This window comes from Macrosteles quadrilineatus, unplaced genomic scaffold, assembly GCF_028750875.1.
Source record: "Macrosteles quadrilineatus isolate MER2022 unplaced genomic scaffold, UCM_ALF_1.0 Scaffold_2__2_contigs__length_208266976, whole genome shotgun sequence".
Taxonomy (NCBI): Eukaryota; Metazoa; Arthropoda; class Insecta; order Hemiptera; family Cicadellidae; genus Macrosteles; species Macrosteles quadrilineatus.
Genome location: NW_026542595.1, coordinates 162287022 through 162502073, shown reverse-complemented (window position 1 = coordinate 162502073; position 215052 = coordinate 162287022). Strand labels below are relative to the sequence as shown.

Here is a 215052-nt window from a genome sequence, read left to right as displayed (position 1 = left end):
ATTGCTTGGTTTTTTAAATTATGTTAAGACATCAGACTTCGTTGTATATCTTTTGCATTCATATATTTGATTAATTTAAGTAAATGTCCATCCAGTATTGATGCTGCCTTCCCCAACGCCACTTCTAAGGGTTGAATTGCACATTACGTCTTTGATTGTGTAAACAGTATATTTTTATTTCGTTTAGTTAAAAAGTGACTCGCTGATGGGAAGAAGTTATCACTGGTTGAGAGGCACTATTTTACTAATGTCACACTGCCATGTTTAAAACTGTCGGGTCTTTGTTATACACCACGGTGGAAAGCCATTCATTTTTTCATTCGATTGTTTTCAACATTTTCCTTTTTAGTTCAAAACTGATTTGTGATAAAGGACTAATAAATAAATCCATTTAACGGTGCAGAAAATGTATTTAAGTTTATTTGATTTGGACTAAATATCAATACATGCATGGGCATATCCTCATCACTAGTTCACTTTAGTAAGTACTCGTAAAAATCTACTTACCATGATTTATTTTATACTAGTAATTATTTACGTCAAAATGTATTAAAATATATCCCTCCCAACTCCGCATATCCGACACCATTGACTATACTGTATATAATAGACATACTGACATATTCATGCATATTTTATGACAGGAACAGTAAAAATGCCACACATACGTATTTACAAAGCCAGAAAAAAGGAGTCAAATAATTGAAAACAAAGAATAAGGTAAACATATTTTTCCCTACACAATGAAAATTAAAGAGAATTGTGTTCCCAAATAAATAGCCTATACACTAAAGCTTGAAGAGAATAATAAAGTCACTAAAAATCTAATATTATTTCGCACCTTCATTCACTAGAAGCAACATGCAGGCTTATATGCGTTTAAATATTGTCGCTTCATTTAAAGGCGGTAAAAGAAAATATTTAAACAGTGTTAGTTTGGTTTCATCCTACTGAATCAAAAAATACCCCCGCCGCAGCAAACCTGCAGACTAAGCGAATTTCCATTTGATTTACACTGAAATGTCTACTTAAAAATATAACATTTATTCCCGATTTAAATAGAATTAGTTTAACAAGTACTTAGGTTTGCTGCATCAGGGAGGTAAAACTGTTTTTTTTTATGTTAATAGTTAGTAAGAAATAAAAACATTTTTCAAATTTGATCAAAATATGTTCATAAACAAGCAAACTACAACAGTTTACTTATTCTCCATAAGAATAACATGGGAATTTTAAATTTACAATTTTTTGTAATTTTCCCCGTAACCATTAGGCGCATAATAACGCTTCAATATACTAAATTATTTGTTTTTTTAAGCTCTACAAAATGGTTTGGAAAGAAATTGCTAAATTTTATGTTTTTTGGGTCAAAAATGCAAAAAACCTATTTTTACCCCATAAAACCCCCCGTAAACCCCCGTTCCCATGGTCCGATCATGCTGGATCGCGAACTCGTTCGAATAAACGTAGGTTTACACGTTTGTACCGAATTTCATCAAAATCGGATCATTTTTGCTCGGGTTATCGTGCTAACGGACACACACACATATATATATATATATATATACTGTATATATATATATATATAAAAATATATAAATATATAAATATATATATATATATATGAATTTGAACGGATGGTGTTTTTGGTCTCTAGGGACCTCGAAACGAAAAAAAAATCGGTCCCGCGTCCAGGTCTTACCATGAGTACTACGGTAATAGCTTATTCCCTATATGGGAAATTCGCTAATAGCCATTCTAAAGCATGTGTTGCGTGACTAAAATAGCATTTTTACTCTCAAGCTTTTTTAGCCCCTAGGGAGTAAAAATCAGCGGTTTTCTACTCACTTGTAAATTTCGATTGTAAACAATTGCATGTATCGAAAGTATGTATCGATTGTTTAATTGATTGTAGTTATTATCGATATTATAATGCACACTTACACAATCATAATAGACGGAACGATTGAATCGCTTATTAAACAGCTGATTGTTTCCATGAGCAGATTAAATTGAATACAAGTAGTTTAGAGAGGTTATCTTTAATTGAAAAATATTTCAGTTTTGTAACATAGTTTGCTCAAATAATGGTGCAATATGACGAAAAATATAGTTCATCACACGGGCAAAAAGTGTCTTTTCAACCATCGCTCATTTTTTACCTCGGCTTCGCCTCGATCGTAAAACTTGAGCTCGGTTCGAAAACAGTCACTTTAGACCCTAGAGATAAAATATACTATTTATGTATATGTGGAACATAATAAACAAGGTAACATAATAAACATAATAACTCAAATGTTATTCATAAACATTTGAATAATATGTACAAAAACCTAAATGTTCACAGCCACAAGAACGGTTTTTAGACTTCAAAATCCTTAATTCTGTAGTTTGAATTTCAACTTCTCACAGGGTAACTATTATCATTATTATTATTATTAGTGTTCGTAGTATACATACTTAATGGAAATGAATTTATAATTTTAGAAAACAATACCTTTTTAGAGTAGAGGGCAGAACACCGCTGTAGGTCTGTCTCACTTGTGTTTAAGGACAGAAATGACGTGATGGAAATCTGCTGTGGTCAATCAAAGCTAGCAATTATCCAAATTCATCATGATGATGTCTGAACACAGCTCTCGCACAAATCATGGCAGTTAAACAATACCGGCATTGCATGACAGATTGGTTCCTGCAAACTCATCTAATGTGGCTTTGCCTATAATTTTGATCAAAAACAATCACTAAGCTATAAGGAAAGAGCTTGTTTCTTAGATGAAACAATTCCCTTCATCTAGCCACCTAGCTGAGTGGATATTTTAGCGTTTGGTAGTCAGAAGGTTGGCTCGAGCATGATAGAAGTCAAAAGCTTTTTATGATTCGTAACTTGACTCAGCTGGGTTTGATAATTGGGATTTTAAATTGTCCGGACAAACTCAACTGATCTTTATGACACAGCAGCCAACTCATACCACTCATCATCCTACTAATATTATAAATGAGAAAGTTTGGATGTATCGATGTATGGATGTATGTTTGTGACAAGTAAACGCATTAACCACTGGACGGATTTTGCTGAAATTTGGCATGATGATAGCTCACATTCCCGATTAACATATAGGCATATTCTTACCTCAAAAATCCTTTCGGGCTTCGCCTCAGTGGCTCTATAGTTCCCCATGTTAACCTTATGAGTATTCATATTAAAAGGGAACAAGCTACTATACCCGTGCTTTGCAACGGGAAGAAAATGTTACCTAGAGAGCTATTCAAGTGGTGCTGATGTGTGTTTTAAAATACAGCAACTAATATTCTATGATTTAGTTTGAAAATATAAACTGATATAAAAGTGTAATCCTACTTTCAAACCCCTACTTTTGATGTTAATAGATCCAAAAGAACATACCTCCATACGGACACATACCAGCATCAATTTCTTCATATTGCTGCTTCATAAATGACATGTTTTACCACAATTCTTCAATTTTAGTCAAGCCTCTTTTCATTTATTTTACTATATAAATTACAAAATAAAAAACTTTGAGCAATACTTAAACAAAACTTAAATACAACCTTTCTTTAAAACCAAACATAACCCTCCTCAATCTTCATTTTTCTAGTAAATAAACAAACACCAATTCATTGCACTGACCAGCTGTTTCATGAACTAAATTGAATTATATCATTTGAACTTTGGAAATATGCCAGGGGTAGCCCTTTGGAAATTAGCCTGTGGGGCAGAGCCCTTAGGAAATTCGTCCATATCAATACTTTTCGGCAAATCTACACACTCTAAGCTTCATTTTGATGTGCCATATGCCTATATTTTTATTTGGTAAATTACCTTAACCGTTTACATAAAATTTGATTGTATCACTTTAATAATATAATAGATTAAAGAATTTAGTCAGCTGTTTAAACTAAAAAGTTGGTTCTATGATATTCAAAAGCATTAAAAACTTACAAGGATTACCAACAGGGTGCAGCACTATTATTTTTTTTTTAATTTATGACAACAGCTAATTTGCAACCAAAAGGTGAGTGAGCGTAGCGAACGAACTTCAACCTGGAGACGAGTTAGCGTAGCGAACGAGCTAACCTGAAGGCAAGTGAGCGCAGCGAACGAGTTTCAACCTAAAGGTCAGTGAGCGTAGCGAACAAACTTCAACCAGGACGTGATTGAGCCATGCGAACGAGCTCACTTATGAAGTAAAACGGGGCAAAGCCCGCGGGTACAGCTAGTTGCATATAAAACTGCTCACTCTAGAGTTTGAATCTTTCTTATACGGTCCAGATGTTGCACATACCTTTTGAGATTCTATCATACATTGTAAGGGATATTATAAGGTTTAAACTCTTAATTAAAATAATGTTGTTTCCTCCTTCAGTATATTGTTGCAATGTAAGCCTAACCTTTTTTGTTACCAGCGTTCTTGAGCCAAATTTAGTAGTTCGGTAATCACTCTATGCACATCTTGGGTTTTCATTTGCTATCTTCTTATACAGTATCACTAACACAACACTACTGTCTATTTATACGCGTCACTGGAATCGCGATCAGACCGAAGACAAGACGACGGACACGCGGGGTGTCATGTTGGCGGGAGGTCTTTCTCCCTCCGTTTCATTTCATGTACTGGGGATGTTGGATTGGAATTTGGGGCATTCGACGGCTGTACCGAAACTGCCACGACGTTTTATGATCATAATCCATACCGAAACTGCCACGCCAATTAGTGAGGATTATAAGGGTGTTTTTGAGAATGCTAGAAACACTGAAACTGCCACGGCGGATTCCTCAGGAAGGGGAGGTTGGTTTGGCAACGTGCAGGGAGAAACGGGAATGAGAATATCCCTCACTCATCACAGTGACGATTTTGAAACACAACACTTTACTTTGCTCATAACTTAATTAAATGCTTTTCATGTCGCTACTTAAAAGAGGCCATACTAACATTGTACTTATTTAAATCAAGTATCAATAGAAAAAGTCATTTAACCACCGATGAAGTCAGGAATAATTAAATAATATGTTCTAAAGGATTAAGATTGCAATTGAATGTAAAATGTTTCTTACTAAATGTATTATATGAATGCTCTTAACCCGTTATAGTGAATTACTGGCGTTAAAGAACTCGATAAACACGTATTTTATCATTATATTTGAAGTTTTAAGTTTATAAATATACCAAGGTGTAGGTAGGCATCGTCAAAATTGCACAAGAAGAAACGTAATCTAATGCAAATAATAGCACAACAGGATACGTGTCCGTGTCCTGAAGTATAAATAAAAAACACTATTGTGATAAATATGTTGATCATATTTGGTGAATTTATTGATTTCATCCTAAACTATTAATATATAAAAAAAAAACACTTTTTAACCTTGCCGTAGTAGTAAACCCTAGGTATTTGTTAAATCTAATGTTATTTAAATGGGGAATAAATATGTCTTGTTTATGGACAATTTTAGTAAGAATCCAATCAAACAAATTGAAATTCACTTAGTGTGCAGGTTTGCTGCGGGCTGCGGTGGAGGTAATGTATTTAGAAATGAGCTGGGAATATCATGAAAACATGCTTTTCAGCAATGAGTTGGAAATACTGCGCGCACTGCGTTCCAATTGTCTTAGGAATTGGCGTCGAAGTATGAGATCCTTTGTGATGACTAGAATACACAGAATTTAGTTCGAGTCTGACCAGATTTTGTTTAGTACGAAATACAAATAAAATACAAGACTAGGCCAAGAAATATACAGATACAATTATACTTGTATACATAAGACGAATAATGTGCAGGTTCACATTAATAATACCAGATAAAAACTTCATAATTGATAAGTATACATTTTAGACACGGTTGATAAAAAATAAATCTTAATTAGCCTAGGCTACTTGTAGTGATAATTCAGGGTCACCTAATTCTGCCAACCTAGAAACCGGGAATAGCCATCGATCTCTATTGTTATTACAACAGCACGTGAATTTTAACTATCAGGAAAAAGTCCATGAGTTGTAATTGAATTTAGTAAGAAACCGGGGAATAAAAATGGTCAAATATTTGCCGTTAAATCCGCCCGAAAACACAGAGTTTACACGTTTTGCGTAATCGAAAAACGCCATTGCGAGAAACTACTGTAGAAATGACCACGGATATTGCCGCAATATCGATAAATCATCACACACTTAGCCGCAAGTGCAAGATGATACTTAATTTTTCGTCGATCGCGAAAAATAGTTACGGGTGTTAAAATAATCGCTGGAGATGAATACGAATGTTGCCGCAATTGTGAAATCATCACCGGTCATCATCATTGCGGTCGTAGTTTACCATCACAGTTATTTCTGCGTTTTATCGCGAGAAATTATCACGGATTTTGCCACGATCGTAACATACGATCACGGATGTTCGTTTAAGTTTCTTACGACGATTCTCCATTTTTAGGCGTTTCCGTGATCGCAAGTAATAATCTCGGTCGTTTCTATGATCACAGAAAATTGTCACGGATGTTACGCCTGGTGGGAAATCAACACGTATTTGCTTCCCATTTTCTCATGTTTAATTAGAATGAAATGAGACTCGGTGTATGTTTTTGCATATATTTATTTAGTAATATACCTCAATTATAAATTTTGTTTATTCACATATACAGGGCTGGGCAAAAGTATGGACATCACCAGTTAACTTTTTAATGGGTTACGCCAAGAAAACAAAACTCTGTACACGTCTCTATGGCACGCAAGTGAACTTTTTGTTGTATTCAAATTTTGTTCTTAAACCCAAAATGGGTTATTTTCGTGACCCCATCGAGTGACACCTCAAATTAATAGGCAATTAGACGAAGAAATATATATCGAAGAAAGAATATCGACAAAAGCTAGAGGTCTCTATCTAAACTCAACCCACTACAGTGTATGTAATATGTAATAGGAGGGCATTCCACTGAGATTCCGCGTGACCACCCCTCTGCAGGGCATGGAGGTTGGTACAGTATTTGTAGTTCTGCAACCTAGCGGCTTGGGTGAATAAAACTATTTTTGAATATTACAGTTTTACAGTATTATATTAGTATTTGATCACCTCTAGTGTAATTAAAAGCGTCGAACAGATCATATAAAATGCAGTGTTATTGTGGTAAATGAACATAAAACTTGTTTCTTAGTGGTAAATAATTATTCATTAAAGTAAATATATTCTCAAGAGACGGAATAAATACTTATAAAGGAAATACTCTAACAGTCGCAACACTCAAAACTTAAATTAACATAAAAATAACTCATAAAATATAAATACGAAAGGGCAAATCAATCACTTATTTTTCCAATCAACGTATTATTGTGAAAGAAGGTTAAGACAGAAATGGGAATTTTAAGTCTCCCGTTTCTCCCCGTCTATCTGGGGAATCCGCAGTGGCAGTTTCAGTGTTTCTAGCCCTCTCAAAAACACCCTTATAATCCTCACTAATTGCCGTGGCAGTTTCAGTATGGAGCATGATCGTAAAACGTCGTGGCAGTTTCGATGTCCCCCATTCGACGCTAGGGTAGGGTCTTTTCAGGTTTATGATTGGGCCGATGCTTTGTTCTTTGTATTGTTGCCGGTTTGTTGTTGTGTTGCCAATATTGTTAATTTCAATGTCGTAGATTGAAGAGCTGATGTAGTCTTTTATGGAGGGGTGGTGTTCGATCCATGCTTGTATATTAGGTAATTTTATTTTACCCTCGCTAACGGCTTTGAGTGAGTTTAGTCACAGAAAACATACTACTATTATTATGGTTTAGTAGTATGTTTTCTGTGGTGTTGTTCAGAATCTTAGGAGATCGGGTAAAGTTATTGTGTGAGTAGGATGTTGTTTTACGTGTTTGGCTAACAATGATAGTTATGTGGGATTGTTATGACTTGTATTACGCTCTATAGATCGTTGAAAAAATCTGTGTAGCCTTGTCAATTGTTGGTACATGGGAATAGCAGGAAATCCTGTTCACGCCTCTCCCCTTTTCAAGTTAGTCTGTCTATTGTTTGTGCCTGGTATATTTTGTAATTCGGATTGGGATTAGACCTTTTACTTCTTACTTTACTTGATAACAAGACACCCACTGAAGATGCCACACAACACAAGCTGATTAAACGGCCATATGCAAAGAAGGCATTTAATAAAATATAGTAACTAAACTAATAATATATCATTCAAGTTTTTGAACCTGGGATAGCTCAAATATTCGAAATATTGATGCAATGGATACGATTAAATTGGTTGTCCACCTGCACCTTTTTCGTTGTTAATCTATTATTTAAGATCACTAGTAGGGGGGTCGTATCGTTGGTCGTAATTATCTTCAGCGCATCCGCTTTGCTATCTGGCTTTGTCTTATTTGGTTTGACAGACAACGCGAAATTATGTTGATAGTACCTTTGACTATCGTTAAAGTGATTAATGTGTTATGGCCTTTGTAACCAGTTTTCAATGCCTTTAGTGTTATCGGGAACGAAACTTGAGCAAAAAAGGAAAAGTGTGCAGATTTGAGGTTAAATGTATCAAAGAGGCTTACTAGCAGTGAGATCAGTTAATAATTTCTCTAAATTGGCAATAAAAAAGTATGTATAGTTAAATAAATGTGATTGATAAGTGGTGAAGGCAAAGTACAATTAATTTCACTTTGTAACAAAAATATCTCAGTTTAGCTTATTTTATAGGGAGGTCTAGATTAGCTTATTAATAGATAAGATATCTGTAAGCTATGTAGGAAGCAGATTTGAAATTTGTAGAAATATTAAATTACTTGAAGAGTTGATTATCTGAACTAAATTCTTAACCAACTTTATAATTTGCATTTGCATCTATCTGCATAATACTTTTGCAATTAAGTTTTAACGCTTTTAGTCATACCGTTAACTAAAAACTCCATATTATCCTATTCAATTATCTCATTCACTTGTTATATTGAACATATTTATTTTTTGAAAATAATATAAGGTAGGTACTTGGGTTGTGCAAAATTAACGTGTTTGATAACATATTTGAATAGAAAATGACAATTCATATTATATATAAAATGCTATAATGTGGCTGTCAACAATTTGTTGATACACAATCACAAACTCCTTATATAATTACAATTAATTAACAATGTAAATTTATCTCTTTGAATCTAAAGACCACTATTATTAAGGTTTAATATGGCATTGGCTTATTACAAAAATCATAGTGAAACTATATAATTTATAGCAAATTTTAATATTCTAATGCATAAATATGCAGTAATTGTACTGTCTAGATTTTAATGTTATGTAAAACAAAGCTCAATTTCTCTTACAATTTGCAATTTTTCCCCCCTAGGACGCTAGGCATGAGCCCAGAATTGTTTTTCACATTACTTCAGGTACAGCATTACTTCTAGGGGTTACGGCATTATCACTTAGATAAAATCCAATGGTGATTTGGCGGGATTTGAACCCGAGACCCCTGGAACCGGAGTCCCGCGGTCTAACCACTAGACCAGCTCGCTCCCCCATACAATTTAGCCTACAATAAGTGTCTCAAATACTGAATTTTTAGTTTTCATACCTATTTGTTATCTTTCCTCTTTATTTAGCTGTTTTTTACAATGTATATTTTTCACTGAACACACTAATGTAAGAATGCCATATGAATGAAGAATTATCGATTCATTTAAATAGACTGATGGAGGGTTTTTATTATTCTTCAGTACAAGTTAAGAAGGATCTTTCTTGTAAATATTCAATGTCAGGTAAACTGAATCAGATGTCGACATAGCTTATTAATAGATAAGGTATCATCTGTAAGCTATGTAGGAAGCAGATTTGAAATGTGTAGAAATATTAGGTAAATTACTAGAAGGGTTGATTATGTGAACTAAATTCTTAACCAACTTTATAATTTGCATTTGCATCTATCTGCATAATACTTTTGCAATTAAGTTTTAACACTTTATTATTTCTGTGTCGGAGTACTATATCGGTGTTTATTTAGGTGTATTAAACAAACATAGACAAATCAAACTGTAATAATGGTACACTACAAAGAGGAGTTTTCCTACAACTACAAATTAAAAAATGAATGCAAGAAACAAGTATCAAGGTTAGATATGTCATTACAAAATCCAAACGGACTATGACCATACATGAAGTCTATGACCAATTTATTTTTATTACTAAGGCAATCCTATTAAACAGCTTGTTGTTTAAAAGTAGATTTAAGTCTTTAACAACCCCAAACTTAACATTTTATGTACATTCCTGCTAACAAAAGTCATGGACAAAACAAACAGAGCAACAATGGCTTATGTTTATGGTTCTTAAAGCATTCAGGAGTATTTTCAACCAGCCGTAGCAAAAGAAATAATGTGACAAATATTTCTAAAATACATAATATACAACTATTATAATATATTTTCTATATTAACAGTCTGTCATGACCCTTGAACACACACTTAAAATGCAACGCACAATTTAAAGAAATCAAAATATGAAAATTCTGATTTTCGAGTTTTGTCAATGTAGTTTGTTAAAAATATAAATAACAAAATATTGGTATCCTAAACAGTTTTCTAATTGTCTAGGTAGTCTAGTGGCTATAGCAATTGCCATCAAATCTAAAAGTCGCTTGTTCAATTCCAAGTGATATCGTTTCATCAACATTAAGACCAGGGTATGAAACTTTCCTTTACAAAAAATATACCAATTCTATTGGCGTGAATAAAAGCAAAAATTTCATAAAATAAATTAAATTGTTGAAAAAAATATTTACACCTACATTAACAACTATTTCAAAGATTTCACTTGATGCTCTCCTATTCTACAACCCCATTCTTCTTTTTCTAATATTCTCAGATTCCTTCTCCCAGTTTGTACTCTTCAGATCCTCAAGTTGTTTCTTGTAGCTTATCATGTCTGGAGACTCTGCCATGTTCATGTTCCTCAAGTACAATCTGACTCCTCGCCCCCGTCGGTCCACTACCTCAAGTACGTCTTTACCCTCTGGGCGCAAGTTCTTCTCCTTTATATACTTCCTAACCAGGGTTTCCAGTTCCACTTTTGCCTTGGAAATCCACGCCTTTACCTGGAAGTGGTGAGATAAATTCATTCAACAGTTAACATTAAGTTGAAAAAGATAACCTTAGGTAATATTTTAATAAATGCACACTCTCTTATCCTAAAACCAAGAACTGTTGTTTGGAAGCAGTAAAGCTGGGGTTTCCTAGGCAGGGAAGCGGAGCACAAAACGGGGATGTCTGCTCACCTCTTGTCTCAGGTAATTTAATTTGGTAGCTTACTGTATTGTTTTCTGCGCTAAGGAAACCCGACTTCAATTGTATATATCTGTACCAAAAAAGTTTATCAACCACATTTTATGAAAATAACTGCTTTTGCAACAGCAAAGCATCTTAGATAATTGAAAAAAATGTTCTAGTTGTTTTGATATTTAGTGTGTTTTTTTAAAGTTATTGAAACTAGTGTACATGTTGCTCGAATTTGAGAAATTGCAAAGTATTACAGGAGTTATTTCAAAACGAATAACAGTCATAGTCATATTTACAATGAGTTTAAAAGAGTCATCTCAAAGATTACCGGTGTGTAATATACATATTTATAATATATACATGGAGAAACTCACGATATGTATATATAACAGTAATCAACATTTCCTGTAAATATTTCATTACCTGGTATTGCTTTTTAATTTTTAATTCCTGACTTATAGCCGTATAAGGTTGTCCATGTTTATCTTCGTTATTGATAAACCTAAAGCATTCCGCCCGGTTTTCTCCTTCTCAAAATGTCTCGCTGTACAGCCAACACAGGTCATTGATAGAGGGCCAATTGAGAACGAAAAGTCTTTTGGGGTAGTGTTAGGGTGCATTTGTAACCTAATAGTTGAGATTGTCCAGGGTCAGGTGCTGACTGTGATGAGTTAAGCATATTACGCGCCACTGTTCTGTAGCTGCGGTCGTTATCACAAATACACCTCCTGTCTATATGTGTCGTTGTCATCGCGTCGGAGGCATTTAAAAGAATAAAAAACCAAATAAACAAATTATAGCTACACAAAACAACGATAAATGCACAAATTTAAGTTACAATCATGCTAACACGATCCGTCATAGTGACACAAAACAACGATAAATACACAAATTTAAGATACAACCATACTAACACGATCCGTCTTGGGGGTTATGTTTACATAAACTCAAATAGTAAATAAATGTACTCAATGTGTTTCATTGAATTGAAAAATAAATAACAGCAATTAAATTATACAGCTGATCAAAATTTAAACAATTATGTTCTTAAGGATAACATGGTAACTCTCAAAGCCACTGGGGCAGAGCCCAAGGGACTTCCTTCATGTTAATACAAATTTTAATCCTTGTTACCCTAATTAAGTTTGGGCTAAACACTATTTTCTATACCATTAATCAGAAAGCTTCCCATCTAGACTCAGTACCGTATTGTCTGGATAGCCGAGTGTGTATTGTGGATCTTTTCAAATCTTGAGGCAGTTGGTTTTATCTCAAGCACAGCTAATTAGGACTTGGATGCCATTTGCAATTGGGCTATGAAATAATGCCACTGTCTAACAAAAGGTCAACGTTATAGTTCGGCCGCTTAGAAAACGACCTGCGCGCTAATGCTAAACCAATGCTGGAGGAGGTCGCTTTCTAAGCGGCCGAACTATAGTAAGAAGACTAGTGTTTGGAACACTCATTTACAAAAAACAATCAAAATGTTAAAGGCGTTAAAACACAAAAGGATAAAGCTAGTATTTCTGTCATAAAATTCAGAGATCTCATGTTAGGAGCTTAAAATGTTTTATAGCTTCAAATACAAAAAAATTTCAAATAGCCATTTAAATTTAAATTTTAAATTAAGATTTATAACCTCTTCCTCTGCTTCTGAGTCTGTGTCTGGGATGTGGACTGCATGGCTGTTGAGGTACTCTATTCTCTCAGCCAGAGCTACTATGGCACTAGCTGTGTCTTCAGCAATGGTCCCGGTTGTCGTAGAGGTCGAGAGATTGTCGGAAGTGACTTTAATGTACTTCCTCACTATGAGGTACCCCACCACCAGAAGCGAGTAGGCCTAGAGGGAACACTACGGAACTGAATACATTTGAAATGCAGCAATAAATATCCCAATGTGATACTTACAAACATTCACGATGTTTGTTGAAAACATGCATAGTGGCTCAAAGCTATCATGGGATACAACTTATTTGACAAAAAACTCAAAGGATATTTTCCTCATTCAGGTTCTTTGTAAAACACTAAATGCCTCTACAAATCAATGTCATGTGTACATAATACCAATACTGTACTGCTATCTGACTTTGGTGAAATTATGATTCAAGGTAAGTTTGTTTTGAAGCTTCAGAAAAGTATCATACTGTATGTACAGTAGACTCCCTCTTATCCGGACTCCTCGGGACCGAGGTCAGTCCGGATAACGGTTTTTCCAGTTAAACCGACGTCCCCAAAATCTCATTAAAACGGACCGTTTAAATGCATACTCTATACAGTATTTGACTTAAAATTAGGAGAGCATTGTATTTAGAAACGTAATCACTGGTCTCAAATCTTTCCCACGAGTCATTTCAGTACCGCCCTCTTCCTGCCGTTCTAGTCCGGTTAAACCGATGTGCTGATAAAAATTATCCGGATAAAGAGATGTCACTTCAACCGAGTGTGGTCCTGTTAAACCAATGTCCGGTTAAAAGGTGTCCGGATAAGAGGGAGTCTACTGTACTTTTAGACATTTACAGAAAGTTCAACTCAAATCAGACCCCTTTTTGAATATTTTTTTTCTAGGGTTATTTTGGTTTGTCTACTCTTTGTTCTGTGGTTATAGTAAAAGAAGACTTTAATTTGGAATAGCGAAAGGTATTGACAGCCAAAAGCTGAACTGTCATTGAAGGATTGAAGGGTATAATCGGCTGTCAAAGTCTTCCATAAAAGTTCATAAACCTGGAAATCAGTTTTCTTGGTACCGGTAATTAACTCTCATCATTACCTGACAGACCCAATGTTATACTCTCCCTTCCCCGTATGGTGAAAGAGAGTGAGACATGAACAAGAATATGAAACAAATGGAAGACTCGGCAAAACTTGGCCGAACTCTGGCCGATGAAAGTACTGGAAATATTGTTTTCTCCGAAAAAATTAACCACATTTTTGAAATTTTCTTTACACTCAATAAATCTTAAATAAAGCCAAGATTCAGCACCCAGCGACTACTTTCTGCTTGCATAGTAAGAAATGGCTATGGGATGTCAGCATTTCTGTTTCTATATTTTGATGAAGAACTGTAAATGCTGTTACAGAATGGCTCAAGGCTTGGGTGGCTAAATATTTTTGAAGACCAAATTTCAAAGCTTGTACTATCAATCAATCAATCAATAATCAATCGTTGAGATGGGGACGCCACCTAGGTTTCAATAAGTGGTTAAATGTTTATGGTAATTAATTATTATGTAAAAAAATATATACAAATAAAATATGTAATATAGTTGTTTTTCATATAACTAAACAAAATTAACTTTGTGAACAGCTCTCATTGTTTACTCTTTGGTTATAACGTGTGGGACTTAATGACCGCTAACATTTTGTATTGTGACAGCTCAGCTAATTCATGGGTTAGAGAGATGATTTTTGCCTTGTATGGTTCCTTAATTAGTAGCATGTTTTTTTTAAATTATAAGTTGTTCAAACTATTCAACTTTTTTAATGGAGGTAGAAAAAAATAAATAATGTGTGAAATATAAGCAATGTTTGTTTTGCGGATGTGAAGTAAATAAATAAAATAAGGTGATGTAAAATAGCAAACTTCAGTTTATTAAAACTCAAATTATTTACATAGCTAAACCATTTTTACTAATGAAATGTGACATCCCTCATATGATGTCCACCGATACCAAAGCAGCAAAAATCTTTTTGGAAACTCACAATCACCAGTATTCCGAGTACAATCGTCGTATCATGGGCATTGGTATAGCGGCAATTTCTTAACGGATTTCTTTGACGGAGGCTGTTCTTCAGATCTGCTATAGCTTGGGGTTTCGTGGTAAAACCATGCTCTTCAAATAGCCCTACAAGCAGAAATCACAAGGCTTTAGGTCTGGAGACCCGGGAGCTGCAAACGCGCGATGGCGAGTTGGCAATAACCAACGATAGTTCAACATTACATAGATTTCACTCTTTATTTATTATTATACCACCGCCACCTCATTTAAAAAGTTGAATAGTTTGAACAACTTCTAATTGCAAAAAAAGCTATTAATTAAGGAACTATTCAACGCATAAATCGTCTCTCTAACCCATGAATTAGCTGAGCTGTCAGAAAACAAAACGTTAGCGGTTATTATGGGCTGCCCGTAAATACCAGAGACAATAGTTTGCAAATAGATAGTTTTATTTGGTTAAAGTAATCTTAACAAAAGTTAATAAACGATAAATAAGTAGTAAACAAATAAACACCTTCACAGTCTACGTATATTGAACATGTCTTTAGCTGGTCTACAAGGGTTATCAATTTATAAGTGACTACATGTTCAATCTATTCCGGTACCTTCAATTTATTGGACAAGGACTTGATAATCATACCTGTACAACAGTGCCAAAGTATTGTATCATAATAATTATGTATATATGTATATAACAAGGTTAGTTATATCCTTGCAAATAACGGGACTTAAATCAATAAATATAACTTAAAATTGGATTGTGTCAAAACATACCATTAGATGTTTGGTGATTAAGTTAGTCATTTTTACCAACTCACACTAAAGCTAAGCCACTGAACAACTGTATACACGCTACGTGGTTGTTTATCGTTAAATCTACATTTCCCAATAATTATCTGTTTCTGAGTTACACGTCACAAGAACTGTTGGCATCGTTGGCATGCATCACTACCATATGACCTTAAATATATAGGCCTGCCAATACCAAAACAAATTTTGCTCTTAGTGTAACAGTGTAGCATTTCAAAAGAGTTTAAGTCAATCGTACTAATTACAAACACTGATACCTTTTCAGCCTAGAGAACTGTTATTGCAATACATTTTATTCATTGAAAGTTATTTGATCATGAAGTACAGTCTAGTTCAGTCCCAAAGCTCAAATAAAGATATATATTGAAGGTTGATCTGTACTGAAGTTTGATTGACGGACTACCATTTTGGATAGAGAAGTGATAGCGAACTGTAGTTTGCACCATTCTTTAAGGTTTTGTGAGCCCTTTAGAATGAGGTGTCACTTGAAGGGGGTTTACATTTAAAAATTTAGAATTGCCCCCAAAATCCCTAATTTTTGGAGGACACTCAATATTTTCAAAACCATAAAATGAAACTTCTTGAAAGTTTGTATGATCACTAAAAGGATATCTCTGTATATTTACTTAGAAAAATATTAGATTGGGGATCTTGACTTTTTATTTCATTAATTCACCCTGTATACGTTTGTGACTATACCTTGTATTGCAGTTCAAATATGAAGGATTATATTTGAACTGCAAGGCGAGGTATGTAATAGTTTTGTATTGGGGCTACCTTGAAAATGTAATTTTTTTTAAATAATATCACCAGAGTGTTGTTATCAAAAAGTTAGAAAGAAAGTATAGAGTTAATAAATTGACAAAATAACTACCAATACCGTATACTCACACTGCTGACAGTAGGTTACATTATTCTATTTATGTTTATCTGTTTTGTTTTTGTTGATAATATATAGGCTACATCCAAATGTATTTTGTCAGATAAATTCAGGATTTGAACAATCTAGCAGTAATCTGAGGGGTGATAAGTTGAAAATAAATCTGACAAATTAATTAAACACAATTTTGACTTTTTACCCCTGGTTCTCTAGAGTAAATAAATATCATGTTAAATCATTACCATACTTCTTAATTATATGGGTTTATACTTATCTTTACTTTTTAACAGTTATACAACAGGTAATAACAAACCTTATCCAAAAATATTAGTGAGTATCACTGACTAATTGTGTACTTTACCAAACCTTCTTCACTTTATTACATAAGAGCCAATGACATAGCTTAAGCATATCCAAACTTTGCCAAGGGCAAAGTTACTTCCGCATGGATGGTGCATTACAGATTTGTCAAAAAGTTCGTTAAGTTTTTAACATGGCTTGATAAGTTATCACAAGGTGCAAGCCCTGAGCTACTTGGTAAATTGGCTTAAACTGCTAAATTATTATTATACCCAAAAAACAATGAGGAAAACCTTTAGTCCATTGTATATAAGGAATGCATTGGTTCCTTGAAACATAGTCAACCAGCAACTATCCTCAACAATGAATAGTAAGTACCATTGTGTTTTACTTCCAATTTAGCCATACAAATCACTTGCTGTATATTCAGGGTGGAGTATTTTTAATATGTGCTAAAGAAATTATAACAATATAAAAACTTAAAAACTGTCCATGTTAGGTTTAAAAAACTCACCGTTAGTATGAAAAATCTTCAAGAATAAAATAATCAAAAAGTTTAGTAAGTTAATACAAGATTACCTACAAAAGGCTTCATCAGTTATACATCCACTTTTACATTCCAATAAGACAGTACCAGGAAAATAAGGAAAAAAATCTAATCAATATAAATTGAAAGCAGCAACAACAAAATAAACTAATGAGACAAAAACAATACAATAACAAAATATACAATTACAGACATTCAATACAGGACCCAACAAAAATAGTTACCACTATATCACGTTCACAAAATCCTTTCAGTCATGAATCTGGTTTTTAAACCATTTTAAATCTGAAAATTCAAAAGATTCCAGAATTTTGTTTAAAAAATTGTATTAGTACATATTCTTGACTCTTTAGATTTTTTTCTAACCTTGGGGTTGGTAAAACTAATGAATTGTTTTGAATATCTCGTTTGATAGTTATGAATGTCACTAAAACAACAAAGGTCTGTAATATTTTACTTAACAATTTAATTCTGAAACATGAAATGCAGGGAACAATAATTATATTATGTGTAGAGAAATGACTCCTACAGCTATCCCTAAACTCTAAACTAAACCAGATTCTTATTGCTCTCTTTTGCCACAAAAACAAAAAAAAAACTCATTTCATCCCAGCACTACCTCCCCCCAACATACTTCCATATAACAGATGCAATGAAATAAGAAGTTTTGATTGGCTCCTGACAAACAAGTCTTTATTTTTCTCAGAAAAAAAACAAACCCTAGCCAAAAATATAACTAAAGTTGTTGGTATGTTCTTCCCGTAGGATTGAATTACCTTCAGACTTATTGAGGGGTCAAGAGTAACACCAAGAAACTTGATTGACTTAGCCATATTTATATAGTGTTCAATTTGGCTCAAAGTAAATATTATAATTTCCGTTTTACTTTTATTTAATCTTTAGATAGTTAGAATCGAACCACAAATTGGCAGGGACAGTAGTTGCTCAATTATTATGGTCATCACATCATTCAAAAAATTCACATTTACTAGCACAGACGTCCACATATAGTACGGTGTCACAATCTAAATTTACTGAGAGACTTAATTACAATATAAATAAAAAAGACCCAGGACTGAACCCTGTAGGACCCCTGCAAGAGCCTCTATTAAAGATGACAAAGTTCTTAATAGCTAACCAGACAAAACATTTCATCAACAAATATATGAAAGACAAAATTTTCAAGTTACCTATATTTTTGTATTGTTAAATTTCCACATGTGGGTACTACATAGAGAATTTCCTTATGTGGCCTATAAAAAGAAAAACTTGAATAGAGAAATTAACTTAAAAAAGGCTTTGTCATGTAGGCTTTAATGCAAATCAAAAGGAGTTATCTAATGGTATTAAATTAGCTAATTTGAACTCATAATCAAAGAAATACAGTACGGTAGTTACATATTTTTTATACATATATTTTTATGACAAACAAATAAACATGAGAAAAAAATTAGGTTTGCTTTTTGATTATATTTATTACAAAAGTTTTAATAGCATATTTTATTGTTATGCTTTATTTTGAGCAAGGTACAAAATACTAATATAACTTAACTTAAAGTTATATGAAACAAAAATTGTTTCTTACTGAAGTCTGATTGCTACTTTATGTTAAATTCACTCTTTTTAAATTTTCCCACCTAACTGAAGATTGATTCATCCTGCCAAATAGTTTCACTTTTGGTGGTTAACATAGCATGCATTCAGCATGTATGTGTTTGATTACATTATAAAAGCATAATAATAAAAAATATAAAATCTTAATCTATATGTAAAGAAATTTAAAGATATATTTTCCTTTTTACAGCCCACATTCTCTTGGTAGCCCTTTGCTTCGTCTTCTGCAGCGAACTAGTTGCGGCAAAGAGCCTTAATAAGAGATCTCCTGAATCAAACTCTATGAACGAAGAAGATTTGGTCAAAGTCGATGAAGAAGTGGATGCCCTCAATGAAGGTGAGGAGGATGTCATGCGCAAAAGAAGAAATGCAGCATATGAGGAACCAGAAGCAGTGATGGAAGGAGAGGAATACGTCCCTCCGGCCGAGGAGAGAATGGGAGAGGAAGAAGAAACCCCAGAGGAACTCATGACTAAAGGAAAGATAATGGAAGACGTGGGAATGGATGTGGAGGATTTGGCATTTGAAGAGGAAATGGCAGAGATTTTTTAAGCAATTCTGCAAAGGATACTTTAGTTTTGGTATTTATTAATTTTTTTCCAAGCAGTTATTTTCTTTCATTAAAAATATTCTTACACACAACTCTTTTTACTATTTGATCCACGACAAACTTATGAAAAACAGGCTTGAAACTGAATGATGTTAATAAAATAATTATTGACTGGGTGATTGATTTACTCAGATACCAACATCAGCTTGTGCTTGTAAATCTTGATTAATAAATTGTTTATCTTGTTTTAAACAGCAAATGTTATGAGAGCTATTAAAACTGGAAGCAATGAATATATGTCAGAAATGAATAGTAACTTGATTGATGAGTGCTACTCTGTGACTTATTAGAGCATCTTGCATAGGTAGTCAGATTTTTCTTACATGAAAATATTTATGTTTTAAAGGTTCGCCAATTAATCTTCCTTGTACATTCTTTATTCCAAAAATTTAATATATTGATAGGTAAGATCATTGACTATACACTCTATTATTATACCGTTTCTATAATTAAACTATTAGTAAAACTGTTATTTGGATCAAAATATTTTTCCTATAGTCACCTGACAAAGTGGGCTACCTTGCACAAGTTATAGTATAGAAAGCCTTACTTTGGCGCACAGTTTTTATTTTTGCACACGCCAGTATTCCAACCAAACAACACAAAACACTGTGCCTGCACGTAATCCATGTACGCTTGGAAATAAGTTGGCAACACTTAAAGATACTACACAACTACGATCAGCTGGTCCAGCTTTTCCCATTTCGTTCAATGTTTGGATTTAGCCTAACCTAAAAAGGTGTTGTACAGTGTTTGAAAGAGTAATTATTTATATGATTTATAGTAACAGTAGGAAAAACAAATGTGAAACACGAGTGCAAAGTGCCTTTGCTGCACTCGAGAAACTTTCCACATAAATAACAAAACATTTAACATTTCTCTTGTGTGCAGCAAAGTGCCACTTCGCCCACTAATTACACAGATAACTATAGAAAATCACTTTAGTTTGATAATGGTTAGTAGTGTTTTTAAAGAACATTAAAATTCTTTCTGTATAAAAGTTTTCATATAGAATTTTTTTGTAATCATTAAAAATCACAGTTGCTAGATCATTACAAAATAAAATATAATAATCAATTCTAGTAATAAAGTGTGGATTGCAAGGCTTAGTTTATAAAGCACCAAAATACACCCACCGCCACATCTGCTTATCTGAGCAGATAATGAGGTTTAGGTGCTTGTAACTGTAATATTGTCTAAAAGGTATAGTTTCTCCAGGTTTAAACACCAGTTTGAATGTTAAACAGGAGACTTTGTAAAGCCGGCTCCATACATGCACCATTCACCAAACACCGAGCAGCGACTCGCGGAATCGAGAGTATTGTGGATAGGTGTTTGTCTGATGTGTTTCACACATCAAATGAACAAATATTTTTGCAATTATATATAGCAAATATGCAAATATGTTTGCGAAACGAACATTTGCTCGGAAAACAACACATGTGTGTAGACGTCTACTCGTTAATCGGCGAATTGCAAGACAACTAGATCGCCGAATGTCAAATATTTCGTGTTTTGCGAACTGCGCATGTCTGGAGCCGGCTTTAGAGGAAAAAGATGAAAGTGTGTTAAGACATAAGTGGACAAGACTGATATAAAATCAGCAAATTTAATTTATTGTAATGAAAAATTGTTATTACAGGGGTTTAAAACAAACAACATCACAAACTTTACAGAATCCATGTTCAATAAACTCATTTATAGGAAAAAAAACTATCTTAAGTTAAGTTGAAATTTGTAACTCTCAAGAGACACACAAAAATAATGTTTTGCTGCTTATTAGTTTGCTTATCTCAACAAAATGCCAGTCCTCACATCTACAAAACTAATAACTTTTACATGTTAAACATGAATCATGTTAAACGAGAACAACATTTTTCTAACTAAAAAAAAGTACAATGGCACATTTTAGAATTATTTGTTATGTCAGTGAATGGAAAGTTTCAAATTTTTACTTGATTATTATATGAATATCCAGTTTAAATTCTAGTTCTGTAGTTGAACCTCCAACGAACTCCATGGGGTTTTATGTTAATAGGAACAAATATTTTGAAACAATACTTTCTAGGGTGAGCAATTTAAATATTTTATAAACTGAAATTCACAAATCAACTTGATGATCGCTTTACAACCCATATAGGATAGCCATTTTCCCTCTGTGCTTCAATCACAAACCTGAATGATGCTTTTTTGGTGTCTGCGTTTGTGTATAGCTTGTATTCTTTGACGACAGATACGATCACGATCTTTAAGAACTGTGTAGCATATGCCATTGCTGTAACAATGTTACCGATTCAATATTTAAAGTAGCTGTAATACTATAAGTATACAAATATATAAGTATCACTCTACATAGGTAGCCTACTATACTAATAAGTTAAAAAAAAATTAACTGAAATGATTGTATATTAATAGTTGTCTTAAGCTTAGTTTATTACCCTCAATTTAGCATATATTAGTAGTACAGTAGAATCATGACAATTCAAAATAGAATTGAATTGATTGGCCAAGCTAATCAGTTTTAATTATTTACAGTTTTGAACTATCAAGAGATTTGATTTATTCAGAGAAAAATAAACCATTCGGATTACGAAGAGATAATTTTTTTAAGACACAAGATAAAGATAGTTACATTGGAAACCCTCATTTTGGTTGAAAAATACTGTTACAGTATTTTCGTTGATTTCTTGCTCTTGAGTCTTGCGTCATCAATGACATCATTTAAGACAAAGAGTGTATCAAACTCTTCTTTTTCTGTTTGAAGAGATTTGAAATATTTTCACTACTTCTGACTACCACTTCTGTTGAAGTGATCACTTCTTTTTTCCACATTGGAAAGGGGCTTTTATTTATGTTAAGTTGCCATGACAATACATAAAATACAGCTTCTGACACCTGTTGCACAGAACAAACTGAAATTTCAACACAATGACATACAGTGAACTAAAGAGTTGCTTGTGCAAGCAATCATTGCAAACATAAAATTACTGCTCAACAGAAAATAACCAAACACTAAAGCTTCCATGCTAAAACAATGTATTGTTTTGTTTCCTGTAAATTCACCTCTGTACCGTCAAGTTATCGATAGTTCTGCTGATGAAACTTCAAATTACTGCGCGTTCCAAATCGGCCTGCCCTCTACTTGAATTTTGAAATACCGAGTGTAAAATGCATAGTAAAACTTTGAAATATGAAGATATTCTTTACTAACAGAGGTTTTATTTTGAATTACACGAATTGGAGTGTTTCCTTTCAAATAACGTTAAAAACTACTATGAAAATTACAGGTTATCTTAATGGGTACTTATAATCTACAAAATTATAAATCTGAATCACTTACCAATGCAATTTCGAGGACCACCACTGAAAGGCAAGAGAGAAAACTTGTGTCTGTTTGCTGAGTTTTCTGCTGAGAAGCGCTCTGGATCAAATTTGTCAGGATCCGGGTAAATTTTTGGATTCATGTGTACTCCCAGCATGCCAACGTGTATGTATGATCCAGCAGGCAATACGCCAAAACCTGAAAACACAATTATTTAGAGTAGGCTTATAATATTTTCTAAAGGGATTAACCCCTGGATTGACAGAGAAATAAAGGTTTTGATTATGTTGTTACCTGTTTTACACTCAAAATGACCATTTGTAGTACAAATATACTACTGCTGTTTCATGCTGCCAAAATGGAACATATCTTCAGGGGCCTGTTTCATAACAAACTACAAGTTAAAAGTTGTAATTTGTTAACTATAGTTCGGCCGCTTAGAAAACGACCTGCGCGCTAATGCTAAACCAATGCTGGAGGAGGTCGTTTTCTAAGCGGCCGACCTATAGTAATTTCTACTAGATTTGCACTGGGCAATCAGTTGAATAATAACAATAATAATACTAAATATAACAATAATAATAACAAAGTAATATTATTAGTTTGTAGTTTATTATGAAACAGGCTCCAGGTGGGATTTGAAACTACCGCAGCTGACATTCATATTGTTCAGACAGTAAAACAAAGAACATAAACATTTATTTCCTAATGTTAATGTTTGGCTTTACTTCAGCTAGTTTCAGACATTAAAATAGCTTTTCAGTGTTTTTAATTGATGCTTAAATAATTTCTTGCAAGTAGGATGAAATATTTGATACACGTAGTTTTAACTAAAAATTCTGTATTGTTAACCTACTCAAGGGTAAATCCTCAGTGGTCCATCGTTGATTGTATGGAAACACTGTATATCTTCTCCAGGTTTCCCTCAATACTTGATCTAGATAAGTCATCCTCTTCAAGTCTTCTGATGTCACGTCTCGGTTTAGGTCATCCCCCATCACATTTACAATTTCCTCGTAAAGTTTCTCCTGAGAATATCAGTTTATTAGTCTAAAATAGAAAGATGTGTTTTTTAAATTAACTATGTACTAGGCCTAATATGACCACTTAAGGATCCGAGGATTCACACACCAGTGGATCCGAAGATTGTGCAAACTAAAGTATACTGACAAATAATTATTTGAAATTAAACAGTAACAAGGTCAGGGTAGTAGGCCTATCTACACCATTCTCTAAAAAATTGCATAAAATACAACGGGCATAAAATACAAAAACAAATCTAAAATATGTGCAGCAACTGTTTAAATAGCAATCACATGATTTCTGCCCATATGTTGTTGACAATTAAAAACAGCTGATTCGACTTAGAAAAATATATTGTAAAACATACTAGAGGTCGTAATGGGAAAATGGAAAACTGTTTGAGAGCATGTTAAATCAGACGATTGTTTCACTTGGGAAATCTTAATTTTCTTTAACTTTAGTTATCATTGAAAGTATGTAGCTATTTCCTTTAAAAAGTCATGACAATTTGTATATTTGTTACTCTACTTCAACTTTTCATTCTCACCTGAACGTCAGGATGCCAAGCCAAAGCGAGCAGATTGGAAGATAAACTCACAGCTGCTGAGTTGGTGCCCTTCAATCATACACCCAAGAAAACAAGTTAAAACAAAATCAAATATATATTATATACTAATGAATGATTCAACACAAAACTAAAATAAACACTATAGTGGTGGTAAAATAATAGTAGGCTACCGTTTTTAGAGTCCTTACTTAATACAGGGTGTTTCAAAATGAAATAGCAGATTTAACCTCTTAAAACTGGTGTAAATCCTGGCCTTAATGGTGTAAGGCGGGATAAACTTGAATGAGTTCGCATACCAGCATGATCGGACCATGGGAACAGGATTTTACAGGGGGTTTTATGGGGTAAAAGTTGGGTTTTCCTCATTATTGGCCCTCAAAACACAAAATTTCCCAATTTCTCTCTAGACCTTTTTAAAGAGCTTAAAAAAAATTATATAGTATATAAAAGTGATTTTTTAACAGTAAAAATTTATAATTCCCATGTTATGCTTTTGGAGAATAATATAAAATGTTGTACTGTAGTTTGCTTGTTTAAGGATATATTTTGATGAAACTTGGCAAATTTATTTATTTTATACTAAGCTATTAATATTTTACCAAAAAACGCACTTTATTAGTTCCCTTGTTGCAGCAAACCTAGGTACTTGTTAAACTTAATGTTATTTAAATAGATTTAATTGAAAAACAATTCAGACAAATAGAAATTTGCTTAGTCGGCAGGTTATTATTCTTTACGAGAAGAGTACCTAATTATTGATCATCCATGTCAGCTTGGCTGTTGTTGTTTCAGTTGGTTGCATTACCAAAATAAATGTAACAACAACAAAAAATTATCTTGCGAGGAGCAAATACTAAAGCGAAACACAGTGGATGGCTGTCATGTATTCTTCTGAAAAAACTTAACATAGATCTTTCTCCACTGGAGTTCAGAGATGCTCTTGCATTCATGGGAAAACTCCTATACACCTCCCCTCTTCATGTGATGGTTGTGGCAAAAACTTCAATCTGGAACATGCCCTTAACTGTCGCACAGGTGGTTTGATAATAAGAAGACATAATGAGGTAAGGGATACCCTTGGAAGCTTGATGGAGCTAGCATGGGGAAACTGTGTTAGAGAACCAATGATCTCTGAGCAAGGGTCATTTGATACTGCAGCACTAAAAGCAGACTTGGCTTGTAGGGGTGTATGGGAGGTTCAGGCGGTAGCATTATTCGATGTACGTGTCGTTGACACTGATGCTCCGTCGTACTTGAACCTCCCATACAAAAAAGTGTTGGAGAATGCAGAAAGAGAGAAGAAGAGGAAATATTTAACAATAACAGAAACCAGAAATGCATCTTTTACCCCACTAGTCACGTCTGTGGACGGAATGCTGGCAAAGAGTTTCAGACCTTGCTCAGAGCAATGGCAGAACGCCTAACAGAAAAATGGAATAAACCTTTCAGTTTAGAGATGAACTGGATAAGGGTAAAAACCATCTGTGCGACGTTAAGGGCCAGCAGCATGTGTCTAAGGAGGACAAGGAAGAAGTGGAGGACCTTTAGAGAGTTTGAAGATGGGGCTGGAGTACCAGTTATTTATTAATTTAAATAACAAATGTTTTATTATTTTTCCATGTCAAAATTGACACTATAATAATTGCTGTCTGTATCTATTTCCCATGTTTTAGATTTTGAAATAAGTAGGTCAAAATGACCAGACACATGATTACCAGATAATAATAAATTTATTACGTTATTGTTATCACAGCTACTGTTTAGTATATAGTTGTGCCGCTAGAGCTTGCTCAGGGAGGCTTGAATGAAGTTTATGATTTGTAGCGTTATTACTAATCAGCCATTTCCCTAGCCAGGACAATTATTTATTACAAAATCATTAATCCACCCCTCAGTGTTATGAATATTTGTTTAATAAACTATTGATGATCAATTCTAGCTTACTCATGGGAGTAGTGGTATGGTGTCCACAAAATAACTTTTAGAATTAAGACTTTAACTAGCTATTAAAATAACATACAGTCTTTCTGAATCATTTTGTACCTCTGGTAATGTATTAGTTTCTCACCGCTGCACATATCGTTACTACTTCATGTTGGAAATCTTGTTCATTGAAACTAGGGTCTGCTTGTTTTAGCGATATAAATGCATCAATAATAGTTCGTCTCTCACCATCTGAAATGTAATAACAACAATGCATGGAAAAATCTCAATTACTTCTAACAGCTTCAATTTCAACCAGAGCATAATTTTGGTAACTTACCTGTACATCTTAAAGATAAGCTTAAAAGATAAAAAGATTCTATTGTTCTCCTGATAGTTGATTTTATAAACTCTAAACTATAAATTTTTGCCAAGTGTTGACAGGGCTGAAGTTGAACGGGAACTCAGTGGAACGGCATATGGTGATCTTTCTCTAACGAGAGAATCTCCTTGAAATATCAAACTATTTTCTAAATTATCTCCCAATAACAAATATGGATTTTGCTGATTGCATTTTTTTCTGCTATACCACAATTTTTGTTGGAAAGGAAGGAATGAGAGGACTAATGGATGATGGACGTTGGAGAAAAACCCAATCCATTTATACTGTGTTAGTAACCAGGCCTGCTGAGAGGGGGAGGGCAGCGGGGGCATTGCCCAGGAGTGGGCCTACAAGGGGCCTGGGACGGGCCTGGTCTAAAATGTAGTATGTAGTTATAACATGTTGTATTTTATTTTTAAATAAAATATTAACGTCTTCTTAAGATTTATTGATGATAATTGTTACACAAGTTTTAAGGTTCTTTGCCTAAGCTGTAGGGCACTGGCACTGATGTGATATGATTACCAAGAGCGACGCACGATGGGTAACGCTACGAGACAAAAAGGATTTTGTAGCCACGGGCAATTTCAGCCTGAGGGAAAAAGGGAAATTTTGGGCTTTGGCGAGGGAGAAACTGTCAAAGCGAATTGGAAACACTGATTCAACATTTTGTATTTAAATATGAAAATATAGATATCTCTAACTAGCTTTTTACAAAAGCAAGATATCTTAAAAAAAATTAATCTTTGAAAAAGAAAAGAAAAACAAAAGTCCTTTATGGCCTTAAAAATTTATTTAAATTCTGAGATGGTGTGATAAGTGCTATTAAGATCATCAACAGCCATGCCTGCACCGTTGCGTTGGTGGGGGGGGGGGGGGGGCGTGGAATGGGCCCGTGGCAACGATTGCCCAGGGGCCCGAGATTTATCTCTGTGGGCCTGTTAGTAACCCATGATAAGTGTTAGTTCTGATGCCTCAAATTTAATAAATCAAACACTCAATTTATATACACTACTCTAAAACTCAAATAAACATTTTAAAATTCCTTTGAAAAATGCATAGCAAATATTCTAGGCCTAACAATATTTATAATCTGATCACCTACCTACGCTGTCTGCAATGTCCTTATTTTCCACGGTTTTAATTCTGTCCTTGAGCAGCTGAAACCAAATCTTATTATAAAGGTAATCTTACAGGTAGTAGTGAGAGCCATAGTTTAGAAGTGTTCGGAACAGGTGTAATAACATCTAACTAAGGTTTATATTCAAAACTAGCTGTGTACCCGTTCTACGCACGGGGATCTTATAATATTCAGTTGAAACCTTCTTATATAAAGAACAGCAGTTGGTTTGCATATTTTAAGATATGCTGGCCAAACTATTATACATAGCTTCATTTTATGTTGTTTTTTGTTGTTCCGGATCGGTATGACAATCAATAAAAGGTTAAATTACCTCTGTGTCTGCCGGTCGATCCTATAACGGTAGGCTTACTTTTATTTTTACTATCTGATCTCGTTTGCATGGCTCAATCACGTCCTGGTTGAAGTTCGTTCGCTACGCTCACTCACCTGTATGTTGGAGCTCGTTCGCTGCGCTCACTTTCCTTCAGGTTAGCTCGTTCGCTACGCTCACTTGCCTTCAGGTTAGCTCGTTTGCTACGCTCACTCGCCTCCAGGTTGCAAATTAGCTGTTGTCATAAATGTAAAAGAAATAATAGTGCTAGTGCTGCACCCTGTTGGTAATCCTTGTAACTTTAATGCTATTGAACATCACAGAACAGAACCAACTTGTTTAATTGAAACAGCTGTTAAGATTCAATAATTTCATTTCTCATAAGGTTAACATGGGCTTCCAGAAATTCCACGTCAAAAATCGACAAAAACTTGATTTTCAAGGGTTTACTGTTAAATATCTAACTGTCTCATATTCGATGAAATACGTCTAAAACCATCTCATATATGTATAGTATTTGGAAAATAAGTTTCAGGCGGGACAGTGCTATAGTTATTGAGGAGTAGTTGTAATAAAGTGCGTATTTTAGCGTTACCAAGAGAATGACAGATAGACAGACAGACAGACAGACAGACAGACAGACAGAAATTGAGATAAGGTTTGATTCGGTTTCTCTGACCTATGAAATGTAAAAATAACCAAAAAGTTCATTATTCTAAGCAATGTACAGACAAAACTCTAATTTTATTTATATAGATGTGTTAGTTGATAAAATACTAGTGCTGGACTTTTTAAGTAGTTACACAAGAATTAAATTTACTGTAAGCCCCTTGTCCTCCATCATTCTACAATAAAACACAAAACAAAACTGTAAATGAGAATGCAAGAGATAGACAACAATGATATAAAGCAGCTGTTGCTAAATAATGGCTTGACATGTCCTAAGAAGTATGTTTGGGTTTGACCGAATCCATTGCAATATAATTACTTTCCCTCAAGATTAAGTACTACAAAAATTGCTTTCCCACTAAAAGTTTTACAGTTAGTTTTGAATACATCCTGTCTAATAATGCCGGGACCACACCGCACCGGTGTGAAAGAGGGCTAAGGTGTCCACTATTGGTGAGTATGAATGTGTCAGTAAAATACAAAAGTTGAGCTTACCTCCACCGTTTCTCTTGTTAACAATTCAGTAACTTCTTCCATTTCAGTAACATCTTTCTTGTAAAATATCTTGAATAGCCAATCAGGGAATAACCACGGTTGCAAAAACCTGATACTCCAAAGTTCAAGAGTACTAGAAAATACAGTTAACTTAAAAATACTTGATTGGTAAAATGAAACAAAGCGGTTAGTTCAAGATAGACAAAACAATTTAAAAAATGTTATGCTTAACTTGTTAGGTGATGTATGTAGACATGTAAATGAATTTGATTCTTAACTTTGTAGGTACTCAAGTTGAATAAAAAAATACTGAAAACCAAGCGCAGTGAATATTTGCCAAAAGTAATTTTCTTATTAACTTCTTACTGCAGAAAAACCCCTCAGTGCTTATAATAAGTTGTTATAAATTATATAGCTATTTAATATCAACAAAATTACCGCATGATAGAATTAACTGCACGTTTCTGCACCTCCTCTCCAGGGATGAGTCTTGGAGCATCCTTTCCAAACAATAAATCTGTGACAGAAAAAATTATAAAGTAAAAAAAAGGATTAGTAGTAGAGTCAAAAACATGAATAATTTTGTTAAAAAAATATACGGAAAGTAAATAAAAGAAACGTCTTATAACACTTAAAACATATATTTACGCTTATACTGTTACTCACAAGACGGTAAATATACAAAAACGATGGTAAGTGGTGATCGATTTCGATTGGACACTCCAATCATCATCAGACCCAATAGGCGAATGACGATTGGGCGAATGACGTCATTCGCCTATTGGGTCTGATGATGATTGGAGTGTCCAATCGAAATCGATCACCACTTACCATCGTTTTTGTATATTTACCGTCTTGTGAGTAACAGTATAAGCGTAAATATATGTTTTAAGTGTTATAAGACGTTTCTTTTATTTACTTTCCGTAAATTTAATAACACGTACAATGCTGATCAAGAAGTTATTTAAAAAATTATGTTTAGTGGATGAATGCCAAGGTAATAAATGGCTTCCAACAAAACAATCGCAGAAACATGTTTAACATCTGAACACAAAAGTAGACCTACATGTGCTAGTTCAGAAAGATGTAACAAAAACATGGAAAAGAAAATACCTAAGGATTCATGCCTTGGCTATGGGGAGAGAAGATGACTGAAGAAGGTCAAAGCAATATGAAACGAAATGAAAAATGAAATGAAAAACTATTTATTTAAATAGGCAAAAGTACCTGTAAAATATGTAAAACTTCAGATTGGTTTCCAATGTCTGAAGAAAATTTCAGATCTACTTTGAAGTCCCATCCCTTGCTGAACTGTGCATATTAAAAGTAAAGAAGTGGTAAGTGGAAACTTTTTGTAGAAAAGGTAATTTTCATAACTTTTAGTTTATAATATCAATTAATGACGAGATTAGAACGCCAACCTAATTTCCTTTCCACTAATGAGGCATTTAATACATCTAAAATAATGGTATGGTACCCAAAGTTAACTTAATTATTTAAGAATTTTCCCATTCTATATTCTATATGTCAACATTCTCAAACTCTCAAACAATATTGGTGACATGATATTTACTCCCTTATCTCCTTTACACTAAAAAGGCATTTTCAAGATACCAAAGATAACTTAAGTGAGCTAAAACATCTCAAAGATCTCTTACCATTACTATGGGTAAACTTACGGCAGACATTTACAAAAGTAGGGATCCTCATGAGAGGAAGTATGTCCGTAGGAGAGTTAGAGCAATGCTCTCTCAAAATCTTCACAACCTGTCTGCCTCGGTCGTTAGATGAGGGGACGACATGCTCCAGGTTGCTGCCGTGGAACACCGGCAGGAAGTGGCGACGGATCAGCTTCCACTTTGGAACTAGAACAGTTTATTTTTTTATCACAATATTCATAACTCTCTCATCTGAGACAAGGCTTGGCTTTGTCTGAGTGTTGAGAATTGTGCTTTTTACGTCCACTCTCGAGGTAACGCAGCACAATCATCGCTGCTCTTTTGTGATTCGTCAGACTGAAATATTTGAATACCAATTGCATTCGCTGATTCGGTGACGCACCGTGGCTTCGCTGGGCCTTGCCACCATTAGCGAGCGCCTGTTAACTACCACACTATAAACCGTTCACAAAATTCAGGCGGTTTGAGGGGATGTTCCCCCACTACTTTTTTTGCTTGATGTAAATATGTTGCAGCTGATTGACGTTTTGACAAGTCTCAGTGGAGTAAAACAATAATGGTAAGCTAGCCCTAACAGTTTTAAGCTTTCCTCCCAGATTGCAGTATACACGAGGCATAGTTTTAACAGTTTTTTATAGTTGTCCTCAAATGGTTATAAGTGGAAGGTTTTTACATTACTCATGATGGCTGATGTATCAGGATCCAAAGGGTAAAATAATTACAGCTCTAAGGAGTAGAAATTGGCAGGACAAAAGAGTTATAAAAAAATTAAATTACCTGGGCCTGTGAGCAACCCCGACCCAACTGCAAACTCCACCATTTTATAGATGAATCCTTTGTGCATCGTTGCAGGTCTGGTGTAAATCAGCTGAAAAATAAATACATTTCAGTTAAAAAGGGTAATTCAAAATGTAACATTTAATGCTCTGGAATAAATCACAGAGTTTCTTATTCATTCCAATTAACCTAACAATAATTTAAATTTGTATAAGAAAAATCAATCACAATTAAAACTCTGCATGTCATCTTATTGCTAAATTCCCATGATTAAAAGTGAAATATTAATTTTTCAAAATACAAAAATATTTTATTTCTTTCAAACTTACAAATTAACTCAAAAAAATTGAGATAAATTAAACATCATGTCTTGGGTCATTGAGTTGTTATTCTCACTAACTAAATTGCATAAGTAGTTAGTTCATCAGTTCAACAACAATGAAATAAGGGTGATCTGATGAACCAACTAGGATGGGATTGGATTTATATTCCAGTATTCCAGATACCCAATCATCATAATACTTGTTTTGAACATTTGTGATGTAAACAGTCTTCCAGTTTCTAACCTGCACATCTTCTGGCTTCTGAACAAACACCATTGGGTACGGTCCCAGCCACACAGTGTACACGTCCATCCCCTTCTCTGCAGCTCTTGTTAACATTTCCAGCAAAAACTTCTTACTTAAACCTGAAATGATCACATGTTTGTATAAGGATGATGGAGATCAAATCCTCTTAGTAAAGTTAAAAGTTATTGTGACCTGTTGCCCCTGTTGGATATTGTTAGAAAGAAATAGTGTAGATTATTGGGCTGATGTATGAATGCTGATGGAAAATAAATATTTTTATTTCCTTTTCCTGTACATTGTATATGGAGAAAGTATTGTTTTCATAAACATTTTTGAGTGGAGATTTGGGTGGATATTGGTTTTGGGTCCTCTGAGCCCAAAAAAGTGTTTTTTGAAGTGATCTCTTGAGTGTGTGTGTCTGTTTAAGGATGTGTATAGAGTTAGGGACCACACCAGTGGTCCGATTTCCAAGAAATTTTGTATGTCGGTAGCCTACTAATCTAAAAGGGGTTTTTTTCTTTTTTTGGGAATTTTGATTTAAAATGGTGATTTTCTCATAAAAACCCATCAAATAGCAGGAAAATCGAATGAAAAAAACTGCCTGAAAAACTTAATTAAAATATAGTATGTTATGACCCTTTTAACTATAATCAAAATGCTACAATCCCCAATGCTCTAAAGGTACGGGGTTCAAAAGTTATTGCAACATTTTCGATTTTCCTAATAAAATATAATAGTTATTCCCACCGTGCTTAAGGGTTGTTGAAAAGTTCATGGGAGAAAGTCAGATTGCTGATACCGTTTATTATTCTTATTCTAGATGAAGAGATGTTTTTTAAACTAAAGACACTTTCTTTACCAGATAACAAATACTTTTACATTTAACTGTAAATAAACCTCATAAAAAAAATAAAAAGAATTTTGCAGTTTAAAGGAAGTATGGTAATCCAACTCATCAATTTAAATAATATTAATCACTTTAAAAAATAAAAAACGCAAACCTTTGGTTTTTGGGTTCACTATCGCAGAAAGCAAGTGACCCAGTAGTGGGACAGGTGGGTCCACCATGGGTAGAGTCTTGGCAAGGGATATCAGTCTTCCGCAGCTCCTCTGGATCCAGACCCAGCCTAATACTGAGGTGGCTACGAGTAGTAAAACGAAGGAGTTGAGGAGATGGGGCATCCATGAGTGGTCTGAAACATCTCTCAGTAAAATCCAGAAAACACTTAACAATGAATATAAAGGAAACAAAATATAGCCTACGCCAGTTGCACTACACCCCACAAGCGAGTTGTCCCCAGAACTCAAGATAGTCCTGCACACGTGCAGCTGCGCTGCCAACATTTGTAAGCCTACTTCCCAAGCCATTGAGAAGTTACATACTTTCGATTCATGCAATTGTTTACAATTGAGATTTACAACTGAGTTGACAACACTGATTTTTACTCCCTAGGGGCTAGAAACCCTTTTAACTGCCTAGAGAGTAACATCGCTTTTAATGCAACGCATGCATTAAAACCATCTGTTTTTGCTGCAGTATGACAAAAAAGATTTATTTGATTTGAATCAAAATTTGCTGCAGCTGGTAGATAGATATTGGATGTCTACTTCAGTATCCAAACACAATGTCAAAATACTACACACATAGATATTTCTACACACACACACACACACTGATGATTATGTGAAATTAATCATACAAATAATTTGGCAAGAGTGTTGGATTTTAGAATTTAATCAAAATAATAATTACTAACAATCAATGACAATTGGGTCTTGTTTCACCAATAAAAGCTATGGATTTTCCCAGTAATGATAGTGCACTTTTAGTACCAGTACTTTCTTAAATTGCAACAATATTTAATTACATGAACAAAATGTTTTAATGATGTGGAATTAAATTAACAGTACCAACCTGTTTCAATATCCATTGCCATTGGTTATTCGTGTTTCCACTATATTCTTTCATGTGTGACTCCCGTATCACTGATAACTTACTGGTAGTGCTTGTCACAAATATGATATATACTGCCATAAAGCAATGTTTATTTTACTTTGACAAGACTATGTGAATGAGCACCTACTTTTCCTCAGCAACAATACATTCATTTTTCTTCTTTCCTGTTATATTTATTTGTTTAAAATAATTTGAAGAACTAAACACTGAAATTGTGAACATCTTTGAGAACTTATATTGGAAAAATAATATGATTCAGTTTAGATTTCTAAACCAAATAAGTTGTACCCTATTATTATATACATTTCTCATAGGTGCTCATCTTTTACATTATACACACACAAGTACTATATATTTTATAAACATCGAATTTGTAAATCAAATCAAATTTGTAAATATGTCATAACGTGTTAGTACAATTATAGTGAATTTTAGGGAAGTAGCTATTATCGTAGGTCTCATGGTAAGACCTAGGCCTGGGACTGATTTACTTTTCCATTTTGATGCCCCCAGAGGCCAAAAACACCATCCGTTCAAAATGTTATACAGGGTACGGCAAAATAATCTCCCTATTTTTAAACGTAAATAAAAAAACAGGTTTTCAAAATAAAACAGTTTTTATTTGTTTTACTTATTCTCTAACAAGGGAAGTTTACTTTTACTTAGTTTTAAAAAGAATGTCTGTTAAATGGTGACCATGGCTGTTGATACACTGCTGCAGACAAACTCTGAAGCTGTCGTGGACTGTCTCGAGCATGGCTTGAGGTATTCGCAGAATTTCCTGGCGTATTGCCTCTTTCTGGTCCAGCAGATTCCTGGGGCGACGTTTGAACTACTCGGCATTCAAGTAACCCAAAAAAAAATCACATGGAGTGAGATCTGGGGATTGTGCTGGCCACGCGATGTCCCCTCCCCGAGAAATTAATTTGCCAGGAAATATCTGCCGCAAAACGGTCATTGTTAACCGAGCAGTATGAGATGTGGCACCATCCTGCTGAAACCATACATGTTCCAAATCCCTCTCTTGTAATGCTGGTTCAAAAGATTCTGAATCATGTTAGTATACCTGTAATACACAGTAACTGCAACGCCTTCTTCTTCGAAGAAATATGCACCGATGATTTCAAGTCTTGAAATAGCGCACCACACAGTTACACGCTCGCTGTGAAGTGGTCTCTCGTGGATTTCATTGGGATTGTTTTGACTCCAATAACGATAATTTTGCTTATTAACGTTGCCAGACAAATGAAAATGTGCCGCGTCACTGAAAAAAACAATGGCGTCTGGTGGAAGTCGTTCCAAGATGTTTCGACAAGCTTCCGTGCGACTCTGCCAATCACGTTGAGACAGTTCTTGCACAAAAACCATCCTATAAGGATGAAAATGGAGGTCCATTTGAAGGATTCGACAAACACTACAGTCAGACATCCGAAAGGCGGCTGCGTGTTTATGAGCTGATCTTTGAGGGGACTGCAACACTGACTACCTGACAGCATTGATGTTTTCAGGTGTACGCGCACTACGATGTCTTCCACCCCGTTTTTTTCACAACTGAACCAGTCTCCCTGAAGTTTTTTACCCACAACAGAATAGTCTTTCTTTCCGGTACAGATCCAAGAGGAGGAATTTGATATCGCGTTCGAAAAGCACGCTGTGCCGCGATAACCGACTCATTGTTGCGAATGAACGCTTCAACCGCAAAGGCTTTGTGTTCACTCGTCCTCGCCATGATGGCGACTGGGGTCTACGTGCCGAATGAATGCCACATAAACTTCCCTCTCCCCTGCGTCGACGGCCGCCATCCTCACCACTCTAAGTGTCTCCCCCTACTCACCACGACGCAACAAAAATTGGGAAGTTATTTTGCCTCACCCTGTATATGTATAGACTGATATATAGCCTATATAATATAAGTGTACGTGAACAGGATAACCTAAGTAATTTTTGTCCGATTTTGATTACATTTGGCTTGAGGTGTAGGGCGGAATAAACTTGAATAAGATCGCAAACCAGCATGTACGGACCATGGGAACGGGGTTTTACGGGGTTTAAAATTTGTTTTTTCTAATTTTTGACCCTCAGAATAAAAAATTTCCCAATTTCTCTCTAGACCATTTTGAAGAGTTTAAAAAATAAATAATTTAGCATGCTAATGTTTTTTTGTAAGCTTATCCCAAGTAGCAAGAAAATGTACAAACAATATTGTAAAATATATTGAATCGATATTTACCCAATATTAAAAACTATTGATTTAATATTGCAATAACATTTTACAAATATCGATTTGAAACAAAAGACATTTATCGGTAAATATTTGAGTCAATATTGAAATATATTGAAACAAGGCAAAATAAATATTGTTTAAATATTGTTTCTTTAAGTATTTAACATGGTTTCTATATTGTTTCAATATTTCAGCCTAAACACAAAAACACAAAATAATAAAGATTTAATATGAAAATCATTATTATCAGTTGAGTAAAGTGATGAAATAGGTCATAAAAACAAAATTTGTAAAAAAACTAGAACAAAACTTTTTTGCCCCAGATGGGGCTTGAACCCATGACCTTTGTTTGACTTATGAGCCCGATGCCTTACCTCTGAGCTATCTGTGATAGTTGATATTGTGAGTTTTCAAGTGTTATAAGAGCAGCCGACAGTTGCAATGGTCGCAATACTTGAAATATTTTTGATACTACAGTATAATATGATTCTGTTAATCAGTTTAGGCATCAAGTAGTTAAATTGTTTTTCTGTGAGTTGGAGAGGATACTGGTATTTGAATATAGATTATTTAATTACCATTAGATTAGTAATGTTATTATAATTTATTGTTATATGATTAATTAATCTTTTCCCTTAGTTATAAATAAATCAATTTGTTAAAATGCATTTTAGAATGTTTTATACTTAAATCCAACAAAGGCCCAACGATTATTTCCTTTGTAGGGCCAACAAATGTTTCCGTTGGGCCAACGTTGGCAAGGAGTTAAAATTTCCTCCAACCTTTCCCAACCGTGCCGACCATTTCCCAAAGTTGGGCCAACATTGTGTGCTACGTACATACCCCTAGAGGAACCTTTTTGCTTATTTTAACCCAATAAACCATTATGAAGTTTAGTGACGGAATTTACAGACCAGACACCCTGTATTGTAATAATTGACAGTGGCATATGACAACAATTTCTACAATGATGATAGCTGATAAAAAATCTCCTAAAGTGCACAGTAAAATGTTAGAGTAGGTTTGTTTATGCCAATGGTGCAAAACTGGTTTGTTAACTACTACATGATATATTGTGTTGCCGATATTTATCGAATATTTCATCAATATTTAAACTAAGTTGATAACAACATTTTTCTATAGTTATTGTTCAATATTGAAAAGGAATTAAAACAATATTGTTTGAATATTACCTTAACAATATTGTTTTACAATATTGAACAATATTGGGAACATATTTAAACAATATTGTTTTAATATTGAATTATAATATTTATCGCCAATATTGTGCAATATTGGCAAAATATCAAAACAATATTGTTTTAATATTGAAGAAATCAATATTGTTGTAAATTGGACAATATTGTTTCAATATAATGAAAATATTTTTTTGCTACTAGGGATTGGTTACAGAGAAAAAAAATTTTAACTGTTGCAGTTTGCTTGTTAGTTGTTTAAAGATATAATTTTGATTAAATTTGATCAATTTATTTATTTTATACTAAAGCTATTAATATTCTACAAAAAAAACACACTTTATTATTATTACCCTCCCTGTAGCAGCAAACCTAGGTACCCGTTAAACCTAACGTTATTTAAATGGAATTAATTGAAAATCATATCAGGCAAATGGAAATTCCCTTAGTTTGTCGGTTTGCTGCAGCGGGGGTATTTTATAATTCCCTTAGTGATTTAAAAATAAAGGGAGTTAAATATAAATATCCTGGTCAACATGATAGTTGTCAAAAATAGATTAACAGCATTTTCACTCATTCTCCTTTAAATACAAGAACTGTAAGTAAATTGCTCCAAACAGGTAAATTATTAAGTCAGTTTATACACATGATGAAACTAATTGAAAAATCCTTTGTCACCTCTGACCAGTATTATTTATAGAGCTTAATTTTATTCTTTATGTAATTGTTACAAAACCCTCCAACACTACAGCCTTCTTTCTATCCTGATGGGATAACCTTGCTCTATTTGAACTTCAATTTGGAATTTCAATGTAACATCAGACATTTTCAATGTTGAGTGGAGTTTGTATCTGCTGATGATGTGGACCAGAACTATCTTCACAAACATAACAGCATATTCTCCAGCTGAAACAAAGTTCATGTGATGATATAATAGCACAGTTTAAGGTAACACAGTACTCAAATATGAATTTTTTTTAATTATTTTTTTTATTGTTTAGTTTTGTAGAACAGACTTTTCTGAAGACGTAGATAATAAATATTAAGGAAGAAAAAAATTATTTTTAAATTTTCAGTTACTTTTGTTAACTCTTGCAGCCTAATTTAGCATGCCCAAGGTCCTATTACTAATCATGACGCAGAGGGTACGCCGTCAAATATTAAAATTTTTTATTATTTAGTTTTGTAGAACACACATTCCTGAACACGTACATACCAAATTTTATGGAAGAAAAAAATATTTTAAGTTATACAGCGACTTTTATACACTCTTACTTTAGCACGCCCAAGGGTCCTACTACCACCCGTGACAGAGGGTACTTTAATCGTTTTTCCGAAAGTCAAGTGGTTTTTAGTCAGGTACACTTTTCTTCCACAATTATAATCCAAATTCAATAAAAATTGGTGTGTGTGTTCCTCATATGATACGGAACAATCAAAAACCATGACAACCAAAAACCTTTGAAATAAAAAAATATTTTATGTTAATAAATTACTAAATATTTTATAACATTTTTAAAACGATACAAAAAATTTAATTTTTCTCAAAAACTTTTTTTACTTCATATTATTATTGGTAATAATGTATTAAACTTAGTAAAAAAATTCAAGTTGATAGGTTAATATTTGTAAAAGTTATGTGTACCTACCTAAAAACTGTCATTTTAACATGGGCGGGATAGGGAGTACTGTGTCACCTTAAGTAAAACATAGGTGTTATTATTGAGTAAATGTCCCTTCCTTCAAAAGCTTGACAAATTAAGCTTTTGATAAAACCAATAGGTACCGGTATAGTGAAACCAATAAATACAAAACCTTTAAGAAGCAAAATGCTCATAGAGAATAGTCAAACTGGAAATTTGCCGCCAAAATGAGCTTAACGCGGCCACCACCAATATCGCTCGCTCGGCGGCTGCCTACTCTATCTCTCCTCTCTCTCTAGGCCAATTCTTTGTCTCACTCTCTCTCATTCAGTCAGCTGACTTGGCCGCACGCTCGGGATAGTCTACCTAGCTCAGTATAGTCTACCTAGCGGCGGCCGCAGGAACTAACAAAAATTCAAATTTCACCAGATTGAATTTTTAACAAAAGCATTGTGTTTCTTAAAGCATTTGTATTCATTGGTGAAACATTATATCATTACATAACAATTAGGTTATTATAACATTAGGTTTTATTCAGTATAATGTAACGGTACGTATTCCTCTTGGAATACGTACTGTTACTTTGGGTGACGTAGCTCAGGAATGAAACTCAGCACTCGCTTACAAAACCCAACTTTATTAGTTACTCAAAACAACACAAAGATAAACTAACAACAAAAAGGTAGAGTAGACTGGAACTGTACAGGTCATTTAGTTACAAACTGAAACCCCAATTCGGAAAAGACTCTAAACCCCAATTTTGAAAACCCTAACATTTTCTTACCTGGACCCAAGGCCAAGGGCCTTGGGCTCCAGCTCCCCCAGCAGGACCCCGTCCTCTGTTGCACCACACAAACGCTACACACCAAAACTGACCCCTTGATCAAGTGCACTGGCCTACTTAAAGCAACAGCCTTCAGTAGGTCAGCACAACAAGTTATTGTTTAACAACACTACCAGCCTACTCACACAACATTGCCAAACACTTCCTCTTTACAATATTTGACCCTCCTATTACAATAACTAATAAAAATGTAATTTAATATTGTTGTGATTAGGAGATTTTGCAACATATTTCGCAGCTGTGATCGTTTTATGGAGATGCATCAACGAGTCTGAGCTGATAAAGTAACTCTCTATAAACCCTAGATGAAAAATAAAATCTAATCCATCTCTACAAACATAATCACCACCCGTTAAAAAAATATGATCTCTATGACCCTGTGGATATTAGGCATGCACTGTGGATGCAATACTCCCTGGTGTGGATTAACGTCCGCACGAGTGAGTACTATGACTATCCGCTATCCTGATAATTAGACCAATTCGTATATACCAAGGAAAATGTGGTTCGGGTTCCACTATAAACTGTAGGTTCCTTAGTTGCCATTAGCTGTATGGGCTATTAATTAATTAACAGCTGTGTCTAAGGAATGTCGGCCTTAGTCACTAACAAACAAGACTACAAGATCGCGCCACTCATCCTACACTCATCTCCATTCATACTTGGCTTAAAATACCTACTATGTATGGTCGCCATTTCATTCAACAGTATTAACAGTAAAATGCAGTAGTGAAACCAGAAATTAATTTGGTAGATACTTTTCTAATAACTTTACCAATACAGTTGCGAGGTCCTCCACTGAATGGAATAAAAGAGTATTTTGGACGTTTTGCTGTATTTTCTGCAGAGAAACGCTCAGGTTGAAACAACTCAGGGTCAGGATAAATATGAGGATTCATGTGAACTCCTGCAATGCCAACTTGGAATGTGGTGCCAGCAGGCAATACACCAAAACCTGAAAATAGTTCATTTAATAACTTTTCATAACTGCAACTTCCTTTTATTTAAAAGGTCGGCGGCCTCTTTAAAATTTTTCTATTTGCTCAACCACATGCAACTCAAAGGCCTGAACATTTTTTTGTTTCTATTCAGGAGAAAACAATGTAGATCAAGAGTGTGAAAAGTTTGGTCAGATGGTGAGCAACTGATGACGAGTTTGCCTATGGCAGAGGATGGTGGGAGAGGCCCAGTTGAAATAAACATTTGTTAGTTTGGGTCGAAATTTACATTGTAGGTGGATTCTTTGAGTTGTGACTCTAGGTAAAATATTCTATTTATAAGATTAGGCGAAAAGACCTAATAAAATCAACAAAAGAACCCTGTTGTTCAGAAAGGTATTCATAATATGTGAATCTGGTTATGAATGTTGCAAAACACAGCTTTATAACTACTTACTTAACTTTAACTCCTCTGACGTTTTCCTCTGTAGTCTTGTGAATACACTAAACTTTCTCAGGGTTTCCTTTACAACCTTATCCAAGAATGTCATCTTTCTCAGGTCATCAATTGTGACATCTCTCGTTAACAATCCTCCTAATACACTAACTATCTCTTGGTATAACTCCTCCTTAAACAGAAAGGATGATGGTAAAGATCAAACTCAAATCACTACTGTATTAATACATCAAAACATTTTAACTTTAAATCTTTAAAAGCAAAGTTAAATTGAAAGAAATAGATAGTTGCAGGTTGTAATCTCTTAATCACATCAGAAAGACAGTGTCATGTTTTGTGTACATATTTTAAGTTAAGATTTAGAATATTTTAAGAGTCTAGAATGGAGTAGGTTCTCTGTTTAGAGAACCTACTAAGATCAGCTTTTTCTTTAGCCAGTATGCTGTACCTTTTATATGAACAATTTTGAACTTGAGTGGTTTTGGAAAAAAGTCAGTACCTTAGGAACGCATAAAAAAAGGAATTCTTTATGGACTTGTAGCTTTTTCCATGCTTCACAACAGAGTGAAAACTCTGAGGATAATATTTTGATCATTTATAGCTATTTTGTTAATTTTATGTATATTTTACCTTGTTAATACTAAAGTTAAAGTTTACAATACATGTTTTGATTTTGATTGAACAACAATACTCGTCAAATATACAGACTGTCCCAAAAGTCCCGGACCGGTTTAATATTTTCTAAACGGAAACAGATAAACCAATTAGATTTGGTACATCAACACCCCACCTAAAAATCTACTTTTTTAAATAACTATCAATTTTCTGTCATATCATGGGGACGTCCCGCAAGGAGTCAGAAGGAAATCTTAAATAGAAGCATAGGATGGCATGTACATCAAATTAAAGGTCTTTACTAGCAGAATATAATGCCGCAAATTTGAACTCAAACGGACAACCGAGTCAATAATGACAGTTGGTCAAAGATTAATTTAATTTGCATTGCTATTATACGCTTACTCCTCAGGGGGCACAGCCCTAGGAATCGGATGAAAATTGTTAACGTAAGCATAGGTCGATATGCACATCAAATTAAAGGTCTTCACTAGTAGATTACAATGCCGTAAATTCAAGCTCAAAAGAACGCCTGAGTAAAAAATGGCAGTCGTTCAAAGATTCAAAATGGCGGATTCAAGAAATCTTTGAACGGCCGCCATTTTGAGCAGGATCAACCTTTTGAAGTGCAGTTTGCGGCATTGTATTCTACTAAAAAAGACCTTTCATTTTATGTGCATATTGACCTATGCTCCTATTTAAGATTTCCTTCTGACTCCTTGCGGGACGTCCCCATGATATGACAGAAAATTCCACATATGACAGAGAGTTCCTTGAAAAAGTAGATTTTTAGGTGTGGTGTTGATGTACCAAATCTTATTGATTTATATTTTGTCGTTTAGAAAATATTAAGCCGGTCCGGGACTTTTGGGACAGTCTGTATAACACCCTCTATGCAAGGAATTGCAATAGCATCTAAACACTTTTAAATCTACTATAATTCTTACCTGAATATCAGGATGCCAAGCCATTGCAAGCATGCATGATGACATTATCACAGACGTAGTGTTTGTCCCCTGCATGAAAATGAAACTTTTAAGATAAGTATTAAAAAATTATATCTTGAAATAAATAAAAAGCTCTTTTTTACCAAGTTGGTTTTTTGTACTATTGTGGTAGGATAAAAGTACAAATTAGTATAATGTAGATGGGTGCTGGGATAAAACAGGGAATCATAAAGAAACAGGTATAAAAATGTACTGTTTATACTTAATACAATGAGGGTTTCCCTGTAACATCCCGTTGCCAACCGTCTTACTTAACCGATTTTTACGATTCAGGTGTTATTTTAAAGCTTATGATCGAGCACACCTACAAATGGCAATTAAAAATGCAATTTCTTTTAGGGTCTTGCCCTCCTCACATTTAATTTATTTTAGAGTCAATTTTCAAAGAAAATATGAGTTCAAAGATGTGATTTGTAATTTAACAGCTGTTCCTTCAGTTGCCAGTCCACAGTCATGTTGTGCACATCCCTCCAAGGCCACACTAAAAAAACAGGCCGTAATGCTCGTCAAGCATGACGTCACGATAGAAGACGGCTATGACGTATAAGTATATATTTATTTATTTTCCAATGAAAGATTAAAACAAGCAGCTGATCACAAACGGCAAAATTACGTCATTGCCGTCTTCTATCGTGACGTCATGCTTGATGAGCATTACGGCCTGTTTTTTTAGTGTGGCCTTGATCCCTCCCATTTTTAATTAACCTGTATTTTATGTCAGAAATTTTGTAATTTGGAATGGGGTTGGTTTTTACTTTATCACACCCCACACCCCTAGTCCAAGAAATGAAACGAAGGAGGAAAGCATCTCTGACTCTTCTGCGTGTTTGAGGTGTTGCTCTCCAATCGACCCGACTGTGATACTAATGATGTGTAAATATTTTTTCACCACACTATAATGTTTTTGGCTGTATTACATACGTTAATTGGTGGCTGAAAGTTACGTTTTGCTGGCCATGCCAGCTGTCATTGTAATTTGGGGACCGAGCAGGTCTTTACAGGCCGGGGCCGCAAAATCAGCTGTCCGCTTACTTACTTAAAACATGAATGCATTTTAAATACACAATCAAAATCCATAGCATTGCAATAGAATTGTGTTATTGTCACCGTTGCCTAGCAACTATTTATTTTTATTTTTTCTGATTCCTCAAATTCTTCACATAACCTTAAAGTTGTAGTTGTGTTGACTATCAGTGTGCATTATTATAGTGATGAATAGTGGTAATAGGGTAAAGTGTGGTGAAAAATAGCGTTCGTACCACGGACCGAAATGGTTTTACAGCTCTCGATTGATTTAAGTTCTCGACTTCGTCTCGAACTTAAAAACTATCTCGAGCCGGCAAAACCTCATTTTCGGCCCTAGGTACGAAATATACTATTGTAAATATAGACTATAAGAAGATGAATTGACAAGAAGACCCCTGAAGATGCCACATGTTGGCGAAAAGCATATAGTAACACAACCATCTTACCCAAGGTTATTAAAAGAAAAAGAGGTTGCCTCAGTCGCACTTATGACGTCACCCACCGACCCGGACGGTGCTGCTTTTAATTCACACAGCTGTCACCTGTCAAGTTCTTTGTTATTGTTGTTTGTTTTTCATTTATTTATTTGTAAACAGATTCACCATTCTTACTAGGAAAATAAGTAATTTCTGAGTGGCAACTTCAACGTTTTTGTGCTTGTTTAGTGCGATTAAGTAATAATTTTATTCTTTCTTGTTTTATTTATTCTGCGTGATATTATTTGATTGTTTAAGTTTATATTTTCAGTCCGGTTTTATATTTGTTGTGTTTTATATACAACAAATATAACCGCTAGCTTACTTTTACATGGTTTTACTTAATCGTTTACTTAATCACACGGAACTTACACAAAAACAAACAACAATAACAAAGAATTTGACAGGTGGCAGCTGTGTGAATTAAAAGCAGCACCGTCCGGGTCGGCGGGTGACGTCATATGCGCAACTGAGGCAACCTCTTTTTCTTTTAATAACCTTGCATCTTACCTACATCTTAATTCAGGCAACAAAAAAAAGGTAAATGTAATATAAAATCTTTCTGTTGCGGTAAAAATACTTTCAAACAGACAAATCTCTTGACCTATTTTACAACAGTAAAGTTCAACAGTTTTTTTAAAATTAAATTTCAATTATATTTCAACCACCTATGTGAATTTTCGTCTTCATAAAATTTCACTGTAGCAAAAAAAGCTCTTGAAGAACCAACGAACATTAAAGAATACCACAATCATTAAACTTAAAGTAGGTACTACTATAGATAAAAATATATAGCCGCAAAAAAATCTTCAAACTAATATTTTAATATGTTTTATCTGAACTAAAAGTTAACAATAACAAAAGTGCAAATAACTAATGATGAAATATTAACAGACCGACTCGGTAAAAAGTAACAAAATATATTTCTAAACATTCATACTATACTCACCCCAACACACAATGTTAGTATTTCACCTCTGAAATTCTGCTCCTTGAAACTTGAGTCAGCTTGATTAAGAGCTATGAAAGCGTCGTAAACTGTTCTGCTTTTACCTTAAAAATCATCAACTTTTTAACTATACTAAGTACTTACTATTTTTTCAGAATATTTTAAAATTTACAATGTTTAAGCCTTTACGAAAATAATGTGTTTCCTAAGACATCTCAAACTACAACCTCTGTGTCCCTGTAATTCTTGGTAGGCTTATATTTTAAACTAAATAAATTATATTAATAGCATCTTTTTTTATTTGCAGATAGTTTATAGTTTATTTGGAAAAGACCACTAACAAGACTCTGATATAGATACTGCTCTTGTTAGTGTTCCAATAAATGAAATAAAATGTTTGTTTGTCACACAAAGTTTTCCAAACTGTGATATATTACATTCAAATGTGACTTGTCAGTCATGTAAAGAAAGTTAATGTACACAAACTACAAAAAACTAAGAAAAATATAGTTCAATATAAAGTTAAATGAATAAAATTTCTTTACTTCAGTAAGGTAGCTACATCAATACCATTACAGGATTTTATTTTAACACTATTGAACGAGGAAAACTTCTTTCACTCAATTTTCAGATTATCGATAAAGCTTGATTGAATTTAGTAAAAATGATCTATCTTACCAGGTGATGATGTTTTGTGGGTTTTTACTGCCATCTTTTGTCTTAGTATCTGCAATACATAAGTATATTTAGTGTTTTATGAATTTTCACATAGATAATAATGTAAACAAAAATATTGCAGTCACAGAGCAAGCTTAAATATATAGCTCTGGATAAGTTATTTCAATCTAAATAATTTAAAGTTTAATTAAATTTATAGCCACAACAAATATTTCAACTCAAAACTTATATTTCAGAAATTTACCTCAACAGGGGCTTTTAGGAAATGTTGGTGAACTTCTGTTATCTCTTCAATATCTTTCTTGTAAAGGAGATTAAATATACGGTTTGAAAAGAGCCAAGGTGTAGCTATTCTTCGACTCCACAGCTCAAACCCCCTGAATAATAGCATGCATAACATTATCTTTGTATTAATTAACTGTCTTGAAAATTATTTCATGAAAAGTATTACTTTTCCTAGAACAACATAAAATTTCTAACCCAACAAAATTCCACACTAAAGCAATCTTCACTAAATTCGCAAAATTTAGGCGGTTTGAGGAGGGAAAGTTTCCCAACTATTTTTTTTGTTAATGTATATGTTGCAACTGATTGACGTTTAGAAAAACCTCAGCTATTGAGCTAGAGTTTTAAATGTAGGATAAAGTGGAGGGGTTAGATTTCTTCCCCTAAAACCGCCTACATTTTGCAAACGGAATACATCTGTAGTTTACAACAAAATTTTAAAATGAATGGTCCAGAAAAAATTTTGCCACTTTTATCCATTTAACAGAGAAAAGATAAATGGGAAATCAACCATTTACAGATCAAATTTACATTGGACACAACAGTTGATAACATACAAATTTGTAAATTTGTGCAAGAAAAAATGCAAACATTGACAAATAAGATTTTTTTTTACAGAATCTTGGAAAGGATACTTACCATACTATGTTTTTCACAATGCGTTCAAGTAATTCTGGTTCTTGTGGAATACTTTCAGGTGTTTCATCTCCAAACATAAGGTCTGAAACAAACTGTTAATATTTATTTTAAATGTCTATGGTATGGCCTTTTAAATACTTTAGTTGTACAAGTACCAAAGTGGTATGGCCACAAACCCTAGTGTTACAGTGTACAGTGTGCCATTGTACAAATTTAATCTAATAAGACAAATCAAAAGAGTACAACAAAATGTTATCTGTGATCCACCTTCCCATTCATAAATACTTTTCTTAAAGGAAGAGAGAGAAAATAGTTTAAAACCACAAAACACCACAATCCCCGCCAAACAACGTTACAAAGTACATATTTTGGGAAATTGTGTTAAAAAAACAATGATGCAAATGACATTCTCTACTGCGAGGTATATTTTGTTTAAAATATGCATAGGTTGGCCGCACTTACAAGTGATCAAATGTGCGGGGAACTGGCTGTGTAGGCATCAGCGCGGCCAGAATGTTTTCGTGTTTTCTGAAAATATTTACTTTTGTCACTTGCAACATCGTTCGGTGGAGCTATGTAATTGTGAACAGCAAAAAAGCCTTCCTCCTAAATGAGATGGATTTTTCCACATCATCCTCACCCATCATCAGGGGAATATAGATTTGATCTTGCCCACAAGCAGTGAAGACCACTCAACCACTTCCTCACCGATGGTGATTGACAGATGAAGCTGTAGTGGGAAGTTTTAGACTATGAATTGCTGTAATAAATTTTTGCGCTTTGGAGGTTTATCCTGGTAGTTTATCCAGTGTTTAAAGTATAAGAAGCTGGACTTAAATGACTTAGATTAAACTTTTTGAATGAGAGACCTATTAAGAATTTGATTTTTTTTTACAAGACAACACAGATAAACTCTACCTACATTGTACTGAAGGTGTTTTACCAACTTAAGCTATCTGAGGCGACTAAAGAAGCCATCTGAACTTGGTACAACAAATAGCCATTTTTGCAAACACTAAAAAAATTGATAAAATCAAATTCTGAGTTTTTGAGATGAGAAAATGGAAAAGGAAAGCTTAGAAAATTAGGTTGTTTTAGGGCCTCTATTATGTCAAAATAAATGTTTCTTTACTCACTGCAGATGTTCTGAAAGGTTTTAATTCTCATGAAGGGGAGCACGTCCAAAGCAGAGTGTGAACATTGCTCTCTGAGAAATTCCACGATTTCTCTCCCTCGGAGATTGGATGAGGGGACGATGTACTCCAGGCTGCTGCCGTGGAACATTGGTAGGAAGTGGCGGCGGATCACCCTCCATAAGGGAACTGGAACATTGATTATAGAAGAGGAATTTTTTGAAAATGTAATATCTACTCAAGTTAAACGATGTTTATAACTTAAGGCAATAATTGCATTTTAATATATAATACTCTGTTCACAATATTTAGTCAGTTTGAGGGGAAGTTCCCCCGCCACTTTTTTCTGCTTAATGTATGTATGTTGCATTTGATTGACGTTTTGACAAATCTCAGCTGTTGAGCTATGTTTTAATGGTAAGATGGTACGTGGAGGGGATAGATTTCTTCCCCTAAAACCGCCTAAACTTTGTGAACATAGTAGTAGAATCTACCACACTAAGAGACATAAGTTTTCATAAACAGCATACACAATTTTTTTACAGAGGTACTAATTTACACATAAATGTCTGTATAGCCACTTGCTAGGGGAATTACTAATCAGAGAAAAACCAATATTTATGTTTTTATGTATGGGGGTAATCATTATTCACAGTAGTAGTTGTTTCAGTTAAAATATGAGTCCTCTTTGAATTGAAAATCTCACAATTTGTATTGGGAAGGTACTTTTGATTGCTATATTGTTGCTCAAGAACATAAAATCTCTATAATAAAAAAAGAATTATTTTATAGTGGTTAATCTAAGGAAGTGATTTTGAAGACGAAAAAACATCAAAGTACAAGGGCTCAACTTTTGAAGATATTTTAAAGTTATTAATAAGGCTTATAAAGTTATATTTAATTGATTTTCCTGAATTTGGGAGATATACACATACAATTTTCCCCCAAAATGTAATACTATACTAGTAGTTAAAATAACTTTGAAAGATCTTAAAACTTTATATTCATTATTTTTTTTAAGTATTAGTACGGTATAGTAAGATTTGTCTACTTCTTTACCTGGTCCTGTAAACATTCCACGTCCAATACCAAATTCTACCATTTGATAGATAAAGCCTCTATTTAAGGATTGGGAGCTATTCAGTGCTACCTGTAAGAAAGAGAAAATATTTAAGAATACTACTATTGACTTTATATCTAAAGTCAATGATACTACTTAAAAACTGCAGTTAAAAATGTTGTCATGAATGTTAATATCACATTATGTCTACCAGGCTTTACAAGATAAATCCTAAAGTAATTATTGTTTAAGGGCTTATTCCCCAAAAAAAAATTATAAAAGAAACACCCCTACACTTAAAAAAATAAAAATTGTTATATATAACCTACACTAATTTTCAAACACATCCATAAAAACCCCTACATAAAAATGTAAAAAATCATAAAATGTATTAAGTTTTACCACTATCAAACCTAATCAAAGTGTAAAGTTTGTTTTTGTTATCAGTTCAAGCCACTATTTTTTGTTTGTTTTTTAAACCATCGTAAAAAATGAAATGGAAAATGACAAGATCACAATAAGACCATTACACAATAAGACTGGATGTTATGACATAATATTATAAAAACACTAATGTAAGCTTTAAAATATAAAGTACCGGTCCGGTAGGCTACTGTAAAGCGATATTCTCCACTCATCCAAAGGTCCCCATTTGCACTGAGACTAAGACAAGAGGAATAGCTGAGTGGTATGCAGGTATGGGGTTATAACTATGTGCAGTGTGATAAAACAAATATAGTCAAGGCCAGCAAAAGGGGTGGTCGACCCGCTACGGTTTGTAGTAATTCACATGGAATTAGCCGGCAATTTATCGGTACTCAGTTGTTCACAGTGAGGGTTGGATAACTGAGAAGATAAAAAATCAAGGCTTAATTTTATCCTGTAACAGTAAAGTGTCTCAATTGACTATGGAGTACAGTTTTATCAAGTGAGCATATTATCTACCTGTATATCCTCCGGTTGTTGTATGTATATAGAGGGTAGAGGTCCCACCCACAAGACAAAGGCCTTTTGTCCTCGAGCTGCCGAAGTCCTCATCATAGTTTCAATCAATTTGGTTTTAATTTCTGAAAGACTTTCGTAGTATTAGGATATATGCAGCATTGCTTGTTCATCGTCCAATATTTTTTATTTGCCAGATGGTTTGGACATGTGAGAATTCTTCGGGAACGGAAACGTTGGTGATAAAGGGAAAGAGGTAAAAAATGTGGATGGATGAGGTGTAGAGGGATGTGGAGAAGAGATAAGTGAGTCGGCAGATGCTAGGTGTGGGGAAAGATGTTGGATGATGGAGAGTCTTAGTTAGCTAAGCCCAAACCCAAGCCAGAACAGTGGTTACATTTGTAAGTAGCTTAGCAAAGCTTAAATATCAAGAAACATATATTTAAAATGTAAGGATTAATTACTACTTTTTTGTGAACACAAAACTTCTATAATTTCTAAGTTGTAAATCTTGTTACAAAAACTCAGGGGTTAATTGACTTTCCAAAAAAACTTGATCTTAATTCAGTACCATTATTTTTAGTAAGACACTCATTCTATTCACTATTATAACAACTAAATAGGAACCAAAGTTTGAAATATCTTTAAGTAACGACCTGATAATAACAAGTTTAATATACTTTAGCTATATTGATATCTCATCAAGTCATATAAACTAGATTTTGTTAGCAATCTCTATCAGAAAAAGTTCATTACAATATTGAACTAAGACTGAATAAAGTACTTATATTTTAACTTGCTTATAAGGTACTTACTGGATGGTTGGCGTAGCATGTAGATTAAATGTCCGAAGATTGGTATGGGAGGAACTGTCGTAGGTAGGGTTTTGGCTACAGAAATAAGTCTTCGATGTGTGCATATATACCAAATATAAGTAACAGTTAAAGTGATCAAGACAAATCCTGATAGCATTATCAACCCTGTCAACATCCAAGACACTAAAAAAAATACTACAGATCAACAATTAAATTAAATTACTGGATTTAACTCATAAAATTATTTTTGAGCACAAGTTATTTATATTTTTGGTTGTTCTCCTCTATGTAAGTCATATTATGCTAAAAGTTTTTTAATTTAAAATAAATAGGAACACAATCTACGATTTAATAGTAGTTAATAAGACAACAAAATGGATGATATTTGAAATACTACTAAACCAGAACTGCATGAATTTACTTTAAAAAATGATTATTTTTTTTATGATTATAACTGGTCAATCATTAACAATACTTACATGAACAAGCTTCTCTGATAAAAAATACATGAAATTAAAATAAAAAAAATAATAGCTTTAATAAAAAAAATAAAGCACTTGTCCATGGATCATATATGGAACATTGGCATATCCTATACTACAATATGTGTACGGTTTAGTTAAAAATACTGTTTGAAATGTTTTAGTTTATGTCCGAGTTTTGTTAATTACAATAAAATACATTTTTTGTGTGTAAAGGTTATTTACATACCTAAACAACAAAAACAAAACATTACTTTAAAATAGATTTATCACATTCAAGAGTTGTAACATAAACTCATATATGTGCAATTGGTGACAGCACACTGGAAATATAGATAACATTGGTGTTGGTGATAATGAAAGGAAAAAATATTGCTTCAGTGACATAGAAACTTACTCCAAGGTACTGGTAACAATTAAAAATGCAATATATATTTGAATAGGTTGGAATACTACTAGTTAAAAAATATTTCCAAAACGCAAATTTACCAAACATACCAAATACCTTGTTTGTTTCATTACTGTATTTCTTTGTTCATTATTTCTTTCTTGTGTATTTTTAATAATTGAAGTATAGCCTTAAAAGTAATATATAAACTAAGGAAGTTCACTACTCATATACTGTACATTTTAATATACAAGATTGCATCGGGGCACTGTCAAGTAATAAATAATATTTGGATTTGATTTGAACATTTTGTAATTGTTATTATTATAAATTCTCATTTCCTCTAAATATCAGTTGTGGGAAGTGAGCTGTGACTATGTTCCACCGGTCAATGTCACGACTCATTTTTTTGTAAGATCTCATTAGTTTTTATATGGTGTGTTTTAGAAGTGTCGATGTTCTGACGCTTCCAGTGAACCAGTGGTTTGCTGTCTGTTTTGGGAGTTCTTCTTACTCCTGCTGTTCTAACCTTATAGGTTATGCGGGCTACACACGAGTGAGCAGCAAAAATCTTTTGGCATCCTCTTTCTATATTAATTATTTCACTTTTTTATGCCGTCTTCTAGTGTTTTTGTTGAATGTCATGTTTGATTAATCACTAATCAGAGCCCCAGAGGAGAGCAAATGCCTGATCATGCTAAGTGTCAGCGGAGAGACAACCTCCACCCTAGCCACCTCTCCGCCCTGCTTCATTGCCCCTCTGGTGTGCTACGCCTGAACCGCAAGTTATCTGTGATATTTGTTTTATTTGTATTTATATAGACATTTATTTATTAGTGCTGTTGCTAAATGGACTTAGACTTTAGACTTTATGTTGTTACCTAGTTTTTAAGCATTTATTAATTGTCTAATGATATCTAGTAATTCATTTAGGGGGGCCCTAAAGGTTTAATTTGCAAAGTTTAAATCTATTTAATAAAAAAAAAGGTTTATTGTTATACAGTACCTGTCTGCTTTTATTAAATTATTTAAAAGAATTTAGAAAGTCTAGAAGAAAGTAACCTGCAACTTTAGAAAATTATTGGGTTTGGTGAAAATATTTCTGATAATAAGAATCTGTGTGAGCTGGTAGGAGAGCTGAGAGATAATTAGATTGTTTAATTTAACTGGATGTATTATTGTTATTTTGTTTGAAATGTATATTATAGCTGTTCCTCTCAAACAGTGCTTTGTTTTTTAACCCTTCCTCCACGGGTTTTCTTGTTGTTAGGTAGGGTTGTAAGCCGCTCCTCCGCCTCTGCCCATGGGAACACGCTTCCAATTTGGTTCGCTTGGGTGCACGAGTGGGGGCGTGGTTCAGAAGGAAAAAAAACAATGAAGTTAACCATTTTAGTATATTGAGCACAATAATTTATTGTTTGTATTTATTTACAAAATAGTATACAGGTAGAGCTTTAAGTTTACATACAACAATAATTTTTATATTTCCATTTTGTGTGTTAAAATTAAATAAAACCATAACAATCTATTTATTTACAAACAAAAAATGGTATTTAATATTTTGTTAATAAATTAATTAAATTATTTGTAGGCCTAAAGTTTATTTATAGTTTTAAACTTTAAAGTTGTAAAATATAATATAGATGTATATGATCAATATTACAATTCAATTGTAGAATACTTTTTAACAAATAAATCCTTCCAAAATAATTTACGATACTGTTTACACAAATTCATCTCAAAATATTTTCTCAACTCACATCTTTCACTATATACAAACGTTGATGAGCTGATAAATATTAGCATTACTGAAATGAACTTAGCTTTGTACAGCATTTCTTCCATTTACTGGGACAGTAAAATTAAGAGGTCGTAATTTGACTAAAATGTGTGGAAGGAAAGTTGACAATAATTATTCCTCAGTAGTTTTCATTTAAAAGTTCACAAAGCAAAAACAGCCTCACACTCTTAGGGAGTAACTCCTTTAAAGTCTAGAATGTCTTAGCTACAGTGAATTGCCTACTTCAGTGTAGTCACTCCCTCTAGTTCAGCCGCTACTGGCCTCACGAGACACGCCATGTTGCATGTTCCACATTCGACTGTAGAATGAGCCGCTGTCTGCCAGCAGCTGCTGGTGAGTGCCGCGCTCGTGCACTCGACCGTTCTGCAACACCAGTATCTCATCTGCGTCCATGACGGTGGAGAGGCGATGCGCGATACAGATGGACGTGCGACCCTCTGTAGCCCGCTGTAGAGCTCCCAGGATGTTCTGGAAAATATACGTGTTTTGTGAACATGTGTGATGGAATAGATTCACTAATAGAAAAAACTGTATGATTTGAATATGATAGAGCCAGGAATGCAATCAATATAGATCAAATGGTTAAAAGAATATTGTAGCATATTTTCAGATGCAAACAAACTTAAAAATTATAATACCTTAGAAATATAGTTTATGATGAATAATTAACTACAAATCAGGCTGTATTTAATGCACTATTGATAAATGCTTGTTATTAAAATATTTTGAAAACAGGACAAAGTAATCAAGATAGTAAACATGACAGTGAGAACGAGTGTATTATAGTTGTAGTTTAACCTTTCTTTTAAATGATCAAATGTATTTTTATCGCCTTTATTAACTTTATCGCCGTTACCCGCAACCACGGTGAAATGGTAAATTTTTCGATCACGCGATCTTTGCCTACATATAAGATATCGGTATCGATAACGACTCTTGATGATCGATTATTGATGATCGATTCTTGATACCAATACCAACGTTTAAGAAACGATAGTATCGAGAATCGACACAGCCCTAGTGCTATTACTGCTATTTAAAGATGGCACTAAGTAATCTGTTATCCCAAACAAACCGGATTATTACATTTTTACTGCAAGTTAAAAATGTTAAATCCAGCACCAAAAATATTCATACTTTATAATATAATAAAGAGAATAGCAGCTAGCTTTACATAAAGAAGTTTAGGTAGGCCACAGAACATATAGAGGAAACAATGAACACACAATAATTTGTGTGGACTTTGTCAAGTGTAGAAAAAGTGGTAGATAGGTTACAAAATCTACAACTTTTTCTACACTGAAAAAGTCCCCAGGGGCCAATTATTGTGTGTTCATTGCAGGGTGTCCACAGAAATTTTGTCATCAATTTCCATGACTTTCCATGACTATCCATGACCATTAGACATTGATTTCCATGACTCACGAACTTTACTCGAAAATTATAATATAACGTACACACGTGAATAATACTGCATGGACAATTTATGTCACAAAAAATACTGAAATATGTATTAACAGATAACAATTGAGTACAATAGGTACAACAATGAACTAATACAAACTCAAAACCCATAAACTAATACAACTGTATAAATTGAATTGTCGTACATTTGTGAAAAATTCGGAAAATGCTACAATAGTCTGGATTACGGGCGACTAGAGAATTGAAAGGTCCCCTAAAATCCATCCATCATTGGGGATTTCCATGACTTTCTATGGCCTTTTGCCTATTTCCATGACTTTTAATGACCAGAATTTTTTTCCATGACTTTCCATGACTATCCCTGACTTTCCAGAATGTGGACACCCTGCATTGTCTCTTCTGTATGTTTCATGGCCTACCTACACCTCTTCAAGGTAAGCTAGCTGCTATCCTCCTTATTATACAATTCAAAATCCAGGCCTGAAGTCTTTCCATGAAAAAATAAATTTTATAATAGTTCTGAAGTTTTTTTTTATTAAATTATACGGGTTCACAAAGTTTCTCACATGTTCTGTGATCGAGTCCAGAGAAGATGTAGCCTCGTCAAACACTAAGACAGGAGCTCCCTTGAGTATAGCTCTAGCTATGGCCACTCTCTGCTTCTCCCCCCCAGACAGCTTCAGCCCTCTTTCTCCTACCTGCAGTCATACATTAGGTTAATAAAGTTCAAAATTGCAAAGGATAATTTAGTTTATGGACTTTTCCTAGGTTAAAGTGTTTTGACTACACAACAGTTCGTGAGGTAAGAAAACTTCTCCTATTTTCATGTTAAGAACTATTACTCTACATTTACCTAATCATGTCATTAGGTTAAATTAGTTAGGATAATTAGAATGTGGGTTAATGTTAATAGTTAGTCACTTGAAAACGGGAGGAGTTTTCAGGGTGTCCAGCGTTTCATCAAAATAAAATTCAAGGAGAGGTTTTCTAGGTTAAAAATTTAAAAAATCCAGTGCAAAACTTGCCCTACTCAATTGATCAAAACTTACTTCTTTATTTACACCTGCAAAGCCATTTAAAAACCTTTAGGTCAATAATTTATTGTGATTGCAGCAAAATCGGTAATCTTTTTTTAAAGGCGAAATTTGGATGATTTTCCCGATAGCGACAACATTGGTGATGATTCTTCATTATGATTTCCTGCGATCGTGATAACATTTGCGTTGTATAAGAATAACAAACTCACAGCTATGTTAAGTGTGTTATGGTGTAATCACCTGAGTTTCGTAGCCCAGCGGCCATTTCGACACAGAGTCATGGAGGTCGGCCATCTTGGATGCAGATATAACATCATCCGTACTCTTGCTGAGATCTCCATAGTGCAAATTGTAATGGATTGTCTCATGAAACAGCACTGAGTCCTACAACACACATTCTGGTATAAGCTTGTGTAGAATCAAAACAATACTAAAGAATTGAGCTATTGGAAATTTTATAAAATAATTGAAAAAGCTATCCTTTAGACTGGCATTGTATTTTCTATTGTCTGAGCCAATGGCATTTAATGTGAAAAAGAGGCAAATGCTTCTAAAATAGCAGTTGAAATCCCTTAAAACATTGTGCATATACACTGGGAGCTAAACTTGTCTCTGTTACACTGAAGTTTGAGATACTAGAGCCACTCATTTTAGCAAATTTCCCATATATCAAATAGGGAACCTAAAAAAATTATTAACAGAGAAATAAAAAAATCTGTCGTCAAAGGCTTGAAGACAAAATAGAAAACAATAAAAAGAAAATAGTATATTTTGATGTACAAAAATATGTTTTAATACCTGAGGTACAATCGCTATTGATTTTCTTAGACAATTGAGGTCCAAATCGTTGATGTTTATTCCACCGATCAGTATTTCTCCAGAGTTGGGCTCGAAGAATCGATAAAGCAGCCGGATCATCGAAGACTTTCTATGAAATTAAACATTATATGGAGGGACTATTATATAGCTTTCTACTAAAAGTTTAAAAATAAAATTTTAAGAAGTGCTTACACATAAAAACAGCCATTACCACAACTGTATTTCCAATTGTAATGTATTTATGACATTTATGTAGCAAAGAAGTTTTTACAAAGCTTGTTAACACTGGATGTAACATCAAATGTTCAAACCAAAAATTTTAAATCAATTAAACATAAATAATATCATTCAAAAATGTTCCAAAGTAAATACAATTCATCAATGTCATTTTTAAGACAAACTAATTTATTATCATGGTTGAATAAGTTGTATATCAACTTTCTAAACTAGTGGCGTCAAGGTAACCAACATACAGAAACATGGTGATGGGCAATAGTGGATTTGTGCATTTTTAACTTTTAACCCTTTGTCGGTGTCTTTGATTTTAAAACACGATCGGTGACACACAGAGTTTTTTTGCTGGCGTTGAAACATTATAAAAACATTAAAAATGCATGTATAACCAATAAAATTGTACATGAGGAATATACTACAATTTAAATGAAATACATACCCAGACCCCGAGCCTCCGACTATTGCAATCTTCTTCCCAGCGGGAATCGTAAGATTGAGGTTGTCAAAGATTGGCTTCTCTGGAACGTAGCCAAAACTGACATTTCGGAACTCAATTGTTGAATTATCTCTTGTAATCACCATTTGACTAGCATTTTCTTTGTTCTGAAGATAAAATTAATGTTACTCAAATACTTAGGAATAACTAATTATAAAACAGATTAAACATAGTACAACAAATTAAGGCATTTTATTACAAACAACAGGAAAAGGGTGATAGAGGTTATCAGAATAGCACTTGAGCAATGGGAGAGGTAGTATAACATACCAAAATGGAACTCTTGCTTTAAACATTAAATGTGATGGCTTTTCCTTTCCCCCGTAGTGGCTTGGTAGCTGGGCCATGCAGAGTTGAAAATGATTTACAGATTTACTCCATTATATCTTCCGATGGCTATAGACTATGTTAGAAGTCCAAGATCAGGACAGATTAAAGAATCAATAAAGGTCAGTGAAAAACTGCTGACGTGGATAAAATATAATTGGATTTTGTAACAACCCTTAGATTTTATAATTTTTAGCCCTGGTTGACTGTATTTAATAAAACAAAGATTTCTCATTTGATTTCCCAGCCTTTTATCTTTTTTCACATTCCTGACTTCCACCCTACACCAATTTCCCTGACTTTCCAGGTCCATGGAAACTGTAAAAGCAATCCAGAGCCATTCAATTCAACAGCTACCGGTCAAGTTTTTACTGATGTCAACCTTTGGGAGACAAATTACATTACAGAAGGGAAATAACCCCTTACTACTTGATATTTCACCTTAATTTTGGGCTCCTGGGTCATGAGAGTGAACATGGTCTGCATGTCTATCAGGGCCTGTCGCACTTCTCTGTAGACAGAGCCCAGGAAGCCAAGAGGCACTGAGAGCTGGAACAGCAGTCCATTAACCATCACCAGGTCGCCAACTGTCATGTTGCCTGCCAACAAACACAACACTTTGTAGTCCATCAGCTCATATGACCGGCAAAAAAACCAAAGAATCGCTTGAAGGTATAACATAATAGATATTGACACTAATAATTAAGGATATATGGTTAGAAATCAGACTACAAAAAAAGTATTGGCAATAACATTAAAAATACCATTAGAAGACCTTAAGTAATAAAGAAATTTAAACTATAAAAACCATGGAATGAAAATGACTCATTGCTTTTGTAACCCGCTTCCGGGTGTTTTTCGTTAATTTGTCGGGTCGGGGAGTTACGCGTCCCTGATAGCCTAGCCGTGCTGGGTTATTCCGGGGGTCAATTTTGGTCGAGTTTCCCGCTTTTGTATCCTAAAGTCGTTTTCCTGGCTCAGGCGGGAATGTTTTGCCTCTTGGCTTTATTCGTGCCTCATCATTGCCAGGAAACGAGTGAATAAAAGAGGGAGGGCGATATTTTGTTTCGAAGTTATAGCTTCGTGCGCGACTCTGTTCACAACCTCCTCGGTGGAGTGTTAATTATTTATTTAATTTAATACCCTCCGTCCATGCGCCACGGACCGAGCAGAATTAGTTTAGATGCGTCTTTATTATTTAAAATAATACAATGCGTTTCGGGCGAGTGGACTAGTTCAAAGCCCCGTGAGAGAGTAGGAATATGGAAAGGTGCAAACGAACATACAGAGTAGGGCGGAGAAGGATCGTTATAGAAAGAGTAACATACGAGACACACACACACACACACACAGACAGGTTGAGCACACAAAGACTTATTTCAAATAGATTAAGCCTAACTAAAAACTAACTTATTCCCAGATTTTCCGGGATAGCTTAGGTCTAACTTATAAATAACTTATTTCCGGTGTGCCCGAAGTAATTAAAGCTAACTTATAAATAGCTTATTTCCGGGTTTTCCGGAATAGATTAAATCTAGCTAATAACTAACTTATTTCCGGGTTTTCCAGAATAGGTTAAAGCTAACTTATAACTAACTTATTTCCGGTGTGCCCGAAGTAATAGAGAAAGAAGAAAGAAAAGTTTGTGGCAAGCAACAAACATTCATAGTCATAAAAGGACAGAGTAGGAGACTTATAGCTAAGAGCTTAAGTGCTAATTAAATCTAACTTATTTCCGGTGTGCCCGAAGTAATAGAGAAAGAAGAAAAGCTACTTAGCAAACTACAGCTAACCAAAGCAGTTAGCTGCACACACACAACACATACGATACACAGATCACTCAATTAGCAACAGTCCAGGAATCGAGGAAATGGTGAAGAATGGAAACAGAAGTTGGGGCTTAACTGTCTAACGTCACGGCGAATTAAAATTCCCAAAGCCAATACGAATCCCCAAAGCCTTGGTTAAGCGTTAATAGTCAAAGGTTAAGCAAAGGTTAAGCGTTATGCTAAGATTTGAAGCAATTTCTAAGGTTAGTGTGTTAGTAGCGGTGTCGTATCATAAGTTAGAATATTTAAATGCATATGGTTCAACACATCAATAATTAGTGGAAGGCTACATGAATAATTAATAATGAAGTGGTAAATATGGTAAAGAATAGTAAAGCAACTACCTAGAACATTAACAGTTAATAGCGGCTAAGCAACGACATAGAACATAACTACTGTGCACTGGTTCTAGTATAAAAGATAATGAATAGCTACAATGGTTAGTATAGTTCTGAAATATGTACAAGCAAATTAAAGCGTGTTAGTTAGTAAAGAAGCCAACAAAGTATTAAAATCACTCTAATAAATCCACTATTAATTAACTCTTATTCCCATAGATAAAATACCTCACAGCTGAAGTGCTGCTACAGTAATTACGAACAACATTGACTACAAACTAAACACCACACATTATATTTAGGTACCGGTAACACCGTGTTCTCACGGACCTACGCGATAAACAAAGCAAACAAAAAAAAACACACGAATATGAAAAGCCACCTTGCGTGACCGAAACCGATCGAACTTGAATAGATTTAAACAATACAAATAAAACAACACAATTAAAACAGAAAGGAATTATAACCGGGCGGATCTCGTTCTGACCGTTACTTCTTTGAACTCACGGTCTATAAGTTATGTATTGAACGAAATTAAGATATTCCAAAAATCAAAGCTGATCGTTATATATTTACAGAGATATTTTAACAAAACAGATAACACTCTATGTTATAGTAAAACGATAAAGATATTCACCGGTTTAAATAAATCGATCTCTGTTAATAATTCAATTAAATTTAAGACGAAACTTCCCGCGGACGTTTGACTTAAATAGCGTAATTAATTAACAGGAAATAAACGATAGCGAGTGAGGTCGAGTTATCCTAGGCGCCCTAGGATAGTAACAACGGCGAATGGCGAATGGCGTCCACTTACTTGGCGTGTAGAGTCGGGCGTCCGTCTTCTGCCTAATTGCTCAGGCCACTGCTCCTGCTTCCTGCTGACTGTCGACTCTCGCCGACCCCGACTCACTCTGTCTCTGCGAGCGCCGCGCACATCCAGCGCTGTGGCTGGGGTTCCTGCGCAGGCGCGGGCGACTGATGCGCGGCCCGGTGGTATGGCGGTGAATCACAAGATCAGCTGTTGCTGAACTTGTGTCATCTGCTAATTTGTTTTGTTTACATTTTGGAACTTCGGCGAATTGGCGAGGCGATTCTGCTAGTAAGGGTTTAGTTTTATTATAAATATTCACGAATAATATGAACCCTTACACTTTTTACAAAGATTGTACACAAATTAAGGTCTTGAATCTCCATCGAGCTTCCGTGACAGCCACGCTAGATAGTTCAAATCTGAGACCTAGTTGTTCAAAGTCGCGTTCATTTTTTCATCCACTACAATTCTAAAAGATACCCACCGGCCACCCCTATGGGACAACTAGCCTCGTCACACCATTTGACACTCCCTCTGAGTCAATTCTGAGGTCTCAGATGTCAACCACTATTGAAGTTTATCACCAGTTGACAGGCGTGAATGGAGTAAAATGTTTGGACATAGAAAATGTGCATGAGGGATGGAGGGAATTCAGATTTTGTTCAAACATTCTTTTATTTTTATTTTGGTGTTATTTACACCATTCGCATTTTAGCGAATTTCCCATATAGGGAATAAGCTATTACCGTAGTACTCATGGTAAGACCTGGACCCAGGACCGATTTTTTTTTTCGTTTTGAGGTTCCTAGAGGCCAAAAACACCATCCGTTCAAATTCATATATATATATATATATATATGTATATATATATGTCCGTTAGCGCGATAACTCGAGCAAAAATGATCCGATTTTGATGAAATTTTGTACAAACGTGTAAACCTACGTTTATTCGAACGAGTTCGTGAACCAGCATGATCGGACCATGGGAACAGGGGTTTATGGGGGCTTTTATGGGGTAAAAATGAGTTTTTCCTATTTTTGACCCAAAAAACATAAAAATTTTGAAATTTCTTTCCAAACTATTTTTTAGAGCTTAAAAAAACAAATAATTTAGTACATTGAAGCGTTATAATGCGCCTAATGGTTACGGAGAAAATTCCAAAAATTGTTAATTTAAAATTCCCATGTTATTCTTATGGAGAATAAGTAAACCGTTGTAGTGTGCTTGTTTATTAACATATTTTGCCCAAATTTGGAAAATGTTTTTATTTCTTACTAACTATTAACATTTTACATAAAAAAACACTTTTACCCTCCCTGTTGCAGCAAACCTAAGTATGTGTTAAACTGATTCTATTTAAATAGGGAATAAACGTGATATTTTTAAGGAGACATTTTAGTCTAAATCCCATCAGGCAAATGGAAATTCGCTTAGTCTGCAGGTTTGCTGCGGCGGGGGTATTTTACGTTTTATGGGAACTGTCCAAACCTTTGTCAATGTTGACATTTTGTTGGATAGCATTATTAATTGATAGCTCAATGATTATATTACAGCAGTGATAAAAAACATAACATTTTTTGCCAGTACAAAATATTTTTCCTACAGTCACCTGATAAAGTGGGCTTCCTTGCACTGATTATAGTACAGAAAGATGTTGATTGCTGCATTTACTTACTTTTGCCGCACGCTTTTCTTTGCTGCACATCAGTATTCCAATCAAACAACACAAAATAGTGTGCTTTTCATATGCACGTAATCCGTGTGCGCTTGGTAATAGGCATCACTTAAAGATACTACAACTATGATCAGCTGGTGTAGTTGATTCCCATTACGTTCAACACTTGGATTTAACCTAAGTAACCTAAAACGTGCTGTTTACTGTTTGAAAGACTAATTATTTCTATGCCTTATAGTAACTGTAGGAAAAATATAATGTGTAACACGAGTGCAAAGTGCCTTTGCTGCTCGAGAAACTTTCCACACTTGCCTGCGGTTCATGTGTAAACATTCCTCTTGTGTGCAGCTAAGTGCCACTTTGCACACTAGTTACACAAATAACTATTCTACTAGAGAACCCGTGCGGCTCAATGAGCCGCATAGTATGAAACCACGACGCCGAGGAAAACGTTATGCTTAAATTCGAGTAATTCTAGTTTGTTACAGCTTAGAGTTGTTTAAACACATGTTAGAAACTAATTTTAAATATCTCTATTTGTGTCGTCAAGATTCACCTACATTATTTCTGCTCTCAGTTTTAACTGATAACTTCTAATGAATGATAATCGATCTGCTTCAATTCGAGCAAACATGTTGCAACAAAGTTTTTCCAGCGTTGAGAATTGAAGAAAACCGTTGCCTAGGCATCCCCCTAATCAAACTAATTTTCTCCGTAGAGAATCCTGAAAAGTGGAGTTATCAGCCATTTAATGTGCTCAATTTTTTACCCACAAACTCTGGGTTATCAACTGGAAAGCCATAATCTGCTTTGAATAGGCTAAAGCAGCAACACCATTGATAGTTTGTTAACGTGTTGTGTGTTAGTCACAGTATATGCCCCGCATCAGAACGTTTTCACGTTGTTCAGTGGGGTTTCTATTAATACCTGTCCCAAAGTTTTGAAAGTATGGATTCATTTTTCGAAATAGGTTGGATAACTCTTGTAGCTATAAGATTTGGATAGCAATTTTCATTTTCTCTTTTTGAACAGCGTATATTATTTGCCTCTTCTGAATCATAAAAATAAACTTGTTTATCATTTAATCTAGACAAATAAATTAATTACAATAAATAAATTATTTAAAACTTTTCTCCACCCCCCCCCCCCTCTCTAGTTAGGTCCTGCTCTACAGTTAAAATTAGAATAAATACCTTGAGCTATTTGGTGTGCAGCCATGACCATTGCCATGCCTATTGCACCACTGAAGATTGCATTCTGTCCAAAGTTGAGCAGCGCCAAACTGGTGCTTGTCTTGAGGCTGGCGTCTTCATACTTCTTCAGCGACCTGTCATATCTGTCGGCCTCGTATTTTTCATTGTTGAAATACTGTTCAAAGAACATTCACTTAAGCTTTAGATAAGTTATTTTATTAACTTGCCTGTGCAGTAGTAGGATCAATAAAGTAACAAATATGAGGGTAAAGTAGGTTGGATTTCAAGGAATAAGATCTAAAAAGTGTTCTGCTGCTGTCTTTATGAGAGGTTTATACAGCCAAAAAAATTTTGACTCTTGCAACATACACACGTATATTTGGCACTGATACACATTTAATAATTTGTTAGCTATTTACTACACTTAACAAACTAAACTGAACGGGTTGTAATCTATAGTCATTATATTATAACTTGATACCAATATCATAAGGGCTCTAGTTTTAAAATCATTATACTTTATTTTTTAGCTGAAATTTATAGTTTATATTAGCACAAGTTTGATAAAACAGATAAGAGAAGAATTGTAAAAATTTGTACCAAATTAAAGTTGTAACTAAATACAGGGTAAAGTCCGGGGACACCTATTTCTAATTTTTGAGTGGATAGTGTTTGGCAAATTAAATTTAGTACTCCTTTTAGAGTTATAAAAGTGAGATGAATTAGCAACTTTGTTCATCAACCCGAAATTGCATAAGCCCTGAACTTTTAAGTAATCTGACATCAGACACGTTATTTTAAAGGACTTTATAAAATAAGATATTACAAATTTATCTACCTACATGAAAAAAGTAGCTTTGTAAGGCGTTTAAAGATGATAAAAAACTGTAAAAGGTAAGCTTCTTTGACATACTTTGACAGTCTCGTAGTTGATAAGCGAGTCGATGGCTTTGTTGCCAGCTTCGTTCTCTGCTCGGTTCATGAAGACACGGAACTTGGTTCTCCACTGTGTAATGGCTAGAGTGAACGCCGTGTAGAGGCCCACACATCCAACTGACAGCAGAGCAAACCCACCGCCACACTTGAGCCCCTGTCAGAATACAACCCTGAGCAATTATGTTTTCTAAGCCCATCTTTCTACAATAAGGCTATATTAACTTATCTTCAATCCAAAAGCACAAGTTACCTACCAGTTCCACTGAACAAAAATCAAAAAATTTGGTGACCTTATGCTGGAAAAACTCAACTGCAAAGTACACAGTTAATCTGTTATGGATTCGTAGTATTTCAGAAACCATGAGATGATCTAAATAAACTGGTTGAGTGTATAAACGAACTGTACAATTTCCTTTGGGAAATATATACATGAAAACTATATTTCTTTCAAAATGCTTATTAGGCTTAAGATAGTGGATAACCCCTTCCAGCTACAAAGGCTGATATATCGGACATAAGAGTAACATAATCAAGCTTCCACTTAAAACTATTTATGTGAGTAACCATACAAATAGGCTAAGTTATACTTGATATCTGCTTCTACTTGGTGGTCAATTTGAGGACTGATAATGCTATGCTTTTGTTTGACCAGTGTTGTAGTAGGTCAAGTAAACCGTCAGGACTGACCAATAGCCTAGACACAACCAGCCAAGATACAGCACAGTCGATTGAGGGTACAAATTCCAGTTTGTTCACGTCTGGTGTGCAACTTATAAGGAGATCACCCAACTGTGTTAAAACTTTGCGAAAGAGGTCTACTTTAAATGACCAGTGGACAGCTCAGGTGTAATTTTATGGGATGGGTGGATGTTTCCTGAGTTGCACCTCAAACCAGACTGCACCAGTTGCTGTTACTCAATCCTTACTCTGTGTGTCTACCCCAAACATAACAATAAGGATTTGGATTTTTGTTCATTAGATGACGGAAACTCGTAATAAAAGTAGACACAGTGAAATGAATTGAACAATCACTTCGGCTTAAGTATTAATGAATGTATAAAAAATATTTTTTAATTTCTTTTGTAATCAAATAACATACCAGGATAGTACTGACTAATGTCAGTTCAAACACTGTGGGTACGATGTTGAACACCATCGCTGATAACACAAAGTTGATACCTCTGCTGCCTCGGTCTATAGTCTGGAAAATGAAGTCAAGTCTAATAGTTTAATATAATATGAAATATTTACCTGGTTTGAAAAAAATTCTTTGTTTACTTGTACGCATCGCAACATTTTCAATCACTTGTTTTTTTAATAACAAAGGATAGGATATCAATATTAATTCCAAATATTCCAAGTTAAAAATAACATCAAACTCAATAGCACAAATGGAAATACAATTGTTTGTAGAGCTAGAAAATTTAAATGATTACTTAAAAAATCATAATTTGTTACTAAACACACTAAAAACTAACTTCATGCAATTTAAAACTACCCAAAATAGGTATTGCTACAAAAAAAAAAAAAAAAATGAGGATTTAACTATTATGTCAGATTTACAGATGATTGAGGAGAAGACAAGTACACGCTTCCTTGGTTTAACAGTGGATGCAAATTTAGATTGGAATGATCATGTAGGTAGGGTGTTAACAAAATTTAACTCTGGTATATATGCTCTTAGGAAAATGTCGTTATGCTGTGGATCGGAGACACTAAGTCATATCTATTTTTCATATATTCACTCACACATAAGTTTTGGATTGTGTCTATTTGGAGCAACACGGGAAATAAATTTGGAAAGTATCTTAAAAGAACAAAAAAGAGCCATAAAAATTATTCTTAAACTAAACTATGATCAATCAGCCAAAGAGGAACACATTGTAAATCTTAAGATCCCCACAGTTTATGGACAATACATCTATGAATGCATACTAATTTCTAAAAATGAGGCAGTAAGTTCTAAATCTTCCATATGCCACAAGAACAATACATAAAAATGAAATAACCCCAAATCATCATAGATTAAAATTTTACGAGAAAAACCCAACATATTCGGGAAAGAAATTCTTTATTTATTTACCAACAAATATAAAGTCTGAAAAGAATATTGAAAAATTTAAGAAGAAACTCAAATAATTCATAATAAACAAACCAATTTATTCTTTGGATGAATTTTTCCACCTTTGTTCACAAAAGAACTAAAAGTATATTTCAAGACAAATTATGTTAATAGTTAAGGTTCGGAGACTAATGTATTTTTAATGTAATTGTTTGACACTATTTATGTGTACCTATGTGCATGAAATAAATAAAGAATTTTTTATTTGATTTGATTTGAATTATGCACTGTTATAAAAAAAAAAAATTAGAAATAACAAGAAATATGCTCATTGATCTAGAGTCAGAGGTGAACAATAGCAAATTTCCAAATAGAGATGAAGGTAGAAGTGGCTAATGATCTGTTATGGATTGATGTAAGTACTAGGAGAGTAACTGAAAGATCAGCAGAAGATGACCACAGTAGACAAATGGCCTTGTAAAACCTGGGGATCACACCAATGCAATTTATCACATTTTCAACAAACAGCTCCTCCTCTGATTGTAACTTGCAGCAGTGTAATGTTTCCTACCTTAGACAGAGCTCCAGTCTGGCGACTCAGGTGGAAGCTTAGGTCCATGTTGTGGAGGTGGAGGAACACGTTGCGAGCAATGCGTCGGATGGAGTGTTGCGCAACTTTGGCGAACACTGCGTTGCGCAACTCGTTAAACCCAGCTGCCCCTGCCCGCGCAACTCCATCTGCAACAAACCAAGTAAATGTGAAAACCGGCCCTTCACATCCCTAATTACATAGTTAAATTGTTTTTTAAGCTTTGAATCCCTTGTGATATTTTATTTTCAATATGTGCTGTCGCTGACACCGGTTTAGATCATTTGTAGTTTAAAAACTAATTTTAAATGATCAGAAATTACAAATAATAAAAGCTTTTTTTTGAGGATACAGTCAAAATCTATAAGACAAATTTCAAAGGGGTAGGGGAAAAATTCGTACTATTGAGATATTCTTATACTGCCGTTATTTGTCTTATAGAGGTTTCTCCTCACTCTGAGACAATGACTGAGAAAGGAAGAGGGATTGGTGGGGGATTCATGTTGAGACGAACTTCTGTTTGTTTTGAAAACTACATACTATGAGAAACCCATAGTAAGATAGTAGTTTGGTAGTTTAGTAGGTAGTAGTAGTTTGTTTAAGATCATGAGAAATTCATCTTATAGAGGTCGCATTCGTCTTGTAGAGGTTTTGTGCTAAGAATAGTTGTTGTCTAGAGGTTAATCAGTCCTAGCCCATGTCACAAACAAATTTGTCTTATAGAGGTTTTTAACCTAATTACTACATTGTACAGAGGTGTTTTTAGCATTATCCTTTATGAAAGTTTCAAGAAGATTAAAAAAATTTGTCTTATCGAAGAATTTGTTTTACCGAGGTTCATACTAACAAGTTTCGACTGTATTTAAATTTGAGACAAAATTAAAAGCAAGCATTGTATTTTTATTTGGCAATATGGTACAAAGCTTTGATAAAATATCTTCAATCACAAAAGACTAAAAACAAAAACCTCTCCTATCATGATATTGTTTTGTTTGAATCCTTAGTTACAACAATCAGTAAAAAATAAATCTGAATAATATGAAAATAGTTTTGCTGTTTAAAAAAATTCAGTGACCTGAAATCATTGATTATAGCTACACTTGAATAATATATAGTCAATGATCATATAATAGTGGGGTTATTACTAATTTTAATTATACTGTACTTTCCAGCATTAATGTTTCCAATTTTAATTACAACATCTGTGACTTGTAAATTTATGACAGAAATACCAGCTGACGAGGTGTAAACAACTTGTTGACAATTAATTTGTTTTCAAACATTCAAAATTATAGTGTAACCTTTTTTAAAGCAAAATAGGTTTGTATTTTACACCTAAATATATAAATTGTCCAAACAATTTATCCTTAGATTGAATTTTAAAATAACTAGTCTACTTCACACGAATATAACAAAGCAAACATGTTGAAAACTCTCATAGAAAAGTTAGAAAACATTGAATGTAAATTATTTGAAGTCAAAAACGAACATTTGCTTGGAGAAAATGTTGTACCACAAGTGCTCTATAAGAGTTTAACAAATACAGTAAATATTTTGAACTCTTTAGTGAACAAAACAATCCAGAATAAAAACTCAAATGACGATATCACTTTCTCTTTAGGTAGAAGTTGTATCAGTGGTGATGAACACATGTATCCTTGCTTTAGTAGAGCAGATGAGTTTATGATAGAGGTAAAAAACATCCATTTAGACAATAGTGAACTTCCTACCAGATTAATCAAGTTTCTAAATTTACTTGGAGATTTGTTATTTTCCATTTGTGAAATAGGCAACGTCAAAACAAAAATTGATTCAGGAATAACAGTAGGAGAGATAGTGATGGTGAAAAAACAATACTTAACATTGTGGGAGATGATGAAATCACAAGATTATCCAATACAGGAAATTGTGAACAAATCACAAGGTAAACAAGAAGACCATCCAAGCAAAGCGAACTTGGTCTCTGAAGTTGTTGATGCTATGGAGTTATGCCTAAAGGAAATGTCTAAAGTGAAATTGGCTGTTGAACATTGTGTTAAGAGAAACCTGATAGAATTACAATTCAACAAACCAGAAGAGGAGTTTGAGATGGAAAAAAATGTAAGTAGTATGTTTTAGCGAATTTCCCTATAGGGAAGTAGCTATTACCATAGGTGGCACGGTAAGACCTAGACCCGGGACCGATTTACTTTTTCATTTTGATGTCCCCAGAGGCCAAATACACCATTCGTTCAAATTTTTATATATGTATATAGATATAGGCTATGTATATAATACACCATTCGTTCAAATTTGTATATATGTATATAGATATAGGCTATGTATATATAGACATATATATATATATATATACGTCCGTGAACGCGATAACTTGGGTAATTTTTGTCCGATTTTGATGAAATTTGTTTTAAAGGTGTAAAGCGGGATAAACTTGAATGAGTTCGCGAACCAGCATGATCGGACCATGGGAACGGGGCTTTACGGGGGGTTTTATGGGGTAAAAATTGGTTTTTATCACTTTTGACCCTCAAAACACAAAATTTCCCAATTCCTCTTTAGACCTTTTTAAAGAGCTTAAAAAAACAATTAATTTAGTATATAAAAGTATTTTTGTTCGGTTAATAGTAACGGAGAAAATTTAAAAAATTGTAAATTTAAAATTCCCATGTTATTCTTATGGAGAATATTGTAAAATGTTGTAGTTTGCTTGTTTATGGATATATTTTGTATTTTGATCAAATTTATTTATTTTGTACTAAGCTATCAATATTTTACAAAAAAACACACTTTATTAGTTTCCTTGTAGCAGCAAACCTAGGTACTCGTTAAACCTAATGTTATTAAAATATATTTAATTGAAAATGAATTAAGACAAAAATGGAAATTCGCTTAGTTGGCAGGTTTGCTGCGGCGGGGGTATTTATGGTTTAGAGCACAAAAGGCTACATTTATACATTTGGTTTGAAAGATTAAATCTAAGAAAAGTAAATTTTAAATTGTGAAACTTTTCTGGTAAAGGACTTTTATTAATTCACTAAATTGGTGAAAAAATTTATTTGTGTGTAAAAATTAAATTAATTAGGGTATAATTTACATATCATGAATACAATAGAATTAGGCTGCAACATAAAATGTACCGAAATTGATAAGTTAACTAGGATTTCATCTTACTAACCTATATTTCCTTTTGTATGTTAAATTTGAATCACTTAATAAAATAATAAAACTAGGTAATACATATTTACCTACCTATCTACACACTAGTTTTAACTCATTGCTAATCGTGTGCAAAAAGAACATACGGGGACAATACTCAGAAAACAATATGCTCTTGATAGCATGCAAAATCAATAGATTAATCATTTAAACTTATAAACCACCCAGCAGCGCTTTGTATATATTTTATTTTACTACATACTACAAGTTACAAAATTATATGACAAAAAAAATTATAATTTAAAAAACTAAATTTTAGAATCTCAATTTTTGTCACCTCGCTATCTTAGCGTTTAGCATTGCAGGACGATAATAAGAACAAATCTAAAAATGTATCATGCATGCGACCAAGGCAAACTTGTTTTTATCAAAACGAGAGCAATATCAATCAAAACAATGCAATCTGTGCAAAGTAGCACATTAACGTACATGAGATACCAGAAACTATCAGAGCATTATCTGACGGCCTAAAAAGCGCAACCAAATCTGCAACATAAAACTTGATGCTATGTATGGAAGAGGATTCATATGAATAAGTATTTGAAATAATAATTAAATAGGAAATTGTAAAAGATTAAGACAAGGAATAAGCAAACATCTAATACACAGATTTTCTTTTAGTTCACTATCAACTAAAGAGATTCAACTATTAAAATCATGCATACTTTAAGGATTAACATGCTATTTAAATTTATCAATACAAAACATATTCTTTATATTTTATTTTAATTTTCATAGGTAAAACAAGATAAACACTCAAGCAATGGCAAAAGTTTGACATTTCTTCAAGAATTTCTACAAAAACAACCAACACATTTGAACCAATCTGAACCTTCATCAGGGCCTCAGGGACATTATTTTAGATCAGGCCTCTTGTGTCAAAATTATAAGGAATGGGATAAATTTAATGATTATAGCTTTGTCCAAGATCCACATATAAACATTTTTAACCCTCCATTCATGTATTCACCGGATGTGCTATTTTTTGAACCACCGACTGTAGTTTTGAAACCACAGGTGGAGCCAACAATAAAAAATTCCCTTCCCAAAATCTATAGTGTTGAGTCAGTGAATGAAAATGCTAAATGCATAAGTTATGACAGTTCCTTAGAAGACAATGGAGATACTGACGCTATATCTAGTGAAAATATGAACCTTATAAAGGAAAATGAATCTAAAAAACACCTCTTTGAAAACTTGGATGAGGACCTATTTACAGAAAATCTAGTAAGTAAAGTAAATAGAGAAGAGTATACTAAACTGAAAGAAAAAATATGTTCCTTAATAGCAATGCTTAAAACAGAAAACCTTAATGATATGGAAGATATATTTAAGATGACACCAGAAAAGGTAAAACATAAAGAAACATTGAATGTTGACCAACTGAATGAGAGAAAAGAACAAATAACCACTAGTAACACAGTAAAAAAGGGAAAAATATGTAAAAGCAATATAAGGAAATTGGAAATTGAAAATGGAAAAACACCTAAGACTACAAACAGTAAAATTAAAAACATAGGAGAAAAAAATCATACTAAATATAAAGAAAGAGGTCTGGAAAAACAGCCCAAAATTCAAATGGAGAACACAACCAACTTTGGGTCTACTGGCGAAAACGAAGTAATTTATGATGAGCAATCTGTTATTGAACTTTTTAAACAAAATAGATACACTATTGACGATTCTGTAAAAACTCAAACTCAGAGTAACAACGTTGGACTTTGGCCGGTGGTGGCTAATTATATATATGTATCCAAAGGCGAGAAATCCAAAGACTGCAACTCTGTTTCGAGTGACACCTCAAGTTTGTTGAATAAAAATTTTGAAAAGAGCTTTTATTCCCTTCAAATGAACAAAAAGTATGAACAAAAGCGATTGTATGATGGAGACATAATTGTTCTTAATCATACAAGAACCCTGCAAAAAGAGAAAATTCTAAATGCCTCCTCATGTAATCAATTTGCTGTTGGTAGAGAGGAAAAGATTTCTGAACATATGTATCTTAACCGCTGTGCAGTCATGGCTGATAGTGTAAATCAAAATAAGTTTCTTAAAAACCTTTTAGTTCCAGCGGATGGTAGGGGAAGGGCAGCCCAGCAACAAACTTATGCAGTACACTATGCTGACTGTGCAGACTCATTTGTTGTGACCAAAAATTATAAAAAAGAAAAATTAAACTTTTTAAACTTTGACGGCTACAACAGTTCTCAAAACTGGGAGAATTTTTTATCAATATTTACAAAGTTTGGAACCAACACTCGTATTAACCAGACGAGAATATTAGGAAAAATATTGAGAAACATCAGCTCAGAGTCACTTCATAAACACAATTTGTTTGGAAATGTCCAAACACTCACAAGTAGTGGGGGTCCGTTTAGATTGTTTGATATTAATGGCTACCCACTCACTGATAGTGAGGGCAACGTACTGTGTGATCCGTACGGGAAGTGTGTGGTCCAGCTCGATGCTACAGGGTTTCCGAAAGACGATACTCAAGTGTTTGATGCTGCAGGATTCTCACCCAAAGATATTAAATTTGACCCAACCCGTAAACCAAACACAAACTGTATCATTGTCGAACTAACTGATAGCTTCAAGAGGCCGTTACATTTGTTTGACAAGTATGGCCGGCCTCTGACCGATTGCAGTGGAAAACTGCTGGTTAACATTCACGGTCGGCCACTACTGCGATTTGACAGCTTCGGTAGACCTACCACAGACTATCGAGGTGGTCCTCTATACACGGAAAACGGTTTCAGGTGGTCTTTAGAAGAACAATCACAGTCAAAGGAGTTTATTGATGAAACTTTAACTTCACAGGGAGTAAATTTATTAAATGGGGCAGAAAATACACCTGATTGTAAAGATACTATGAATGAAAAAAATAGTCCAGATTGTACAAGAACTGGACAAAATAATTTTACTCCAATTAACTTGATAAAATCAGACATGTGGCTTCAAGTTGAGAATGTGTTACAAAAATATTCCCACAAAACCAAATCTGAAGAAAAAACATTGAAACCAAATGAAGTTATAGGAGATTATTTGAGTCCAATCATTTATCATCATAATGGAATAAAGAAATTTACTCAGTACAATGGAACAGATAACCAATGTAAGAAAGAAAGTGAGTTGGAAGAAGTTGATCATAAAGTTGAACATTGCAATAAAAATCTTGGGTACGTTTTTCCTCAAGAGGCTAAAATAAACTACGGTCAAAACAAGGGGTCAGTGACTGGAGATTTAAACACTTCACAACATTTTTTACAAAACATCAAAGTAATGACCGATATCTCAAAATATTTTAACAACAATAACTTTCAAAAAGAACTAAATTACTTAAGGCCAAATTTTTTTATTGGAGAGAACGATAAGGGGAAACTAAAGGTTACAGCTAAAAATAACATCTTGAAGAAAAACCAAAAGATGTGCCTATCATTGTGTGGTACAAGTAACAATAATAGAGTGGTAACCACTAACTTTGATAACAATGAATATGTAAATAATCTTTGTAGTGAAATTCTTAAAAGTAAACTTGAATCCAAAATTTTGTTAATGGGTACTAGCTCCAAAACTCCCCAGGCAAGCACCGGACATAATGAAAATAAAGATAATTTTACTGATGCACCATTATCAGATTTTACGAGTTCATTTGTTAGTAAATATACGAATGAAATTCCGCTTTACACAGATACACCAGCCAACTCTTTAGGCTATCAAAATAGAGACTCTGAAAAATTTAAATTATTAAAGGATGTTAAGAAATCAAAGGTTGAGAAAAAAAGTATCAAGAAAGGAATTGAAATGAAAGGAGGTGATTTAATAGGTCATTCAGGTGGTCAAATAACATCCGAAAAGAGTAAGATTAATAAATCTACAATACAGAAAGTAAATAAAAATCTGAGAAATGAGGCTCCGAAGAAACATTTGCAATCATCAGGGACATCTACAGAGACAAACACGTACATACATGTCATCAACAAAAATAACAACAAATACCAGATAAATGTCAGAGAGAGATTAAGAACAGGTTATCAGTCTTGTAAAAATAAAGAATTTGCCATATTAAACAACAACTGTATTATGGATGACTCGTATTTCCCAGAGAGAGATATTATTAATAAAGCAGAAAAGGAGGATATTGCTCAACCAGTAAAACATCCCACTGGAGTATACCATGGAGAATACTGTCGCCATTTCAATAAACAATGCACTAACAAAAACGACTCACCTTTCCGGTTTCCATCAGAGGAAGAGACAAATGCACTCATAGGATCCAATAACAAATTAGAATTTGTCCAGGAGAACAGTTGGTTGGATCAAGACAAAATTAAGCAATATGAACGCGGATATTTCAAACAGGCTGCAACTAAACCACAGCCTTTGTATCCAACGATAGTAAAAAAGCCCCAACGTAACAATAGGGACTGCAATTTAGTTTCCTTCCTTGGGACCCCTGTAAAATATGTCCTTAACAAATTAGATACTAAACTGACTTCAAGGCATAGAAACCAAAGATACCAAAATACAATGTACTATCCCAATAAAAAATACTATGGAAATGACAAAACTGTTAAAACGCTTTACTACAGTTCTAAAGACAACAACAAATTTACAACCTCTACTGAAACTCAGGTAGAAAGCAAAGGAGTAAAAAAATATGTACGAAAGGGTGATAAACTTGACACTTTTAAATCAACCAGCTATTCTGGAATACAAGAGAGTACAGTTTTGAACATGAGTTATTCAGGTTCGCAGGATACCAGTGGAAAGTTCTCACCAGAAAGCAAAACCTACAATAAGTGCTTGAGTGATACGGTAGTATCAACCGGTCGTAGGAACTCAGTCATTAAACAGAAAAAGCGAAGATATGAAGGGCTAAAACAAAAAATGGAACAGTATTCTTTTGAAACTCACTATGTTCCTGCACACACTACTAATGAATCTCAGCCCCGACAAAGGAGTGAGAGAATTCAAAGGGGTTTAATCAAACGTAAATCAAAATCACCAAAAATAAAACCCGCAAAACTATTTAATAAAACTGGGATTTCAGGCAGTAGGCCGAAGAAAGCATGGTAATTATGAAATGGTATGTTAATAAATAAGTTTGTTCAAACAAATCTAATTGCTATTTTTTTTACCTACAATTTTGGTGTTTATAATCAGAAATTTATACATATCGTCAAGATAAAAGTGGGTTGAAATAGGCTGGATGGTAAAATAAAAATAAACTTCTAAAAATAAATCCAGTCAAAAATTAAATCTAAAACACTTACAGTTACCAGTTAAAGAACATTAAACAAATTTTATCAAATTAAGGTCTAATTTCTATTTCTTGTTAACATCCTGTCTGTTGCTGTTTTTTCAGAGAGTAGCAACATAGCAATAAAACACATAGGCTGTAGTCCAAACATTGCAAAAACAATTTAAATCAGTAAACCCTCACTAATCCAGATCTTATTTTTACACACTAATCTTAATACGAGCAGAAATTGTTTTTTTTTAACTAAACAGCAGTTTGTAATAATTTCATACAGTTAAGTTAGTAATGCGGAGCCATTAGTTAAACAGTTTCCTTGCTGTTTAGTAAGGTGTGATCGTCATTAATTGTATAAGTACTGTGACGGTGCAATTTCGTCCTGGGACAAAATTGTACTGCCGGCCTCGGATAGCTAATCTAATTGAGTAAGTCCAGGGTTAGTAGTAATAATAATAGCTTCATGTTGTTTCTTGTCTCAGGATTACTGTTTTTAGATTATAAAAGGTATAATGTTACCTGGATCTGCCAGAGTAATCCAAAGGCTGTCTGTCGAGACTACGCGTTTCGAAGCATTAATAGCTTCATCATCAGGTCTTCAAGAACACTTATCACTCATCGGAGGTCGTCAAATAAATATAATTTTTACAAACATACATACGAAAAATAGTAGGCCTACGAACCGCGTGCGCGCACTTAGACAGGTTTGTCATGACGGTTCGTAGGCCTACTATTTTTCGTATGTATGTTTGTAAAAATTATATTTATTTGACGACCTCCGATGAGTGATAAGTGTTCTTGAAGACCTGATGATGAAGCTATTAATGCTTCGAAACGCATTGTCTCGACAGACAGCTTTTGGATTACTCTGGCAGATCCAGGTAACATTATACCTTTTGTAATAATAATAGTATTAAATTTAAATATTTTAGTAAATTTAGAATATCTAGTGGCTTGTAGTAGTAATTATTTTGTAAAAATTATTTGTCTCATGGGTAACTCTACCATGAATTATTGTTTAACATTTTTAAATTGTAGAAAAAGGAGGATAGCAGCTAGCTTACCTTGAAAGTGTGGGTAGGTCATACAACAAGAACAAGTAGAAAAACACTGTGCACACAATATTTCGTCCCCTAAGGGACTTTGTCAAGTGTAGAGAAAGAGTTACAAAATGGCTGCTGTCATGAACTATGCAGGGTTGCCACATCTCATTGGTCTATTTACAACTATGTACACAACTTTACTTACACACACACATATAATATTTTATATACAAACTAGGCCTATTATGTATTTAGCTAGCTGCTGGGACAGGTTTATCTTAGGTTAAGGTTGGGGGGAGTTCTGGAGTTGGTTATATACTGGAATGCCAGTTCCCACCTTCTTAACATGGAAGGGTTGCATTCATCCTTTGGAAGTGATTTTATTACTTTAGTTGTGAAGCAACTATCAAAGTCCATGTTGTGATTGTTGGCATGGAGGGCCACAGGTTTTTCTTTACCCGTTTTGACATCTTGGCGGTGGCCATTCATTCTTTCTCTTAGGGTGTTTTTTGTCATGCCTATATATTGGGCCTGGCATTGTTGACATTCCAGTTGATATATTAGGTTTTCTGTAGTGCAGGTGTGGTGTTCTTTGATTCTGTACTCTGAATTATGAAATCGTCTGAAAGCTTGTTTTCTGATCTCGTAATATTTTTACTATTACAGTACAATGGGGTTGAGGAGGGTGATAGAAAGACAGGGTTTTGCCTAGATTAAGGTCAGCCAAAAACAGTTCAAACAAAATGTGAAATGTATTAAAATAATGGGTACATTTTGGCCCATAGTTACAGTTTGTATTTATCAACAGAGTAAACACTGATCAAACCTTTGTCGGTAGAATGTGTTTCACAATACATTATTCCCAACCAGAACTGGAATTATGCTGTCTTTGTGTAATTTAATCAGGGAGACTTTGATTGAACCACTATAGTCTGGATTAATAAGGGTTCAATACATGTTGTTATCATTACAACTGCTGTACCCGTGCTTCGCAACGGGAAGATGTAATATAAATACCGCCTAATCCAAAAAAGCCACCAAATTTGTACAAAAAAGTATGACCTAGGGTACATTGTAATTGCCCTACTGTTTACATTAAAACATATCAATAACATAGGCCTATGTAATTTTCATAGCTTATGGTAAAAGAATCTTACTTTATTTCTATAATCAATGACATAAATAAACCTACCACATAGTTGTGTAATAGCTATTTACATTACAAGTGTAGTAAGAGCGTTTTTACATCACGCAGGTGAATGTTGTGCAACGAGCGGAAGCGAGTTGCATAATTCACTTAAGTGATGTAAACACGCTCTTGCATATTGTGTAACGTACAATATTTTACCTGACCCGACAATATACATGGGGTTACATACAATATTTTTCATTATCCATTTCATTCATCTTCTAACAGTAACAGTAACGTTCTTTTACAAACAAAAGCTAGGTTAGGAAAATACTTTAAAGCATAACAATAACATTCAAGCGCACAGCTGATTTCTAGCGTTGTACGTCGTTGGCTCCATAGAGGTATATTTTTTAAGTTAAGCACTCAATGTTATTTAAATGGGTTTCTTTACATCACCGAGTGAGTTTTTGATACTTTACATCACTCGAGAAGTAAGGAAGTTGTATACATCACGCATGGGATAGGGAAGTTTAACATGGCGGGTTAGGTAAAATATTTGATTTAATTTGTTTTGATCAGCTGTCTGAAATTAATCTATATAAATAAAATTAGAGTTTTGTCTGTACATTGCTTAGAATAATGAACTTTTTGGTTATTTTTACATTTCATAGGTCAGAGAAACCGAATCAAACCTTATCTCAATTTCTGTCTGTCTGTCTGTCTGTCTGTCTGTCTGTCTGTCTATCTGTCATTCTCTTGGTAACGCTAAAATACGCACTTTATTACAACTACTCCTCAATAACTATAGCACTGTCCCGCCTGAAACTTATTTTCCAAATACTATACATATATGAGATGGTTTTAGACGTATTTCATCGAATATGAGACAGTTAGATATTTAACAGTAAACCCTTGAAAATCAAGTTTTTGTCGATTTTTGACGTGGAATTTCTGGAAGCCCATGTTAACCTTATGAGAAATGAAATTATTGAATCTTAACAGCTGTTTCAATTAAACAAGTTGGTTCTGTTCTGTGATGTTCAATAGCATTAAAGTTACAAGGATTACCAACAGGGTGCAGCACTAGCACTATTATTTCTTTTACATTTATGACAACAGCTAATTTGCAACCTGGAGGCGAGTGAGCGTAGCGAACGAGCTAACCTGAAGGCAAGTGAGCGTAGCGAACGAGCTAACCTGAAGGAAAGTGAGCGCAGCGAACGAGCTCCAACATACAGGTGAGTGAGCGTAGCGAACGAACTTCAACCAGGACGTGATTGAGCCATGCAAACGAGATCAGATAGTAAAAATAAAAGTAAGCCTACCGTTATAGGATCGACCGGCAGACACAGAGGTAATTTAACCTTTTATTGATTGTCATACCGATCCGGAACAACAAAAAAACAACATAAAATGAAGCTATGTATAATAGTTTGGCCAGCATATCTTAAAATATGCAAACCAACTGCTGTTCGTTATATAAGAAGGTTTCAACTGAATATTATAAGATCCCCGTGCGTAGAACGGGTACACAGCTAGTTGTGAAATAAACATTTAGCAGTTCTGACTGTTTACATTGAAATGTCAACAAAGTTTGTGAATTTTCTCATGCTTCCATGGAGACCATTTAATGTTTACTTTTGAAAACCTGACCTCAAAACTTTGGACATCCAAGGGACGTAGCCCGAGAGTAACACAGGGAAGAGAATAGTCCTATGACATTTCTAAGTATGTGGACAATCTTTGTGCTTAATTTGGGCTGTGTCGGTTTAGTATTTTATTTGTGATAGCCAGACAGACAGACAGACAGACACTACCTCAATTTTATAATTAGTATAGCCTAGATGTATGTACAGATGTATGTGACAATGACACAGGAAGTGTTTTTTAAGGCAAAGAAGAGTGAAGAAAAAGTGTTGATAAATTAAATGACAGGTTTGTTCCTAACCCTTTCCACTCTTATTTTAGGGCGTAGGTTTAATTTATGCCCCATGTCCTAGGTTTAATTTATTATATAGGCCATTAAGCTTACCAGTATTTTAACTTCAAATTACACAAATAATAAAAAATACAATTTCAAAAAATTTTTGTTCTTTTTTTTGGAAGTTGACATGTGATAGATCGGCTCACGGCCAATAAGAGAGTGGTAAGGGCTAAGATAACCTTTTTTTTAGTCATGACCATATTCTACTTAATTTATTTTACCTTTATTATAAAAACCAATTATCAGGGACAACTAGGTCCAATTCAAAAAGCTACTAACTTTTCTCAGGATCTAACTGGCGACCTTTTAATTACTAGACAAGCACTACAACAACTCAGCTTTAGAGTTATATTATACCTATACTCAGAACTGTTTTACATGTTACTTCAGGCTAGGCCTAGAGAATTACGACACTATCACAGATAAAATCCATTAGCGATTGGTGGGATTTTAACCTGCGACCTCGGGGACAGAAGCCCAGCACTCTACCGCTAGACCAGCTCACTCTCTGTCATACTGACCATATTAATAGAATAATAAGCTTACATCCAACCAGTAAAGCTACAGCCGTGCTGAGTACAGCATCAGGAGCTGAGGAGAAGCCGAGGACAGCTTCACCCTGGGACGCCATCTTGGTGTTGATGTCATCTACTGCGTACTTCAACAGGAACGGCACTGACACGTTAAGCAGCTTAGCTCCAATCAACAAACTTACAGCTAGCTTCACTCTGTTTCTAATGGATGGATCATCCTGTAAACAAATCATATTTCACTAGAGGACCCATGCTGCTCCGCAGTGTTAAAATAAATATAATATCCGAGAAATAATAAAATTTATGATTTTTGTATTTTGAGATTAACTAATTCAAACGACCAATAGCTCAAATTAAAGCCTTTAATTTACTGATTATTTTGAGTCTAAAACATATAAAAATCATTAACAATACTGGAGGGATTGATTTTTAATCATAGAAAAACCTTATGAAAAATAACTTTTATATTGGTTGTTCACCTTGCGTTTGCTTGAAACTCGTCCTATTTGAATAACTAATAGCTTAAATGAAAGCCGGTATTTCACTGAAGGTTCTTAGACCAAAATGTATAGGATTATATAATTTTACAACTGGTGAAATCCATCTTAAATTGAAGTAAGAATTCAAAAATGAATCAAAGTATGTTTTTTTGGTTAAGTATTACAGTGGGTAAATATATGCCGAAGCTTGATGTGAACTCTTTGCGTGCATACCTTCAATTTGAGACCTCAATAATGAAAATCGGTCTGGTAGAAGAGTCAAACGAACTCGGAAAAGAGAAACCAAATTTAACTCCCATAAGAAATACATGGAGAGCAAATTTCGTTTACGTATAAACCGAGTGAGACTATAGATAATTATATGCCGATGCTTGAAGGCAAATCTGTGCATGCATACCTTCAATTTGGGACCTCAATCATGAAAATCAGTCGGGTAAAAGTGTCAAACGAACTCGGAAAAGAGAAACCAAATTTAACTCCTATAAGAAATACATGGAGAGTAAATTTCGTTTACGTATAAACCGGGTGAGACTATAGATAATTATATGCCGATGCTTGATGGCAAATCTGTGAGTGCATACCTTCAGTTTGAGACCTCAATCATGAAAATCGGTCGGGTAGAAGAGCCAAACGAACTCGGAAAAGAGAAACCAAATTTAACTCCCATAAGAAATACATAGAGGGCAAATTTCGTTTACGTATAAACAGACTGGAACTATAGATAATTATATGCTGATGCTTGATGGCAAATCTGTGCATGCATACCTTCAATTTGAGACCTCAATAATGAAAATCGGTCAGGTAGAAGAGCCAAACAAACTCGGCAAAGAGAAACAAAATTTAACTCCCATAAGAAATACATGGAGAGTAAATTTCGTTTACGTATAAACCAAGTGAGACTATAGATAATTATATACCGATGCTTGATGGCAAATCTGTGCGTGCATACCTTCAGTTTGTGACCTCAATCATGAAAATCGGTCGGGTAGAAGAGTCAAACGAACTCGGAAAAGAGAAACCAAATTTAACTCCCATAAGAAATACATGGAGAGCAAATTTCGTTTACGTATAAACCGAGTGAGACTATAGATAATTATATGCCGATGCTTGAAGGCAAATCTGTGCATGCATACCTTCAATTTGGGACCTCAATCATGAAAATCAGTCGGGTAAAAGTGTCAAACGAACTCGGAAAAGAGAAACCAAATTTAACTCCTATAAGAAATACATGGAGAGTAAATTTCGTTTACGTATAAACCGAGTGAGACTATAGATGATTAAATGCTGATGCTTGATGGCAAATCTGTGCGTCCATTCCATACCTTCAATTTGAGACCTCAACCATGAAAATCGGTTGGGTAGAAGAGCCAAACAAACTCAGAAAAGAAAAACCAATTTTTTTAAATATATAAGACTCTTCAAATTGTATCATGTTTTTACTAGTTATAAGTACAGTATATTTAATTGAATATCTATCCAGTTTAACTTCTGTATTCTTGATTATTATGTCGATATATAATTTTCATCCAAATTAATGTGATTAATCCCAATTTATTTCCTACCTTAAAATATATCACCAGATTGTTGCAGTTTCAATAGTTTTCCAAATTAAAACTGCGTCTTCAGTTAAGTTCCTGCCCTAAAATATCTTTTTAGATTGAAAATCTTTGTTCCTACTCATTTATTGTATTAATTACAAACTATCCACTGCCATTTTTACTGTAATGGTCATTTAAATTTTTTAAGTATGTTCATTTACATTCAGATGATGGTAGGCTTATCACCACTTAGATACTGAAACTATTTACTGAGTGGATTCAGTTTGTGGATTACAACGAGTAGGTACACTAAGACCCCAATTAACCATGGTAAATGGGGCGAAGCTGTTTCAGATAACCTAGTGTTTTGGTATATTTTAATGGTTTCTAATAGTTTAATGGTATCTAATGGTTGGAATTTAAAGGCTGTTTCAGTTCAAAGAGATCTACAGTAGTTGTTTTAACATCATTTTAATTACTGCAAGCTTGAAATCTACAGCTATAGGCTACTGGTACACAAAAAATGTTCCCTTAAAATACAGAGGTTCTTAAGACATTTTCACCATTCATACTTGGTGGGAGGATCAATTTTCTTTCACAATGTTTTCTGATAGTAATGATCATACTTATCGTCCCATAGGGGAAATAATCAGCTACAATTGTAGGGAATAAGGTAAGGATTAAGACGAGCATGCTTGGTGGTAACGGGAGCTCGATGACCTTAATTTACACAAGACGGTAAATATAAAAAAAAATATACAAAAAAGATGGTGAGTGGTGATCGATTTCGATTCGACACTCCAATCATCATCAGACCCAATAGGCAAATGACACTTACCATCTTTTTTGTATATTTACCGTCTTGTGAGTAACAGTATAAGCGTAAATATAATAAGGACAGAATAAATATTATATTTTATTTGGACAGAACCCTCTTAGTTTTCTTAGAATAATTGTGTTTTCCAAACATTATCTTCACTGGGTTGCTGCAACAATGACTGAGGCCCAACCGGGCAAACTACCCTGTTACAGCGGAAAATACCAAGATAATTTCCAATTAATTTGAATTTTTGGACTTTTCCGTAAATCACTACCACTAGTGGAATGTGGTTAGGTTAGTTTAGATATTTCGAGCTCTATACTAAATCTATACCTAACCTAACCAAAGTAAAATTCACTACCACTTCTATTGCTAATAGTAATAATCTACTGCTCTAAAAACTGGTGGTAGTTAATTAACAGAAAAGGTCCAAATTCTTTAACTGTTTTTTTTTAGTTAACCTGGGTTTCCCATTAACATGGTGCAGTTTAAAGAGGCTTTACTATATTACACTCAACATTAGTCTGTGATCTGGATACTGTGAAGTAAAAGGTGTATGATTCATGTACCTTTGGCCAGATGTAGGAGAGCATCCCCTGCAACATTTGTTGGCTGGTTACGGGCTGCTGGGGCATGCTGACAACGTCTCGGGAGAGTGCGGAAATCCCTGGGTGGAAACATGAACGAGTCTGAAGTTGGAACTGTGGAGACCACTTTCTGGGTTCATTATCACTGTCTCTCTAGAAAATATCAATGTGCTTCATAACGCTATGCATTTGCTTGATATATTCAGATTTTTACAGCCTTTTTTCATGGTTTGGCTTCTGGATCCTCAAATTGAGCAAAGATTTATGTGTAAATTACCTGAGCTAATGTTGACCAATCCTATTTAATAAGAAATAACTACAGCTATTTCTTGTACATGAGCAAATCTTCAGGTTTCAATTTCAATTACATCAGCTTCTTAATTATCCCTGTTTTTTAAGTTATACATAGAACAGAACCAACTTGTTTAATTGAAACAGCTGTTAAGATTCAATAATTCCATTTCTCATAAGGTTAACATGGGAAACTCCAGAGCCAATGGGGCGGAGCCCGAAAGGATTTTTGAAATAAGAATATGCCTATATGTTAATCGGGAATGTGAGCTATCATCATGCCAAATTTCAGCCCAATCCGACCAGTATTTTTCGAGTTTACTTTTCCCATACACACATACACACATACAGCAACCACCTCTTTTTTATAATAGTATAGATAAGTCATAAAAGAAACATAATGTGGCACCAGTAAAAGGTAAGTCGCGACTTCTGTGGTCGAAAGCTTTGGCTCCTACACATGCTTCACATCATGTCTTTTGTTTGTTAGGTTGACCAGTATTATTTACTCAATGTTTCGTTTTGAGTGTGTGTGTGTGTGTGTGAATGTTGTGTTTACAATTAATACAGAATAAAGATAAAGGAAAAATATGCCAAAATAGGAAAGAAAAAATTAGTACCTACACTAAGTTTGGAATTAACTGTTTGAAATATTTTAGCATTTTTCTAATGAACTGTAGCTCTGATAAAATTATGTACCTTCAAATGTCTTTAAGTGACTTCCATTATCCCTTAGTAAAATCATAGACTGTAATTGGTCTCCCAGCCGATCACTGATTTCAAATTCAGGACAAAGTTTTATATTGAAATAAGATAAAAATGGAGCAATCTTTAAACTATAGGCCTATTTTCTCCACAGTTCTAAAATACAGTAATAAGATTTCCTTAGAAAAGTTGTATTTATGAAGTGGGAGGATTTAATAAACTGTGAATTTAGCATTTTACTTTTATGGTACGATTCTGTACCATGAATGTTTTAACTATGAGTATGCAAATGCAAATATGTGACTATGTTTGGAATTAACTGTTTGAAATATTTTAGCATTTTTCTAATGAACTGTAGCTCTGATAAAATTATGTACCTTCAAATGTCTTTAAGTGACTTCCATTATCCCTTAGTAAAATCATAGACTGTAATTGGTCTCCCAGCCGATCACTGATTTCAAATTCAGGACAAAGTTTTATATTGAAATAAGATAAAAATGGAGCAATCTTTAAACTATAGGCCTATTTTCTCCACAGTTCTAAAATACAGTAATAAGATTTCCTTAGAAAAGTTGTATTTATGAAGTGGGAGGATTTAATAAACTGTGAATTTAGCATTTTACTTTTATGGTACGATTCTGTACCATGAATGTTTTAACTATGAGTATGCAAATGCAAATATGTGACTATGTCTATTGCAAGATTGTTTTGCTTAAGGACAATAAAGGATTTCTGATTTCTGATATTTACAACTGTTTTAACAAAGGTTGAAAAATAAGCTTATAGTAACTCACTTTAATACCTTTATTTAACAGGAAACTATCACATTTAAGGATTATCAGGAACAACAAATGATTACAGCAGAATAAACTATTATATTAAGCTAACACTGTTGATGAGTGTGACAAACAAATTTAACTTTACCAAGATGCTATGAACTCACAAACATTGTATCATTAGGCTGTTCTGATTGTTTTGTTTAGTAAAATATTTGTATTTTAATGAAGAACAAGAACAACAATATTACAATTTCTAAATGTACCTGATCAACTAAACAGAACATGGTAGGTATTGTAAAAAAAAAGAATACTACCTAAATTACATTTGACAAGAAATTGTTCAAAACTCAAGTGTTGAAGAAAGCCAACAATAAAAAATCTATCATCACATTCTTTTATATCACAAACAGTTTCTTTTTACCTCTAAACACACATTTATTATTGAGTTACATTTATACTGTATAAAAAAATACTCCTGTCAACTACACTAAGTAAACAAAGTGAACAATAAAACAAACCATTCTAATATTTCTTTTCATACAAATTTTTAACTTTATTAAATGAAAATTGACTTTTATTTTTAGTAATAGTTTTAATTCATCATACTAATGCTGTCTTCAAATTATGAATGAATTTGTAATAATCTATATATTAATACGCTAGCAGTTTTCTTTTCATAGTCATAACTCAATACCCGCTCGACGGATTTTAACGTTTGATGGGTCAAATTGAAGATATTTTAACGTAGATAAGCAAATATGTCTCATAATATTAAGAAAGGGCAAGAACAGTTAAGGGTTTAAGTTTCGGAACAGTGGCGCTATCCGTCGTCATTGGATGAAACTCAATTTACTTTGTTTACAACTAAACATATGGACATGGTTTGATATAGTTCTTAAGGTTTATCAAAGACTGCAGGAATAGTGGTCAAAGTACTATGTTTGTACAAAGTTTTAGTTTTAGTTTTTTTTTTTAGTTTTAGTACAAACCTGTCATGTTCTAGTACTAGTACAGTACAAAGTACTTTGTTTGTACTAGTACAAAGTTTACTCTTTGTACAACTTTTACTACTCACTTCCAGAGCAAAGCCAGAATTTATATTTTTGTATTTTTAACATCGGCCTATTAAGTAAGGTTTATTAATACTGTAAAGTATTTCATAACAAGACTTGACAACAAAACAAATTGTTTGTAATACTTAAATTGATTAAGGAAGTTTGGTCGCAAATTTTCATGTCTGATTTTTTGTTATTGTTCAATTGTACTAAAAATTAGAAATACAAATATATAAGAAAGAATTTTATATTTTGAATATTAAGCGAGAAATAGAGCATAAAAGTAGTACATTTTTCATCTTTGGTACCAATTCACAGGGAGAATGGGTGATGCGATTCTCACCAAAATTGCCATTCAGGTGTGGAAAGATAAGATAATAATCACTAGCTATTTAAAACTATAAATTTTAAAATTAAAAAAAAACTTTATAAAAATTAAAAAAAATTAAAATAGCTGTTTGTTTTTGGGGGAAATTTATCTGTATTTTGAAATTTAAAAAATGTGATATATTAACACGTTTGGGCTGTGAATTCGTACCTTTGATGCCTTGCGCTGTCGGAGCACTACTCGTTGAGAGTTTGTACACTAACACAGGGGCTTTAGAATACTTTAACATCATGTAATTATTAACACCTTTTATCATTGAAAGAATACCGTACGTTTATCGTTGTATTCTAAAGCCCCGGTGTTAGTGTACACACTCTCAATGAGTAGTGCTCCGACAGCGCAAGGCATCAAAGGTACGAATTCACAGCCCAAACGTGTTAACATATCACATTTTTTTAAATTTCAAAATACAGATAAATTTTTCCCAAAAATAAACAGCAATTTTAAAAATTAAAAAAAAAAATTAAAAAAAAATTATAATTTTAAATAACTAGTGATTATTATCTTATTTTTCCACACCTGAATGTCAATTTTGGTGAGAATCGCATTATCCATTCTCCCTGTAAATCGGTACCAAAGATGAAAAGTTTACTACTTTCAAACTCCATATCACGCTTAATTCAAAATACACATTTCAAAAAACACCCTTAACATTTAATCGTATTTTACTGAATTATCATGTAGTGTTGGTTACAGTTGTTCAAGTAATTTACAATGTGTATAGTTATTTATCTGAAGTGTTGTTTTCTGTTGTTTGGTTAACTCTTTCGTGGTGTTTTTTGTTTTTTTAGTTTTTTATATATTATAAATTAAATGCCACCTATAAGACCAAGAACTGCGAGTGGAATTGCGAATGTGACCGCTTCCATCACCCTCCCAATGGAACATTAGACGTATACAGAGCGGCAGTACTAGACCGCCAGGGTGCTACATACAACCTCGAACAAATGAAACTTGAATGTTATCATTGTGGTGGATTACATTTTAAGCAAGAAAAGACTGATGGAGACAGTTACACTTTTTACTCTTTGTTATCATACAGAAAAGGTTCGTTTAGGCCTACCTCATTTGTGGAATTATTCATACTTTCAGGAACCTATTGGAAATTCACAATCTGAAAACAGGGCTGTAAGACCTAGACCCGGAGATTATTTGGATAAAGTTTGTCAATTAAATTCCACCTTTGCCATGGTCAGCTCCAAAACTCATATAGATGAGAGTATTACTAACAGGATCTACAATTTCAAGTTCATGACATGTTTTCAGGGGGAAAACAGTTTAACTTTGCGGTGACTTTTGACAAACGCTTCAAGTTCTTCTACATTCATTCAGCAGACCACTATTGTAAAAAACTGTGTAAAATCATTCACGCAGTGGTCAAGCATAAAGAAATTCAGATTAACAATAGAAATGTGTGCTTTACAAGTTGAAGTGGACTTTTAAGTTGTCATTTCCTCCAGAAGCTTTGGTAATGTGTGTGACTTCACAATGATATTGGTCCAGATATTATTGAGTTGCCAGATCAAATAATTGAAAATGGGTCAGTAATTCAGGAAACATATGGTGACATGCAACGATAGATAGGCTATATTGAAACCTTTGGTTTTCAAGCAACAGGTTATCTAGTAGGCTATGTATTAAAAAAGCTCAGAAATATTTTAATTTCTTTTGTAGAAAATAGCAATTTAGATAGTGATTGTTGCTGTAAATATGATTTATTAGCGAATTTCCCTATAGGGAAGTAGCTATTACCGTAGGTGGCATGGTAAGACCTTGGCCCGGGACCGATTTACTTTTTCATTTTGATGTCCCCAGAGGCCAAAAACACAATTTGTTCAAAATTTTATATACAGTATGTCAAAATAAAATAATTATTAAAAGGGTACTTTGTTAACTACCTATGTTTTTGATTTTTATTATATTTGTAGCCCTATAGGGTTTTATGGGGGGTTTTATAGGGTAAAAATTGGTTTTTCTAATTTTTGAACCTCGAAACACAAAATTTCCCAATTTCTCTCCAGACCTTTCTAAAGAGCTTAAAAAAAAAAAAAAATAGTATATCAAAGTGTTTTTTCCTACATTCACCCGACAAAGTTGGTTGCCTTGTACTGTTTATAGTATAGAAAGCTGCTAATTGCTGCATATTTATACTTTGTCGTACGGTTTATACTTTGGCCCACATCAGGATTTCAACGAAACAACACAAAACAGCGTGGTTCTACTGTATTATGCACGTAATCCGTGTACGCTTGGAAATAGGTTGGCAACACTTAAAGATAATAATACTATGAGCAGCTGATTGACTATTATAACTACTATTTAACCTGTCATTTTGTGTTTATAGTTTATGTTCTCTTTTCGGTATTTCTTAACTTTCTGGAATTCTTTTAAACGTTTTTAAAACATTCCTACGATCTTAATAAACAAGAAAATACCTTTTAAGCATTTTTTTAGGAGCCAAAACCACTGCAAATTACAAAAATATATGGAACTATTTTCTCAAGTCGCGGAGCACATTGCTTGCCGAGGAAAATATAGCGGAGTGATATGGACCGGGGACTACTTTCTCTAGGGCACCTATTTGTGTTGCCAACTCAACCTAAAAACGTGTTGTATAGTGTTTGAAACACTAATTATTTATATGCTTTATAGTGACTGTAGGAAAAATATAATGTGTAACACGAGTGCAAAAGGCCTTTGCTGCACTCGAGATCATTCCGCACTCGTGCGTAAACGTTGCTCTCGTGTGCAGCAAAGTGCCACTTTGCTCACTAATTACACAAATAACTATTGTACAATTATTAATCACAGAGAAAATTTTAAAAATTGTTTATTTAAAATTTCCATGTTATTCTTATGGAGAATATTGTAAAATGTTGTGGTTTGCTTGTTTATGGATACAGTAGACTCCCTCTTATCCGGACTCCTCGGGACCGACGCCAGTCCCGATAGCGGGTTTTCCGGTTAAACCGACGTCCCCAAAAACTCATTAAAATGGACTGTTTACTGTGATATTCGACTTAAATTTAGGAGAGCATTGTATTTAGACATGTGATCACTGGTCTCAAATCTTTCCCACGAGAACAGTCATTTCAGTAATGCCCACTTCCTGCCGATCTAGTCCGGTTAAACCAATGTGCTGATAAAAATTGTCTGGTTAAACAGATGTCATTTCCGCCGAGTGTAGTCCGGTTAATCCGATGTGCGGTTAAAAGGTGTCCGGATAAGAGGGAGTCTACTGTATATTTTGATAAAACTTGCTAAATTTATTTATTTTATACTAAGTTATTAATATTTTACTAAAAAACACACTTTTTTACCCTCCCTGTAGCAGCAAGCCTAGGTACTCATAAAACCTTATGTTAATTAAATACATTTAATTGAAAATCAATTCAGGCAAATGGAAATTCACTTAGTTGGCAGGTTTGCCGCGGTAGGGGTATTTCCTTTTGTAAGCAGCATAATAACACTCCACACTTTTGCTTTGTTTCTTGAATTTAAATAAGTTAATGTAGCCAATATTATTAATGAAGACTGTTTTCTATTCAATGACAAGATTTACACGTTCGCTACTAATCAACCGACCAAGTGACGCACATGTGCAGAGAATTCAGGGCCTTCAAATGGACCGTTACGAAGATAAAAGCTTTTTAATAACATTGGAACACCTACGCAAATATGCAGCGTCAGTCTAATTGATTTATTTGATTGGTCTATATGAATGATAAATGTAGTACTATTGTGATAGCAAACATAATTATGGCCATATAAGCTACAGGATGTGACTTAAATTGGTATCCTCTGTAGCTTATCCTTGAATCAAATTAAAATACTCTGACATTCCAAATGAACTAAACTTAGATCAGTACTTAAAATTAACCATAATGTTAAAATAAGTAAAACGGTTGACTATATTTCACTCCAAAAGTGACCCTTTCCGGACAAGATAGTGGTTTACAAGCGAAGGCGAAGCCAAGTGCGCAGAAAACGACTATTGAGCCCTGAAGCACATTTACAGAACACACATTCATGAGAAGTAGTATAATCACACATTCACAAACTGCTTTTTGGTTTTAATTAAATAATAAAATACTATTTCATACAATATTATTGATATTATTCAAAGAATACATTAGTGCTCCTATTAAACAAAACAGAAACTTTATTTGTTAGGGATGGAAAATACCTATGCATAGTATTGTTTTGAACAGAATGTTTAGAATAGGTAGAAACATATGTTTTGGTGGATTGGAAAACTACAATTTTGAAAAGCTTGTAGTTGTAGTTGTAGTTGTATAGAAATGAGCTATTTTCTTATACAGAGTGATACATTATACAGTATGAATAAATAATTAATTGTTATCTTTTTAAATAAAATTTCATATCTCAAAGAGGTGATTTTATTTGATTTCAAGAGCCTATCTGGCAAAGATAACACAGAATTATAGCTAAATTCCACTTTGAGTGAATCAAATTAAAATACTCTGACATTCCAAATGAACTAAACTTAGATCAGTACTTAAAATTAACCATAATGTTAAAATAAGTAAAACGGTTGAGCTAAACCTGCATTATATGCAACACAGACTAAGCAACATTTAAAAGAGTAAGTAGCCCGGACAAGTCCCCTCTGTGAATAGTCAAATATGGCTTGTGATGAAGCTAGATTGAATTGCATAATTTGGGATTGTGTCAATTGATCTGAATTAGATTAACATTAGGAGGGTAAAGGTTTAATTTCGATGAAATTATAGCTTTCATTATAAGCAGAGACTTTTTTTGGACAGTGAAAGAACATTAACATGAGCCATACAACTAGGCCATTGGTTTGTAACTTCAGTTTTCCATCTCAAGACCTACTCTACTTTGAATATTGGTGTTTCTGGAGATATAGCCTTACAAAACAAAAATGTTATAGTACAAAAATATATCACTTGAAACAAATTCGTAAATTGTGGAAGACATAGTATAGGACCCTAAAATGACAGTATAACATATATTATCTTACATGATCATGTTTTAAAATCAAACAATTCTGGTTTTTAAATAGCCTATTAAGATTAAGATTGTCACATCAAGGGTGTTGTTTGAGCTAACATTGAACTAGAACAACTATTACCGGTATTTTAAAACACAATTAACTATAGCCTACAGCATTTTTCTCACAATTACCCAGCACACTTAGATACTCTTGATACAATTCAATGGCCATTAAAAAACTCCCTGATACATTGGAACAAAGTTTGTAATCTTTGGCATGTTTCATTTCTTGAAGTTGTGTTTGAATTTGGTGTCTTTTCTTCTCGAGCACGAGCTTACCAATTTTCCAAATGTCACCCAATTCATTGTTAGTAAAACTGTTAGAATACACTTTGAGCTGAATAGTCTTGTGGTCAACTTTTTCAGAGGACAACAACACATAAATGAGAGCTTTTAAGCTCCAAGACAAGCCATCGGCACTCAAGTACATGTTAGTCAAAAGATCATGAGATTTTAGAAAAGAATAAGTCTTTTTAGAGGTACTAGTTTCCTGATTTTTACAAACAATTGTAGAGTAAACCTCATCAAAAGTGACTTGGAGCGTGTCATGAATATTATTACTAATGATAAAACCATACTCCAAATAGAGTTTCAAGTTAGCGTGATCGCCGTAGTGAATGAATACTTGTGTATTTTTTCTGAACGGTGTAGACGTTTGTATTCGATAATGACCGTCCACTTCACTGACAAACGCTTGAACTTTGGCGTCATTGGAATGATTGAACATGTCCAAGTAAGGTGCAAGTGCCAGACAGTTTGAATCTGATAACTTCAACTGGTGATCACTGTTGCGTTCGGGACAGATGTACACTGCTCGGGAGTTTATTATGAACCAAGCCCAGATAAAACTATCAAATGTAAATATTTTAAACACCGAAATATCACAATGAGGACATTTGTCGTTTGGGGAGAAAGATTCCACTAACTCTTGAAACAACAATCCGATGTTAACTTTAAAACTGTTCACTTGGCTTGTCACTTCGATAGGGAGAACATCTATTTCCGCACTCGATGTAAACACAGGGGTTGCTATGTTCTGTGGTAGAGAACCAATGTATTTCACCCAGAATGACTCTTTACCCAAATGTGTCTCTAATGCCAGGTGAGCTGCTAGTACCTGCTGCGAGAGGAAACGTCTCCTCTTAAACAACCAACCGAACAGTGATTTGGAAGCAGTTTCAACAGTCATTAAACATTTACCGGGTATACTAACAATGATGTCACCTGTTGAGATGCCTTCTCTGGTCAACAGTCCACGGCCCGTAGTCGGAAACATTGCTGGCTTCAGTTTCAACATTTTACACCACCCGTTCCGTTTCAACCACTGCACTAGCTCTCGGAATCCTTCATCCTGGTTCAGTGAAGCTACTCGTACGGAGGTTTTATTCTTTCTCTTTCGTTTTCTCTGAGTTCTCCCCATTATGAGGTATTACAGTCTTCAAGTATCTGAAATGTGCATCTTTATCTCACATTTTTTACAAACTACATGTAAAAATCAGACTAGGCTAAAACTTGTCAACTAAATTATCATGGGATATACAGATCAGTTTTTTTTTTTTTTTTTTTTTTTTTTTTTTTGAGGAAAGAGCATTTGGTTTAGGAATACACTAATAGTTCGAGCAAATAAGTTCAAATTAGGAAAAGTAGAGGAACAAATCTATGTATTCCCAATTTTTTCAAAAATGTGTTGGGGAGGGTCCCCTAATGAATATATGATAGGTGAGAATAAAATCACCCAGCCGCTCTCTGGTGGTGGGAGGTGTAAATGCCCCAATTTGCAGTTTTTTGCTTATAACTTGAAAATGGTGTGTCGTAGCTTAAATTGTTCAGCGTAAAAGTTAAAGCTTATTAAATTTGCTACAACTTTGATCTAGTAAAAGACGCATAGTTTCTGAGATATTCGTGCTCAAAAAAAATATAATGTTCGAAAAAAGATTTTCACCTAACATTTTTCGTTAAAATCTTATTTTTCTCCTCCCTTGTTATTTTTCAGAAATATGAACGGAAATAAGGTTGTAGATAATTAAATTTACTTCAATAATATATACAAATATATAAATAGATAAGATTTAGGTATAAATTTACAGCGTTTTTAAGATTAAAAGAGAAAATCACGAATTACACAAATAGTCGCAAAGTTTTGATTTTTTATCATTGCACGATTTGTATGGTTTCTGATAATTGGTCAGGCCAAATATAAGTATATTTTAGGTAAAAATTGACAATTGTTATGTAAATAACAATTTTACAAAATAAAAAGGTTATCTATTTATTATGATGATGCAAGTTAAAACAATTAAAACATACCAAATAAATTCATATTTAATTATAGAACTAATTTTAACATTACTAAGGTAACATTAGTTCTATAAACAAATATTCTAGTTCTTGCCACTGAGAAATACATGGAGCAGCGACAGAAGATAGATTCTACTTTTAAACAGTAAACAGGTTACAAACCATATTTTCAGGTAACTATTAGACTAATTTTGATTCCCCTAACAGGAGAGGTTTACATTACTTATTATACCATTTTATATCTTAAATATGCTTATGTTTGGCTTAAATAATTATAAGAAACCATACAAATCATGCAATGAAAAAAAACAAGACTTGGTAATTATTTGTGTAAATCACGATTTACTCTTTAATCTTAAACACGCTGTAACTTTTACCTACATCTTATCTATTTACATATTTGTATATATTATTGAAGTAAATTTAATTCTCATCACAATTCTTTCCGTCAATATTTCTGAAAAAATAACAAGAAAGGAGAAAAATAGGATTTTAACGAAAAATGGGAGGTAAAAATCTGTTTTCGGACATTATATTTTTTTTTTTGCGCAGATATCTCAGAAACTATGCGTCTTTCACTAATAATATATATGATCAAAGTTGTAGCAAATTTAATAAGCTTTAACTTTTACGCTGAACAATTTAAGCTATGACACACCGTTTTCAAGTTATAAGCAAAAAACTGCAAATTGGGGCATTTACACCTCCCACCACCAGAGAGCGGCAGGGTGATTTTATTCTCACCTATCATATATTCATTAGAGGACCCTCCCCGACACATTTTTGAAAAAATTGGAAATACATAGATTTGTTCCTCTATTTTTCCTAATTTGCTTGGGCTATAAGGAAGGAGGAATGGATAATTGTGTTGTTAACATTTGTGTGTTATTAACTGCCTGGAACTCTTCTCTTGGGTACGTTAGTAGTAGGACACAGATGAGAAAATGCTTTTATAAGAAGGCCTATATAGTCCTAATCCATACAAAATTGATATAAAGAGTTTTGGTAACATTACTCAATCTAGCTTCCTCGCTTGTCTAACTATGACTGATGGATCAGTTTATTAAGTTATCAATGTTCATCTGTATTTTTGTAAAACCCCTGAAACATGTAATGAGATCAACTAACTACACAAACTGTCCAAGGGGTGTTGGCTTCATTGTCAATACATAGCCTAACTTAAACAGGCCCACTTTTATAACGGGCAGACTGGGCATATGCCCAGGGGCGCTGGTGGTTGAGGGGCGTCTGCCAGGTGTCCCCTATCCACCACCCGCCTGCACTAGGAAAAAAGGGGGCGCTGCTTTTTGGTTTGCCCAGGGCTCCACTGACCCTTAACGCGGCCCTGAACTTAAACAGACTCTTAAATGGTATTTTGCAGTCTTTTTATCAGTGTTTTAAAAACATTCTCGATATAACAAAAACTAACAATTGGGTTCATTATAACCTAAACGTTACCATACCAAATCCAACCTACCTTCAAAGGACTTAAATACAAATTCGCAAAAGAACAACCTTATTTTTAAGGTGTGACAAAATTAAACCTTCTTAAAAATCCCATGCGTCCGTAACCCGAAATAAGTAGGCTGTGCCCCTAAAAGACAATAGCCTATTTATCATAGGAAATAGGAAGTTTAGCCTGAGACCAAACATAACATAGCCTACTAGAATTACAGAGCTCGAGCAAATTCATAGACAAATTCCTCACAAATTTTGGACCAATATATGATTCAACAGTTGAACCACATATTTACAATCCCCAGGCCATTTCCATAAAAATAAATGTACATACAGTACAGACAATTCAAATAGGCATTGTTGAACATCAAACCACTAGAGAGATGGACATATCCACAGAAAAACTCAGAGTAGCCTAATTATAATTTAGAATTAAATATGAATACAACTCTGTGTACTTGGCAAATTATGTCAACAAGATGTGCAGGGTTATTAAAAAAGAATGGTGCAAAACTAAATGGTTGGTACAACCGTTTCCGTGATTTCAAACAGCTGATTGTTACACAAATAGAAAGGGTGTGTCTATAAGTTTCTATAAGTTTGTTTTGACAAGACTGTGTTTTGTCTCAGTTACTTGGTTGTATACCACGGAATCAACAAATGGCTACTACAAAACAAGAAAAATAATTTCATGTTTTACAATTTGCTCTTAATAAATTTGCTACAAATAGAGTTCACCGAAACTTTGGACCCAATTTAGGAAGGGGGCTCCACGTCGAAAATGCATAGCTTGTTGTATGAGGCAATTCGACAACTGGATGCTTATGTCCCGGGAAGAGTTAGGGCTGTCCTGTCGCCAGACGCTGTGAATAGTATTGAAGCTAGATTACGCACCTTGACAGTCAAATCTGGGGAGGGAACCTGTTCACTTACCGCAGTCAACGGATTTACACAAACGTTTGAGACAAAACCCTTACAAAGTGCAGTTATTATAAACATTGAAGCTTACTAACAAGCCAAAGCTCACAGATTTTGCCATGATAGGTTCGGTTCTTGTTGATATACTTTGATTTTGTGATAGGCTTTGTGGTACTCAAATAAGCAACTGAGACAAAACATAACCTTGTCAAAACAAACTTATAAACTCGCCCTTTCCATGAGACAGTCAGCTGTTTGAAATCATGGAAACAGACGTACCAACCATTTAGTTTTGCACCATTAACCCTGTATGACAGTTTTATAGAAACTTTAATGTATCCCTTCAACATTAGCTGTCCATTAGTTGGCCTAACAATAAAGTAAAAGTAAAAAATATGAAAAGGTCAAAGTGGATTACAGCAGACATTCAAACATCAAAAGAGGAAATGTCCGAGCAATAGCTTAGGCCTACTCTATCTGTAAGCTCACCAAATCAGCTCATGATAAGCATAAGAATATAGAACTCTAACACAAGTTGGCCTATTGGGAAAAAATCTCAAATGGGGAAGTTAAACTGGGCTCAGGAGAGCATAACCATAGCAAAAAATAAAAAGGCTCTTGGAATGCAGTTAAAAGCTTAAACAAACAAAAAATAACACCAACATAACCTTGAAAATCAATTATCTCTGCCAAGTAGCAGAAACTTTTAACAGTTATTTTGCAAAGATATCAACTCTTGTAAATGGCATAAATTTACGTTTCGGCTCTGACTTTATACCATCCGTCCAAGTCAACTTCCCCCACCCACCAAGGAACTCAGAGTCGCTTGTAACGTTGTGCAGGGTTTAGCTATTTTTGCGTCAGTAATTAATTTTATATTTTTCAGTGACGTAATTCATAATTTTTACGACTGTATACCTTTTAAGTGTGACTTAAGGTGTAGTGTAGTTTCAATACTTTAACGAATGTATACCAATAACTGATAGACTATAGCTATAATTCTAAACACCATGGTTTAGCACGCCCTTAAAAAAACCATTTGCTACCCATTTGTTATCATTTGCTTGTATTGTGTGCTTACCATTTGTTACCTTAGGAATAAGAGCATTAGCTCCAATCAGGATGAGTTAAAGGATGAAATAAAGAAAGTAGAACAGGATTTGGCTAGTAACGGATACCCTTGATCCAATATTTAAACAAATGCAAGAAAGATAGGGCTACGCCTGAACCTTAACAAAATCGCAAGGATTCGTCCACATGTCAATCCAGTATGTGTCAGGGCTATCGGGAAAAATCAGAAGGGTTGCTATGAAATTTAATGTGCAAAAAGCGTTTAGGACATAAAACACACTTAGGCAGAGTCTCGTCAAATCAAAACCCAAAAATGACACTCAGGATACTAAAAACTGTGTTTACAGAATAAATTGTAATGATTGCTCTAGGCCTTATTATGGCGAGACAAAAAGACCATTGAACACTAGAATCAAAGAAAACAGAGAAAAGACAAAGATGCAAACAAATCATAATAACAAGACATACTGTAATGACAATATTCATAAATAGTGCATAGGCCTACAATAGTGATTAAAAATCGGACTCTGAACAAACCAAAAATAAAGAAAGAACCTAGCATTACAAGAAAATGTACAGGTGGTTAACGAGCAAAGACATACGACTGATATAGGCCTAGACACAAGACGCATACGAAACATAATAAACAAGACAAAATAATAATACTAATAAATAGTGCATACAATAGTAACAAGTAGACTCTGACCAAAACAAGATGCTAGCATCACAAGAACAGGATCAACATGAACGAGAGATAATGTGTAATTTAACCAAGTTTGATCATAAAAAAAACAGCGTTTACGTGACAAAAATAACCTCAAAAACACCGCACGTTGATATTAATTTGCTGTGTCTCATGCATTTATAATGTCTAAGTTAGATGAATAAATATCATGAAATTTCATCGGTGCCGCAAAACGTCGTAGTTAGTGAACTTTAGTCTGTAATTTTATTCTTATTTTTGTGTGTTTGTGTGTGTACAATGAACTGTGGTGACAAGGATGATCTCCTGATTTCAAAAAGGTAAATTTATGCCCAAAAATATTTATCTAACTGTACTATATAGCCATATGTATTTGAAATAGTATAATAAACCTTGTTTTACCAATTTTCGTATGTTGTTACCGTGAAATCTCAAATGATTTTTAGTATGCCTACAAAATAAAATAATAAGGCTAAGTTATAACTCTTAAAACTGAGAAAAAACGGAGTGGTAATATTTACAAAGGTAGGCCTGTACCAACAGTTGTTACACTCAATGGCTGTGACAGGGAACAGGTGTTGAAAAATTACTTTTTTACCTAATTATTTGGTACTTAAAGAGGATTTGTAACACAAAATAGGTAACTAATAGGCTACTTATTTTTTTATCCTAACAGATACATTATCACTAAATCTAAGTAAAATAGGCCTAATATTGAAAAGTTTTTATTAAAAAATCAATTAAGTTTTTTTTTTAATTAGCAAGGTTTTGAAACTATGTTTATTGCAATGTAAGTAGGCCTAATATTTGTTTGGTTTTTTAAACCAGTTAAAATAAGATAATATGAACATTAAGTAGGCCTAACGAAAATGATATTTAACTTATATTTTAAAATCTTATTCAATGCCGTTTTTAAACATGTCTATAATTTTAAAAAAGTAAAATTTATGACGGCATAGGCCTACCAATGAGTGTTACAATTTGAGGTATACCATCCGTTACTAGGGATAAGTAAAAAAACCCTTGGGTGTTAGGGAGATGGAGATTGCTCCATTGAACTTCTCGTCCCAAAAATAGGGAGGACACATAATTTCAGTCCCCTAACATCATTGGAATCAACTCCCAAGAGCATACGGTAGCCTACATGTTCACTAACCCCCTTATAAGTCAAAAAGGGGGACTGGTAGCGGGATAGCGATTCTTCTCGCCCCAAAAATAGGGCGGACATATAATTTCAGTCCCCTAACATCTTTACAGGAGCATACCAACTCCCCGGAGCCACACACATTACCCCCTAATAAGTCAAAAAGCCCCGGTGCTGGGGGATTGTTCAACTGAACTTCTCACTCCAAAAAGAGGGCGGGACACATAATTTCAGTCCCCTAACATATTTGCAACATGTGGGCAAGATAAATAGTAAAACAATGTTGTAACTTATTTGTAAATTAAGGAAAAACACAAAAAAAAAATATTAGGGGGCATTTCACCCCCATGAAAGTAAAAATGAGGGATTGTAGATGGTTCCATTGAATTCCCCGCCCCCAAAATATTTTACTACCTGGGAGCATATCTTACTAGGTTTGGACTGGCTTTACTAGGTTTACTGGAAAGTGATATGGACCGGTGACTAGGGCCTACTTAACTTACTCATATTTAAGTGTAGGCCTAGTGTAATTAATTATTGTGTCATTAATTTATTATGACTAGTGCACCTGTTGCTCGAATTCGAGCAATTGCAAAGTATTACAGGTGTTATTTCAAAACGAATAACAGCCATAATTATTTCCGATGACTTAAAAGAGTAAACTCAAAGATGATGTAATCAATCACTCCATTCCAGTTTTTGAAACTGAAAACAAATGCTCTTGTGTATCATGTGTTTACTATGAACAGCTGTAATTAATACAAATTATTTGTCTGTTTAAGTAAACAAAATCATTTTTTCATAAGAAATACATTGGGATTTTGATGGCTTGTGGGGCAAAGCCCGAGGACTTTTATTACAGGAATTGGTGAAAGGGGGTGTCTACACAAAAAATACTTAATTTCGACACATTGTTTGTAAAAATCTGTCCATTATTAACGGAGGAATAGTGTTTCGTATAAATTGCCTTCACGTATTATATATAAGGATTGTTTATGTTATTTTTCAAATTCTCTTGTCATCAAATTAACTACGCCAAAGTTGTTATTCCAAAAGATAACACTTATTATAGCCACGAACCTGCATAAACCCTGACCTGCCTTCCCCATATGCCTAAATAAGATCATTCATTGTTTCAGTTTCAATTCAACCCAGTGGCGGATCCAGAGGATGGGCGAAGGAGCGACCGCCCCCCTCAGGCATACATTTATATAGTTTGACTGCATGTAAGCCTACACATTGCTTAAAATAATTTGTCACACTAACTTTGGACAAAGATATGGTATAAAACTGCCATTTTGGAGAATTAGTTTACACACCCCTGAACCCCCCCAGTTCGACCCCCCTTGTGACTGTTCTAGATCCGCAACTGATTCAACCAAAGAAGATCCGTAACACTTCATTTCTTGTTAAGTTAGTAGGTGTGTGATGTGCTCCGCGTCTTAAATAAATGTTTTTAAGGTATTTTAACATTTATTAGGATGGTAGGCTATAAATGGTTTAGGAAGGTTTAGAAAAAAGTCCAGAAAGTTCAGAAATACCCAAGTAGCCAAGTAAATATTTAGAAATTTACCCAGCAGCCTCGGCCTGTAGGCCTATGGGTTAATTTTTTGTTACGAAAAACTAAGATCTATGAGCTAGGCCTACAACTAACTACCGAAAGAGATAGGCCTACCCTCAACTAGGCTTAGTCAGCTTACGTTACATACCTCAAGAATAGATCTGTTCATGGGAAAGTAAAGCAAGTTTTTATCCCCATTTTGTCTCCTCCAAAGGCTTAAAGGGCGTCTAAGTGGTTTCCATAGTTCGACTTTAACCAAGGAAATGTTATAAATAGCAGGAATCTCACGACCTACTTGTTTACAAAGTATTAATTCCTTTAAAATTAATAACTTAGACATTATCTAGAATTTAGATTATAATCGCCGATTTCACAAATTTTGACGATGAAGGATATAAGTTAATTTATCAACATTAATGTTCTTTAAAATTATGAAAGATTCCTTGCATCTTCGTGACGTGATTACTGATTAGACATCACTATCACTAACAGTAACAACAGTAACATTCGCGACTACAATCACAATCACCAAAATTTTCCTCATACATACATACATATGCCTAACCTAACCTCTAAACAACATATTATTTTAAAGAAACAAGAAAAAAACATTATTCTATTTCCTTCTTGTTTTCTTTCCGGCAGAACTCACTAGTTGCCGTGAAGCTGCAGAGTCGACCGTTGCGCCTTGAGACCGTTGTGGAAACCTTCCACCATGGGAAAGACCAGTGTTGCCTAAAGTATTAATACAAATAAAGCACTAATTTCATAGCTTAAATAATATCCCCTTAAATTAAAGCCAATTAATTACAGTTGATTCAGATGGCATCCACTATCAGAAGCACGATGGGAGTATGTTTTATCTATGATGATACCAAACTCAATGATGATACACTGACTTGCTGTATTTTGAGTGGCTTGTTGAAACTGTTACATTATTCATTTCCTTTTGACTAGAATTAGAAAGCAATAATTTGTCACAAATCTCCAAAGAGTCATATTCCTAAAGCTCCAAAAAATTGAGGATTGTAGGAGTTTTATTTTAATGCAGCGAGACGGTCGTCTTCTGATGAGGAGGGTAGTCATGGTGGAAGCTTCCACCATTGAGGGTAGTAGCACGGCTGCCTTTAACTCCAGGCCGCGGGCTTCGAAGTGGCAACGTCGCAAATGGGGTTGTAACAGCTGTTTTGTTTGGAAGCAGCTTTGTGTATTTATGAAAGCTTGGTTACTACTGCTTGGTTTGGACTATAACAATATTGACTTTGCTTAAAATGTACAGATATAGATTTGCAATTCGTATTGTTTCGGTTTTCAATTCTGTATGTTTTATTTTTAATATTTTAATAAATTTATGTTCATAAATTTAAATTTAAATCAATCAAGTGCGAATTAATGAGCTGGGGCCCTATTTTTGAAATGGTTGACTGTTGAGTTGAGTGTCGAGTCATTCTATTTCCAATCGTTTCGTATTTTTGAAACGGTTGACGGTGGACTTATACAACCAAAACTACTCAACACCTATCGAGCTGTTGAGTGGAGGTTGACTGCACTTTCTTCTTCCTCTCTTTCGGCAAAAAATTACTCTTTTTGAGACGACGCCATATTGTTTTGTTATTGCTTTAATTTACTAATTGCGATTTAGAGGTTATGTATTTGTTGTCAATGTATTAGCACCCAATTATGCGATTGTTTACTGTAGAATAATCGCATTTTAATTTTATTTACTGTGTCAATACTAGACTATTTAATCAAGGGTTTTATTCTTGTTGGAATGTTTGAAATAGACTAGGCATACTAATTGAACTTATTATAAGATAATTATTGTTATTAGACCTATGATTTAAGGTATTAAAGATTGTGGTAGAGAGAAACAATATCATAGTTTGTTTCAATACCATTCACCTAATAAAGGGATCAAATTAATTTAAGTTACGATATGCTTTCAGTGCAATGGCAAATAGCCGCTTTAACCTAAATAAAAAACAATTAAAAATAACATAAAACAAACCGATGAAGGAAACTAAAATAAGGTGATGTGTTCCGAAATAGAGACGAAGAAAGCAAATAATAATGTATTTAGGATGAGTGTAGGACCTAAAGTAAAGTGCAGCCTATGCCTAAACTTATAATTAGCTACACCCTAAAACAAACATCCATAGTAAATTTTATTTTTTATACTTAAGTTTATTACTTTATTTAGTGTACTTTAGTTTATTACTTAAGTTAAGGTACTTTGCAATCACTAAGATTAAGCAAGACATAACCTCAATCTCTCAAGAACGGAGTTGGCAGTTTACCTCAGTGCCTCGAAATATGGCAGATTGAGATTAGGCCTAGCTGCCAGATTTTAGAGTAAGAAGAGGTTAAATCGAAGTCCGCAAAACTCTGCATTGTGATTGGTTCAAAATGACGTCATCTGAATTTTTGACGGTCGTATGCTCTACATTTCCACCACGAGTTTCTCAACTAGTGATTCCCAACTCGCTTCCCAACTGTTGGGTTTCAAAAATACCAAATCATGTTGTTGGTTGAGTTGAGTGCTGACGATTGACTCAACTGTCAACCATTTCAAAAATAGGGCCCCTGATGTCACCGGTTTGCCATGTTATCTTAAGGGACTTCCGGCGCTAGACAACACCACCGACGTTGTCAATTCTACCAGGCCGCGGCCTGTTGTTGAAGGTGGCCGTGGGCACAGGGGTCCATACGGTCAAACAATTTTCGGGGATGTGAAAAAGTTGACACATCTTTATTCAATGATAACCAATCTGTTCCTGTTCCGTACCACCGTACTGTATTTGTTTCTCTGTACTCTAATTCTGTTTTACCATGTTTTACTCTTCTTTCTTGTTTGTTATTTTCATCCTTCCCATTCCGTCATTCCATTTCGATTTAAATCCCATTCTCCCATTGTTCATTGGTTCATTCCATCGTTCGTTCTTCTTCATTCTTCATTCTATGTTCTGTTCTGTAATGTTGATGTGTTCCGTGTTCCGTTTCGGGTTTTGAGTTCGGAATTTTATTCTATTGAGAATAATGCCATGTTCATTGTTCAACTGGTTAATATTGTAATGATAATATACTACAAATATTTTAGGTAAGTTACGCAGAGGATAATATTTTTATGTCAACGTCGGACCTTATATCAAATCACATTTTTATTTATTTTTGCTCAGGGATGGATTGCCATCATCAGAACATAACCTCTGATATTTTCGGTTCTTCAGTTTCCAAAAAAGTAGCCTATAAAAAATAGCTTATTACAGTTTTAGTTTTGTTATAAGGTTTATTCTTGTTATGTTTACGCTATTTTACTTTTAAGATATAGGCTAGATTTATGACACAATATCTCTCCAAAACTGAACTTCCAAATCTGAAGTAACTTATAAACTAGGCTAGGCCTAATATACGGTAGGCCAGGCACAGGCTAGTCTTGTCCAATCAAATCTGGTCTAACATTTATTGCCAAACTCTTCAAAACAACTTCAAACCTACTTGAATACGAGTATAACTTAGAGGTCTGCCCACCAGATAGTCTCTCAGGGTGTCCTTGAAGGCCCTAATGTCCAGCTCGCGCACTTCAATTGGGAGCGTGTTATAGAGCTTAGGCTACTTGTGTAGTAGGGGTAGCCCTTTTGAGTCCAGGCTAGTCGGCATCTAGATAGGTCAAGGAGATGGCCATTTTGTGTTTGATAGGAATGCTGGTCCTCACGTCGAGTAAGTTTTGCCAAATTTTCTTTAAGTAGCACCATGCTATTTAACCCTCCAAGTGTCCATAGTTTAGGCCTTAATGTCCACCTATTTTTGGCGCATTTGCAAGGTTTTATTAAAACGGATCTGAGAAGCTTAAAACAATGTTAATTCTAATGTTCTATATACCATTTTGTTTGGAAAATCATGGGCTTCAATATTATATATAAAACATAAGGAACATTTTTTCAAAAAAAAAATTTTTAGGTAAAAAAAATATAATTTCGAAAATTTTCAAAAAAAATAATAAGTTCGCGCTCAATGAAATTGTATAAATTATAGGCCTATAAATATTTGAAAATAGCCACTTTGTTCTAAATTTTATGAGGATTACAACTATATAATAATATAAGGAAGTATATTTGCAAATAAATAAGTTATGGGCAAAAAACTGATTTCAGTACATAGCGTTTAGCTAAGAATGCATAGCCTAACCATAGCTAGGAATCTGGCTGATAATTTACATCAATATCACTACCTACTTCTTCAGGATCATCAACCAGCACTTCAAAACCACTTAAATCTTCTTATAATGCACCACGTATATCACTACTTTTGATTTTTAACACTAAAACAATGATAAACGTAATAAAACACATCAGTCATCGGTCCGGGGGAACCTAGCTGTTTACAAATACACGCACGTCAGCTGTCTGCTACAATATTTTCGGAACTAAAATGAATAGCGCTTAGAGACAGACCTCTGGAGAAAGCTTAGAATATTACGGAAAGAACGATACCTAACTCGATCCAGTTCAATCCGATTCAGTCAGTCATAGAGCCTTCGCCGTAAACGATGTCTGCATGTCGAAAAATCGACAAGTAACACTACACAAAGTGTGCTGCTTGTCGAATTTTCGTCAAGTAACACTGGGAGGGTTAATTCGTACTGGCTGTAGATGGTCAGAACCTTTAGGGGGTACAGTTTCTTAACTGGGCTATGCTAACATTAATTGAAACTATCGATTCGATTAGTAAATCTTCATGCGATTTTTTCACCATCAGCAAGTTTGGTTGGTTAGGTTAGGTTATGATAGTTTTATTTTATAATAGATTTATTTAAAACTATCGATTATTAATCAATATTTTCAATTTGATAGTTTCAATCAATATTAGCATAGCCCAGTTAAGAAACTGTACCCCCTTTAGGTCTTTGAAGATAGGCCTAGACAGTGGTCACGATGCCCGGCAGACGTAATCGCTCTCAAAGCCATCTTCTGAAGAAGCAAGATGTTATGTGCTGCAGCTGTATGGCCCCAGAGTGCAATGCCATAGCTTACATGGCTTTGAAAGGAGATAGATCACTCTGGCAAGCTTGACACATACCTGGCTAATGTGGTATTTCCAACCTAACCTGGAGTCGATCCAGAAGCCAAGGAGTTTAACAGCTTCCTCACCCAGATGGTTTGGTTTGAGTGTGCACAGCAGTGATTGAGTCTTCTCGTCATTTATCTTTAGCAAATTCTGGATGAACCACTCTTTGCACTAGCAAGAAGGCATTCTGCACAGTGCGTATTTGGTTTAGGTCCCTGCCTCTCGTGATCAGATTGGTGTTGTCTGCAAATATAGTATGGTTTGATTGTTTAAAGATAAATCTTTATGACGATAGTAAAGAGGAGGGGGCCAAGGACCGAGCCTTGGGGGACTCCGTGTCTTAACAGCTTTACACCAGATGTTGCACAGCCGTATGAGACGACTTGCTTACGACCTTCAAGATAGGAGTTAATTGTCTGCAGGACCACGCCAGTTACCCCATACTTCCTGAGCTAGGACAAGATGATTTCATGGGACACCACGTCGAAAGCTTTGCTTAAGTCACACATGTTAAGCAGGACTGAATCTCTGGCTTCAAAAGCATCGGTGATTTGGTCGACCAGGCTAACCAGGGCTGTCGTGGTGGATCGTCCCTTTCTAAAGCCGTGCTGGGCATCTATACGTAGGCTATTTGACTCAAAATACTCAATCAGCTGTACCTTCATTACAGACTCGATTACTTTTTTAGAGAGCAGGCAGCAACCATCCCTCAAACTTGTCTTATATGATTATTATAATAAACCAAAACAGCATTAAACTTATTTAAGTAACCTCAAACACAAGCAAAACTTTGTCTATGTGTAGGCCTTTGTAGATTCAATTCAATCCATTTATTATGATAACACCATTTTACATAAAGGTAACTGAGACTACAATTAATTAAGCTATAACTTAATGAACTAATATTCACTTAACAACAAATAAGTAATTGCTAAGTTATAGGCCTATGATTAGTTCTAACTAGACAACAGAAAGAGTAGACTTCCGTATCTGTTGTCAAGAACAACCGAGAAAATATCGATCGATAGGTTTATATCAATTAATCAATTGTTTCATTTGATATATTGAATAATAGATATATATATCGATCGATATTTTCATTCGGTTGTTTTTTACAACAGATAACTTAAGCTATGTAGGTAGGCCTAAGCGTACGCCAACAGAAAAAGATATTCAATGATAAAAATACAAACAATAATACATTTTGGGAATTCAATAAGTTCGGTAACAACAAAATACACAGTGTGAAACTCCCCAATCAAGACTAAAGTCGTCTAAGTTAACATGATAAAAATAATCCAAATCATCTGAGATCATATATTTTTAAGCCTTTCTTGGGTGGGAGGCATAAGTGATAACACCTAAATAACAAAACAACGTTAGTAGGCTACCGGGTAGGTGTCCATGGGCAGCCTGCAGTAACTTAGAAGAATTTCATCAATGAGAATTAACTTAGGCTATTCAGTCTCAGGCTACATAAGTTAATCAATAATTAGCCCTCTAAAGAAAAAAAAAACTTGCTGGCTTAACAAATATGTTCAGTAACTTAGGATTACGACTTAAGTTAGTTAGGTAGGATTTTAATTTTTTTTATCTAAGGAAAGCCACATAAACCATTGCCATTTTCCTGGATTAGCCTATAAACATTTTGTGATAATTTAGAATAACTTAAACTTATTTAACTTAAGTTACTTTCCAATAACTTATGAGATAAAATCCCTGCTATGCCTCTTGGGAATCTTAATCTCAATCTACTGTCTGTGCCAAAATTATGTATGTAGATTCGAGATTACGATATCACACCTCCAAAACAGCTTGTTTGATTTTGACGAGAGACCTATCAAATTACCTAAAAAAAATATTGTCAAATTTTATATTCCGGCAATTTTTTTCATTTTACTTCACTATAATTATAGCGAAAAAATCGGGAGTATTTACCATTGTCGATAAAATCTTAACTTTGGACAATTATTACCAAATATTTAACTATTTACCGTATGAACTTCAAGTTTTAATGGTAGCCTATTTATTGTTGTTAAATTGTTTATAAACATTGTTGTCAAGTTCCAAATTTTGTAAACCCTTGTTAACTTGGGCCGAAAATTCACGTTCAAAGCGCCATTGTAACTATTAATTGTTCGTATGAACAAAAAATATAGGCCTACACACCTAGTCTGTAAATTATAAAAATTAACAGTGATTTATAATGAGTTTATATTTGTTAAAACGTTTTTATTCCCCCACACGGGGATTGATTTGTGGGAATTTCGCTGCGGAAGGCTCGCTTTCCCCGTGGCCAGGAATGCGATGTTGCCATTTTGTGCATTAAAACACAGATCCTCGCTCAAAAATATTCAAACATTTCCCATCAGCTTTTCTCAAGAGGGTTTTGGACTCCCAATGGTATTTTAAAATGTATTTTATCTTTATACTAGTTAACAGCCCGTGCTTCGCCACGGGAATAATGTCAGCAATAAAAAATGTTGATGCATATTCCGTGGAGATCCAATAAATGAATAAAGGCAATATTATTTGTTTTCCAACAGCATTGTCCTGAAGACCACTTCTTTTGTACACAAAGTCAGCAATATTCAGATAAAGATCAGCACGTAGGCTGTTTTGATTGAAACAAATATAGTTTAAACGTGTGCCCTCAATCCTACAATACATGTCCACTGTCCATTGCAGGTAGAGTTTTTGTGATCTATGCAATAGGCTGAAATCTGGACGATTCGCAAGCTGATAGGATGCGTACTGCAGTAATGTAGTTTTTTTACGTTGATTTACACTACAACGGTCATGTTCTGTTTGGGGTTTCCATCCAAAGTCACCATATGGTAACAACAGAGGATAGGCCAATGGGTCTAAAGATGGCTCAATCACAGAAATTTTACGAACACCATTAGATCTTGAATATACTCTTAAGTTTCTCTCACCAGGGGGTGCACCATCTTCTGACCGGAATATAACAGCCACATCTGTTTGAACGGCATCGTTGTAGCGTCTCCTGTCACACAGTTTGTCTTCCACTATATGCATAAGAATTTCAGAGTCATATTTACAACACATATCTGCCATAGTTCTAAATGAAGATTTTAAGGGATTGATGGAATAAAGATATTCACTTAAATCATGCATCAGCAGTTGGTCGCATTTCACATTGGACCTTTGACCCATTCTGTGAGTAACAGCGGTGTGTACGTCGTATATATAGAGTTGGGCATACTTTGGTTCAATGTTAGAGGGTATTAACGGTCCAATCCGATGGTAAAAGGAGTCATGGATCTTAAAGTTATATATAGTTTGGATAGTTAAGTTATATCTAAGTGATTGAAGTGGTTGATTCATCTAAGTGAGACTCAGAACTCACCATAGCAAAAGCTGAGTTGTATGATCTTATATTATTCAAATAGTTTCTTGATAGTTTTTTTGTTTCTTTTACATTTGATGTAGTCCCGTTGATAAGATTCTCCATAAACTCCGAATGTTTATAAGGGGCTAATTTTACCTTCCCCTTGTGACAACATAAGGAGAATGCATTTGTGTCCCTGTTAGTCTGTTCTGACTCGAAATTCAAAGATTTGCAGTAGTGACGATTCCAATTCAAAAGATCCGGTGTTTTTTTAGGAACTTCCAGGGCACATTTTACACTATCACTGCTCTTTACTTTTTTAGTTCGATGGTTTTCTACGCGTGTTTTTGTTCTGTTTGTCTCTTTAAGCCCAGTTAATGACTTTTTACCTTTTCTTTTTCTTTGTGTACTTTTTTCATCCTGGGTATTATGAGAAAGTTTTATAACACTGTAAGTTAATGACCCGAGTCAACATTTCCACTAAACATCAAGTCACATACTTCTTTGCCAGAACCAATGTCATAAGTCACAGTTTCTTCAGCAACTTCCCTGTGTACTCGAAATAAATAGTTAGGGTATAGCTCACTGATACATTGTAGTTCTACGTATCCAGCGTACTCGCCATCTCGGGAAAGTAAAGTTTGGTATTGGTGACGGTCAAAACTGATGTTGAGTAAAGACTCATCGCCTACGATAAAATTTTTGTATTTTTCCCACTCTAACAATTTTCTGGACAACTTTCAAACGGATTTCCCTATGATTATTCTGGTGGCCGTATAGAATAAATTATATTGATCGAAACAAACAGTTTCCGTCCCGTACCATGGGTATAATTTCATGTTCCATACTCAAACATAAGCTCAATCAACACTTTCCTTCAGAAACACTTTCAGCAACACTTTCGCAGGAAAACTAACATATTATTCGAAAATACAAAATTGACACTAAAAAGTACAAATAATGTTCAAATACATTTACAAATAATACGTTGTGGTATACAACTTTAACAAATTCACTTTTCCTTGTTTGAAATCGTGTGTACAGGAACTCCTAGATTAATAATTACATACTGAAAGTAAGGTTATAAAAATAATAACAAATCTATCAAACATTAAACAGCTGACATATGATTTACAATTACAGTATTAAATAAGCTGTAAATTATATTCTTCAATAAGAATTGTATTGACTCAACCTTTGAAGGGCTGTAGGTCTTAACCCTTAGAAAAAACGTGAATTCTAATGAAGTTCGGCAAATCTATGTATCATCCCCTTTAATTTGACACATAGATCTTGTGGATCGGTCCAGTAATTACTGAGAAAACAGTGTTACAACTGTGTATTAAATATATAGATTTTTTATGGTGTTTTATACTATTTGTATACATAGGCCTATACAGATTTATGTTTTTCCCTTAGTAGCCTACTTGATCCTCCACATCAGATATCCCACTCTGTTCCTTTTCTGACCGAAACAAACGTATTGCATTAAAGATCATTTGAATCTTGCACTCAGAAAACTTTTGACATGGAGGCATTTTCAGTTTAAAACTGGAATGACTAAATAAAAATTACCGGTATGTAGTTTGTTTTGGTGTCGCATGCTTACTCATATTTACAAGAAGGGTGACATGAGTCATGACCAAACTGGCAACACTGCCGGGGAGAAAGCGAGCCTTCCGCAGAGAAATTCAGACAAATCAATCCCCGCACGCGGGAATAAAAACTTTTGACAAATCTAAACTTATTATAGATCATGTTAATTTTTATCATTTAGGGTACGGTACACACTATATTTTTTGTTCATACGAACAATAAATAGTTACAACGGTGCTTTGAACGAGTTTTCGGCCCAAGTTAACAAGGGATTACAAAATTTACAAGAACATAAATAGGCCTAATCTTATATATTTAAAAAAATTGGTTTTTCTTTTACGAGTTCGTTTGGCTCTTCTACCCGACCGATTTTCATGATTGAGGTCTCAAATTGAAGGTATGCCCGCACAGATTTGCCATCAAGCATCGGCATATATTTATCTATAATCCCACTCGGCATATACGTAAACGAAATTTCCTCCCCATGTATTTCTTATGGGAGATAAATTTGGTTTCTCTTTTCCGAGTTCGATTGGCTCTTCTACCCGACCGATTTTCATGATTGAGGTCTCAAATTGAACGTATGCACGCACAGATTTGCCATCAAGCATCGACATGTATTTAGCTATAATCCCACTCGGCTTACGTAAACGAAACTTGCTCCCCATGTATTTCTTATGGGAGTTAAATTTGGTTTCTCTTTTCCAAGTTCGTTTGGCTCTTCTGCACGGCCGATTTACATGACTGAGGCCTCAAACTGAAGGTATGCACACACAGATCTGCCAACAAGCATTGGCATATATTTACCTACCTACTGTATTTCTCGACCAAAAACATAATTTGATTCATTTTTGGATTCTTACTTCAATTTAAGATGTATTTCACCAGTTATATAATATCGGCAGTTATATAATGTCCAGAGAAACATATAATGTATATAATGTACATATGTATGTAATGTATAATGTATATGTATATATAATGTAAGGCGAGTTTCAAGCAAACGCAAGGTGAACAACAAACATTAAAATTTGTCATAAGGTATTTATATGATTAACAATCAAAAGCTTCAGTATTGTCCGGGTTTTTTAAATACGTTTTAGACTCAAAATAATCAGTAAATTATTGGCTTTAATTTGGGCTATTGATCGTTTGAATCAGTTTAGCTCAAGATACTGTTTTACTCAATCAAAAATCATGAACTTGATTATATCACGGATATTATATTTTTTTTATCACTGTGGAGCAGCATGGGTCCTCTAGTAATAATGTTAAAATGATGAATCTTGACAACAATGTTTATAAACAACCCTGATATATACCATTAAAATTTCAAGTTCATACGGTAAATAGTTATTTGGTAATAATTGTCCAAAGTTGAGATTTCATCTACAATGGTGAAAAACTCCCGATTTGTTCACTTTTTTCGCTGTATATAAATTATATAAAGTGAAGTAAAATGTCAAAAATTGCTGGAATTTTCTTCTCATGCCTTGGGAGATGCCTACAGTTTTGCTTTGGGAATATAAGCCCTATCTCACCATAGCAGTATCACCATAGGCAATCAACACAAGTAGACTTCTCATCACATTGTTAATATTTAAAGATTGTTTTACATGTCTAGTTCATGTTGGTGACACTGGGCACTAATAGCGACAAAACTATATTTCTATTATTTTAAGTTTTATTCTATGATATGTGCTAGGCCTATTTTAATTTCTTTAATTTAACCACGGTCCCAATTCTACTGTAGGCTACCTAGTTTAGGACTAATAAAATAATTATGTTATTCAGTTTAAATATCTGTCACTATAATTTGCTATATGATTTTCAGGATTTTTTCACTTGGAAATATTCTACTGCATCTTTGTGAAAGTGTGGAAAACAATATACCAACATTACAGCACCAAGGTGATTTGAAACACCTGCTTTAATATTAATTAAAGGACAATGTTGTTCCTAGTAAAGATTGTCACCATTGAGTTTTGAAGATTGGAAATTTTTAATGATGCATGTTACTACCTGAAAATGTTTCAACATAACTAGCCTCGTACATGAAAAAAAGTTCAACAGTTCCATATTTTTTAGGTATTGCGAGGAGAGGTTATGAATCAGTTGCTGCACTGTTAACAAACGAACATGGACATTCACTGTATGAACTAATAATATCAAGTAAAATGCCAAAACGAGTTAGGTCAGGCTTAGGACAAAAGTCAAAAAGGCAAAGACATTCAGCAAGTCAATCTCCTGGCAAGAGAAATCCAATACCCAGGAGCTGCAAAAACACGTCAACAAGCAGAAAAGGTATTGTAGACCCTTATTTCTTTTTTTCCAACAATGGAAACTTGAACATGCCCTCCTACCAAATGAAGCAAAACGATAAGGCAAATGAAATGAAAGACGACACAAGCGGAGAATCTAGTGCTAGCAATGATGAGCTAGATGTGGTGTTTGATGTGCAGGAAGAAAAGAAAAACAAAATATATGAAGTGATCACTGTAATGAGTGATGATGAAACTCCTAATCAAATCAGTTACGAGAGAATCTATGCAGAAGATCCTGCAAAAAGAACAGTTGATGAATCAGAAATCAAAGAACTGTTAAGTAAAGCTCCGCCCCAGAAAAAAAAGAATGTAAAAGATGATGATTTAGTAGGGGACATTGTCAAAGAAGCAAATTCAATAAAAGAAAAAGCATCTCGTACAATGAAAAAAGAAAATGAAACAAGCATTATAAAAATAGACGACAGTGTAGTGGCAATAAATACTGATAATAAAGATGACAGTGATAACGAAGTGATTTGTGTTGCTGTTCTGGACCCCAAAACAAAAGCTGAACAAAAAAGAGCTTCTGTTGAAGAAATATGCCTGTCTAGCGATTCCGAACCTGAGACCACACCCAAAATATCACCTATTAGATTAAAATTACCTTACAATAGCTATCCATATATCAGTAAATATCGTTATAGACCCTCAAATGAGGTTGATTACGGCTCAAACTCTTTCAACTTTACGAATAGTAATTTTTCATTCGGACAGATATTCAATAGGCCAGCCCGGTTATTTCCTTGTAATTCGTTGAAATTTAACGATCCCCCTGATTTATGGGACTCAGACTCTTCAAGTTCCAAAGCCTCTTCTGTAGAACTCTCCCCGGCGTTATCCGATTCCCCCAAAGTTCTCACCAGTGAAGACAGTTCTTCCACATCCATGAGTGATTCGAGTCAACACCATCAGAAGTTGAACACAAGGAGTGATGAGAGTGATTTCAGTGACAATGCGAAGTCACCAAATCATTCATCAACCTCTGCATCTAGTGGTGATGAGGAGAAGGATGTTTACTGGAAAGGTAGGCAAAGCGGAACAAAGGGGCCTCAGCATGTGTCTGCTTCTTAAAATTTTATTTTCTATCGAGCTAATTATTTTCTTTTCTCACCCGACGTTTATTTTATTATGGTGGTGGCAAAGAAGAACTAGGTTTTATTCTGATTTTAAATTTTCATAATATAAGTTAGTTAGTGGTTTGAGCATGGTAGTAACTGTTTACTCCTAACTGAAGTATATGTTAGCTTATTACTGTATTTGTTTCAAACAGTTTGCCCCATTTGTTTACAAGGTTTTTTTAACTGATTTCATTAGAGCTATCTAATTGTTGGTCTTTGAACTCGCTTTATAGCCCTTTACATGTATTTGTCCTATGTGTGACGTGTGTACACCTTAAACTCCCATTATTTAGACACTTTCTTTTGTAACACCATTGCTTAGCCAAAAAAGGGACTTAACCATCTGACAAAATGAATGTTGATGTTTAAAACCCGCATATAATATGTGCCAAATTAGTAAATAATAAAGTAGTACAGCAATAACATCTGTACACTGATAGGAAATACTATTTGGTTAGCAATCATCTTCTTTTTCTATTGTGAGTATAGCCACAGCCGCCTTAAACTCCAGGCCGCGGCCTTTGAATGACAACGTCGTAAGTGGTGTTGTAACAGCTGTTTTGTTTGGAAGCAGCTAATGGTATTTGTGTAAATTTATGAAAGATTGGTTACTGGACTATGACAATATTGACTCCGCTTAAAATGTACAGATATAGATTTTTAATTCATATTGTTTCGGTTTTCAATTCTGTATGTTTTATTTTATTTTCAATATTTAAAAAATTTATGTTCATAAATTTAAATTTAAATCAACAAAGTGTGAATTAATGAGCTGATGTCACCTGTCTGCCATGTTATCTTATGGGACATCTGTCACTAAACAACACCACTTGCGACGTTGCCAATTCTACCAGGCCGTGGCCTGTAGTTAGAGGTGGCCGTGGTATAGCACACTAGGCCTAGATATTGTATACCTTTTTTTTTGTTTGATGGTTCTTAACTGAACCTAGCTGTCCTTGATAATTTGGACTTTTCAGACATGGTTCTGTATAAAAAATCAGTAAGAAATAAACACAGTTAATCTCACTCCTCTACCACCATCTTTTATTAATATCCTTTTTTATTTATGCACCTAGCTGACATTGCTGTCTCGTAGTAATGATAATGGTATGGAACTGTGCACTGAAGTTATTTACAATTATTATGTTGCATGAATAGTGCATACTGTAGACTCATCGATTTTGGATCTCAAATATTCAGACTGATTGAACCAAATGTATATAGTAAAAGTAGGCCTACAGGTTGTCTGAAAAAGAATACCATCAGACAATAGAAATTGTCTATTGTATATTGTCTACCTGGATATTAACGAACATTGCTTAGGTACTATTCAAGATAACTAAAGGATTTAAAGGTTAAATTGGAGTTGAAATGACCAAGTTTGGTTTTCCATGTAGCAAGGGAGGAAACGTTAATCGTGGCATGCGCAAAATAGATGTAGGCTACAGTTTCAGGCTGTCGTTGTGACTCAAATTCCTGACACCAGTCGCCAGTACGATGTTAACTGTGCAACAGAAGATGTAGTTTGATCTGTGGTTTGCAGAGTTATTCAAATAGATTGTTAAATTAAACTAAATTTAAATCTGTTTGTTTATATAAAACAATTTGATGCTGGTTTAATGAGTTTTGTGTCACAGGTAGTGTTTTGAAAGGACATCCACCTGGCAGGCAAAAGGAAATCCAACAACCTGCATCAGTAACAAAAAAAAAAAAAAAATCTATTGCCAGAAATTGCCACTCCATGATGTTTTTATCCGTAAAAGATTGAGACTTTGTGCCTACAAAATTCAGTTAAGATGTTGGATTAAACCTGCCAAACGCCCTAAGCGCACAGACTTTGCCAGTTTTACGCTCACTTAACCCTTTCCGCTCAATTGGCAGGGGAGCCCCGCCATTCGTCATGGCCGCACAAACTCCAATGTCGGGCCGGGCCCGCCCGTCGCTATGACAACGTAGGCCTATGATGCTTGTATTTTGATTTTTGAATTTTTTTTTGTGTGAGTATTCGGGAAATATTACTAGCCTTCTATAAATCAAGATGATATTTATTTTTTGGTAAACAAATGAAATATGCAAATTTAGCTCCAATTAAATGGAGATGGTGAGAAAATAGGCCTCCCGTAGTTGGAGTGGAAAGGGATAAGATTGTTGAAAATCCGAATTTTATCAAATTTTCTGAATTTATCAAAAGTATGAGAAAACTCTTACTTCTTCTCCCTTCAATTTGAAGTTAAAATCGTTTAAATATCTTTAATAGTCCCCAAGCAACAGCCATTTAAAATCCCGGCATTCTTTTTTGAACACCCTGTTTAACATACTTAAAAATATATTGTAAGAATCCACTTATCTATATAAATAAAATTAGAGTTTTGTCTGTACATTGCTTAGAATAATGAACTTTTTGGTTATTTTTACATTTCATAGGTCAGAGAAACCGAATCAAACCTTATCTCAATTTCTGTCTGTCTGTCTGTCTGTCTGTCTATCTGTCATTCTCTTGGTAACGCTAAAATACGCACTTTATTACAACTACTCCTCAATAACTATAGCACTGTCCCGCCTGAAACTTATTTTCCAAATACTATACATATATGAGATGGTTTTAGACGTATTTCATCGAATATGAGACAGTTAGATATTTAACAGTAAACCCTTGAAAATCAAGTTTTTGTCGATTTTTGACGTGGAATTTCTGGAAGCCCATGTTAACCTTATGAGAAATGAAATTATTGAATCTTAACAGCTGTTTCAATTAAACAAGTTGGTTCTGTTCTGTGATGTTCAATAGCATTAAAGTTACAAGGATTACCAACAGGGTGCAGCACTAGCACTATTATTTCTTTTACATTTATGACAACAGCTAATTTGCAACCTGGAGGCGAGTGAGCGTAGCGAACGAGCTAACCTGAAGGCAAGTGAGCAAAGTGAGCGCAGCGAACGAGCTCCAACATACAGGTGAGTGAGCGTAGCGAACGAACTTCAACCAGGACGTGATTGAGCCATGCAAACGAGATCAGATAGTAAAAATAAAAGTAAGCCTACCGTTATAGGATCGACCGGCAGACACAGAGGTAATTTAACCTTTTATTGATTGTCATACCGATCCGGAACAACAAAAAACAACATAAAATGAAGCTATGTATAATAGTTTGGCCAGCATATCTTAAAATATGCAAACCAACTGCTGTTCGTTATATAAGAAGGTTTCAACTGAATATTATAAGATCCCCGTGCGTAGAACGGGTACACAGCTAGTTGGAAATAATATTGTAAGACTCTATTGTATATTAAATGTAAGAATATTTGTCAGCTGTTTATTAAATAGTGTTGGCTATTTAATAAACAGTTGGCTGTAAACAAACCATTTACAATACTATGAGCGATGTTTATCTTTATCTAAGGACTGATTAAACTTTAACCTTTGTATGTTGGGGTTTCTTTAGACCTTCTTATTAGAATCTGTCTTTGTCTTATCAAACTTATTATGTTGAAGAAACCCTAAACCATAATAGGGTATTTATTGTTAAATGCATTTAAATATTCAAACTTAGTGACATCAATTAAGATTTTAAACATTAATTCAACCTAAAAATATGACACAGTTGGGTCTTAATAATCAGCAATTTATTTAAGAATAATTTTTATCCATGTGTAAGCTGTTAGGGTTTGATCTTTGTGTTATCTTTTTATTTTCATCGTCTAATGCTTTGTTCACATCTTCCAGCTAACAGAGAATCAAGAAGGAAAGAAGAGCTGAGATATGAAGAGTTTACTGATTTTGGAAAGAAAATTCATGAAGGTATTTAGTGTTTTTTAAAAATTTTGTTGACTTATAATTTTTGTGTTATTAAATTTTTGTCACTATTGGGGACAATAACTAACATATCTTTCTATCCAGTTACTATTGTTAGTGAGAGAGGAATCTTACACTCACTTTTGGTCATCAATAACAAATACCAATAACTTATGAAAGAACCAACCATTATAAAGTATAATTTAGGGAGTTGAACGGCTATTAGTTAGATAAAGATTTTCAATTTACTTACAACTCAATATTGGCTCTTATCAAATTTTAGTTTCTAACTCCTAAAATGGGTCTACTAGTCAGTACTTTGACAGATATGTGGGTTACTACTGTCCCCACTAATGTAGGGTAATTTTTGCTACTTTTTCTCTGCTGTTTAAACCAAATGTTCAAGGCTTTTAAAAGCCGTGTTTACACGAAGCCAGTTGGTGGGCAGGTTCCTTTCCTCAGGTAACATGAAATACATTAGAAGCAATTAACCTGCCAATCTAGTCCGGTTAAACCGATATGCTGATAAAAATTGTCCAGATAAAGAGATGTCACTTCTACAGAGTGTAGTCCGGTTAAAAGGTGTCCGGATCAGAGGGAGTCTACTGTACAATTTTCTCAACTCCCTGTTGTGCTCCATTCTCCATTTTCAAAGGATGGTCCATAGATTTTCCTTAGAATTTTGTTTTTGAACACTTTTAGTCTTTTAGGCTAATTATAGTTTTGTAGATACATATTTTAGTTTTATGTCAAGTAGTTTTATGAGAACGAGAACTCAACAATTTGTGGCATGCCGATTAACTTTTATGTGCACTTTTATATGTAACTTTTAATCTTTGTTGTATTTCTGTTTCTTATTTATTATTATTCGTCAGTATTACTTATAGGTAAGATAAATTGTTTACTTTATAAAATTTGTTTCCTTCTATTTATACATTTTTTATTATTTGGAGTAGCTCTTCCACATTATATTATTTTGGTTTTGTCTTCATTGATATTAAAGCCTAAGTTTTAGTGTGGTTTATGTGTTTTGTAACCATAACTTTTAGTTCTTAATAGTTTTCTATGTAAAATAGGCCTATTTTATTTTGAATTTAAAATCTCAAAATGTTTTAGGAGAAATAAATTTGGATGTCAACACATCTTTCACATTCAAAGTGATGAGCTATAATGTCCTGGCTCAGACATTACTGGAAGGACACATGTACCTGTATAAGAACCACGACAGACGAGCGCTGGGATGGGCTAGGAGATGGGGCCTCATCTACGAGGAAATCAAGGATGAAAACCCTGAGGTATGGGTTAAATTTGTAAAGACAGTACTGCACTACTCACTTCTCATCCCTTTTTGGTGGCCTATTGTGAGTTTCTTATACTTGTGGATGTCGTAATATTTGCCATTGAATATGGCTGAGTCACAAAAGACTGGTACATGTTTTTTTTCAAATTTTAACTTGATTTTTGATGTTTGTGTTGAAGTTTAGGCCTACCACATTTGTTGGTGGTTGTGGTGTAGTTTGCCTCTATTGCCAATGATTTTGTTTAAGATTATTTTGGTTGTTGGCAAATTTTCCACAATCCCTGAAGATTCTGGTAAAGCCGTAGGATTTCTAATTTAAGTTCTGATGTCTGGTTCTGATCCAGACAATTGGTTAATCATAAAAACTAAAAAGTCAAGAGTTTCAAAGTGAAATCTGTGAGATTTAATGACTTTATTACAGAAGAACCTCAATAATCTAGTTTAAAGGTACGGCCCAGTAGACTGGAATTAGGGAAAAGGTGTACCATCAGGAGGCAATTTAAATTAGTGATTTAGAGTTAGGCCTACCACTAGTGAATTTGAGACAGCCAAAGTTCTAGAAAAAACTGTACTGATTAATTTTCCTATCAAATCTTGAACAAAGTATTGTAGATTGTAGGTTACTTTTAACTTCACATAGGGTAGAAATATTAAATGGAAACATTGAGTGGTACTGGTACATTTATAAAAAAAATCAAATTGCAGTCAAGGAGCGATACGTTTTTTTATGAATGGCTGGCAAGTGTGTGTATGTGAGTTCTGTGTTTTATCGGATTTGTCATCACTAATTGCCAGTAGTGCAGTTGGGCTTCACACACATAGTTATTTATTGTCTACTGTACTACTCTATGATATTAAATATTAGGTACAGTAATTAATGTAGGATTAATGTATGCAATTTCATAATACATTTTCCTATAGAGATGTTCAATATTATTCCGCACTCTCACGTACTTTAATAAGGAAACATTCCATTGTAATATGTATTTTAGGTTATGATTTTTTTCAGGGATGGGATCAAGCTGGATTTCAGGAGGGTTTATATTATGAAGTGTGGAATAGTTGAGGTTCTATTTTATGAATTATTGTTTTGAAATACCTCTGTTTAGATAGTACCATAGTATACAACGTACATAATTTGATAAACAACTATAGCTATAACCAGTGCTCGATTTGTAAAAATGAGGTGCCGAAACTGTAAGCTATTTAATTTAATTAGTACCTATTTATGCCAATATTTTTACGTTCCAAAAGGGACACTTTGTTCCACCGTGTTCCCCCTCAAATCGAATACTGGTTACAAACAACAATCAGTGGTTTATTTTGGAAAATGAACCACTGACACTTTGCTGTCTGTTAATACAAATTTAAAAAAATCTAGTCTTGAAATTCAAAAACATTAGCTCTCATGCAAATAATTACCAACTGTTTTTCAGATTCTTTGCCTGCAAGAGGTTGACACCGCACATCTCGCCAGCCATTATGCTAAGCTTTTGGATCTAGGTAATAAAGAGTTAAAACAATACTATCATTGCGTTTTTAAGCACTTTTTTAAAGCCAAGAAGTGTAACTTGACCCTCTAAATTAATTTTAATTAGGTGCTGAGGGCTATTATTTTTTAGCACGTCATAGCTAAAAAATAATAGCCCACAGCACCTAATAGACTTCATTTACTCATAACTCCATTTGTTTTATATGTTGTAAAATTACTTATGGCTGAAGATTATATTTTTCATTTTTTAAAGCGGATTATGTGTACAATTATTGTGAGTCTTGCACATGTGGCCGACTAAACCTCCCAAACAGTAAACCAAATGGGTCGGGATTTTAGAGTGAGTCTACTAACTAGGTTTTATTTTTTTCACCTCGTAAATGAAAATAAACATTTTCTTCTGCCACTTTTTCATGGTCTATATACAATGTAACCAACAATTTATTTAAAGCTCAAATCAGTGCCAAGACAATAACATTTTTAGCATTAACAGTCTTCCAAGGCAAACCTCGTAGTGCTGTGCATCACTTGCTATGATCACATTAATCCATCTGATCGACTATAGCCTGGTCTAAGTTTTGCCAAGAGATTTCTCCATTATTCAATTCATTATAGTAAACTATCATCTTGAAATAATTGCCGTGAAAACTCATCATTCTTGGATTGATTTGTTGACCTGTAGGCTACAGATGGGTGTACAAGAAACGAACCGGCAGGAACCAGGACGGCGTGGCTGTGTTCTACAAGGCAGCTGTGTTTGACACTGAGACTCACTCACAGGTAGAGTTCTACCAACCAGGAGTCAGTGTGCTGGACAGAGACAATGTGGGACTTGTGTTGCGACTCAGGTAAATCATCAGTTGTGTAAATAGCTTTCGATAATCATTTCAATTGCATAAAGCCACAAGTTTTGGCACCGAAATGTTGCCATCCTTAGGCCATACATGAACATATGTTTACCGTAGTCATCGTGCATAGTTGAACTTGAAAATGTCAAAGACATGGGAAACACCTCATGTAAACAATCTGCTGATTAGTCGGACAAGAAACCGGCGGAAGTTGAGTCAAAACTGTGGGTCAGTAGTTGGAAAGTGTCTTTTTAATCTTATTGCTTTTTCCATATCCCCTGTGGTTTTTTTTTTATCAGTACGAAAATCTCAATATATTATTGTGATTGTGGGAAATGATCACAGAGTTTGTGATTCTAGCGTACGGTTTTGAAAGCCAATTATTAGGTTTAGACTTCATCCAAAAAAATAATATTTATGATACATGAATGGCAATGATTTTATATTGTATTTTATTTTATAAAAAAAAAAAAAAAAACTTGCTTGACTGAAGGATTTGGGACTAGATTTTTTAGGATTTGATTTTCTCTATTTGTCACCTTCCTGTGATCCTATAATTGTTAGGAGGCCTACCAAACACAGTGGGGTTAGTTTTTGAATGTCACACACACTTGAAACTAATAGGATATTTTGTAATCAGTCTTAATGGTGATTCAGTAATCATTTGATTTACAATTGGTAGGCTGAAGGACTCCCCGAGCAATGCTATAGTGGTGGCCACAACACATCTGCTGTACAACCCACGGCGGAGTGATGTTAGGCTTGCTCAGATGCAACTGTTGTTGGCTGAGATAGACAGGCTAGCTTACAACAAAGACGCTCTTACGTAAGTGTAGTGGTAAACAAATCAGTAATTAGTTAGGCTACATCAATTCAGTTGGAATTAGATTTTCTTATTGTTTTTCATAAAATAAAACTAATCTCATGAAACTACAGTTGGATTCAGCGTCATGCAGAATATGTTAGAACAAACATACAATATTTTAACACCCACAATTTTTTGTAATTTTAAAACCATATTTCCATTTTTGATTGCTGCAATATTTATCTATAAGTCTAAATCTAATTCTTCTTTAGTTAGCATTCAGCAGTCGTTTCTAATATCTGTATACATTTCCATTTCCATTTTTTTTTTACTTTTCGTAAAGTTAGAGTTTTAGTTTACATTGTTTAACTCAATTTCCTTCATTCATGTTGGAAATATACAGTACAATGCTAACAAGTTTATATTGTCTCTGACAGCTACTACCCGGTCATATTAACGGGGGACTTTAACCTGAAACCTCGCAATGGAGTGTATCAGCTGTTGACAGAAGGGCAACTGCGTTACGAGGGAACGTCACGTCGCGACCTCAAGATCAGTTCACCTGATAACAACCGATTGCCACGTACACTACTGCCCTGGCGTCTCGGCATCACTGATAGGTATTAAAATATATTTTATAGTAGCCCAACTGGACCCATTTATGACTAATTAGGCTTCCTTACCTTTCACATTTTTGAATGTTTGTACAGATGGATGGATGGAAGCCTATTTTTATATTCTATTTGTGTTTCTATGTTATTGGTTTTTTTGGTAGGGTATGGTCCAAGCCTTTATCTTGTCAACTATACTAAAGTTAACACTTTGTTAGATAATTAGGATTTTTGAGAGGATAGCAGGCTTACCTGAATGGGAAAAAGTCCAAACTGGCACAGGAAAAACACAACTTTACACTTACCTTACCTTACCTCCTTGGTCTGCCGCCAAGTCAAGAGATGCCCCCACTCTGTGTAGGTCCTTCTGGACTTGGTCTCTCCATCTCAACTTCGTTCTTCCTAGCAGGCAGGTGCCTCGTGGTTGTCCATTGGCTATCTTCTTAAGCATACTTTCTTCTTCCCTTCTTTCTACATGGACTGCCCATCTCAGTCGTCTACTCTTCACTATATAAACAAAACATTAGAATATTATTTCACTGTCACTGACAGGATTTTCAACTAAGGAAGAGAGAGTTCTCTTTATGTCTAAAATGGTGGCCAGTGAGTTGTTGAGATAGTGTCGTCAATAGTATGAATTCAAAAAATACAGATTCAGTTTGGAACACTTTGTCAGATAAAATTATTATAATTGAAGTTAGTTAGCTGAGTGGTTATAGTTCTTGCCTATAAATCAAAAGATTGATGGTTCAAAATTGAGCCCAGTTGTCCTTGGTCATTTGGCTATAAAGTAACAGCTTATTGTAGGCAGTCAGTAACAAAGCTACATAGATCAACCAATGCCATTCTACACCTTGCACACATATTCATCTTAAAATGTTCACCTAAGTGTGTGACTTTGTCTTAAATGATGATAGCATAATTTTTTGATAGCCCCATGACAGATAGCATCTGGGTTCAGGGAAATGTTGCTTGGAATCAAACCATTTACCCTCTTAGATTTGAAGGGGAGCCTAACCACTTGGTGACCTAGACGATCATATTTATTTTTATTAAGTAAGGTTAGTCATATTCATAGTAATTTATTCTCTGAATAGGTAAAATTGTTTACAACCATACATATCAGTCGTCAAATACATCCATTTATTTAGTTGTCCAAAGCAACATAAATTGTTTTGCAAGTAACATGCCTTCATATATCAACCAACAGTAATCATCCCTCAATAATACATTCACTCTGACAATAAAAGCAATTTTTTGCAATTCTTTTGTTTTACAGACTTTTTATAATAGTTATAAAATTATTGGTTCTATAGAATTCCTCTTTTTCATTATTGCGTTAATGTTTTATAATGGCTCTTAGAGCAAGGTTAAAATAGAAAATGACTACTCAACATCCTTTGACAAAAAACAGGAGTTAGGCAGGGAGATATTATTTCACCTACACTCTTCAATATAGCGCTTGAGCATATATATAGCACTTTTGAGAATATAGCACTTAAAGAGCTGAAGAATACGGAAAATGGCATAAGAATTGGAAGGAAGATAAGCGTGCTCGCCTTTGCAGATAATCTAGTACTGTAGAGACCAGAGAAGAACTCCAGGAAATGTTTGAAATCCTTAAAAGAGAAACAAGAGCAGTGGGCCTGAAAATAAATGACAACAAAACAAAACTTGTCAGATTTGGAAGGGGAGCAGAGAACGAGGAGAACATGACAGAAATAGAACAACAGTATGAACAAGTTGAGTCTTTTAAATATTTAGGAGTTATTGTCAGCTCACAAAGTGAGGAACACATAGAAATAAAGAATAGAATAAACCTAGCCAGTAGAAGTATGTATGCTCTAAACAAATTATTATCATCAAGATTATTGTCTCATCACACTAAACTTAAAATCTACAAAACTATCATAAGACCTTTCCTTCTTTATGGAGCTGAAACCTGGATTATGGATAAAAACAGAGAAAAAACTTATTACTTTTGAAAATAAAGTTCTGCGCTAAATCTTTGGCCCTACTAAAGAAGGAGATGTGTGGAGAATTAAACATAATCAGGAACTAAGAGACCTGTTCAAGGAGCCAGATATAATTGTGGAGGCTAAAAGCAGGAGGCTTCGCTGGACGGGCCACATCATTAGAAGAGAGGAAACTAGCACACTTTATCAAATATGGAAAAGTGACCCACTGGGGAGGAGACCACGAGGGAGACCGAGGAAACGCTGGGCGGATGAAGTAAAGAAAGATATGGCCAGGATGGAAGTTAATGAAGATACCGCAAGAGACAGGGCGACGTGGAGACAATGTGTTGGTGAGGCCAAGTACCACTTGGGGTACAAATGGCCATGGGAGTAAGTAAGTAAGTTTTATGAACTATTAAATTAATAAATTCCAAGTAACACGTTCCTATTCTTTAATGCTAAAAAATTGTGGATGCATCCTTGAAAACATTCTTTGTACAAAATATAAGAATGTTTTATAAAAGTTTTGTTGTGATTTTTCATACAGATGCCAACATGCAGATGTGATAGCAGCCAGAGTGGTTGGAGAAGACTCGTCCACTACGAGGGTGAGTAAAGCTGTTAACTTTGTAATTAAAGTCTGGTCTGAATTGTACCCCGTCACAGCAAAACTGCAGTATAAGTGTCATGTCCATTTGCTTGATTGAGTTTTCACTAATACTTCCTTAAACATGTCAGATTTATTCAATTTTTATTTAAATAAAAACAAATTGGGTTGATGAGTACTTAGGTTTGCTGCTACAGGGTACATAATATGGAATGATTTTAATGAATGGTTATTAATTATCAAATAATTGTCAATTTAATCCATAAAATATCTATCAACAAGCAGACTATAACAGTTTATATTGTTTTCGATACAATATAACATACACATTTTAAATTAACTCTTTTTTGTAATTTTCCCTGTAACCATTAGGCGTGCAACAATGTGCAATGTATAAAATTATTCATCTTATGTTCCACAAAATGGTTTGGAAAGAAATTGTAAAATGTTATGTTTTGAAGGTGATAAATGGGAAGACCCAACTTTTACCCTTTTTATTCTCCCCCATAAAACGCTGCTCCCCATAGACTGATCAGGTTCGCAAACTTGTTCAAATAGTGTTCCAAGTGTTTAGCAAATTTAATCTAAAACACAGGCTTTTTTATCTGAGCTATCGTACTAATGAAGAACATCGTCTGCGAACACAGCGATTTTGTGGCCATGACAAAATAAAAAAAACCTTCGGTGACGCTGTAATTGAAAAAATCTTATGCAATCACAGCAAAATCGAGAAATTTTCAGTGGCCATGACTAAATTGTGAACATCTTCGATTACATTACAAAGTTTCGCGTTAAGATTTTGAGATTCGGGATTCGATTTTGAAAAGTTTCGGTTTTGGTTTTGAGATTCAAAATTTCTGGTTTTGGCCATCACTACTTCCGAGGTCACTGCAAAATCGTGATCATCTTCTGCAGTCACAGAGACATCACCATCTCCTGCGCTCACGGTAAAATTGTCTGCTTTCATTTGCAAACTATGCAGACTCTATCTGTGGTTGCGAAAGTATAGGCTCAGCTCAAAACTCGAGCTGCCCACACTTCTCTTAACATATATGACCCCGATCACCGCCCAAAAATTATTACCGACCCAAAACCGATCTCTCGGGCCAACTGATTGCCCGAACCGACCCAAAAATATCAGGGCCTCAAAGAACGCCCTATAAAAATATAATTTAGCATTTATGTCAGCATTTTCAACAGGTATAACTGTTAGCAAAGCTGTATGCTTTCTCTTTAATATTTTTCAAATATAAATTGAATAAACGTTTTTGCAGCTCTACAACAGCGAGCATAATAGAAGCCCCCTCCGAGACAATGAAGACTTAGATGATTCTTATAAGGATGACAGGTAAAATCACTTTACTTTCTTAGTTTAAATTTGTAGTTTACTCACCTTTGAAAATTCAAATAAGACTTAACACTTAAATAACAATACAACTATGGTCAAAAAAATTGCTATAACAAGGAGTTATTTCTATAAAACGAAGCGTGATACTGAGGTTTTTTTAAGGAGAAGGGAGGAGCAATACTGTTCAATTAACTTAAGTAAGATACATGTGAAATGTACTGTATTAACATTAATCCTCAAGGGGCGCATCGTTCTTAAAGACACAAATAGGTGCATCGGTCTTATTTACAAAATTAAAATCTTTCTTAGAAGAAAAATACTATGATTGATGAAAATTAAGGAAAATAATTAACATCATTATCTAAATTGTTGCATAATTTGTTATTATAAAATGCAATCACATACTACTTGCTCTTATTGGGCAGCGTGCTGATTTAGCGATAAAGCGTGAAGCTTCGGTCCCTGAGGTCACGGGATCAACTCCTGCCTAATCACCTAGAGATGGGATCTATCATAAGCTTGAATGCTGAATTTGTTCCAATGCAGATTCGAGTCGGGCACGCTGAAACATGGGTTCAATTTCCGCTCAGTCTACAATCACATTCTCCCGAATGGTCAGTTGGAGGCATCAACTCATCATGAAGACTGGGTCACTGTTGACTACATATTCTATAGGTAAATATCTGCATAATAACACCTGCTCAGCATAGCTGAGGCACAACTGGGAATATTTTAACCTTAACATAAAGTAGAATGGAGTGATATGCCTGGTGTAGATTTGTCTTTAAGACCAACTTTTTATTTATGAAGATGAAGATTCTACCTTAATTAATAATCTTCTTAAACTTAACGGCATTAAAACCTGGCTGTTTATCCTGATAGCACAGGGAGGATGGATGGAATTGTAATTACCACCTTAATACATGAGATATATTTTTATCCTATTTAAAGTGGTTCCTCTATTTATAGCGGAAATAATGGGAGTTAATAATTCCTTCCCATGCTGTAAAAAGCATAGTCATAGTTAAGTATCACACCTTATTGCATTTGACATGATTTAATGAATTATTTTTGCATTCAAACCATGCTCAGTGCTTCAATATTGCTCTCCAAAATACAGGCCATATTTTAATGTTGAAAGTGAGTGAGCTACTGACCTTCATCATGCCTTTACTACTACGTCCATTTGTAGGTAATATACTAACTGAAGAATATTTGTTGATATTTAGCATAATTTGAATCCCAAGGGTTGAGATGTGAGGTTTTTAATTGTTAACATTCCAATACAATGTGAAACACGATAAATAAGTCATCTCTGCAGTCAGCTGGTTGGTAATCTGTTGCATTGTTCTGTTCAGCTCTCCCAAGTCCCATGAAGGTCGTCTACAGTTAATATCCAAGCTGAGGCTACCAACACAAGACGAGTGTGAGAGATTCCTCAGACACCTTCCCAACTTTGCGTTTGGTTCCGACCACCTTCCTCTAGTCGCAAAGTTTTTCCTGAAACTACAGAGTGAGTTGACTTTTGGGCTATTCAAATTTTACTTGCAACACTGTTGTTCATAATTTTGTCTTGTTACAAAAAAATTACAAAAACGAGCTATAAGAATTATTTTGGACCTTGACTCGAGAACTTCAAAAGAGCATTTTAGATCATTAAAAATAATGACAGTATATGGATTGTACATCTATGAAACAGTTCTATATGTTAAAAACAGATTTTCTCAATTGGCGTTAACTGGTGAACACCATCACTACAATACCAGAAACAAAACCAACATTGCTCTAAACCGCCACAGATTAGAACTTTACAGTAAAAAACCAAGTTATACCGGCTCCAAATTTTACAACAAAATTCCAAATGAAATTAAATCGGCAAAAAGCATGGTCGGATTTAAGAGGGGTCTTAAAACATTTCTCATCAACAAGGTATTGTATTCCCTTGATGAACTTTAAAATTTTTAGAAGGAGCGTTAATTTGTAATTTGTATAAACTTATGTTAGATTTTAAGAACTTTGTATCCATAGAATATAACATTGTAATATAAAAACATTTAAGAGAATGACACTATTCATGTACTTTGTGCTTCAATGAATAAAGAAATATTGAATTGAATTGTCTCAAGAATGTCGTTAGAGAAGAACTAATTCCTTATGAAACAGCTGCTAGTGATATATCTTGTTTGAGAAAATACAGGATTCTTTAAAGGCGCATCAATAACCTGCAGTAAAATTATCAAAACATTAAATTAAATGAAACACTACTTTATTGCCACAAAACATTTCACAGGTTCAGAATAGCTGGTGAAACAGGTGACATTGTCAGTCAATATGGTTTGCTCTTTTGCGGTGACAGATAATAGAGTTTAATAGTTAATCGAGGTTCAACTGTATGATAATTTTTAATTTTATATACTCCGTTCAAGAAATTTATGCGGTTTTAGGGGAGAAAATCTATCCCTTCCACTTTATCCTACCTTTAAAATAATACCTCAACAGCTGTTGTTTGCTAAAACGTCAATCAGCTGCAACATAATTTAAGCAAAAAAAAGTAGTGGGAGAACTTCCCCTCAAACTGCCTAAATATTTTGACGGACTAAAATATGAGAGATAAATGAATAGAATCTGGGTTAGTGCTTCCTGTCTTCTTTAAAAATCTTCATAAACCAGTAGGCCTATCCAAGGTGTAAATTACCTTTAATTAAGTTAAGTACCTTATTTAGTTAGGTACCTTCAATTAAGTTTTTTTGAGTAAGTTTTTATGGCTAAGCCAGGTTGTACCGTTACCTTCAAGTACATGACTATCCCTGTTTGTGCATGCTCAAAGTATACTTTATTCTGTATTCAAAGATCTTTAACTCCTTTAATCCTTTAAAAATAAGGTTTCTACCTTTTACACATCCTTCTGCATCCTGAGGTTCTTAATCACCAACTCATCATCATAACTCTGTTCTAACTGAGTCTGCCAATGGATATGTGGAGGTTATAGTTTATATTTGTTCATCAACCATCCCTCTCCTAGATGGAGGGCACAGACCAGAGACTCGCTCTGCCACTAAACTGTCGTCTGCTATGTCAGCATCTGAGGATGAAGCTGCTCCTCAGTCCACACAGTCTCCACGACAGTACAACAGAGTTTTCCTATTACAATGTGCAGACAAACCTTACTGCAGACAAGCCCCTCTCAACTGGGAACAAATCACCAAGGAATGCCCAGCCATTGCTCGAAGCAAGGTAAACACAAACTAGATATATGATCTTCCCATTGCAGATGCAAGGAGATTTTGGCTGCTTGAGGGAAACGTTGGCGACGTCTCGCAATTGCAGTAGATAACAACAATCACTGATTATATTAATGATGAAATGTGATGGATTGAAAAATTAATGACTACCTACACTAATACACCACTGCTTTTCACATGGTACATAGTGGTTCATCAGACTTGTTTTAAAATTCTACATATTTTTTTTAGAGATGTGTCGAATCTCGAGACCACTATACTTGGACATTGGTATCGGTATCGAGCTTCATAAGTTGCCATGACATATACCCTACCCATCTGCGAAGATCGTGCAGTACAAAATTACCGCTTCTCCCACTATCACAGGTGACTACAATTACGTTTCCATGACCACGGAAGACAATGTTGATGTCTACATGACCGCAGGGGACAATTAGAATTTTGCCGTTATCCCGACAGACAATGAAGATCAAATGATTATGTTTCCGTTGTTGCGAGGGAAATTCAGAATTATACCGTTACCGCATGTTACCGGTACCTCAAGCTATTTGATCCTAAATCTCAACCTGGCACACTTCAAGAGACAAAAAAGCTATAAACAAAAACAAGTTATAATAAAACTTTATGATCCTGGTTTGTTAGATCTTCATATACCTAATGTGTTTAGAAGGGTTTAAACTTGAATTGGCTAGTTAGAAATAGTAATTGCTGTATTCATTTTTTGCTTAACTAGACAAATAAAGTATCTTCTTAAGGTAACACAAAAAAAGCAAAAGCCTCGAAATTGAACCTTGTGGCACCCCAAATTTAATTGGTTGATAAGTTGATGACGATTTGATAATTCTATTATGATTTGTCAAATGGGTAATTTCAATGAATTGAGATCTATTTCTCAAATATTAAGAAAACCAACTAAGAGCTCTTTTAGATATCCCAATAATTTTTTCTAGTAAATTAACAAGTTTAAATATTAGGTAATTTGACAAGTTTTTATAGTAATTTACTACTAGTAAACACGTTGCTCGAAATCGAGCAATTGCAAAGAATTAAAGTAGTTACTCAAAAACAAATAAAAGTCGTCATAATTTCCGATGAGTTATTAAAAGACTTTGAATTGAGAAATAAATAACAACAATTAAATTATACAGCTGATCAAAATGTAAACAATTATGTTCTCTATAAGGATAACATGGGAACTTTAACAGCTACTGGGGCAGAGCCCAAGGGACTTTTTCAAAAATGTAAGGTCAGTTTGCAAATCTACGCGACATGCTCTTTCTAATGAGACGTCAATGGATAAAATCGGTTAAGAAATGGCGGAGGAGCTCAACCGACAAAGTTTCATGTAGCGTATTAATTATATAGATGTTTTACACAATCAAACGCTTTAGAAAGGTCCATAAATACAATTTTATAATGTCCTTTGTCTGCTGAGTACTGATCAATGACTAATTTGATTTAAAAAAACAGCTGCACACACAACTGATCTTCCATTCCGAAATCCTTGCTGATTATCATCCAAAATATTAAATTTTCCAACAACTCTGATCATTTTAAGTAGACGGCTTTTTAATACACTTAAGAAATTGAAGGAAGAACAGATACTGGGCGATAATTGGATATATTTTCAGGGTTAATTTTTGTGTGTAAAGGATTTTTTTAATTTTTTTGCCTGCTTTAATATGTTAGGAAAAATGCCGGATGCAAACGAAGAATTTATCAGATGAAATACAATTTTGCTGATGTAGGTTTTTGCAGCCTTTATTATTGTTACAGGAATTTCATCATGACCACTGGAGTGTTTATTTTTTAAAGATTGAATGATTTTTTCCACCTCCCTTTCAGCTCAAATTTTGGCTTTACAAACAAGTCATCGATGAAATCAGCTATCACATCAGCCATCACCCTGTCACATTTTGATTGTTGCAATTTAAATCTGTAACCATGTTGCTAAAATAACCATTAAACATATTTGCAATTTTACCAGGGTCTAAAACTGTTTCTGAATTTTGTTTTAAAATCATATTTTTCTATGGTTTTTTGTCATTTTCCCCAACTTCAGAGTTGATTATACTCCAGAATGTTTTAGGAATTTTAATTTTTTTTGCGATAGGTCGCCAGGTGCCACAGTAATTTGCTCTGTTTGAGTTGATGTCTGCTCTGTGAGTTGATCAGCTGCTCTTGTTACCGTCATGGCCACTGGAGTACCTGCAGCCTCATTAGGTTTTACATTGACAGTGGTGTTTCCAGCTTTAGCTCTGTCCAGTTGAGATGGGGAAAGCTGTCCCTGTTTTTTTATTGATCAAATCTTTCAGTTGACAGACAAAGTGTTTGTGAGATAAGAGATAAGCCATTCTTCAAAGATTGTGACAGTATGAGACCATAGATAAAACATACTCCCTCAGTAGATTTGTCATCCTTATGGAACAGCTGAAGCCAATAATTTTATTGTTAGTTCTGTACGTCCAACTGTAGAGGTTATGTTTTGTTTACAATTTGTTTCTTGATATTTCAGTCATTTAAAACATCATTTAACCAAATAAAACTGCATAATCATAAACAATAACTGGTCTTCTAGTCATATAACCAAATAGTAAAGCACAAATCATGAAAATAACCCTAAAATAATAGAAACAAAATTTTGTCTACACTAGCGATCTGTGTGGACGTACATGAATTAGACACAAAAACAAGCTTCAAAATGTACAATGGGATGAGGAGTCTATAGTCTATGATGAGACTATTGTGACTTTTAGCCTTAGTAATTTGTTGGAACTTAAAAATGTTATTAATTAATTAATATAGTGATTTAAATCTATCTTGTCTCGAACACAACCAATTGGAGAGCAGATGAGGTGTTCTAGCTTCTTCCTCCTAAAACTAGTTAGACATTGTTGTTTATTTATAAAATCTACAAAGTATTGTGCTGCTTAGTTCATTTTTGTGTTGTAGCTCAGATAAACTGAAGCCTCTGGACTTAAAATGCTACAACTTCATTTGACAAACTTTTATGGTTTAATGTCCCAAAATATCTACAAACAACAAAGTATTTATTTAATCCGTTTATCATCAAGATAAGCCAGGTGGGCAATTATTTAGTGAATTCAATTGTATACTTATAATTTATGTTTCAATTTTTCAGAAGTCAGACTCTCCTAAGGCTGAACGCAGCAGCAGTGAAGAACCTTAAGAACTCTTTAAATAGAGAATAAAAGTGATTACAATATTTATACTGTTGATACTCTGTTGTTTTCAAATTCAGATGTGTATATTATTTTATAATTTGTAGTTATTAATTTTTTAAAGTTTATAATTACCAAAAATTTTAGCAGTGTTTAACATTTGGTAACATTTTGTTGTGCAGATTAGTTCAACATTAAAATAAGGATTGACAAGTCACCAAAGGCCTAACGGAAATGATTAATTATTGTGTTAATGATTGATGGCATAGGATTGGACACAAATTTATGAGTATGAATAACACATGTTGTCACATGAGCATGTGTTGTGTTAGTCAAAATTACAAACGAACTTACAAATGGGTAACAACGTTATTAAGGAAATCAGAGAGGTTAGTAATTATCTAAAGGAATTTGAAGAGGAAAGAGTTTGTTAAACTTTTTTTACATAATAAATAATCGATAGATCGACGCTTGGGTGTGTTTGGTGAGTCGGTAGCACCATGGACTTTGGGCCCAAGGCAGCAATGTGGGGGGTTTGAATCCTGGTACCTGTCACTACTTTTTATCAGTAGGCTTACTGTACACTGTACAGGTCCTGTACTGCCCCCCCCCCCTGCTTTGCTGGATATGTTTCAAGTACAGGTCCTCTGTGGACGGGCAAATGCAATGTTGAAAGAGGACGCCAACCTCTTAAAAAAATAAAGAGAAAACAGAAGGGGTATGGGGGAAACTTTGTCTGCTGTGCTGCAAAGATTTTGAACAATTTTGAAAATGTGATTAGAGAGTTGTGTTTAGATCTACTATTGTGTTGTTTGCTTGAAGTTCACTTTTCTTAAGAGTTGCATCATATTTTTTTAACTGTTAAGTTACAACTTCATCGTCATATATACCAAGTTTTATTTTTTAAGATATTGCAAAAGTAATGCCTCAATCCAGTTTAGTAATAATAATAATATATAAATTACTTCCTCAACTGTTTTATTATTTTAACTTTATTCTGTGTAATATTGAATGATTATGCACTGCAGTGGCTAATTTTACCAACTAATTGTTATAGCTTCTTTTCAGTATGTTAATTACTCTTGTAAAAATCACAGTAATTAACAAAAAATGTATTTCATATTTTATAAAAGCGTTTTATGTAATGAATTGAGATGCCTAAATTCATACTACTGTAATATGAAGAAATTGTATCAAAATAAATTATATGTATTTGTAAAAGTAAACCCCCTATGTATTTTTATAGTACTTATGATTTTACAATTTTAAACCTTCTGCACTGTGGAACCATACACAGTTTTATTAGTTTGCTGGTTATAATATAAATAATGTTTTACTCAAAACTTAAGTAAAAATGTCAAGTTAAAGTTCATATTATTTACCCATCCGTTAATAAAATGTCTAAGTTCTTGTACCCTTTTCTAATTTGCTTATTGAATACAACTTTTCATCATACTGTCCGGAAAGCAGCTGTTTTAGCTCTCTAATCGTCAGCAAAATTATTGTTTTCAGGTAACTTAAATAGGGAACAGAAAAAACATATGGTAAATTTTTCGGTTTGCTAACCTCAAAATTTTATCAGTGCATTATGAAAACGCTACTTACTACACAATATTTAAAGTCATGTTTGTAAACAACAGTAATATGTAAACACTAAACATTAATAACAACTTTTTATAACCTCAAATTATGTGGTCTAATTTTAGCGAATTTCCCATATAGGGAATAAGCTATTACCGTTTCACCCATGGTACGACCTGGACTTGGGACCGATTTACTTTTTTGTTTTGAGGTCCCTATGAGGCCAAAAACCCCATCCGTTCAAATTCATATATATATATATGTGTGTGTCCGTCCGTTAGCATAATAACTCGAGCAAAAATTATCTGATTTTTATGAAATGTTGTAGGCCTATAAACCTAAATTCATTTGAACCAGCATGATCGGACAATGGTTTTATAAATGAGAGGCGTAAAACTTTGATCCTAAATCTCAACCTGGCACACTTCAAGATACAAAAAAGCTATAAACAAAAACAAGTTATAATAAAACTTTATGATCCCCCCCGTTTATGGGGTAAAAATTTGTTTTCCCATTTTTGACCCAAAAAACATAAAATTTAGCAATTTTGATCAACACCATTTTGTAGAGCTTAAAATAACAAATAATTTAGTATATTGAACGTTAACATGCGCCGAATGATTACGGAGAAAATTCCAAAATATTTTAAATTAAAAATTCCCATGTTATTCTTATGGTGGAGAATTAGTTAACTGTTGATTTGGAAAATGGATTCATATCTTACTAAACTATAAATATTTGACAAAAAACTTTTTTACCCTCCCTTTTGCAGCAAACCCAAAGTACTTGTTAAACTAATTATATTAAAATAGGGAGTAAAGTGATATTTTTAAGGAGACATTTTAGTGTAAATCCAATCAGGCAAATGGAAATTCACTTAGTCTGCTGGTTTGTTGTGGCGGGGATATTATTAGAAGCTTATTTCTACAGTATGATGAAAATAGTTGTTCATCACATGGAGCAAAAGTGTCTTTTTGGTACTTAATCTTATTTCGAAGCTCGGCTGCGCCTCGCTTTTAAACACCTTGCGTACCAATAAGAGCCACTTTCGCTCTTAGTGAAGAAAACTACTATTTCTTGTTCCTTATTACACTATATCAATTGTATATAAATATATAAGACTGTAAATACCTACCCTAATTGAAAAGTCATTGCATGAATTGGATTTTATTTTAAATTTTGGATCTTGTTTGTTGAAAAAGTGTATACTGTATTTATTAAAACTTTAACATTAAGTAGAAATTATAATTTTAATAAACACTTGTAGGTTTTTTTTTACATGAAAAAAATAATACTGTTAATTTAATATTTACACTTTTTATATTGTGATATAGTTTTACATTTTAGTATCATTTGAAGGAGCTAATTACAATTTTATCCTGCATTTTACTGATAATGATTGAATGGTAGTGATAGTTAATGTATATTTGTCTGATGTGCATAAAGTTGTATGAATCTAGTAAACGGTGTTTTTTTTTCATTTTATCCCTAGCCCAAAAAAGTAAACTAAATGACATATTTGTTTATATAAATATCAATCTTCTGGGAAACATTAGTTTAAACTAGGTGGCGTTCGCAGAGGCATCCACAAAATTGAGCGGAGTCATCAAGGGTTTATATTATATTGTTTTGGTCATACTGCAGTAATACCAGTCGTTTTTAATGCATGCGTTGCAGGCTAAAGTAGCATTTTTACTCTTTAGGAAGTAAAAATGGTTTTTAACCTCTGGGATGGAGTAAAAATCAGCTGTTGTCAACTCAGTTGTAAATTTCTATTGTAAACGATTGTATGTATCGAAATATGTATCGATTCGTGCTTCGTAATTATTTTAACCTACAGTCTACAGTCTCTTCCCATAGCGTTTTAGCATTGCAGATACATTAATCTATTCCCACACTCAACACGCTCACCTTTACTACTTCCTTCACCACCCCCTACGTCGTGGACCTATTTCCCTCTCTTCCCATAGCATTTTAGGATTGCAGATACATTAATGTAATTGCCAAAGACAGTTCCCACACTCTGCACTGCTAGCCTTACTACTTCCTTCACCATTTCCTACGTCATAGACTTGTTTCCTTCCCTTCTCATTGCATTTTTGGATTAAAGATACATCAATCTAACTGCCACAGGCGGTTTTCACACTATGCTCATACTTTACTACTTTACATCGTGGATCTGTTTTCATCACTTTCCATAGCAATTTAGTATTTTATATGCGTTAATCTAATTGCCCCAAACATTCCCCACACTCCGCACTGCTAGCCTTTACTAATTCTTTCACCATTTTCTATGTCGTGGGGATATTTCCATCCCTTCTCAAAGCATTTCAGCATTGCAGATACATTAATCTAACTGCTACAAACGGTTTCTAGTTCCCACACTCCACACTGCTCACCTTACTTCTTCCTCCACTTCTTCTTACGTCGCGGACCTGTTTCCCTCTCTTCCCATAGAGTTTTAAAATTGTAGATACCTTTATCCCAGACTCCGGACAGCTCACCTTGACTACTGCCTTTGCCACTTCCTACGTCTCGGACCTTTTCTCTCCCTTCCCATAGCATTTTAGGATTGCAGATCCCTTAATCTAATCGTCATAAACAGTTCCCACACTCCAGACTGCTCGTATTTACTACTTCCTTCACCACTTCCTACGTCACGGACCTGTTTACCTCCCTTCCCATAGCATTTTAGGATTGCAGATACCTTGATCTAATCGTCATAAACAGTTCCCACACTCCGGACAGCTTGCCTTGACTTTCCTTCACCACTTCCTACATCATAGACCTGTTTTCCTCCCTTCCCACAGCATTTTATGATTGCAGATACCTTAATCTAATCGTCATAAACAGTTCCCACACTACGGACAGCTTGCCTTGACTACTTCCTTCATCACTTCCTTCGTCACGAACCTGTTTCCATCCCTTCCCATAGAATCATAGGATTGCAAATACCTTAATCTAATGGTCATAAACAGTTCCCACACTATTTATCTGATAGGGACAACCGGACTGCTCGCATTTACTACTTCCTTCACCACTTCCTACGTCACGGACCTGTTTACCTCCCTTCCCATAGCATTTTATGATTGCAGATACCTTAATCTATTCGTCATAAACAGTTCCCACACTCCGGACTACTCGCCTTTACTACTTCCTTCGCCACTTCCTACGCCACGGACCTGTTTCCCACCCTTTCCATAGCATTTTATGATTGCAGATACCTTAATCTAATCTTCATAAACAGTTCCCACACTCCGGACAGCTCGACTTGACTACTTCCTTCATCACTTCCTACGTCGCGGACCCGTTTTCCTACCTTTCCATAGAATTTTATGATTGCAGATACCTTAACCTAATCGTCATAAACAGTTCCCACACTCCGGACTGCTCGCCTTTACTACTTCCTTCATCACTTCCTACGTCGCGGACCCGTTTCCCTCCCTTTCCATAGCATTTTATGATTGCAGATACCTTAATCTAATTGTCATAAACAGTTCCCACACTCCGGACTGCTCGCCTTTACTACTTCCTTCACCACTTCCTACGTCACGGACCTGTTTCCCTCCCTTCCCATAGCATCATAGGATTGCAAATACCTTAATATAGGCTAATGGTCATAAGCAGTTCCCACACTGCGGACAGCTCGCCTTGACTACTTCCTTCATCACTTCCTACGTCGCGGACCCTTTTTCCTCCCTTCCCTTATAATTTTTGGAATGCAGATACCTAAATCTAATCGTCATAAACAGTTTCCACACTTCAGACTGCTCACCTTTAGTACTTCCTTCACCACTTCCTACGGCGGGGACCCATTTTCCTCCCTTCCCATAGAATTTTAGGAATGCAGATACCTAAATCTAATCGTTATAAACGTTTCCACACTCCAGACTGCTCACCTTTAGTACTTCCTTTAGCACTTCATACGTCACGGACCTCAAGCTAATGTCTTCATTTGATTATATTTATGATTCATACCGTTTCTGTTCTAATATCTGTGGAATAATGCTATCGGCTTTTTCTTTATCTACTGCATTCAAAAGTCAACAGCTGATCATATGTCTTTGTTTATGTGTCAAATACTGCTTCCATAAGGATTACATTGAAACTTTGAGACCCAGTGAGTCGGATTCCTGAGAGTTATTTTTAACGCCATATAGATGTTGGCACTCACCGATATGGTCTTTATCACCATCCAAAATTTGAAAACGATTGATTCAGCCGTCTAGGAGGAGTTTGCGTATTACGAAATGCATAAAAGTCGACGTATAAGAGCTTCGCTCAAAAAATGTAATGAAGCTGTCAACTGCCATGAACATATTCAGGAAATAATTGTGTAAATTAATTGACCTATTATTATCTATAGACTCCTGATAATCCAATATTGTTTATACTTTCCTTATGTTATCTAATAGCATATTGTGAAAGAAAAATATTTATCACAATTTGTAAAAAAATCCAAGTTACTATGACATTTTGTTATTTGGAACTTGATCATAAAGTATTGATCACCATCAACAACAATGAAATTTAAACAGTAAGAGTACTATAGCCCAAGAGCCCATGACTGCCAGACCTAGCTTCGTTATTTTATAAAAGCTGAAAGTTTCTCAGCACATGCTCCCAATTCAGTAAAGAATGATCACCGACTATGAAATTAAAGATCTTATTTACTTTGGCAACAAAAAGGTAAAAAAGGTTGACCTTCATTATATCATTGTTGATAAATCTAATTTAAAGTATTAAAAGTTTAAAAGTATTTCAGAACACATTTTAATAATGAACTTATAATCATAACAACTTGAAAATAAAAATAAAAACATAATCACATGTAATGAAGAATCATATGACTTTAAATTATATTCTAACACCATTGCCAACATAAAGCTTGGTTCTCTCATGTTTTCTTCGGAGGAGTGTTAGAAATAATTTCTCCTTTGTCAGACAATTAGTGCAGTTTTAAGTCTCTGCCAGACACCCTTAAACTTAGGTATGACCAAGATTAATTTTCGTCATTTTATTAAAGCTGAATATGGTTAAGTTTGGGGGGCTATCAAAGGACGTTTCCTCAAAAGCCAGCCACTTTTAACACGTTTGCTACTGCAATCGAACAAAATTTTTTATTGACATGGACCAGCGACGCACATATCGGTTTCCACCCATAGACCGCCGTCGCATCTAGTCACATTAAAATAGACTGCTGTCGTATATTTGCATCAGGGTTCTAATGTTATTAAAATGCTTATATCTTTGTAACGGTCTATTTGAATGCTCTGAATTCCCTGCAGTGGTCTACAGAGATGTCTGACGCACAACTGCGTCGCTTGGTCTGTGGATATGATGATTGGTGACGTCATATGATAGTTGGAAAAACTGGTCTTTACTTTTCTGCATCACTGTATGTATGTATGCAGTATGTATACTGTTCCTATGTAGCTTTTATATTTGTTCAGTTATAAACTGTTCTTGAATAATCTGTTTTTTTTTACTTACCTTCACCTCAAAACACAAACAAAAATGAACTGTCGCATATATGCAACATTTGGTCTATTTCAAGAAAACTATGATAGTTTTCACTATTGTCTTCGTTGTAGACCGGGTGTCGCAGATATGCGACATTTAAAGGTTAAAAAAAAACAAAAAAAAACGAATAAATTATTTACAAACACGATTGTAGCGTATTACGATGTAAATGATCACTGTTTTACAGGTTTTCGCCCGTGGTCTGTGTGTACTGTTATCGAAGTGACAGCCGGTCTATGTGTAAGATTCAAATGTATACCTTGGTCTGTGGCAATGACCGCGGCGTCGCATATATGCAACGCTCAGTAACGAACGTGTTTAAGTCTGCCATGAAGGGTTTAACATGCAAACGGTAAATTCAGTTCCAGTTTGGAATAGGATTCTGTGCCATTTTTTGAGTTTGTATGATGAAAAATTGACTATTTCCTGTATTTTAATTGTAACATTAACTAGGCAAAAAGATTTTGTATTGGTTAAGGGATAATTTTTAAAATTTACCATCACCACAAAATACTTGAGTTGAAAAATTCTTTATTGTTCTTTTCAAATACAACAGGTACATACAATACATATTTATACACTAAGGTTGTACATAAGTATTACATGTTATTGTATTTTTCAAATATAAACTAAAAACACAATACTCTTCACAACATAAATCTAACTAATTATTTTATTAAATAACGAACAATAAAGCCCTGAGGTTACAGAGCCTGTGCGGGAAACAAACATTTTTGGTAGTTGGAGCAACTCGTGGTTGGAAAGTCCAGCCCGTCACCATTTCCACAGTATTTTTATTACAAATTGAAAACAATATATAAAACTAGGCTTCAAACAATAGCTTTAACACAGCAACCTATCACAACAAAACTTTATCTACCTATCTATTTGAAAACTGACCCTATACTGTCAATCTTCGTGATTACAGTACTATTTTGGAGTGTCCTGAACTTACAGCTTATTTGGACATATCGAGCATCCCTGAATTGGATTGCTGTTACAAGGAAGGTAATAAAGTGAATTTTCAGTCAAATGTTAATTCCATAACTTAGTATGCAATAAATAAATTGGTCTAATTGTATCTAAATATAATAAGGCTGTTAATCTTAATCATGTCAAATTTGGACAGTTAAGTCAATTAAAGTATGTTCTTTCCAATTATGTAGTTATTTTTGGTCTCCGGAAAAAAAAACCCTTAAAAATAAGTGGCCTCTGAATAGTACCAAAGTAACTTTAAAACTACTCCCTATTCTAAATAAGAATACCACGGGAATTTAAATGTAGTTTTTTTGAATTCTTTCTGTAACTTTTAATTTTAAGCATACCACATGATTTCAATATAAAAGATAATTTGGTTTCATAAGCTCAACAAATGGGTAATGAAAAATTGAAAAATGATTAGAACACTATAGCTCAATATGTCTTATGTTGGGTTAAAGTTTTAAGTCATTGGTTATGAAATGTATTGCGGATACCACCTCTTGGCTAACCCACAACTAATTAATAATAGAGAAGGCCTGGAAATTAAACTCAAAACTCTTACGAAACAAGATTTATTCAAAAGTTAAAACAGATATGTAAGGAATAATGATTAACAAAAGTTAAGCCGCGTTCACACGAGGCCAGTTGGCAGGCAGGCTACTCGCCTCTGGTAACTAGACGCAAGTAACCTGCCTGCTCTACTGGCCTCGTGTAAATGCGGCTTTAGATTAGTCTTGAAAACGTTAATAATAAAATTGATGAAAACCCAATAAGGATGTCTACAGAACATCCTACACTACTGAATCTCACAAACAGACCCCAGATCAAATACACACCTAAAATAAACCTATGTGGTCAGCATTACAAGTTATTGTTTTACAACACTTCCAGCCTACTCTACAGTGATATCATACACTTCCTCTTTACCATATAAACCTCCTTCCTTCTATTTTATAAAAATATCTTGTACAGTATATTGAAAAGCTCGTATAAAATTAATTAGCCCTTTGATTCTTTTTGGTTTATTATCATCCCATAGTCTAAAAATGAATGTAAATAAGTCGTTATTCCAGCAATAAAGCTGCTGGAATATCTCTCGCATATGGAAAACTTGACTGAGTCCCCTTCTTCATGATGGATATAGCTGCTATTTGACAAGACACAGAGATTTTCCTTTCAAAGCTCATGTCCGTTCGATATGCAAGGAGATAAGCCAGCGATCCTACAAATACATCCCCAGCGCCCTGAAAAAAGTGATACACTGTTACATACAGACTGCAGTAGCTGTATGTATTTCTGGGGAAAACTCTAAGAAAGAATCATAAGAAGTTTCATAGTTTTTAGCTTCTGACTCACATTTATTCATACAAAGTAAAATGCTCAATTATCCCCAGTTATGATGTGGATTATTCATAGCCTGCTGGTTTTTAACTTATAAAATGGACTTATAAGTTTTAAAGAATTGGTTCTCGCCAAAACTAGGATTGATTAACACCAGGTATTAATTTTTTTTTAATTTAAGAATATTATTATTTACTCAGTGGCATAGCCAGGTTTGGACTGGCCTGAAAGAGAAATGGCTCGAGCGCCCACCCCCAAACATCGAACATCATCCTGCTTTACACGTATCGACGTATCCTAGCAAAATGGTTGTATTCTTCTGTGATCATGAAAGCTGTATGAACATCTACCACCACCATGCTCATCTCTTGCAGTTGCGGTCTACTGCAATCATGGAAAATTGTGAAATTTTTCTGTCACTGCAGAGACATATTGCCACGATTACCATCACAGGTGCATTACGAACATCTTCCGCAATAACGGGACCATAACAAACATTGTCCGCAATCATGGAGACATCATGATCATCTCCCTTCGCGATCTCAACCAAACCCTTTTGTCAAGGGGGTGGATTTTTACCTGTAATACCCTCCTTGGCTACGCCACTGAATCATATAAACTGTTATAGTCCTCGCCACTCTAACTTGAGGCAGTCTAAGGACGCACTAGATATACAGGGTGCGGCCTTGGGCTGCCGCAAGTTAGGGTGGCGAGGACTACAGAGACTTTATTCACACATTTTTAATCTTACTCAACATACCACTGTATCCACAGGATTCTTCACTGGTTTCCCCTTCTCATGTTTTATATGATTGTCACTCTGGGGGGAACTATAAATTACTCCCTTTTCTCCCAAAGTGATTATTACTGTTTTACATCCAAAAGTCAACAGTTTCTTCAGAGCAGCCTCACACTCTAATACTGTTGTTGTGGGCAACCCAGACATTATTTGCGCCTGTAAGATAATGACTAAAGGTAAAAAAAAATATAAACAAGATTTTTTCCTCCAGGAAAAATAGACTACCATGATTATAATAAAATTACTTCTGATCCTTCCTTGGAGATAATAATAAGTAACAAGAAATGATCGAGGTTTGCATTGTACCCTTACATAAAATTCAAAATTGTAAAAAATGCCAAAGGCATACAAAAATATTTGGTTGTCTAAGGTTGGAAATAATTGCACTGTAGCTAATATTAGAGACAAAAATTGAATAAAATGTTCCAACTTCAAGATACAATTTTTAACTTTCACTAATCTTTTCTTGTATACTTATGTCAATGCTTCTGTGTTTAACACTGTTCAATGATAATAAGTGTTTCTCAACATAATCTTGAAGTCGAAACTTCCTAAATATTAAAATATTCTGGTGGAAAAAATGTAGCAAACGTTTGATGATTACCTCAGTTTCATTTACACATAAGATGTCTGTGTATCTGTACAATTCATCATTCAATGTTTCAACAGCTGGGGCAGCATTTACAATCGTCAAACCTAAAAAAGTAAATTAATTCTTGTAACAGTATGGCAATTGACATAGATTTTTTTCAATTCCATTGAGACATCCTCAAACATGATAAAGAGATGTAGACAATTTTGAACAACTAACTCTGGTCTATCCAAGGAATCAAGCTTTGGCATCTTACTAATATTATAAATGTGAAAGTTTGTGTGTTTGTTTGTTTGAAGTTCAATCACGCATAAACCACTGGATGGATTGGGCTGAAATTTGGCATGATGATAGCTCACATTCCCGATTAACATATAAGCATATTCTTATCTCAAAAATTCTTTCGGGCTCCGCCCCAGTGGCTCTGTAGTTTCCCATGTTAACCTTATGAGTATCTATAATGTTAAAACGAAACAGTGTTTTTTTATTTCACGATTCTGAATCAACCACTCGACGGATTTTCATGATTTTTGTGTTGAAAGAAAGATAACTTTGAGAAATAGGGAATGTCGAAGCCATAATTTTAGTTTAGGGTCCCAGTTTTTTAGAAATTGAGTTTTAATTTTTTTAAAGTCTAGCAGCCGACGCTAAGATTCTAAACTAGCTTTTGGCATAAAATAATTTGCTTAACATAACAGCTGTAAACATTCAGCTTTTGTGTCACAAATTCAGCATTTGGATAAAAATGTAAAGACATACTTAGGGTTGACTTATTTATACTATGTATAATGCCAATCATTGATACGTTCAATTCTTCTGTAAGAATATGACAGATTAATAAAATATACATAGTAAAATACTAGGATGTTCAAATTATTTTTTAAAGCAATCTTTGTAATCTTTGATTTGTTTTAGAGCAATATAATTTGTTTTAACTAACAGCTGGTTAAATATAAACTATGGAACTATGAGGTTATTTTATTTACTCTTATTTTGACATTGATTATAGGCAATAAGTAAGATTAGTAGAGATAATATATTAGACCACAGTTTAAAATAGTTTAGACCAAAATTAATTAAACCACAATACAAATCGAGGCTTACACGAGTCTTAATAAAAAAGGATAAATGCAAATTATTTTACTGCTCCATTTTTCAAGGAAAGATTAGAAATATAACAATGTTTACATGTTTTAATTCTTCATGGTAGCTTTTTGTTTACAATTATGTTTGTCTGCTTTAACTTTGTTTGGATTAGGCCCGGGAATATTGATGTCATAAAAAGAAGATCAAGAATAATCAGGAATCACAATTTTAAATTAACACCACAACCTCAGCCGGGTTTTATACAAAGATAAACAGATGGATGACATAGATTGAAAACAGCGTCAACATTGACCTAGGATACTGCAATTAGACAAACCATCCTTTTATGAAATCGTGTTCAGTTGTGGTTACGTTTGGGGGTGCCTATATCAGCGCTCCCAAACGTGAAATATCACTTTTATTTTAACTATGAATATATTGTAGTTTAAATTAACTAATATGGGAAATTACGATGTACATTTATTCAATGAGGGTGGGTAATTATCAAGGATAGAACTGATAACGGTATGGATAGTAAACATTGACAATTACCGTACGTCATTAGCTTTACTAGCGTGTTTACTTTTTATATTCCTGCTACATGTGACCAGTTCTTTTTTTTCAAATGAATGTTATTTGAACCAAACAGCTGTTTCAAAACAAACTGTTATTGTTTTTACTTTTGTTTGTTTATACTTATTTATTTAGCAATTAATGCAGTGAAATTGATATAAAGGATAGGTGTGACGATTAGTTTTGATGCTAGGACACCAAAGTTAAATTATGTGTACTGTGAATTTTATTGGATATTATCGTTTTATTTTAGGTCGTTTCTATTCAGACCTACTGGAAATTGTGTATAGTAGTTGTATTTTTGGTGATAATAATTATGGAAGAGGCAGGTATGCTATGGAAGGTGGTATCGTTGACTAGGTCTATACACTTCTCAATTGACTATTTCTCTCTACCGTAGGCTACTTATAATCAGAGTGCGTCTGTGCGAATCGGCTGCAAATCTCACTTCAACTCTTTTCACATCGTAAAAATTGCAGAATTGCTGTTTTATTGTAAAATTATCGGATTTAAAATGCATATCGTATAGGCCTATGATGGAATAAAAACATATTTGGTCACACAACATTTGTTTACAAGATTATTTTTCACATTAAAACTGCAAGAAACTTGGCCTTTATTTGTGTAAACTAGCTGATGTGAATTGTACATGGTTTTAACTGACTATATACTGAATTCCCGTACGTAGGACGGGCTAACACCTCGTTCATATTTAAAGGGAATTAAATAATTTAGTCAGCTGTTTCAACTAAAAAAGTTGGTTCTATGATATACAAAAGCATTAAAAAGTTATAAGATTTATTAACAGGCTGCAGCAATATAATTTTTTTGAATTTGAACTAAGCAGCATGTAACCTCCCAAAGGGATTTACATGAATTTGTCAAGTCAGTCGGTTTGGGTCGAGGGTGTTGCCTAATTGTATTTGCCGTCATGTATTCAGATCACCTTGTAGTTACAGGGCGCCACCTCATTTGCCTTAGGGTAGGGGGGAGTTCCATTAACGAGGAAAGGGAATTCCTGGCGAGTTGGACGGTTTCCTGGCATTTAGGTGACCGTAAGGTGAGCCTGAGTACGTAAGACACGAATACGACAAAAAAAGAACAAGTTTTAAGTAGTGACCAAAATGAACACACCTTACAATTTAAATTACTAAAATGTACCCTAACCTCAAGATCTGGAGATAACTGTGAGCGTAAAAAAATCTAGAATTCAGTTAGGCCTACCTAGTTGAGTGGATACTGATCCATTTTATCAAGGGGAAATACATAACTTAACTAGCAAGGGAATCAATACAATACAAATACAAGTAACAAAATACAAATTTACCAGAGAATAATTAAAATATTGACAGTACAAAGGAATTGAAATGTTGTTCAAATTTAAAGAACTTGATTAATATCAGTACAAAAAGGCAGAAACAATTCCTTAACCAAGACAATTCTCAAGTATCGAGTGGATCAAAACATGGACAATAATAACAAGAAAAGACACTTCAATGAAACAAGAAACAATTTAATAAATTTACTACTCTCAAATACTAGAAAACATGAAACAAATTTACTAAGTTTTAAATCTCAAATATTGGAACATGAAACAAACGGTTTAAATATACACTGACAAGTTGACAAATTAGAATGTGGAATTTAAACAGGGTACTATATACATAGGCCTAACCAGGACCTGTCACATTCCTATGAGTAAATTAATTGATTAAATTTCAGACAATATTTTCATGTGATCTTGACCTGCCCCGCTGCCGACTCAGTCACACTCTTAACTCCTACCCATCGCTTGCTATTCGGCTTTTCAATACACTGCCGATAGGAGTTCGTGCTCTTGACAAAAAGAGATTCAAGCTGACGCTACGCCAGAGTTTGCTTAGTAGACCGCTTTACTCCTGGCAAGAAATCTTTGACGAGCCTCTGGTTTTTGTAAATAATACCGCCATACCCGCCATTGTTGCTTAGTTGTATATATATGTTTTGTGTTTAAATGTTTTTAATGTAAATAAGACGCAATCAATCCAACTTTGTTGGTCAAAGATGAAGCAACTAAGTATCAAGTATCAAGTAAGTATCATGAATTTAGGTGGCCACCTGAGATAAACACAATATAATACACAATGAAACAATGATACAAATAAATATAAATAATACGATGAATGTTTGCTTAACCTACGTTGCTTCTTCAGAATCTGAGCGCCCAACCTAACCTAACCTAACCTACCGCTCCCCAAAACGGCCAGGGTTCACTCAGTCCTCCTTTTTGTTGATAATGGGACGGTTCAAATTGAAAACGGAAAAGGTTTGCCTGCACACAGTAAGTTATAACTTAGGCCTAGAACTTATCGTTTTTCACATCCGGTCGGATCTAGGGCCCAGAGTCTCCATGGCGATAGGGTTGGATCGTCCAACGGGTTGGTAGGGTAGACTTCAGTGGCAAGTTACAGTGACACTGCAGTGGCGATGAGGTTGTCAATAGACCAGATCTTGGTAGTCCTACAATCGTCTCTGGACCGTCACTGCTCCCTGTACAACCCAAAGGGAATAGAATGTTGCAATGGTAAGATGTGTGGGTTTAGGTAGCACTTAATGTTTGTACTATAAGGTCAACCACAAGAGTTCTAATAGTTCATCTTAAAATGGTTTAACCCGATGCACTGCACTACCTAGGCCCAACTTCTGTGAACAGGCAATGGTTCAGTCACTCAAAAGGCAAAATTAGCCGGGAACCAAGGTTGGAGTGTCAATAAATGTATTGTTCATTCACTCCAAAGCGGAGATAGCAAAACAGTCTTGTAATTGCGCACTTCAATGGGGTGAGCAAGCTAGTAAGCATTTTGGTTAGGCTAGGTACTATCGACTGAATTTTTACATCATAAATCAAAGAAATAGTAGTTAATGAACATAAAATTGACTAGCGATAATTTATTTTACTATTTTTTTATTTTTTATTTAAGTTTCCCCAAAAGTTACGGTTCTAGGCCTAAGCCAAATTCCAGCCAACAAAATTCAAAGTTGATATAAAAACTTCCTTTAAATCAAACATTTCTGTGATCCACTATCTAAATAGCTATACCTGTAACCTATGGTTGTAATAAAATAACCTAAACTAATAAGGTCCAACCATGTGCTCAACTTGCCAGGATTCTGCAGGCAACCATATCCTAAAACATCTTAGTTTAACACAAAAATCAATTTTTAATTTGACAAAAATTCAACAAGAATACTATAAAAGGACATTTATTTATATAAAAAAGTTTGTTAGGCCTTAACCTCACTACTTCGTCTTTGTATCCAAAATATGAATGAATATGAATGAATGTGTAAATGCTCCAATGCTGCTACACAAAATCTGCCGCAACTTGCATTAAACAATAGATATTCCGTCTTATTTGAAGCGGCTCATAATGACTTATCCCAGAACCAATCAGGCTTACAGACTTCAGTAACCCAAAATAAATTACATAGCCCTAAGAAAAGTAAACTCAATCAGTTGAAATCCACCCCTGACAAAAACAAGAAGAAAGTTAACATTGAAGTACAAACAGCAACTGATAAAACCAAGGCTGATAACTGTCGCTTAAAAAACAAACAAAAAATTCACATATTTTCTGATAGCCATGGCAAGGATCTCAGCAACCTGTTAGGACCATTGTTACCTCAATCTTATGACACTTTCACCTGCGCTAACTCTGGTGCAACAGTTGACTATGTTTTAAATAACGTGAAAAACATGGCCCGTGACTTATCCACCAATGACACAGTGATTGTTATTGCAGGTGCGAACAATTTAAATGATGTCACCTACTCAAACAGAGAGTCAGCTAGGGAGATAGCAAAAAGTTTTAATGAATTTGTTGCTAAAAATAAACATACCAACATTGTTTATGTCACTCAACCACACAGACATGATCTTCCATGGAACAGCCTAATTAATCGGGAAATCTATAAGGTCAATATGGAGTTGAAACATTCAAACTTAAACTTGATTGACATTAGTGACTTTAAGAGACCTTTATTTACTGGGCATGGCCATCACTTGAACAAGTTTGGCAAACGTGTTCTATGTAGAAGAATAGCAGACCTAGTTCTTAAAGAAATTAGAACCACCAAGAAAACTCTGTCTACACTTTCTCCTCAAAATCTCACAATCAAAGTAGCTGAAATGGATGATGTCATCACTGAGTATTGCAACAGATCCGATGTCGCTTTTGCTCACTGCATCTCCGCTGATTTCCAATCTCCTAAACACATGAGTGAAGGAGTGGCTGTAGTTTTTGCAAAGAGATTTGGTAAACCCACGGTAACTGACTACTGCGATAGGAATTTAACACGTCAGAATTCTTCCAATGGTGTTGCTGTGTATGGACTGGTCACTAAACCAAAATATTTCTTAAATGCCAACAACCATCTAAACTACAGATAAACATATAACTCAGTTTTTAAACAATTGGCTGCTGATTTTAAAACAAACAAATTTAAGACATTGATCTGCTCACCGCTAGGCTGTGTACGTGATTGCATCAGTCCATCTCACTTTGTAGATAACTTATCCGATTTTATCAATGACACTGGTGCATCTGTAATTGTTGTGACAGCGGATGATACTTCAAGGCAAAGATTGAGACGGGGAATTCCACATACCACTTTTGTAAAAAAGCTGCATAATTTAATTAGTGCACAGTACCCTACACAACTTTCTCCAAATTACAATGCACTTCCAAGATCAGAGCCAACATCATCACCACCACCAACGGACACATTACCATCACCAACAGACATGACTTCACTACCTGAGATAAACAGCGAACCCACTCTGCAACATGTTCAGCCCAACCTCACACTGTTGGATGAAAATACCATTGACATCAGTAGCAGTTCCTTGACATCTGAATGCCATATACCTGCAGCGGCAGTGATCAGTGATGTGGGGGGGTCAAAGGCCAATGGGAGTGCGAGTGAGGTGTTAACACAGGAAGCATTTAATCTTTCTTATCTGAGTGATAGTAGTCCCTTCAGGGGTTGGTCACCTGCTTCATCTCCAGTTTATAACCATGTTAACTTAAGTGCAGTTTCTGTTGAAGGAACTGCAACCCAACCAAATTCTTCTTTTTTATAAATAACAATTACTGTCAATCTGACAAACTGTCAAAATTTCCAAACATAACGATTTTTCATCAAAATATTGCCTGCCTGCCTACTAGAATTGAATCTTTGGAAATAACTATTCAAGAACTAAATCCAGATATCATAATTTTATGTGAGCATAAAATGAAAAAAGAGGAGTTGGAAAGATTAAATTTTTCACAGCACAGGCTAAGTGCATTCTTTGCCAGAGATAAAATTAGGGGGGGCGGGGTTGCAATTCTTTCAAAGAAGCATGTTAAATGTAATTCTGTAAATATAGATGGTTTAAGTGGTATAATAACTGATAAGGAATTTGAACTTTGTGCAGTAGAATTTGTCTTTGATTCTTTTCGCTTTCTTCTGTTGGGTATATATCGCTCTCCCAGCACTAATGTAAAGTTATTTTGTAAAAAATTAGATGCAACATTACAGATTATGTGTAATAGGTTTAAGAAAATTGTTATAGTAGGCGATATAAATATTAATGTTTTAAAAAAGGATCATGACTATTGGCTGTTATCCGACACAATATCAGCTTATGGTATGGAATATCTTGTAGATTTCCCCACTAGAATAACTGAAACTTCCATTACTGCAATTGATAACATCATAATAAATTTTGATAAAAGTATTACAAAAGTTTCTGGTATTAACACTCAGTTATCAGATCATGATGGTCAATTATTCGAAATTTTTCACATTTCTGACAAAACTATGAAGAAACAAAAAAGCATAACAAAAAGTTGTAGACAGTTCACAGACAAAAATATTACTGCATTTTTAAACAAGCTTAATCATGAAAATTGGCTTGAGGTATACCAATCCCCAGTTGAGCACAAGTATGATGTGTTTATTGGAATATTTATATTATATTTTAATGAATGTTTTCCGGTTGTTAAACTAAGAATTAACTCTAATAATAGATTAAATTGGTATACTGATAGCTTAAAAAAAGAAAAAGATGAAATAATTCAGCTAAGTAATACTGGAAGATTATACAAAAATGAAAAGTTGTTAACTTTGGCAAAAACAAAAGGCAAAAATTATAGGAAGAAAATTAATGCCACAAAAAAAGAGTATTTCAATGAAAAAATAAAAAATTCACACAATGTAACTAAAACAACATGGAACTTAATAAACAATGAAGTTGGTAACAAAAATAACTTTTCAAATATTAATAAACTTTGTGTTGATGATAAAATTTATTCTGATACTAATAAGTTATGTAATCTGTTAAATGATCACTTCATAAATGCTGTTGATAGTGAAGTTTTACCAAATTTAAATAAAGTTGATGAAATTGGAAATTATCTGAAAGATTCAGGTGTCAATATCCCATTTTTCAAATGTAAACCTGTAGATGAAAAAGAAATTGACAAAATTATAGCCTCCTTTGATAATAAATACTCTACAGGCTATGACGAAATACCGATGCCAATAATTAAACATGCAAAAAAATATTTACTTAAGCCATTAGTGCACCTAATTAACTCCTCTTTTATCAGTGGCATATTTCCAAATAAATTAAAAATTTCAAAGATTAAACCCCTATTCAAAAAAGGAGATGAATTGAAGATGTCAAATTATCGACCTTTATCATTATTACCAGTTTTTTCTAAAATTTATGAAAAAGCAATGTACAATAGATTGATTACTCATTTCGAGGAAAATAACTTACTAGATGGCGAGCAGCACGGTTTTAGAAAAGGACGTTCTGCTGTAACAGCAGCTGTTGAATTTGTTGAATCAGTCATTAATACAGTTGAAACCAAAAATAAAGTAGTAGGTATATTTATTGATATTACAAAAGCTTTTGACAGTGTCAACCACTCACTATTGATAAAAAAATTGGCTGGATTCAAAATTCGTGACCCAGTTTTGTTATGGTTTAATAGCTATTTAAGTAATAGAAAACAATATGTTGAACTAACAAAAACAAATAAAAATCATTTAATTAAGGAAAAATCAGAAACAAAATTAATCAAACACGGTGTACCACAAGGCTCAATTCTAGGTCCACTGTTATTTTTAATATATATAAATGGTTTGCCAAAATTGGTGTCTGGAAACAAACAAAACAAGCTCTGCCTGTATGCAGATGATGCAAACTTAAATATTTGTGGTGGATCAGTCAAGGAACTAGAATCTTCTATTCAGGAAAACTTAATCGATCTTAATAATTACTTTTGTTATCATCAATTATTGCTTAACCCTACCAAAACTAGTCTTATTCAGTTTAGTACAAAACAACATAAAATTAATGACTTTGAATCAGTATCAGTTGGTCTAAATAACCATAAAATTAACAAAATTGAAAATACTAAGTTTCTTGGTTTAACAATTGATAGTAATTTGAGTTGGGATCACCACATTGAACAAGTGGCTAAAAAGGTTATATCTGGATTATTTGCTCTTTACAAGCTATCAAAAGTATGCAATCTAGAAACCTTAAAAACTGTTTACTATGCATACATACATTCAAATATCAATTTTGGAATCTGCGTGTATGGAGCAACAACTAAAAGTAATTTAGATCGTATTCTGATTTTACAAAAAAGGGCTTTAAGAATAATGCGTAATCTAAAATGGCGAGACACTGTCAAAGAGCATTTCAAAAATGTTGGCATCATGACTGTTTATAGTTTGTACATTTATGAAGTGATCATGTATTGTAAGCTTCACTTTGATGAATTGGGTTTACTAGGGGAAAGCCATTCTTACAATACTAGAAATAGGCTAAACATATCAATGCCTATTCATAAACTAGAATTTTACAAAAAGAAAACTACATATGCTGGAGGAAAATTTTATAATAATTTACCAGATAACATTAAAAAAGAAGTTAGTATTATTAAGTTTAAAAAATTGTTAAAGAATTATTTAATTTCAAGACCACTGTATTCATTGGAAGAATTTTAGTATGTTTAGTTTTTAATTTAGTCTTATGATTATGACAACATCTTTGACGCAATTCTATGTACTAATTTCATGTACAATAATGAAATAAAGAATGTTTGAATTGAATGATACGATTACGACATGTCAATTCCAAACTTGATAGTCAGCGACTAGTCTCTTTTTTTAAACTATTCTCGCTTATCTATTATAATTAATACGCTACATGAAAATTTGTCGGTTGAACTCCTCTGCCATTTCTTAACCGATTTTATCCATTGACGTCTCATTGGAAAGAGCGTGTTGCGTAGATTTGCAAACTGGCCTGGAAAAAGTCCCTTGGGCTCTGCCCCAGTGGCTTTGAAAGTTCCCATGTTATCCTTATGAAGAACATAATTGTTTACATTTTGATCAGCTGTATAATTTAATTGCTGTTATTTATTTTTCAATTCAATGAAACGCATTCAGTACATTTATTTACTATTTGAGTTTGTGTAAACATAACCCCCAAGACGGATCGTGTTAGTATGGTTGTATCTTAAATTTGTGTATTTATCGTTGTTTTGTGTCGCTATGACGGATCGTGTTAGCATGATTGTAACTTAAATTTGTGCGTTTATCTTTGTTTTGTGTAGCTATAATTCGTTTATTTGTTTTTTTTTTTCTTTTAAATGCCTCCGACGCGACGACAACGAAACATAGACAGGAGGCGTAATCGTGATAACGACCGCAGCTACAGAACAGTAGCGCGTAATAGGCTTAACTCATCACAGTCAGCACCTGACCCTGGACAATTTCAACTATTAGGTTACAAATGCGCCCTAACACTACCCCAAAACGACTTATCGTTCTCAATTGGCCCTCCATAAATGACCTGTGTTGCCTGTACAGCGAGGCATTTTGAGAAGGAGAAAACCGGCCGAAATGCTTTAGGTTCATCAATAACGAAGATAAACATGGTCTGAGTTACACACCGGTAATCTTTGAGTTGACTCATTTAAACTCATTGTAAATATGACTGTTATTTGTTTTGAAATAACTCCTGTGATAATTTGAATTGCTCAAATTCGAGCAACATGTACACTAGTAACACTTAATAAAGAATTTAACTATGTTTATCCCTCTGTAGGAACACCAAATAAATACATAATTTGAAAGGCTGAGTACCAGAAATTTACAAAACTATACTTTAGGCTGGGACAAACTTTTTCCTGACGTGTCCATTTTGGTTTTCTCGTGCCGAGCTTGTCGACAATTTCAATTATCAAAAATGAATTGAACCTAAACACAAACGTTGACATTACACAGAAGGACAAAATACAATAAAAGGACAAATAATTCAACAAACTTAAACTCAGACTCACCCCGATCACATAAATCCCAGGCTAGGGTTCGGGGAACGTTGAAAATCTTGGAGGACAAGAAACAGGAGAAGTGTCATGGCCGTAGTATCAGAGAAGAAGGACAAAAGGATTCACTTCCAAAGCCAAGGGAACAAGGGGGCCGGAGGGGAAACTGAGTCCAGTTGGTATAGATCCGGAGTCAACTCTTCTTTTATTTTGATTTTGGGTCTCAAACGGCAGGCAGCATAGCGCGCTTATGCAGCTTATAAACATAGCTGAGTTGATCAGTCTCAGCAACGTTGAGAGGGTTGAATAAAAGGAGATTCCACTTCGAAACGTTACAAGCAATAACAAATTGTGGTACGCAATGAGAACTGACAAAGTAGGATTGTATACAGTTATGTTTCTGTTTTTAATGTCATGAATAATTTGTGATTTTTTGTGAATTCGTAATAATTTTTTTTTTTTTATTGTTTAAGTGAAGTGGTAGAACTATGGCTATGGTAGATGTGTAATACCATTAGTATACCGTCAATATAAAGAAGCAAATTTTGTCCTCCCCCATTTCAAACGCAAAGCTTGAGTATAACTGCAATAAGCATTTTTAACTTATATACCAACCCCGTACGAAGGACGGGTACTCTGCTAGTCTATATATAAAGCCGAAAGTACCCATGAACTTTTGAGAAAACTACAAGTCACACCCTCATAAACCATATACGTGAAACCTTGCGCAAAACTATCCATTTTTTCATAAATTGCCCTTTAAGGTCAAATTGCTTTCCAAAGGGAACTTTCCATATACTTAATGTTAAAAATACCTCAGCTGTTCTTATTTGTATGTTATTCTTTCAATTTATTACCTTACAAGAGTATGTACAACAAAGAAAACGTCACAGGAATTACCAAAACTTAAAGGTCCATCTATTTTAACACTTTACAGCTCACTTTTACTGCCACTGTTAGCAACAACTGTTTGCGATATGACTCCTTGAATTATAAGTAACTAGCAGAGTACCCGTCCTTCGTACGGGATTGGCACATAAGTATAAAATGCTTATTGCAGTTATACTCAAGCTTTGCGTTTGCAATGAGGGAGGACACGATTTGATAAAATTTGCTTCTTTAAATTTACGGTATACTATAGTATTACACATCTACCATAGCCATAATATTCTAATTCTACCACTTCGCCTTAACAATAGAGAAAAATAAATTGTTTAAGATTCGCAAAATATCACAAATGATTCATGAAATTAAAAACATAAAAGTAACTGTAAACAATCCTATTTGACAGTTCTCATTGCATATCATAGATTTTTGTTGTTGCTTAGTTCAAATTAGCTGTTTCCATAAATGCAAAAAAAGTAATAGTGCTCCTGTTGGTAAATCTTATAACTTTTAATGCTTTTGCATACCACAGAACCAACTTGTTAAGTTGAAACAGCTGACTAAAAAACTTGTATTCCCTTAGAGTAATATGAATACTTATAAGGTTAACATGGGGAACCACAGAGCCACTGGGGCGGAGCCTGAAAGGATTTTTGAGATAAAAATATGCCTATATGTTAATCAGGAATGTTAGCTATAATCATAACAAATTTCAGCCCAATCCGTCCATTAGTTAATATGTGATTGAACTTCAAACAAACAAACACACAAACATTCACATTTATAATATTAGCATAGACTAACCAACACAAGTAGACTTCTCATCCCATTGTAAATTTTGAAGCACGTTTTTCGTGTCTAGTTCATGTACGTGACACATGGGCGCTAGTGTCGACGAAACTTAGTTTCTATTATTTTAGGGTTAATTTCTTGATTTGTGCTTTACTGTTTGGTTATATAACTAGGGGACAAGTTATTGTTTATGATTAGATCGTATTATTTGGTTAAACGAGGTTTTAAATGGCTGTAATAACGGGAAACAAATTGTAAACAAAACACGACCTCTACATAAACCGTACAGAACTAACAATAAAATTGTCTTCAGCTGTTCCATAAGGATGAGAAATCTACTAAGGGAGTATGTTTTATCTATGATATTAGTAAGATAAAAATCTGGTGTGATTATTTGTTTGTAATTCTGTATTCTGTTTTCTTTATTTCAGCTTAACTTTACCAATCAATAGTTTTATTTGGTTTTATTAATGCTTCAAGTGGGTTGAAGCCCGTGGGTAACAGCTAGTTGAATTAAACCTGAATTTAATCAGCTGAGACAGCACTAAGTACAAACGATGAAATACTAATGTTGAGAACATTTCCACAGTTTCCTATCAATTAACTACCGGTACTCTTCATTTAGGTTGAACCATTTTTTTTTTCAGGAAACCTTTAGTTTGGCGATACTTTTACATACTCACCTTTGGGATTTTTCTCCTTACATATCCTGAGGGCGTAAAGGGTGGTTTCCAAAGGTGTCTCAAATTGAAACACAACTACATTGGCTCTTGTCAAATATTCTGATGCTTCTTCAACTTTTTGTTTGGAGAGACAGTTATTAGCCCCAGCCACAATAATGATCTGATTTTCTCCTGCAAATAACAATAATTGTTGCATTGTAAGGGGTGTTTAAAATTTTTAAATTTAAAGACACCTCTCTTTACCAGCACGGTAGGAAATAGTTGCTAATGCTATAAAAAAAACAATGTTCACCAACAAATTCTTCTTCTATGATTCTAGGCCTACTTAACTGTTGATGGATTTAATAAAATATTTTAGGAGGGTACATTGTATTTTTAATGCCTTCACACAGTTTTTCAAATTTCTTTGTGTCCCTAAGCAAAGGGTGATTTCATTAGCATAAAGAGAGATAGGTGTCTGGACTGTTTAATAATAAGAATTTCTGTTTACACCAATTTATAGCAATATGTAAGGGGATCAAGAACAAATCCATGGATTTATTTTGATCAAATTAGGCAGATTTTTTATTTTATACTAAGCTACGGTACTAACATTTTACACAAAACATGTACTTTATTACCTTCCCTGTAGCAGCAAATCTAAGTATACTCGTTAAACCAAATGTTTCTTAAATAGGCGATGGATCTCACAAGCTTAAGGAAACAATTGAGGGAAAATCTAATCAGGCAAATAGAAATTTGTTTAGTCTGCAGGTTTTCTGCATTGGGGGTATTAAGGGTTTTGACTGACTTCATTATTGCACTTTAGTAAATGTACCGGACTGATGAAACTACCCAACTCATTTTAGAAGGCAACAAAGCTACACCTTTAATAATTTAAATAATTTTTTCACAAGCTACCTACATAGATACGTATATTGCCGTTTACTCAAATGACTCACCGTTATCTGCCACTGAGATCTGGGCAACTCCACTTTGGGTAGGCTCTTGTGAGATATGTTTGGTGTTGACTCCACTGTTTTCCAGGTATATTTTGTATTCAGAACCAAAAAAATCGGTGCCAAGCTAGATCAAACAAGATTACAATATTGTAGAAGTATAATTGGTTAGTTAGTAGCCTACCAAAGAGAAAACATTGAATTTCAGCCAAAAACTACTAATTCACTAGTCACTAGTTTACAATCAGAAAGTTTATGTTTTATACCATTTTCAAACTAATGATTAGGCTAAAAATATTGTCACTTTAAGTTTTTCATATTTTAAATATGCTTAGCTTTGTTCTAGGGATATGTTTCTCTAATTTATTTTATCAATGTAAATCGGGTGCAATTTATTCCTTAGAACATTCACCAATATAGTAAAAGTGTAAGTTAATAAAGGAAGTATTAAGACTTACACATGCAATGAGAGCAGTTTCTGCCCCTAGCCGAGTCGCTGCAACACACTGATTTGCGCCTTTTCCTCCCCAGTCCTGTTTAAAACTCGTCCCGTGGATGGTTTCACCATATTTCGGAAGTCTTCGTGCAAAACTGGAAAATTTATGTTCTTTCAAGAATTGTTTTTATGATAGGCCCTATTATATTTGACTTATGTTGTTAGGGTATGTTAGGTAAATGTTAAATTCACTTTTAGGTACACTCTGTGATCTTACTCACTTACCTAAGCTTACCTTCATAATCTTCATATCTTTGGGAATTGTTGGAAACAAAACAATATGGTGTAACAAACAACCCAATTACCTATAACCTGTACACTTTACCTTCCTAATCTAATCTTGTTTGAAAACACGTACCGGTACAGTTTCTTAACTGGGCTACGCTAATATTGATTGAAACTATCGAATTGAAAATATCGATTAATAATCGATGTTTTAAAATATATCTATTATAAAATTAAACTATCATAACCTAACCTAACCAACCAAACTTGCTGATGGTGAAAATATTGCATGAAGGTTTACTAATCGAAACGATAGTTTCAATTATATTAGCGCAGCCCAGTTAAGAAACTGTACCCCTTAATGCAGCCATGAATCCCCATAAAAACTGACCTACCTTCCCCACATGCCTGAATGAGATAATTGTTTCTTGATAACCTGTGATATATTATTGTATTAAATATAGATATAGGCCTAGATTTGATATTATGTATCGATATAGATTCAGTTCGATATATTGTTTCCTAAATATGTTTATTTCCAATAATGTAAACAAACGTGGAATTGGGTTACCGTACTTACTTACTGGTAATACTTGAAGTCTTTATCCTTGACCGACACTGTCGGATAGATTGTGTCAATACTCTTGCAAGTTAGTTAACAATGAACATATATTCGCATCCATACTCTTCAGAGTTGTCAATAAGTTAACATATTTACACTATCTACAGATATTATGATCTGTTATGACCCGTTTAGGCCTACAAATTATATTGATATTTTAAATGTAAACATCGAATTGAGTTAGTTATGATTGGTTTAGGTTTTGTTGAATAAATCATATTATTCAACCAAAAGCAGACTGACAATTTAAATTCACGTCCTTAAAGGTGAGAGATAGGCTATTCACAAAGGTGATTCTCAAGATTGGGTAATTGGGTAATTACACATTAATTAACTTAGGCACCCTTTTACCCATCACATTACCCTTTTCTCTCCTGATTAACCACGTTTTATCTCTCCCACCCAAAACCCCGAATTCCCACCGCCACCGGCCCCCTACTCAGTTGAGGTTATTAAATATATTTAATTATCAATAAAAAGAGGCCTTAGCGCCAAAAATTCTTTAAGTAAGTTGTATTATTGATGTTTAGAATATAGTTAAAAAGTGATTTTTAAACGTTTAAGCTGGGGTCTGGTTCATAAATAAGTAGGCCTACCTAATTATGTACTGTGATTTGGGATCAGGATCAGATTATTTGGATCCCATACAGAACATTACTATTACACACTATATATTTTATGGTACTTACTGGACTAGGTTATTGTTCTAAGAGTATATTTAAGGTAGGTACCGTAATTGTTACTAACTGTTGTTATTCATTCATTGTTACTTGTCATTTATTTTAAGAATATTCATTTATTGTTACCATATTGCACTCAATTTTTGTTACCTGTTACTTATTTAGAGTATTAACTTATTGAACGGCCTCCCAATATATTTACTCTTGAGTTGCTTTGTTTACTGTTAAGCATGCACAACAATGTACTTTTCACTGTATTGGTTATACCTAACGTGGCCATACGTCCCGCTTTCGGCGGGACAGTCCCGCTTTACAACAAGTTATCCCGCTGTCCCCACAATCGGCCGGGGGACGCCTAAATGTCCCGCTTTGGAGGTCAGGCGTTTGAAATATTATATATGGAATATGAAATTTCGCCTTTCCACACTAATGTTTGGTTCGTGTAAGAATACTTGTTAGGTCGACCGCTTAGAAAAGAACCTCCATGCCAATGCTAATGGCATTAGCGCGCAGGTTCTTTTCTAAGTGGTTGACCTATAGTAGTTTTAAGGAAAACTAAAGGAAACCAACCTATTAACCTATTTGGTTAACTGTACAATTAGCACGTCATCGTTCATCGATCCTCGATCGCGTGAACTCAACTATCTATACTATACTTGTCAAAGATCGGCAAGTACAATTTATTTCCGCGCGAGTGTTAAAGCGCTGTAGGCTACTACACGGCCTCAAAAGACGGGTTGTCACTGTTGTCAGTAAACTAAACTGTCAAGTTGTTTACAGTACCTTAACCTCTCTTTTAGCACAGAAAACATACTACTGCTTTTAGGTACCATTCAGTGTGAAGAAAGTTTGTATGAGATTTGATTATTGTACTGTTCAATTGTGCATTAGATAATGACCAAACAGAAATGCACATTTTTAATAGTGAGTTACAAGCGAAATATCCGTTTATTTAAACTTAAGTTTGAGATGAACAAAAGTGATGTGACCCGCCATTTGTAAATTCGCGTCATTCGCTCAGTTCCCGCTGTTTACGTGCACTTGGTGAAGCTATCCACTTTTGAGGAGATTTCTAAGTAAAGATAAGTTATGTTCCGTTCAATGAACTTACAAAAAGGTTAAATATAATAAAAACTCAATTAAAAACCAATTTATTTTTTACAAATTATTATGTCTAGATTGCATAAAAACGCTAGTTTACAGCTATTATTTTTCAAAATTTGTCCTGACCCCCCTTTCAGCTGAGGGGTATTCCATACCGGGCCCGGAATGGGGTGTCCCGCTTCGTACTCCAAAATGTATGGTCACGTTAGTTATACCTAGCCGTTTAGTGAATAAATAAATAAATAGGCCTAAATAGCATCACTCCCATTTCCTTGTCCAAGTCTATATGAAAGCCGTATATGAAAGTCTATATGAACCGTGATGTCTTGCATCGTTTCCTTGGCCTAGAGCAATAGCTTAAGTGTCCTACCTTATTCCGAATTTTGTCCAAGGAAAGTTTAAAAATGCAGAATAGGCTATAGGCCTAAGTATTTAAACTTAAGTTACCTATTTAAAAAAAGAGAATTTCAAATAGAGTTCCTCTTTTGCCATTGGCAAAGCCTATGTCTAGTTAAAACTCAAACAAAACCAGCGATCACTACTATCCGGTATTATCCTAACCTAAAACTAACTAAAGACCTGAATCTCAAATCTGATTTGTTAAATGATTAATTAATAATTAATTGTTCTATAACTTATTAATTAATTGTTTACCATGTCAGGTCAATCATGCAAGATCCCACAACAGCTATTCTGACCATCACGGAAATATAGCTACGGTAAATTAATTAATAAAGCGTTGAAAGTTAAGTTTAACTTAGTTGAGGTTAAAATAAAAATAATGAAATAACGACTAAACGACTTCCAGTTCCACTCTTCCACTTCTCCACTTCTGCTTGATGTTCTTCTGTTGTTATCACTTATCTCAGTCACTTGACTCACTTGAGTCGCTTCCACGTCGCTACAGAGTACAGACAGGGGAACGGAACAATCTTCGGTAGGGTGTCGGAGTATGTTTTTATCTATGGTCATACCTTGAAATGGCATAGCTTAAGGTCGATTCACACATATCAGTTTTTGAGTTTTTTTGGAACGGAACGTCTGTCACTTAAACAACCCCACTTGCGACGTTGCCAATTCTACCAGGCCACAGCCTGTAGTTAAAGGTGACCGTGGTAGCTGCTAGCTGCTAGTGCATACGCCAAATTTGAGGTACAGTTGTCGCAGCTAGTCTGGGCGCGGACCCTTGTGTTTGTGTACTAACCGTAAACCGTCCTCCACGCCAAAGCCATGAAGACAGCAGTGAGGCGCTGAACAACCCCAGAGAGCCGTGTGGGCCAGATGTTTTTGGAAATATAAACACTCCCCTCTACAGCCCGCACCATAGCGCGGCCGCGCGCCCAGACTAGCTGCGACTACTGTACATTGTACGATAATTTGTTTGAGGATCAATCAGCTTTTCCATCCACGATGACATCATTTCCGTGTGTTATAAGGATTTTGCTAAGGCGTTCGATCGAGTTAGCCATCTTCACCTCATTGCAAAGCTCGAAGCTCTCGGTATCACTGGCCCTCTTCTTACTTGGATTCAGAGCTACCTTACGGGGAGAACCTTACGTGTGAAATTTGCTTCATATTGCTCTAGGTCTACGGTACAAGTGACATCGGGTGTGCCTCAGGTAGGACCATTCTTGTTCTTGTTCTGTATATTTATTAATGATATTGCGAAACCTCTTGCATGCAAGTTCCTGATTTTTGCTGACGATGTTTAAGTTTTCACCGAAGTCACATCCACCCAACAACAAATTGAGCTTCAACAAGATCTGAGGAGAATTGAAAATTGGTGTTTGGATAATTCCATACAACTGAATACAAACAAATGTCAGGTGATGACTTTTGGAAGAACCAAAACGCTGCTGTCCTTCAACTACTGTCTTCACGGTGCGCAACTGGATAGGACCCTATCGATTAAGGATCTTGGAGTTTATCTCACACCTTGCTTGGATCCTGGACTTCACATTGCGAAAATTTGTTCCAAAGCTAATTCTGTTCTTGGGTTGATAGCCCGGTCTTCTAGAGGTTCTCTAACTACAGCATCAGTGAAGTTCTTGTACAACTCTCTTGTCCGTCCCATCTTGGAGTATGCTTCTCCTGTGTGGTCACCTCATCAGGTTGGCCACTGTAACTCCCTGAATATGGTCCAGAGGCGCTTTCTCCGGCGCTTGGTGTCAGAGATGGCACCTTCACGTGAACGTCCACGTGATCGCAGTGGACCACCGTGTGCTTTCACTCAAATCACGAAGAGCCGCTTTTTTTATCTTCTACTACTCTTCAAGATCATCAATGGTCAGGTGGACAGTCCTGAACTACTTGAAATGATTAACTTCCATGTCCCAGTCTCCACCCGGAGATCTCGACCCTTCTACAAGCATCACCAGCCGACTGCCTACGCTTACCATTGCACAGTTCCCCGTTTACATCGCCTGGGAAATGCAGCTCAACTTGAGTTCTTCGGGTCTTCCTTGCCACTCTTTAGGAGAATAGAAAACTTTTTAATATTAAAATACTAGCTACTTGGGATGTATAAAAAATAAAATGAAAGCTCAATAGAGCAATGGGGGAATTGCGGCACCATCTTCAAATTGAATGCTTCTAATTTTACTTCTAGTTCCCCGTAGCCTAAGTGAAACTGCTCGAATGATGGAAAGCTGGCTTTGGAGCCTCAACCATCCTATAATTTGGGAGTATGGTTTTCTCCATTTTACAGCCAGGGCTTCGCTTGTTCTCCTCTTGTAATAGTGTTTTGTTTTATTTTATTTTAATTAGGAGAATAGTGTTTAAGTGGGCCGCTGACCAGATCCAGCTTTAGTCGTTGTGCTTTTGGTGGTGCCTCGAGGGCCACACTTCAAGTGCCATATGTGTTGTGAAGAAGTGAAGTGAGTGTTTTTGGTGGTGCCTCTAAAGGGCCACACAACCAGTGAGAGGAAGTGCCAACTGCCAAGCAATAGTTTTTCTTTTTGTCTAGAGTATTTATCACTGTATCGTTTTCATTTTTAAATATTTTAATCCTTGTTATTGATTTATAAAATCTGTATCAATTGTTGTTACTCTTTGTTGTAGTTTTTGTATAGTTTTTAATGATATACGGTATTTCTTTCAATTAATTGTGTTCTTTTGTTATTGATTATCTTATTGATTGATCATCTTCTTGAATATTAATTATCTTGTTAAGCCCACTTGTAAAATGGTGTTTGCCGTTTAATAAAATGAAATGAAAAGCCATGCCACATTTGAAATTGTAAGCTATTGAACAAACGCGATTTTATAAGCTATACACAGTACATTTATTTACCTATAGCATTATAAACTATGCCACATTTTAAGAAAATCATTATAAGCTATGCCACATTTTCACGATTAAAAGCTATGGAACAAATTCGCGATAATTATAAAGGCCAATTTACACACGAATTCTGGGGTGAAGCTTTTGAGACATGGAGTTCCCCAAGGCTCGGTTCTTGACCCCCTCCTCTTCACTATCGTCATTAATGATCTGGCCTTAAACAACAAAACATTGCTTTTTGCAGACGACACCACACTGGTCACCAGAGGCAGGGATCTAAACCAGCTACGTGCCGACGCAGAATGCCTTTTGTTTTATGCAAAGGAGTGGTTCAGCCAGAATCTACTCAAAATAAACGACGACAAAACACAAACACTGCTATGCACACTTAAGCCAAAACTACTTGGGCGAGGAAGCCGTCAAACTCCTGGGATTCTGGATTGACTCCAGGTTAAGTTGGAAACAATATATTAGCCAGGTATGTGTTAAGTTTGCTAGAGTAGTATATCTCCTGAGGAAACTGGCATTGGTAATATCTAAGCCATACTTAGTGACTGTGTACCATGCTCTTTTTCAAAGCCACGTAATAGGGGAGTCATACCTAGGTCCACCGCGGTCAATCTCCCCCGCGCTAGTTTCCGCAAGGTCTGCGGCCGGCGGAGCATGAGACCAACAATCCCTCCCACTTGCCTCTGAGTCGCACAGTTTGGTTTGGCCGACCTAACCAAATGGCGCGGCGGACAACTGGAGACTACTTCACTCGTAAATACGCCTGCAAAATGTAAGATACTTTACCAAAACACTGCTGTATTGCGGGCTGACTAATGAGACCGTTTTCTGTAAAGTAGTAATTGTACAAATTACCGTACACTTGCTTGGCTACGAAAAATAATTATTCAATTATCATATCTATTACACGATTATTAATGGTTTTGAAATCCATACACCACTTTACTCACTAATATTAATGGTACAGATTAAGCACATAACATTAGAATGATAATTTACTTTAAACACAAATGCAAATTGTTAACGACAACATTTAATTAAAGACAAATCAATCAAATAACAATAAGCCGTTTAATTATTAACACAAAAGGTTTCGTATGATTAGATTATGAATACTGATAAACCACCTATGGCCATCTATAATAATATTTGGGGTTTCTTTTCCGAGTCGGGTTAGCTCTTCTACTCGACCGATTTTCATCATTTTGGCCTCAAACTAAAGGTATGGACGCACTACAGATTTGCAATCAAGAATCGGCATTCATTTTTATTTACGTATATTTCGAGTTATGCACAAAATGTGTCCCTGTACATTTCTTATGGGAGTTAATTTTTTTTTCAAGTTCGTTTGGCTCTTCTGCCCATCCCATTTTCTTAATTTTGGTCTTAAAATAAAGTTATGCAAGCAAATATTTGTGATCAAACATAATCATTAATTTTTTTAATGTATTACCCAACGAAAAAATTTAATTTTTTTTTTTACTTCAATTAAAGATGTATTTCAGCAGCTCTAACTAAATTACCCTATATGTTTTGGTCTAAAGACCTTTAGTGAAATACCAGCTTTCATTTGAGCTATTAATTATTAAGATTCCGATCTTAATAATCGTATCTAAAGCACTGTTTTAATCAGTTAACTTCAAGATACTGTATCGCTCAATCAGAAAACATAAATTTGATTATATCTTGGATGTGGAATTTAGTTTGTGATATTTTTACTCAATTCAAATTACGTTATTCTATTTGTTTTGACCTAAGAACCTTCAGTGAAATACCAGCTTCCATTTGATTTATTGATTATTAAGATCGGACGTACCTAAAGGACACAGCTTAATCACGAACAACACAAATTGTTCAAAAAATAGAGTTATTTATCATCGATTTATAGTCAAACTATCTTGCTTGCAACCTCAACAGTAACTGTCGACTTTGACGGGTTTCATCTAGTCAATCTTTAAAAAAATCAAACTTTCATAATTATTTGCAAATCTACACAAATTAGGCTTACCAATGACCTATTAATTAATAAAATCGGTTCAGTATAACTGTAGATTTAATTGTACAAAGTTTAACAACAACATCTTTCATTCAGTATTTTCTCACCACTATAAATTGGGAGGTTGCTTAACGTTTTTGAAAATAGAGTAACTTTTAAATGGTGAGGAAATCGACCAAAGTGGACGGTGATATTCTTGATAGAGAATAAAATTTCCTACAAATTACTATCATGTATTTCCTGAAAATACTCAAAAAAGACAGTCAATAAAGAGAACCGATAACGTGCCCGGCATGTCATTCCATTGTGGACCGAATAATTATGGGTTGTCTATTGAGAATAACTGTTGGCCCTCAAACACCAAACACCTACTACAAAACACGGGGTGGCCACAGGGGGTGCAAAGCCTCGTGGGCTGTATAACACCACAGAAGCGGAGCGGCGCGGCGGTTCGATGACCAGAGGGTCCAGTTTTGCGAGCAAGAGAACAAAGAGTTTGCGTTCCTTGAAACCCAAACAAAGACTGTTGTGTTGGGGTGCTAGCTTTCTCTCGGCGGCAGGTAGCTACAGCCGCGACAAGGGTCGCTGCAGTTGTAGCTAAATAATACCATCGACGCATTGACGGTGGTGGATAGATATTGTTAAAATAAAAATTAATTATAATAATTATCATAGTTCAATGTCCTAATTAAGAGCTTAATTTTTACGCAAAAACCTTATATCAGACAAATGTGCTTTATGGACAGATTTCACGTTTAAGTCCCTACCACGTGCAACACTTGGTTTTTTAGCAAATTTCCCTATAGGAAATCAATAGTTTCTTTGCAAACGTATTGACTGTTTACAATTAACATATGTTCTTCTTCTCACTTTTAGTTTCTGCCAACAGTGGTTGGAATTTCATAACAGTGTTTGTTTCCCATGTTAATCTTATGGAGAAATACGAAACTTTAAAGGACCTCTGGGCCTCACTCAGTAATTATTTCCCTAAGCAGAAAGTTTCCTGCACAACTTTACGTTACGCTCTTTCCCATGGCACCAAAAACATGCCAATCGGTTCAGTAGTTTCGGAGGAGTAATTGTCACAAAAAGCCTGCTTGCGTATTAAATAAGTAATACACGTAATAGATATACTGTTATAGTGTCCCTGTTGCTGTTTTCTTTTTAGTATATCAATTCATCCAGGCTCTCTCTCTCTTTTTTCTATTGTAATATTTGCGCCAACCCAAATTCAAATCTATATAATTAATACGCAACATGAAACTTTGTCGGTTGAACTCCTCCGCCATTTCTTTACCGATTTTATCCATTGACGTCTCATTGGAAAGAGCGTGTCGCGTAGATTTGCAAACTGGCCTTACATTTTTGAAAACGACCCTTGGGCTCTGCCCCAGTGGTTTTGAAAGTTCCCATGTTATCCTTAAGAAGAACATAATTGTTTAGATTTTGATCAGCTGTATAATTTAATTGCTGTTATTTATCTTTCAACTCAACGAAACGCATTGGGTTCATTTTACTGATTTACTGATTTTGGTTTAATAGAAATGAAATAAATGTACTACTTTAATTTACAATTTAAATAATCGAGAAAGCCTTGGCAATTTGATATATTTTACCTCCTATATAATGAAGAACACCTACAGTATGAATATTCCCACAAAAAATGAACAAGGATGTTAGTCGAAGTGTTACTATTTTGTAGGAAACACGGACTTAACTTTATGATTATTGGCAAAGGAAAACACTCTAAGGCTGAATTAAACTGTTACTGCAAGGACTTTAATATATGTTTTATTAAAAGTTAAGAGATTTTAAAATAATATGACTACTTTCAAAAACTTTAATAAAACTTTCATTGAAGGATTTGCATTATTCACATTTAAGAGAAACAAAAAAACCATCTGAACAATATTAGGTTTTTCAATTCTGCATTTTTTCTGGTAAATTTATCCATTGAGTATAATACGTGTACTCAATTATATAACATACGTTATAACAGTAACTAGCCAAATTATTGCCAATTGATGAAAATACAATTGTGATGGAGAGGTTATGCAGAAAATCAGGCAGTTCTTAAGTAATGTAAACAAAATGTTATCGTTGTAAAAAAATTACAGAAATTTGTAAACGTACTGGCAACAATGGGTAGTAGCATGCAGACTACATTATCATTGACGAAGATCAACATGGACAACCTAATGCGGCTATAAGTGGGAAATATTTGTAGAATACACTAAAAAACTAGATCAGCTTTTGAAAAATGATAAAATATATACAAGAAATGTTGATTATATGGAACTGTTAGGTACGTGATCTATGAGTTGAGTCTTTTAAACTCATCGGAAATTATGACTTTTATTAGGTTTTAAATAAGTTATTTGTTTTTAAACAACTACCGTACTTTACTTCTTCGCAATTGCTCGATTTCGAGCAACATGTACACTTGTAGTAAATGTTTCTTTCAACCAAGTGTTTGTAGCAAACTGTTAAACTGTCAAACTTCCATTACTATCCAAACTATCCATTATTTCGTAAATTGCCCTTTAGGGTCGTAATTCATTTCTAAAGCGAACTTTCCATATACCTAATGTTAAAAATACCTTAGCTGTACATACTTATTTGTTTGTTATTCTTTCAATTTATTTCCTTATTAAAATAAGTGTGATTTTTTTGTATTAGGTACTGTATTCTGTGTTAAAACATGTAGCACATGAAATGATTGATATCACCCCATTTTTCAGGATTCTCTACGGAGAAAATTCGTTTGAGTAGGTTGGTGTATGTCTCAAATCAAAGAAATAAAATGACTCGACTTCAATCACTTAACACAGGTTATCAGTAAGGCATATAAGGTTTTCTTAAGTTCTCGATTCTGGAAACACTTTGTTGCAGCATGTTACCTCGAATTGAAGCAGATCGTTTAGCATTCATTAGAAGTCATCAGTTAAAACTGAGAGCAGAAATACCGGTAATGTAAGTGAGCCTTGACGACGCAAATAGAAATATTTAAAATTAGTTTCTAAAAAGTTTTCAAACAACTCTAAGATGTAACTAAAACTATTCGAATTTAAGCTTAATGTTTTTCTTGGCGTTATGTTTCATACTATGCGGCTCATTGAGCCTCACGGGTTCTCTAGTACTATACAATAATTGAAAATATGATGTCATTTTGAAAAATTTTACAAAACTACAACATAGCAGCGCATAAATAAAATATTATTAAAAGCAACAAAGATTAACAATCCATTGATTAAATGAATGGAAAAGGCGTTCCTATCATCCCACAATACGGCGGAGTTTGCAAAAGGTATACTAGTTTTTGCAGGCGTTGTTTCGTATGGTACTCAGCCATACATATACAATAAGTGCCGGCTATGTATAACAAGCTTTATTTTTACATTGATTTCCTTGTAAAATCAAATAACTCAATTGTTAATATAAGTGTAGTAAGAATTATTACAATTAATACAATAATAGCATTCCCCAAAAATTTAAGTTGACTTTTTTTAAAATAAAACTTGTTATGATATCTTCTGGCCAAAAGTTTAATTATCGTTCTGAATTTAAAATATTTATTTAACATTACAAAGTTTAAAGTAAATTATTCACCTACTATAGGAGGGTTTCGAAAAGGGTAATTAACTTCAAAAAATACAAAAGGATTTTTTTATTCTAAGAAAATAAGCATAAACCAGATTTATTTATCTTAGTAGCAAAAATGCTATACAAATATATAGCACGGGTTACTTTTGTATTAGTCTTACTCTTATCCCATTTAAATACTATAATAATGATAGTATCAATAAACAAATGCATATTAGTTATGTAAAGGAGACTTTGTCCTGACCGCACCAGCCTAATAGATGCGTTGGCCACTGGCAACAAGGTCTACCGGCAGCAAACACGACTACATCCCCTTCACCCGTCACGGAACTGGTTCAGCTCGGACATTTCGCACCACCAATCGTAGGTCAGGTTGGTGGTCGTAGATCTTGTTGGCCGCGGACCTTGGCGCGTCCCCAAGCTATGGCATCGCACTCTGGGGTCATAGCTGCAGCACATGACATCTTGCTCCTTCAGAAGATGGCTATGAGGGTGATTACGTCTGCCAGGTACGGTGAACACTGTAGGCCTATCTTTAGGGATTTAAATATTCTGGCCGCCTACAGTCAGTACATCCTCAATAGCATGGCATTACTAAAGGAAAAAACCAACACTCATACCAGACACGGCATGCCCATTTACTAGACCTGCCAAGATGCCGTCTTGCCTGGACCCAAAAGGGTTACCCTTACTATACCAGCAAGCTCTACAACACACTCCCATGAAGTGCGTGAGTTGGACGTGAGAGCTTTTAGAGATAAACTGAAGGACTATTTGGTGCGCAGACCTCTCTATTTGTTGACTGAGCTAGCTAGAGGACACACCACTTTTTGGCAACCCGCCGCCATCATAGGTTTTTATTATTCTCTTATTAGTTATAAGTTTGACGCAATCTATTCCGACATTGTCGGTCACCGATGCAGTATTCAAGCATTGACTAAGGAAATAAAAGTCAATGCTTATTTTTGTTTCCCTTGTCTGTGATTCAAGTAAAAGGCGGCCGTGCGTGCAGCTAAGCTACTCGGTAATAATATGAAGTTAGGTAAAGTACAGCCAACTTAACAAAACCAAATGTATTTAATATTCCTGACGGCCAACAAAATGTCATATGTACTCGATTTCTCTTGATTTTCTTTAGTAAGCTTGACAAAAACTAGTTAAAGATGAAGAAATTAAAGTATGAAGTAAACAGGCAATTCCATGATTTAGTCATAGACTAAATCTCTGTTAAATTAGATTTGGGGAAAGCGACCCTAAGGGAGTATATTTAATCGATGGTTTAATCCTCCATGTCTTTACGGTTTTCAGACATGATGTTCAGTTTAAAATTTTATTCATGCGATGGATATTTATTATGTTTATTTGTTAAATGTATGATATTACCATAGATAAAACATGAGTGTGTTTTATCTATGATATTACTTCAGATTTTAGACTACAAATAAATTAACATATAGTTATAATAAATTAATTAGTTAAATAAATGGGAGTATTTCAAAAGTTCCAAAATCGGAAGATCCAAAGAATATATTGCCGATCGGAAGTTCCAAAATCGTAAGATCCAACGTTTATATTGCCGATCGGATCTTCCAAAATCGGAATTTCCAAAGGTTATTTAGCGGGTCGGAAGATCCAAAATCAAAAGATCCAAAGAAAATATTGCCGATCGGAAGTTCCAAAATCGTAAGATCCAAAAGTACAGTCATAACTAGAAGTACAAATTTATTTCTTAAAGTAAACTTATGAAATAGACTGTCCTTTTCACTTTGGAAGTTGTGATCATATGCCGGGTCGGAATTTCCAAAACGCTACTAGTCAGATCGGAACATCCAAAATGCTACAACTGTTGCGTCTCTCAGATTGAAGGCGTAAACACACGTCGTCACCAGCAACGTTAATGGTTATTTGTTTTGTTAATTGATATTTTAATTAATATTTTTTTATTAGTATTTTCAAGTACACACACTTAAATACACACGCATTCATACATACATGTATATATGGGACTTTGAAGGCATGCAGGGCTAGTGTTTGTATTGTTTACTATTTATTTTCAAAATTAAAATAACGTGTTTATTTTTATTCTTAAAAGATGGTTTAAGTATTAACCTTGACAATAACAATACTAAATTATCTGGCAAACGTCTTTAAACAAATAATAACTTATTTTTATAGCTTACTAGTGTCCCTGTTGCTCGAATTCGAGCAATTGCTAAGTAAATATTTGTAGCAAACTGTTATAATACTATATTATCAAACTTATTGACTGTTTAGGGTTAACCTATGCTCTTCTTCTCACTTTTGATTTCTGACAACAGCTGGAGTTTCATAACAATTTTTGTTTCCAATGTTAATCTTATGGAGAAATACGAAACTTTAAAGGGCTCCAGGGCCTCACTCTCTCATTATTTCCCTAAAAAGAAAGTTTCCTGCACAACTTCATGCTACGCTCTTTCCAATGACACCAAAAAACATGACAATCGGTTCAGTAGTTTCGGAGGAGTAATTGTCACAAAAATCCTGCTTGCGTATTAAATAAGTATAGATGACAATTTGTGTTTACTCCGTAAGAGAATCCAGAATAAATCATTTGAAAAATGAAAAGATAATGAATTTGTCGTGGTTTATTTGAGCTGAACTATTAAGTTGTAATAGTGCACTAGTAACCAACGCTAAATATTTGAAGTTGTTTCCGGTTGTTGTAACAAACAGGTAGTTTCAAATTTAATTAAATTGAAATTGTAACGTTAAATTATATTTAGTTTTCCCCACAACTAGCGAATGTCTGCTGTAACCTAATTCAAGTGAAATTTAATTTTTTCCTTACAAAGAATGTGTTTTATCAAAAAATGTAAAATGTTCAACTGTATATCAAACATTTGCGTCTAATCAAGTTTTGTTGGAGATTCAATTTGTGTACCTAAGTAAAAGGTTTTGTTGTAACAATTTTAAGTCATGTTTGAAAATACTTATTGTTCTGCAAACTATCGCTTAATCGTTGAAGATATGAGAATTGACTTATACGACATAGTTTTTTTGTCTTTATATGTGTAAATAGCTGTTCTGAATTAAACTGTTTAAAAAAATGACTACTCGATTCCCGTGCGTTCGACTGACCAACATTTGTACATTAACTCCCTTTACTATTCAAATACTGTTTGCGTAACTGTGATGTATATGGGTTGCGTTCTGAATCACAAGGCACTGTAATTATAGATAGGGCTCAGATTATTAATTGACGAATATTGTGTAAATAAAGCAATTGTTTTAAATCCGCTTATTAAAAGTATGCTATCGTAAACGAATCAATTTAGCATTTAATTTGTTTAAATAATAGTGATATATTGTTACCAAATGCACAACAATTATTTTCAATAAATGTGTTTCAAGTTGGTGTCGTTTGAGTGCACAGGCGTCAACTCAATGTTTCACCCGTATTTAATGGTAGATTGTACAAATTGTAAACACTATTTTTTATAGTTGAAACAAAATATGGACAGGTCTAATTAGTTACATAATTATTTAAATTAATTATTTCATTATAATAATCTTTCCAGTAAAAGATTTATGCTCCAATAGGACTTACCAGTTTTCGGCTTCAACTAATCAACGAAAATCTAGTGTGGTACCGGTACCGAGAGATAAATTATGCCCCTTACCTATAAAAATAATCGTATTTTGCATGATAAATGTTTAAAAAAACTGGAGTAGGATCTTAAATATTCCTTTTTTAATTGCATACCTTATTCAAGTTGTTATTAGTTCTGCGATGAAATTTCTACGGTATTTAATAGAATTATATTTGTATTGTAATAAAACATGTGTACTCTGTAGTATATTTCTTTAACAATTAAATGTAATTAACCAAACTCAGCAAGGATTAGTCACCCGTTACTATATTTTAGTTTAATATTCATTTATTTTTGTTTAAGGTATATTATTTTCTACAATTTAAAAACATTTATTAGAAGTCTAATTGTCTAAATGCAAATTTACTTGCCCTTATTGTCCTGCCATGTAGGTATAAAATAAAAAAATGAAAGTATTGTAGAAGAGGGTTCGTGTAAAGGTAAATTTAATGAAGAATACGCAGCCCAGTAATTTGTTGATATTGTAAAGAGTGTGATATTTCGTTATAAGTCTCTTTGAACTGTGAAGGATCCAAACAGTAAACAGAAAAATAAGTGTTACACAGGAATTAGTACTGGAAGGTGCTGAAGACTGTACAGTATGTAGAATCATTTGTGTTCGATAACTAAAGTGAACCTTCACAAAACTACAGTAACGGTAGGCCTACAGTGGTAGACTGTGGAAGTATAGTAAAGCTGTAGTTAATTTTCCACAACAAATAAACTTACAAATGTTACCTACAATTAATGTGGATCTTCGGTTTCTAATGACTCAATTTTTTACTTTTATGCCCATAACATTTATTGTACTCCCATTGATTATGGTTGCTAACTATCGCTATATCGTCATTGGCCGCATTAAAGGTAATACGATAGACGAAATATGAAATATACTTACTTTTGTGACAACTTATTTGCTATAGAACTTTCAATTGCTATATTAATTACTAGCAGAGTACCCGTCCTTCGTATACGGGGTTGTATTTATTATCATTTTTGCTGATTCCTCAAATTATTTCTTCACATAACCTTAAAGTTGTAGTTGTGTTGACTATCAGTGTGCATTATTATTGTGGTGAATAGTGGTAAGGATTTTCGGCACTAGGTACAAAAAATACTCTTTTGTGCCATATGTTGTGTCTATGATGAACACCCCACCTAAGATTTCTGTATGCTTAAGATCTATTTAAGGCTAGTGCTTGTTAGTGCTTTCTGGGTCTGATATACAGTGAGTGTGTTGTGGTTCTAGGCTCGTGATAAACAGCGGCAGAATTGTGAAATATACCTACAAACCACCATGCAACAGTCCATGGACTCATTGAAGATGATGATTACTCCTAGTTCTCATTTATAATACTCCCTCCTGTGAATAAATATCTTCATACAAAAGTGTAATTTTATCTTTGGATTTCTTGCCCTTTCACAAAAGAAATTATTTGAATTTATCCGAGTTAAGAAATTTTGAACTGTGCCAAACCTTTTTGACAGTTAAGTAAAACCTTTGACAATTGGTACAAATTATCGAATAGTCAATGACAAAACCACTCTGAACCGCACCCTGTCAAAACTAAAATGTAAATCAATACAAATAAGCGGTATCAGCAATTTGACACATTAGTTACTTTTCCCCACAGCTGGGCAACAACCTTTATCATGGTTGGTGAGATATTATTAACTATGACAATTTATGGGGAAATGACGAAAGCTGCAGCAGGTTTTGAACATAGAATGGATTAGTGGTAATAATTGTCTAATATCGCCAAAAATCCCATTAAACATTGAACTCTCCATTCTCCAACTCTTATATTAATAGTATACTAACATGTATTAATAGCTAAAAAGACTGTCCAATTTCAACTTTTAATATTCCTTCAATTGTTGATAATAAATAATTTTCAAGCAGTTTGTTACTGGCTGTGGTGTTTTAGATAGACTTTATTGAAAAACCAATCATACCATGGATATTTGCTTAGTATGCAGGTTTGCTGTGACAGGAGTATTTTCAATTGCATTAAATTAAAAGATCCAATTGCATTAAATTGAAAATTAAAAGAACAAAATTTTCTTATATCGTGTCATCTTCCTTTGCAAATGCAAAGCACGAGTATAACTGCAATAAGCATTCTATACTAATACGCCAACACTCGAGGACGGATACTCTGCTAGTTTGTTTATATTTTTGCTAAAACTAAAAGCTTTTTCAATATGTTATTGCTGGAAACAGAGCCTGAACGGTCTCTAGAAAATGAATGGCTATAAAAACCCATACGACAAATTTTCTCACTAATAATGAATTGTACAAATTAAGCTCATAACTTTAAAAACACACGCATAACATAAGGAACACACGTGAACCACAAATACAAATTGAAGACAACAAAGTGTAACAAAAAAATATGTATAAACAAAGAAAGTCAAAGAAATAAAAATACAACAATAATCTGTTATAGTAGTTTACACAACGGCGCTTAAAAATAGTGTTAATGACAAGAGTAGAAATGCTTATAAACTTGTGTCATTAACACTGTGTATATGGGAAAAGCGTACTCTACTATTACCTACGACATAGTGTTTTTTTTATTACTAACAATTTTGTTTTTTTATTACTTTTTTTATCACTACTCAACAATCACTACTAAAAAGGTTGGCAAAACTTGCGACAGCTAGCCTGACCATAGCTCATATACCATACTCATCCTACACTCATCTCCATTCATACTTGGCTTAAAATACCTACTATCATAGATAAAAGGAGTACTATGTATGGTCGCCATTTCATTGAACAGTATTGAACATACTACTGGACCGGAAGAAGTAAAGGCGAGCAGTGCGGAGTGTGGGAACCGTTTGTGGCAGTTGGATTAATCTATCTGCAATATTAAGACTGCTGTCTAAGTAAACTAATGACTTCCCCCGAGCAAAACCTGGTCCACAGGTATTTAGTAGAATACAATGCCGTAAATCTGAGCTCAAAATAACAGCTGGGTAAAAAATGGCAGATTCAAGAAATATTATAGGTTGCCATTTTGACTCGGTTTAAGTTTGGGTTTAGGACAATACATTTTAATAAATAAAACCATTAATTTGATACTTAACTTGACATATGCTGATTCTATTCAAGGAAATGCATGTAGGCATACAGTATTAACATTTTACTGATTTGTTTGAAATTAAATCTTGTAGGTACATTAAAAACTTGCAAAACTTGTGACAGCTAGCCTGACCATACTACTGGACTGAATTACACACGGTTGGTACCAAATGAAAGATATTTTACCTACGACCGTTTTTTAAAGTAGACATTTCAGTTGTTAGAATTGAAAAGTTTCACTTAACAGCTGTTTACTTTCATAACAGCATAGTTTCATTTTTCATAACAGCATAGTTTTTCTCATAACAACACGGGTAAGGGATCAAGGCCCCACTAGAAAAACAGGCCATGCTGCAGGATTCATGACGTCACACTAGTGGATGGATTTCATTGATAAATTCATTGCCATCACCATTCCCATATGTTTTTGGTAAATAAACAAGCTGGCTGTTCGTAAGATTTTAATGGCAAGAGTTTAGTACAACTATCCACCACTGTGACGTAGTGTTGCGCTGCCCGTGCTGCAGCATGGCCTGTTTTTTCTAGTGGGGCCTTGAACGGATCAATGAGGTTCAAGAATTGAGGAATAATGTGTGAAATTCACCAAAACCTAGTCGTTTTATATTCATATTATGTATCCAAAATCTCGCTTTCCTCTTCCTCTTCTCCTAAAATTAATCCAACTACCACCACGTCTTCGTCGATATCCATAGCTCACACACTCTCACTGCTCACAGCAAAACAAATCAATTGCAAAATACATCAGTCCAAAATGCTGTGACGGCTGTGACGGCCGGCCGTGCCGTCGCAGTGCGCGCACCCCCCCCTGAAAAAGGCGGTGACGGCGATGACGGCCGTGACGGCCGTGACGGCGCAGTGCGCGCGTACCTAAAGAAGTAAAATTGTAATGCTTCGAACGTCAACTAATCAGCTGATCAGCTGACCAGTTGGCAATTTTAATTGTTGATCTGGCTTGTTCCTGTTGATACTCGCGTATTCTTAACCTAAGTTGGTGGAAGTTAAAGGAAGGTAGATTAAACTGTTTTAAAAATGTCAGTTAGTGAAAGTGAAGTTGACGAGATGGAATTGAGAACACAAACTGCTTATAATATTCTATAATATTCGATGCTGGGATCTAACTGTAAATTAACTCTTTCACTAAATAATGTAAATCATGTAAATGTACATCATTTAGTTGTCCAAAAAAAAAACAAATAAATGCAATATTTCCCTAATTGTACTCTCATCAATCCAGTAAATACGGAAAAATTAAGACGGACAGAAATTGAGATAAGACTCGTTTCGGCTTTCTTATGTTATGAAACGTAAAAATAACCAAAACCTGCATGATTCTAAGCAATGTACAGACAAAACTGTAATTTTATTTTTATTGATTTATATATTTGCCAACGGATTTACACCAATTTTACAGTATGATTAGGCCTAAATACGATTATCGTAAAACTAAAAATTTGATGACACTAACAAAACTTTTAAATAATTATTTTGTTTGCAATTTGTTTTGGTTAAAGCGTAGCAAAACCCCTTATTCAATTCTGTATTTAGTCGTGTATGGAAGTGCGGGAAACCGTCATCCACCGGTGTACAAGCAACACCCCAGCCGTCTTGTGGTTGGGAGGGGTAGCAAATGTGAGTGTGACCTTGGAATGAGTCACAGCGGCCCTGTCCTGCACCTGCTGCATGTCTCTCTCGCGTTTGTTGTAATTACTGTAAATGTTTAAACAACGATACCGACTGAACCAGCCAAGCGATTTTAAAAATTTAAAAAGTAAAATTAATTGAAAATTGTTGTCTTTAAAATGACTACCTGCAATTTTCATTTCTTATTTTGTAACACAATTATTTTACCATAAATTTTTTAACCAGCAACTTAATTCAAATTTATCTTCAATGGCCTGCCCTGCAAGACGAGCCTGAGCCGCTTGTTGAAGTTCAATGGGACAACGACAATCTTATTGTAAGATACTGTTAATTGTATTAGATCGCGCATAGCCACATGAGAGTCTAGACAATAGTCGAAATTTGGTTGGATTATGCATCAAATGTCAAATGAAATCAAATCTCTTACATTTTTCTCAAACTATATTATTTATCAACTATACTATTTATTTTTATTTTTAGATAACCTAGGTATACAAAAAATTACTCTCAATCACTTTGTTTATGTTGAATAAACGATTTTTTATGCGGCAAAATTCTTAAGGACTTCCTGTAGTCTGTCACAATTTCATTTGTTTAACTGGCGTATTTTGGTTTAGTTGCAACAACGTTCGTTTTCTATTTACCTAAGAAAATGCAGAGTTAAACATAGACTAGGTGAAACCCGTCGAAATCGACGGTCGCTTTAAAGGCTTACGACAATTTCTCTAACTGAGACAAATAGAGTAAAATTGTAACAAAAAATGTCAGCATTTAGCAGTGTTTAATGAGTAATAAATAAGTGTAGAAACAATAATGGCTATTGCGTTAGTTACAAAATATGGTTGGACATTCAATGAATAACATATTTCTTATATCGTCTGTCATAGGAGTTATTGTTCCTATGCTAATAATTGTTGTCTCTTCTTTTTGATGAATATAACATGTGGAATGATTTTGGAAGCATCTTTAAATGGTATTAAATTCGTATTGTATAATACGTAAAAATAACCTTAAAATTTTTAATTTCGAGCAATTTTACTGATGAATCTCTAATTTTATTTATATAGATTATAATAAACCAGAAAAGATAATTTTAAGTTTACTTGTAAATTCAGGTTTTCACGTTTATTCTTGTAAGTTCATTTGCCGCAGGCACAGCCATCACGTGACCTAGCATTACTCACGTAGGCCATGCTGACCACTAACTTTGAATTTCCTTAGTGCCTTCAATCTGGCTAGGCAAATTGCAACACACCCATGCTTAACAATTGCTGTTGGCTGGTCAGGGGCGCGCATCCCTACCAAGAAATTATGTCAACGTGATCAGTCTTGACTCCGATCAGTACAATTATTGCAACGACGTTGCACACTTCAGCGATTTTCTCAGTTCAGTGCTATGCTAATTGAATCTGTTTGTTTGGAAGGCACTTACTACAAAGGGAGACCCACCCAAGAAGCTTGTTAAGTTTTATTTTTCCTTCGTCACGTGGTTAATCAACGTATCTTTGAAAGGATGAGGAGATTCGGTACAAAATGTACACGACCTTTCTGTCATGACAGTAAACGGTAAAAAAATGGTGATCACTCTTTGTGAAATTTGTTTTACAGTTTGTTAAGGTGTAGTATTATTTAAAAAAATCCCACTTAAGGCCAATCAAGTGGGCCACGGTCCGTAATATCGTACAAAAGGTAACATGCTACTGCAAACCATCTGTCAAGATATAGGTACTACTGTTATTTAAGGTTTCTGTGTTTGGATGTCATTAGACACGATAAGAGCACACTGAACTTCTTCTGCAGATGAACAATCTGTTGGTTACGAGAAATATAAGCCGAATTAATAAATGCCACAATTCAAGTGCATTATATTGACTCTGGCCTGAGAAACTGTTTATAGTACAGTATGGAGTTTGGGCCTTTTTGATGTCACCATCTGGGTATAGTCGGGTAAATATAGGATATGACCTTAAAAAAATTGCAAGAAAACGTTTTATGGTTTTATTTTGTAGAGTTGGGTTTGCAGAATGACATACTAAAAGTTGCCAAAAATCGGTGCACGAGAAAACCACTAAAATCACAATTTAAAATGGCGGCTTTTTTCAACATTGGACAAATTAAAAAAAACATATTTCACATGTATTTGTTATGCACATTTTTCGAGATATTGACTTGGGACCACCGCCTGTATTTATTGAGTGGTTAGTACTTCATTTTGATAGGGAACATGTTTTTGGCCGCCATCTTGGATCCGCCATATTGGACATAGATAATTTTTTTTCAATGTAATGATAGTGTTGTGACACATCATTACCAACTACATTTTTACACTGATTTCAATGCCGAAATCCGTTTTTAAATATCTTTATTCATTTAGAAGATATATACAAAAGAAAACTCTGCACCATACATTTCTTATGGACGTTTCGTAGTTTGATATTTTTTTTTAAATTATTTTTCTTATATCTCCAGTTCTTATTAACGCTTGTAGTTCGTTCTAGGCTTAAAATATTCAGTAATGTAAGGGCTTTCATTTGAGCTCTTGATCATTAAAATCAGACGAGTTAAAGACCTGCTACGAACCTCAGAACAATATTAAATTTAACTTTTTAGAAATATATTTTTATTAAAAGATTTATAACTCGGGTTGTTAATACGTCACCGAGTTCTTTCTGGTCTCAAATTACTCAGTAAATGTTTGGCTTTAATTTTATTTATCATTAAACAAAATCTGACAATTTTAAAATGAGCCATGGACCATAATTTAACATTAGAATGTATTTATATTGAAATTTGTCTTTAGTTAAAGACGTATATTCCTAATTCTAAATAACTCCCAAAACTCTTTATAGTCTTAAATAATTCGCCAAAATATTGACTTTTATTTTAGCTATGGATTACTTTCCGGGAGTTATTAGGGTTTGGGATATATGTCCTTAACTAAAGACAAATTTCAAAATAAATACATTTTAATGTTAAATTATGGTCCATGGCTCATTTTAAAATTGTCAGATTTTGTTTAGTGATTAATAAAATCAAAGCTAAACATTCACTGAGTAATTTGAGACAAGAAAGAACATGGTGACGTATTAACAACCCGAGTTATAAATATTTTAATAAAAATATATTTCTAAAAAGTTAAATTTAATATTGTTCTGAGGTTCGTAGCAGGTCTTTAACTCGTCTGATTTTAATGATCAAGAGCTCAAATGAAAGCCCTTACATTACTGAATATTTTAAGCCTAGAACGAACTACAAGCGTTAATAAGAACTGGAGATATAAGAAAAATAATTTAAAAAAAAATATCAAACTACGAAACGTCCATAAGAAATGTATGGTGCAGAGTTTTCTTTTGTATATATCTTCTAAATGAATAAAGATATTTAAAAACGGATTTCGGCATTGAAATCAGTGTAAAAATGTAGTTGGTAATGATGTGTCACAACACTATCATTACATTGAAAAAAAATTATCTATGTCCAATATGGCGGATCCAAGATGGCGGCCAAAAACATGTTCCCTATCAAAATGAAGTACTAACCACTCAATAAATACAGGCGGTGGTCCCAAGTCAATATCTCGAAAAATGTGCATAACAAATACATGTGAAATATGTTTTTTTTAATTTGTCCAATGTTGAAAAAAGCCGCCATTTTAAATTGTGATTTTAGTGGTTTTCTCGTGCACCGATTTTTGGCAACTTTTAGTATGTCATTCTGCAAACCCAACTCTACAAAATAAAACCATAAAACGTTTTCTTGCAATTTTTTTAACGGTCCCTATGTAAGTTTGTTTAGTTTGCCTGGACTAGTAAGTAACTTTGAGAGATCAATGATTTTTGTTCCTGAGTAGCGCCAGTATACATGCGCAACACTTCTTTAGTTAATATGGGCAACGTGCCTGAATGTTTGTCTCAGACAATTATGCATATCACAAAGAGTAGACCTATAATTGATGTACCTTAATGATATGTCTATGATAAATAAAAGTAGCCTATTTAACATTCATTTTCATAGACTGTAAAAGCCTTCTGCACTTTTATTATTCTGTATCGTATTACATAATGGGAAATTGTCCAATGATTAAATACACATGTATAACAATAATCTCGTGATGATCTGTCGGTCTTCAATAATAAGACAAAATATCGGCAAAAGTAGTCAAAAAGGCAGACACCAACCAGTACAATAGATATAACATAATGCAATAAGAAATGATTGAAAGAGTTACTGTAATATTAAGATTATATAACTGTTCGTAATGGAACGTTATATTGCTAAACATGACATTATACAGAAGAACATCAATTTAAAATAAGAAAATAAGATCCTTATATATAATTCTGTAAGACAAAATTGTTACCAGGAAATTGTGGACGTCCAGAAAATATGAGTAGGCTAATTAATGTAATTTTCATGTTATATTTTAACCTTTTGATTAAGAATTATAGACAATCATGATCAATAGTAAACACTCCATTGTTAATAGGTACCGGTACAACAATACAAATTAAGGTGTATGATAAACATTTAAAACACGTTGGTCCACTGAACACTCTGTATATTAGAAGGTCGCCAAATGTGATAAAAACTGTTAATTTATAAGATTTCAAACAGTATGCCACACTATTTTCTATATCTAGTTGAAAACAAAGGCGACCACTGTCTGCCTGCCTATCTCTTCGACTCGAAAACAAGAATCAGTGTGAAGGCCTCTTCATACAATAGTACTGGGGGACCGAGCCTTGCTCGGTTGTGGCATTGACTAACCAACACCAAGTATACTTCCCATCACATTGTAAATTTTGAAGCTGTGTTTTCGTGTCTAGTTCTGTCCGGTACACTGTCGATGTCGTGTTTTGTTCAATTTTGTTTATAGTATTCAAGTGTTAGTTTCACTCCCGGCAACACCTCGGGCAGCTTTTTCGGCGGCGCCACCGGTCTCCCCGCGGCTAATAGGCACCCTTTGACTCCATGCCCTCTACACGTCCGACACCGGCGGCTCCACTAGCTGCGCCACATGTTGCTCAAGGCTAATAGGGGCCTTACTTGAACATAAAGAAACATTTCGTTAAGTGCCAAGAAATTAATCACGCACCTACCTACATAAATAACAGTATTTTTGTCATAAATAAATAAATGTAAAAATTAAGTAAAATAACACATCAACACATGATTATTCTGATTACTTATTACATACCTTATAGGCCTACATTGCTTGTATTACAGAGTCGTTATTTTTTTATCAATCAAATGTCTTGGATTGTAATGAAATCATTTCTCGAAAATCATATTTAAAATATTTTTTTATCAAATGGTTTTAACGATTATACGTACTTTAAACCACAACCTAGCAAGGCTCAGTCCCCCGGTACTAAAAACTTAAAATCCGTGATATTTATAAGACCAATGTCTGTTCAACAAAGAGTAATTATTGAGCACCTGACATCCATCAGCAATATGGTATGTTCTTTTCCGACGAATCAATAGGCCAAAACATTGGCTGATGTGTTAACATTTAATAAAATGCATTTATAGATCAAAAGGTATTTATTTCCCGTCCTATTGCCGTTGAAAAGCACGGGTACAACAGCTAGTTATCAAAACATAGACAAAAATACATTAAGGAAGTGTTACCATACTAACAACAAGATAAATTGTGAAAGTTTGTGTGTTTGTTTTTCTTATTGGGGTTCAATCACTCACTGGTCGGATTAGGTTGAAATTTGGCATGCTGATAGCTCACATTCCCGATTAAAATATAGGCATATTCTTATCTCAAAACTCATTTCGTGCTCCGCCCGACTCGATTGTCCGTTAGAGTTTGGATTTGCGGCATTGTATTTTACAAACAAAGACAATTAAGGTCTATCTATATCAACCTATGATTACATTTGAGCACTTCTTCTTTATATCATAAGTTTCTTCTACATCTGTATTATAATTCAACACAGGATTTACTAATTTGAAATATACGATACAGCCTATGAAATAACTACACCTTAGAGAAACTGATTGGGCAAATTGGTTTACTTCATACCAAGCTATCAATAACATACACACCAAATTATCTCCCCCCTGTAACAGCAAACCTAGGTAGGCCTACTCATTGAAATTAATAATATTCATATAGGAAATATTTCTTACAATTTTACTAGGGAAGAATTTAGTAGAATTACAGCAAGGTAAATGGAAAATTGGTTTCTCTGCAGGTTCACTGACGCGGGAGTATTTTAATTTTACGGGAGGCAGTACACAATAATGATATCTTACTCATCATCATTGGCACAACCATTACGGATAATTATTATTATTAACCGTAACATAATTAAAGAAGTAACTAAATCCAAAAAGATTAAACAAACAAATTTACTTAATTACGTAAAAATAAGTATATATCATAAAGCATTTCTTATGCTATATGATATTTATGGTTATACCATCGCAGGTGAAGCCGAAGGTACTTGCTAAGTAATTAATAACCCTTACATTGACATTGATCAAACAAAAGCCATGAAATGATTAGGGATATGCCTCAGACCCCAAATGAACGAAGGGTAAAAATTTGTTGAGTATATAAAAAATTTCATATAAATATAAAATGCAAATCAAATAATTTGCATACTACTTTTAATGTATTTAGTATCAGACACAAACAAGAGTTAGAGTCAAGAGTTAGTGAATTATTGAGTTAATTCAAGACTTGTATTATTGAATTGGTATCTTTCAATCATAAAGTCTTTAAAGTCTAGCATTAAGTCTTTCGATCTAAGATTTTAAATTCAGGGATTATGATTTAGTTACATACATCAACATGGCATCAACCGATATACGCCGTCTGCAATTATGGTGCCTTGTTAGAAGGCAATCTATATATACCACAGTGAGGCAAGCAGTATTTGACAAATACGGGAGTTAGAAACTGTATGAGGAAAATTAAGATTTCCTAAACAAATTGGGCTGTTATCTAGATACATATTTTACTTTATAAAAAGATAGGTTACTTCAGATAAATACAGTATAAACCACAAAGTAAACTACCTATTTGTTCCATAATACTCAATTCTATGTTCTAATAGCAAAAAATAAAATGTTAGCCTACTGAGAGTATTCTCAGAAGATTAACTCTTCTATTAGGAGTATTTCATTCCATCTATGTTTGATAATATTGTTGTCATGATGGTTAAATTTAAAAAAGGAGATGTAAAAAAAATTATCATAGCATATATTGAAGGCCAATACATACGCTAAGAGAATTGTAAAACTATACAAAGAGTGCTTCAAAGGGCATTTTGATACTCCATTGATAAAATACAAACAGTATTTTAGTAATTGCCTTTACGTGATATAAATTAGAACAAAACTAATATTAATTAAAAACTCCGTTATACTTAATGGCTAATTTATGTGACAATATTTATCTAACATAGAGCGAATTAAAATGTTGTTTTTAAACATTGTCTGAATATACGTCTTAAATATGATGTTGAAATGGTTTTTGGACAAAAAATACACACACCAAATAAGTAGTTTGGTTACTTTTCTATACAGATCTAAACTCGAGTGTCTAAACTTTTCCCCTGACATTAGCAACGCGGCTGGTTACGGCGTTCATCGCCTTCAATCTGAGAGACGCAACAGTTCTAGCATTTTGGATGTTCCGATCTGACTAGTAGCGTTTTGGAAATTCCGACCCGGCATATGATCACAACTTCCAAAGTGAAAAGGACAGTCTATTTCATAAGTTTACTTTAAGAAATAAATTTGTACTTCTAGTTATGACTGTACTTTTGGATCTTACGATTTTGGAACTTCCGATCGGCAATATTTTCTTTGGATCTTTTGATTTTGGATCTTCCGACCCGCTAAATAACCTTTGGAAATTCCGATTTTGGAAGATCCGATCGGCAATATAAACGTTGGATCTTTCGATTTTGGAACTTCCGATCGGCAATATATTCTTTGGATCTTCCGATTTTGGAACTTTTGAAGACCATCCAAATAAATGTGTTATTGAGTTAAATTACTATGTTTAATACATGGTATGACCACTGAGCTATAATTCTAACTATAAGCTATAATTCTATAATAGTTTATTAGCTCCAGTGAAGAATCATTATTTTTCTTTCTATGTTGGTTAACCTGCAATACCATTCTTGCTATTTATTTATTACTGTTTGTTTACCAGGGACCAGCCTGCTTTTTTAAACGTAGAAGTGTTGTAGAGTAGTAGAGTACACTTTTGTTTTTGTTTCTAAATATTTAATTGTAAACATTGGCAATATTAACTTACCGTCTGCATAATTAGTATCATATTATTTCACCCGACACACTACATATAATATAATGAGGTAAAAGCTAAGAATTAGTTTACTGATATAATAAATATAGCCCTATGTTATCTTTTGGCATTAGTTTTAAGCGATTTGGTAAGCAAAAAATATTTGTTAATTTATTAGGCTATTACTGTAGGCTACTCATTCAGAAATAGCCAATTCAACTGAATATGTTGTTCATACCCTACATTTTGTACAACATATCTGTATTAACTTAGTACGAACTTTTGAATGACTTGACTTAACTTATCTAAATCCAAAAGTAGGAGATTCAAATTAAATAGCCTAATTTTTTACATTCATGGCTAGATTGCTGATTTTTTGCCATACTCAATTTGCTTCTTTTACTTGCAGAAAGCCTAATTTGGCTTTACTCTAAAATATGCAAGTACTTAAGTTATTATACCGTACCTTAACTCAGGTTTTCTGTTCTCCAACTAATTAGGACTACAGTAGGCCTACTTCACACCTGTAAATAGGCTAATACATAATCAAACTGTTGCTTAAATTTTTTTTACTGCCCAAGCCTGTGAATTGAAATAAAAAGGCGTTTTAAACATTCTTGCCACCAAAACTAATTGTACAAATAAGTTAACCTAGGCTATTATAAGAGGTTACGTTTACGTACCTAAGTTAGCGTACGTACCTACCTGGTTTTTAGACAGACAATATGGTTTTAGACGCAACAAATCAACAAAATTGGCACTCATTGATTTCATCAACAGCAGTATAGACGCAATGGAGGCTGGAGAGACGGTAGTTGGTTGTTTTGCTGATCTCTCCAAAGCCTTCGATTGTGTCGAACCTGCGATTCTATTGGAAAAATTGGCATCAATTGGAATCTCAGGACTTGCGCTGAAGTGGCTCACATCCTATATGAGCAACCGATTCCAAGTCACTGAGATTCAAAAAAACTCAAATTCAAAAACTGAAAGAATTTCATCAACAAAAAAACTGATCTCCAATGGCGTCCCCCAGGGATCTGTCCTTGGACCTCTCCTTTTCTTGGTCTACATCAACAACATCACAGATACTGTTCCGCAGGACAGCGTCTACCTCTTTGCGGATGATACAACGTTGTTCGTAAGGGGAACTGACGACCCGGCCCTGGAGGCAGAATCTAATCAAAGGAGCAAATGATTTGGCTGACTTTTTTTCCTCAAACAAACTCAAATTAAATTCACAAAAAACAGGATACATGTGTATCCAAACTGCAAAAAGACAAAATTTAAAAAATAATAGGACTCCGAACCTATTAATTGGAGAGGATCAAATTCAAATTTCAAAAACTGCCGACTTTTTGGGGGTGAGATTGGACGATAAATTGAGCTGGGATGCACAAATAAAAAAACTGGAGGGGTCTATGGCTCGAGGGGTCTTTGTACTTCGAAGAATAAGAACCTTCGGAAACCTGGCTCTCTCTAAACTTGTGTATTTTGGCCTAATAGAACAGCACATTTTGTATTCAATCATTCTATGGGGAGCTGTTAAGAAGAATATTGACCAGATCTTTGTTTGGCAGAATATGGCAGTAAGAGCAATCTTGGGCATGCCGCCTCGGACCAGCTGCAAAAATGTTTATAAAGAACTTGGCTTTCTCACAGTCCCTTCACTTTATATCTATGAATCAGTTTGCTATATAAAATCACAGAACATTAAACCAACTTTTACAAATCACACTTACAACACACGAACAAAGGGCACACATGCAGTCCAACATAAACTCACAAAATTTGAACACAAACCAGATTACATGGGAATGAAATTGTACCAGGCCCTACCGAAAAAATTACTTGAAATTCAGAGCTTAACAAAATTCAAATCAGAATTAAAAAAATATATAGTAGAGTTAAGTTTAGAGGACATAGACAGTTACCTAGACGGTGACAAAAACTAGTATTAAGCTGGTTATTCTTTGTATTAACCCTGACCTGTCCAATTCCTTAAGGCAAAGGACTACGGACGGAGAGATCATGTATCATGTATGTATGTATGTATGTATGTAGCCTAACTCACCTTTGTCTATTATCAGTTTTAAAACAGTAGTTTGGGGATTACTAGTTACAGGTCACAGATCTATTTTACAATCCTACCATCAAGTTGTAGGCCTACTTAAACCATTCAAACATCAAAACGTCTGTCGGATTGCAATGACTGCATGCACTGCACTAGTCTAAGTCATAGCTTGATGTTTTGTATTTGAAAATGGGTCTTTGAGCCTGGAAATTAAACTTAAGTTATTAATCCCCAAACTAAGTTATTATTTTAAGACTTAAGACGGACAAAGGTAGGCTATATAAACCCAATATAAAAGGGCTGCACTTTAGTATCTGTCCTACAAGAAAGGTGTAGGACCTCGCATATCTGATTGGTACACTCCAACTCTTAGTAGACTCAAGGAGTTCATGCTGATGCTGCGTGCTAGGGGAGACGAGGCTAGGTATCTGCTAGCTAAGAAGCTGTATAACAAAAGGGTTGAGGAGGCGAAAAGTGAGCAGGTAATGTCAAATTCATTGAAAATTCCAACAATGTAAAGCTACCTGGGACGTCATAAACTTAGTCATGCCACCCACACCAGGAATGCGTTGCGCTGCAAGTCCCGATGAATTTAACAACTTCTTTATTTCATGAGTCTCAGACATAGTTACCAGTATCCCTGATGCTCCCGTCGCTGTTAAATCGTATCGTTTGTAGGTTAAATTCTAATTAAATTTAATTTAAATATCATAACCTAACCAAACCAACCAAACTTGCTGATATAATGAAAAATCGAATAAAGGTTTACTAATAGAAAAATAGTTCTGATCATAAAATTATAAATTCTAACAAAAGATGTACAGTTAAGAAATAATCACATTCTAAGCGAAATCTTTGACAAAAAGTTAAGTTCTGGGATTCAGAATTCTCGATTCCCCACCCCTCCTCCGGTGACCACTACCCTCAGGCCACAAATCAGGGGATTAACCCAAACAAAGATCTGGTCCGTTATCCGTCTCCCGAGATGATCATAGTACCTTTGTTACTGACTAAGATCAGGTGTTTCATTATTTAGGACTAGCAGAGTACCCCGTACTTCGTACGTGGTTGGCATACAAGTATAAAATGCTTATTGCAGTTATTGGAGAGGACACGGTTTAAGAAAATTTGGTCTTTTAATTTATACGGTATCATATAGGGTAGCACACATCTACCATAGACCTTATGTTCTACCACTGCACCTAAACCATAGAAAAAAGTTAAGTTCTCATTGTGTACCACAACTTTTTGTTGTTAGTTGGATCAAATTAGCTGTTGTCATAAATGAAAAAAAACATAATAGTGCTGCACACTGTTGGTAACCTTATAACTTTCTAATACTATTTATTATCACGGAACCAACTTGTGCTGATGAAATGGCTGACAACATTCTTTAATTCCTTTAAATATGAACACTCATAAGGTTAACATGAGAAACTCCAGTGCCACTGGGGCGGAGCCCGAAAGGATTTTTTAAGGTTGATTATGTCTATATGTTCATCGGGAATGTCAGCTATCATCATACCAATTTTCAACCTTTTCGGTTTAGTATTTATTGCGTTTACTTGTCACAAACATCCATCCATCCACCCATCCAGTGGCGTAACAAATTTTTACAGGCCCCCCTGCAAACTCATTTTTTGGGCCCCCCTCTTATGAGTTATTTTTAGACCACCCATACAACATAATCAAACGCCCTCCCCCTCCCCACAGAGTTATTTTTGGACCACCGATACAATGATCAAACATATTAATCATAAAAAGAGTGAGAGATAAATTTTGAAAAAATTGTTATATTAAATTATGGGAATGGGTTATGTTCCATAAGAGGTTGGTTTGATGAAAGTGTTACATCACTACATCATTATATCAATATTAGTGTTTGTAAATAGTTTTGAAATCAAATTTAAAAAAAACCTCGTTTTCCATCCGTCTATCAAAATGTTTATATCAAGGAAGTTAAAAATTTTACATTTAATTTATCACACATTTATTACCCTGATAAATAGACTAATTTGTTAATTACAAGGCAAAAATATGGTTCGAATTCCCCTATTAACCCCCTTAGGCCCCTTAGTTGCCTTTTGTTGTATTGGCTATTAATTAACATCTGTGTCTAAGGAATATGTCGGCCTTGGTCCCTTTCAAAACTAAAAGGTTGGGCCACTCATCTCCATTAATTCTTGGCTTAAAATACCTACATTGGTATGGTCGCCATTTCAAAGTAAAGTATTAAAGTCAATCAATCAATTATTTAAGATGGGTACGCCTCTATAAGTGCTTATTTTAACCCAAATATGACTGAAGGATGAGAAAGTATTAATTTATTAGGTTAGTTTAATCTTTGCTCATAATTAAGTCATACACACTAAAAGCTGGTTAATTCAATAGATTGGCGTACTTTTATCACAGGATAAAATAGCCTATTGCATTTTTATTTTATCTTTGTATGGATTTCAAGCGTTTTATTATGTTGTAAGCGTTTATCTTACAACAAATGTCTTTAGTATTGGTTAATTGTGAGGTAAAATAAGATATGGGCTAACAAACACAGTCAGTAGAGTAGCAGTATATTAGGACAAAAATAAAATGTAAAATAATAAAATATTAAAAATCCCCAGCCAACGTGCATGACTCCAGGCTCCAAAGTAACAAAATGTTTGCAGACGATATAAGCAGTGTACTAAATCACCGAGAAGTAAAATATTTCTCGGTGACGAAAGTAAGATTGCATAACAATCAAAGACCCACGTTATAACACGTTAAAATTTGTTACCCTAGTTCGTTATCACTGAAGAGGCCTAAAGAAATTAAACAATAACTGATAACAACATATTATTAATAACATCAATGTTATTACTTGTTCAATACAATTATTGAATGATTGATAATACATTTAAATAAGAATTAACTCCAATTTTTCGGCCCCACTCGTCTCATGGGCCTCTCTGCTCACCGTTTCCCGCTCACCGGTTCGCGGGCCCCCTCAGCTCCCGGACCCCCCCCCCCCCCCATTGCGGGCCCTTCTGTTACGCCACTGCATCCATCCATCCATCCATCCATCCACCTATCCATCCATCCATACATCCATAAGGCCTACATTCATACATCCGAACTTTCTTAGTTACTTTTAATATTAGTAGGATAAGTAAACTGTTGTAATATTGCTTGTTTATGGATATATTTTTATCAAACTTGGAAAAATTATTTATTTTATACTAAGTTAATAATATTTTCCTAAAAAATCACACTTTGTTACCCTCCCTGTAGCAGCAAACCTAGGTACTCGTTAAACGTAATGTTATTGAATTAGATTTAATTGAAAATAAAGTCACACAAATGGATATTAGGCTGCAGGTTTGCTGCGGCGGAGGTATTATGGAATTGTAATTGATGTAGAAAGAAGACTTTATGTTAGTACCTAAATGATTAACTCTAATTAATATAAGTTGCTAAATAAATCAATCCCGTTGGTCACAATTAATAGCGCCGGTCGCTTGTTATTTGCCTGGCGCTACTGCAACCAGCACTACTATTCGTATTTGCTAGCAGCTATACCCGTGCCTTGCAACGGGGTCAGTATGCAAGAGGGACAATAATGGTTCTTTGAAAATGCCAAATGGTTTCACTCCTACCATTTAATTTAGAAACAAAATCTAACTGTATTACTTAACTTGATAGTAAGTTTTTGTTAACTCATCCTGTGAATACTTATTTAGGCTACCTACCTACAATACAAAACCAATGATAGATTTTAAGGTATAATAAAAGAATGTGTTTTTTGGTTTGCACTGTAAACGAAAAGCTATAACTTAACTTGATAATAGTAAGTTTTTGGACACTCATCCTGTGAATACTTATTTAGGCTACCTACGATACAAAACCAATGATAGATTTTAAGGTATAATAAAAGAATGTGTTTTTTGGTTTGCACTGTAAACGAAAAGCTATAACTTAACTTGATAATAGTAAGTTTTTGGACACTCATCCTGTGAATAGGTACTTATTTAGGCTACCTACAATACAAAACCAATGATAGATTTTAAGGTATAATAAAAGAATGTGTTTTTTGGTTTGCACTGTAAACGAAAAGCTATAACTTAACTTGATAATAGTAAGTTTTTGGACACTCATCCTGTGAATACTTATTTAGGCTACCTACAATATAAAACCAATGATAGATTTTAAGGTATAATAAAAGAATGTGTTTTTTGGTTTGCACTGTAAACGAAAAGCTATAACTTAACTTGATAATAGTAAGTTTTTGGACACTCGTCCTGTGAATACTTATTTAGGCTACCTACGATACAAAACCAATGATAGATTTTAAGGTATAATAAAAGAATGTGTTTATTGGTTTGCACTGTTCATGAAAAGCTATCACAATAGTTCCAAACCTGTCAATAAGGTAAATATTCTAACAAATTTTAGTGAAATTATAATCAGGCAAATGGAAATTCACTCAGTCTATAGGTTTCAAGCACACTATGACCACTCATAATGTTCATGTGACATTGAAAAACAGAATATTTTTGGTTTAATGCATTCTTGAATGTACGGTAAAGTACATTTCAACCTCAATTGGATTTGAACTATCAAAATCTAGCACCATACTGTCCACTTATCACATAGAAAGCTGTTCCCATTTACTTTATGGTAAATTGATTAAGGTATTATTATTTGATATGTTTGCTTGATTATATCTATAGTTTAATGTTCCAGTGGACGCGGTCGTCGAATTGTGACCATAAACAGTAGTCAACCTAAAAATAGAACTCTCCAAAAAAAAGGTAAATGATTGACACTATAGATTATTACACAGAAATTTAATATAGATAGTTACAAGACAAAAAAATCTAAATTTACAGATATTACAAAAAATTTTGATTCTTTCAATAAATATGTTGGATGCCTGCTCCATCTTCGAATTCTCGAGCAGATCTCCATTTTTTCGAGATCTTCTCAGGCACATACTTGTTGCTCTTAAAATTGAGCAAGTCAGTCTCGTTCTGATCCAATTAACTACCAGGCTGTAAGGCTTAACCCATTTTTCTGACAATCTCTCAGCTAGTGCTCTTATTAGTGTTTGAAAGTCTTTGCCTAGGATTCCGCAGACTGATGTTATCAAAGGAGTGAAAGAGGCATTCCGGCTTTCACAGGCTGACATATACTTTCTTTTCTTTTCTTCTTCTGCATTTTGTATGACATTGTCATGAGGTTTGGAAGCATATGAGGGAGCATCGGTGTCTACGACACGGATATCAAATAATGCTTCCCTCTGTGTCTCCCATACCCCTCTACATGCCAAGTCAGCTTTAATTGCAGGCCCGTTTGCATTTCTATTCTCTGCTATAAGGGGTTCTTTGATACAATTCCCCCATGCCTGTTCCATAATGTTTCCTAAAGCATCTCTAATTTCATTGTGTCGTTTGATAATTAGGCCACCTACAGGACATGTAAGGGCATGGTCTGTATTAAATTCTTTCCCACAGCCATCACATTTGGTTGGTAAATGGATCGGTGTCCGACCATATCTCAGTGCCAGGGAATCCCTAAATTCTTGGGGTGACATGTCTAAATTTAATTTCTTCAATGGTACACAGGATAACCAGCTGCCATGTTTTGATTTAGGGTCAGCATTTCATAGAATTACATTTTGCCTTTGTAGTGAAAAATATTTTAAATTTTCATTTAATAATTTGTTTTCTTCAGTTTTCTTTTGTTCTCTATGGAACTTTAATGCTTTTTTTAAAGCATCTTCATGCTCACTGAACTCAAAAGAGGTTTTTAATGCAAGAGATTGTAAGAGAACTTCACACCCTCTTTTTGACGTTTCATATATGTGTTTAGATTGTACTATTGGATCAGCCATCCCTATTCCTCCACTTTTTACTGTTAGATGAAGTAATTCATGTTCTTCTTTACATAGGCCTTCTTGTAATCCAAACAGATTGGGGAAAAGTGATGTTCTAATAGTGTGCTGGATTGGACTGAACATTTCTGGTTCAACTTTTACTACTCTCTGGAAAAAAGTCCATTCTGCTTGTAATGATTTTGTAGCAACAGTATGGGCTGATTGAGGGTGTTTTTCAGCAATCCCAGCAATATTTTCAACACGCTGGGTCCAAGCATTGATCTTTTCTGTTGCAAACTTTTTCTTTTCTTCCTCGCAGCCAATAAAGCCTCCTAAAAACTTGCTGCCATGAACAACTTCAATTCCCTCCATTTGTTTCATAACTTTTTGGGGAATTTCAAAATCATGGTTCCAAATTAGTTTGGTTTTTTTTTGCTTGAGGGTAGTATCCATATTTTGGACCAATTTCTTTAAGTTTTTGCCACCATTGTATCACATTATTAAGGGATCCTTGACAAGATGAATCATCTGCATACCAGGTCTGAAAAACATCTGGCATTCTTTTTAATTCCTGAATTAGTGGAAGAGTTGCTAATCCATACAAAATCATTGATAAAGGGTCACCTTGGGTGACACCTTCTTTGCTGAACAGTTTTTTACTAGTTCCAGGGATTATCAAGTCTGCGTTGCATTGATAAGTGTTGTAAATAAATCTGGCAGCTCTAGGCCAATGTAATCTTGCTTGCCACAATGCATTTACTCTGTTAATTTTATTGAAGGCGTTATCAGCATCAACTAATATCATGCACCATTCATTTGTATTGTCAAAGTTCTCATCCATAACAGTTTGCATAAAATGTATTGCTCCCTCTATGCCTGATTTTAGGCCTCCACATAGTTGATTAGTACCTAAAGCATGTTTTGCATCATCACCAAATGCTACTATCATGCATTTAGCTATGATCCGTCTTAGGCATTCTCCAATTCCGATTGGTCTCACTCCGGGACATTTGTCGATGGCTATCAATCTATTTGCCATTAAGGCTCTTATTTTATGCCAAGGTATTATTTCTCCATTTAATTTCATGGCTAAAGAGGCTATTGAAGATCTAAGAAGCGCACTTTTCTTTCCATGTCTTAACAAGAAATCCGTCCAATTTTCTGAGGAGCTTCCTCCTGGGCCACCACTTCCATGAAGTTGTCTTGCTACTTTCTCAACATGCTCTGCTGTTATTTCTGTGTTTTCTAGTTTGGGAACTTCACTCATGGTTTCAGGTAGTTTTATTAAATCTTTGTTTGGAATTATTTGGTCTGGATGTTTTTCTTTTAATAAATCATAAACTGTAGTGTTGGTGTCACCGATATAATCATTAGGATTAAGGATTCCTCCTACCATATTTTGGTTTACTACTCTTGATGCATCTTTTATTTTTCCACATTGAACAAGTCTGTTGAAATAAGTTTCTGTAAACTGTTTTTGTTCATTTGCATCAAGTTTTTGTTAATCTATTGACACTATAGATTAATTGTTTATGGTTTCTAAGAATGTTATTCTTTCTAATAGGGTACTGGTATGGACATGGTAGCAACATTTTTAAGTTAAATTCTTATTTTTTAAATTGTTTGACAAATAATTGTTAAAAACGCATTAATTTTTTATTTCAAAATACTGAAGTTACGGAATTGTATTAGGCAAATTTATGGTCAATTATGATCAAGTAACAAATTTTACTAGGCTATTTTATTTCTATTTAGGCCTACATCATTCTTATTTGCTAATCAAAATATTCTTTACAAAAACTCGCTTTTGTAAAAATTTTACTATATTATGATGCATGCTTCTTTTATTTCTTCAAATATTACAATGCTAAAAATCATAAGCTTACGGACCGTATTATAAATCCACTAGCATACCAGTCGTAGTAAAGTCGGTAGTAAGTCAGAAATATATCTATGAATTTGTCCCTGAATTTGAAAACAGTAAGGCCCATTTCCCGGAATCTCTTTTTGTGTAGCGAAAAGCTATTGCACTGTTGTATTGCCTTATGTTTTTTATGAAGTTAGAATCATGTAAAAACAGTTCTTTTAGTTTGTCGTTTACTTGTAGTTACGGCATGTTAATGAGTCCATTGTGGCAACATGCGTTGAAATGTCTATTTGTGGCCTCCTCTGCGAAGTGAAATGCGCCATAACGCATGCAAGTGCTGTTAAGAGGACCTAGACTGTGAGAAAAAAAAACACTCAACTCATTTTCCAGCGTTCTTCTGAAGGCAGGTTGTAAACCAGCTTGTGGATTTCTTTCATAGTTAGACCTTACATGACGTTCCCTTTCAGCATTTCTTGTGTCAGTTGAATTCCTGGATACTCTTCCACGTCTTGCAGGTCTTTCCCTACCCTGTCTAGTTACTTCACTCATTATACAAACGGGGAAAAAATTTTCAAATACATTTCATATTGAAACATTATTTAACAACATTAACTTTCGGAATAAATGTAAACATTGCAAATAAATAAGTAACAAGCTGATTAGAATGCAGACGTTTTTCAGTCCCCATGCTTTTCTTATGGTGGATATTTTACGTTATATCTCGTTTTCTGGTAACTTTTTGTGAATTCTGCTATTTTTCCCGAGTCCCTGGGGTTAAGACCTTTAATTTAAGACCTCTCCCAATTTTCTGCCACTTACCAGACGTACACAATTTTCTGGTAAAAATGTCTTACAGAATTATATATAGGTAAGGATTTGTTGAAAAGATAAAAATGTACTATGTTTTTTTTGTTTAAAAACTGGTGTTTCACTGCAACACATGTTTATGAAGGTTCAATGAATAAGTCAACTGACAGTACAGCAGTTACAGTATTTGTTGTGATATTTAAGATCTTTGTTTGACTGAAAAATAACAAGATATTATTTAATGAGTAGAGATTATTGAATATCGAAGGAATAATAATTTTTCATCCAATTTTATCTTTTGTGAGGGATGGCACCTGCATTCTTCTGTATGATTATTTTTGATAGGTGCACAAGAATAATGATCAAAAGCTATTGCTTAGTTTTAAACATATTTTTGATCTCCGAAAAGAATATTTGATTATATCGGAAGGTGGGATGGGCGGGTCCCAACAATTCTGGAAAACACTATTGTTGTGTTAAACAGGAATCTTGATATGTCGTCAAGCTAATAGGAGTGGCTGTAGGTAAAGGGATGACTTTTGAAATACATGTGGAAGAAATTTGCAAAAAAGATAAAAGAGTCTTATAAAGGAGAGAAATTAGCTAGACAGGCCAGAGCCAATAGAGGCATTACTGGGAAGCATTTGATGACTCTGTACAAAGGGTGTTGAGAAAGCAATGCTTTACAGATGCGAGTCCTGGGGTAAGGCTGCCAGGAAGATAAGATTGAAAAGGAAACTTTTCAGTATGCATAGAAGAGTTTTGTTGAAAGTAGGGAAATCATACAGCACAGTATCGCATGATACGATTAGGGTTTTGACTGGAGCCATACCACTCAAGCTGCTCATTGACGAAAGGATTATGATTTTGGAGGACAAGGCCAAGGTTAGGACTACCTTAGAAAGCAAGAGTGCCAGAAGAGAGGAGACATTAGATGAGTGGCAAATGCACTGGGAGCAGATAAGAAAGAAAGGGGAACGTTCAGATATATACCAAGCATCAGGAGAATGGAACAAGATTGGCAGATGGGCCATTATTGAACACAGGACAAGGAAAATTTCAAGGCGAATTTGTGAAGATTTAACTGGGTTGAAGAGGAAATATGCAGCTGCGCAAAAAATAGAGACCATGGGCCAGGTATTGATGAATTGTCCACTTCAAATAGGAGAGAACAGGAAGAAGTCTTGGATAGGAAAGGTCTAGAGATGGGAAAATAAAACTTGATGAAAGACAAGGGAACAATTGAGACGTTTAGGAAAGTAGCTAAGGAAGAACCAAGGATACATACAGGCTTTTAAATTGAAAAAAGAAACAAATGAAAACAAAGAAAGAAAAGGTATGAAAACTTTCCTATAAAGGGGAGAGAAAAGTTTAGAGCAAATCCCAATGGTCCCTATCGCTCAGGGTGGTAGGGATAGGGAGCGATGCTGTTAGGGTTTTGGACACATTTGTTTGTCAGGACGAGGATTAAAAGTGGCCAAAGCCTAAGAAGAAAGAAGATTTTTCACAGGGAATCTGCTTGGTAAATAAGTTCCAGACCTTAGTTGGTGGTGGGAACGAGGGCTTTGGTTGACCGTTTAGGTTATTATTGATTAATCAAAAGAGAATCTTTTACTTGTACAATAAACTGCAATATGGCACATAAACTGCGAACTCAATTATGCCTTTTACCATCTGCACCTCTAACAACAAAACCAAGAAACCAGAAAACGCCAAATAAAAAAGATCTATAGAAATCCGTATTCTCCTATGTCTAGATTGCGCATGATTACGTGCGCTATGTTCGCAGTTTTTAATAATACATTTTATTTATTTTAGAATTAAATAGTAAAACATCATTAAACAATAAAACACCATTTCGCTTCAAAACATTTAATCAAGGACTTTTTTGTAAATGATATTCTTTGTTTTTCGGTTTGGTGCGTATACAAATAGATTATTTGGTTTTCCAACGCAAGAGCAGGCCACATAAGGTTGTCCATGTGAGAAACAAGGATTTGTTAAGCCTAATTCACACACTTACAGTGATTGCCCTTGAAATTTGTTTATAGTTATCGCAAATGCGAGATGCACAGGAAACTTTAAACATTTGAATTCTAAGGTCTCTGTAGGGATGGTTGGAATATGTGGCAAAAAAAGTTATCTTCCCTTAAATTTCCCATTTAAAATTGTCGTTTCTATTCATCAGTTTCTAGTCATCAGTTTCTTCACTATTAGTCGTTTGCCCTTGCATACGCCTAATTGTAAGGATTGATATATTTGGTCTTAATTTAAAGGTACAACAATGATTTGCCATCAAGCATCGGCATTAATTTATTTCGAGTCATGCACAAAAGCAACTTCCTCCCTGTATATTTCTTATAGGAGTTTAATAGTTTTGTTTTTCTTTTAGAAGTTCGTTTGGCTTTTCTACCTTACCAATTTTCATAATTTTGATAGTTAAATGATATTGCTTAACACCTCACCAGTAACCGTCAAAATCCATGGGTTTCACCTAGGCCTAGTCTTTACTTATTTTTAAATCAAAGACACAATCTTAACACTAATACCGAAACCCTACCTAGGCTGACGTTAACCGAAACCCCCGGTCTATGAGACCCCATTTGAAAAATAATGGACCCCGCTTGGACACACACAAACCGAAACCCTCGGCCTGTGAGACCCCACTTTAAAATACACTAACGCTGGGCGTCTGAGACGGGCATGTTATGAACAGACATCCTGTCAAGGTCACGGCACCCATGCAAAATGAACAAACAGTATAGCAATAGGTAGGGGAGGAAAAGGGGGGAAGGTATTGGGGGAATGGAATCTCCCAAGTAAACAGTGTTGCCATAATACGTTTGTGAAAATTCCCGTGGGCCTGTCAGACCGGGGTTTCGGTATTAGTGTTAGAACAAACTGAATAAATGAATGAATTAATGAATTTAGTTTATTCCAAAAAACATTGGCTACAAACTGTGATTATAACTAAATAAAGTATATTAGACAGAGACTTTTGTCACTACAAATATATATACGAGTTTTAATAAAGCCAAAATATATAGAACAATAAAATAAAGAAACTAGCAGACATAGGCAGTGCTACCTGTGTGTCTGCTAAGTTGTTGTCAAATAGAAAAAAGAAAAATTATTGAATTTTGGAATGGCAATTAAAAAAGACAATAGGTCGTTATTATTATTAGTTAAGTAAGTGAATTTAACTACTACATGGTTGTATTGTATAGTTTTACCAGCTGTTGCCTTAACCCTTTCAGTGCTATGAAACGATATATCGTTGTTTTAAAAAATCTCTAAGGGATATAGAGAGGAAGGTTATTTTAACAAAAAGTTGCAAAACGGCCATTGGTGACCTGCATGTTCATAGGATACACTAACAACCACTTAGCTAAAAGATTCGCCCAATCCGATGATTTCGAGGTGTATATATAAACCAAGGATTATGAACACCTCACTATGCCCCAGTGGTTGTAGTATATCGCTACAAACACACAGGTCACCAATTATTTGCCACACAGGACGGGAATCAAACCCGAGCAGACGAATGCCACTGGCCAGGTGACACACGCCCTAGCCTTCTCGGCTATCTGTGCTTGAAGACTGAGGAGTCAAAAACTGGTATTTAAGCTGACGCCACCGATTGCGAACAGATAGCGCTACAGATGGTTGTTCAACGCGTTACTAGGTAGCAGCACTAGTTAGTCATGGACTATTTAGATGATACTTTTCAGTTGAAACACAACAGTGATCATAAATGTGTTCCTGAGACTTTGCTGCAAAACATTATTTTCCCTAAAATGGCTATATTACGATAACCTCGTCCAACTAAATCAAAGTTAAATTCAATATTACATTGTAAACTATATGTCTTATGATTTTATGAGATTTTGGTTTCAAACAATGCTATCAGAACATAAAAAATTATAGGAAAACCAAGAAAATTACAACAAATACCATGTTTTATTTAATGTTTACTACAAATACCGGGATTTATCTTTGTTATATATTTTCTTAATGTCTTATTATTCAAAATTAGCCTAATTAATAAAATAGTGACAACATTACGGTTAAAATTCAACAACAGGTAATGGAATTGAAAGGCAAACAAAAAAGTTACGAAATACAAATTATTGGCCTAGCACTGAAAGGGTTAATCGATAGTGTAAATTCCAAAGTATTAACCTGTTCTAATGTATACAAAATTATTCTCCATAAGAGTGCCATGGGAACTTTAAAGACCACTGGGGCAGAGCCCTGAGGAGTTTACCAAAATGTTATTTAACACAAACCTTCCCAGGGGTGTATATAACAACTTCCCAAAGCAGGCGGCTCCAGAGGGTAGGCCCGGGCCACCCAAAATTTTGAAAACCTATATATACAGTGTGTAAATTAAGTATGGAAACAAATCTGTATTTTTAAAACCGAAATAGATAGAAATATTCTATTTGTGGCAATAATAGTTAACAAAGATTCCGCAATTTTTCACATGAAAAATATTTGTTTACCCCCCTAACAGGGTAGGTGGTAGGGGGTGACTTATTTTTTTCAAATAGCAACCCCTATTGAGTGACCCCTCATTTTGAAGAGTTTGTCAAAAGAAACACAATGACGCAAATCCGAGGTGAATATCTCACTCCTAGCCCAAATGGCGGATATTCCAAAATTTGATTTATTGTACGTGAAAAGCACCAATTTCACAAATAATGGAAAGAAATCTGTATTTTTAAAACCGAAATAGATAGAAATATTCTGTTTGTGGAATTGATTGTTGACATAGGTTCCGCAATTTTTTTAATCAACAATATTTTTTCAACCCCTTTAACAGGGTAGGGGGTGGGAGTGACTTATTTTTTTCAACAACAACCCCTATTGAGTGACCCCTCATTTTGAAGGGTTTGTTAAAAGAAAAAGAATGACGCAAACCCGAGGTAGATATTTCACCCCTAGCCTAAATGGTGGGTAATGAAAAATTTAATTTTTGTAAAAAAAAGCCCATTTTGGAATATCCGCCATGTTAGCTAGGAGTGAGATATTCACCTCGGATTTGCGTCATTGTGTTTCTTTTGACAAACCCTTCAAAATGAGGGGTCACTCAATAGGGGTTGCTATTTGAAAAAAATAAGTCACCCCCTACCACCTACCCTGTTAGGGGGGTAAAAAAATATTTTTCATGTGAAAAATTGCGGAATCTTTGTTAACTATTATTGCCACAAATAGAATATTTCTATCTATTTCGGTTTTAAAAATACAGATTTGTTTCCATACTTAATTTACACACTGTATAAAATCCAATGTATGTTTGTTTGTTTGTTTGTTTGTCCTTTATGGACTACAAAACCGCTCGACAGATTGTAATGAAACTTTCAGGCATTATTAAGCATTATTCAAGGATGGTTTGTGTGAAGTTTGGTGTAGATCCGTCAAAAGGGCTCCGCCCCAGTGGCACTGGAGTTTCCCATGTTAAACTTATGAGTACTAATATTAAAATGGAATTAAAGAATCTTAACAGCTGGTTCAACTAAACAATTTGATTCTGTGATGTTCAATAGCATTAAAAAGTTAATAGGTTTACCAACAGGGTGCAGAACTATTATTTTTAGCGAATTTCCCTATAGGGAAGTAGCTATTACCGTAGGTCTCATGGTAAGACTTAGGCCCGGGACCGATTTACTTTTTCATTTTAATGTCCCCAGAGGCCAAAAACACCATTCGTTCAAATTTTTATATATGTATATATATATATATATATATATATATAGATTTATATATATATATATATATGTGTCCGTGAACACGATAACTTGAGTAATTTTTATCCGATTTTGATGAAATTTGGTTTGAAGGTGTAAGGCGGGATAAACTTGAATGAGTTCGCGATCCAGCATGATCGGCCCATGGGAACAGGGTTTTATGGGGTAAAAATTGGTTTTTCTCACTTTTTACCCTCAAAACACAAAATTTCCCAATTTTTCTCTAAACCTTCTTAAAGAGCTTAAAAAAACAAACAATTCAGTATATCAAAGTGTTTTTGTACGGTTATTGGTTACGGAGAAAACTAAAAAAATGGTAAATTTAAAATTCCCATGTTATTCTTATGGAGAATATTGTAAAATGTTGTAGTTTGCTTGTTTATGGATATATTTTGATCAAACTTGGCAAATTTATTTATTTTATAGTAAGCTATCAATATTTTACTAAAAACACACTACTTTATTAGTTTCGTTGTAGCAGCAAACCTAGGTACTCGTTAAACCTAATGTTATTTAAATAGATCAATTGAAAATCAATTCGGCCAAATGGAAATTCGCTTAGACGGCAGGTTTGCTGCAGCGGGGGTATTTATTTTTCATAACGCTTCTCTATGCTAAATTCCAATGATGAGAAAAACAGACACAATCTCAATTTATTTAGAAGTAATGTTGAAAAAGCGAAAAATCGTTGTCACAAGCATTTTTACTAATATGATTTTGTTTATATCATATATCTGCAAAAGTCATACAACGGGTTTCAATAACTAGAGGGGAAATTCTGAGCGAGCTGCACTTAAATTTTGCAAGATCATAAAATGTATCTTATTTATGTTTCATTGCATACTTTTACATTACAAAGTTGTTATTATTTCAGAGATGTAAATGTCTGTCTATGGTTTGTAATAAAATGTTTTTCGTAAATTATTGAATGTTTGTTTACAATATTATTTTATTTTAACTATTAAACTCATTTAACTGTAACTGAGGAAGGCTCAGGTCCCTGGTACTTCGGTTAATAAAATTAAAAAGAGATTGATTTGAAATCTATATATATATAAAAGGCAAAGCCCTCACTGACTGACTGACTGACTGACTGACTCAATCACTCATTCACTCATCACTAATTCTCCCACTTCCCATTTACCTAGGAGGCTGAAATTTGGTACACTGATTCTTTAGGCATTAAATAGGAAAACTAAGTGGTTTTTATTCTGATCGGACTCTCGGGCTCCGCCCCAGTGGCTCTGGAGTTTCCCATGTTAACTAATGAGTACTCATATTTAAATGGAATAAATGAATCTTAACAGCTGTTTCAATTAAACAAGTTTATTCTGTTCTATGATGTTCAATAGCATTAAAGTTACAAGGATTACCAACAGAGTGCAGCACTATTATTTTTTTTTTAATATTTGACAACAGCTAATTTGCAACCAAAAGGTGATTGAGCTTAGCGAACCAACTTCAACCTGGAGGCGAGTTAGCTTAGCGAACGTGCTGACCTGAAGGCAAGTGAGCGCAGCAAACAAACTTCAACCAGGACGTGACTGAGCCATGCGAACGAGCTCTCTTGAAAATGAGCGAGCATTTGACATAAAACCACATTAGGACGGGACGACGTCTGTCGGGCCAGCTAGTTGTAAATAAATAAAGACATTTAAGTAGGCCTTGTGTAATTAAAGGGAAAGCATTAAAGCATTAAAATTTTATATGCCTCAAACTTCTTGTCCCCTGATAAAACTCCTTCTTGACCCTTGTCAGGCCTACCCAAAAAATTATTCCTGGAGCCGCCCCTGTCCCAAAGTTTCATCACAATTGAATGGCTGGTTGGGTAATGCATTTTAAAGGACAAACAAACATACATTGGATTTTATATATATATAAACTAGCTGGCCCGTTTGAAATGTATCTGAATTTTGTTACAGAAAATAACCGAGAAAATGTGTATGAGGACAATGTAGTTTTCATTACCAACAGCCCCAAACCTCGAGGACGTCCGAGGAGATCAGCTATTTTGTCCAGAGTTAATCAGGCCAGATGTCCCACTGGGGTTGTGCCCAAGAACACCACAACCAATAGTAGAGCACTGTCACGCATCTCTCCTGTGCCTACCTTGCCTGTTTTACAGCTCACATCGATCATCCCTAGGTTTTCTCTGTTAGCTCCAATTTTTCGGAATCCTCAACCCATCAAATGTCTGGTGTCCGGTGTCAATGAGGGACAGAGGGTGGTCTGTGTACCTCGGCCAGTCAACAGGGTGGCGAGAAGTCCTCTGGAGGTATGTCAGTAGTATTGGTGATTTAATTTATTTTAACGTATTATTTTATTGATACAGTCAACATGTGTTGTTATAGATAATTCGTAATATATATAAGGTTATTGAGTGTTAGAAGCTAGTGTGTAGTTATAGTAGTCAATGCCTGACTTATCTCAAGATAGCTTCTTGCTGGGTTAGCTTTATGTAGAAATAAGGTTTCAGTAGTTTTAGAGACTGCCACTGATGGGGATTGCACTTCAATCATTTGTTTGGGGTACCTAGGAGTATTGTACTGGAAATGTTGGGGTGGAGAGATTTGTTTCACAGTTCAGATTTTGATGAGTAAGGCCCCTGTTACAATACGGTGGCTAGCCACATCACCAGTCACATGGCTAGCGACTGACACGGTGGCTGGCCACGTCGCCGATTACCAAACACGTCTGTTCAACACAGTTCAGTATTCTAGTTGTAAAAATAAATGCTATCAAACAGTGAGTAGAGGTCGTGCGCTTGGAAGGGAATAGCGGGGAGAGTGGCGGGGACAGAGGCGTGGCAGGGGAAGTGTTGCTATGGGAGGCGCTGGCGTACTAACCTAGGCGAAAAACTTAGTTTCACTTACCATCACATTACACATTACAGCAGTAGCGTAGCCAGGATTACGTTAAGGGGGGGGGTTATTCAACGTGACCATGCCGGGGGGTCTGAGGGGTATGGAATACCCTCCAGTCTACAGGGGGGTCTGGGGGTCCTCCCCCGGAAAAATTTGGAAAAATAATAGCTGTAAACTAGCGTTTTTATGCAATCTAGACATATTAATTTTTAAAACATAAATTGATTTTTAATTGAGTTTTTATTAGGCCTATAGGTATGTAACCTATTTGATTAAGGTGTTTAAACATGAATTTAAATTTGTTACCGTTTTACAGAAGAATATTAAAAATGTAACTAAAATAGTTTCTTAATAGTTCTTGCCTGATTTTCATTTTGCTAACTTTGGCCTAACTTCAGTTTCTTTCCAGGCCGCTTACAATTATCATCACTCATTCTTCAGGACTATCATAGTTAATTCAACTTCAGATATGTAAATGTAATTAATCACAAGGACAATGATGAGATAACGTAATATTTCAGCACCCAATAATCGATACGTAATTTATCTAAAAGTTCACAACCTCAAATCACGGTCAATTGTTTTACAACGCACGCAGTAACGCAGTAAGGGCATTAGTGATCTGATCTGTCTAGTGTCTAGCCTAGCCTATGTGACTACTGACACTGACAGTGACACTAACCAACCAGACTACTCCCCCGCGCAAAATGACGGCTAGCGAATCCACAGTGGGAACGGGGAGCGAGTAGAACTGGTGGAAGTGGAACCACTATTATAGTACTGTTCCAGCTCTGACTACATGGCTACATGTGATAGAATCAATGCCCGCCCCGTTTCATCAAAGCTTTGGTGAATATAGTCGTAGTGTACGCCTTTTGCCGTGACATGAAAAATGTTGTAAAACACTTAATATATTTCTAAGACTAGGTAAATTGTTTGGCACTTTCTTTATTTACTGGTTAGCATAAAAGTATACTACGAAAACATATTTACTTCAACAGTAAAATATATATATATAGGGACACCCAAGGGGGGGGGTTGTAACCCCCAAACCCCCCCCCCCCTTGGCTACGCCACTGCATTACAGCTGCTCGACACCACTGAACTCTCCATCGCTGCTATCGTCGGTAGATGGATTGTCAGCATCTTCGCTGTCACTGCTGTTGTCCCTAACACGTATCACGAAGCTGTCGGTTAACTCATCAGCATCCATTTTGTGCTCCATATATTTTCTTTGTATTAACCTAAGTATTAACATATGCGAATGCAAGTACTACTGGGAGAAAGGGGCCGCCGAAACTGCGTTTGCCCTGGGCACCGCCAACAAAAGGGACTGCTCTGCCTACCATATGAGAACTTAGAAAACTTATAATTCAAAACCTACCTTATTTAGCTTAAATTGCAGCATACAGAGTAGATAAATACATCAAAAACCACTGATCCTTTATTATATTGCAATTAATTTACAATATGTCAACAGAACAAGAACAAAGACAACTGGCCAGAAGACTTGAAGGGCTTGTTGGAAGAATTTGACGAACTTCCTGAGATAAGGACGACCAGCATGATCAAGTGGTTATTGACTTTGGGAGACAGATATCGGCCAAAAGCGGTCCAGAACATCCAAGATATGTGGAACAGCATGCCAGAGGTCTGGGAGGACAAAGTGAACATGGCTCTGGAGATTATTGGTATTGACCCTGTCCAGCAATCTGCAAAAGCTACTCAGGAGTCTGTCAATGCTTCCCAGCTAACTGTAAACACTTCCATGAGAGGTGTAATCCCTTCTGTAAACACTGCTGAAGTATCACCAATGTCTCTTCTTCTCCGTTGTGCCACTGTAAACATGCACCCAGAGTGTTGTGGGGCTGCTTCAACTTTCACCAATGATTCCAAGCTTCAGAGTGCTGGTTTGCTGCAAGTTTGCAAAGCTAAAGTAAGTAAAAATGTTTACGTTTTGTTTTTATAGTTGGCAGACAAAGCATTTTTTAAATGCTTTCTTGGTTTATGTACATTAGAGTCACAAACGAACGATTGAGTACCAAGAGAGTTTCGTGCTATTTCTGTGCGGTACGACAGTAAGTACACTGTTGTGGGTGTATCGAAACAACACCTTTTGCCACCCCTGTATTTAAGCTATAAGCTATATATAACTGTAGGTACTTTCGGAATGGTTCAGCGTGATGCACACCACACAGTTTGCCGCTTCATACCTGTGTCCTCACATGTCTTAGTGGTCGTATTTGATTTGCATAAAATTCTGACCCTTCAAATGGGTTTGCAAGGGTTACTCAATCCTTTGTTTTTTTCTTACAAGTTTACCAATTCAATTGTATTTGAAATTGAAAAGACACATTTAATTTTTTCAAAGAAATTAAAGAACGACAAATGACCATATCTACTACTAATTTAATGATATCCAATATGAATCGTAAGGGGTAAATTTGTGCTTTTCACTAGCATGTGTCTAACCAATTATACTCCATTCACAAAATGTAGGCGGTTTAGGGGAAGAAATCCATCCCCTCCTCATCTTGATCCTATTAAAACATAGCTCAACAGCTGAGATTTGTCAAAACGTCATAGCTTGTTTTTCATAGAAAACATGCAGAAGTAAAATAAACTTATTATGCAATAAACCATTTTGGAAACTATCTAAAAGACAAAAAAATAATAGCCCACTATAGGATTGTGATACCTGCCTGTTGACTAGTTCAAGCTAATAGAGGAAAGGGCTTCTAAAATAAACTGCAGTAGATATGCATGAATATTAAATAGTCTTTTGATTGAACATCGAAGTAGACGTTTTGTACCTTATTTTTGGCTTCTTTTCCTGTGTGTGTAAAGAAGAAAATTTCTTTTGCAGTAATACCCTCAGTGTTCAAAGTGAATGGTAATCACTTTGTAAAACTTTATCAAAATATGAAAAAAATGTTTGAATTAAACTGGTTTAGGGTTTTTAGTTTTAGCGAATTTCCCATATAGGGAATAAGTTATTACCTCAGGTCTCATGGTAAGACATAGACCCGGGACCGATTTACTTTTTTGTTCTGAGGTCCCCAGAGGCTAAAAACACCCTCTGTTCGAATTCAAATATATACAGTTGACTCTCGCTAATCCACACTAATGTGGCGGACATCCATTCCGGATTACGAAAAATCCGGACTATCGAGAATTTACTAAATACAGTACTGTATATAGCAGTTTTTTCAATTTTGTTTCAGGTCCACAGTATTGATAGCCGGGCAATGCAGTTCCACCGGTAATAACTTTTACCGCCATGTTATCCGAGTTTTTGATTATCCGAGGTAGTCTCGGTGCCGTTCAGCTCGGATAATCGGACTTCTACTGTACTGTGCCACTAAAAAAATCACGATTGCTGATCCGAACTAACCGGAGTCCGGATGAGCGAGAGTTTACTGCATTTATATACATATTTTATTTATTTTTTTATGAAAATGCCAAATAACTGGTATATTGTTCTTGAGGATTTTTTGAGAGAATTATGAAAAATGAAACATGAACCAGTGAGAATTTTCGTTTAATACGTTAACGTTTTCAAGCAGAGAGAAATTAATGAAATGTAAAAATGAACAAAACAAATAGATAAATATGAACAGTTTACAAATAGTTTAATTTTGAGAACATATGATTGAGTACAGTATGATTACATATGATTGAAACTCACAATGAGATTTATCAACTATCGTGTAAACATTGCCCAAAAGAATACATTGGCTCATTAAGAGTTTGAATGACAGGCCATCGTTTTGATGTCACTGATGTGGTACATGAAGAAAAAAGAAAACCAATCTATAATCATGCTGCTCACCACAACCAAAATTTTGAAGGCTGCTATACCCTTAAAGCCCTTAGCAACCAACTGGTCTTAAAAATTAAAATTTCCCTCTGGTTTAAGATAGTTAAGATAAGTTTAAGATAGTAAGTGGTTTTAATTTAAGATAGTAAAAAAGTGATTAAACTCGGCTGAATTTTAATTTTCTTTTAGGCTGATTTTATTTTTCTTTGATATGTACTCAATCATGTTCTCAAAATTAAACTATTTGTAAACTGTTCATATTTATTTATTTGTTTTGTTCATTTTTACATTTAATTAATTTCTCTCTGCTTGAAAACGTTTGTATTAAACGAAAATTTGCACTGGTTCACGTTTCATTTTTCATAATTCTATTAAGAAATCCTAAAGAACAAAAAATATATATGTGTCAGTTAACGCGATAACTAAAGCAAAAATGATCCGATTTTGATGAAATTTGGTACAAACCTGTAAATCTACGTTTATTCGGACAAGTTCGCGAACCAGCAGCATGATCGGACTATGGGAACGGGAGTTTAAGGGAGGTTTTATGGGGTAAACATTGGTTTTTCCCATTTTTGACCCTAAAAACAAAAAAATTCAAAATATTTTTCCAAACCATTTTGTAGGGATTAAAAAAAAGAAATAATTTTGTATCTTGAAGCATTGTTGTATGCGTAACGGTTACGGAAATAATTTAAAATATTGTAAAATTTAAAATTCCTATGTTATTCTTAAGGGAGAATAAATAAACGGTTGAAGTTTGCTTGTTTATGGATATATTTTAATCAAATTTGTCAATTTTGTTTATTTCATACTAAGCTATCAACATTTCAATAAAATAAGCACTTCAATACTTCCCTGTACTCTGTAGCTGCAAACATAAGTAATCATTTAAATTAATGTTATTTAAATAGGAAATAAATCTGACAATTTTAAGGGAATATTATATTTTAGTAGAATTCCAGCCAGGAAAATGGAAATTCGCTCAGCCTGCAGGTTTGCTGCGGCGGGGGTATATTAGATCTTCATTTGAGATTTGTAGCTCTTTCACTCTCATGTCTTACTTTATTTCTGTCAAAATAATAAACAGTTATATTAATGTCGCTTGTGGTATATTTACTTTTGCGACTGGTGGTTTCAGAACAATATTTTTGTTGACAGGTTGTTGTGGAGGCCCAGCCCAGCCTCATACAAGACTTGAACCAGCTGTCTGCATTGGCTGGGACTGGCAGCTATAGTAATTAAATAGCTTTATGCAATACATAACAAGACTGTAAAGTGTGATAGTTGCAAACATTTGCTCAATGGTCAGTATTTTATTATAGATATATAATATATTAGTTACTACTTTCAAGTAGATTTATGTGGCCTGGTTGCCGTTGATTTCTAGTTTTGAAGAGTTTTATGTACATTAGTCATAGGTTAAAAGATGACTATTACTGTTATAAAAAATATTTTTCTATATTTTGGAACTTTGGATGGTTAATGAGTCCTCAACTCGTAAAAATGTGCCTTCAAAAGGTACATAAACTTAACTCAAACTTGTGAGTGGAAATTAAATTTAAACCATATGTGACAGTCAATTTTACATTAGTTACAATGAGACCATGTTAGTTAAAATATTTCAGAATGTTTAAAAAAAATGACTCATATTTTATTGATTGTGTTTTGTTCTTGATAATGTTAGGTAATACTGTGCTAGTTGCATTGATTGCTTGATGATAATACTCTTATGTTCCTTTTTTTGTTCCTATGATTCACCATAGTATTTAAGTGTTTGTTCAATGTTTTTTTATAATTTTTATATAAAATTGTTTAATGAAATTTGTTGTATTGTATTATTAGCCTAAACCATCAATTTCTCACCTATAAAAGCCATCGGCAAATAATAACAGCTTAACTTGAATTATCGCTAGCATTTGGCTGTAAAATGCACCTATAAAAAATTACATTATCCTTCATAAACTACATCTAATGTCATACAACAATTAACCCACTGTATCAGATTGATTTTGTTTGACTACTATCTATGCTACTATGTAGTGTTCTATGAAAACAATCTTACACATTTTAAAGTTACAAACAATTAAATTTGTTTAGTTTTGAATGGAATATTGTTGATGGTAGTTCAAGTTTTAAATGTGCACGGCCTAATTAATATGAGGTTTGTGGTTAAAATGTATGAACTTTATGGAGCAAAAAACCACCAGTCCAAGAAAGATCTAGGCTTGGATTTAGGGATCAATTACTTTGATCTGTTCCTAAAATTAACAATTTACTATCTGCATGTTGAAGGTAATTAGACGGCGGAAATTATAGTTTTACCCTCAAAAAATTCCTACAAGATGTATTTCTGCAGTTTTCTGAAGTATTATGTGTATTGATCAACATACTAAAGTTTACCAAAGTTTGACCACCGGAAACGCCTTATTTTCAAGATGGCGTCCAATATGGTGTAAATTACCTAACGCATGCAATTTTTGCTCTAGAAAAGTAATACTGGTGTCTACCTATATGTTTTCAGGGCCACTGAATGCAAAAAATACATTTAAAATTACAACAAAAATTTATTTTTTACAAAACAGCACATTTACAAGTACATTTACAAGTATTCATTGTCAACTTCTTCATCCCAGAGTCATTGAATTTATTTTCACAGTTTCAGGTTTGGCACAGTCCACATGCAGACGTGCATGGTAGTCCATATCTTGTGCAACTGTATCGCATTGTTTGATACGCAGTTGTGCAATTACAGTGTAGAATATATGTAGAAGACTTTCTGGTGCAACAGGTTTATTAGTCATTATCAGTACATACTTATTGCTCTCTAGCTTCCATCCCCAATTAATAGTATTCATATTTTTATCCATTCCAGTCCAATTCATGATTTGAAAATACACTCTTAGGCAATGGTATTTTGTTGATGACTCGGTTGGAGGAAGTCGTTCTGGAGTAACAAATGATGTAGCAAAAACAATCTTTTTACTTAAGAGTTTACAGCGCAATGGGCAAAGCTAGGGAATCGGCACTTCTGCCCCCAAATAAAACTGCCATTACTTTGCTTCCGTGCATCTCTATGTCAGTCTAGCTTTTGGTTCGGAGTTAGAAACAAATTTGCACAATCTTCAATCGTTGCATTTCTGCTAATAAGCCCCTGGAATGCTGACTTCTTTCCTACACTGAATATGTGCGATGTTGAATCACATCTGGTGAATGCATGGATGAATAGTATGCGAACACAAGTTCTTACCCAGTATTTGTTTGATCTCATTGTCATAGACTTTATGGTTTGTACAAATCTGGAGTAACCGAATCAGCCGCATTCTTTTCAAAACGCAGAACTTCATTGTATGAAGAACTAAATCCCTTGGCATGTAAAGTATCGACAAGAAATTGAGATCAATATAGATGGTTTACCTGAACTGCAAGGCCGATTTGTAAAGGGAGCAACAACAGCGTGTGGTCGGGCTGCTTGGATGATGGCTTGACCAATTCCTGCTACCTTACGATATGTATTTTTGCCTACAAAAACAACATTTAACAAAGTCTGCAAGCATCCAGGTATGAAAGAAAGGGCGGAATCCAGATTCAGGAATTTCTCACTT

At 34.5% G+C, this 215052-nt stretch overlaps 12 protein-coding genes and 1 long non-coding RNA gene across 18 annotated transcripts; 5 read left to right on the top strand and 8 right to left on the bottom strand.

Moving 5' to 3' along the window:
- Positions 1-9071: 9071 nt before the first annotated feature.
- LOC128986532 (uncharacterized) lies at positions 9072-15875 on the bottom strand. Its single transcript, XM_054406943.1, has 3 exons — positions 15750-15875; positions 12899-13099; positions 9072-11078 (listed from the first exon to the last, which is right to left on the bottom strand). Exons 1-3 carry the CDS (start codon positions 15777-15779, stop codon positions 10815-10817), a joined length of 495 nt encoding a protein of 164 aa, XP_054262918.1. The 5' UTR covers positions 15780-15875; the 3' UTR covers positions 9072-10814.
- A 1399-nt stretch (positions 15876-17274) lies between these two features.
- On the top strand, positions 17275-19768 carry LOC128988061 (uncharacterized). The gene is made up of 2 exons (XM_054409245.1): positions 17275-17335; positions 19317-19768. Exons 1-2 carry the CDS (start codon positions 17329-17331, stop codon positions 19676-19678), a joined length of 369 nt encoding a protein of 122 aa, XP_054265220.1. The 5' UTR covers positions 17275-17328; the 3' UTR covers positions 19679-19768.
- Positions 19769-21331: 1563 nt separating this feature from the next.
- LOC128986987 (cytochrome P450 4g15-like) lies at positions 21332-34571 on the bottom strand. Its single transcript, XM_054407628.1, has 13 exons — positions 34513-34571; positions 33599-33790; positions 32595-32716; positions 32029-32119; positions 31252-31437; positions 30011-30089; positions 29573-29705; positions 28060-28114; positions 26718-26824; positions 24629-24697; positions 23915-24086; positions 23077-23256; positions 21332-22011 (listed from the first exon to the last, which is right to left on the bottom strand). The coding sequence occupies exons 1-13, from the start codon at positions 34532-34534 to the stop codon at positions 21845-21847; spliced, it is 1575 nt and encodes a 524-aa protein (XP_054263603.1). The 5' UTR covers positions 34535-34571; the 3' UTR covers positions 21332-21844.
- Positions 34572-38507: 3936 nt separating this feature from the next.
- LOC128987888 (cytochrome P450 4g1-like) lies at positions 38508-46652 on the bottom strand. Its single transcript, XM_054408968.1, has 6 exons — positions 46608-46652; positions 45930-46033; positions 43419-43487; positions 41857-42028; positions 41237-41416; positions 38508-38880 (listed from the first exon to the last, which is right to left on the bottom strand). The coding sequence occupies exons 1-6, from the start codon at positions 46639-46641 to the stop codon at positions 38720-38722; spliced, it is 720 nt and encodes a 239-aa protein (XP_054264943.1). The 5' UTR covers positions 46642-46652; the 3' UTR covers positions 38508-38719.
- Positions 46653-46839: 187 nt separating this feature from the next.
- Positions 46840-48833, bottom strand: LOC128985091 (uncharacterized). The gene is made up of 3 exons (XM_054404471.1): positions 48668-48833; positions 47532-47613; positions 46840-46984 (listed from the first exon to the last, which is right to left on the bottom strand). The coding sequence occupies exons 1-3, from the start codon at positions 48813-48815 to the stop codon at positions 46840-46842; spliced, it is 375 nt and encodes a 124-aa protein (XP_054260446.1). The 5' UTR covers positions 48816-48833.
- Positions 48834-49741: 908 nt separating this feature from the next.
- On the bottom strand, positions 49742-51625 carry LOC128985680 (uncharacterized). Its single transcript, XR_008490058.1, has 3 exons — positions 51482-51625; positions 50670-50791; positions 49742-49814 (listed from the first exon to the last, which is right to left on the bottom strand). It is a non-coding gene; the product is annotated as an uncharacterized LOC128985680 (long non-coding RNA).
- Positions 51626-53814: 2189 nt separating this feature from the next.
- On the bottom strand, positions 53815-102500 carry LOC128987759 (iron-sulfur clusters transporter ABCB7, mitochondrial). 2 transcript variants are annotated; one of them, XM_054408770.1, is made up of 14 exons: positions 102097-102500; positions 94009-94241; positions 84520-84690; positions 81106-81310; positions 67910-68076; positions 66376-66477; positions 65254-65430; positions 64341-64515; positions 58932-59089; positions 58107-58270; positions 57413-57542; positions 56855-56998; positions 56144-56275; positions 53815-54620 (listed from the first exon to the last, which is right to left on the bottom strand). In XM_054408770.1, exons 2-14 carry the CDS (start codon positions 94213-94215, stop codon positions 54399-54401), a joined length of 2154 nt encoding a protein of 717 aa, XP_054264745.1. In that variant the 5' UTR covers positions 94216-94241; positions 102097-102500; the 3' UTR covers positions 53815-54398. The 2 variants fall into 2 exon arrangements, with proteins under 2 accessions (XP_054264745.1, XP_054264746.1); XM_054408771.1 differs by lacking the exon at positions 94009-94241 and having other exon boundaries at positions 53817-54620; positions 102097-102498.
- LOC128987758 (uncharacterized) lies at positions 69218-76307 on the top strand. Its single transcript, XM_054408769.1, has 2 exons — positions 69218-70027; positions 71882-76307. Exons 1-2 carry the CDS (start codon positions 69350-69352, stop codon positions 76220-76222), a joined length of 5019 nt encoding a protein of 1672 aa, XP_054264744.1. The 5' UTR covers positions 69218-69349; the 3' UTR covers positions 76223-76307.
- On the bottom strand, positions 88128-94000 carry LOC128987760 (SET domain-containing protein 4). Its single transcript, XM_054408772.1, has one exon. It carries the CDS (start codon positions 93982-93984, stop codon positions 92893-92895), a length of 1092 nt encoding a protein of 363 aa, XP_054264747.1. The 5' UTR covers positions 93985-94000; the 3' UTR covers positions 88128-92892.
- A 2414-nt stretch (positions 102501-104914) lies between the features above and the next one.
- LOC128985707 (protein angel homolog 2-like) lies at positions 104915-137623 on the top strand. Of its 5 annotated transcripts, none has more exons than XM_054405503.1 (15): positions 104915-105045; positions 113795-113871; positions 114049-114264; positions 119127-119201; positions 120312-120490; positions 121932-121998; positions 122670-122835; positions 123518-123661; positions 124078-124260; positions 126757-126817; positions 128091-128164; positions 128711-128839; positions 129523-129677; positions 131187-131398; positions 134549-137623. In XM_054405503.1, the coding sequence occupies exons 1-15, from the start codon at positions 104990-104992 to the stop codon at positions 134594-134596; spliced, it is 1842 nt and encodes a 613-aa protein (XP_054261478.1). In that variant the 5' UTR covers positions 104915-104989; the 3' UTR covers positions 134597-137623. The 5 variants fall into 5 exon arrangements, with proteins under 5 accessions (XP_054261478.1, XP_054261475.1, XP_054261476.1 ...); XM_054405500.1 differs by having other exon boundaries at positions 114049-115308; XM_054405501.1 differs by lacking the exon at positions 113795-113871 and having other exon boundaries at positions 114049-115308.
- Positions 137624-143231: 5608 nt separating this feature from the next.
- LOC128985708 (ribokinase-like) lies at positions 143232-163699 on the bottom strand. The gene is made up of 7 exons (XM_054405506.1): positions 163518-163699; positions 160195-160327; positions 159740-159863; positions 158799-158969; positions 145418-145509; positions 144775-144969; positions 143232-143917 (listed from the first exon to the last, which is right to left on the bottom strand). The coding sequence occupies exons 1-7, from the start codon at positions 163562-163564 to the stop codon at positions 143738-143740; spliced, it is 942 nt and encodes a 313-aa protein (XP_054261481.1). The 5' UTR covers positions 163565-163699; the 3' UTR covers positions 143232-143737.
- A 993-nt stretch (positions 163700-164692) lies between these two features.
- LOC128985090 (uncharacterized) lies at positions 164693-165373 on the top strand. Its single transcript, XM_054404470.1, has one exon. It carries the CDS (start codon positions 164693-164695, stop codon positions 165371-165373), a length of 681 nt encoding a protein of 226 aa, XP_054260445.1.
- A 22993-nt stretch (positions 165374-188366) lies between these two features.
- LOC128986582 (uncharacterized) lies at positions 188367-213217 on the top strand. Its single transcript, XM_054407019.1, has 5 exons — positions 188367-188484; positions 195208-195275; positions 206686-207038; positions 209108-209563; positions 212609-213217. The coding sequence occupies exons 1-5, from the start codon at positions 188480-188482 to the stop codon at positions 212690-212692; spliced, it is 966 nt and encodes a 321-aa protein (XP_054262994.1). The 5' UTR covers positions 188367-188479; the 3' UTR covers positions 212693-213217.
- The last annotated feature ends 1835 nt before the right edge of the window (positions 213218-215052 follow it).

Coding starts and splice junctions, on each gene's coding strand:
- LOC128986532 (XM_054406943.1), bottom strand. CDS start 15,779: ATGACTAACTTAATCACCAAACATCTAATG. Junction 13,100..15,749: donor TAATCACCAAACATCTAATG/GTATGTTTTGAC, acceptor TGTTCCCTCTAG/GCCTACTCGCTTCTGGTGGT. Junction 11,079..12,898: donor ACTCAGAAGCAGAGGAAGAG/GTTATAAATCTT, acceptor CACCACTTCCAG/GTAAAGGCGTGGATTTCCAA.
- LOC128986987 (XM_054407628.1), bottom strand. CDS start 34,534: ATGGCAATGGATATTGAAACAG. Junction 24,698..26,717: donor TAGTAACGATATGTGCAGCG/GTGAGAAACTAA, acceptor GTATGATTGAAG/GGCACCAACTCAGCAGCTGT. Junction 23,257..23,914: donor CACTGAGGATTTACCCTTGA/GTAGGTTAACAA, acceptor TTGTGTTTTCAG/GTTTTGGCGTATTGCCTGCT.
- LOC128987888 (XM_054408968.1), bottom strand. CDS start 46,641: ATGGCAGTAAAAACCCACAAAACATCATCACCTG. Junction 43,488..45,929: donor TACTAACATTGTGTGTTGGG/GTGAGTATAGTA, acceptor ATTTTCATGCAG/GGGACAAACACTACGTCTGT. Junction 41,417..41,856: donor GTCAGAGGAGTTAAAGTTAA/GTAAGTAGTTAT, acceptor AACTATTTTCAG/GTTTTGGTGTATTGCCTGCT.
- LOC128985091 (XM_054404471.1), bottom strand. CDS start 48,815: ATGTTCCACGGCAGCAGCCTGGAGTACATCGTCCCCTCATCCAATCTC. Junction 47,614..48,667: donor AACCTTTCAGAACATCTGCA/GTGAGTAAAGAA, acceptor AGTTTGTTTCAG/ACCTTATGTTTGGAGATGAA. Junction 46,985..47,531: donor ATTGTGAAAAACATAGTATG/GTAAGTATCCTT, acceptor GCTATTATTCAG/GGGGTTTGAGCTGTGGAGTC.
- LOC128987758 (XM_054408769.1), top strand. CDS start 69,350: ATGTTGAAAACTCTCATAGAAAAGTTAGAAAACATTGAATGTAAATTA. Junction 70,028..71,881: donor AGTTTGAGATGGAAAAAAAT/GTAAGTAGTATG, acceptor TAATTTTCATAG/GTAAAACAAGATAAACACTC.
- LOC128987760 (XM_054408772.1), bottom strand. CDS start 93,984: ATGACTGTTGAAACTGCTTCCAAATCACTGTTCGGTTGGTTGTTTAAG.
- LOC128987759 (XM_054408770.1), bottom strand. CDS start 94,215: ATGGGGAGAACTCAGAGAAAACGAAAGAGAAAGAATAAAACCTCCGTA. Junction 66,478..67,909: donor AGACTGGAGCTCTGTCTAAG/GTAGGAAACATT, acceptor TTCATTTTCCAG/ACTATAGACCGAGGCAGCAG. Junction 56,276..56,854: donor CGCTGGGCTACGAAACTCAG/GTGATTACACCA, acceptor GTATGACTGCAG/GTAGGAGAAAGAGGGCTGAA.
- LOC128985707 (XM_054405500.1), top strand. CDS start 104,990: ATGTTCATTGTTCAACTGGTTAATATTGTAATGATAATATACTACAAA. Junction 119,202..120,311: donor TGGAAAGAAAATTCATGAAG/GTATTTAGTGTT, acceptor AAAATGTTTTAG/GAGAAATAAATTTGGATGTC. Junction 124,261..126,756: donor CGTCTCGGCATCACTGATAG/GTATTAAAATAT, acceptor TTTTTCATACAG/ATGCCAACATGCAGATGTGA.
- LOC128985708 (XM_054405506.1), bottom strand. CDS start 163,564: ATGGTCAGAATAGCTGTTGTGGGATCTTGCATGATTGACCTGACATG. Junction 160,328..163,517: donor TGCATGATTGACCTGACATG/GTAAACAATTAA, acceptor TAAATTTTCCAG/TTTTGCACGAAGACTTCCGA. Junction 159,864..160,194: donor AAACTGCTCTCATTGCATGT/GTAAGTCTTAAT, acceptor TGTTTGATCTAG/CTTGGCACCGATTTTTTTGG.
- LOC128985090 (XM_054404470.1), top strand. CDS start 164,693: ATGACTTTTGGAAGAACCAAAACGCTGCTGTCCTTCAACTACTGTCTT.
- LOC128986582 (XM_054407019.1), top strand. Junction 207,039..209,107: donor TGGCGAGAAGTCCTCTGGAG/GTATGTCAGTAG, acceptor ATATGTCAACAG/AACAAGAACAAAGACAACTG. Junction 209,564..212,608: donor TGCAAGTTTGCAAAGCTAAA/GTAAGTAAAAAT, acceptor TTTTGTTGACAG/GTTGTTGTGGAGGCCCAGCC.